Raw genomic sequence first — 286,663 nt, forward strand, 5'->3', positions numbered from 1 at the left:
TACTTCAAATAAAATGCTAATCTTACCTCCTACATCCTTTGGGGGAAAAAAGAAAAAAAAAGAAAAACAAACAAGCAACAACCAACCTACTTTATGAACTGCGCAAATCTATCTTCTCCTGTCATAGCCCTAACCTGACCTTGAAAACCATTCTCTGCGGCATCTTGCCTCCAGGCTTCTTATTCCTGCCTCACCATTTCTTCTTTCCATCTGTTGGGCAACAACGGCTTGGAAAAAAATTAACTAGGTCAAAAGCTAGCAGTTCCCACTTTGAATGTCACACATGCCTCCTTTGCTGAGCATGGAAAATTAAGAGTATATCGTTAGAAAGGGAATTACGGATCCCATCATCTAAGCACATGCAATGAATGTTCAAAGTTAATGTACCTATAAAGGCAGCGGGAAAACCAGTAGAAACAAACAAGCAAAAAAAATCAAAACCCTCCCGAGCAGTTAATTACATTTATTTAATTCCACATTGCAATGTGTAAGACAGAGAAAAGTTAAAGATCTCTTTCTGTAAAGTAATTGTATTTCTGATTTTTAAGCTAGAGATTGTGTATTTGTTATGTTTGGCTTGTAAAGTGCCATAGCTGTACAAAAAAACTTCATAGAAGAAGTAAAATCTTCTGAAGAAATAACTAGGTCATGATCCTTAGGAATTTAAATGAGATTTAGGGGAGTGTATTCCTAACAGATAACTGACAGAAAGCAATGTACATGTGTAAATATGAAATGCAAATACTAGAAAGTTTCATGGAATACATACATTTTCAGGTTGCTTTTTTGAAGAAAAATGCATACATGAGATGGGAAATTACTATGGACACATAAAATGTGATGCCACTTGAGCAGAGAGCTGAAATTAAATATGTGACCTATATCATGAAACAAAACAGCATCTGCTTAGCTGGTTACTGGAGAGGAGAAAAGATACTGTATTTGGCGGAAACCACAGGGGGAATATAAGGAGGCTGAACTGAATTATCTGAAATGAAGTCAGCTAGGACACCAGTGTAACATCCTGGAAAAAAACTGCCAGGGCATCTCCCTGGTAAGCATCAGTGATCAAGATAGATAACACATCTAAACAGCACTGCCCCCTTCAGCACAGCCCACTTAAAAAAACAAACAGAAAAAAGAAACAGGAAAGGGTGAAATGCATTTTATAGTTTTGTCCTATTTCATTTAAAAATAAAAGCTTGTGTATAAATCCTTAGAGGGTTGCCAACGCAACGCAGAAAGTGGGACAAAAAGGTGTGGCGTATTTGTACAAAGTCCCGAATAATGTGGAAAGCATTTGAAATAACCAAGGATGCAGCTGAAGACAGGTGTGTCCTTTCCTACCATAGTTTCCCTTATTAAGTGTCTCTCTTGGTCCTGGCCAGGTTCGAACGATAGAAATGTTTCAGGGATGCTAAATGTGAAGGCTTCTCCTTCCAGGGCCAGGAAGCCAGGAGGAGGGTGGTATTTGCAGGGCAGAGCCCCTTGCACAGATCACGAAACATTTCATCAACTAGCTGAGAGAAAAAACTAATCCAGAGATTTTTATCCAGACCCTGCAAGGAGCGAACCTGATAGGCACAGTAAACACTGGTGAAAAGGAGACGGTCAAATTCGGTTAGAGGCAAAGGGGTATCAGTCAGTGAATAATATCTCAGATGCTGCTCAATCTCTGTCGGTGTTTTGGGAACTTCATCCTCTAAAATCTGGATGAACCGCCGTGCCGGGCGCAGAGAGGCCAGTTCTTCGTCCCACAGCCGGATTGTCCTGTTGGCCTGGACATCCAGCCCTCCCCAGAGCATCTGGAAGAGGAGAGCAGCGTGAGCACGGGAAGCCCAGCACAAACCCTCCGCCAGTTATAACCGAGCTGTAGAGCCATCTGCAAAGCTGCCAAATCTCAGGCCGGGTCGAGAGGCGGCCGCTCCCTGACTTGCTGCCCACGGCCCGCCTAGTCCCACTCCATGTCCTTCTCCGCCAGCCCCACACCCCTTTTCTGACTGGCCCCACGCCTCGGTTTCCCCATGGGACCCGTCCAGCTCTCGCCTCCCGCCCTGCCTCTCCCGCTGCAGTCCCACCCACAGCAGCTCCCCGGCGCGGCCGCCTTGGGTGGGGGGAGTCCCTTGTCCCACCCCAGAGCTGTGAGGTGCTGCAAAGGGGGTCAGCGCCCCCTTCAGCTGCACCCCATGTTGGGGGGAGAAGCACAAATGCAATTAGGGCATCGCCGAGGCATTTTCCAGGTGCTCCCAAAAACCGACAGGGATGAGAACAAGCAGAACGTGTGAGTTTTTACGTGCAGGCAGGTGGGAGCGCGGGCGCTAACAGTGCCTCGGCCCATGGGTCCCCAATGCCCAGGAGACCTCTAACATGACGTTGGCATCCTCTGGGCCGCGACGGGGTGCGTTGGCGCTGGCATCGTCCCTGCTGTGAGGATGTTCATCTGGAAGATATCAGGCAGAGTTTGGTAGCGCCAGACCACGGCCCTTCCTGTTTATTTTTGTCATTTGGTTGTCAGTGATGTCTTCAATATTTCTGACCTGCCACTCACAGTTTGCCAAACATAACAGATGCTGACCACGGGATTTTGATGAGCAAAACAAGTTTTTTAAGAGGAGCAGAAGTGGTTAAGGGAGGCAAGTGTAAGTTTTGGATATGATGGCCCTTAATCCTGCCAACAGAGCTAAAGCATATGGCAGCAAAGGCACTTGCTTTGCCAGGCAGCACAAAAGGCCCTCACGCCAAGTATGGGTGGGTTTTGAACTGATGGTTTTGGCTCCTTGGCAGTTTTTGCTGGAGAAAGTAATGCTGCCCAACGGAAGGAGGGTGCTGGGAGGCTCCTTGACCTGCTGGTGGAAACATAACCTGATGGTTATGCTGGTTTTATACTTCTTCCCTGAGCATCTGCTGCTGGTGGGGGCAGAGTGTGAGGGTAAAAGAAACCCAGTCAGATCCATTATGGCTCTTCTCATGTCCAGCTAATTCTTTGCTGGGCCACCCAACATCATTTAAACTGGGAAAAAATGGATACGAGGCCAGAGGAATGGGAGTTTATTAATATGAGAGTCACATTAATCCTAAGAATTCTTCAATTTTCATTTACTAATACTTCTAGTGCTTTAAATTTCTGCATTTATTTTGCCTTTATCATTTCTTTCTTCATGAAAAAAGGAGACACAAGTAGCCTCAGTCCAGGACTGTGAGAAGGAGGCTGCATCCCCTCCCTTCTCTGCGTTGATCAGCGTAGTCGTGTAGCCAAGACCCTCTTCTACTTCTTACAGACTCATCCTTCAGGTCAAGAAACATGAAATGGAAAAAGCTCTTATAAAATAGTAAGCTCTCTGACACATTATTTTATTATTATTTTTATATGGATGAAGGCTTTTTTATATAAAAAAGAGGGAGAATTTATGTTGAGTACTCCAGAGTTAAGGTCAGCAGGTGCTTATAAAAAGTAGAAAAATGATTTAATACTGTAGGTGTGTGATGACTACTACCAACCCCCCCTTCTAACTTCCCATTCTTGATTAAAGCTTTTCAGGGAGATGTACAAGCTGCCTGAAGAAGTGCACTGCCACCCCCCAGGCTGCGGAGGTTCGTTCTCTGCACAGCTGCAGGCTCCCAGATCCAAGCCAGCTGTGGCTTTGGAATGTGAGCAGGGATGTAGCTGCTCTTTCCTACACCTCCATGGATGTGCCAGCAAGGCTTTTAGCTCAGGTAAAGTTACTACATCATCTGAAAATTTCTTTGCTGGGCTTCTGTCTGCTAACTGATCCGCTAGGTTCACAGATCCCTCTACTGAGAGAGGTCCGATTGGCTGCAAAGTCAGTGACTGTTGAATAGCCGCCAAACTGCTGTTATTAGTAACTGTCTTATAAATATATGCAGTGTTAGATTTTTGAGTAGAGTAGAACAAAAATTAAACAAAGCATAACAAATAATGTAGTGAAATAATAACATAAATATCCTCTGGGGATGGGAAGATGGTCCCTTCCTTACTATATCATTCAACAGGGGTTTTTTTTTTCCAAAAAGCATCTAGAAAATCCACAAACATTATTGCAGGAGCAAACTTTTTCAGCAGAGACCCAAGAAAACCCTCCCCCTGCCACCAAAAATAGCAGCAGGTCTTCAACCTGCAGGTAGAAGTGCCTCCCCCACTGAACAAGCCCCGCTGGGACTCCAGCTACCGCGCTCTCTCCGCGTCAGCACAGCCAGCTGAAGCGGTTGACCGTATCTGAAGAAGCAGGCAAAGTGTCACGCCACTGGCGGTGTACGAACGTTTGCCAAGCCAAGAAGCTGCATCGCTGACAGGTGCAATTCTTACCTGTCAGCCTCTGGGATCCAGCAAACACACACAGGATCAGCCAGGCGTTGAACTGCACCTGGGCCATAGCAGCCCTGCCCGGCAGCGGCTGCCACCCTCTCCGCGGACAGTGCCGTGTGTGCAGTGAGAGCGGTTTAGCTGTGGCGTCTTCCCTTGCTGCTTCTGGTCCCAGCAGCCTCTGTTGGAATGGATCCATCTTTCTGTGTTTCTGGTTGCAGTCCTGGAAAGGGCTTGCAGTTCAACTTGCTGACCCCGAAAGATACTTTCCATCGTATTCTGGAAACTTGGAAGACTTTGTTGTGAAGTTTTTGGCAAAATTGTTTAAGCTTCTTTTCCAAAGACTGATTTCCCACTGCAATTTATTATAGGGAGCTATTAGTTGCAAGAAATTTCACTACGCATGATTGCCTCTGAACAAGGCGGGGACCTCCTGGTCCCTTCAGCCTCCACACAGCGCCTCTGCCACATCTCCACGACACTTCTGCTCAGCTCCTTGGCTTCATTTTCAGTTTTCCTTTTTTCTGAGTTTGAAAATCTGCAAACAATCCTGAAATGTCATAAACAGATAAGGCTGGCAGTCTGTGCAGATTCATGGAAGGGCAGTAGCAGCCAAAATATACAAGCAGGCGGAAGAAACGTCACTTGTTCCATTCTGTATCAAACCTCTCAGAGGGAGAACTCAATATACTGACCTAGCAAAACAGCAAGGATCAGAGCCTGCCAGGCTTTAGCACCTCATCGTCCTCTCCTGTGACAAGACTTCTGGGTTATGATGAGCATGGTCTGCCTTAGATGTTGTGAATTACATAGACGAAACTTCATCTGATTCCTTTCACAGCAGATATCTGTCCTCCACACATCTTTGCATTTCTATTAGTGCCCAATCCCCAGTCAAGCTGTTCTGTATTTCTACTATGTATGGCACAATATTGTCCTGGGTTCTCCAAAAGGTTCTTGGATGCCAGGATTATGCAAATAAGTAATAATATGTATAAATAAGTAATAATACCATCTCCCTCAGGTTAAAGGTGTTCTTTGGGGACAGAAATCTGCCTAGAAAAGAGAGGAGGTGGAGCTGAAACACATACCTTTCTCAGCAAGTTACAGGGTGTCAGTTTGTAGTGACTACCGTCACCAGATAGTTTACTAGGGTAGGGATGATGTTCCAGTTAGTAAGTTGTCAGTGTGCAAAGTAGCAAGTCTTCTGAAAATTCCAGGATCTGTAGTTGTACCTGGCAATATGTGGACTCACACCAGCTGTGAAGAAAAGCAGCACAAAATGGAAGAGTCCCACAGATTTATCAAGGGATGGGGGGCCCTCAATATCCAGAGCCATTCTTACCCTCAGTTTGAATCAAAATAAGACCTGCGTTTCTGTCATAGCCTTGGCTACCTTCAAGTCAGGCTATGCTTCTTTCAGTTTTCATTATTTTCTGCTGCTTACGCTTTAGCTGCATCCCTTTCTTCTGGGATGAGATATCTGTTATTAAACTGTGAATAATATGCTACTTAAGAGGCAGACTCTGATGACCCATCTGTGCAGTGAGATTGATGTGCCTTCTGTTTTGTGCCAGAGTCCCTTACAATCCACAGTGTACACATGACTTTGTCTAGAAGTCACTATGCAAAAAAGGCCCTGCATCTCTTTGGCCATGAAAAAGCTTCCCTTTATCATGCAGCCTGTTACACATGGAGGAGTCCAGGATTTTGGCCAACATCTGCGAAGGCCATATATGATTTTGTCAACAGGAAAATTTCCTAGGAACAGCTTGCATCTGAAGTGCCTAGAGGTGGATGCATGTGTTGGTGGGAGAGAGAAGAGAGGAGGCTCAGAGGCTGTGCTTAGGTGAGTGATACAGTGGCAGGCGGAGGACAAGCATCAGTGGTAGATGCTGCCTTGAGCTGGAGGGATTTTGTAGAATTGCCTCACTATTCCGCACAGAAAGGCAATTGTAGAGTGATAAACATATGCCTTAGTTGTTTGTAAAGCAGCAGTAGTTATATGGTGCACAGAAACAAGCCTGAGTTTCTGACAGCTGCACATAGTCCCTGCATGTGCGACTGCAATGTTAGGCGGTGCGCCTGCTCCTCCAGAGGAATTTTGTCCTTGCCAGGTATTCACAGCTCAGTGTGCACAACGCTGCCCCTCCGCGCTCCCCCTGGTCATACCATCTGTTGTAGGAGCAGTTTCAAAACATCACATCAAGCCACGTTTCTGCAGGGGCACCTTGACTGGTTTCATGCTTTCCACCATGACCTCCTGAAGCAAGAAGATGGGAAAGGGGAGGGATGTGAGGGATCAAAAACTGCAGGAGCTGGTTGGATGCTGATGCAAAATTTGTTCCAGGTGGCCGAAGCTTTGCCTGTCACAGGGGAGCTGGGGCAATGGAGTGAGAAACTATTAAGGGAAGAGAGTAGTGAGGTGGCAGCCACCCTAACCTCAGTTTGCCACAGTCACAAGTGGCAGCATCTGCTGGGAAGAATTCCTCTGGTTCTTACATTACAGACTCCTGCAGGCCCTAAATCCTTGTGTCTGTTTCTTGGCTTATTTAGCACCTCCATCTGCCATTATGTTGTTTGTACAGACCTTTTCTTTTGTTACATTGTTTGATCTTTGATTTTTCAATTGTAAACATATACATAGCAGTGTTTGTACAGCTGAAGCTACCCATCCTCTCAACACAGTAGATTTCTGCTGCTTCCTTGTCCCATTGCAGATTACATCTGTATGCTGGGACAGGCATCTTGCCACAGGGACCCACACAGGCTGTGCTTAGAGACAGGCACACATGATCCAGGGCAGTAGCAGAAGGCACAAGGTGTGGTTAATACAGCAGCGGAAGAGCCTCTTTGGGAGGGAGGTTTCTTTGAGATGGGACTGTAGGGTGATAGGCAGCATCTTCATGAAAGGGAAATTCTGCTTATAGAGTTGGAGAAACCTCTTGCTTTGAACATCTTGCCCAGAACATGGGGAGACCACAGTCCCCAGCCTGGGCCTGTCTGGCAGGTGCTTGGGGGAGGAAGATGAGGCTAAGGAAAGAGGGGAAAGAAGAAGGACATACATGGCTCCCAGGGAAGGTGAGGTTTGAGTCACGGGAGCTGAAGAAGGAAGAAAACCTTGAGGGAAGTAGGAGTGAAGCACTGTCTGTAACCAGACAGGGCCTCCACCGTTATACTGGTATTTTCCAGGTATGGTGCTGCTGGTCCTTATGCAAATGCTTTCCTTGTCTTTTTTCTTTCAGCTTGTGAGCTGCATCCCCTGCTTGAAGGAGTAATGGCTGTGTAAGAGTGGCAGGGAGGGCCCCATCCCACTGCACCTACTGCACAAAAGGATCCCCCTCAGGCCTCACACAACTTGGAGAAGATGTAATGGGATGCAGTGTGATGGGTGATACGGGGCATGCTGTCATCCAGCCTGTCCCTCAGTAGTCCCATAATCTCTGTTCTGCAGGCGTGCAAGGCCCAGCTGAAATCTCCATCTGGATTTTGACTGGAGAGCAATCATAAGGGCCTATACAGATGGTGTGGCTGTGATGCAGATGGATGCCCTGACGCCATCAACAGCCACATCCTCAGGGAGGAGAGTCTGCTCGCCCGGCTGTAGGGAGAAATGCCAGAGTTCTGGAAAACACCAGCAAAACCTACTCAGCTGGGGAAGCTCAACATGGTGACTGTGAGTCATCACCTAAAGTCTGTTTGTCCCTGCAGTACCAGAAAATTTCTCTTCTGAATAGCGTGTCTGTAAGTCAGCTCCATCTGACTTGCATCTCATCCAACGTCCTCCTACAGCTGGGAAATCCAACCTAGGCAAACAAGCCTCATGGAGGCTGGTAGTGTGGACCAGGCAGGGACAGAGGATTTGGAAGACAGCTGTGTGCTTGACCAAGCTGACCACAGCCTTGCCTGGCATGAAGCAAGTGCCCACCAGCCACAAGGAACCCAGAGCGAGCAGGCTCCATAGGCAAGGATGGCCCCTGGGGCTCAGGAGCAGTGGAGGAGGTAGTGTGCCAACACTGGCAGTACCCTATGACGCTGTGTAACCTCTTGTGCCCTGGGGTAATGCGTCTGGGTGAGGAAATTGCACTCTTCATAAGCTTCCAGGCTTCTCTAATGAGAAGAGATTTGGGTCCATTAGCAACTATTCCACATACTAAAGACCTGCTGGAGCCAATGCCTGTCCCCACAGGGCTGGCTACTTTGACTCCAGTACACACATTCTTCAGCAAACCTTGCATTTTGTCTAACTTGACAGGGCATTGTGTCTACCATTTCTTGATGTTACGTCAATCAAATTCTCCCTCTGCACAAACATTATGTTTAAATGGCAGTTTTCCTTCTGTTCCTGCTACCATCAGTCTTCTGACTTACCGTACTGGGGAAATACATTTTTTTTATGATACATAGACCGTGAGTCTTGGCATGCTGCCTCAAGCAACCTGGGGTGGGAGAGGGCGAACATTGCAGGGAAATGTGCTTTATAAAGAATTTTCACAGTAGCAGAAGTGGTGCCAGGAACTTTCCTGTCTTGTGCAATAGGCATCAGCATGCAAAAAGAGCCACTGCAACAGAAAACAGAACCAGCTGTGGAATATGTTGTAGGAAGGACTAAAAGTACATTTCCTATTTAATCAGTTCAATTGATGGCAGATCCAAAGCGGAGCTAAGAATTGTATGAAACCCCAAACTTCTGCTGATTTGTGTTCCCTTCTCTTTCCTCTTTCCCATGAAAAGCTGTAACTTTTAAGGTGAGTGGCACATGCTATTAATTTTAACTAGAGAACACTGTTCTGAGTCACATCCCAAACACTGCCAGCCATAGCAGCCTGAAACAAATTAAAAAAAAAAAAAAAATTTAAGAAGCCCATGCTTACAAGGCTGGGGTGGAAACAAACATGAAACCCGATTCTTACCATACAGTTCAGCTCTTTGTCCTTGCAAACAGATCAAATTCTAGTCACAGTGAGTACTTGTCCCTTTTTTTTCTTAATTGAATTTATTATTGTCCTATCCCTTCGTCCATCCCGTACTCTAATCTCCTCCAAGCCCCTTTTTTAGTTACTGCTTTTACAATTCAAAAGCTTACGTAGTGATTCAGGAAATCTCTACAAACAGCTTGTGATTTTTTTTATGAAATCTCTTATACAACAGTTTTCAGATCTTAATGAGGTCAGTCAGCTTTCCGATGCAGAACTGCGTTACGCATTTTCTGGACTAAGGACAAGGGACATCATTAATTGATGACTGCTGTAATGTAATCCCATTCAAACAGGTGGTGGGTGGACTGAAACTACAGGTTTTTTCCAGCTTTTTTGGAAAGAGCTGAGGTTTTCCACAAGAGCAAAGATAGTGGTAATGCTGTTATACAGCTCAAAATAATTGCAATAGTGACAAAAAGGCATAGCCTCTTGTCTATGGGACAAGGGAAGGGAGATACTTTTGACTGCAGGAAAAAGCACAATCTGAAGAAGCTGGATAAAAGACTGCCTGATTATGAAGAAAAAGCCAGCATGAGGGAGTGGCACGTGAGAGGTTACCTGCAACTCCTTCTGCCAGGAGAACAGACACTGACTCAATTCCCAAAGAAACATTGCAGAGATTTCCACAATTGTTTTGGTCTGGATCCAAGTACATCTTCTGTTGTCCTAATAACAAGCGTATTAGGACCATTTACAAAAGCTTTGCCTGTTCACTATATTATTACGGTCTTCCCAACGCCCATCTTGGAGCTGAGATACTGCTGCCCCATTGCTTAAGCTACACAGCTGCTTCAGTACAGTCTCCTAGTAGGTGCTCAGGTTGTGATTTATGCCTGCAGGGACAGCTAGCAGAAGCAGTGTATATAAAGCATCTTAGCCACAGGGAATGCCTGGACTCCAATCAATTTGCAAACCAAAAAGACAAATCCAGTGTCTTACAACTCAAAGCAGCAGATAAATATTTACCAGTTGGATTATCAGGATTGTAAATTAGCATCCCTCACCCTATGCTTTTCATCTAGTTTGAAAACAACATTATTCATTTGACCACAACAGGCAAGAACCTTGTATCAATTTTTATTATTATAAATACTATGTTAGAACAGAAAGGATGGTGCCGTGCATCTGCTCCATTCTGCTGCTATTTCGCATCTTCTTTCTTGGCTCCTGCTTCTATTTTCAGGGGTTCTGGAGCTGCACGATAGGCAGGAAATGCCTCCCAAGGACTATTCAGATCAAACTTGCGAAATTCCTGAGATAGCTCCACAGGCTCTGCCACTACCCGTTTCACTTCATCATCATACCGCACCTAGAACAGAGCAAAGAACACAGGCCAGTGATTTTCATACAGTCCCCGTAGCATCTCTGCTATTAGCTGTACACAGTAATGACCCAGACCACCCTCTGGTACAGGCAATCCTCCTTCTTATCCCATGGATAGTCCACAGGCCTCTGCCATGGCTTCAGTTCTCCTCATTATTAAACAAGAGCCCTCCAGATGCCACCAAGACCTCTGGATTCTCCAGGAAAACCCTCCTCTTTGCTACCACATACCTGTGTTCTGACTAACCACCCTGAATTAGGAGTGCCCAGCCTACAGTCCATATGAAGTCCACATGGAATAACACATTTAGTTTGTCATATGACAAAGAAATTTCTCCTGAGTCACTGAAATAAGGTGGCCCGTCCACCTGGCATAGCTGGGGGCTACTCTCATGAATCTTTGTAATACCACAGTTTGGTTTCAGTTGTGCTTCTTAGCATAACACTCAGAACACAGGACAAAAAGACAACCAGGGTGAAATGCAGGTGAGTACCAGACACTTCTGACTGTCTTGATTTATCCTCCCTGTGCCAGTCCAGATCTCCAAAGCACAGCTCAGGAGATGCTGCCTGGTCCTCACTCAGGATTTGCTGTTATTTCTATTTTTCTTAAAACCCTCTGTTGCTGGCAGAACCTCACTGTTTTCTCCTCAGACTCAACTCAGTCTTAGAACTGCACCAAATATGACTGCTTCTGCAAGGCGGTCATCTGAAACTAGACAGATACCAAACACACTCATTTCACTTGTGGTTTGACATACAGAGGTAAATATTTGATAAATGGCAAGAGTCAGTTCAACTAGAGTTTTATAATCTGAGCCTACAAAAACTCAACGAAGTGGAGTTCCAGCCACATTAAGATCAGTTCAGTCCTTTATTCCTCTGGGAATCTCCAGTTTTGCAGTGGAAAGTTTAATCTTCCAGAAGACATGCTAAAAGCAGAAGCACTTTCTCTGCCTGACAAATTTCTTAGGTATACAGCATATGAAATTTGCTCAATGCCTCTGGCCTTAGGGTGCCTTATTACAGATGATACTTGGTGATGACTTCAAATTTCCATGCAGGAGATCTATACAACTCCTCTGGAATACAGGCAAACGAAACATCCTTAGTGCCTTTCGGACAAAGGATTGTAAAGCAGTCACATCTCTGTACCGAAACTCAGATCATAGAATCATAGAACAGTTTGGTTTGGAAGGGACCATTAAAGGTCATCTAGTCCAACCCCCCTGCCATGGGCAGGGATATCTTCAACTAGATCAGGTTGCTCAGAGCCCCGTCCAACCTGACCTGGAATATTTCCAGGGATGGGGCATCCACCACCTCTCTGGGCAACCTGTGCCAGTGTTCCACCACCCTCAGCGTAAAAAATTTCTTCCTTATATCTAGTCTAAATCTACCCTCTTCTAGTTTGAAACCATTACCCCTTGTCCTATCACAACAGGCCCTACTAAAAAGTCTGTCCCCATCTTTCTTATAAGCCCCCTTTAAGTATTGAAAGGCTGCAATAAGGTCTCCCCAGAGCCTTCTCTTCTCCAGGCTGAACAAACCCAACTCTCTCAGCCTTTCCTCACAGGAGAGGTGTTCCATCCCTCTGATCATTTTCGTGGCCCTCTTCTGGACCCGCTCCAACAGGTCCATGTCTCTCTTATACTGAGGACTCCAGAGCTGGACGCAGTACTCCAGGTGGGGTCTCACCAGAGCAGAGTAGAGGGGCAGAATCGCCTCCCTCGACCTGCTGGCCACGCTGCTTTTGATGCAGCCCAGGATGCAATTGGCCTTCTGGGCTGCGAGCGCACATTGCTGGCTCATGTCCAGCTTTTCACCCACCAGTACCCCCAAGTCCTTCTCGGCAGGGCTGCTCTCAATCCCTTCATCCCCCAGCCTGTATTGATACTGGGGGTTGCCCCGACCCTGGTGCAGGACCTTGCATGTGGCCTTGTTGAACCTCATGAGGTTCACACAGGCCCACTTCTTGAGCTTGTCCAGGTCCCTCTGGATGGCATCCCGTTCCTCAGGCATGTCAACCGCAGCACTCAGCTTGGTGTCATCTGCAAACTTGCTGAGGGTGCACTCAATCCCACTATGTCATTGATGAAGATATTAAACAGTACTGGTCCCAATATGGACCCCTGAGGGACACCACTTGTCACCGATCTCCATCTGGACATCAAGCCATTAAGAGGTAAGACTATTGGAGAGATTTGATAACTTTAGACATAAGCATATCTCCTACCTCCACATAACCAGAGAGTGGAAAGTCCTTCCGGAAAGGATGGCCCTCAAACCCATAGTCTGTGAGGATTCGCCTTAGATCAGGGTGGTTGGCAAAGAAAACACCGTACATGTCCCAGACCTAAATGAAAGGGAGCCAAGTAATTTGGATTAGAAAAAAAAAACCCACCCCTTCATGTATTATGTCCACAAAATTTCAGTTACATGCCTGGCTTTGTGCAGTGCCAGCGAAACTGACACAGGAACTCACTCAAAAGCAAATCAAACACCCTTTTATCTCCTATTCTGAAAAGGCAGCCAGGGAAACACTTCTCTCTTTCTTCCTCAGGGCCCTGGGAATCAGTTTAATCAGGAAAACACAGCCCCTCTCCACAAAGATTCTGCTCCCAAGTGCAGTGGCACTCACCTCTCTTTCATACCAGTTGGCTGCCTTGTGCACAGACACTGCTGAGTCAACAGGTGTCAGCTCATCAGTATATGTCTTCACACGGATCCGACTGTTGAACCGCAGAGACAGGAGATTGTACACAATCTGAAGCAGAATAAAAGAAGCCATTGGTCTTGTACAGCATTTATGGATCTCTTAGCAGCACAGTACTGGCAAGCAAACGCACACAAAGACTATTTCAAATATTCTGTATCGGCAGAATCACATTCAGCACTTCAGAGCTGGGCACTAAAAGACACTATTACAACTGACGTTCCAACAGCTTACCACTTTGATCCTTAGAAGTGTAACAAAAAGGATGTGAGATTTAGAAAACATGACCAATGAAGAAGAGCTGAAGTAAAGAGGGATACTAAATCTTAAAAGAGAACACTGAAAGGATGGAGACACTTGACAATAGCCTTTCCATAGTCTGTCACAAAGAAAATGGCTATCAGTTACTCTCAGCATCCAGTGGGAGAAAGCTAAGAAGAAATACACTTAATTTTCAGCAAAGAAGTTGGATACCAGGGAAAATTTCTAGCTCTTCTGGTGATGAAATACTAATAAAAAGGCTGCTTATGAGGATTACTAGAACCTCCGGGGGGGCGGTGAGGAATACTTACTACAAGCAGACTGAAAAAAAACCCCAAACCTTTGTAAGAAATTGTGTAGCCTTGTTTGATACTGCTTCTGTGAAGATAGCTGGAAAAGGTGAATTCATTAAGGTCTATATTTCTATTATTTCTAGGAATCTACTACCCTGATTTTTAAAAGAAAAATCCTGAATTAAAAAATCTTCAACATCTTCAGAGACTGGAGGCCTTTGAGTTAAACTCTCTCTACAACTCTCAGGATTTTTGCCTAATCGCGAGTTACGTTACTAAAAGTCAAAGCTGTGCAAAAAGCTATTAGCAAAGCAAGAAGAAACTATATCCTCACGGTATTCAGCCCCCTGAGCTGGAAGACAGGGACGGCGAGCAGGATGAACCCCCCATAATCCAAGAGGAAGCAGTCAACGACCTGCTACGCCACCTGGACGCTCACAAACCTATGGGGCCGGATGGGATCCACCCGAGAGTGCTGAGGGAGCTGGCGGAGGAGCTCGCCAAGCCACTCTCCATCATTTATCAGCAGTTCTGGTTAATGGGGGAGGACCTGGACGACTAGAGGCTTGCCAATGTGACGCCCATCTACAAGAAGGGCCAGAAGGAGAATCCGGGGAACTACAGGCCTGTCAGCCTGACCTCGGTGCCGGGGAAGATTATGGAGCGGTTCATCTTGAGGGCGCTCACAAGGCATGTGCGGGACAACCAGGGGATCAGGCCCAGCCAGCACGGGTTCATGAGAGGCAGGTCCTGCTTGACCAACCTGATCTCCTTCTATGACCAGGTGACCCGCCTAGTGGATGAGGGAAAGGCTGTGGATGTGGTCTACCTGGGCTTCAGTGAGGCCTTTGACACTGTCTCCCACAGCATTCTCCTAGAGAAGCTGGCGGCTCACGGCTTAGACAGGTGTACTCTGCGCTGGGTCAAAAACTGGCTGGACGGCCGGGCCCAGAGAGTTGTGGTGAATGGAGTGAAATCCAGTTGGCGGCCGGTCACGAGCGGTGTTCCCCAGGGCTCAGTTTTGGGGCCGGTCTTGTTCAATACCTTTACCAATGATCTGGATGAGGGGATCGAGTGCTCCCTCAGTCAGTTTGCAGATGACACCAAGTTGGGCGGGAGTGTTGATCTGCTCGAGGGTAGGAAGGCCCTGCAGAGGGACCTGGACAGGCTGGATCGATGGGCCGAGGCCAATTGTATGAGGTTCAACAAGGCCAAGTGCCGGGTCCTGCACTTCGGCCACAACAACCCCATGCAGCGCTACAGGCTTGGGGAAGAGTGGCTGGAAAGCTGCCCAGCAGAGAAGGACCTGGGGGTGCTGGTTGACAGCCGGCTGAACATGAGCCGGCAGTGTGCCCAGGCAGCCAAGAAGGCCAATGGCATCCTGGCCTGTATCAGAACTAGTGTGGCCAGCAGGAGGAGGGAAGTGATCGTGCCCCTGTACTCGGCACTGGTGAGGCCGCACCTTGAATACTGTGTTCAGTTTTGGGCCCCTCACTACAAGAAGGACATCGAGGTGCTGGAGCGTGTCCAGAGAAGGGCAAGGAAGCTGGTGAAGGGTCTGGAGAACAAGTCTTATGAGGAGCGGCTGAGGGAACTGGGGTTGTTTAGTCTGGAGAAGGGGGAGGCTCAGGGGAGACCTTATCGCGCTCTACAACTACCTGAAAGGAGGTTGTAGCGAGGTGGGTGTCGGTCTCTTCTCCCAAGTAACTAGCAATAGGACGAGAGGAAGTGGCCTCAAGTTGCGCCAGGTGAGGTTTAGATTGGACAGGAGGAAAAATTGCTTTACTGAAAGAGTGGTTAAACATTGGAACAGGCTGCCCAGGGAAGTGGTGGAGTCCCCATCCCTGGATGCATTTAAAAGACGTGTAGATGAGGTGCTTAGGGACATGGTTTAGTGGGCATGGTGGTGTTGGGTTGACGGTTGGACTCGATGATCTTAGAGGTCTTTTCCATCCTTAATGATTCTATGATTCTGTAATTCTTGTCTGACAGTCTGCCCAGATTAGACAATGGAAGACAGACATCTCTTCGTCCGTAAGGCTGCCTAAACCGTAGTCAGCCTCCTACAGCACGTGAGCCCTAGGGATTTTCTGCCGCTGTCTTTTACAGATCTTCCTAGGTTGAACTACAATAATGTCTTTGCAACAACACTGTGAACAAAGCTTTCTAATAGTAGGTGAGAAGACAATATGCTGTCTGTGGTTTCCTCAAAGATGTCTCTTTTCTTTTTCTATTTGCAGCTGCAATTTTTCTGCAGCTGAAAAGCTATACAGCGAGACTTTCAAAAGCATCTGTGGGAACCAAATCTCCAATATCCACTGAAAGTCAGTGGAAATTCAGTGCCCCAAATCTTCTGAGAGCTTTCTGAAAATCTGCCTCATCTCCTATTTGGTCCCGACTTTCAGAGAATGTTTTTAAAACAACTAAATAGTTCTTGTTTTGTTTTATTTTTTAAAAAGAGGAAAATTGTTAAGAAGATTGATGGGATTTAAAGAAAAACATGATCAGTTGTGTCAACAGCAGCTGACAGGCCTAAGTGGAAGAAGGAAGAGGACCAATTCACATCAGGCCAGAAAGAAGTCTCTAGACAATTTGGTGAAAAGAAAAGGAAAAAGGAAAAAGGAAAAAGGAAAAAGGAAAAAGGAAAAAGGAAAAAGGAAAAAGGAAAAAGGAAAAAGGAAAAAGGAAAAAGGAAAAAGGGGAGAGAGACTTTCAGCAGAGCACGAAAGCCAGACTAGGAACCCATGCAGTATCAGTTCTGCTACTGCTTCCACAATCAACAGATTAAACAAAACCCAGCATTTCAGAGTGGATTTTCTTTTCACTGTCAGAAAGCAAAAAATGTGGTCAGAGCTGCAACCGCACCCACAGCCATCAGCACTTGTGAAACCCCCTGAGTCCTGCGCCTATGAGCAGTTCTTACCTCAAAGCGGTACTGCCGAGATGGGACATCAACAGCAGTCAAGTCAGCCAAGGATTTGAACTGGGCATTAGTGTGATCTCGAAGGAAGGTCAGAACTGGAATGATCCCATCTGGATGGATCAAAAGTTCCAGCTCATTGAAACAGGTCACCTGATGAAAACAGTGGAAAGGGCATGAGTACAAACACCAACAGGACTGAACATTACACTGAATCCAGCAGGACACCTAAACAAAGAGCGTATATTGAATAGCAGACACATAATGACATCAGGTAAAGGGGCTTAATAATAGCAGTAACTTTCGTGTATTTCTGACAATCCTACCCCAGAACAACTTCTGAAAACATCCAACAAACAAGTAGTGTGTTCACTGGGTCCCGTCCCCCCCACAAGAACAACTTCTTGAACAGCACCTACCTGTACTTGCTGGATATACTTGGGCAGAATCTCAGCCACGTACTCCCCAAAAGCACACAGCTGCTTCTGTTCTACTTCATTTTTTGGTCTGACAGTAGCTAAAGAGAAAAATTAAGTTCCCAAGATTATGGCAGGGAATACAGAAAGCTACAGAAAGAGTAGTAACTCCCATCCCTGACTTAAAAATCCCTTTAACCAGTCTAGCTGCTGCTCAGTAGCTCTGACAGAAGCCAGGCAGCTTCAGGTTCAGGTAACCTGCGAAGTTTGTTTATGGGAAATCCGAAGCTAAACATAACATATACGTGTAGTAGAATATATAGGATGCTGTAACAGAGACTAGACTATAGCAACATACATGCGTTGTTGTACACAGAACAACATGGAACTAGAGACTTTGATAAGGAAGGAAGTTTGCGTCACTGCTAGGCAGAGATGTTTTTGTGCACTGTAAATACAGCAGGAGGTACAGTCCAACAAGATGACGGAGAAGCAAATAACAAGACGAAAAAGAGAGAGGCAGAGATGACAGAACAATCTGAACTCAGATACTGCTCATGACATTCAGCCTGGGTCTAGAAAGGATCTTTTTTTCTAGACAAAATAATCCTGGTTTTGTTTGATGTGCCAGCATCCAAGCACACCCCTCATAATCAAAACATCCTAGGACCTCACGTTGCCTTTTTTTTTTTTTTTTTTGTTACGATCACAAATACTCCTCAAGATTCAGGGCAATGAGGGGTTATGAAGCTGTTGCCCAGGCACAACTTTGCACAGAACAAGCAGGCAGGCCCACGAGAAAGGATGCAGACGGGAATACAGGGTGAGCACGGTTACCGACAGCCACTTTTCTGCGCAAAATTCAGGTTTATGCGTGACAGGCGTCAACCATTTTCTGATGCACGCACTAAAAAGGTTATATCGCACAGAAACTTCGTAAGGGCAGACAAACGCCCTAATGCCGAGCCGGGAGCTGACAGGGGCACAAGCGCACGCCTCGGTCTCTTCCACCGCACCCCCACCACCACCAAACCAACGGCCCCAGCCGCAAGACCACGCCGGGGCCGCCGCCGCGCTCCCGTCGCTGGTCCCGTTCACTTACGGCGAGTCTCCGCGGCGGAGCTCCCCGCCAGCCGGGCCTGCGCCGCCGCCGCCGCCGGGCCTGCGCCAGCTGCGGAGAGAAACGCACACGTCTCACCGACCGCGGCCGCCCCCCGCCAACCGCCCGGCCCGACCTGCGGCCATGGGCTGGCTCAGCCCCGCCGCCTCCCCGGGACAGGCGGCGGCCGGCACCGCCGCGCCCCCTCGCCCCGGGCGCCCTCACCTCGCAGCGCGGCCCGCGCCAGCCCCCGCGCCGCCGCCAACATCCCCGCCGGGACACGGACGGGCAAGGGCATGGACCGGAAGCGGAAGACGCCGCCGTCGCCGCGCTTCCCCCGGGGGGCGGAAGCGCGCCCGGGGCTTCCCAGGGACGCTTCCGGGTCGGTGGCCGGAAGCGGCGAGTGCCTGGCGGCGCCTGGTGCAGGGTGAGGGGCGCGGAGGAGCCGCTGGGGCACCCTGGGGCGGCGGCGGCGGGAGGCTCCGGGGCGGCGGCATGAAGGGAGGCGCCGCAGGTGGGTGCCGTGCTGCGGCGCTGCGGGGGTTGAGGCCGGGGGAGCCCCGGTGCCCTGGGGCGGGCTGGGAGCCCGGCGGGGCGGCGGGAGGCCGCGGGGGCGAGCCTGGATCTGGACCGGGACCGGGACCGGGTGAGGAGCAGCCCTGCCGTCAGGCCGGCCGCGGAGGCAGCGAGCTCTGTGGAGACGCGTCCGCCGTCGGGTGCGGGCGTGAGGGGCGGGGGGCGCCTGGCAGACCCCCGGGCTGGAGCAGCGCCGTGGGGGCGAGGTAACTTTCTGGCGGTTTTCACAGCGTTCGCGTGGCCCTAATGGGGGTCTTTACTTGTCCGAGAGTTAGCTTTCCTTTCCTTCCCCCCCCGCCCCCGAAGCGTGAAGTCGCTGTCAGTTGTGTGTACGGGTTCCCCGATCCCAGGCGCTGTCATGGCATCCGCGACCCTGTCAGGAGCAAGGAAGGAAGTATTGGTTGCGCCATCGTCACCTATAGCCTGGCATACGGCAGGCCTTTGCTTTGGTAGTGCAAAATATGCATGGAGTGTAAGACACTTTACTGGTCCTGCACCTCTCTTTCTTTATAGTGGACATGCCATGGATGCAAAGGGGAACTTTGTGTTTACAAAGAAGGATGTGAGATTTACGGTAGTCTTTAGCTGCTGTTGGCATTTCTTTCGTGACTTGGCACCAGTCCTCTGGGAATTGTGCGGGGTGGTGGGGGCAGCCGGTTCTGCTGTGCCAAGAGGGCAGAGTAGTTCGTCCATCCATATCCTGGTGCTCTGCATGGTCACTTCGGCGCTCGGGGCTGCAGCTTCTGAGCACCTTGACTGTAAGGATCAAGAGCTTTAACTGAAGTGGGAGCCCATTTGCAGGATAGGCTTGTACTTGCTAAAGCTGGAAAAATAGTACCGATGTGTGCTGTGCCAATTGCAGTTCCTCAGCCTCTTACAGATTAATGTATAGGTACTTTTAAGACAGACCAGAACTACTGTAACGTAACAATAAGGGTATAATTAGGACAGGCCACCATCAGGGATGGGACGGACTTGTCCAGCTAATTAGGGATGTAGACGCTACTTCCCGTGAACAGAACTTGAGCAAAGAACTTAGGAGTCCTCCTGTGTCAAGCAGAGCTATTGTAAGAAAATGCATGTTTGACAAAGTAAAGCATGGAAGAGTAATTGTGAATCTCTTGGGGAAAAAAATCCTGTCTTTGGGAAACACTGTACTGGAAATCATGTTTAGTATTAATTGAAGAAATTTGTGACATCGGTCACCACGGCTGATAGTTGAGGTGTAAAAATAAGTTTAAAGTGAATGCAAGCAGGCATCTATTTGCTCCTAATGCTGTCAAGAGCCACGTTAAAGAATAACTCTTTTCTATAGAAGTCCTTCTCTGGTTCAGAAGCTTTTTCGACCCACAAACTGCTTGGACCTCTGCAAACAATCTCTGGTACCTACTAAGAGGTGTTATCTTTTAAATTGAGTTCTCCTTGCCACTTGGGAAACAGCGGCTAACAACATCTAGCAGGTTATTTGCATGCTGAAGATACCTGGCACATTAACAAACTGAGTAAGACCATCAATTATCTCATTTGGTTAGCTTGGAGGATGGGTGGTTATGTCTGGCAGACTTCTCGCACATCTCTTTTGGTAAAAAAAAGTTCACCTTACTTGATACCACTGCACAGATTCATCATGTTGGTTTTGGATGGTAATTAACTCCTCCTGATGATATGAACTGCTGTCTGTGCTCTTTGTTAGTATGATACTGTAATCCTTTTTCCATCTAGCCCAGCTATGGTGCTGCCACATTCTTTTGACTTTGCGAGTTTCCTAGTGCAGTTGCTGGACTTTTCACTTGAATAACCATTGCTGCATTTCTTCATGTCAGTGAAATGAGTGGTGAAAAGATATGCACATCTCCCAGTTCTGCTGGGATGTGATGCTCACTGTACTGGAAGTTTGGTATATATTATAATTTTAATTATGCCAACGTCTCATTTGTTGTTTGAGATTCTGAAGCTCAAGCAGAAGTTTCTGGCTGCGCTATTTATATTCAGTCTAAAATATGCTGGCCTCTTACCAATACGTTTGATTTTTCCCTGTACCCTGAAGTACTGCATAATCTTGTTAGTGGAGAGAGAAAGCCATATAATTATTGTGATTTTACAGATTGCTGGAGGTCTGATCTGTGCAGCACTATGGACTCGTCAGAAGAGACTGGAGGCTCCTCTGCGGAAGAGAACTACTTTGTGAACTACACCTTCACTGACCGCTCCCACTCAGGCCGTGTGGCCCAGGGTATTATGAAATTGTGCTTGGAGGATGAGCTCTTTGCTGACGTTACAATATCAGTGGAAGGCAAAGAATTCCAGCTGCACCGTTTGGTCCTCTCAGCTCAGAGTTGCTTTTTTCGTTCTATGTTCACTTCCAACCTAAAGGAGGCCCACAACCGGGTGATTGAGCTGCAGGACGTTAGCGAGAGTGTCTTTCAGCTCCTTGTGGACTATATTTACCATGGGACCGTAAAGCTGAGGGCAGAGGAGTTGCAGGAAACCTATGAAGTGGCAGACATGTACCAGCTGACTGCCCTTTTTGAAGAGTGCTCCCGTTTTCTGGCCCGTACGGTGCAGGTTAGGAACTGTCTGCAGGTTATGTGGTTGGCAGATCAACACAGTGACATGGAGCTCTACACAGCTGCCAAACACTGTGCAAAGTCACATTTGTCTCAACTGCAAGACACAGAGGAGTTCCTACACTTGCCTCTCCGCCTACTGACAGACATCCTTACAGGTAAGGAGTTCTGAGGACTAGCCAGATGTGGATGTAGACTTGGAGAGAGTCTATCAGGGACTGAACAAAATAGATGGAAAGATCCGAGCTTTCATAATCACTGTCTATTCAGAGGCTTAGCTAAGCTAAGCAAAGCAAAACATCCTGGATGACTTAATCAGAAAATAAACTATGAGCTGTTACTGGACATGAAGCGTCTAAGCTATAGAAAAGGGACACAGAGGATGCTGGTAATTCCCAGCAGTTCCTGAGTCAACAGGTCAGAAGCATTACAGGTTTTTTAAGCATAACTTAATAAATTTCAACAATTTGTTGTAATTTTTTTTGCATTAAAAGTAAAACAAAGAAGCCTTACCAGAAATGAACATCTTATGAAAGTCTTATTTTTTTTTCTTTAGTTCTTAATCATTTAACATAGTAATGCAACAACTCAACATTTGTAAGAAGGCTTGAGCACAAGCCTTATTTTTAGACTATGTTCGTGTTATTAACAATTGTATATAATTGTTAGAACTATTTAGGCTAGCCATTCAGCTGACTGAAATAGAGGCATTGTGACATCTTAGGTAATACAGTAATTACCCTTCTGGTAAAGGTAATGGCCTTCCACAGTAATGGATGCAATGACTCAGGGTTGTGAAGGTGTGTCAACACATCAACAGCTTAGTCCAACTGCCACCAATCCTTAAAGATTCTCTACTGCCCTAGTAAGTACAGCCAGTACTTGAAAACCTCTCCCTGATGCTGCAGTCACAACTCCCATTTTTGTGCATTTATGTATCGTTGCTAGAGGAAGCAAGAATGTAGAAGCAGCTCATACATTCAGATGTACTGGACTTCGGATCAGAGGGATTGCCCCTTTCTTGCTTTAATTAAATAATTTTGTAAATGAGTAAATAACTATACTATGTGTGTCATGTGTTTTATATGCTGTTACAACAATAAAACTACCATGACTGGCTTCTTTGGAATACTGGAAAATCTGTCTGTAAGACTTAAAATAGCCTTTAAAGTTGATGCTATGCATATGAGAGTCTTTACAGATATTGCATTGTGTTATCTCTGTTGCAGCTGAAGAAATTCACAGTCAAAAACCTATTGAGAGTATGTACTGATAGCTCAAAAAAGCTATCATAAAATTAGAGTAATTTTGATAACTATCTAGCTGAAGTTTTTAAACTAAGTTGTGACTTCATCAAATAAAAAATTCCTAAAATCATTAAATAAAGCTATAGAGGTCAATCACCCTTAACTCGCTCAGTAAAACTTTTTTCCCATGCTTCATCTATTTCCATATATAGAATCACATTACTCAATAGTTATGCTGAAGTTTAGCTCATAAAATGGATTATAATCTGAAATATACTCCTACTGCTGGCAGGGAAAATCTTTTTCTTTTGCAATTCCTGCATCTTTGTTTAGTTAATGGAGAATTAAATAGAGGAAGCTATTAGCGGCAAGGATTAAAATTAATGCCATGAAACAATAATTTATTAAGCTTACCTTTTGTTGCACTCTAGGACCCATTTCAAAATCAAAGTTTTTCCATTTAACCACTACATGTGATGGATAGCTTATGGAAATCCTTTTTACTAATAAACAGAGTTGAAATACTTGCTTTTGTTCCACACTTTTCCTCCTCCCTTCCACTATAGAGAAAAATGTTGGAATTTGTCTGATGCCTTCAGCATCATTGAATTCAGGGTTTGTCATGAGAGCAGACTACAAAATCAGAGAGCCTTCACAGGGAAGCCTCTCAATGAATACAGGCATAATTGCTGGCTTTCAAACTGGAAGTGAATACCTAAAATCTTCTAGGTAATGTACTGATGATGATGATGTAATAGTTTGTGGCATAACCAAAACTTCCAATTATGTCTGGAAAGAAATCGAAATCTGATGCAGTCTGTTCAGTGTTTCCTACTGTCACACTGCTAAGGAAAGCTATAGTAGCTCATTGGGGATTTCCAAACGTTAAGGGGATAGCAGCAACACCAGATGTTCAGTCTTGAGGGTCAGCTGTCTGACAGTGCTCAGAGAAGGAAAATTTCTGCAGATGACTTTTGCTAGATAGGTTTCTAGGACCAGCCAGAAAGAAAGGCAGCTGCTGAGATTCTCACGTAAGAGAATCTTTTTGCCTAAATGCTTAAATAACAAAATATTTTTCATTGTCACAAAGCATGTAAGTTCTCTTTCCTGCCCTCTTTCTCTCGGACATAGGTTCCTTTGCTGAAACTCATCCAAAGTGCTTACAATCTGGCAGCTCTTGTCTTCTGATATTCATCCAAACTAATTTCAGGTAGATGCCTGGCTGGCAGTGCTGATCATACCTGCCAAAATCTATAAACCTCTGTATCTTTTTTTCCTCTCTAGAAAGTAGGATTTGTGGTGGGAGTTGGGGGAGGGAGTCACAGGAAAAGGATGTTCCTGAGTATACACACCTTTGTCTAGATATCTTAAATGCCTTTCTGTCCCCAAACCGCAGATGGCGTTCCATGTTCTCAGAATCCAACGGTTGCCATAGAAACCTGGATCAACTTCAACAAGGAGGAGCGAGCGGGCTTTTCAGAGACGCTGCGATCGAGTCTGAAGGTATAAAAAGACCTTCTGTTCCGGGGTTGGTGTAGCACTTGCTGGTTTTGCACTTCCCAAGGCAGGGTATTCTGCTCACAGGTGTGACTTGAAAGTTGCAAAACACAAATGCCATTGAAATTCATGGTGTTTGCATGAGGAATACTTTCATTGTCATAAATAGCAAGCTCACTGACAGCTTTTTTTTTAATTTCACCTAAAGCTGCTTTCACTAGTGATTTGAGCAATGCCACAAATAACTTTTTCATCAGATGCTCAGTTACCAAAGAGACCATTCAGAAATCTGAGTTTGGCATTCCCCTTATAAAAACTCTACTCCGTCAGTGATATAACCAGCCCTTACCTAAACTGCAAACACTTGGGTTCCAGTGAAATCTGTTGCTATTCTGCTATGTCAGATATGACTGGTAACTTGAAAACACTTTGAAGCTCTAAATCCTGAATGCTGTAGGGTGGCAGGACTTGGGAAGCAGGTCATACACCTCAGGCCCACAGGTGGGTCCTAAAATGCTGAATAATTCAGTCTTAGGTATCACTGATGTTTGTGTAAACAGGCCTAATTCTGCTGACACAGTCCTGCTTTTTCTCAGGTTATTGGAGAAAATGTTCACATCTACCTGATTGGAAAGGAGTCGTCACGTACACATTCACTCGCTGTCTCTCTGCATTGTGCTGATGATGACTCCATAAGCGTGAGTGGCCAGAACAGCCTGTGTCACCAGATCACTGCAGCCTGCAAGCACGGTAGTGACCTATATGTCGTTGGTGGCTCCATTCCACGACGCATGTGGAAATGCAACAATGCAACTATAGACTGGGAATGGTGTGCCCCTCTGCCCCGTGACCGGCTCCAACACACCCTTGTCTCCGTGCCAAGCAAGGATGCAATATATTCACTGGGGGGTAAAACTCTACAGGACACGCTCTCTAATGCTGTCATATATTACAGAGTACGAGACAATGTCTGGACAGAGACCAGCCAGTTGGAAGTGGCAGTCTCTGGAGCTGCAGGTGTAAACCTTAATGGTGTCATTTACCTGCTGGGCGGGGAGGAAAATGACTTGGACTTCTTCACCAAGCCCTCTCGGCTAATTCAGTGCTATGATACCAACACAGAGAAATGCCACGTGAAGCCATACGTACTGCCTTTTGCAGGGCGCATGCATGCTGCTGTACACAAGGATGTGGTGTTCATTGTAGCCGAGGGGGATTCACTGCTATGCTATAATCCCCTACTGGATAGCTTCACCCGGCTATGCCTGCCAGATGCCTGGAGCTCAGTACCATCCCTCTGGAAAATTGCCAGCTGCAATGGCAGCATCTACGTCTTTCGTGACCGCTATAAAAAGGGTGATGCAAATACTTTTAAACTTAACCCAGCCACCTCTGTTGTAACAGTCACAAGTGGCATCAAAGTGCTGCTCACTAACCTGCAGTTTGTCCTGGCCTAAGCGGGAAAAACAGGCCCAGTGATAGAAAGAGCAGCAACGGTGTTCTGCTGTGCAGCTCAGAGGCACCCACCACCCTCAGCACCAGTTCCAATTACTACGAGCTCACAAGATCCAGTAAAGACCCCATCCTCTATACCTGTGCAAAGGAAGTACAGGCTTTCTGGCTGTGGGCTTATTCTTTTACATAGCACTATTAAAGTTGAACTGCTGCATCTTAGATTTCAGATGGACTAAATGCTATTACTTTGATCCCTTGATGATAAGCTGCTTGCGTTTGAGGCCCAAACTGCAACAAATGGCTTTTTTAGCCTGGAACCAATCCGCCAGTAACAAATCCTCTAGCATATGGACAATGTCCTCCTTGGCCCAGACTGCTAGTTTTAACTGCTTGGGAGACTGTGTGTTGCTGCCATGTCAGTCACAGAGTTAGATGTGCACTGTGTCTTCCAGGGATGTCCCCATTTAAACATTCCTGTGTCCCTATTGCAGAAGGAGGGACTGGCAGAAATATTTACAGCAGACAGATTCTAGACCTGACCCCAAGACCTTTAGGAGGTTGCATTATTCAGTGCTTCTCCTAGACGAGTGGTAACAAACTGGGAACTTGCTTACTGCTCTGTCATCGCCTAGTGTGAAGAGGGAGATCATTTTCATGAGCATTGGCTTTCTTTTCTGTACAGGGAATCCCCACCTGTAATCATAACATAGTGTTGGTGAAAGACGGAATTAAGACCACTTCCTCCTACCCCTCTCTGTTGGCACTGTAATCCTTTGGGTAAGAATCTGAATAAAGTCTCTGCTGAGACAAAGTTTTCTTTTCCTTTGCTGCAAATATTATAGAACTTCTTGTGGATCACAGTTCGGCTCAGCACTGATACTGTGTGTGGGAGAGAAGAACTATGGGGCTCCAAGAGAACTAAGAGATTAGCCATAAGGAAAGAAAGCTTTAATGAAACAGCCCAACCTCCCCTTTGCTGTAATTTATGTAAAAACTACTTTATTGACGGTCAAGAAGTACAATGCTTAAGCCTTCATTAGATCATTAAAACACAAGGTTTTTTTTAAAGCAGCTGAGATGGAGATTTTGATAGTTCTTACTGACGCTCTGCAGTTGTCCCAGCAATGATGTTCCTGTGAAATGTCTCCAGGACCTGGACTTGCTTGTGCCGAACAAGGATGTGGGGACGGATCTTGGCAATAGCCTCTATTGCTTCTTGAGGGCTCCAGTGATGCAGCTGAAAAGGCAGAAACCCTGAAAGTGAAAATCCATTCCATCCCTGCAATGGATGTTAATGTTATGGAGCCTTCCTGGAGGCTACAGGCAACATTAGTTGTTAGAAAACTTCTTGCTGCTTTGCCCCTTCTGTTTACTTCATGTTCCTCCCAGAGGGGCCTGAATGTCAATGCAAGTTCATGAAATGAGTCCCTCAGTTAGAGGGATGGTTGCTGCCTGGGACCTCCATTTTCTGTCTCACTCATGCTTCCATCATGTTGTGAATAGTTTCCTGTCCTAGTCCCACCAGACCACAGCAAGAGCGCAGCTTGCTTTTTCTATTTTTTTAAAACTTTACTAGTACTCCGATCGCGCTTCAGCACTTAGAAAATTTCCCCTTCAGCACTAAGGGAAAATTTTCCAGGGAGCACTTAATAACACCAACAGAAGAATCCAGAGATGGGATTTTGTTCTTAGTGCTGGCTTACCCAGTTGGGTCTGTAGAGGAACTCAGAAAACCAAAGTCACTTCTCTTGATCCTGAATTGTATTTATTGAAAAGCTTAGAAAGGCTCGCCATTTCAGTTAACCAAGGAGAAAATCTGAACAACAAAAATGGATGCTTATCTGCTCAGTGAACCTACCCTCACGAGTGACTTGTTATTCCCATCTCAATCTGTTCCTCCATAGAAAGAATTAAGAATGGCAGAAGCATTCAAAACCTGTTGATAACTTACTATGTTAATGGCCCAGAAAACTGAGCAGCTTCCTGAAGTCTGACTGATCTGCCAGAACCAGCAACAGATGCTATCAGACCATGTGTTTCAAAGCTTTGTTGCAACAACAGTTTCTTTCCCATAAGATCAGAACATCTTTGCCAGTGCCTGTGCTAATAACTGAGCTGCCAGAGGCAGACTGTACAGATGAATGAAAAGACTACTCACAATGGCAGCTATATTGCAGCTTCACCACTGTCTCATTGCCAGGAAGCATTATCTTGACAGTATCATAAGCGCAGATGAACAAGGTGTGCAAAGATAAACTAGATTATCAAAGAAAGCTTAGACCGCAGTTCAGCAAACATTAAGTTTTGCTTGTTCATTCACCTTGCATTTGCCACGTTCTACAAAACAGCAACATAAGTTTGGGGCCTAGCTATCTACCTCTTTTCAAATGGGTGTCCAGTCCAAACTCTGTAAATCATGGAATATTAATGCACCTGTACACGCTCAGGTTTCTCGAGCAAAAACAAATTGTAAAGGTTGGCTGTACTCGCCCAGACTGTATGAAAATAAACCCCATTTAGTACAGAAGCCTTCTTACTTGAACTAAATATGCTGCCACCATGGTGGCACTGCGGGAGCGTCCTGCCTTGCAGTGCACATAAACACTGTTACCGCACGCTCGATGTTTCAGTATGAATTCAACACCCTTGTGGAGGTTTTCCAAGGTGGGGACTCCAGTTAGATCCACGGTGCTGAGACGCAGTTGCTCCACTCCCATTGCCTTCCATTCCTGAAATTGAGATAGCAGATTCGATCAGTTAACTTTTTTGGTTTGGGTTTTTTTTTTCCAGAAAGAAAACCCAGAACCTGTTGAGACAGTTGGGAAATTCAGTTGTAAACAGACTTTGAATGTCAATCCTTTAGATCAGGTGTATGAAAACTTTAGTGCTGGCTATCAGAAAGGAGAAGTTAAAGGGAACTGGAAAGATGTGGTTCAGCTAAAGGAAAGGAGGTGAGCTGGGATCTCGTCCCAAAAAAAGGCATTCTTATATGTGCATAGCGATGCGCGTGGAATTAATGCTTCTCTTCCCTCCCCTCCTCTCCACCGCTGTAGCTGTAACATTTTACTTGCATCCTCACGTTTTACTGGTTTACGTAGTTTTAGAAGTCGGCTTAGGTACGAGGAAGTCACATCTTTGCCGTCAGAGGACTTGGCGGTCGCTGCCAGGACCACGGCAGGAGGCGGCTAAAGCCTCACCTGCGCCGGGACGAGCGACAAGAGACCCTTCCTGGGGGGACACCGGCAAGCTCCCCGGGCCGCCGGGCTCACCTGGGCGGAGCAGCAGAGGAAGCGGGTCTCGTACTCCTCGTTGAGGGTGACCACGGCGCGCACGTTCTCCTCCACCACCAGCTGCGGGCACAGGCACCGTCAGGCACTGCCGGCCCTCCCGGCCCGGCCCGCCCCGCCGCGCCGCGCCCGCCTTACCTTGCGACTGCGTCCCCGCAGCGGCAGCGCCCCCAGCAGCACGGCGCCGTCGATGCGGTGGAACCAGGGCCGGCGGGACCCGGGCAGCCGCGCCCGCGCCGCCGTGTACAGCAGCGTCGGGTAGAAGAGCAGCCGCGCTGCCCCGGCGCCCAGCGCCGCTGCCGCCCCCATCGCGGGCAGCGCCGCTCCGGGCTGGGCCGGGCCGGGCTGGAGCGCCGCGGACGAGCTCACTGAGCGTGAGGAGACGGGGGAGCCTGAGGCGGGCTCGTGGCTGGAGCGGGGGACGCCGGGCGGGCCCGCCGTCGCCGCGGCGGCTGGAGCGGGGCGGTGTCAGGCGGGGCGCGGAGGGGCCGGCCGGCCGGGGAGGGCGGGCGCGCGGCCCCGGCCCCTCCACCTCGGGCCCGCCGTGGTCTCTCCCGGAAGCGCCGCCATCTTGCGGAGCCGGCCTGAGGCGGCGCAGGGAGCCGAGCGGGGCGCGGGTGGATCCCCGGGGGCAGGTGAGGGCGGCGGCCGCCAGGAGGAGCTCGGGCCGGGCCGGGCCGGGCAGGGACAGCGCGGAGCGGAGCGGAGCTGAGCTGAGCCAAGCCGAGTCCGTGGAGAGCGCGATCCGCCTCGCGCAGGTAACGGCTCTCCTTCTCCCCCCCGTTCCCCTGGGCTCCCGCCGTGAGGCCACTCGTGCCGGGCCGCGGCGGCAGCCTCTGCGGCGGGCGCCTCGCTCCCGCCCGCCTCTCTCTCCCAAGGCGCGGAGGGGCTGGGGCCCGCAGGGGAGCCGCCGCGCTGCCGCCCTGTGCGCGCCACCCCGGGGGCGGTGGCCGCCCCGCCGGGATCCCCCTCCGGGGCCCGGAACCGGAGGCCGCCGGTTGTCGTGTCTGATCTGAGCGCTGACAGCGCCTCGGGCGCCGCCGGGCCTCGCGGCGGCGGCGGGGGGCGCTGCAGTTGCGAGCGCAGCCCGAGGTGGCGTCGCCATTGGGGTGGGGGGGGCTGCGTCGGGCCCGGGGCGGCCCTTGGGGCGAGGGAGCGGCTCCACCGGGCTACGGCCGCCGTAAGCCTGCCGGGCTGGGCGGCCGAAGCGCCGCGGAGCGGCTCGGGGGCTTATCCCAGGAACCTGGGGTGCGGTTACATGTCGCCGGGGGCACGGTAGGGGTCTGTTTTTTGGACTAGTGAAACGTATGCTGGTATGCGAGGGGGTAGAGGCAAGTCGGGTAAACGAGAAGCAGGGTGTGAGAATTTGCAGTCTCAAGTGTGAGAAGGCGTGACGGACGCTACTGGAACAAAGTAGGAAGAGAAATACAAAAACCAGGAGAGGCTGAACATAAAATGAATGATAAATACATGAAGAAGCAATAAAGGTTGATAACAGCATGAGGTTTTTGTAGGACTATTTATGAGTAGGAAGTTGAGAGCCAGCATTATAATAAAGTATGGAACCATCATTCCTTTAAATTCCTGAGAAATCATGGCACAGATGTTTTCACCTTTAGGGCACAGGCATTCTCTTCTGCCAGAAGTTGTCAGGGAGCATTTTTCAGATGTTGCAGCTTTCTTGTATTGTACTGCTTGACTGTGGTCATTGGGTGTGTTTTACGGGGAGCTCACTTGATTTAGAAAAATATTTGGTGGGGATTTACATGTTGAAATATGCTTTCCTTTTGGTCTACAAGAGCTTGGACTTTCTGAGTATCTTGGATTTATTTTTTATTTTACTTTTTGTGTGTGTCTGTTTGTCCTTCCAGTCTTACTCTTTGAACTAGTGATCACAATAATTGCTAAATTATCTCCTGGTGCCTTTAGCTGTTTTCTCTGTTGCTTTTCTGTAGATTAGTTCATCAGATTTTACTGCACTGACTTGGCATTGCATATCCATAATAAACCCATCACTCTTTTTTTTTCTTCCCTCAGCTATGTTCTTGGGAGCTCTGCATACTGTACTTCCTAGAGTTGTGTCTGGACCCAAGTCTTTGAGGCAGCTTTGTTGGAAATACTACTACTGTGGTAGATTTTTAAAAATACTACTTGCATCTTTATGCTGTGATAGGAAATGTTAGGGTGGGTGCAGCTTGCATCCTGCAACTTAATATGTTCAGTTGCTTTCCTGCTGACGAAGAGTCCCCTGGGCAGGAGCAGAATTCTTATATCTGCTCAGGGACGTGGGTGCAGATGTATGTACCAATAAAATCCCTAAATAGGGATTTTAAAATACAATGACGTAAAGGATTTTTTTGTTTGTTTTTTTAAAGATGCTTACTGTTTTCTTCCAGCCTGTGCTCACTTTCAAAATTATTGCTGAAATTTATTCTGGGAAAGTATATGCTGTTTCGTGGGGTGGGTTCACCCTTTCTCAATGATCATTCTTGGTTGGCTGTGTTTTTCCTTTCCCTGTCAAAGTTTCTGATGTTACATTAGAGAAAAAGCAGTCCCAGATACTACCTCCTTAGCTACGTGCTTGCCCTTATGTATCTGCTTCTTTTTTGTGTGTGAAACAAAATAATAGAAGCAGGCTTAGGAAATTGTGTTTACATGCAAAAGAAAGCAGGAGCACAGCATCTGTAGAAAAGTAGACAATTGAAAAGTGACTGTCATAAAGTCATGAACACTAAAACATGAAGATTTATGTGATAGGTAGTTTTGTTTTGAAAGTATATGGCTTACAATAATGAGAAGAACTTACCGATCTTTCACAATGGGAGATATGGTAAAAATACTCCATTACTGTATCCCCCTTTTTGCTAGTACTTCAAAACTAGATGCACTTGTAAGATTATCATTACATGGTGGGGGGGAGGTGTCTAACTTTTATTTCTTCCGCTACGAGTAGGGATTCTGAAAACACTACCTGGCATTACTCCTCTAAAGGGAAAAGCAAGGAAGGTGATTATATCATAGATATGCAATAATCGTATATCTCATCAATAATAAATCCATAATTTGCAAGGTCCCTTGCAGGTAACCTTTACATCAATTGAAGAATCATTAGATGAAACACAAACTATGGTGCTCCGACATGAGAAATATTTATAATATTGTGTAACTTTTCTTTTGAAAGTACTGCAAACGATATTATGCTGAATTAGTTGAATTTCATAAAAGATAGATGTTTATGTGGTTCTTAAATATCTAGACTCGCATTGAGTTAAGTAAAATACTACCTATAATCCAGTCTGTAACTGAACTTAGTAAGAAACTTTGTTATGAGCAGGTTGTTCCTTAACTATTTCTTGCATCTTTTTCTGAAATGTGGTTATTGATTATCAGTTACTATGTTTCTTAATTTCATCTGTTTGCCTTCTGGATCTTCTGCCACAAGTCTCTTCAGAAGGCCTGCTCTAATTTTTTCTTTAGTGCTTTTTTTAGGCTAGGTGGGAAGTGATACAAATTCTCCTTGTTTTTGAGATTTCCTGATTATTAGTCTCTAACTCTGGTATCTAAGAAGAACCCACTGTTCTGGCTGTTGAAATAAAGACTGTTGTTCAGCGATATGTCCATGAGGCAGTCCAGTTTTCCAAGTCATAATGTGAATTTTGCTACTGAAACAGCAGCAATAGTCCAACAGACTCAGATTTATATTTCTGCATTCTTATTTATCAGTCTTGCCATGAATGTCTTTAATGTTTTATTTCAGTCTAGCCATGTTCAGTATTGCTTCTTGTCCTTTAACTTACCATTCCCCAAGACTATGTGCAGAGCTAATCACTGCCTTAGTAACTGCCTTCAGGCAAGAAGGTATCATTTTTATCCATTGATCAGTTATTTGGCAGGTGAAAAAAACAGTATAAATCAAAGCAGAATAAAATATTTCCAGGTTTATTAGAATGGGAGTTGTAAATTGAGAAAAGTTATCTAGGCCCTCTAATGGGTATTTCTCTTGAACTATCACAACACAGTATCTTGAATTGTGATCCTGTTACAAGATTTCTTGAGGGGAGAGAGATTATCTTCACTGGAAAAAAGTAACCAGTAGTTTTATTGCCCTTCCTCCTGTCATTAGAGATGCTTGTGTTATACAAAAAAATGCAAGATACCACCTTTTCTGCTGTTGCTGTCTACACCTATTTTAGATTGTCCTGCCAAGACACCGTGTTTGGGGCATAACAGTGAAAAGAGAGAGCTTTAGCATTCACATTTTCAAGAGGAGATTTCCCACGCATCAACTGAACATCGTCTTGTTTGCACCTAATGCGAGATTCAAGCATGTAAAGCTAAAATATACGTTAGGTCAAAGCAGGAAATTTGGATAGAGATAGGGAGAAAATGTAAACGGCTTTAAAGCTCCCATGCAAATTAGTCCGCAAACGCTTTGCTGTAGGGATGAATAGCTCACAAGTCTGAACTGTGATAGACAGGCCAGGCTTATTTGTTTGACAGCAATATAGTAGGGCACAGTCATCATCCCAGGTAAAGGAAGTCTTCTTTCTGACATTTTGAGTAGCATAAAAATTCCAGCCATCTTAGCCCTGTGCATTTTAAAAGAAAAGGCATTGTTGCTAACTGAATTCAGGATGAACAGTGAGCAGCTAGATAGCTGAACAGAAGTCTTCAGTAGTTTTCAACTCTTAGTGAAGAATTTCAGTTTAGGTGATACAGTTTGTGGCACAGGTGTATGTGTGTGAAAGCTTTATGCCAGAAGTGGAATCGTCGTCCATAAACTGTCTTCTCTGTCCCACGTAGGCATATTGCCCTTCTGTCTTCAGTATTCTCAGTATATCATGGTCTGTGTTTTTTGTTTTGTTTTTAGAAAAGATATGCTGGTTTACTGGCTGCTCTGTTAGAGGCAGAGTACTAGTGGCAAACTGACAAACTGCAAGTTTTGGTAATAAGTCTGTACTGACTTAGAACTGATTTAATGGCTTGGCTTGCAGTGGTCAAGTTCTAGGTAGACTAAGATAATATAAAGTGGGCTTAAAATCATATCTCCCGGATTTTCACATTGAACTTGGAATAACTGGTTTAGATATTGCTGAAATTCACGCAAATGAGCAGGCACTTTGGGTTCCTTGTCCTTTTCAGCAGCACACCTCAAGGAGATCTTGAATGCGTATGTGGATAAGAGGATAAGTGTTTATTGAGCATCCAGTGTCATGCTGGTATGATATCTGGAGTGCTTTCCTTTGCAGACAAATGTTTTGGGTTTTTTATGGTTGCATATTTGTATTCTCTCAGAACTTAGTTCTGTCCCGGTTCTCATAAGAACTCAGGTGAAGTTCTGTGATGTCTTACATTGTTTTTACTTGAAATTAATTTGTGTTTTTCAGGAGCTTGGCTTTTTTTTTCACCTCCATCAAAATTGTTCTTTCTGATAGCTTTCACTTCTGTCTGCAGGCTGTTTCGTACTGCACTTTTCACAAAAATAATGTCGTTCTTATCCACTAGATTTCAGTATTTCACATGTCAAAGTAAAACTACTGTTCTTCAAACATCTTATCGTTTAAAATTCAGGTTTTCACTGAATCCATGAATATTCTCTGCTATTTTTGTCTCCAGCTATGCAGTTCAAAAGAGATTCCAACATATGCATGCTATCCACAAATCCTTCAGAATCTGTTGGAAAGGGAACATTCATGTCTGTTTTTTTCAAAGCCGAGGAGATGGTTATTTATAGTCTGTAATTCAAAAGGAAGTATTTAGCAGGCAACGTCCAAGTCCACATACAAAAATGGTAGCATCTTATTTATTTTACTATATGTAGAGATTTGCAGGATGGACACCAGGCATCTTAATATCTCTGCAAAATTTAACAAAATAGAGCTTTGATAAGTGATTCTTCAGAAGGCAGTGAAATATTTGCCTTTCCAGGAAGAGAGAATGTATTTTGAATGTCATGTCTAGCTATTGCATTTCCTGTAGGCACAGCACAGTGTAAAAGTAATTCTTCTCTCATTTATAGTGTTAGATTCCTAAGCAGAGCACCATCTCAAAATCTTTTTGCCAACTCACCTATGCCTCCTTGTTATTTCTCTTCCAAAAATTCCTGTTTTCCGTTTAAACTTCTAAATTAAAGAACATACATCTTGATGACAGGTCAACTTAGCAAAGAATTGTATTTCTTCTGGGTTTTTTGTCTGTCTTGTCATTGTGTTATGACTGTACAGTGTCTAGCACAATTTATGAGTGAAACAGGAAAGATTCCTTGCACAGTTGTAAGTAATATTAGAATTTACCATTGAAAATTATCAAAATGCAAAATCTTTGGGGGGGAAAAAAGGGTTGTATATTTACTTCTCTAAAGCACGGTTTTGACAGCTCAGAAATCTGTGATCATATGCTTGGTGACTTAGGAAAAGATAAGTGAGAATATTCTGATATTTATGGAGTAAAGCCACCCATATTACATTTTGGATTGTACATTCGGTGCCAGAATTTGATCGCTATCAAAGACTGGCTGTAGGTGGTACTGTCTATATTTCACAGTGTGGAAGCTGCTATGACACTGATTCTCTGCTGCAGAATTTGCTTTAGAATTTCTTTGGGGTTGAAATATTTTTCACTTAATTCAAGACTAAGTTTAATAGGCATTTCATGCCTGTTTTCAGGGGAGCAGGACTAGGACACGTATTCTTGATCCTTTTTGTGAGGAAGATAATTCAGGATATGCTTAGGCACATACCTAATTCTGAATAAACCAGTGTCTTCCTGAATTTGCAGGGAGCCTAAACCATTACCTCAGTCATGAGAAATTTGAAAAATATCAAGATTGTTGGTTTAAATACTAGCGCTTTTATATCTACTTGCAAGTCACATTAACAGAACTATATGACTAGTGCACTTCTCCTAGTTCTGAATTGGTTACTACATACCTGGTATAGCTGAAAGTTGCAACTTCCACCTATATGTGTGAGAGAACTTTTCTGATAACTTCTGTAAGGTAGTTATGTATCATCACATAAATGTAGGATACACTAAGTATAAGAAATAGGCAGCAGCATAGGGTAATAAATCTATCTTATGAAAAATTATACCTTTGTATATAAATGAAACTGCTTTTGAGTTTGCAGACTGTCATACCTGTGTACTAAAACTTCAGGACTATGCCAGTTTTGTTTTTTTTTTTTTCCTTTGGATACCTAGGGATTTGGGTTTTCAGTTACACTAATTTTACTCTCTTTCTGTGCCAGAACTTGAAAGGGCGGGGAAGGGGGGAGGAGGGGATGCTGCATAGAGGTGCATTTCTTCTGTTTTTAAAAAGAATGCATAGAAAAAAGTTCAGTTTGTGTTTAAACACTGGCATTAAAGGACTGCTGGGAAAGCAGACGTGATAGGGTAGGTCACCATAGTAGTTTGTATCAACCAGTGGGAAAGGTCATGCTTACTGGTTTAGGGAAATACTTAAAAAGGGAGAAGGGTTTAAAAACACTGCTGTAATTAAATTTGGAGGGGGGCGGGGGGAAAGGTCAAACCAAGAGCTTAGTGTGTGGATGTGTGTGGCCAAAGCAGCAAGGAAGACCTGGCCAGTTCAGTAGTTCTTAAAATGCTGGTGAATGTGGGGATTGCCTGGAAGGGAGATTCTTGTCTTGTGTCTGAGTTGCTGCCCAGATTCTGCTGGATGAAGTGTGTTGGACATTTCTGCATTATTAAGGTGGGCTCAAGCAAAATGAACTTGGAACTCATTTCAAAACAGTAACTCCTCCTTTAAGTCTGTACACTCTAATTTTTTTCTTCCCCTGCACAGTGTGACAGTGAATGAGGGTGTGTGTGCAAAGGAACTTGTCTTAGCAATGGTCTCTTTCAGAGACCATGTATGGGTAAAGCAGTTCGGCTGGTTCAGCTCCCTGCTCCTCCCTCTCGGAGAGCTGAGCAGAATCTCTTCTGCTGAAACGGTTGTTCCACTTTCTGCTTTCTATATTTGTACAGCAGCAGCACGCTAGCTAACTAGATGGTGTGGCCGGCCTTGTGTGCATTCAGCATTTGCTAAGCAGAATTGAGAGCCAGGGCTTACAGTCTCTGTTGTTATGTCTGTCTGTCTGTCTCTGGGGAGGACTGGCATTCCAAGTGAAAGGTGATCTGTTTGTGGATGTTTTCTTTCTTTGTAAAATGCAGTTCATCCAAGTTGGGAGTCTAGGGACCGGGAGTGGAGGAAGGAAAGCAGTTGTCTTGCAGGGAGAGTATGTAGTGGGTGGCAGTGGCATCAGAAAGATACAGTTTTAACCTCCAAAAGAACTGCTGTCTTCTGGGATGAGGATTTTAATGTCCCTGCCTGCTTTGGGGAGTGATTAGCCAGGGCCTTTATCTTGCTATAAAAGGTCTGTGCTATAAAAGGTCTGTTGTCAGTCTGCCATGAATATTAATGAAAACTAGATCCTGTCCTGGAAGAACTGAGTGCAGTCTTTGCTTGTTATGGGCAAGGGGGATTAATGAGGAGCTAGACCCTGGCCAGCCTAGTTTGGAATAAGGAGTTGGTGCTGAGGGATGGGGTTGTAGGAAATACCTTGTTAGGAAGAGCTGGAAACTTGTAACTAGGATTTCCCTGGCTATGCATTTGCATAAACTTTGTATTAAGGCCCTGCACACATTGGGATGACTATTCACAATTGCTTTTCTTAAGTAGTAGATGAGGTGAACAAATAGTGCAGGAAGTCTGTTAGCTGCTGACACTGTACTAATATGATGTTCTTTCAGTAGCAGAAAGGTGCTCAAAGTAGTGGCAGCAACTGGATCCACCATTAACATTGGCAATAAATTGTTTGAGAGGGAGAAAGAGGGAAATAGATTATAGGGTACTTTTTCTGTCTTATAGGGGATGCTGTCCACTTACAAATTCTGCCACCTTTTGAGTATCTATGCAAATAGGCATCAGGTCCTTTGTTTCTGGAATTTGAGCGAGGAAGACATTGTTTCACAAGTGAAACAGAAGGCAGCATCTTGCTAAAATCATTCTTGAGGACCACGTTCCATAAACTCAGTCTGAATTATTATTCTTTCCTACCACTGCAGTGTCTTCAGTGTATTTCCTCTTGAGAAAGCTATGTGTCTGAAGACACTGCAGTGGTAGGAAGAAGCAAATTTTGGAGGCAAATTGGGGGATCTCAGCTGCCCAGTAATGTCTGAATCGCACTGTGTCTGCAGACAGGGAACTGTGATTGATGTGTGACAGAGGGTCATCTCATTCTTGAACTGCTTGAACTCAAGCAACTCTGTTGTGTGGCTGTTTTCTGATCATTCTTTGTGTAACGGGGACACACTGTGGTAGTTGTTCCATCTTCATCTGGAAAACTTATGGAATTCATTGTGAGTATGCAGCTTCTGGGATGTTAAGCTTGTTGTCTTAAGTGCCCTGATATGTTTCCCAATTCTCGCATCCTCCTAAAGCCCTCTGCCTTTCTTTCTTCCCACTTTTCCACTTCCTGTTGCCCCAGCTGACATCCTTTCATTTATACTAGCCAGACCAAAGTGGCAAAATCATAATCTAAACTGTTTCTGAGTTTACAATACCAATTAAAAGCAAATCTTGGTACTGTTTGATGCCAGTGATAGGGGTTGTACAATTCCTCTATTTTAAAGTGTTTTCTGGTAGCATATTTAATTTCTGCTTGTAGTCTTGTAGGAGGAATGTGATTAGGCAGTTTCAAAGGCCTCTTGGAAGTACACTATTGCATGTTTAAAAAATATTGTTTGTCCATTCTGTGAAAGATGTCATGATAAATGAGTAGAACACTGAAGAAATACATGTTCACCAAGTACATTGAGTGGATGAAAGATAAAGCCGGGCTGTAGAATGGCATTAGGGGATTTAAATCTTCCATTTTGTAAGAATCTTCTTAAAGACAATATGTAAGAAAGTGACACTGTTCAGAGCTAAGCTAAGCTGTCAGTTGTGTTTCTTGGAAGGCAGATGCTTTGAGCTACGTATGTAGTAAATTTGTCTTGTGCCTATTACCCACTAGTGCAAAAAGGGTAATTTTTGACTTAGTGCTCTGCCTATTTCCAGGATTTCAAGTGATTCACGTAGCAAAATATAATGCTTTAGACGTATAAGGTCAGGAAATCATATTTGCCATATATACTTTGAGTTTAAGGGAGAATACCCAGTAATCCATTCTGGATTGACTGCGTTATTATCCTGTTTGCAGAAAAGGTTTCATCAAGGTTGGAGACAAGTCAGAAATTAACTTTTGTCTGACATCCTTTGAAGGTCCTGAAATTCCACAGAAAGGGGTAATTTTTTATTTTCTTCTTATCCTGTTGCTTTTATTTTTATGAAAAGAATTACTTTTTTTATTACTAATGTCATAAACATGCAGTTGAATAATAAAGTTACACTGAGGGTGGACATGTAGGAAGATTACAGGAATGTGGAATTAAGTCCAGTGTTCACCTGAAGTTAGTTAAACTTATAACTGCTGTTGAAAAGCAATTACAGGTATTAAATTCCAGGAAGAATTAAGTGAGAAGTGAAAGTTGAAAAGGATTTACTTGTGATTTTAAAAAGCTTAATCATACAGTTTAATCAAGGATAGGGAGTGACATGTCTTTAAATAATTGGAGGCAGTCCACTGAAAGAATTGGGACAGTAAAGGTGATTATATGGAAGAATATGCACACGCTTCTTGCACTTGCAGTGTTTTCTTAACAGAAGTAGTGGCAGTCGTATTTATCACTTGGGGCCTTTAAAAAGGATTAATCAGTAGAGAATTAATTATGTGAAATTTGGCACCTAAATCTGATGATGTAGTTCCATGAGTAATTTGAATGAGCATATGCCAGTATTGCTCTGAAAGAGGCTTGTTCCATCTTTCATGCGTTTCCCCTTTCCTTCATGCTGCCAAGAGCATCTGTGTGGTTGTGCAGTGAATTGAATCAGGGAACATGTCTGGGTTCAAACCATTGTTTTCTTGTTCTTGTTGGTAGGCTAGATCGCACCTGGATCATTTCCTTTCTCAGGCTTGTTATACAGAGGTGGGGATGGATAGCTGGTGAGGAAAGAGTTGTGCTCTATTCTTTTTGGCAAGAGCATCGGCTTAAACTGGATCTACAGTAGGAATATCTTGATCTATTCTTCTGTATTTCCGCCCCGTTTCTATCTAATCTTCATGGAGAGCTTATATCCAGTCTTCCCTAGTAATATAACCCCAAAAAATGAAGTAAGAATTGTTTGCATGTGTTACCTGCTGTGACACACATCATTTGGTTCTAGACAGGGAGGTACTAAATATTGTCATAACATTTTTTTATGAATGCAGTATTTGATATGTGCTGTGTTTGATGCTGCTGTACAGAGAAGCCTGCTGTTCATTTGGGAAGAAATTGGTGAACTTTCCTGATGTGAGGACAGAGAGAAGATAATGTGCCACGTAGACTGTTACATGTGAGGCTTTGATTCAGGAAGTATAAGGTACCTCCAGAATCTAAATATGAGGTATAGAAACCCTGAGAATCCAGCAAGATATATAAGAGGATTTTACGTCTATTTTGAGTCCTCATGCAGCCAAGACTGTATTTATAGCACTTGTTTTTGTCATAAAGTTTCTGGAGTCTCCTCCTGCTAGCAGTGGAAACCAGCTGATGTCATACTGTGCCTTCCAGGAAAAGTGGATGGAAAGAATTGATGGAGAAGTGTGTAAGTGAAGAAAGTCTGAAAATACGTGCATAAAACTACAAGCAAGTACTGAGTCTCTCTAGTTCTTGGCAAAGTGCATTGACGCTCTTGATCGTTCCCACCCCTTCTCCCCCCACCCAGCTAAAGTCTAAGATCGGGTGACGGATTCAGCCTTGTACAGCAGGGACGGTTTCTGGGGCCTTGGGAAGAGAGAGGAGCAAGCGGAGCTGTGCTGGCACAAGAGTCAGTGAGCATTAATCACCACAGGCGAGCAGCCTGGAGGGGGTGTTTCAGGGTCACAAAATGGGCCATGAGGGTAGTTTGTGGAATAAAAGGCTGCTGATGTCAGTAGGAAAGACATTTTATTAGTCGTCTTTAGATGTTTGTAACTAAGAATGAAAGTTAGGCTTCTTCAGACAGAGAAAAGTTCATCTTGAGTGTGGCATTGCATTTGTGAATGGTATTCAGACAAAAATAATGCTTCAGGGTGCTGCGTGTGTTTATGCATTGATGTGTTTTCAGTAGGTATTAGGTTGTAAATTAATGCAGACTTTTTTTCTGGTTTTCGTATATTATTTACAGTGGTTTGTATGCTTCAGATACTATATAAAGATATTGAAGAGGGGGGTAAATATTGCAAAAAAGAAACCAAAGTATGTATAATGATGCTGCAAACGATGACAAATGAGAAATTTCAGAAAGCTTGAGTAGAAGCTTACGAAGAACTGCTTTGCAGTGAAATGGTTAGATTTTATTTCATTTGGGTTTTTGAACAAAAGTCAGGACATTCCTAAGTTAATGTTCCCACAGCAACGCCAGTGTTTGCCTATGATGAAGAAAAAGAAATAGTACGAAATATTTTTTTTTTTTAAAGCTTCAACTCTACACACCCAATATTCAATCTCTTGAAGTGTTAATGATAATTATTCACTGTTGAAAGTTATTTGAATTAATATTCATTCCTTAAAATAGAGCATTGACTCTAGTTCTTTGCAGATGTAAATGAGTGTAATTTGAGACTTGTGTCCATTTACTTCTGCAATGGATTTGACCGTGTGCCTATTACAAAAAAAAAAAAAAAAATCAATATATTTTTACTCTTTGGTTTGCAGGCGTGGCAATGGCAGATTCTGCATGGTAGAGTTCATGGCAAGTATTTGTCTAATATAAGCCGAGCAAGAGACACATACAAGCTTAAGGTAAACCAGTCCTTCTTAGTTGTGCTTCTTTGAAATAAAATAGAAATGGTTATACTTAAACATTTTGCAAGTGCAGAATTTCAAGTCTACTCAGAATTTTGTATCCAGTTTGATTCTGATCTTTCAGAATTGGGACACCTCAAAATTATTTTCCCTCTGAAGCTGGCAGTAGATGTTGGAAATGGTCATACGTACTGTGTCCTCTTTTAGTATTTTACGTGTAATAGTACAGAATAGTGATTGCATTTGAGGATCTTTTTGGGGAGACCTGCAATACGTCTTTCTTTTCTGTTTGGATTTGAACCTATTCTGTTCTGTGCAATCAAAAGAAAGAAGTTTGTAAGTACCTTGATACCATTATAAAAGACTTTTATTTTAGCACAGAGCTATGCAAACTGTGTCTGTCTAAACACTGCACAGGGATGATTTTTCCCATTGAGATTTTTTGTCTTGCCTTTAATGATAGGTAAGTGAAAGTGTTAGTATTTGAATCTTGTGGCTGAGATAGATGAGGTTGTTAAAGTTCAGCTAGTGTTGTTGCTTCTAGAAGTAGGCTTAGTGGTTAAACTGAGAATACTGTTTCTGTTTGCTACACCTCAATCTTTTACCCAAAAGAAGACATAAAACTCTGGCTACATTTGCTAGGTCTTCATGTGGCATGTACAGTATCTGTAAAGCAAAACATGAATGTGTGTTTTCTGAATATTTTGGATCCTCATTCAAAAAGTACATAAAATGTTGTGTTGGTGTGTACCTTCTGTATTTGCAACTCCTGAGATATTTTGAGAGTCCCTTAATGCCATAATCTGGAAGGATATAGCAAGCTTAAAACTTTTGTTGGTGAGATTCTTTGGTTTTTATTAACAGACAAATATTTTGTGGAAACTTTTTTTATGAAGTTGTTTACTAAGTTTTCAGCTGAGATGCAGCTGTAACAATGTGATGATTCTCTCTGACTCCTATTGAATACATTCTGTCACTAGTTCTCAAAATACTTTTCACAAAGAAAACAAGTAAGATTGTAATACTGTACAAACGGAAACTCTTCGGACCATAAAGTGGCTTGTCCAATGCTATTCAGTTCCATAGTTAGTAATAGAACTCATGTCTTCTAAGCCCCCCAGTCCCATGTTTTCAACAGTAGACCATAGGATTCTTTTGCATTCTCAAAGTATGTCTCTTGATGCTCTTTCATTATGGGTTGTAAGACTGATGATCGATCTTGGGAATGTTTAAGCTGTAATTGCTGACTGGGCATGGAACAGACATTGCAGATATGGTCTATATCCCAAATCTGAAGTATTTTATGATGTTCTGGTTACAGTAACTTGAAACATGGCATTTAAAATGTTTTCCTCTCTCTTTTTTGGTCTTAATCTGCAGTGGTCCCAAAATGTGCACCTCTTCTATTCTTCGTTCTGTTCTTCCTATTATATCTTAAGTTGAACAAACTTACATTCTGATAGTCGAACATACTGTCGTGAGTAATTCAGCTGGTCTACTTACTAACTGTACAGATTGTCTGCTAACCTGTATGCGCATTAGTACTTGTGCCGGTAACACTGACGAAAACAGTATTTGACAGGTTTGTCTGCAAAAATAAAGTGAGCAGGCACAATGACTAGGAGCTGTTGCCTTGCATTGAGCAAGTAGCTTCTGGTGTTGAGAGGTTTGGGTGGTGTAAAGATTGCAGTAGAAGACGGGCATTTCTTAGATAAGAAAGTATGGCTGCTTCCTTGGTAAGGTTTTGGCACTATAGGAGTTTCTTATCGCGCTCTCTGTTGTCTTGCTGTGTCATAAATAATGTTTACTAGAAACTAACATGCTTTCTGTGGGTTGTGGCCTAAGCTGTACAGTAATTGAAATGTCATCTGATTTGTATAGGCCTCTCTATTAATAATCTGACTTACCTAGTGCACTTGCTCGTTCACTCTCTGATGCATTGTTATCTCCCCTCCTGCACTTCCTCCAGAGAAATAGTTATTTTCATATTTCCAAGTTTTTATTACTGGCCATATTGGTACTTAAAAGTATGTGAATATGCAGTGAGTCCAAACTGAATGTTGATTTATGTGAGAGACTGTTGACACCAGGATGAATCTGAGGTTGAGCTATGTGGTCTGTTTTATCTGTTAGCCTCTTTAATTGTCAATGGTAATCTTGACATCCCACAAACATTAATTCCTGGAAAGTGTAATGAGAAATCAGAGCTAACTGGTCTAGACAAGTGCTGACTGTGACAGTAATTTCATTGATCAGAATCCATTAAATGATCTGGTTCTCTTACAGATGGTCCTGAGTGCTGGTGAGACTGAAGTTTTGCCACTAAGTATCAAAGCAGTATCACTAGATTTATTGGGCTTATATCCATTGTCTAGTACTTAGTGGCTAGAGCCACCTGTTTTCATTACCAGCTGCAGTTCTGTTTATATTGTATTGCATATCAGAAGTTACAACTGTTTGTTCATCAGTGAGAGTGTATTTTGTCACTCTTAGATCTGGCAGGGCTAAGTGTTAAATCTAAGTGTTAAACCTTCATTTTTCTACATGGAATTGTCAGGTGGTGTCATAGTTCCTCCTAGCTAGCTTTGTACAGAAGTTGGAAGTGACATCTATACTCAGATGCAGCACTTCAGTTGGGGGGCAACTTCAGGAAAAATGTTCTTTGCAAAAGCTGTGATGAGATGTCCTGATTTACACCTGTTAATTGTTTTGTGTCCCCACTGAGAACCTACACTCATGCAACTATGAAAACAGTTCACTATCAGCGTCTAATGCTGGGCTGGGGTCAATCTGTAGTTTGCACAAGAGCTTACTGCCATGTTAGTTAATTACAGAAACTGCTATGCTACACACATTGCTAGCAGCGTGCCAGCTGTGTATACCTTGATCTGAGGTATCCAAGTCCTGATTCTTCTGAGAAGAAATACAGTTGTCAGATTCTTTGGCCTTTGGGCTAGGTTTGTCTGATGTATAAACTTGGATAAAGTATTCGGTGTATTTATGTTCTGCATACAATTAAATGAACCATACTAAAACAATTTTGTTTTGAGAAACATTTATGATTTAAGAGCATTCTCCCAGGCTTTCTACAGGTGGTTGTCAGATTTGCTGCTTGCTTTTTAAAGTTTTTATTGTCTTGGATTTTGCCTTTGATTGAGTGAGGTGTATGTTTTTTCCCAAAGGTATCAGAGAGTTACGGGTTCCTCTGACTATGTTAGCTGTACTTTTGCTTCCTTTTAAGTTTTTAAATTAATTCTCTAAAGTGTTACATAGTTACATGTGTGAAGGGAAGATTTTCTTTTTAACATTAAAAAGTTGTTTACCAGTATATTCTTAAGCATTTACAAGATCAATGAGCTGTGTATTTCAGTTTTTTCTGAAAGCTGATTATCACAGAAATGTAACTTAGCATTTATGACAACTTCCATAGGGCTTATATCTGGCAAAGATCGGGTTTAAAAGGAAGAAAACAAAAATTTTTTTGTTACATGAGGTTTTCAATCCAGGTCTGTTAGCAGGAATCTGAGACCATTTTTTGGCCATAAACAAATATTCTGTAATTAAACTTGAGAAAAGCAAAGGAGTGTGGGTGAGGTGGAAGGAGATGTCCTCAGGTAACATATTTGCCTGAGTCACTAGTAGGAGCTTCATAATCCAGAATGTTATTGTGAAACAGAATGAAAATAAGTATGTAAAGTGTTCCCTGACCAATAGTCAGTTTTCACTAATATTCTAGAAAAGATAAATTCATAACTTTGAAAATACACATTTTGGATAACTGAGTTATGTTTCTCAGGATTCATGGATTGAATTTTATTGTTCTTAACTAGTATTATAAGAAAATTATTTTTTGTTGTTGTGTTTAGAATTCTATGTTCCTTTAGAGGGTATAATTTTTATTAGATCAGTTGAACCAATTAGGAAGAAATTAGAACAATTGAAAATTAGTACAAAATAGGGATAAAAAATTCTCAAGAGATCTCCCTCTGGAAAAGAGAGCATGAGTACATGTGATAAATATCCAAGTATGTTACAGTACAAGTTAGAAGAGAATATGGATCATTTATTCACACTTCTCAAAGAATATAGAACAAAGGTTATGAAGGGGCCTGCAAAGCAGTGAAAATGTGGGAACTCAAATACCCTTATATAACCCTTCTCCTTGCAGATGGATGTAGTTTTTCGTTTGGTACTATAAGTAAACAGATTTGGATTTTCTGTAAAATACTGCTAGACAACCATGAGTGTAGTTCTGCAAAATAACCTAGGAGGAAGCAGAGAAGAAATCCTTTTAAAAAAAAAAATCAAAAGTTTGTATTTAAATATATGCTAGCTTGTGTTGTGGGTCAGTTACTGAATCTGCAAAAAGAGAACCCTGAATCACAGAGTAGCATCCCCTACTTATGAGGTGCTAGTACAGAAAGTCTGTATGGTTCCCTGGTTGATGATTTGCTTAAGATGTAGAAATAACATTTTTTTTCTTGTGGTGTTAGTTCTTTGTGTTCCCTAATTCAGAGCTTTTTCATACATTTCCATCTACGCTATCTTACATTAGAGTTCCCATCTGCAGGTTCATTGTCATCTGTTAGTGGTGCTGCTGTCAAAATAATGTAATATAAGAGTTTAGGATTGTGGGTACTGCTGTTGGTAACTCTGCTTCAGGTAAGCCAGACAGGTAGGATAAGTCTACTAAATGTTATTAGGAAGCTCCAAGACTTCTCTTTTCAGCCATGTTGTGTTTGCAGTCCTTTCTTTTGCACCCTTTCATTTATTCTTTGTATTTTTGAAAGGTGCAACTTCATTTTTTGAGTCTAATGAGGGTTCTTACCCCACCTTATGATGACTTCTGTTACTAGAAATATGCTTTACTTTCACAGTCCTCGGCGTTTTACAAAATGGAGTTCATGCTGTAATGATTGTTACTACCTGATTTTAACTCTGGAGTACTCAATGTCTGTTTTTTCCTTACCTTTTAGAGTGAAGACTGGAACAACTAGAGGGAGGTGCGTAGCTGCAGGTATGAACCAACTACAGTTTGTATCCCTCATTTACATATTGGAGCTTCCTTTCAATGGTTTAGAGAGAAGTTGTTTTTACTTTTAGTGATGAAAGCAGTCGTTTTCCACTGCAGTGAACAGTGTTCCCTGAACCTTAAACTCTTCACAGTTTCCTGCCTTTTTACTGCTAAAGGGGGTTGGGAGCGTTAACAACTTAGGACTGCGAGTACCAAGTCAATAGGCTTCTTAGCTCCATCTGTAATTTAATAATTTTAGAAATATAACTAACTACAAAGTTAGAAATGTGTGTCTTCATAGTAATTTCTTGACCAGAACAAATCTCAAGTACTCTGTAGTACATGAAACCCTAAAGGTGAGTATTAGTGGAACAACTCCCTATGGGCTGAGACAAATTTGATTATGTGCAGCAGAATGGGAACATAGTCTAGTGTGAAAATGCTTGGAGCCAAATGTGAGGATCTTCTGGTGCAGTTTTCTCAATGCCTGAAGTCCAGTAAGGGTATAGTTTCATGAGACAGCTGAGACAATTCCCCCTTCCTCTCTTACTCAGTTTCCAAGTAGTCCTGTGTCCTTTGGTTATGCTTGGTTCTCATGATAGTTTGACTGCATGGTAGACAAAGTCAGCTTGACAACCCAATAAAAAGCTCTTTTGTGATCAAGTTCTTATTTCTCTGGTTTAGCAAGTTGGAATGATTTACTGTGTGGTCAGAGGAGTACCAAAAGAATAGATCAGACCGTCTGTAACTGTGCACCTTAAGAGTTTCAGTTCATTTCTGAGGACAGTTGACCTGTAACTGCTGTGTTAAGTAACAGTATCATGCTCAAAGTTGGTGATTGTTGCTCTTCTGATGAATCACCTCTGCTATGGCAGAAATATTTAAGGTGTGCTTTGGTCTGTAGACAACCAGGGAGAGTTGAGTTTTGATATTGTCTTGAGGAAACACTTGTTTTCTACTATGGTCAGGTGTTTGCTACAGTTTTCATATCAGAAAGAAAATCAAATTTGTCTTTAAAGTGCAGGATATCCTGTCTCTCCATATGTCACTCATCAGGGTAGAAAGAGCTAAAGTTGGATTAAGAAAGCCAGGAACACCTTCATTTTCAAGTGATTTTTAGAGAATTGGTGGTTGACCTCTGTTTTTGAAAGTACTGGTTTCAGGGCATTGGTCTCCAGGCATTGTGGCTGTTGCAAAACACTTAACTTCTTTCCTAAATGACTGATTTAGTCATTTAGTCCTAAAGGACTTTGCCCTTCCTTCTCCTTTGCTGCTCCATTAGGACCATACAGAAGGTAGGAAAGAGAGAATACTGGTCATTACATCTGTGTTTTGTCTGAAAAGTTTGTATCTTTTGAGACAGACTAATCTGTGATTGGACCTAGTTTTTCATGGGATTCTGCCAATTACAAAACACAGGTCCAGAATCAATAGATTTAGATTACTTAAATAACAAAATAATCAGATTATTTAAAGAGCGAAATAATAATCAAGTTTATGGTTGCTGAAAATAAGTCATGAAACGGAACGCTTCCATTTGGTGCAAGTTCCATGGTTTCTCATCTTAAGAGCAACATAAAGTTGAATTCATCTGCCTTAATGTGAGCGTAGAAAGGTGTCCAAATGAAAGAGGATTGAGTCTTTTCTTGAACATCTGATAATGGTATATAAAATTGTTTGTATGCATCCCAGTATGAAATGCATCTTATGACGATTAACTCCATTAAATTAACACCACAGAGATATATAAAAATAAAACTGATGGCATTCCGCTTCTGGTCTGGTATAGAGAATAAAACTGAGGAGGAGTCATCTTTGCTTTGAAATAGCGCTTGGTTTGTTCCCCACTTTTCTGGTAGCTGCTATCTTTAGCCAGTCAAGTTTTTGAATAGAGCGCTTACTCTGAGACTCAGGATTGCTTCTTGTATTTGGAAATTTGTATGCCGCATTTTGCCAAAGCATGTTAAACAGTTATTCTTCTGTCGAATATTATCGTCTTAAAAGTACCTCATGAGCATTGACAGTTTCAAGACTGAGGAACTCCTACCTCTGTATTGACTCTTGTCATATCCACATTCAGCATGCTGATACTCTGCTGGAGGACAAAAATGCCTTTATACTGTTTAAATGCCCTGTGAATACAGAACGCTGTGGTGTTTGTATTTTTCTTACTGCCCTGCCCCTCCTTTAGGGTGATCCTGTTGTTTTCTTGAAGGTAAGCTCTAATGAAAACTCCACTGGGACATAACTGTAGGCATGTTGTGTGATGAAGAATAGCAACTTATCTGTTTTTACCTGAAACGTGTCTGTGTTCAAATAAAATTTCTGCAGATCCGAGCCCCTTCCAAAATAGAAGCCTTTAGCATGGAGATAAAAATGGACATTAAAAGATTGTAGATTTGTCTACTTAGAAGGAACTTCAGTTCTTCTGCCATAAGATAAGTTAATTCTTCCTCAATATTTCTAAAGCCATTTATAGTTTAGGAAAGGAGAAGTAAATTTGTTTGGTTGTATATTTATTTGTTTGGAGGGACTGTTGGGATCAGGGTGGTATTCTTCATTCTTTCTGGGCTTAGCTCTTCCTGAAGTTGAAACCTACTGTAGTATCTAATCTAATGGTTATTTAGACCTTATTTAAAGAGGAAGTTTTTAGATAGGCATGGCTGTATTTTCTTAGCTGATTAGGAAGACTGAGGCACATATATCACACTGTTTGTCTTTTGACTCTAGAGGCTTGGAAAGTTTAGATATTTTTCAGAAACATACTCTGACATTTTGATTATGGTCCTGCACGTGTAGCTTAAAAGCTAGTGAAGTTTTGCGGATGGCTGCTTGTCCAAAATATGCAACAGGAATCTCAACTTTGATTAGGAGACAAGATAACAAAATAACAACTTCCTAAATTGATTGCACTCCTTCTGTGCCAGGAGTGATACTGGAGCTTCCCTTGTAGCATCTGTTAGGCTTTTCTATCCCACGGCGTATGTGGTAGCTTGAATTGTTTGCTTTTCCAGGGATATCACATCCCATTCCAATCTCCCCCACTCTGCTCGTGGACAATACTGGAGTTATACTGCTACCTTTGCAGCCTTGTGCCAAGAGCCAGGGGAAATCACACCTTATCATGTTCTAAGTTGATGCACTACGTAGAAATTATTATTGCAGTGATTACTATTTTAACTGCATAGCGTGCTCTCCTGGAGCTGTCTGGGCTGTGTTTGAACTCTCTTCAGGTAACATGCAACAAAAAACTTTAATTTGGATAAAATGAAATGCGAGAGAAATAGTGAGTGAATTTTTACTGTAGTATAATATTAACTGATTCTTTTTGTATCTGGTACTATTAGTAGAAACAATTTGAGATTAAAGAACTCCTCAGAACGGCTTGCATGGCTGTTCTGATGGCTGCAAAGGACAATGAAACTTGAGACTTGTTGCTTTAAGTCCAAAAGGTCTCTTGAAACTTAACAGGGGAAGAAAAAAAAGCCTCTATCATACTTCTGAAAGATTTTTAAACAGGTCCGACTGCTATTGTAAGACATTTCAGAAAGGAGAAGTTTTAAAATCATTTAATAATATGAAGTTTGATCCTTTGAGTTAAGATTACACATTACATTTCTTAAGTAAATAAAGTAACTCTGACCAGTTCTTACTTTAAGGCTTTACTTTACACATGCACAAGGTATGTTGCTTGCAATAAACCTTAGTTAAAGGCATTTTTGTTTCACTGTAGTTCTTGTGTAGGGTAATACAACAATCTTCATAAGTGGTATTGTCCTGGAATTGTATAGCTGGTTCTGTAGTCTCCCCTGGGTCCAATATGCAACCACACAGCAATTCTCTGTGTAAATGTAGTTGCTTTGCCCATTGTAGTGCTTTGTGGCATGTTTGGCTTGAAGACAAGCAGGCTGTTCAGAGCTTCCCAGGACCCAGTGGATTTCCAGCTCCCTAGCAGAAGAATAATGTCTGGCTCTGTTTTAGTAACAGAAAACTAACCTAGAATGTGTAGTTGATTCTTTAAAAATATCTCTAGCAAGTATTGCAGAGATGACAAAATGTTTGTTTCCAGTGCATCTTTTTGACTAAGTACAGAGCTGCAGATTCCTATAATATAGGAAAAGGCAGCAAAATACAGGCCTATATGAAACCAGATTTCTAGGTCTTGTGTTTGTATTTAGATCTCCTTCAACTTTTTTACTTTGTAAAGTATTCTGTTCTGTAGAATTGCTTGTAGGGTTGTTTCTTACACAAAAAGCTGAAATACCTGAAGGTAAACTTCTGGCCAATCTTAAAAAAAAAAAAAAAAAAGATCATTTTTATAAGCTCAGAGGCAACATTTGGGGAGAAAGAGTGGAAAGGTGGTGTAAGTGAATGTGTACCTCTGTTTTCAGGGCATGATAGCTTGCAAGCATTAGTATTCTTATTCTCTTCTACTGAAGATTTAAGCGTTGAAGTGCAAGTGTCATTTACCATCCATACCTTCTGTGTGTCTCATGGTCTGAATTCAGTCAATAAACAAAAAGAAAGGGGGGAGGGGACCCTCAAACCTTGCTGCTGCCTTAAGTGTTCCATCCTGTCTGCTTTTAGTAGTTCTCTGTCCTTTCACAGGATAGAAATGCATGTCCTCACTTCTTATACTCTCATTTCCTGCCTTGTCTCCTGTTCTGTGTCATACTGCTGCCTTTATTTCCTCTTACCATTGTTGTGACCAAGCCACTTTTCCTACTTTCTCAAGATTTTTTTTTTTCTATCTACAGTGCCAAAGTGTCTACAGGTCTTTCAGATCTCTCTTAGGTACTTAAGATTTCCATAGTTTGTCTCTCACAAAATATAAGCGTTGTTGTGTTCTAGCACTGCAATGATAAAAACTCAAAATACTTCTCAAACTGGAGAATGTACCTGAAATACACATTTTACATCTATTAACAAAAAAAAACCCCTTACAGATAAGGATAAAAGGATTAAATCTTCTACAGGTTGTTGTTGTTGTTGTTTTCAACGTTTATATGTCTTCCTAGAATGAGAGGAAGAAACCTATATGCTTCTGCTTTAAAGGCATTTGCCCTGGGATTCATACATGAATGCTACTTCCTCATATCAATTATTAATTGTAAAATGTCTTGCAAAGAGGGACAAACGTGATGATTACTCCTTGTCTATGATTTGCCAAAATTAATTATTCTAGGGAGCCTGCATTAAGGCTTGTTGTTATCTGTTCTACAAGTACAGATGCTCTAATAGGTTGTCATGCATTAATTGCTCTAAATTCATGATTTCGTCTTTTGGCAATTTGTTCATCTGCTTACTCGCTTAGTGTCTAGTATCTTTCATACAGTGTCTTCTCAGCCAGGCCTTTGCTGTCTTCTTTGCATCACAGTAAGTTTTACTGTGTTGTGGTTTTTTGGTTTGGGTTTTTTAATTCACTACTACTACCAAGAAATAGCTGATAATACTGATTTTTGTCTTCCTCTCCGTTCCTTTAGTCTGAAAAAAATGAGGAAATATGCAAGATAAAGAAACAAAATTTATCTGGGAAAGACAGAAATTTAATATACATTTCAGATCACTATTCTGAAGGTCACAATTGGGAACATCACAAAATTGAAGTCTAAAGCTAGCAAAAGAAAATGTCTTGCACTATAAGGGGAAGACAACAATTCAGGTACCTCTCGTTATATTTCTATGAAGATTAATGAAGTGTTTAATGTATCATTGGGGAACAGGTATAAGAAGGAGATAATTAAACACCAAAGAGAAGATGGAGTTTCTAGGAAAATATTCTAATTTGAAGATTTTGCTTACATTAACATCTTTTTATTTATTTTGCTGTGCTGATGTAGTAGACTATTGTCCTAATGCTGCACAGGTACTCTCCTTGAAAACAGCATGGGCAGGTACTGGCTGCCTTTGGAAAAATCCCAGTAAATACTAACCGAAATTGTCTGTCCCTCTGTAAATGGCACTATTGCAAAGAGTGATATTTGAAGTTCTTTGGAGTTTCTGGCTTTGTGTAGAGAAGAATTAAATAGATACAGATTCTGGAAATAATAGTTGTGATATATCTCAAAATAATGCAGAAATATTTGCGTAATCTTAAACCGGAGAGTAATGAGAAATGTTTTGGTCGGAGGTGGGTGTTTGAGGTTATTGTCAGGAGGCAGTTTCATGGCTGTCTATTCCATTTTTTTTCTCTTTTTGGTAATGCCTCTGCAAGCCTTTGTAGTATCATCACTGAAGTAGCAGACATATCTGCAGCGGGTCAAACACTGGGTTAGCAGCCTCATGCTGCTGTGTTAGCTGACCAGCTATGCACTAAGAAAGTAAAACTCAGGGTAGTGTTGTGCAGCTGTTCTGCCCTAGAGAAGCAGATCATTGTCTGCAGAGCTGTGGGTCGCTCGCATTGCAGAATTCCAGTACCCACAGCCCCGTCAGTATATTCACAGAACACTCGTGTCCCCTCTCAGGCAAGCAGATGAAGAGGCAATGTGTCAGAGGGAGATGAGAGGAAAATTGAAGAAGTTTGGAGGCCACTGTCTTAAAGTCTGTGAACTTCATTCATCTGCCGTAAGAGGGTCTTAAGACTGGTAATTCAGCTGCTTCTGAGTTCTTGTTAGACGTCCTGTTACTAGCAGTTACTGGCAGAGCAGGACCTAGTTGCAGGTTTTTTGGCTTCTCGGATTTGAACAGATGTTGTAACCTGTTTCCTGATACATAAGCTCTCATATTTTAGAGCTACCGTCTGCCATTTGGTGTAAGTTGTCCTCAGGAGTGAGTCAGATATTGAGTATACCACACATTGAATTTGTTCATCAATTATATGATGGCATATTGAAAGCAATTGCAAGGCATTTTAAAAAGAGGGGAAAGTATATACTGGTTACTATCTGTGCTGTAACATTTCCTGAAGTCCAGTGGTATATTTTTGGGGGTTTTTTGTTGTGCAGTTTGGGGGTGGGGGGTCAGTTTGGTGTTACTAAAGCAATTGCATATAGTGCTGATAATAGCTGAGCATTTTTAATTAGCATTTACCTAGTATGTGTATAGTTCAGTCCTTGAGTAGTTTTAACAGGACAACTCTTTTTTTTCCATAGTGCTTTTTGTTTTGTCCCAACACAAATGCATAGGCATACTCCTGCTCTTTGGCATGTTTCAGACCTATCTTTGCCATTCACAAAGGCTAATAATCTATAGTGTTTGTTTTCACCACAAAACTGATGCAGTGATCTCTCAGCCTCTCTGTTTTCAGCTCAGGAGAACCTAACCTGTTGTGGTTTGTCTGGCAGCCTCTGATGGGTCTCTTCCAAGTACTTGTCCAGTCTGTTCTTGCACTCGTGTAAGTTTATTGCATCTGCGCTATCCTGCCAACAAGGAGTTCCAAAAATCTACTACCCTTTGCATAAAATACCATCTCCTTTCCTCCTCAGGGGAGGAATGCTGGTGTATCAGTCATTAAGATCTGCTTTCTTAGCTGTCATTTGAAAAGTTAGTTTGGAGATCCTAGCTGCTTAGGAAGATAGTAGCCACACATGACCTATTACAGTTGATATATGCATTCACTTCATTGCTTGTTGTTTGAAATAAAAGCAAGAGGGACATCTAGACTGGTCAGACAAATAAATGTGTGACTGTCAAAGCAGAACTGTTTGGCATCACGTTGGAATGTGGATAATACTGTAGATACAAGTCTTCCTTACTTGTTTTTGCTGTTACATTAAGGTCAAAGATGTTTCTATCAGAGAATTAGTTGATTCCTGGACTTTACTGTTTGTACTTCCAGCAAAATGATGGCTTAAAGTCACTGGCCTGTCTAAAGACCTGATGTTCTAGACTACTTTGCTGGTGCCCTTTGAAGTGCCTTTGCACTAATGCATGCAGCATGGGGAACAAACAGGAGGAACTGGATGTCTGCGTGCAGTCTGTGCTCCAATCTAGAAGTATTTTGATTAATAGAAATAATAGATATCTGCCACAGAGAGATCAGTTGGATTTTTATTGGTCTGTTTTTAAAGGAAACAATGCACAAGCCTTATACTGTCATTCCTTCCTGAAAACTTTTGAATCCACTGTTCGTATTCAAATAAATTTGTCAGAGCAGTAAATGTCTCAAGGCATTAAGTTCCTAATCGTTTAGCATTCAGTGAGGGGGAGGTCAAAACAGAACATTCCACTCCTGCCCTTTGCCCATCGGTGTGCAACTAGCTCTGAACTAGTCTGGCTTTTGGCTATGGTCTGCACAGCTAAACAGGTAGCAGTCACTGAAGGATCTTGAGACTCATTGGATTTATTATAAGGAGGTAAGACACATAGAATCGTAGAATCGTTTAGGTTGGAAAAGACCTTAAAGATCATCAAGTCCAACTGTTAACCTAGCACTGCCAAGTACATCCGTAGGAACAGCTTTTTTTTAGTTCTGCTTTTGGTATGTATTGGCATACTTGTGTTAAGGGTTACCTCTCTAGTGTATAGGTTTACTGTATAGCAAATAGTATTCTCAGTTCTCTGAGCATCACTGCATCCTGGTTTGCCTGTGTGACATCTGGAAGTTGAGGAGCTAAGGGAAGTTGCTTGGATTTTTTCATCAGGTTGGTACAGAGCAGGGAACAGAGCTGCCTTTTCTACCACAGCTTGCAATCCCTTGATGCCTCTCTGCAAGAGCATGTTCAAGCGATAGGTCTTTTCTGACCAGCTTAGTTCAGAACCCCTTCATACAACAGACTTACACAGGTATAGGACTTTATATACTGTTTTGTCACATCATAATTGTGATCTCAGTTGCCACAGACAAGCAGTAACTTTTGTGGTTTTGATCCAAACAGTGTCTTCCGTATCTATTTTCACATGAAGATTTTGCACTGGATGTGTTGATTTAGAAAGGTAAAAAGTTGTGACTAAGGAACTAGAGAACTACCGCACTGCACAGAGCCTAATTTGTGGTTTCCTTCTGATAAGGCCTAGTACTATGTGCATTAGACAAATGGGTCTAAAATCTTAATTATTGATTAGTCTGTGTTTAAACATGAAATTACTTAGTTGTTCCTTCCTAATGTTAGCTAGAAGATGGTAGTTCTTATGTGCAGTATTTTGATGCATATAGCCCATGGGGTTATGTGTTTAAATCCCAACTGTTGTGGGTTTTTGTGTGTATATACATATGTGCAGTAAATAGAAGTGGAAAAATATATTCCTGCAAGCGTCCAGTTGTGCTCAAACCCTGTCCAGCTTCGACAGGATTACAAAAGTCACCGCCACAAAATATTTATTTTATCTGTGAATTTAGTAAGAAGTGTTCCGTCTTACCAGTTTCAAATTTGCCTTTGCCAGTCTCCTGCTTTATTCATATGAACATAGGAAACTACAACTGCTTTGTGAATTGTGTGGCAGTAGATTCTGTTTCAAGTGAATGTTGCATAGCAGTAAGAAGGCAGGAAGAACAGAAGTAGAGCTTTCAAAAGAAGCATATATACTTGAGGAAGCCCATAGACAATTTAAAAGAAAATGTACCTGTATGTGTTTCTTGTCTATCTTTTTATAAGCTCCACTGTTTAGAATTCATTAGAATAACAAATTTGTTCACTTCAGTGCAAAGTTTTATCTCCTTTTCCAGAAAAATAACCTAATTCCCTCATCTTAGAAAATAGGGTTTGTATAATTTATTTTGAATCATTTTTCTTTACTATCAAATAAAAGGGTAAGTTTAGCTGCCTTTTTATTTTTCCCTTTCTAAGAGTGCTTAGGCGGAGAAAACATCATCCTGTAAGCCAGAGGGATAGGTGACTTGCTGCTTCATCTGCTGGCAGAGAGCTGGGAGTCCTGGGGATTCTTCAGTCAGACAAAAGTTCAGAATTCATTCCTTTTGAGCTTTCACAGAATGAATTAGAGTAGAAGCTACAGGTAAACAGGACTTCATTCACAAGCCAGAGAAGTAGGTTAAGAACGTATTGATTTACCTCTCTCTCCCCCCCCCCCCCCCCCCCCCCCCCCGAAATATTTTGAGGAAGGGGAGAAAAAAAACTTATAAGCTATTTTTAGGATAAAATTTACTTACCTAATTTGTGAAAATTCATCTAGGTCTGGAGAGTATGGAGGAATCAAATGCTTACAGATAAATGCATGAGAGAGAGCACTGTGAAACTTTGCCATTTCTGAGATAAAAGCAGTTGTCATCCCCTCCAATCCTTTTTCTCCACCTGGGAACTTCTACAAAAATTTCATATAAATAAAAATATTTTTCAGTTAATTTAATCTGAATTGTAGGCAGCCCAGAAATTCATGTATTTTGATGGCAAATTCAACATTCTGAATGTGTCAAATTTGTGTACTCATGGTGCATAACTGTCATAGAGATTGGCAGAGGAAGAAACTTCAGTTTTGGCAACTAGGTAAGGGGCTTTTTGTACCCAGTGAGGCATGGGGAGACAGTTTGGATTTCAGCATAGGCAGAAAATGTTCTGATCACATGCTTACATGATCAACAATGAAACAACAGAATATTGACAAGTAGTTACTGTATTTTGATGCATGTAACCTAGGGGTTATCTCTTTAAAAACAAAACTGCAATTCAGCAACACTGTAGGGATCTGGATATGCACAGATAATACAAGGGGAAGTTTATTCTAGGATCTGTCTCCTTCAAAGCTTCATAGCGTCTGATTTCCCCATAGCCTGCATCCTTTCCCATAGTTCGCTCTCACCATCCCAGTAGTCCCTCAGCTTCAGATTTGTATATGTTGTCTGAGGTTCAGACTGTATAAAATAAAAGATGGTATTATCTTTAGCTTTCAGAGTTAATTGCTCAGTGAAATGAACAAGGCTTTCTTAGGAAAGAAAATATGAGACAGTTTTTTGTTTTGTGGGTTGTTTTGGGGGGTTTTTTAGGTTTTGTGTCCCAGGATGTGATGTAATCCTGTAAACTTAAAACTAAAAGCAAAACTTTTAGCATTTTACTCTGCAATCTCTGAGGAGCATATATAGTGATATATTCTGCAGCATAATCTAGGGCTTCAGAAGTGTAAAAAAAGTGAGATTTAATCTGTAGTATGTAGAAGTTTTTAATGTTCGTATTGTCAGATTAGCACCATATTTAAATGTGTAGCTACAGTCCATAGAGCTTGGAATTTCAGACATTGTTTCTATTATCCTTTGAATAGAAACAGTCAAATAATGGATCTGGAAGCCAGCAGGAATTTGACATCTGAGCAAAAAATAAGTGTGTTTAGCTCTCTTATTTTTCTTTCTTTCTTTGCGAGCAATGGCTAGGATGACTTTTGTGGGGTTTATAATTCCAAAGAAACACTGCTTCCTCATTTAATTCTTCTTATTTCTGCGGAGTAGTGAAATACCATCTTTTTCCACTCTTTCTGATATTTTCACAAGTGAAGTCCATAAGTCTTTTAATTTCACTAGCTTCATGCCTTCAACTAAATAACGTTAAAACAAACCTGTTTGTACACTAGTGTTTTGTGGCTGAAATTGCCATCATTACTGCAGAAGTATGGTACCCTGAGGTCTGAGTCTTGGCTAACATACCTTCAGATATTTGCTCACCATTCTAATATTGATTCTTCCTTTCCCCCAAATTGTACGTAACAGCATGTGAAATATTTTTGGCACTGTTCCTTAAATGAAGTGAGCACATCACAGGAGAGATTAGAGTAAGTATAACAAGAATTAAAAATTAATATGTAGCAGGATAGTTGCACAATAGTTTTAATTATCAAAGCCAGTAGACTGAATTTGACATGGAGTAAAACAGTGTGACAATGCCTGTAACTTGTTGCCGTTTTGTCTTAATGGAACAAGCAGATATGACTTCCATTTTGGGGAGCAGAGAGATGAGGGAAAGGGTGGGCATAGGATCAAATCATAATGACCTAGTGATTTTTTTTCAGTAAATTAATCAATCTCAGTAACCTTTTTAAAACTCGTTTTCTAGAGTATCTGTTGCCAGCATCATCTTTCATCAAACCTACAGTGAGCATGGCTGCTGGGGTATTTTACTAGCTACTTAAAAAAGCTAAAGATGACTGGAAGACCAGAAGGAATCAATTCTGGTCTTCATAGGTAAGACCAGAATTGGCAGTGTTGGTCTATAGATTTATGGGAACAGTGGCAAGAACCCCACCTTATCTTCTGCTGTTCTAGTCATATAAATCTGAAGTCTTTCTCTCTGTGGGCTCATTTTAGAGAAAGCCATAAAGTGGGCTCCAGGCTCAATTTAACATTTGAATATGATGTGTTTTACACAACATGGCATCTTTCAAGTGGGAAGCCTGCAAGATGTGTCTGAAGGTAGATATGAACAATTTACTGAAAGCTAATAAATTGACCTGTGCTCCCTAGTGCCTATTTGCATGCTCTTAACAGTGGTGCTTAGCAGGTAGCTTACGCCTTTTTCATTAAAGAATAAGCTTTCTTGCATTTACCGCATAGTAAGAGCATGCATGAAGTAGTTACTGTTGAATATCCTATGTGTGCTAAATTCATGTCCTCTCTTATTTTGCAATAACATGCATATCTCTTTGTATTACGAGGCCTAACGCCTTTTAATTAACCTCACTGTAGGCGGAAGATTGGAAACGTTCTTTTTTTTTCAGAGGTTGGAAATATTTATTTATGAAAAAATAATTGACATGCTGTCAATTATTGTGCAAGCATAAAGCAAGCTGTATATACTGGCCAGTCTAAATAACTGCAAGTACATGTTGCAGTCATTGACAGACAAGAAAGAAGTGATCGCAGCTGCCCCAGCATGCATTCCTTGATGCTCTAAGAGTTTATTTTGTGGTTATATTGACAGTATACATAAGGCTTATCTGGATTCACATTGGACTTGAATTCATCATCCCTCCTGGAGTGCTCGGACACATCCAGCTGCCTCTGCAGCACTCACTCTCTGCAATCAAATATTTCTGCATCTCCCGATGTATCCAGTACTATCCAGATTATCTCCCCATTAGTTTGGGTATTGGAGATTTAACAAGAGGTCTGTATTGTGTGTATAAATACACCTCACAGTTCCTTGATCAACATGTTATTCCTGTTTTAATGATGAAGCAGCTGAGGTGTTCTGATCAGTGTTTTCAAAGATTATAAAACAGTTTTCAACAAATCACTGTGTTTTTCCCTTTCCTTATCTATAGGCTCTGTATATCTCTGGATTTATAGATGCATAACGGGAAAGTATTGTTTCCAGAACGATGTATGTTTTGCTCCTGTAAAAGGAGTAGGTTTTGGTGTTCTGTGGTTGTTAAGGAATTTTTGAGTAATCAAATCTTCTTAGCTTTGATTTTTTTTGGCAAGTTCAGAGAAACATTTTAGTTGGCATTTTTCTCCCTGGAAGTTAGGAGAATGTCAAAAATAGTGCACAAGGTGAAAAGAGTGAGATCAGCCATTGAAAACGTTTATGGTGAAGGAACCTCACTTCACACCTTAATACTGGTGATATGGGAAGTGTCTGTCTGAACCTCAAGGCCTTGGACTGCCATTTTGGGAGGCAAGGAGTTAGTTGGGGATGGAAAGACTGGAGTTTGTATTCTTTCTGCTCTGTTACCCATTGCTATCTTCATGGATCTGACACTCTGTTTATCTGACAGTGCACTCAGTACTGCTTCGCCAGGGAAAATTGCACAAAACAAGCCCAGTGCATCAGCATTTTCATTGTGTATTAAGCTGAGCCTCCCTTCACATGGTCACATCCCCTTTTTAATCTGGGATTCCATGTCCCTTTCCCAGTCCAGCCTGTTTCTGTGGTGTCTATTGCTGGTCTCCCTGAGCTTCTGTTTCTGTGGTTTGAGTGTTTTTTGTGTGGCTGAGTGTTAAGACCTGCAGGACTTTTGGAAGTGGCGTTGTTTGGGGGTTAGGCAATACACTGATTTAGTTTTAGTAGTTTGTCACAGACTGAGGTGATGGCTGCGTTCAAGTTGGATTTCCTCCCAGAGATGATGGTGGACCATTGCTCCTTGAATGCTAGCCCTGTGTAAGTATTTTGTCTTCATGTCTAAGTTTATAACTAAAGTGATAGTTGGAATTGCTGTCTCTGAAGCCTCTGCTGTCTGAGGAACTCCCCTTGAGGGGGGGTGGAAAGAGAGGAGAGCCTGCAGTTTGTTTTCTTGAAGAAATCCTAGTGGGCATTGACAATTGATGTTGGATTCTGGATAGGGGGAAAAATGATCTGATAATTTTGGGGATGAGGGCTAAGGAGGAATAAAGCTATCTGGCAGTACTGTTTATAGTATGCTACAGGTGCTGATATTATAAAATCAGTTATTTAAATAAATTGTTGGGAGAACAGTTTCTATTCTTCCCTATTAATGACTCTAGACTAAACCTTTTAATTAGGAGTGAAAGATTCCTTGAATACTGTTGAGGTCATGTTAAGAGTTGCCCAGTTAACAGGAACCATGCTGTGGTCTTAAAGCTACCCATGGCATAGAAGGCAGGGCTGAAAATTGTTATTGGAAGAGGGTTAATGATTTCCAGTCGTTCTCAATTGGAATGAAAAGACATTGAATGAAAAGAGGTAGTTTACCTCTTTGTAAAAGGTATTGTTTGCATTGGATATTTGGAGAGGTGCTGGCCCTTTCTGAGTGGAAAGGTAGAGAGGAGTGAAAGGATTTTTGATGATTCCCTTCCCTTCTAGTAAGAAGCTTTGTTGTTTCTGAGGTCTGTTCATACAGTTAGAAAATTATGAGCTTTCCCAGCATCAGTTTTCCCTTAGGCTCTGAACAGCAGCGTATCAAGGGGAAAAATTAACTGAATATTACCTGGTTTGGAAATTTTTTTTTTTAAATTCTATTCAGGCGGGAATATGATTGCAGATGGACAGTGAGAGGAACGCTGTTTACTGTAATGTGCAGTTAATAAGCCATTCAAAAACTATCTTTAAAGGAAAAAAGCAGAGGTGAAGAGAGCTGACTACTCTGGAAGAAGGCCACCTGTATTCTTCAACAAAGAGTTTGGGGGCGGGGGGAATCATTGTATAGTTACTATTCCACTCCCCATGTCCTTTCTAGATTATGCAGGGGTTGGTCAGCAATTTTAACCTACTAATCACTATAGCTACAATAGGATGTCGTTACAGGCAGTCTTCCACAGAGATAGGTCCTGTGGTATACCAGGCTGTGACTATCGATAACAAGACCTCATGTTGCACTTGGCAAACAATGAGGAGCCAATACAGAAAGCAGTGTATGACTGTCAACTAGCTGGGTGGAGTATAACACAGTTTTATTAATAGGCTGTAAACTGTTCGTATGGCTAGATACAATGCCTTGAAGCCTGTTGAAGATTCCCATACTCAAAAATTCTGTGTTGTTGTAGTCTAAGAAGTGACTTTTCTGTGTTAACACCCTACCATTACTCAACTTGATTCAGTCTGTGACTAACTAGGTTGTCCAATCCCAACCTGTTCATGTACAACCTAAGCCTGGTTTTTTGCCAAATATTGTTGAAAGCTCCCTCGTTTCACAAAGAGCTATTGCCTTGTAAACCTTTAATGAAACTTCTCATCTGTTCAGTTGTACCTGTTTCTCTGTTTTAAGATGCATCTTCACCCTGGGAAACAGTTCCAGATAGTCACATTTGATAACAATGAAAAAAACGTTATCCTTTCATTTTCACTGGTTACTGGTAACTTCAGTAGTCTGTGGGTAGACTGAGTTTAGGTTCCTTCCTGTTCTGGTTTCTTTTTCTGTAAAACTTTACACGGTTGAACTATTGATATTTTGCAGTTATCTCAACAGATTTATGTCCTGAATCCCAGATGCTGACTACGCTATAGGAACAAATGTTAAGAGAAGTTTTCAACAGCTGTGTAGAGTGTTTGATTTCTAAGTACACAGCTTGCCAATGAATGTGAATGATGTTTCTGAATATTCTCTGGTATGCAGGACTGGGAATGCGCAAGAGTCTTTATATTTTAATCATATAAATTTATATATGTGTAGAATTTTTTTTTTTTAATCTCACTGTAAGCATGCTTCTTCTAGCTGCAGTAGCATCTAGAATCTATGGAAAGATATAAACCAGAATTTCCTTCTTGTTTTTCATAGCTCAAAGAAAATGAATGGCACACTGGATCACCCAGACCAACCTGATCTAGATGCTATCAAGATGTTTGTGGGTCAGGTCCCACGGAGCTGGTGTGAGAAGGATCTAAGAGAACTTTTTGAACAGTATGGTGCTGTCTATGAAATCAATGTCTTGAGGGACAGGAGCCAAAACCCTCCTCAAAGCAAAGGTGAGAACTTCTGTACTTCTCACATGAGACTTGGGGTCTCAGCTGCTTTACATAGTTAGAATCTTAGCTGTTTGCTTATTCAGACATCCCTATGTGTTGGAGCTCTGTATGACCAGGTGTGCATGCAAGCCCAGGCTTTATAGTCTTTAAGTGTATGTGTCTTAATTATACTTGGACTGTGATCCAGTCATTAGCTGAGCTGAGGAAAATCATAATTTTTTTTTTAGAGCTCAGAAGTAATGGGGATTCTTGAAGAGTATGGATTATAATTGCAAAGCAGAACATCAAATTAATATTGTGTTGCTCCAGAGCATTATTGTGATGCTATGGTATGACCAAAATGTTGCTGGAAGTGTCACAGTTTCAGATAAAATATAAAATTGAGGTCTTAAGTATTTGATGTACACCAATGACTGTGTACATCAAATCCTAACTAAATGCTGTACCTGGATTTGCAGTTCAGTTATATGCATTATCTTATTTCCTGTGAAACTAGGTAAGTTTTTGGTACTAGCAAATAATTGTTGAGCTTGATAATGGAAGAGGCCGACAATTATTTGGCAGATGTATCTAAATGTTTGTTTTAATGGTGTATTGGTGATGTTGGGTCAGTTCTGAATATATCCTATTGTATTACACTTAGAAATCTTTTTTAAACAGTCACATTCAGTAGTACCTACCTATTTCAATGTCTAACCTCTTCTACTTGTCATACGTTTTGCATTGGAAGAATAGAAGTGGGACTTGCAATTTCTGTACAGCATGTCAAGATTCATAGTGTTCTTTCTTGGCTAGCATTTTGTTTCAATTGCAGGGTGCTGTTTTGTTACATTTTATACCCGTAAAGCTGCACTAGAAGCACAGAATGCTCTTCACAACATGAAGATCCTCCCAGGGGTAAGAGAAGACCCATGCTTTCTTTGCAACTCTATCTTGTTTTTCTGAGCTCTGGCACCACTGATGTACAAACATATGTTATCTTGCCCTCAAATCATGTTTTAAAAGAACTATTCAAGAGAGCAATGTCATCAGATTTGTATGACAACAGATCTTAAGGGAATTTTGGAGCATTTGGGAGAATAATATGGTAGTGAAGTGGGTGGGCATGGCTCCTATAATACTCTCTGTGGAGGAATGATGGCATATCATTAGGAAAGCTTTTCTTTCTTCTAGAAATCTATGTATTGTTACATATCCACTTCTGTAGAGGCAATGTAGGCTACCATTTCTTTCTTCCACAATTCTTATGGGATGTATTTCATATAGTATAAAGTGAATGCATATAGGATTAAATAATCTTTTTACATTTCAGATGCACCATCCTATCCAGATGAAACCAGCTGACAGTGAAAAGAGTAATGGTAAGCTGTACTAAAGTCTGAGTTTGGTGGCATCATTTGTGCTGGTAGGGAAGCTTGAGGATTTTCCTTTTGTTGAACAGCTTCTGGTGAAGTCATCTTGAATTGGAGACCTGATTTTTTTTAAAGGAAAAAAAAAAAGTGTGTTTTCAGTAAGAGGTGTCTCTAAAATTCCGTGACTCGGTATCTCCCGCTGCTGCTTGTGGTAGAACCATGTTGTCAGTTAGGGAAACATCCAGTGAGTTCTTCTTTGTACTAAGGTGGTTTAAATCTTTGTTGGGGACAGGGACAGTGGGGTTGAGTGCACCCTCAGCAAGTTTGCAGATGACACCAAGCTGAGTGCTGTGGTTGATACTCTAGAGGGAAGGGATGCCATCCAGAGGGACTTGGACAGGCTAAAGAGGTGGGCCCGTGTGAACCTCGTGAAGTTCAATAAGGCCAAGTGCAAGGTCTGGCACCGGGGTCAGGGCAACCCCAAACATGGATGCAGGCTGGGCGGAGAATGGATTGAGAGCAGCCCTGTGGAGAAGGACTTGGGTGTATTGGTGGATGAAAAACTGAATATAAGCCGGCAATGTGCGCTTACAGCCCAGAAAGCCAGTCATGTCCTGGGCTGCATCAAAAGAAGGACTAACAGGTTGAGGGAGGTGATTCTCCCACCCTACTCAGCTCTCGTGAGACCCTACCTGGAGTACTGTGTTCAGCTCTGGGGCCCCCAGCATAAGAAAGACATGGACCTGTTCGAGCAGGTCCAGAGGAGGGCCATGAAGATGGTGCTCCAGGGGGCTGGAGCAGCTCCCCTATGAGGACAGGCTGAGAGAGTTGGAGTTGTTTAGCCTAGAGAAGAGAAGGCCCTGGGGAGACCTTATAGCAGCCTTCCAGTACTTAAAGGGGGCCTACAGGAAAGATGGGGAGGGATTCTTTGTCAGGGAATGTAGCGATAAGATGAGGGGTAACGGTTTTAAATCGAAAGGGTGTAGATTAGATATTAGGAAGAAATTCTTTACTGTGAGGGTGGTGAGACACTGGAACAGGCTGCCCAGAGTGGTTCTGGATGCCCCCTCCTTGGAAGTGTTCAAGGCCGGATTGGATGGGTCTTTGAGCAACCTGATGTAGTGGAAGGTGCCCCTGCCCACGGCAGGGGAGTTGGAACTAGATCATCTTTAAGGTCCTTTCCAACCCAAACCATTCAATGATTCTATGAAATCTAGAAATGCTTTTTCAAGTGCTTGACCAATTTGAAGCAAGGCCTGTTGCAGCTAGGGTGGGAGTCAAAACTACTTCTTGTAGTATACAAGGGAGATTGAGAATTCACAACAGTTTAGTAGAGAAAAAACTGTGAATATTTCTGCACATCGGCCATTTCAGATGGATTAAGACCTTTAGCATCTACCATTGGGTAAATGATCATTTACCCATGTATTTCCATTATGAGTTTATCTATGTACATACATATATGCTCAAATGTGTATGTGTCTATATATATTGCTGCAAGATAAGCAAAGAAAGTGTTTAGCATCTTGTAGTTTCAGCCTTTCTAGGCTTGGCTGAATTTTATTTTCTTCATTTGCCGTTGCTACTATAAGATTAGTGTTGTACCATGAAGATGATAATCCTGGTTCCAGAAAACTTACCTCTTAAGATAATTGGAAACAGAAGATTGGATATACGGGTAACATATAGTAGGAGTAATTCCATCTGCAAATTCCTCCATGTGTATACAAGATATGTTTCTGTGTAAATATATCCAGAAAGGAGTAATTCTTTTGAAGTATTGTTGGGAGGAGAACAGAATAGGTTCTCTAAACTAAAATTGATAGTGCATTATACACACGAATATCCTGGGAAAATAATGGAAAGAGGAAAGAAGTATTTAATGGAATTTTAGGGTGACAGTTCTGAGGGTATTATATAATTATGTATAATATATAATATATTTTTATATATATATAATTTTAACTTACCATTAATAAAAGGGATTCTAGATCTCTTGAACTAAAACGGACTGCAAAAAGGATTTGAAAGCAGCTTTCTGCTCTAAGAGCTTGAAAGTGAACTGGGTACAACATTAAGATTTAATAGTCAGTTAAAGTCATGTCAGCTGGAATAGTTTGGAATTTTCCTCTTCAACACCATAGAAGACTCAGCAAGTAAGTTGATTTCCCCTCACCATGGCAGTAAATAGAAGACTTTCTCTCTTGAAGCTTCAAATTGTATGACAGCCTTCATCATATAATATTTTATATTGTGCTGAATGTTGTATTTGCAAACTGTTTTATATTTCCAAATGGTATTCTGCATAATTTGCTTCATACTTTAAAAGCAAGTATTTCAGCGTTGATTAGCATCCTTAAATAAGTAAAACGAGAGGTATAAAGTTCTGCTCTGGATTCAAATTCACCTCACTCCCTTAAATGACCTTAAACTGACATTAGTAACCACTAACTGGAAAGTTAAGAGAAATGTCTTTCTGGACCATTTATTTTAAAATAGTCTGCACACTGAAAGGTATTCTCCAACTCTAATGTATCTAGTAGCATCAGTGTTTAGAGGCAAGATACAGTAGCACACAGTCCGTCGTTCTGATTTGAGGTATTATTTTCATGCTTTTGGTACAGATTAGAACGGATTAGTCTGAAACAGAACTAAAACTGTTCTGTTTTAGCAACTGCTGTTGCTTCCACTGATGAGACAGGAGCATGAGGAAATAGGCAGATCTAAATTTAAGTGATTGGCATGATAAAGAGGCTAGAAGGAAGCTTTCTGCAGCTCACTTGCTTGTTTAGATACAGTTAGGTATGTTGATAGTCTAAAGATAGAAGAGACTCAAGAGAGGGGATGAAAATAGTCCAATAAAATACATACAAGTCTTCTCTCACTCGCCAGGAACTGAATGTAGGAGATACAGGGAAGTGCTGAATCTGATACATTTTTTTCCTTTTCTTACATTCTTGCAGTTCACAGGCTTGCAAGGGAGAAACCGTCAGCAAAATGTAAACATAAAACATCATAAAACAGGCATTCTTTCAGGTTCATTGAGGTATCTCATATGCATCCTCTTAAATTGAAGAGATTCCATTATTGGGAATCTGGTTTTGACAAGCGCCTACCCTAAATACAAGGGAAATAACTGCAGTTGATGGAGAACACTTGACAAAATAAGATCTAGTAAGCGCGTATTTGCTGGTAATACTCTTATCCTTTGATTTCTTAGCAGTAGAAGATAGGAAGTTGTTTATTGGAATGATATCCAAGAAGTGCAATGAAAATGATATCAGAGTGATGTTCTCCCCCTTTGGGCAGATTGAAGAATGCAGGATATTACGGGGCCCAGATGGCCTGAGCCGAGGTAAGCAGGAAGCTTTTTCAGCAGTTCAAGGTTCTCCACTGGATGCTGCCTTTTGCAACTCAAGGTGGCATTTCAGCTCTTTCTGTGATTCCCACCCCCAAGCCCCCCGTAGGCATTTTCATTTCTTTATTCATCCCAGTAATTGTGGATGTAGTGAATGACTTGGTTCCTTTTTGTTCTTTCCCCAGGTTGTGCATTTGTGACTTTTACAACAAGAGCTATGGCACAAACAGCAATCAAAGCAATGCACCAAGCACAAACCATGGAGGTAAAACAAGTTAGTGGGTGTCAGGAGAAGATGTAATTTGTCAGGCAGTCACTATGGAGTTTGGAGGACTAGAGAGCAGAGAGAAGGATGAGTGCAGTGTGTGTTTCTTTGCAAATACTACTCCTGGACTTTTGTGTTTGTTCTGTTCCTATTTTTAGAGCTCAAGATAGAAACTTCTTCATTTGCAGAGAAAATACCAAAATACAAAATAGAATTAAAAGCAAATGAGATTTTGAACCTTTAATGAAATGTGCTGTTTGAATATATACATATGTATGTATGCATGTGGGGGGAGGGGAATGCTTCCAATGACTGGGTCTTAATGCAGTATTTTTGTGACTGCTGGGAATAGCAAGTATGTAATTGTTTGAATTGCTGTTCGCAGGGTTGCTCTTCTCCCATTGTGGTAAAATTTGCAGACACGCAGAAGGACAAAGAGCAGAAACGAATTGCTCAGCAACTCCAGCAACAAATGCAACAGATCAGTGCTGCCTCAGTATGGGGAAACCTGGCTGGTCTCAACACACTTGGACCCCAATACTTAGCAGTGAGTTTCTGATTTGGGTTCTTTTCATCTCTTCAGGGATTACAGTGTCTGACTGTCTTGTAGGGTTTAATGTATTCATTTTTAGAAGGCTCCTGATAGGTAGGAGCAGGGTTCTTAATCCCCATTTTGTGGATGAGGAGGCTGAAGTTATGTGCTAACAGCTATTCAGGATACATGTGAGTGAGGATTTCAACCCCAGTCACTGTAGCCCTAACTACTGAAGCTTTTTTTTTCCCCTGTCTTCTTTTGTGCTGGGAAGATTTTCTCCATGTGTTACGGCCTCAATGTTTACCCATATAAATGCCTTTTTCATGTCTATCTGGTGACATAGTTCTTGTATTCCTCTTCCATTTTTCCTTTTTCATCCTTTACTTCTCTCATCCTCTTCCAGTGAAAACCTAGAACAGTGCTTGGTGCTGTCCAAATAGAAAAGGTGATCAGGTTGGAAGTGCCAAGCAGCTGACAGTGCACAGAAAGGAAAAAAAAAAAAGCAGCCCCAGAAAATAGAGAGAAACTACTCTCTTTAGCAAAAATGACACAACAGAAGGTAGTCTGCTGTTTGTCAGTGATTTTTGTTGTTTTTGCTGGGTCCCTAAAGGGTGAACTTTTCATAAACTCTGAGCTCTGGCTTATGTGGGTTGCCAGAGTAGCTATGAGAACTGTATTCATGCAATATAAGGTCTGGGGAACAGAAAAGGAAAATTTCATCTCATTCTTGGTGTGGTGTACTGTTGAAATGGGGGCATTCTTTCTTTTACTACTGCTTTAGGTTTGGTAGATTGGGATTTTTTATAACAACACCTAGTTAATGGAGAAAGGAATAGGAAAGCCCTCTAAATAGCTTCTGAGCTAAGGCTTGAAACTTCTCTCATGGCTGCTGTGCTTAAGGAAAGTGGAGGGGGTACCCTCTCACAGTGGCTCTTTGGTTTTGGTATGGCATTTGCCATTTGTCCTATGCTGGCAGTGTCAGCTGTAAAGTCTGGCTTGAGTTAGTATATCCTTAGGGATGGCAATCCTGCTTGAGGTGCTTTGAATAGGAGTTCTCTCTCACTACTGATTCTACTGGTTTTGTCTTGGTGTATTAGCTATAAACTTCCCTCAACATTGATTATGTTGAGTGGGGAAAGCATTGTGCTGTTGCTTTGGCTGGAATGTGATGCATGGGCAACGTGGATTTTCACTATGGTGGTGCTCTGGCTGTATTGTGTAAGGGGAATTCTCTTTACGCTTTGCTATGATGTGGTGCATGGGCAGTGGGAGTTCCCTTTGTGACGGCGCTCTGGCTGTGGTGTGATGCAGTTTCTCCCAGAAGCGGAGCCAGCCCTCACTCTCACTCTTGTTTTGTTTTTTGGTGTAATGTCTAGCTTTATTTGCAGCTCCTTCAGCAGACAGCAGCTGCATCATCTGGGAACCTGAACACATTGAGCAGCCTCCACCCAATGGGAGGTGAGTTTTTTTTTCTACCAGATGACAAGTTCAGTGGCAAAGAAAAGAGAAGGAGGGTAGAGAAAGTAGCCAAAAGGCTGTAGACACATTAACCTCATTTGAAATAAGTAGTCCTGAGTTTACCCACTCCTTTGGAATGACAGGAATCCTCTGCTACAAGTGTGGATGTTCCTTCTTAATCTTAGTTAACCATTGTCCCCAAGGTAAGTTGTGGTATGCTGGTAATCTCCCCTACCTCTGGCATTTAAAATTATCTTCCTGCATGGGTACAAAAAGATCATAGAATCATAGAATAGTTTGGTTTGGAAGGGACCTCTAAAGGTCATCTAGTCCAACCCCCCTGCCGTGGGCAGGGACATCTTCAACTAGATCAGGTTGCTCAGAGCCCTGTCCAACCTGACCTTGAATGTGTCCAGGGATGGGGCATCCACCACTTCTCTGGGCAACCTGTGCCAGTGTTTCACCACCCTCAGCATAAAAAATTTCTTCTTTATATCCGGTCTATATCTACCCCCCTTTAGTTTAAAGCCATTCCCCCTTGTCCTGTCACAGCAGGCCCTGCTAAAGAGTTTGCCGCCATCTTTCTTACAAGCCCCCTTTAAGTACTGATAGGCTGCAGTAAGGTCTCCCCGAAGCCTTCTATTCTCTAGGCTGAACAACCGCAACTCTCTCAGCCTTTCTTCATAGGAGGTGGCTACGTATACTTATTTTCATCCAAACAGGTGCATATTTGAAGAATTGTGTTTTGAAGGAAGCACTAATGCATGTGTTTCAGTGATAACAGATTCTTAGGTTTCCCGTTTAAAATTCATTGCTCTTAAATACATCAAAGTTGAAAATGCAATGTTGGAATTGCATTGTACTAGGAATGTGAACTAGTCCTTCATTCAGGTTCTTTAATTCCTTCATTTGAATTACGATTGATTACACCATTGCTGTTAAGGAATTATCAGCTTAATAGGTATGAGCCAAATTCCTTGCTGTGGACTGCTAGTCAGAATATTTAATAAGCATAGCAGTACTGGGACTGCAAATTGATTGTCCCTTCTGTCTTCACAGGGTGGGGAATAATAAAACACATGTTAGTAACTCCATTCACCACATTCTCTAAATTCTTCTGCTGGCAGAAAAACTATAGTTTTGTTTAATACTGAACGCTTTAAGCTTTTAAAATTGCCTCCTGGAGTTGTATGTTAGCTCACAATATTACATGCCCTGTCTGTGCAGAGGTTGATCTAAAAGTGTTAAGAAAGTAATATGTCTTTGTACATCTGACAAACACACCCTTGTGTTGGTACACCCATCAGTAACAATTACAAGCTTTTGCAACGTGTTATGTTTTCAGTTCTAAGAACTTTGATTTATACTTGAGGTTGAGTCTAACCTTAGCTTCTTATGTTTACTTTTTTCATGTTAGACCTCTTCAGAGCTCTTTAGATCTAAGACTCTTGCCAAAAGCAATTTTTTAAAAATCAGTTTCACTAATATCCTGTGTGGTGGTGATCTATAATGGACTTTGTTATGCGCACAATACTGTTTTTTCCCCCTCTTGTGTCTGTTTAAAAGCAAGTGGTAATAAAGGAGAAAAACAGTACAGCAATTCGTGTTAATTGTTACTACAGTAAGGATTGGGGCATGGGGAAGAGGCTAACTAGCTGAGGTTGCCTGTGAAGTTTCCAGGGTAATTCTGTCTTCACTATTTAAAAAAACACCTCAAAAATTGAGAACTCAGACATATAAATAGCATGTTGCATGGTGTTTTGAAAGAATTATTCCAAGTCTGTGATTGTTCACAGGAAGAGTTTTAGTTTCAAAGTCCTGTTAATATCTCAGCTGATCTCCTTTCTTGAAATTCATAGAAAGAAAAATTAAGTAGGTAATTAGATCCCGAACTATATCAGACTTTGTAGACAAAATTTAATCTTGATCCTATTTGAAAGCAGATGGGAAAACAATGTGATGATAAGAGGACAGGCGCAGTGCGCATATGCCAAACTGCTTCAGAAAGGAAGCAAGCTGCTCTGTTCTTCACTAGCTCTAACACTTGCACTTTTAACCCTCTGTAGTACAATAAAAACAAAAAATGCAACTTTTTGGTTTTAACTTCATGCTTTTATGTTACAATGGCACCTTGAGAATCTAAATAAAGGCAGAATCCTCTTGTTTCAGGCACTAGATGTGGTTAGGGAAACAGACCCTGTCACATAGAGAAAACAATTGAAAAAGATAAAAAAACCAAATGAACTATGCTAAAGGTGGTAGAAGTTTTTTAGAAAATGAGTAGTTTATACTGCATTGCCACTTGCATTCTTATGTTGTCTGTTTACATACTTAATTAAAATCTCAGTTTTGTAATTTGAGATGTGTGCTTTGTCACCGAGTACTTACTAAGCATCCAAAAGATGAGGTGCCACATCTGCCTAGGACGTTTTGATGTTGTTATATGAATGGTGATTAATTTAATTTTGGTTTTAATTTTGTAGGGAAGAATTACTAGGGGTTGTTTGAATTCAGATGAAAAGAGGAGGAATTGTTAGAATAAGCAAAGGTAGAGACAAAAAGGGGAAATAAGGGAAAAGGGAAGAGAGGCAGAATTGGAAGAATGGAGCTAGCCTACCAAAGGATGGCTAAAATACAGAATTCAGAAGATGATCGATATCAATGATAATCCCATGGCAGGAAAAGAGGGCAAACCACAGTGTCAGTACTGACCAGATGGTTTCATTAAAAAATTATGACTCAAAATTAAGGTGAGTCAGATGAGTAAATTGACTAGTAAAAGTTCATCAACACAGGGATACCTTCCTCCCCCTGCAGTATTCCTGGCTGCTTACCCACAACATGCCTGATGTTTCCTATTTTCCTTACCACTTTTGCTTGAGGAGCTGACTAGTCTACGTGTACATTGGCTGATCTTGTGGTCAGGAGTTGCCACTTAACATTGTCTCACAATTGGCTGTTGCTTCTGGGCTGCCAAGGGGACCAAACAAAACGTGCTCATACTCAGCTGATGGTGGGTTAAAGGTGTGACTTTGTGGCCTCTGTGGTGTGTAGGCCTTGAAAGAATTCTGCAGTTATTGCTGTTCCCATACAAAGAGAGTGGAGGGATACGAGACAAGAGGAGGTTATTGGTCTGGTGTCTAGACAAGTTCTCTGGCTGGCAGATGAGCTGTCAGACCTTGGTTTAACTCCCAGTTAAAGCTTCTCTGCTTTTGTGACTGGAGAGAACACTGCTTGAAAATTTCTGTACTCTGGAGTCTACATCTGGGATCGTGACTACCTGGTCTTTTATGGAAACTCATCTATCCAGGCAAAGAAAAACTTCTTTTTTAGTTATAACAAGGAATCGCAATGTAGAAAAGATCAGTAAGTAGTATTAAGCCTGTTGTTTTTAAGCTCCTTCCCATTACTTCCTTGTGATGTGCTGAGGTTGCTGGGTCTGTTAAGCTTGGATGATGGTGACTATTACAGGAGAAACTATGCATTCTTCAATGTGTTGCAGGACTGAATGCAATGCAATTACAGAACCTGGCTGCATTAGCAGCTGCAGCCAGTGCAGCTCAGAATACACCGAGTGGTACCGCTGCGCTTACTTCCTCCAGCAGTCCCCTGAGTGTGCTCACCAGCTCAGGTAAGAGACTGCCTATGCTGTAGTGTGTTATGACATGGGTTGCCTTAGGAGTTGTTTCAGGATAGATGTCACCTGTTTTGTCTATCCCTTTTTGTCAGTTTCATGTTGATTCTTTAATAGATAAGCAGTTTTACTAGTAGATTCACTGGCCTTTGTTTAGGGTAGATATCTTTGCTACCAGCAAAGGCTTTTTTACCTGCTGTGTTCTTTCCTCCAAATGGTCAGATTAATTTAGAGTAAAAAGAATTTTTGAGGTCATCATGAAGCAGAAAGGTAGGTGACCTCTTTCCAGTCATGTTATTACAAACTCATCACATATTCAGTTTATCTGTGATTTTAGGCAGGTACTGTGGCAGATGTACCCTGTTCCTCTGGACATGGAGATAGAAGATGCCTTAAGCATGAAGTAATGCATTCTGTGCACTAGAACAGTACAGTTTGTATTCCTCTGGCAGTAACGAAGACAAGGATACTATAACTACCTCATAGAAGTAGAATAAACAGACCCCTAGCACATGTATTGGAAAGCATTGTCTAGAACTAAGTGTGTAAGTTGCACATAAAAATCAGTATCTTGCTCTTCTGGGTTTTTTTTGTGGTTTGGGGTTTTTTTTGTTTGGTTTTTTGTTTGGTTTTTTTTTTATTTTATTTTAGGTAATGTACATTATCCAGAGAGGCTAGAATGTCCAAGTAGTGTTCTTTTGCTGCCTTATTGTTAAATGTGATCATTAAATGCAACAAACAAGAAAACATGTGCTTACATCAGACATGCTCAGTTTTTACCACAAATGAGGATCAGTATCCTACTCGGTTATTTTTATCCTATTTTCAGTTTTTTCTAAATCCTGACATGGGAAGGGAGACCCTGTATTTTCAGGGTATCAGTTTCCCAGCATCTGCAGTGTGATATGTGGGTTTGGTTTTGGTTTTTGTTTTTTTCATAAAAAGCCAAATTGCTTATCCAGTTTTGAAATCCAGCCTACAGAGTTGACATCCTCATCTGTGATTGTGAGAGACCAAAGGGGGTTGTGGGGTGTTCTAAATTTCCACAGGTAGCTTTTTGTATTGCATAGGACCAAGGAGCTGGACTAAGAGATTATAAAGATATTACAAGGAAAAGCTGTTTAGAAAACCTTATGTCACATGATCAGCAGTTAAACCGTGGGTGCTTTGCACAGTTTTCTACTTAGAGAAGTCCCCAAGAAAGAATTCAGTTCAAAGAGTGTTCTGTTGCTGGACAGGGTTTTTTTTACAGAAACACTTTGTGGTCTGCAATCAAAGATTAAAATTTCAACATTTATCTTGACTCCGAGCTGTAGTATCCTATTCTATAATTAAAAAAAACAACAAAGAGTTGAAGCTATAGAAGAGCTGCATTTATAACCCACTAATGCTTCTTCATTGTAGAGAAAGCATGAAGGTGAATATATCTGAGAATATCTCCCATATTTCCTTATGCAGTAGCAGAGCTGGAATTGTCAGGTTACAATTTGCTGTGACTGGAGTTTAGGACTAAGATTTCCTTGTTGGCTCTCTTGTCTACTGACTGGCGCAGGTTTGTTCTCTGATTTCTTGGGGTGGGGAAAGGGACTGGCAGGTTGTGAAGTTCAACTGCCAGATGTGCTAGAAAAGGCAGAGACAGCCTCTTTTCAGAAGTGTACAGTGAAAAGACAAGGGCAGTGGACACAAGTTGCAACAGAGAAAATTCTGACTGGATATAAAAGAAAAATAAAATTAATGGTGAGAGTGATTAAGCTCAGGAACCAGGTGTCAGAGGGGCTGTGGAATCTTCATAATTTCAGAGATTTAGAATGCAATGGGAAAGGACCCTGAACAAGCTGACCTAACTCAGAGGTTACACCAGCTCTGAGCAGACTATTAGACTAGATGATCCACAAAGGTCCCTTTCAACTGAAGTTATGCTACTATTGTGTGATTCTTTGGGATTGGTTTCCCCTCCGTGAATTTTTGGCTGTTCCACAGCACTCTGCAGGTTCCTTTTCCCTTGATGAGAGACATATCTCAGGACTCTTCCACTTTTGATCATGCTGGTGGAGGGCCTAGGGGGTGGGGAGTAGTCCATTTTTAAGCACCTTCTGTGCTGAATCCAAACAACTTTCTGATCACCAGTCATATCAATAAATGATTGTGTGTCAACAATCAAGTAATCATGATGAGTCATTTGAATTAATATCCTATAGACATAACAGTTCACTCTTCACAGGCTTGTAACGTGAAGCAGTCACTATTGTATTGCTCTTTAAACTTAATTTCAAGTATAATTTTAAAGAGTAGAGATTAGCTTTGTTCAAAAGAAATAAAAAGTTTTGGAGGATATGTGTGGTCAGTGACATCAAACTCTGAAATAGTTTCAGTGCTTTTCGTTAGAGGTATGAATATGTTTCACCTTTTAAAACTGTACTTAAGTCGGGGGGGAGGGGAAGCCTCAATGTGTACAGACAGCATTCAATCTCATGATGCTTCCTGTAATTATACAGCTTTTTAACTCTTAACTCTGAACTGGCTATTATCTCTTATAAAAGCGAACTTGAAATTCTGTTTTGATTAATATTTATATGTGCATTCACACTGTATGTATTCACATAGAAGGCTGTTGGACTCCACACATTCAGAGCATCCCTCCTGAACCATACCTAGACCTCGAAAAAACTCAGGGTATAGCTCTTCAGTACCATGTGTTAGCAAATGCCTTCCTTGTCTGTGGTACATATGGCAACATCTACTGTGATAACCTCTTAAACCTAACTGGAGATGAGATGACTACCAGCTTGACTTCTATCCATCTGTCATCCAAATGTTCACCTGATGCTTGTTTAGACATCTCTCCCAGATTGTCCTCAAATTGCATAATTGGTGGAAAAATCCAGACAATCATTATGCGTAGTTACCTTTTTGATTTTCTTTCATCTGAGCTGATACCTTTTGTGTTTGGGGAACTTGGAAGTCCACACAGTGCAGAGTCTGTGGACTATGCATAGGTTACATGTCAGAATGGTTGAACTCAGAGGTGTTAAGTATTGTTGTTGTGCTGTCTTCCTACTCATTTCAGGTGATTTTTGTTTAGATCTTTCCAAGCAGTATTGTGTATTCTGATGTAGAACAGGATGGAGAAAAACCTTCAAACTTGCAATAAAGCAGCTACTCTTTGGAACTGAACAGACTGCTGCTGCATCCACCTATAGGTAGTCCATGTTACAGAGACTGTGGCCTTAGATAAACTCACTTAAACTGCTAGCTTGTGAAAGGGACATTCAAGAAAATACTACAGAAGTATTTCAGGATTGGAGTGTCTTGTCTGCCATCTTTTTGACTCAGACATCAGTAAGAATTGTCTGCTTCAGAGCAAAATAGAATGGTTGCAAAAGCTGATGTATGTTTCCATTTCTCCTCCTTTCAAAGGCAACCATCAAAGGTCCAGCAAAGACTTAGATGATTTTGCTGACCTTAGTGTGTCTCCAGAAAAATTGTTTTCAGAGACATCATAGTCTTTCTGCTTTTACTGGAACTAATTCCGGTACAGTTCAGTCAGATTCATTGCCTGAATTTTAGTGCTCTTTAGCTCATTGCTTGGATGCTAGATGACTGAATTAGAACAGTCTTACTGTTCCCTCAGTTTACCTACCTCCACAAGTTGGTAGTTGATGTCCAAGTTTCGTTATCTTTCCTAGCTATTCTTTACTACCTATTCAAATTGTCTGAAAACCTTTTCAAGTATTTTCAGCTAGTTCTGTTGGAGTTAGCCTTTTTGACTAGAGGTAACTCAGTAGATAGATTTAAGAAAATATAACCTCAGTACCAAGCAAAAAAAACCCCAACAACCCAGCAAAAACTGCACAGAAACAATGTTAAGAATTAGGGATGGAGTAAAGAACATGTATAAAGCTATATTGGTTTTCCATCCCCATTACTGTGTGCTGTTTTCTGATCTAAAATAATACACAAAAAACAGAAGAACAGAAAGGATGACTAGAACTGTGGAACTCCTTCCCTATTAGCAGCAACGAGGGAGCCTGAAAAATAGAAGACTGATATGAGAGGAGGATATGATTGAAGCCTACAAATATATTAGTGGTGTGATGAAGACGAATAGGGAAAGACCAGTCATTAGATATTTCAAGACAAGAATTACAGGATATCAGGTGAAGTTGTCAGCTGACAGTTCAAAAATAAAAAGAGCTATTTCTCTGCATAGTGCACCATTACCTTGCAGAACTCATGCCTTAGAACATAGTAGAGTCAAGCAATTCGGTGTTCAAAATGCACTGAAATTAATGAGTGAAAATTGTAACTTTAATACAGAGACATTGCCCTTGGCTGAAAAAATGCTAGATTCGCAAATTGCTGCATTGGTATATAGACTATACCTAGGAAGTATTCCTTTGTAATTGCCCTGAATTTCTGCTCTACTGTTATTTATCTGCCTCTAATCATCATCAGAAATGGGGTGCTGACTCAGTACAGCAATTCCTATATACATATGATAAAGAAAATAAACCAAAGTGTTAAACTTTCTTGGTGTTTTCAGTACTAAAGCATTTCTTGTTTTGCTTAAAGAGATTTCTGATAAAGTCAGCTAAACTAAAATAACTGTGTTCAGCTTTTTATAGTGGTTTAAATGAATTTATTCAAAATCACAACCTTTTTCAAGTAGGAAAGGCATCTGTTCTCTCTTTTACTTTGCTCTCTAGCCTTGGCTTAATTCCTTTTTTTTCCCATACCACTACTATTTTATTGCTGGGTTTGGGTTTTTTTTAAATGGTGTTCTCATGTCAAATGTAGTGTCTTCCTGAATTCTGCAGATTAGCAATGAAGTGTTGCAGAAACAAGTGATATTCTAAAATCGAGGCAGCTGTATCATTTCTGAATGCTGGCTTTTATTCAGCCAGCTGTGCTATTTTTTTTCTACCAACTTGAGGGTTATACTGTAACTTGTTTCTGTATTTTTCCAACATTTAATATGCTGCTTATAGTAAGATGGGAATTTTCTCCTTTTCTTCTTCAGAGTAAGCATCTTAAAATATAGTTTGAGATATTGTCTTCCGATTTCTGACTTAAGAGAGTTTGTCTAGACCTTTTCCTAGAGGAGGTTTGTCATTTCCTCTGTCAGTATAAAAACTAAAGTGATACGAAGTGCAGTGCTCTGGGTTCTCATGCAGCTTTTGTTAGGTACAACTACTTTTGTTAGGTACAGCTTTTGCTGGGGCTTTTTAGGCAAGTTTGCTGTATTCCATTTAAATAGTTACCATATTCCATTCCAGCAGAGACTTTGTGCCACATATATGAAGTGGTGAATATGTAACGTGTGTGAATCTGCTTGAAAGATGCTAACAATTCTTTTCAAAGTTTTAATGGACGTACGCACCATAACTGAGAATCACAAAAACACGAAGGAAACTGAAAATGCCTGAATTTCAGTTCTTCTGTTACCCACTTGGTCAGAAAGATAATTTCCTCTTGAAAGCAGACTACAAGATACCTCTACAGCACGAGTCTTCAGTATCTTTTAATCTGTAGAAGCCATAAATATTTTCCAGTGCATCTTGTGCAGTAAATTTAAACTTCTGGGTTAATAGCAATATGCATAGCTTTTCTTATTTACCTTCTTCAAATTTCTAAGTAGCGCACAAACCTGTTATGATTATATAGCAGTGGTTTTCCTAAAAATACTATTATTTTCTTATTTTGTCATGTCCATAATCTTTGTAGATGACCTAAATTTGAACTTCTGTTTCTTTTGATATACCAGCTTGGCAAACTTTTTTCTCGTCATTTTGATGTCTATTTCTGTAGAACTAACTCTACCTGTTGTAGAATTTGGCAGGCCATGTAAGCTGTTAGTCTGCTAGGTACGGTATCTGTAGACTTCCCTTACTGAGTAAACATGGTTGAAGATGGTAGTGGCAGAGTCAACAGAGGATATACTGTGTGTTTTGGATGTGCATTCCAAGATTTTTCTTGGCCCTAGCCCCAGCTGCTGCAGCGGGATTTTTAATGGAAAATTATTTCATGTATCAGAGTAATCTGGGCATCTGCTGTTCCTGTTCTGGCAGTATGGGAAAACCGTATGTTCAATTTGACTGGAGCTGTCTTTAATGTCCCTAGTATCTGTTTTTTGGGTCTTTTTCACCTTGTGTGATGTTTCAAGGGTAGATATTAATATGTAGCAATTCTTACTCACTTTAGTCATCAGGAAACAGGCATTGCTGCTGGTCATCTTATGCTGAGGTACAAATTTTAGCTAACGTTTGTATATTGTCTGAGTCCTAGGTGTCTTCCGCTTAATGAAATTATTATTGCTACAAAGAGTAGACGTTATGATGAAGTAGAAATTTTTCTAAAATGTAGGAAGGGATTAGAAGATAGAAGCGGTATGATCAATCGAGTTGTGTGGGTTTGTTGTTTTTTTTTTTTTACATAAAGTGTACTGTGTTGCCTTGATCTGTTCCTTACCAGCCTTTTCTACAGAAATAACTTAATGAAGAAGTTGAATTATCAGGACCAAAAAATACTGCTTGAAGTTTAATTATCTTATTTTAATAGCAGGTTCCTCACCTAGCTCCAGTAGCAGCTCCTCTGTTAATCCAATGGCTTCTCTTGGAGCATTGCAGACGCTGGCAGGGGCTACAGCAGGCCTCAACGTTAGCTCTTTAGCAGGTAAGCTATGTGTTGTGGTGGGTTGGAGGAATAGCTGATTATCATTCTTCAGGCTGTGCTAGTTCTGTGGGGGTGTTTTTCTGCTCCCTGCCTTTTTGTAATAGTGCAGAGTATTTGAAAGGTAATTGATCTGCCTCAGTGGAAATACTCAGTCATCTTTATTTCCTCTTTCTTATACAGGAATGGCAGCCTTAAATGGAGGACTTGGTAGTGGTGGTCTCTCAAATGGGACAGGTAGCACAATGGAAGCCCTCACGCAGGCTTATTCTGGAATCCAGCAATATGCTGCTGCTGCATTGCCTACACTCTATAACCAGAGTCTTTTAACACAGCAGAGTATTGGTGCAGCGGGAAGTCAAAAAGAAGGTAGGCAGAAAGTTGTAGAAACAACTTGAGAGGGGTTTTCAAAAGGGCAAGCTTAGCCCTTGCAGCTACCTTACCTGCAGAGCTTTTATTTGGCGGCATTTTTAAGAATCCTAAAGTTACTGAAGATAAAGAAAGAAAATCTGTGAGGCCTCTCTGTTAAGGGCTGTCCAAAGTAGTTTTTATACAGGAGATTTCTCCCAGGATTTGTCTAGTCTTAAATGCTTAGTAATAGTACTCCTCCATTTTCTCGGAGGACAGGAGAGTATGAGTCTGCAGCCTGATACATCCCACTGTCAAAGAATCAGTTGTGGTTTTGTTAATTTTGTTTTCTTGGTCCTTCACCTTTTCCCACAGATATTTAATGCCGATCTCTTCACTCTTCAGATTCAGAGTCAATTTAACATGCAGTGTAAAGTAATGACGAATGTAAGACTAAGTTTTCAGCAGAATGTAGGATGATGCTTAGAAAAGATTACAAGTAATGCGATTGCTTGTATTTTGTTTTGAGATTAGTCTCTTTGGGCTGCAAGTTTTGCATAGCCATTTTTGGTTTAGTCAGCATCTGGGGCTCAAACTTATTGTTCAGATTTCGTTACAGCAAGGATCTGTGAACCGGTTTTGGCACAATGTGGAAATTACAAGCAAAAATGGTGAGAGAGCTAGAATTATTTGAATGATCAATCACAGCAAAGGATCATGCTGATTTATTCTGGAATCAAGTACTCCACAGAAGTGCAAACAGCAGTTTCATTGTTTATTTAGAAAATTTGGCTTGAATGGCTCTTTCACCTTTTTTGTGAAGTGGGCCTATGTTATCCATGCTCTTTCTGAATTTGTATTCCTACTTGCTGTTTTAAGGTCCAGAGGGAGCCAATCTGTTTATCTATCATCTCCCCCAGGAGTTTGGGGATCAGGATCTGCTGCAGATGTTCATGCCATTTGGAAATGTCGTCTCTGCCAAGGTTTTCATTGACAAGCAGACCAATCTAAGCAAGTGTTTTGGTACGTTGGGTCTAATCATTACCTGTAGAACGGTGGCTTCTTTCTAGTAATCTCTTTTCCAGTATATTGTCTAGTCTAGCTTTTAAGTCAAGTAGTGACTCTTTCTCTATATCCCTAAAAAATAAATAAATAAATATGAACTCTTCCAGCAATGAACTGTATTTTCCTGATTTTTTTTGTGACTTTTTGCTTTTCCTGATTTTGTACTGTTATGACTCATTATACTGTTATGGCCCTAGATAATTCACTATGATTTGTGTTTGCAGACTGTAATTATGGTATAGTTCCTTCTCTTCCCCCTTTCTGTCTTTTCACTAATTGTTTACGTTGCTGTATATACTACTTACTATGTTATCATTATGAATGATTTCTATTAATATTTTTATATATTTTTATTATGGCTACCATATAGTACAGGAACATTTGACTCAGATGTTCTGTAAATGCTCCGAAGGCAATTTTTAAAGCTTCCTCCTAATTCTTGAAAACTTTTTAATAGAAAAAACATTTCAGCTGTTGTTTACCTAACTTTGGTTGTATCTCTTATCCTAATTTTGCTCTGCTTATTGTGTATTTCGATGGGAGGCACATTAATGTGGGAAGTGTATCCTAAAACTGTAAATCAACCTGTCGTGCTACTGTTACTATCCAAATAGATTATTTTCAGTTAACTGCTAAAGTCTGTGATGCCGGAAGAGCAAAGAACATATTCTTCCTTAGCTTGCGTAGTAGCAGGCTGCACATGTGGACTGAAAGATTCATGGTTTTATTTTCCTCACTTTGAAACCCCGGTGCATGTAATTGTAGCATTTTTGTAGTGCTGTAAGCTCTCGTGACTATTTTGATAGATGGAGATTTCTTGTGATGGAATAGGAGAGGTGAGCCTTTCTCTATGGTTTTGATAGTTTTGTGTCTACATAATATCCTGTATTTTTTAGTATTTAAGCCAAAAGATGTGGACAATCTGATGCTTTGTGAGAACACAAAAATATGCTGAGCATCAGGCTGTAACACCTGCACGTGGAATGATCTCCCAAGGTAGTGATACCAGCCATTGACTGGAGTTACTTAAAATGGGTTCCTTCAAAACCCTGGAGAAGTTTAGTTTGAAGATGCTCTTTCCCTGGAATGATATACAACTTTTCATCCAAGAGAGACCTAAACATAATAGTGGTACAAGTGCCACACTGCCTTGACAGCTACTTCACTCCAAACAAAGCTACTCCCATAATGCCAAGAGGGTGATTTCAGTCTTGTGTCTTTAATGAGCTTTCATATATAGATTAACATTTTCCAGGTTTGGTTTGCTCCCAGGTATGAGTTCTTATAAAACCAACAGCAGTACTTATTTTTGTTGGAAGACTAGAAAATGTTATTTTAATTTCCTGAGCTTTGTATATCTTTTGGCCAAAGTTCCATACGTCAGAAAGCAACTTTGTCTGAGAGCCCTTAGTAAGAGGTTTTTATGAAGAGTCTAAAACAGTTGTGAGCTTCTGAAAATGGCATTTCATGCAGGCCTCTCCTACCTTGTGAGTACCTGCATTTCCAATTGTGAGTAGCTGTTCTGGACAGCTTTGGCATGGTGTAATTATGTATTTTCCTTCCTTCAGGTTTTGTAAGTTACGACAATCCTGTCTCTGCACAGGCTGCCATTCAGTCAATGAACGGCTTTCAGATTGGCATGAAGCGTCTGAAAGTACAGCTCAAGCGCTCTAAGAATGACAGCAAGCCATACTGAGCGCCCCTCCCCTCCGGGACTGGAGTGAGAAGGATCTTCTGGTAAGTTGGAGAGGAGCGCACTTAGTGATTCGAAGCCCTAAGGCTGTGTTTTTACAGTCCTGGAAGCTGATCCATGCCTTCTGTTTGGCACATCTTCCCCTGAAGATTCGGCTGCAGCCTCTGCTGAGAATCCCGCTTCGGATGGAGGACAAGTTTGTGCTTTTGTTTCCAGTGTTTTACTTTGGAGTTTAGGTGCCATATCGCTGAGGTTTTTTTTTTTCCCTTATTTGAAGTTTGCTGTGTTTGTAACCAGTGTGTGTTGAGAAGGACCAATGCCAGCTCCTTGGGGGTGGGGAGGGAAGGTTAAAGGGAGCAGCAGAAACTGACACCGCACTGCCTTGGGGTAGAGAGGAGAAAGGGAAGCAGAACTGACACCACACCGCCATGGGGTAGAGGAGAAGGGAAAGCAGAAATAACACAGAACAGCTGATGAAAACAAAGATGGGGAAGGAGAACTGAGTCCATCCAAGTTTGGGTGAGCAAAGAACCAACTCCATGTAGCCTTCGTCATGCCCCATCCCCTCTTTGAAATTTCCTTAACTGTGTGCCATGGTGGGGATTTAGTAAATCATCTCTAAAGCAGGAGACAGGCTAGAAGGGTGAACATGTTAACAAGCCAAAGGAAAACTGCAGTGATTTTTTTTTTGCTGTATATAAAGTAGTGTTTATATAGCACTGTGAATGTACACAGCACTTTATAAAATTATTAGATAATGTCCCTGCCCAGAAAATTTCACTGTCCATTTACAGTTGAATATTAATGAGATGCAGTGGATTTCTCCATATTTAAGAAAACTTATCCTATGTACTTTATCTAGGTTTTGTAGAAAGGTGTAGAGGGAGACAGCTTAGTCTGGATGAATACATCTGGGACTGGAAACAAGAAACTTTTGATCCCTGGTAACCTGCAGAATTTTTTTGACAATTTTTCTTCTTAACAGTTCATCACATTCCCCATTTCTGTGGAATAATGTCCTTTTTGCAGAGTAGTACTTTGAATTCATTCTGATAAGCATAATGTAAGTGCTGTTTGTTTCTCTATTAAAATGACTGTTAAATTGAGATACAAAGCCCAGAGTTACCCTAACATAGCTCTTGAGGCTCCTGTTTTATACATGTTCTCATAGGATTTGATTTCTCAGTCTTAACTCTGTTGCAAATATAACTTCCTGGTTTTTGTTTTTGTTTTTTTTTAAAAAAAAAACCACAAAATCATTTGTGCAGTGATTTGGTCTAGTAATCAGGTATTTCTTTATACTGCAGTTTTCCTTTAAGGTGGTGTGTACCAGTGCAAAACAGGCTGACACAGGAGCTGTGAAACCAGAGCAGAGCATTGAGCCATTCAGTCTTATTCTGCCTTTTGGTACTAGCTGTTATCTTCTATATTGAAGGAAAATTGAACACACGCTTTTTCTGCACACTTGTGAAATTGCTAATGCGTTGCTAAGGGCCTTTGTTATACACTGGGTTTAGGGGTCTCAAAGGACTTTTGACACTCTGGCCTGAGTTGTTTTAAGAAATCAGAGTCCCATTTTATAACCACCAAAATCCACCTCTGTCACAAGAGGAAGTTTACAATTTCTGTGCGTCTTTAACAGAAGTTCCATTTACCTCATATTTTCTCCTTTTCCTTGTTTTCTTTGTATTCCTGGTTCGTGATGCTGTTTCCCAGGGCACCAGCCAACACTGCAATCTGGGAGCCAGCTGCTAAATAATGAGTGTATGGGTCAGACATAGGGTTGGGACTTTCTGTTCTGCTCCAGCAGGAGGAGCACTAAACCCATCAAACCTGAGATCATGTTCAGAATCTGCACCCGTGTGCGGTGGCCTGTTGGGAATGTCGGGCGTTCCCAGGGACTGGGTCCCCTGGGATCTCAAACCTCAGAAGTACAAGGCCTGACCCATAGCATCCAAGAAGAGCCCTTTCCATTCTTAAATTGAAAATCAAACAGTTAGTTGATGCCAGTCTGTCTATATTGATGGCAGACAGGAAAATCTATCAGTATTATTCAAATCATTTTGTGGTGGCAAAGGTTCAAAGGCCAGATTGCCAAATTTCCCAGTTATGCTGGCATGTGGTACCCTTCTGTGTTAATTATTTGAATCTCTCTAGAAACGTAAGCATACACTTAAGTGAACCATGTACACTTGAATTCTGCACGATGGGAAAGATGTGTCCTGGTTTTCTGAGAAAAGAGTGTTGGAGTGTGAAGGCCTCCAGGGTGATAATGGGATTTTTTTTTATAAATAATATACTTTTCAAAAAAAGAAAAAAAAAAAAAGAAAAAAAAAAAACATAGTTGGGAGCAACTGCTCCAAGTGCAACCTGCTGTAACCAAGAATATTGTTTCTATTTTTATAGAAGTTTTATACGGCTCCAGGGTGGAGATATTTATTACCTAAATTATTTCACTGGAAAAAAAGGCCAGGGTTTTGTAGAATCCTGAATGTGATTGTTTTACACACATAATGATGTGCATGATTGAAACTACTGATTTTCAGTGGCCTGTTTGCAGCCCAACAACTGCTAAATAGGGAAGACGAACGCTGTGAACCAGTGGAGGAGAGCACTGTGCTCTGGGGTCTCTACAGTCACTCTTACCTTCTTTGCACCCTACCCCACTGTACTATCTGAGACCTTTGTCCTGTTTTTCTTTTAACCTGATGCTCTGGCCTCTTTACTAGTCATTCCAGTTGCCCAAAATTAGATATTTTAGCTTCTGCATCCTATAGTGTGTCCTCAATACTGTAACTTACGGATCAAGCTTGGCATTGTTGCAAATAGGTGCAACTCCCATTGACTTTAGGAAATTCACCAGTTTACACTGTGGCTTAGTTTGATCAGTGACTCCTCCCAGACATAATCACCTTAAGACACCTAACTTGGGCTAGCTCTTGTGCCTTACTGGCATGACTATAAGTATTGCCAAAAAGAAAAAGAAAAAAAAATCTATGCAGGTTAAATTTTAAAAGATGTGATCCTCAGATGGTTTGAATCAATGCAGTTCTGCTCTCTTCAGCAGAGCTGCATCAATTTTCACCAGCTGAAGATGTTGCCCTTTTTGTGTATTTGTTTCAGATTTCCCTTTCTTGGTGTATCAATGTATATGTTGCCAAAGTTAATAAATGTATCAAGTTTGTGACTTGGGCAGATTTTTTTCTGATAACAGAACTCATCAGATAAAGTCAACGTTTCTATGTCTGGTGGCTGCTGCTGACTCTGGAGATTTAGGCTCTTCTTGCCTTCCAGTCTTAAGCCAGTTTTCTTCCTCACTCATTGGCAGGAAAGTCTGGGATTGTGGGGACTTGCGGCTTTTCAATTTTATTTTATTTTTAATTCCTATCATGCTCTCATTCAAGTGCAAATCAAATCAGTGTCAAATGCTTTATTTCCTGGATAGTAGGATAAGAGTTGGGTGAGTTCAAATAAACTGCAGAAGGATTGGCTTAAGTAACCGCATGGACAAAATATTCTGTATGCTCATAAACCAAAGAATCTGAATTTTCTACAACAAAAGCTGGTAGGACATCTGCTGAAATGGAATTCCATATTGCATGTGCCACCAGGAAGTACTTACGTATTTTTAGAAACAAGATGGAAATGGTATACTTCATAGATTTATTTTTTTCTCAGAAGACATTTGATTTTACTAGATATGCTGTAGTAAAATGAAAGTATTATGAACAATTGAAGTCTTAGTCTGATGCTACTTAGTATCAAGTACTATAGTAAACGAAATCATAGATTCTTCAGTCCCCTAGATAATGAACAGTCCAAAATAGGATATCTCTTTGTAGTTTAGCTTTTTCTTCCAGTAATACAAAGCTTGCATTATTAGAAAATGCATTTGATGTATAGTGATTAAATTTTAATCCCAAGCAGAATGAGGACTGGAATTTTTCAAAAGTATCTGAGACAATGATGATGAATATCTCTTTATAGTTTAATGGTGAGGCAGTTTACTAGCTGTGGGCACTACTATCTGGAAAATAGGTGCCTCAAAATTTCTCACTGGCAAATACATCTATAAGGAAAAAGCTTTTCATCTGAATACTGAAGGTCACGTAGCATGATAGATTCTGCTTGCATGATAGAATTAACTGAAGTGTTTCTTCTTGTTAATGGTTGTGAGTTAGGGAAGAACACCCAAGCAGAGTGAAATTGTTCCTATTTCATTTGGAAATACCTAAAAGCAACTTCGATAAAGCAAACTGCAAATGAAGGGTGCTACTATGAACACGGAAAATGCTTTGAGAGCTTCTTGTTGCAAACATTTGAACATAAGGATGTTATACATCCCTGAGCATACCTACCACAAAGTGTAAAACACAGAAGGCAGAATTATCACAGTTGTGAGAATAAACCAGGAACAAACTGGAATAACTTTCCCCAAGTCATTAAGTTCTTATCCAGCATCTCATGGCTCTGCTCTTATAGGCCAGTCCTTCCTCAGGGCTTTAATGAAACTTAGTCTTTCCCCTCAAAATTGCCGAGTGAAATATTTGAAAAATCTCTGTCAAAAAAAACCCAAAGAAATCACAAAGAATTTCTATGGTGCATGCTTAGATGTCACTTGATTTCATGCCTCTTATTGTTTGTCATGCCTCAGTTCATGATGAATTTGCCTTTCTGGTTTAGGACTGAAACCTTACCACTATCTGCAAACTATCTAGAGTATTTCTAGAACTATAGAAATAACTGCAAGAGTTGCATTGTACTCTCTTTGCAGAAGTTGGTTTAAACTCCATACTAAGTCCTTTCCCTTAATTGGAAAGTATGAAGAGCAAATTAATCTCAGCAATTCTAGCAAGTGGAGTGTTGCAGGTTTAGCGGACAGTGTGCTTCTCATTGCCTTGGAACTAGAATGCAACCCTTGCTATTCTCAAACATGCTATAAATGCTGTAAGATAATGTGCAAGTCTCACCTTGCTCTAGTCTCTAACCAGCAGCTTTGAGATATGCTGAAGAATAAGGCCACAAACAGGAGATAAAGGGGAGTCGAGAGGGGGGGCGGGGAGGGAGGAAGAAAAAAGAAAAAACTTGTTTCCTCTCTCCCCTACCTCCCACATTCTTCCCCAAATGTTCCTTGTCTCTTGCAGCTCACAAGCTGAGAGGAGGAAACAAAGTTATTTATATGACTTAATATAAGAATTATTTTATTTATAAACTCTTCAAGAAAGCTTCGGGAAACACATTTTTTTTCTACTCATCAAACTGGCAACAGTGACTGTAGAGCTTCTCAGAGCCCAGAATCCCCTCCTCATGAAGCCAGGGAGCTGGGGGCTGTTTATAGAAAAGATTGGGAAAGGAAAACCCCTGTGCAGGTCTAATGGTATGAAAAGTGCTCAGCTAGGACAAGTCTTAACTTGCGGTCAAGTCTTAAGGAATTCTTCTCTAATGTGTGGAGTTTTTGGTTCCACTTACTTGTCTTGTATATCTTCCCTAACCGCCCACTCCCCCGGTTCCAAATCACCCACCCCCAGTTTCATGGGCTCCTAGGGAATGAGAAGGGACTGTAGCTGAAGGAAAGAACATGGATTTCCTGGGCTACCACTGCCTAAGAACTTCCCATGTCAGGATGCAAGAAGAGTCTCAGCCGTCAAACCACCTGTAAATCCCTTGTGTCCTCTGTCTTGTCTCTCATGGTCTCAGTCTCTGTGGGCAAATGTTAGCCCTGGAGCCATATTTTTTGGAGTCGGTCTCCTGGGGAGGGACCTTGCTCTGTTCTTCTCCTAAACAGAGCTAGTGGAGACGCTGGGCACAGGGCAAGGTGAATGCATGCTAATCAATGTGTCACGAGGCTGTGGAGCGCTCCACAGACTGGGTGTTGAGAGGGAAATCCAGGCCTCTGCTTCCATTTGGTTTCTGGCAGTTTGATGTTTACTTGGTGTCCTTCATGTACTTTGACTTTTACTTGTCCATCGTTGGCATGTGCTGCCCTTCCCTGTCAACTCCCTTCCCCAGGAGATCTCATTGTACAGTGCCCATTCTTGTTCTCTCTCTCCGTGTTTGGATGTACTGCTCTGTGTAACTCAGTGGGTCTCCCTCTTTCTGGTTTGTTTTTTTTCTAGATTCCTGCCGTTTGTTCATCGTTGTGCCTAAAGCATGTCGATGTGGCGTTCAAGTACATCGTCCAAATCCTTGTCTCTTCAGCTTCTCTGATGCTTGAACTCTCACCTTTGACCTTGTGTTGACCTTTGATGCTGATGTGTATTTTTATTACGTTTGTTTCTTTCTTTTTTTTTTGTTTGGTTTTTTTTTGTGCTGCCAAATTGGTTTTGCTAGAAAGACTGCTGAAGGGGAATATTTAAACTTGCATTTGAATATAAAAGAATTTCTATTTTTCTAGACCTTCGTAAGATAACCACTTGATTTTGTGAATCTGATTCTTTGTAATTGTCTTCAGAGCAGCCTTGCTAGCATACCTTGTGGAGTATTTGTATTTCTGTGAACATACAGCCAATCACTTTCTAGGCTTAGTTTTTTCTGTGTGCTTAGTTTTAAAAACACAGTTTCGAAGAAAAAGTCAATTATATGGTGTGACTCAATCTTTCAGGAGACTTCCTAGTCACATTTTGCTGATCTGGTTCTGTGCTTGAGGAGACAGCATGTGTTTTTATGAGTTCAAACTTGTGACTTGAGTGGCATCAGCAGAAAACACTTGAACTACATTTTCTTCTGATTGTAGCTACATTTTTGCCCTGGCATTTATTGATTTATTTTTTATTATTATTATTATTTTTATTTTTTCCCCTGCTTTCCTGTGTGATTATCAGTCTGCAGTGAAAATTTGATCAAAGTTGATGTTGTATTTTGTTAAGCCCCAGCATGCTTGGTTTTTTTGTAACTACGATCTCCTCAGCAAAATGTGATGTTTTTGTTTTAATCTTTCAAACTAAGGTAGTGCCCAGAAATGTTTTGCATGTTTCCTGCTGTTTTCTTCACACCCTCGTATATATCACCTTCACCTCTCTGTTTTCTATAGTTTGTGCAAAAACTGAGCAATTTAATGGGCTTCAAAGGTATCCTTTAAATTGGTGTTTTTGGTATGACAAATATCTGATCAGAAGCCACCTGAGGGCATCTACCTGTGCACTTAGACTGTCTGCCTGACAGAGCACCTGGACCTTGTTCCATCTCTAGTGCTGTCTGAGGCTCCCAGGGGGCTCGGTTGCACTGTTCCTGTAGTGGAAGTTTTGGTGGAAGGGGATAGCTGGGGAGCAGGAAGGTGGGGGAACTTCACAGTATTTCTGTTACCAAAGTTATCTGAAGCTAGGGCTCCTTTGAAACACTCTTTATGAGCATTTTGTATAATTCAGGGCACATTTTTGTGAAGTCCAGCCCCAGTTTAATACCATCAGTCAGACCTTGGTGGCAGGATCCTGGAAGGATCTAGGTTAGCTCTTGAAATAAAGTGTTTGAAATATCCCAGAGAAAGCATTTGTAAACCTGGTCCTACAACTGCTGGCTCTTTTCCCAAGCGACAAGCACAATACAACAGCCTCTGAAGCTGTTACCTGAACAGGGTACCATCCCCAGCTCTCTTCTCAAGGGCCTTAGCTGGGGAATCTCTACGGAGATTTTTTAGTTTTTGTTTAGTTTTTAATTGGGTAATGAGCTACGCAGTTTTTCTGGCTTGCAGGATGAACTAGAACAGGTTACTGCTTTCTGGGTAGCAGGCTTCCCCCTACCCTACATACCATCTGCACAGGTAGAAACTGGGATGTAGCTTCTAGATGAAGGCACCTGAAGAGTGTGTGCTGTGATGAAGTTTCAGTCAGAAGGATAAGCAAGCTAGTGTAGGTATCTTAACAGTAGAAAATAATGTGAAATGAAATCCCAGGAGAAGGGGTTTTGCTGAGAAACCAAATCGTGTTTGATTGGGATAATGCAAAAATGCAAAAGCATTTTTTTCTATTCTACTCCTGAGTTGGCTGAGGATACTATATTCTCAGTAGATATTGGCTAGACTTGTGTAGACAGTCCTTAATCTGCTTATAAGACAGAACATGTTTGGATATGGTACATATACCTGGGAGTGAAGCGTGAGGCTGGATGAAAAAAGGATAAAGACTTGTTTATTTGGGAGGTAGGGTTGTGGGCTGGCTGCTGTTAGTCCCACAGTCTGAATGCACAGGGCTGTGTGTCAGTGGGGGGCACTGATACCCTGCAGTGTATTGAGTAACTGCCAATACGTTTCTGTACATGCGCGTTTGGTTCCATAAGGAACTTTGGGGAAACCTGTGGAAAAATATCTGAAGAAAACCAAAATGCCAAACATTGGATGTTTCTTTCCTTTCTTCTTTCCTTTTCTTCCTTTGGTTGTTTTAATTGTTCTGTGGTGGTTTTAATGGATTTGAGACAGTGGAGCAGCAGCTGCCTTTCTGATTTTTGGCTGCTTTTTGTGAATAATTTAAAAAGAAAATTTACATTTTGGAGACAAACCTGTGGGCTTTTTTATTGGTACAAACATTGTATTTAACACTAGGGGTTTTGTACAGTTTTTTGCCTTTTCTACTAGAAAACAATGTAAAGTGATTCACAATGTGACGAGAAAACAAATTGCCACTATGACCAAATGTAGAGTCTGTTCTGCAGTAACGGGATTTAATCAACTCGAAGTCGTGGTTCAGTCATAGAAATGCTTTTCTTTACCTTGTTTGAGCTGTTCCTTTTTTTTTTTTCTTGTTTTGATTTGCAAAACAAAATGTCTTTTTGTGTGAAATTGTGTTGTACTCTGTAGAGAATTACGGATTTTACTTTAATGGTTTAAAAAGCAGAGGAGCACGTGTTGCTTTTCTGATATGATCACAGAGTTTGTGTAGTGGATTTAAAAATGAAAAGATTTGTTACAAGTTTGGAACGAGCGAGTATGTGTTAAAGGAATTTTCTTCCTTTTGTGTGTGTGTGTTGTTTTTTTTTTTTTTTCTTTTTGTCCCAAAGGGCAACTTAAAGCTGTTTTAATTGCACAGACACACCGACAACAAGTCATTTTGTATATGCCAAGTGTGGTACCTTCCTTTGTTTATTTGCTATTAAACTGTTTGAGAAGAGTCCTTGTGTGTTGTATTTGTGTCTTAAACTTGAGGATCTTTTTGGGTCCAAGTGTGGGAAGATGAGGAGAGAGATGAGAGAACTATCTTCCAGTTTCTTAGCTGTGAGCCACAAAAATTTTCATGGCCCAATGCCACTTGTTCTGGATGTACAGAATACATAGCCCTGGATTTTTACCTGTATGTAGATGAGCTACTTTGAGTACAAATGGAAAAGACTTTTTCGTTGTTTAGCCTCTATTTCGTATCATTCGGCAGTCAAGTCCCCTTAGACATTAGATACAGAAAAGCTGAGAATCTTGGATAATGCAAATATGTGATACACTGGGGAGTGAGGTGTAGGCATATCCAGCCTCACAGAATTGGTGCTGCGCAGCCACTTGTCTGTCCGTGCACTGTGCTTCATGGTGTTCCAAGGGCTAAATAACTTCAGCATAACACCAGACTTGAGCTATATGGGAACAGCACGCGTGTGTGGTGGTGCGTGAGATTAGATAGGCACCAGCTCATGCTGCTCCAACAAGCCCCATACCTGCCACTGCCTCCTTACCCCTTCCAGGAACACGGCCAAGTTTGCTGAACCTATCCTGGTTCTGCAACATGAAGGTATCTGCAGTCCCCAGTGCTCCTGGTCCTGGAAATACTACACGGGGAAACCCCAAATGGGTTGGGATTACTTAGTAGCTCAGGTTTTGTGATAAGCGAAAGTTACCTGCTTTGCTTTTAGAACTAAGATATGTTAATCATTTGAAATAAAATGAGTTGTTTAAAAAAAAAAATATTTGGTGTAGGCAAAGTATAATTCATTTAGAAACTTGCCACGAGTTTGACATTAATATTGCCTCTCTCAGAAGGAAAGTACCACAATGGCCATGACTTTGCCACATTTCTGAAAGCTCCTAAAATTCAGTAATGTTACTCCTTCCTTCTGCTGTCTTGCATCTCAGAGACTGCAAGCATTTTCAGGGCAGCTATGTTTCTCCTCCGTGTCCTTTTCCTCTGTTATCTGGCATACTCTGTTTCACCCCATTACTTCCTACATGACTGTAAATCTGAGAGCACTTGCAAGCATCAGGATTCAGTGCAGCATTCCTTTCCCTGCAGTGCACCAATTGCGAAGCGAGGCGCTGAGCCACCTGTTGCAGAGTATGCTGGGATCCCTGCAGTTAATTTGCAGCTGTTGAGAAGGGAGGCTGGAGAGATTTTAGTTCAGATATGTCTGAGGTGAAGGATGGAAAGAAACAATTGAATCAGAAAAAGGGTTTGTTTAGGCGGGATGGAAGGTTCCTGCTTGTGCAAAAAGTTGGCTAGCCTCATCTTACGCAATCAAAGCTCTGTCAGCTGCATCTTACAGAATTGATACGAGATCCTTCTGGGTAGGTGGCTTTTTTATTTTTTGAAGGTTTTTTCTTTAATTTAAAAGGCCACCACCAGTCAGTAGACAATTTAATACACTGGCTCTTATTTGTAGTTTATCTCTGAAAATAATCAGCACTTCACATGAGTTGTTATATTTGTCAACATCAATAGGAGATACACAAACCTGTAGATTAAGTCCTGATGTTGAATGTTTTAGGAGAAATTTTTTTCTTCTCGCATCCACCTCCACCTTTCACTACTTATTTTGACTCCAGTCTCCAATCTTCCTGACTTTACCAGCCATGTTCTGCTGTCTTCATATGGCCAGGAGTCACCAGGGATGCATTATGAAGAGCAGTGGGGAGGAAGACAAGCAGCTCAGTGGGGTCACTCTGAAGAAGTGACTGTGATTAGCTACACTGCGTGTATAGCTCCACTGCGTGACAGGTGAGATTCCCTGATTTGGTGTTTCCATGCACCTTGCAGGCTTACTTATTGCAGTTCCTGAGAAGAAACTGTGGATCACTTACTGTAGAAGCCATACCTGAATCTTGTACAAACTAGAGCTATCTTGAGCCACAGGCTGATGATCACTCTGCCACTACTTTCTCAAAGCAGCACAGGTAGTCAGTGTCTTGGTAATTCTACCCATTTACCCCTCCTTATTTAGGCAGCTGCATTGGGCTTAAAGTGGTATGTTCTGTATCAGAGTGCGTTTCTGTTTTTTAAAAATGACCAATTTGAGCTTGATGGTTCTACCCCCCTAAAGGGGGGTAGATTTAGACTAGATATAAGGAAGAAATTTTTTACACTGAGGGTGGTGAAACACTGGAACAGGTTGCCCAGAGAGGTGGTGGATGCCCCATCCCTGGAAGTATTCCAGGTCAGGTTGGACGGGGCTCTGAGCAACCTGATCTAGTTGAAGATGTCCCTGCCCATGGCAGGGGGCTTGGACTAGATGACCTTTAAAGGTCTCTTCCAACCCAAACTATTCTATGATTATTTTACTAGGGTAAGTTTTTATCTCAGTAGGTGAGTTGTGAGTTGATTCTTAAGAGACTAAGCACTATTTCATAGGAGAACTCAAAAGCAAGGAAGTACAGCGTGTTTAACAAAATTCAGGACAGATCATTTCCCCCCTGTTAGATGGGTTTTGTCAGACTGCAAGGCATCCTCTTCTCACTTTGCCTATTCTTTGTGGGATATGAGAGTGAATATTGAGGGGAGCAGTGCTTTGGTGAAGTGGTTCAAAAGCATCAGGATGAGTCTGAGTTACAGTCAGGTTACTTGTAGAAGGTTAATTTTGCAAAGTAGTCTGCTCCAGCAAGGAATGATGTGATTTTTGTTCTCCCCCTTGAGTCCTGGCTTGATTTTTTTATGTAGCAGACTCCAGTGGTTGCTGTCCATGTCCTCTTAACTTCTCCAAGTCCAGAAATCTGATGGCCTCACCATTGCCAGGGCTTTCCATGGGGGTCGGTCTTCTGCATCTTGTGTCCATCCCACCACCCACCTCCCACAGAGACGTATAAGAATTACTGCAGGGAGGAGAGACTTTTTTAAATTCCGAATTAGACTTTTATGGAAGCCCTAAAATCTATAAAGTACCTAGATAATAATTTTAACAGTGCTGCTGAAGTGATTTTTGCACACTAACCAGCTGTGCCTCAGCACTACTTTTCTTCAGCCTTCTGAAGATTTTTCCACAGTTTCTACTTCTAAAGTTTGAGAGTACACAGAGTCTATGCTGAAACAGCATCTAGCACATTACTGCTCTGAAAAACAGTGCTAAATTAAATAGTACAAATATCATAAGAGTATATAAGCTCCCAAAAGAGAATCAGTCTGATTGTAGCAAGACTTTTCTACCATTTAAAATGCTTTGCTTTTTAAAATACTTTTCTGAGGAAATTTTGGATAAAGGTATGGATGGAATCTCCTGGAGTCATGATCTCCAGATCATGACTGCAAGGATGTAAAACATCTGGGTAGACTGTGGTTCCTTATTCTTTTGTGTCCTGCTTTCCTTAGGGGTATTACCTCAGGAAGGCTTCCTTGGGTTTGTGTTTCCTTAGGCAGCCATGACACAGGCCAGGATGGTCCAACTGGTGGCCTGTGATATGATTCTGTTGGTATTTACTTTTGCTTGGGGAAGAGCTGCCACCGCATCACACAGAAGCAGGGAGGCAGCTGGAGACATGCCTGCTTCTGCATGTGGGTCTGTTGTTAAAACTCTGAATTGCCATTTCTTCTCTTTGGCCTGTAAAAGGATCCCAAAACAGGTGTCTGGGACTTTGTATCTGAATTAGACTTCCTTGAGGCATTCCCGCTCTGCCCCCCCATCAAGTTTGGTATCTCTTCTTACGAAGGACAGAGTAAATCTACAGATAACCAAGACTGGGCCCATTAAAATGCAGCACATCAATGGGGGCATGAAACTTTACTCCTAGAGGAACCAGTCTAACTTTTACTCTTTCAAAGATGTGTAGGAGTATTAAAGCTATCTTCTAATTGGGCTAACAATCCTCTTATGCAATCAGAAGGTGCAGAAATCTGGTTTTTTCGGTTATTATTGTCATTCATCATAAAAGATCAGCGAGTTCTGGATGCAGAACTTCAGCAGTGCCTTTGACAACTTCTGTTGAAAACTCTTGGAGGACTGTCACAGGTATCTGATGGCAGTGAGCAACAGTCAGTCATGAACAAAGTTTTTCAGGATGGCTAGCTTCTTGTTGTCCCTGAAATTAAGAAGTCAGTGCCATATTTGCAGCAAATCTGTGACAGAGCTGACCTTTGTCTACAGAAACAGTCCATACTGCCAGCTGAGGTCCTCAAAAGGGAGGCTGAATTTTGTGCCTGGCAAAGTATCAGGCACACTGTTGCAAGTATAATACTGCACGTGTACATCCTGGAGCCTTCTAGTTCATACCTTACTTTTTAAGGCATGTATTGTTCCTAAAGCTACTATTCTAGCTGAGGCTGCTACCTCCCAGGCTAGCCCACCACCACCAGTGCTTCTAAAAGGGGATGGCTAGAGAGAGAGGAGAGAGACAACCGAGACATCCCTGTGACTGCAGCTGATTGTCTCCCTGGGGTATTTATAAGCTGCATACTGGCGGGCAGGGGTGGGCAGTTGGCTCGCCGTGACCTTGGGAGCTGGGGAGCCTGACTAGCATTCCTGGGAGCCACGTGGGCCGGACTGGCAGGCACAGCTGTAGCCAATGGGGAGACCACCAGCACTGGCTGCTCAGATTGAGTTTCACTCCTGTCGCTTGAGATTTTTCTCTTTCTCTCCCTGTTGTGCTTTTGCTCTTTGTTTATGGGATTGGACAGGCGAATGCACTGATGGAGTCCTAGCGAGCAAGACGTTTGCCTAGTGGATTTGGGATTCTACCCTCAGTGCTGAGCAACCACTTCTTGCCATTGCCTACCACAACTCCAGCCCCCTGACATGGCTGGGCTTTTAAGGCTCCAAGCCTTCTGAGCACACAACCTGCCCTCCTCTATTAGGGCATTTTATGTTGTGTTCTCTTCTATGCACTTCCTTTTTGCTGTCCTTAGAGGTTAGTGTATGAGGCTTTTTAATGCATGGGAGATGGGTCAGGACCAGACAAAGCAACAGATAGAGAAAGGACTCCATCTTTACCAGTCTAATCAGACCGAAAAGGCCCTGCGAGTCTGGATGAGGGTTTTGGAGAAGTCTGCGGATCCTGCTGGCAGGTTTCGGGTTTTGGGTTGCCTCATCACTGCTCATGCAGAGATGGGCAGATACAAAGATATGCTGAAGGTAAGGCGATCTGGAGATGAATGCATGCCATTGTGTCGCACCCACTACGGAGAGTGGCTGGAGATTAGAATGTGAAATTGGGGGGTTTATTTTGTATATAGCAGAACATACCAGCTGTTGAGTGCATATTGTGGGCTGCCGTAATCGCTGTGTTGACCAAGAGCTCCAGCCCACAAGATATGCAGAATACTACTTTTCATTGGGTCTGGTCCTTCAGGATTCCCAGGTTATTGAGGTTCTCCAGTTAATCATGGGGACCTTTCTTGATTTATTCCCCACATACAGGCACACCATGTTACAGGCTTCAGAAAAAGGTATGAAAACAGGGTCTTTGCTCCACTTAAAGCTGTTTACAGTGTGTATGTCAGTGTAAAACGAGATCTCCAAGTGGATTCTGTAGAATAAGCAGCAGTCTTGTGGAGACATGTCTGTTATCTTGTTGTTCAACTGCTGTTTGATACCTAATATAGATCTTACATTGTTTTTTATTGCAATTATTTGTTTGTGAGGGAGCTGATTAAGAGGGGAAAGAGGATGCTTTTTTGGCAGGGGGGGCGGGGGGTGTTGAGAGACGTTCCAGGAGGGGTCTGACAGTTGAGGTCAGAGAGGGGCTCCCAGTTGTCAGGACAGCCTAGAAGAAAGAAGGATATGGGGCTTGATGGAAGAGTGGTAAAAAGAAGCTGAAGATACATCTCAAGAGCATGAGGATAAACGTGTTTGATTAAATGAACAAAAAGAAGCTGATGTGTGGATCTGAGAAGTAACAGGATGCATATAGGGAGCAGCAGGTAGTGTTTGGGAGGGTGACTCAGGAATCTGGAAGACAAGGCAAGAGGATGTTGTAATAGTCTTAAGAAACTATCCCAGCCTGAAATAGGGTCTTGCTAAAGGGCCTTGGTATTCTTGTCCTGATGTTTTTGGTTGCCTCTTACTAGACTGGTAATCATTCAGCCTTTAGCACAAAACATGAAGGGGGTGCCCAGATCTCATTGAAAAGTTTTTGGTAGCTCTGTTCAGAATGGGGGGGGCACATCTTACTAGTAAACCCATGCACGTGTCAAAGCCCTATCTTAAAAACAAATACTTAGGATGAAGAAGAAAAGAGGGCTATTAATACACTGGGAAAACATTTCAAGAAAACCAATTCCGATAAGTGATGTGGAATTAGGTGGTGGCAGAAACAACAGACTGATTAGGGAAGAGAGAAGCAAAAAAGGTAAGATGTGGCTACCTGAAGGAAATACTGAAGGCTTCACGGAAAATGAGAAACAGACAAAGGAGTGGGCTCAGTATACCTGAACCTTTATTTGTTACCTGAGAAGAGAACAGAAAGTGGGATCAGAGTAGGTGAATTTTAGTTCTTCCCAGTATTAGGAAGGAAAAATGGCTTCAGTCAAGCTGAAGATTTTACACTGCAAGTGATCAAAGATAGAGGAAGGAGAACTAGCAATAAACCATTGAGAGAGGAAATAACAGGAGAAAAGGGGTCAGAATTAAAGGCATTAAATTAACTGTGATTTAAGAAGGGTTATGATGCTCAACCTCTTTTGGAGAGAAAAATTACTTCACGCCAAGGAAAGAGGCTGTGAGAATCGGGAAATAATGAAGAACTTGTACAAAGGTAAGGGAATGTGGGGAAGCATGAGCTAATGCACATTACTGGGTCCACATAGCTTTCCTAAAGTGCTAAGGAAACTGAGAACACATATACACAAACATACGCAATTTATGGTTGGTTGTTTTTTTAATTTTATTTTGTGAAGAATGTAAAATGTTCTAGTAGCTTAAATTATTATGTGTTGCCACTATACAAAAAGGAAGTAATTGGTGCCCTTGGGAATTGTTATCCATAAACCTAACTGATAATCTCTAATGAAAACACATACTGAGAAAATTGCTAAATATTTACCTTTGCTACTGGTATTAATTCAAGCCAGCAGCGTGCTTAGTTCATCACAAAACACAAAAGTCACTGCTCATAAGAGCTTGCAGTCTAAAAGAAAAAGACTTCAGATCATTTAAGAGAACTCTATGCAATGAATCCTTAAGGTTATAGAACAAAAACTGTCAAGACTGCGATTTCTTAGTAAAAAATTGATGAAAGAAGTAGCTTGCTTACTTTCTTTTATTAATAGAGTACTCCAATATCTTAAGAATTCCAGAGAACGTGGAATAAATTAAACTGAGTGAAAGAAAACTGAGCTGCATTGTGTCAGATGTTTCCTGCTTCACCTGCTTCTCTTTAGGGCCATTTAACGGCTTTTTTCCACTAACCACCAGCCTAATTCATCTTCCTTGCCCCAGAGACTGTGGAGAGGGGGCGAGGTTTCTTCAGGCTGCTCATAGGCCTTTTAAACCACCAGATAACTGCTCAATGTGTACGATGCTTCTGAGTCTCTGCTGCTGGACTTCCCTGCCCTGCTCAGAGATGAGCCACTTCTCCAGTACAGGGTGCTACTCTCTGGGTATTTGAGCTGTATTTAAATAAACTACACAGTTTTATAAACACTCTCTTTTCTACTTAAAGTTTGCAGTGGTACAGATTGACACAGCACGGGAGCTGGAAGACCCGGATTACCTTACAGAGAGCTACCTAAACCTGGCTCGCAGCAATGAGAAACTCTGTGAATTCCAGAAAACAATCTCTTACTGTAAGACGTGCCTGAACATGCAGGGTACCACTGTGAGCCTGCAGCTGAATGGCCAGGTGAGCCTCAGCATGGGCAATGCCTTCTTGGGCCTCAGCATTTTCCAGAAGGCTTTGGAGTGCTTTGAGAAAGCTTTACGCTACGCACACAACAACGATGACAAGATGCTGGAGTGTCGAGTCTGCTGCAGCCTCGGGAACTTCTATGCCCAGATAAAGGTGTGGTAACCTAAGGGACGGAAGGGTGATTGTCTCATGGATTCAGGAAAGAATTGGAAATGGTGTGAATTTCAGCTTGTTTCTTTGCTATAGAAAGTGAAGTACTGAGAGAGCGTTGTAAGCTAAAATCTCTTCTTTGTAAAATCATCATTGAGTACTCTCCTTCACAGTAAGGATGGGAGGATTATTAATGTTTATATAGCACAGCAGAAGCAGCTGTGAATATTCCTGTGTGTTGAAAAGATCAAACTTAGCTTCAAAGAAGATGACATCAGAGGAGGTACTGCCTGCACACAGGGCTGGCAGCCAGAACTCGGGGATTCTCTATTTCTACCACTATCTCAGGCAAATAGCTATTTATATGAGCAAAACCAGGCAGGAACTGAGGATGGGGGCGATTTGCCAGTTCTAACTTCTATTACAAACAGCAACAAATAGGTTTTCCTCACAAAGTCTTGATTTTTGTCACTAATGGAAGATTCGTGAACTGAAGTGTTGAAAACTATCAGTAAACTTCCCTCATAATACCAATAATAAAGAAAGAACATTGTGCTGGATACTTTTAAGGTATAAAATAAGAAGGGAGAAAGGAAATTTTAAAAGTTGTGGTTTCCTTTGTGCATCTTGGAGAATTAAAAAATATGAGGACTTTTTCATTTCTGCAGTCTCATGTAACTTACTTGAGAACTGGTTTAGATATTTAGATAATAGTTTTACGTACTTATTGTGAAATAAGATTTCTTTCTAAAACGCTTTTAATGCAGCAAGATGCTTAAAAATGAAAATATGTTACAATATTACTTATTGTGGATTTGGTGAGGCCATTCTTTGTTCCTGTTTCCTGCAATGATGGATAACTAGCCTCTTAGAGATCCTGACTCATCATATGGAGAACGAGGGCTCCATGTAGATGTTGAAAGCAGAGATGATGTAAGAGCAGAGAAAGTTTTCAGCCTTTGGTTACAGAGGAGGGTAAATGGTTCCTGCAGAGTAAAGCTCATGGCATACTATATAAAATTAATTTGCTGTGCCATTGCCCCAGTGTCCTGAACCCAGAGAGTAATACGAATTCAGTATATAGCAATTCCACTTTCCACAGTTCGGTATCTAGTGAAATACGGCATGTGGAAGAAGAGCAGCGGGAGTTGAAAGGTGTACAGAAATCTGCTAGCTGTTGCAGCGTTAGTAAATAAAAAATGGTTGCTTTTTTAAAATTTATTTTCTTTTTTGCTTTATTTTTGCTGTAACTGCTGTCTGTCTGCTTGTCTGCCTTACAGGACTATGAGAAAGCCTTGTTCTTCCCATGTAAAGCAGCTGAGCTGGTGAATGATTATGGAAAGGGCTGGAGCTTGAAGTACCGTGCAATGAGCCAGTACCACATGGCAGTGGCCTATCGGAAGCTGGGGCACTTGGCAGATGCTATGGACTGCTGTGAGGTATAGGGTGCAGGCAGATGCAGAGCTGTCAGAGGTCTCTGCAGGGGGATCTTGCCTACAGGACTGGGAGGAAGAGAGGTACCATGGCATTCACACTTGACTCTAGATGTTCCTGCTGCCTCCCAAACTTAGAGCTGTGGTTTTGGTAGCCCAGGGGGCCTCAAAAGTTTGGGTCTATGAACGGCCCTTGGTTGGGAACATGTGAACGAGACTTTACTTGCCTTAAAAAGATTGTGCCATTTCTTCGGAGCTGACCTTTCAGTGGCTCGAGTGCACGGTCCCAGCCCTGCTGTTTTGAACCAGCAACAAGCTCTTTTACTGACCAAAGACAATTTCTTTCAGGAGTCCATGAAGATTGCCCTGCAGCATGGTGACCGGCCTCTGCAAGCGCTGTGTCTGCTGTGCTTTGCAGATATCCATCGCAGTCGCAAAGATGTGCAGGTACAGCTCTTTCCTGCTCGGAAGGACAGAGGGGATAGCAAGAGGGTGTGAAAAGCAGGCCATAGCAAAACATGTGTTTTCTTCCCTGCTTCTGCAGACAGCCTTTCCTCGGTATGATTCCTCCATGAGCATCATGACAGAGATTGGAAACCGCCTGGGCCTGATCCAGGTGCTGTTAGGAATGACTAAGTGCTGGATGATCCAGAAGGAGCTGGACAAGGTCAGTTACAAACTTGTTTCTACAGGAGTTTGTTAGACAAGATTAGAGCATACAGTCATCTTCTGAACCGTACGCCCATCAAAGTGCAGTGGAGTCCTGTACCCCCGGTTCTACCAACAGGGTCTGTTGCTTGCACAGTTACGTTTCTCCAAACGGTCCCTCTCGGCCAGGAATTTGTTACTAACAGTATGAACATCCATTCTGAGTCAGACTGCTAACTTACAGAATTGTCTCATTAGTCAGTCCTGATGACTTTAAACACTACACTGAGAAACCAGCACTGAGGGAAGGAAGCCTACTCCTGCCATTGTAGGCAATCAGCTTATGCTTATGCTCTGAAATAGATTCCACTGCCTACTTTTTAGCTATATGACTAAGCTCATTGTTGTGATAGTGATGATAAACATCACAGCCCTACAGCTCCACCATGTGCTTTGCAGACAAACGTGGCATCAAATCCCTAGAGAAACTTTGAAGGTATATAAACTGTGATGTGAAACAGAGAAACGAGAGCAGAAAATAATTTGGGAATAGACAACCGGTCAACGTAGTACAAGGGTGCAACATTACTTATTTTGAAAATGCTTAGGCAGTGTATGTGTGTTAAAATCCAGATTGCACTAAATTCAGCAGATTGCGCTGCAGGAACATTACTGGGCTGCAGAATGAGATGCTCAAAGGCTAGCCTTGAACTAGTGCTGAACAACCTGGAATGCCTGCACAGTGCCATGTCAGGATGCTGATTTGAGTGTAGATATGATGAAGATTCACTCTTATCACTCATATGAGACACAAAGAATTTTAGCTTAAACAAAGCATCCCAGATATTAGGAAATCAAGTATGTGACTGTCAGAAAAGACAAGTTCAAGGTGCTGTCAGCATCTGAGTTGCCTACAGCAGGGAATCAGTTGGGTGAGATACACCTTGCAATCTCAGTAAGTAAACACTGTTTGCAATGGAAGAAGAAACTGTGGACTTAAAAACTTTGCTCAGTGTAATCTCTTCCCGGCCTCATATCTCATATTCAAAAGAATGGGACAAGACACAGCAGGTAGGTGTCTACATAAGAGAATATTCAGGGCACTCATCAAACCCCTACATCCACTGATCCCATCTCCGGCCATTGCCACCCTCTGATATCACAAGCAGCGCTCACCTGTGAGAGCCTGGTGAGGGCTTTGCACAGAGTCCTAATCTCACCAAAACCCACAAAAGAAGAGAATGAATAGATGAATCTTGTGTTCTGTTCCAGGCATTAGAGGGAAGTCTGCTCTGGTGGGTCAGGGACCTTATGCCCGTTGCCCCAAATGTGACCTCCTCAAGTGTCACAGCCCTGAATACTCACCCAAGCCTGTTCCTCAACTTGCCAGTCACAGTTTCCATTTCTCATGCTACTCATCCCAATATCAGTTACCTAATAAAGCAGTTTCCTAACTTTCCACGTGCAGATTCCCTATTCTTGTCCTAGCTTCCTCCATCTTCCCGGTCTCATCGGCCAGTGAGTCTATTTCCTTTCACTTGCATGTAGTCAATACCATTGCAGATCCTCCCAGGCTGCTGTCACAGCCTGCTTGCCCAAACTCTTGTGCAGTCTCATATTCCTGTCCAAGACAAACTGTCACCTGGACTTCTCAGCATATCTTCCCCCACCCCACATGCTTCACTTTGATTCTTTAGTCCCGGTCATTAATTTCAGGGTTTTCCAGTACGTAGTCACTCCTCCTAGGCGCAGCTCTCAGTTATGTTCTACCTGCTAGCCTTCAGTTCCTGCTTCCCTCTTCTACAAGTTCCTTATCCTAGGCTGTTGCTGCCACCACAGGTCTAATGCCATCTCCTCTGTATTTAAAGTGCACTTTCATCTCATCTGGTCCTCTTCTCCTAGAATAGCAGTAATGCCAAATTATAGGGCAGAAGTTTTATAATATTCCTCCTGAAAACTACTGCATCACAAGGGAGACCTCTTCTTCCCCTTGGACAAATCTGAAGCACATCTCAATAGTTCTGGAAAAGAGAGTGATGATCAAAACAGTGAGGAACACTGTGGCATCTAGGGGAAAGTAGGGAGTCATTTGGTATAACAACCGCTATGCTAAATACTTTCCTTCAGGTTGAAAAAGATGGATAGCAGTACACTCCTACATCACACCATGTGTAAGTAGGACAAACTGGATATGTGAACGGCAGGGAAAAAATGGAAGAGCGTGGTGTGTTGGTGGTGCTGAACCCTTTCCTTCCCTCTTGTACAAATGAAATTGGAGTTGCCCAGCAATTATTGAGCCTATAGGGTAGGATGGTGAAAAGGCTCGCTTTGCTTGTGCTTCATCCCAACCCCAATGAGCATGTGTGACTGAGTTTAAATAAGTCTGTATTCTCTCTGCTTGGAAACACCAGCCTCTGCCAGCATCATACCCCTACTTTGCACTGTGTGGCTGGAACAGAAATGTAGCTCTTGGATTATTTATGGTCTTTCAGAAACCAAGCTTTTCTTATGGATGAACTTTTGGGAGGGGAGGGAAATCTGCCAGCTATCTTGCATGTCCAGAGTTGCAGTGATGCTTGTTTATCCAAATTCTACTCTGTACCTCTTTACCTCTTTCTTTTAATAATCCCCATAGGGCATTCGTACAAGTCTGGTTTTGATATATCAGACTGAGAACTGATGATGCATGCTCTCCATTCACAGGCTCTGGAAAGCATTGAAAAGGCACAGGAGCTGGCAGAGGGACTAGGGAACAAGGTAGGATCCTACAGCTTCTCTTCAGCACTGTCTGTAGTCTTCTGTCAGGCAACTTAAGAAGCCAAGCGTTGAAGTATCCAGACTTGTTATTGCTTATTAACATGTCCATATTAACTAGTCAATGCTTGGGACTTTCAGTGTGCAAGTCTTGAAAAGTGAGGGAGGAGTCACAGTGGGATAAACAAAGGGGAATGGGAAGCAGTAAAAATGGGGTATGAAACAGAGAGGATTAGGGGTCTCTTCTTGAAAAATATTATTGCCCTGAGCAGCAGCTGAACTGTATGCTGGCTGGAGGCAAAGGGAAGTTGAAATACAGTGTATGTCATGGATAGCTCAGGAAAGCCATCTTGATGAAAGAGCTGCAGAGTGCCTCAAACCTGGTGTCCTGGTTACAGAGAAGTAGGATTAATGGCAGGAAGTGCTGAAAGACCAAATGTCCTTATGACTGATCCTATCCCTTGGGCAGCTTTCTGTGTTGGTGTTTCTCTAGCTGGCTGATGGGGCTGTAGTGGTTTCCACTCCTTCTGTTACTGGTCTGTCTTCACCTTGTTCACTTTATCTTATGTTTCTGCCCTTCACGTGCAGCTTGGCCTACTGAAGCTCCACTGCCTGTGTGAAAGGATCTATCGCACAAAGGGGCAGCAGCGAGAATTGCGTGACCATGTAGTGAAGTTTCATGAATGCGTGGAGGAGATGGAGCTGTACTGTGGCATGTGTGGAGAGTCCATTGGGGAGAAGAACAACCAGCTGCAGGCGCTGCCTTGCTCTCACTTCTTCCACTTAAAGTAATGAGCTGGAAGTACTAAAGATCCTTGTCATGACATTAGTCATAGGAAAGAGCTGTTCATGCCCAGAGTAGGACAGTCCTGTGCATGCTGTTCCCCAGGTCTTTGTCCTGCTTACCTGTGTCCTGAATCTCACGGCCTTGAAGGGTGAGATTTAGCCATAATATCCATCCCACTCCCACTTGTCCTCTAAATTATTGTTCACCGATATCCTCACCTTGTAGGTGCTTAGCCCAGTTTGCAGATTCTTATTTAATTCCTCTTGGGGAATCAGTTCTTCACTCCCAGGGGCAGTTTGGATTTTTTCCCCTGAATCCCCCCCACTTTCTCTCGTCTAGAGGTACACTGAGGTGAAGAAGGTGTTCAGTCTGTTAACGTGTTACTGCTATGAAAGAAGTTAGCTGTACCATCATTTTATTTTTAGAAGAAACACGAGTGTAAAAAAACCCACTTAGTTCTGAAAATTAAGAATTTAATAACACAGCCTCACAATGACACCAAAATTAGGATCAAGCTACTGGGCAGCAAGAGGTGCCTGATGAGCTCTGTGGATTTGTCTCCAGCAGTACAGGAACTTATTTTGCAGAGGAACATGCTCTCCACGTGCACTCTCCACGGAATGGGTGGAAAAGTGATCAAATCTTTGCCCACAACGGGAGGGAGCTTTTTCCTATGTTATGTGGTTAATACATAGAATAGCAGCGGGAGCGGCCCTGGGGGAGCCTCCGGCTGCAGGACGCGGAGCCTCCCCCCCGAAACGACCTCCTCCCTTTGCAGGTGCCTCCAGACCAACGGGACCCGGGGCTGCCCCAACTGCCGCCGCTTGTCGGTGAAGCCCGGCTACGTCTGACCCGCCCGTAGGGCTCGGCCTGCGCCGCCGGGACTGCTGGGGCCGCGGGGCCCCCCGCGCCTCCCGGGGCCCTTCAGGCTGTGCCTGGCGGCCCCCGGCGGCCGAGGGGCTGGGGTGGGCGGCGGGGGCGCCCTCGGTCTCCCCTCCGCGTGGCCGGCTCGGGCTTGGCCCGGCCCCGCTCCCTCCCCCCTCGCTCCTCTGTACGGGGATTGACTGTAATAAACGGTATCGCTGCGAGCGCACCCCGCCTGCCTCCGCCACCGGCCGGCGGCCCCTCACGAGTAGGGCGGTGGGGGGCGACCAGCGCTCGGTCCCGCCTCCGCCGGGCTCCGCCCCTGCCCCGCACCAAGATGGCGGCGGGGCCATCACTCAGCAGATTTGGCCGGTGGCACGTGACCTGCGCGGCGGTTTCCCCTTCACCAGCGCCGCCGGCAGATTCGGCAGACCCGTCGGGCCGCTCTCCGGGCGGCGGGGGCGGAGGGCCGCGGCGGGGCGCCGAGGAAGAAGAGGGCGCGCGGGGCCTCCGAGCCGCCCGTCCCGCTGCCTCTCGCCCTGCTCCCGGGGCGAGGAGCGCGGAATCTGCCGCCCGGAAACCCGCGCCGCGCTGCGCGCTCGCTCGCTGGCTGGGTGAAAGATGGCGTCGGTGTGGGACGAGTCCGAGGTGAGGGGCCGGGGCCGCGGGCCGCCGCCGGGCGCGGGGTTGCGGTGTCGGGGCGCGGGTCGGGCCGAGGGTGACGCTGCCGTTGTGCTCCCGCAGGATGGCGTCGGCGAGGAGGTGCTGAAGATGTCCACGGAGGAGATCGTGCAGCGCACGCGCCTCCTCGACAGCGAGATCAAGGTAGCGGCCGAGGGCCGCCAGCCGCGACGGGCCGGGGAGCGGAGCGGGGCCGGGCCGGGCCGGGCCGGGCCGTCTGCCTGCGGCGAGGCCGCCCTCGGGAGCCCTGCGCTTGCTGGTGCTCGGGGGGGTGGGCCTAGGACAGTCATGGGGGGGCAATGAAAAATAAGATGCAGCTAACTAGATCGAGGTTTAGTAGGCTGAGGAACGGTAAGCCGCGAACGTAGGGCAGAAACAGTAAGTAAAAGAGCTAGGACCCAGGGAAGCTGAGGGAATGGTTGTTCTGCAGAGCCTTAGCAGCTTGGATGCTTTAGCTAAAGGTACACAAGTCCTCCCAGCTCTCGTAGGCACAGGGGAAGGGGGGAGCCTGTTCCATGGCCTGGGTGAGGTGGGATCATCGGGTAATTCAGGTTGGAAGGGACTTCAGAAGATCTCTGGTCCAACCTCCTGCTCAAAACAGGGTCAGCCGTAACCCAGGCTGCTCAGGGCTTTATCCAGTTGGATCTTGAAAGCCTCTAAGGATAGAGATTGCACCACTTCTCTGGGCGTTCTGTGCCACTGCTTGACTGTCCTCATGAGGATGAAGATTTGCTTTACGTACAGCTTGAACCTCTCTTGTTTCAGTCTTTGTCTGTTGCCTCATCCACCCACCGTGCACTGCTGTGAAGTGTCTGGTTCTATCTACTTGATACCTTCCCCAGTAGTTCTCTTGTGCAGCTGAACAAGCCCACTTGCCTCAGCTACTTCTCACAGGGCCTGTGCTCCAGCACAGGTGCGCTCCTGTGCTCCATCTTGGCGGCCCTATGCTGAACTCAGTCCAGTTTATCAACATCTTTGTTGTATGGGGAGGCCCAAAACTGGACGGAGTGCTCTAGATAGTATCTAACAAGTGTTGAGTAAAGGGAGCTGATCACTTTTCTCCATCTACTGGCTACGTTCCTGTTAGTACAGCTCAAGACACTGTTTGCCACCCTTGCTGTCAGGGCACATTGCTGGCTCGCGTTCAGTTTATTGTCCACGGAGACCCCCAGCTCCCTTTCCGCAGAGCTGCTCCCCAGCCAGCCAGTCGCCAGCCTGTATCATTGCAAGGTGCTCTTCCTTCCCAGGTGCGGGGCTTTGCATTTGTCCTTGAATTTTGTAAGGTTTCTGTGTGCCTGTTCCTCCAGTCTCCCAAGGTCCCTCTGAGTGGCAGCCCTGGCCTTGAGCACAGAGACTGTGCCCCCCAGTTTGGTGTCATCTGCAAACATGACGAGAGTGCACTCCATCCCCTTGTCTAGGTCATTCACAAAGGTGGTAAGTAGGACAGACCTGGGTAGACGTGTCCCAAGATAGACCCATAAAAGACCACTTATAACTTTAGTATTAGTTTATCTCTACTGCCTGATGTTAGCAATATTGAGATAAATTATTTCATAGATTCTGCAGAGCAACTTCATCCTACTGCTTCAGGCTCCACAAGTAGTTCTGACTTATTATCATACTTTCTTACTCTTTAAAGACAGCAAAGATAAACGTGTGTCTTATTTTTAAATTGCAGAATACAGTAAGGAGTAAAAGCAGCCTTCTCTACTTTATAGTAAGAGCATCATAACTGAGGTGGCAGAAATGTTTATTGGCACCCTCCCTTCATGCAGTTTTTCTTGAATGTTTCCCAGACTGTGTTTATTAAATTTCTAATTTTTTTGCACTTTTATGTAACAGGTTCTGTATTGGCTTCTGCAATAGTTCTGTCCTGTGAATAATTTTGTGTTACAGCGCAGTATTGCACTTAGGCATCAAGAGTTTTAAAAAGATAGTTTTTTAGAGAAGAGTGGATTTCCCCATTAAACAGAATCACGTAAGCCAATTCATGTGTAACCAGTTCTCCTGAGACCATTTAGTGCTACACTCGCTTCAGTGGGGATCGCAGACTGTGCGTTTTCAAACTGTGCGACTAACCAGGAAAGGGAGGAAAACGTATGTGGGCATCAGCCAGACAGCACTGAGAAACACCTGTATGGGGTGCCTTAGTCTTGGGTACAAACGTACTTACTGTTGGATGGTGAGCACAGAACTTCTTTTCTTATAGGTGTTTTCCCTTACAGTTAGTAGAATCATAGAATAGTTTGGGTTGGAAGGGACCTTTAAAGGTCATCTAGTCCAACCCCCCTGCTGTGGGCAGGGACATCTTCAACTAGATCAGGTTGCTCAGAGCCCCGTCCAACCTGACCTGGAATATTTCCAGGGATGGGGCATCCACCACCTCTCTGGGCAACCTGTGCCAGTGCTTCACCACCGTCAGCGTAAAAAATTTCTTCCTTATATCTAGTCTAAATCTACCCCCCCTTTAGTTTAAGGCCATTCCCCCTTGTCCTATTGCAACAGGCCCTGCTAAAAAGTCAGTCCCCATCTTTCTTATAAGCCCCCTTTAAGTATTGAAAGGCCGCAATAAGGTCTCCCTGGAGCCTTCTCTTCTCCAGGCTGAACAAACCCAACTCTCTCAGCCTTTCCTCACAGGAGAGGTGTTCCATCCCTCTGATCATTTTCGTGGCCCTCTTCTGGACCCGCTCCAACAGGTCCATGTCTCTCTTATACTGAGGACTCCAGAGCTGGACGCAGTACTCCAGGTGGGGTCTCACCAGAGCAGAGTAGAGGGGCAGAATCACCTCCCTCGACCTGCTGGCCACGCTGCTTTTGATGCAGCCCAGGATGCGATTGGCCTTCTGGGCTGCGAGTGCACATTGCTGGCTCATGTCCAGCTTTTCACCCACCAGTACCCCCAAGTCCTTCTCGGCAGGGCTGCTCTCAGTCCCTTCATCCCCCAGGCTGTATTGGTACTGGGGGTTGCCCTGACCCAAGTGCAGGACCTTGCACTTGGCCTTGTTGAACCTCATGAGGTTCACACAGGCCCACTTCTTGAGCTTGTCCAGGTCCCTCTGGATGGCATCCCATCCCTCTGGCATGTGGACCGCAGCACTCAGCTTGGTGTCATCTGCAAACTTGCTGAGGGTGCACTCGATCCCACTGTCTATGTCATTGATGAAGATATTAAACAGTACCAGTCCCAATACGGACCCCTGAGGGATACCACTCATCACCAGTCTGCATCTGGACATTGAGCTGTTGACCTTAGTAGCAGTAAAAGCCTCAGAAAAGTTAAAATTATATGAAGATGTGTGAATTTGAGCTTCCTGTTAGGCTACTCATATATGTTTGGTTTGTTTCTTTTTTTCCTACAGAAGGGGTTTATATCTTATAGAAGCCTAGGCCAAGGTTAATTCAAACCATAAATTACTGGTCATAAATTGAAAAAATGAGATTCCACAGGGGTATGAAGATGACCTTGTCACTGTGAGGGCAGTCAGACAGTGGAACAGGTTGTTCCAGAGAAATTATATAGTCTCCGTCCTTGGAATTTTTCAAGATTTAGTTGGGCAAAGCCCTGAGCAACCTAGTGAGAGCCCACGGCTGACTCTGCTTTGAGCAGGAAGGTGAACTAGAGACCCCCCCTTGAGGTCCGTCTCAACCCGAGTTGTCCTATGAGCCCACGTTCCATTGTTTTCCAAAGGACCTGGCTATCTTTGTGGGGAACAAGTACCGGATATTACTCCAGTGTTGAATGTTTTAAGGAGAACAAAAAGTATTTTTCCCCTCCAGAGGCAGCCGATATGTTTGTTTCTCATATGTAGGTCTCTGTATGTGTGGTCTTGTCGAACATAACAACTTTATAAAAATGGCACCTCTGTTTCTTTTTGTTCCACCAGCAGTGGTGGTACAACTCTTTGCAAAGGTGCTGCTAGTCCCACTGCTCTCAGTAGACACAAGCTTCAATTCTGCCATTCCCCATTCATACTTTCAGTTTACTTTGATTCTCTACAGTGGTACTTCCAGTTTAGGGTTTTTCTGGCTAAGTTTGTTCTTCGCTATTGCATGTCATCGTTCAGTGTTCCAGCACACAATTCTTCTTTAAACCCATCAAAACATAACTTTAAAATGCGTGTGTGTACATGGATGTATATAGATATGCACGTGTGTGTATATCTAGTTACCTGTGTATCCATATATATTACAAAGGAAAACCACACAGTTGCCTTATCTAGGTCATATCCTTCTCTAGGTTATACTGCAACCCTGTAAGCAGATGCATTGATCAGGCTAAGGTTATCCAGTAACACTGGGAAGAAATTACTTAGGGATATTGATTAGTTGGAGACCAGAATGGACTGCATAAGCTTGATTCCTAACCAATTTTGGCTCATTTGCTGGCTTTTCCTCTTTTGATATTACGTTTCCCTTTATACCCACTGTTTCGTCACGTTTTTGTAACTGTTTTACTTCTAGAATAATGTATGAATTTTATCTTGCCTTAGTCTTCTGATATTCTTATCTCTTTCTTCTGCGTCCTGATTCCAGATCATGAAGAGTGAAGTACTGAGAGTGACCCATGAGCTTCAGGCCATGAAAGACAAGATCAAAGAGAACAGTGAGAAGATCAAAGTGAACAAAACCCTGCCATACCTTGTCTCTAACGTTATTGAGGTGAGAGCGGTGCGCTCTTCTGCAGCAATGTGAGAAGTGTGTGCAATATATATCAGGAGGGAGCAGGGCAGGGGAGGTCATCAGTAATTTGAGACACGGCATATTCTCAAACTACTGATGCTCCTGGAGCCAGGACTTTCAGGTTTTTCTGTTGGTTTTGTTTGTGACCTGGAAGTGCACATCACTTGTCCACTTCTTGTCTGGGTCATTCCTTAGGTGTTGGCTACTGTTCATCTGTACGTAAGGTAGCCATCAGAGGGTGGCACAGCCTCACTTAGTGTGGACTTGGGCATGTGAAATTTGGTACGTGCTTTCTGAAACTTGTGAGACAGTGAATGAAAAGCAGTGGCTCTGTTACTACATTACCTTCTTTTTGTAATTCAGTAATTTTGCTGATCTGCTAAAAAATGCTGACAGTTTTCTATTTTTAAAAAGGGGGGTTGGTTTGTACTAGTGTTTTAGAACTTAAGGCTTAATGTGAGCTGCTGTAATGGGAGGAGAAGTCGGTGCCATTAGCTACTACTTTGTTCTGGACTTCATAGCATCCTTCTATGCGCTATTGCGTGCTGCTTCATGAGAGGAAGAAATTAATTTTTATAGGAGGGCTTTAATGCTTTCAGGATTCTACTGCTGATGGATGATGGGAAGATTTATTTCTCCTACTGCATGTAATTTAGAAGTGTTAATCCTGGCGTCATCCTGCTAGCCTGGTTACTTTATCATGAAATCTCTCGCTCTGGTTTTCAGCTGCTGGATGTTGACCCCAATGACCAGGAGGAGGATGGAGCAAACATTGACCTGGATTCCCAGAGAAAGGGCAAGTGTGCTGTGATCAAGACCTCTACACGCCAGGTAAGACCCATGTGCCCAGCTAGGTGTGAGGAGTGCTGAAAAGGACCTTGTCCTAGTACGGCTGGTTTTGCTTACTCTGATTCCTTTCCTACAGACGTATTTCCTGCCTGTTATTGGGTTGGTTGATGCTGAGAAGTTGAAGCCTGGAGACCTAGTGGTGAGTGATGCTGTTGTGATTCTTAGATATAACGTTGGCCAGAAAATTACATATGTCTTGCCTTTTAGAAAGGAGACAAATCTGTGCAGATTTCTCCAAGACCATTTCTGTACTAAAATTCTAATAAAAAGGTATTATGGGTTCAGTCATATCTGTAGTACAGAAAAGTAGTTGGAGGGGGTCTTTATACATAGTTAGGTGCTGAACATTTAGATATCACCTAGTAAGCTTTCTAAAACCAGTCTTTTGTATCATAAGTAAATTGGGCCCCTTCCTTTTAAAATGTGCTAGGTTAGCTGTGGCGTTGTCCACTGTGCCAAGCTGTGGTGATTTGATGAGTGCCAGCGTCAAAGCTGGTCCTGCGTCCTTGAGGTCTAGTGAATCACCTTTGATTGCGTTCTTACTAATAGCTATCTGAAGGGCCTGTTAAAAGCAAAGGACTTGTGTTTACAGGGAGTGAACAAAGACTCTTACTTGATCCTGGAGACTCTACCTACGGAATACGATTCACGGGTGAAAGCCATGGAGGTGGATGAGAGACCCACAGAGCAGTACAGTGACATCGGGGGGCTGGATAAACAAATCCAAGAGGTGATACCTTATGTTTAGTTTCTGGTCTGACTGAGGACAACAGTCTTTGAGCTTCAGCTCAGAACTTCAGCTCAAAGCAGGCAGCCTGGATCTGTGGAGTAGAATGGGTTTATGTGTTAATATTTTTCTTTTGCTGTAGCTCGTGGAGGCCATTGTCCTGCCAATGAATCATAAGGAGAAATTTGAAAACTTGGGTATACAGCCGCCCAAAGGAGTCCTTATGTATGGGCCTCCAGGAACAGGGAAGACGCTTTTAGCTCGAGCATGTGCTGCCCAGACCAAGGTAAAAGGAACCTTTCAAAGTGTGTGCTGCTGTAGAATAGTACCTGAAAAAGAATAAGAACATCTCCAAGGGGAAGAGCGGTCATACATACAAACTGATGTTACAAAGGCTGGGATTTTCTTGTCTGCTTGCTTGTTTTAATTAAGGGCTTCTTGTAGTACTCAGAACTGACCCTATTGAGAAATGAGGCATAGGATTCTCTTTCACTTCCCAGGCTACGTTCCTGAAGCTTGCGGGTCCACAACTTGTGCAGATGTTCATTGGTGATGGAGCTAAGCTGGTACGCGATGCTTTCGCTCTAGCCAAGGAAAAAGCTCCTTCCATCATCTTTATTGACGAACTGGATGCCATTGGCACTAAAAGGTGAGGTGCAGGCCATGTTGCAAAGCTCTTGGGAGCTGCCTAGCAGCCCCCTTTGCCTGTGTATGTGAGGGAAGCTTAGCTTAAAGCATGGCCTATTCAGAAACAGTGTAAAGCCAATCACAGAAAGCAGTTGCCACAAACCTTGGGCTCATGAGCAAAGTTCATGAGACTCAGGATCTAGCTGATGTTCTCCTGCTGTATAAAACTGTTTTCTGATAACTGCATCAGGCGCATGGAGATGTTTACCCTCATTTACTACTTGGGCCTGGACAACATTAGCCCCATTCAGCTCTAAGGACATAATAAGACTTAGCTGCTGCTGACAGTTATTCTAGTCACAGTCCTCATCACGGTAGGACTTCCTGTAGTTTCAAGGAGGAATTTGGAAGACCTTGGCCAAGGAGTCTCATAAAAAGACCATTCTGTCTTTTTATGTGATTAAAAACATAGGGGCAGGGTGGTCAGGTTCACACTGATAGTTTTACCCTTGTTTCCTCCTCAGGTTTGATAGTGAGAAGGCTGGTGATCGGGAGGTGCAGAGGACCATGCTGGAGCTGCTTAATCAACTTGATGGTTTCCAGCCCAACACACAAGTCAAGGTTGGGATCTAGCAGAGAGTGCTACTGAGGTCCAGGGTACTCTAGCAGGGGATAGAAAACAATGTCCAGGGAAGAAGCTTGGTGGATCCTTGGGGAGGAGAGGCCTGTCCTCCAGGTGCCTCAGACTGATGACCCTACTTCTACTTAGGTGATTGCTGCAACCAACCGGGTTGATATCTTGGACCCAGCTTTGCTCCGCTCTGGACGATTAGATCGCAAGATTGAGTTCCCGATGCCTAATGAGGAGGCCAGAGCCAGAATTATGCAGATCCATTCACGCAAAATGAATGTCAGGTATGGACGAGGTATGGCCGCCTGGGGCTGTGTTTGTCAGTCATGACGGTACCTCAGGGCTGTGGAGTGGTAGGCACTCTCTTGTGTTGAGAGCTCACTGTTGGGTTTTAAGGAAGCTCCATACCTTGGTTTTTCTATTTGGTACATGTTCTCAGACTTTTTTTTTCCCCCTCCCGCTCATATCAGCCCTGATGTGAACTATGAGGAACTGGCTCGCTGCACAGATGATTTCAATGGAGCCCAGTGCAAGGCTGTATGTGTCGAAGCGGTAAGTACTGCTCTACAGCAGCCAGCACTGACAGGAGGGAGATGTGAAAGCTAGCATGGAGTAATTACTTTGAATTGATGTGGTGCTCACATGCCCTCTCTAAATACTGTCTTGTTGGGCAGGGGATGATTGCCCTCCGCCGTGGAGCTACAGAGCTCACCCATGAGGACTACATGGAAGGAATCCTGGAGGTTCAAGCAAAGAAAAAAGCCAATCTGCAGTACTATGCCTGATCTCTGCCCAGTTAAGGTTGTGGCCTTGGCAGAGGACAGGACGAGACTGGACTGTACCACTTACTTTCTGTCTGGAAAAAATAAAGCATTTTTTTCCCTCTAAAAACAAATCCGTGATGTGTTGGGGCTGTCGCCCTTGCTCAGTGGTTCTACATCTGCAAAAGGGAAGGTGAGAACCTCCTCTCCACGGTGCCCATCGTGCTGCCTTTGGAGCCTCCTGCTGCTAGAACTGGATTAAATCCTGCTCTGCTACTTCTGGATGAGGACCAACAGGTTATACTGCAGTAAGTGTACTTTGAAACCGATGATCTGCAGCTCACACAGCATCCCCTGTTTTTACGTGTGCAGCCAGTGAACAGACTGTACAGCTTTGTTAGAGGCTTTGAAACTTTTGAACTAACACTCATTTTGCAAGGGAGAAGTGAACACGATTCACACATGAATGATGTTTTAACTTTGTTGTTTAAACTTAACTCTGGAAGCTTTAACACCATCGCTGATGTGTATGTGAGCTCTGGTGAATCAGTCTGGTAATTAGTCAGAAAGAATTCAAGGTTTCATCCACTGAGCAAGTCTTTCAGTACTTTTAATGCCAGTTGAGAATTACAACTTCCATTTAAAAATTACACTTTTCATAAATACACTGACTTTAGCATTAAGTATCTTACATGCCACTGTATTGTATTTTAAATACAATGTAAACATCTCCAAATGCTGGCCATCTCATCTTTACCTGTGCAGTTTTTGGACGCTTGGGAGAGGGGCGGGGATGTGAGGGAAGAAAGAATAGATGAATGAAAGAAAAATGCACCCCGAAGTACTTTGGCTGATGTTCCTGAGTTAGCCCTAGTACTTGCACTGGTTCCAAGGTCCTTACTGCTCATTTTGGAGAGGGAGCTTGTTCCAGCGGAGCATGTGTGTTCTTGACACGCTATGCTCAGGGGGCATTTGACATTAGAAAGGGGTGAGTGGTGAAGTGAGCAGAAGCCACGCGTTCCTGAGGAAAATACATTGCGGTTCCTTTGGACGTTAATATTCGAGGGGGCTGTACATCTGCTATTTTAGCAGTACTGCTATTTGAGCTTGGGGAGAATTACTCATCTCCTTTCACAGAACAGGAGTTGCGCCCACAAGTTAGTTCGGGGGTGAAAGTTGATCCCGGCAGCTCAAACTATGACATACTTTCAGAAATATACCCTGGCCTCTAGTGGAGTAGTTTAAGCTGCACATTGCATACATCTCCCCATTAAAACAAGGGTATGTTCACCAAATGAGTAACCTTACCTGTGTAAGAAGCTGAGGAAAACTTTCCCCTCCTTTCCTAAAGCCAGTAAGAGTATTTTTAGAGTCTTGCTGCTCAGTTACAGCCAACTCCTTTTGGAAACAGCTTTAGTAGTGAGTAAATAGCTGATACTACAGCATGGAATAGCACAGATTTCTGATCTAAATGAATTAATACTAAGAATGGGCTAATTCTTTGGCCTAAACCTCGGCTTAGATCAAGGTTCTTTTGGGAAATGATGGCCTGAGCCAACACTAGACACGCCTGTTGCAAAAGTGTTCAAGCCAACTTCATGTAGCTCCTTGCCCTAATTTGGGTCTGAATTACACAGACCTGCAGCAATAGAGTTGGTGCGTAAACATCCCTTACAACTGGACAATAACAGGACCATGGAGGTACAGTTCAAAAAACAGCACAAAAAAAGACACAGCCTTGGACTTAATCCCTTGTAAACAGAAGAAAAATCAAAAGAACTGTTCCCCTTAAACCATCAATGAGCAAATCAGCAATAATTCAAACCTGGAGTTACTTGCAATGTCCTTATCCACGACTGGAGGCCGTAGCAGCATCCCATGGGCTGGTATTTCCACAGCTATGGCACTGCTCTCCACACACTGACGTGCCACCTCTTCCTGGTGTTAACCCACAGCTCTGCCCAGGCTGCGCTTTCCAGAGTCTCTCCTCACTCCCTCCGAGGTCACACAGCCCCATTTTCTTGTCTGGGTTTTTGTACGGATGCCCGAGAAGTGTTGAGTGACGGGGCCAATGTGCAGAGGAACCCAGCCAGCAGGGTAAGGCCCAGGCCTCCCCAGGCACAGAACATGGACCAGCCATAGCCATGACTGATGTCCTCTGGCAGCCCATAGACGTAGCGAGGATAGCGAGATAACTCAAAATTGATCCCAGCTACGCATGTGCAGAGTGAGATGATACAGCATGTACCTGCAGGAGAAAAGCAAGAGGGTTCTACAATGCCCTCAGACAGGTTAATTATGCTCTGGGATTTTCAAAGTTATGAATTTTCAAAATCAAGAATTACCCTTTTTTTTTTTGTAGTCCTACCAGTCACTCTTCTTACAAGGCAGGGGGGAAAAAAAAAGGCAAAATATGTAGGACTACAGGATACCTCACTTCACAAATAACCAATATTGCCTTAGCTCTCTCTGTTGCTATTTTGAACTCAGTCACGTGTCATGCTTCACTTCTCCTGAGACTTCATTTATTTCCAATGACTAATGTCACTGGGTTCCGGACAGTACTTGGGCAGTATCTCCTATGCAAGGTAAATAAATGAAGCCCAGGGCTGCAAAGTGCAGCACTGCTTGGTTTCTGCTATGAACATCCAGACTCCTGCCAGCTGTAGCCTAGGCCCATAGAAAGTGCCCAGGTTCTTGTCATCTGCGACACACTCACTAAGCACCTATATAGAGGAGCAAAAATGCCAAAGAACCTTATAACGCAAGGCACTCTAGTATGTCTGATACACACTAGTACACTGGACTCAAGGTCAAGGTGATCATTTTATTCTCGCCAGCTCTGGATCTGTGTCTAAATACTGACGACAGCTCTTAGTGCTGACAGCATGCCCATCATGATGGTAAGCGCAGAAGCACTCGAAGGGGATCTAGTCTATGTGTTCTACTTATAATACTTTACTGTCTCACTGCGTGCAATAAAGAAATGAAAATGTTCCCAAAGGAAACTGCAGTTAAGCAGCACGTAAGATGATCAAGGACAGCACAAGCCTAACTTCCAGCCTTCCTAGCATCACGCCATGTCAGCAGGGTGGTTTTCTGTGCAGCTGCCCAAAAAAATCACTCCTTGAGAAGGCTCACTTATGGCAAGGGAATATTTTTCTGTCCCCGTCCTCCCTAAAAAAATGGCACCAAACCAGTGTCACACCTACTTTAATTGATACAGATGCTGTTATGTCACCAAGTTCCTTGCTTGCAGCCATTATAGATTCTGACACTGGACTTCTAGGGTAGCAGCTCTGGCTTTTGAGTCTCATTTTTTTCATACTTGAAAGTCGCCTATTTACTGCTTGCAATTTAAGAGTCCCCATCCTTGCAGCATCTCAGGAGCTCACCCTTTTGGTGCATTTGTTGCTACTATGCCCCTTTCAAATAAAGACAAAACACTGCCTGTTTTTTGAGCTGAACAATCAAAGTTCTGAAAAACGTTTGGCCATGCAGAACGTCTGCTCCCAGCCAGGAGGAACAGATGTAACACCCTGGGCAAGCACTGAGCTCATGTCCTTACCACTGGGCCAATGTTCTCCAGGCTTGGCTGGGTTTGGACTTCATTGTTTTACCCAAAGATGTGAGCATCTTTGAGCAGCAGAAAGGTGCTTTACATCACTGATTTTTTTTTTTTCTTTGTTAAAAGTCCCTAGGGAAAACTGAGCTGAGCTGTCTGACAGGAACCACAGGCTCCACACAGAGCAGGCAAGAGGACCGTGCTCATTGTGCACATGGTCCCTGTGGCTATACACCAGCTCTCCAGAGCAGAAGGCTCCTGCGTACCTACAGCGGGGTCTACTCAGAGACGTGCACGTACCCATGCAAGCACAGGTCCTGCCCAGTGCTGGAAGTGGTAACTCTACGCTGTGCTGATGGTTTGCCGCACTAAAGAACTGCTTCGTGTGTTTGCTGTGGGTTGACTTTACTTTTAAGAGCACCTCCCCAGCCAGCAATACTGACTGTGGTGACTTCAGGAGTAGAAGTGAAAGGCTCTCACCTCCCATTAGGAAGAGCAGCCCAGCCACGTACTGCATGAGCTCCTGCTGTTTGCAGCAGCCCAGCACACCAATGATCCACCCAAACAGGATGATGGAGACTGCCATGCCAATGAAGCCAGCTGTCATCCTCCGCAGATCTGAGGAAAGAGAAAGGAGAAAAGCAAGAAAGACGACGTGAACATGGCGGCACCCAGTCAGGACAGCCAGGAGAGATCCAGACAGATTTAGATTTACTGATTCTAAAGTTTATACTTCACCCATGGACTTCTCCTCCTGTAGCTTATTTGGGTAGATTGCCCATTACACTGAAACCAAGGGAATCCAGCTAACAACTCCCTTCTGCTAGGCGCTGTGCAACTAGAGAGCATTTCTGTTCTTATCAAGAGGAATACTGGCCAAATATTCCCCAACATGGGACAGAAGGGGTGCATTATGAATTCAGCAACGATTTGTAAATGTTAGTACTGCAAGGGCTTTTATTTGTTTGTTTGTTTTGTGGTGTGTTTCTTTGGGATGGAGTTTGTTGGGTGAATGTCTGCTGAAAATAAATAGAAATAAAAGAAGTGAGAGGGGACACTGAAGAGAAGTAAAGGACTAAGTGCATGGAAGGCAGATAGTAGTGTGAACTGAAAAGAGGAATAGTGGGAGGACAGAAGCAGACAGCAGATCAATACAGTATGACGGGAACAACTCCAGTAACAAGCGCTAAAAAAAAGCTTGGGCACCGGTGATATGAACAGCACTTTGTCATCCATAATACAAGTGCTGTTCTTGTCTCTTCCTAGTTCAGTCTCTAGCTGGATTTCCTCAGCACTGAGGCTCACATGACAGGGGCTAGGCAGAACTATGTGAGGCAATAGAACAATAAGACAAACATAGAGAGAAGCAGGAGCAGAAAAAAACCAAATCAGTCTCAGTGACAGGCTACAGGTCAGTCATCTGTGTGGGAAGGACTTGGGCATGAGGCAGCCTGTGGGCCAGGAGGTGGTAACAGGAGGTTGCAAAGACAAACTGAGATGTTCCCTAAAAGAGCTGGTTGCCAGGGAGCTGCACCAGGTCACTGGTGTGCACACAGGAAAATGCAACAAGCTCTATACACTGTGATGCAGCACCTTTGCTGTAAGCCAGCTAGGAGTTGTCTGTCCCCAGATCCAGAATATGATTACACTTTGCAACACACTACACACATGCCTGAATTCCTGAATTCACTGCTTTAGCCCCTCCAAATCTCATGTCCCCTTCCAATTATACTGTCAGCTGCTTGCCCTTCCTCACTAACAAATATGTATTTATGCTTAGAGCCTAGTGACAGCTAGCTGATTCAGAGCCCTCACTAGGCATTGCATTAAGGCATTAAGTAATCCAACAGTCGTATACACTGCTTTGGGTTACTTACGGAGCGCATGCCACTCATCCTGCCGGATGGTGTTCGTGATGTTAATGGGTAAGTTGCGAGGCAGAGAGCTGGAGGTGTAGTGGTACTTCACAGCAGTGCAGCGCTGAATAACTCCTGTAAAAGAGACATCAGTGTGAAACAGCATGAAACCCCTGTGCCTTGCATTTGCTGCCGAGTTGGCTGGCCCAGCAGAGCTCACACAGGGGAAGCCTTAGTTCAGTAACAGAGCAAGTGTACCCAAAAAAGAGCTGTTTACTTCAAAGGCTTTGGGGATTAGGAGGGGAGGGAGCCTTGCTACAAAGAAACACCGGCAAAGAGGGAGCAAGGTGCTGACCCAGGCAGGATCCAGGAAGGAACAGCTGAAGGTAAACAGTAATAACAGTCATCAAAAACAGCTCCAGAAGCTTCCTAGAGGAACTGGTATGATCTCTTTGGGATGGCTGAGGAGACAAGAATGTGGCTGAGTATCAACAGGACTGCTTTGTCCCTAAGAAGACAGAGTTGAATCACTTTTTGAAAATTTTGAATGAATGCTGAGAAGTGAACTGCATGGGAGAAAAGTTTGCATTCACTCCAGTAGTCATTGGCTCTTTGCTTTACTTTCAGTGAACAATAGTACCCAAGTAGGCTTGTTTCCATTTTAGCTTAAAGAAAAATGTACCCCAGATGCAAATGTGAACCTACATGCACACTCTTGTTGAAAGGGATTTTTAGTTTAGAAAACAACCAAAAACAGAGATTGGTGACGAGTGGCACCCTGCAGGGGTCCGTATTGGGACTGGTACTGTTTAATATCTTCATCAATGACATAGACAGTGGGATCGAGTGCACCCTCAGCAAGTTTGCAGATGACACCAGGCTGAGTGGTGCGGTCCACACACCAGAGGGATGGGATGCCATCCAGAGGGACCTGGACAAGCTCAAGAAGTGGGCCTGTGTGAACCTCATGAGGTTCAACAAGGCCAAGTGCAAGGTCCTGCACTTGGGTCAGGGCAACCCCCAGTACCAATACAGCCTGGGGGATGAAGGGACTGAGAGCAGCCCTGCCGAGAAGGACTTGGGAGTACTGGTGGGTGAAAAGCTGGACATGAGCCAGCAATGTGCACTCGCAGCCCAGAAGGCCAATCGCATCCTGGGCTGCATCAAAAGCAGCGTGGCCAGCAGGTCGAGGGAGGTGATTCTGCCCCTCTACTCTGCTCTGGTGAGACCCCACCTGGAGTACTGCGTCCAGCTCTGGAGTCCTCAGTATAAGAGAGACATGGACCTGTTGGAGCGGGTCCAGAAGAGGGCCACGAAAATGATCAGAGGGATGGAACACCTCTCCTGTGAGGAAAGGCTGAGAGAGTTGGGTTTGTTCAGCCTGGAGAAGAGAAGGCTCCAGGGAGACCTTATTGCGGCCTTTCAATACTTAAAGGGGGCTTATAAGAAAGATGGGGACTGACTTTTTAGCAGGGCCTGTTGCAATAGGACAAGGGGGAATGGCCTTAAACTAAAGGGGGGGTAGATTTAGACTAGATATAAGGAAGAAATTTTTTACGCTGACGGTGGTGAAGCACTGGCACAGGTTGCCCAGAGAGGTGGTGGATGCCCCATCCCTGGAAATATTCCAGGTCAGGTTGGACGGGGCTCTGAGCAACCTGACCTAGTTGAAGATGTCCCTGCCCACAGCAGGGGGGTTGGACTAGATGACCTTTAGAGGACCCTTCCAACCCAAACAATTCTATGATTCTATGATTCTATACTAGGGGGTGGAGGGAGAGGAAGGTGCCTTGCCCTCCCTGTTATAAATAAAGCCAGGGTGGGGGGGAGAATAAACATGGATAGTGGGACGGAAGAGAATAGCCAGAAAGATAAAAGAGCTAAACAGTACGAAAAGTTCCCTTTAAACAATGGCTGTGGGGTCATTACCACTATTTGAATGCTGGGGCAGAAGAACCATTCAGAAACAATCAGCTGGCCAGTGAGCTAATTAAGAACAATCACTAGCAGGGAGCTTGCAGACTCAGTGATTGGCTTTGCGAGACACTAGAAAACCCAGGAGAAGAAAGAGCTTTGTGCTGCTCCCACAGCAATGGGAAGCGTGATTTTGTTCTCTAACAACATTCACTGGGACTGTACTGACCTGGTTCCTGCAAGGACCTGCAAAGAGGAAGCCCCCACTTCACAAGATTAGGAGTTGCACATAAGAGGCCCAGCCAATTCCAGCAATCAGGCCAGGGAGGGTAAGGTGATCTGAATTTCCCCACATTAACAAAACAGTGACATTTATTACTGAAGTGGAACAAGCAGACATGTAAAGAACATGCCCCAAAAGGGGAAAACTCAAAGCTAGAGTTCCAAAAGCTTCTGAGCAGCAAAGCATTTTAAGTGGGCCCCCATCCTCGGCTGTGCTTGCCACCATCCCCTTCCCCTGCTGCGGTTCCCTGCTGCTTCCCCTCACACCACAGCATGCTGGCAGCAATACACCGATACACCGATACACAGAGTTGCTGCCCTTCACCTCCAGCCATTCGCCCTCCCCCTGCAGAGCAGTGCACCCTTTTTGCGGTTATTTCAGAACAAGTCTGTAGTGCTGTCTGAGCAAATGGATCAGCAAGACAACCCAGTAACAGAGGATGCCAGTTCATTTGCAAAAGCTCTGTAAACATCTGAATTAAGAACTTAGGCCATATACAGCACATCACAGTATCTAATTAAATTTCACCTATAACTGTTGACTGAATTCAGTTTCAATATTGACATAATTTACACGTGTTGTTGAGAAATATGTCTGTGGTACAAACTAATGACATCAGATTTTAGATTACAATGCACTGGATTCATTAAAAGTAAGATCTATGCACTTACATATTCTGATTACAAAAGCACTATATATGAAGCAGTATTTTATATAAGAGCAAGGATTACTACTTTTAAAGCTCACTGAAGAAAAATCAAAGACTAGAGATGTACATCCCTTATGATCAAAGCTATGGACTCCTCAGCTAAAACGTCACGGAGAAAATCTTTGCTCTGTATCTTTTGCTCTTTGTAAACAAGAGTTTACGTGTAGACTAAAAGTAAAACCTCTCCACTTTTTTATACAAATCTGGTTATTTAGAAGTTTTCAAATATCAATTCATTCTGCCTCTGGTTTAAAAACTTTACTCCTAATCCTTTCTTCCCCAGAATTTAAAGTGCTAATTTTATGTAGGTAGCACATAAAATTATATTAAAAGAGCAAGTCTGCAAAACTAAGAGCTCAGTGTTAGTGAATTTCAGGGTTTATGCTCAGCTCTGACCTTTAATCCATGGGCTTGGTGGCAGCCTTTGATAACACCATCACAAGCCGTTTTTCCAATAAAATTTCCATTTCTCTGAGAGCACAGGCTGGACCTGCTCTGGTGTGAACCACCATAGGCAAAACAAGGGAGGCCTCTCTCTGCAGGTCTGCTAGAAAAGCTGAAACAGGTAGGCAAGAGAGTCAGGGGATCAGGGAAGAAGTGAGGGTGATCTCTCAGCTGAATATCTACCCACTTTCTCCCAGAAAATTATAACATGCACCCAGGCAATCCTCAGTAGCCAGATTTTGCATCTGCAGTCACTAGTTCATGCTTCCCACTTTCTGAGTGAATCTCTAAGTCTTATTTGCAGAGATGCTATGCACTCAAAGATAGCCAGGTACTCCATGAGGCTGCATTTAGAGTGATATGACACCTTCTTCTCTAAGTACTCAAGAAAATAGAAAAAAAAATCAAAATCAGGTTTGCAGTCTCAAAGTTATCGTGAAGTCTAAGGTATCTCAAAGGTACTCCAACAAGTCCTTTGTCCTAAGCCCTTACATACCTTAAATCCCAGTCTATAAAACAGAGACAGCATCCTGCTCTCCATTTCAGAAACCTGTTAGCAAAGTGATTTCGCTTTTGTTTATAACACACTCAGACGAGCACCATAAGAAAGCCTGCCTTCAGGCAAGGGCTTGAATAGAATGGAGTCATGTGGTGAACAAGAAGTAAGTGAGTGTTGTCTTTTTTGGCACATGGGTAAGTTGAGAATACAGAACAGAAGGGGGCAGGTGCTCATGTCATTAGCTCACCATAAAGCACATGTACAAGAAAACAGTTACACCGACAGCCTGATCCTAGCATTTCTTAGGGGCATTAAAAGAACACTATGAAAGTTGCACTGCATGTACAATTTTCTTGATTAAAAAATAAAGATAAGAAGCAATGAACTACGTCCGGCAGTGTCACGTTGACACTTTCATGGCTGAGTTACATGCCTGTGCCCTCCCACGGCCAACATTGTTTCTCACACCTTGTCCTCAACGTGGGTTTTTTTTCCCTTCAGGATTGCAACTGCAGACAGGTTCCCCTCCTGTACCCTCTCACAACCCTTGGGATGTTACATGTCAGTGTGCCTGGACAAATCTCTTCTGACTGAACACAAAGGCTGGGAAAGTTCAGAGGACGCTGGCTAGAAAGAATTTCTGGACCTCCAGATACCCAGGCAGAGCACAGGCCTCTTGTCCCTGGGCTGCCAGACACCTGGAAACCCAGATCCAGGCCTGCTGTAACACATTCAGTTTGCAATCCGGGGCTCAGCACACCCCAATTTTTTCCTCAGTTTAGTTTTCGTCTCTTTCTGATTTTGAAACATGCAGGTTTTCTTCTTTACACTGCCTATGTGCCAGCATTATGAGGAGGAAATGGAGGGGTTCTCATTTTCAGTGCTGCTACCTCCTAGCCCAGTCCTATCTTACAGCAGTTTGGCTCTCACACAGCTGGGAGGAGCCCTCTCCTTCTCACCATGAGCAAGGCCAGGGAGCAGCCACGGGCAGTTAACACAGCTACCACGTGAGGTCTGGCCCTCCACTCCCTCGTGCCCCAGGACCAAGTGGCCGCTGAAGCTCCCTGGCCTATTCCTACCATTTCTGCCCAGGATTGTGGAGACCATCACAGCTATGGGATCGCTCTGTCCACATTGTCACCCAAAGGCCACTAGATCTGGTAAATCAACCTTCCTTTAAAACATCATGATAACTCTTATAGATTGTATTTACTGAGAGACCATACTTACCAATGGCCATGACCAAACAGATTGAGTTTATTAAATATGCCACTATAATAGATGCTCTACGGACCTCACAGTCATTCCTGTAACTCTTCCAATTTATCATCAGTTGGAAAGGACGGGAAGTACAGACACCAGGACTGAGCCGTTTTCCCTCAAGGGCCTCATTACTGCCACAAACTGTTGTGTTCCTCTGCTTAAGCATCCAGTAGTTCTCACTTTCTCAGCTACATCATGGTAGTAAGAAGTCATTTCTGCCAAGTATATGTGAGACCTACAAGTGCCATCACAGAGTCTTTTCCGAGCAAGCTTGAAAAGCAATAAAATCCCCAGTTTATGAACAGTGATGAACCTTTTCTTTTTAATTCCTTCAATGTACTGGTGTTAAAATGCATGTTGTTCAAATGAACCCACCAAGCTATCCAAAGCAGCCTATCAGAATGGATCTTTCCTAATTAATCATTTTCTACTGTCACCACTTTATCAGCAACACTTTTTTCATATTAATAGAGAATACCACTAAACAACATCTAATAAATCCCTGCAGGACCTCACTAATTAGAATTCTCCATGCAAAATATTTTTTGTTGCAGCATCAGTTATCCAGTGTGTAATCCACATAGCACAGGCTCTATAAGATGATGTATAGTGCTCAAGTTCCTACACTTAGAGTCCCTCCCTACACACACAGATCTCAGTTTCCCCACCAAGTGCTTCAGTTCTTTAGCTGCTATGTTTTACTGATTGCTAATCTCCATTTTCCCCATTTGGTTTGTACATTATTTCTTCTTTTGCCTTCTTAATTGTATTTTTAAAATGAAACTATCTATCTTTTCACAGTTCCAAAATAGTCATTTTGCATTTTAAGAAAAATGCTACACATCATTCCCCTCTTAAATTTAAACATTTCCCACCTCTCAGTTTTGCTCTACATTTTTTTACTCCTGCTGCTTCCTTTTAAATATATAAAGCAAATATATTTTACATATTTTTAAAATACAAATATTATATATAAATGTATGCATGTATATGCATCATCAGCTGAAATGCTCAAGTATGAAAGTTTCCACAGAACTTGCTTTGTATTAGTAGTAGTAGATAAATACTGGATTAGAAATCCATGGAATTATCTAAATGGATACAGGCACTTATGGACTTAGTAATTTATTCAGAACTCCAGAGAGACCCAGAAAGGAAAGAAACCTTATTCCAGAGGTACTAGAAAATGAAGAGTATAAACCCTCATCAAAATTACCACTGGACTTTCACAAAAAAAAACCTATTTACTCTTCTGTCGCTAAAAACCTGTACAAATCTCTAGTTTCAGGACTATTAGGAACATAAGAAGGCATCACATATCACCAAAGAGCTAGCTGAAAACTTACTGCACATCGAGGAGAAAGTAGGACTTTCAGAGGTGCACAGTAGTGATCTTCCACTAGGAAAAAAACCCGTTTTTTTTTCGTTTTGGAGGCCCCAGATCTAGTAGTGTGCTTGAGAGAACAGCTCAGCAACAGCCACACCTGACCATTGGCCAGAAAAGGCTGCTTAATCACAGTTGGCAGAGAAAAGATAGACACAGCGGGAACAAGGAAAGACTGCTAGTAAAGCAGGTCAGGGGAAGGGATAAGAAGAGAGTCATACCTATTTAAAGATTTGACTCTACAAGAACGATTATTAATAATTTCCCTCTATAAGATAACATGTAAATCTTTACAGTAGCAACTGCAGACCTAATAGGCAAGGAATAGGAGGGAAGCAAGGCTTGCAGGGAAAGGGAAGGCCTTTTATTAGAACAGCTAAAGAAAAAAAAGAAAGTAGAAGGAAAACCTTTTCGATTCAGAGCCCCTCCAGTTTTATACATCAGACCCTGAGGAAGATCATTCACCACCCTGTAACGCCCCCGTGCATGCAGAATGCAGAGTCTGGCCTCTCTGTCTGACCGTTGTAGTGTTGGGAAAATACCTCAGAAACAGAAGTATTGAGGACCAAACTAGTATTCTTCCCATCCCTTCCCCCAACCTTTGCTAATCTCAATGGGAGCTGAAAGCATTTGGCTTCATGTGAAGCAAAAAAAAAAAGATAAATATTTGACATGACAGACACAATTAATAGAAAGAAATTAATGAGCTGCCTTTTAGTGAAATGAGATCAACATGGAAATAAAAATGAAAATGCTTAAAATGGATCCTAGGAGATTAAATAGAGAAAGAAGCTAATCACACGGCACTAGAGTTTCTAAAAGAGTCACTGCTGTGCATTGGGAAGAACGGACAAAGACAAGCTGCGCTTCACGGTGCCAGTCTATCCATCTTCTGCTGTGCAGGACTGGCGTCACAGTTGGAAACCACGCTGAAGAACTGCTCCCACTTTCTTAAGATAGCATTTCCATTTTATGCCTCAATGGAAGCACTTCTCCCAACTCCTACTCTCCCTGTGCTAATATGTACCTGCTGGAACAGTAAGTCCTGTTATTTATCATTAAACATACATGGCATTTCTTATCCTAAACTTGTTTTATATGTCATTTATTTTGACTTAGTGGGTCAGCCCACTACATTATTTGTACCATCGAGTCCAGGAATTTTATCCATACTTTGTGAACTGCTTGGCTTTGTACCGTGCACCATAATAGCAGAAGATCCACAGCTTTCTCTCTTGTCACCCCTGGAGACCTGGGTGACATCTGCCATCATGAAGGCCTGGCAATCCACTGCACCAACAAGAACTCCCCCATGCTAGCACAGGAACAACAGGTCCCTTTCCCCTTCCTGCAAACATCACAGAGCTATAAACAATACTGTACATTTCTCAGCGCTCAATAACAAGAAGGTGTCAGGGTTAGGAGAATGCCCACCAAGACCTTGCCCGAGCGTCAAGCCCTGCACTGGGCCACAGAAGGGGCTCTTTGAGGACACGGTCCCACCCAGCACTGCAGCATTTTAAGCAGACAGGGAGGCGTACAAGACCCCGGGATCGAGTCAGGGCCACGCTCGCCGCTTCCCGCACGCCAGGGACACCCGGAGCCACGGAGGCCGTGTGGGGCCACATCCGCGCCCTCCCGCCGCCCTGTTCACGCCGCAGCAGCAGCAGCAGCCGCGGCCCCGCCCGCAGACCCGGGGCCCCGGCCGGGCCGGGCCGCCAGCCGCGCTCAGCACCACGGACAGCGGCGGGCCCCCACCGCCTCCCCGCCGGGCCGGGGCCGGGGCCGTGGCCGGCCCCACCCCACCGTCGCCGCACCTTTCCGGATGAGCTCCTCGCTGTCCGGCTCGTAGCCCGCGCGGTGGCAGCGCCTCCAGAGCCCCGAGACGGTGGAGTTGAAGCGGCGGCCGCAGTGCGAGTCCAGAGCGGCGGCGGCGGCGGCCGGGGCGGGGGCCGGGGGCCGCCCGGGCAGCAGGGCCCGCGGGGGCCGGGCGCGGAGCGGCAGGTGCGAGCTGGGCGCAGACATGGAGCCGGGCGGGTCGCTGCGCTTGTGGCCGAAGCCGCGGCAGCGCTCACGGTGCCGCCGCGCATCCGTCTCGTACCAGGAGTCGGTGCCGATGGCCACGGCCAGGAGGGCGAGGGCGGCGGCGGCTAGGAGCAGCCCGGAGCCGCTCAGCGCCTGAGCCGCGGCCGCCATCTTACCGCGCCGGGGGCGGCAGGGGCGGGCGCTTCCCCTGCAGCCCGGCTGGGGGCCTCCGCCCGCCGCCGCGCCGCCCCCGGAAGGGAAACGGGGCCAGCGCCCCCCGCTCCCCGACACCGGGCCGCGGCAGGCACCGCCCGGGCCCCTATTCGGGCTCGGTCCGGCCCCCAGGGCACTCCAAGCCCGGCCTCAAAGGGGTCCCGGGGCCCCTCGTCGCCTCCCGCCTCTTCGAGGATCGGCGCCCCGCCGCCCCCCGCCACAGCGCCCGGCGAGGGGGCCCAGCCCCGGCTTCTGCTCCTGCTCTGCAACCCGAGGCCCTTCGTGGCCCGCGCGGGGGGCAACGACCGCGCTAACGGCCAACAACGGCTCGGCCGCGCGCGGGGGAGCAGCCTTGGGGGCAGTCCGTCTCTCGGCCCGCGGCGGCGCGGAGTGCCCGCGGGCCGGCCGTCGGGCAGGCGGGCGCGGCGGCTAGCAGGGGATAACCGGGGGGAAGGGGTGAGCGGGGCCCCCAACGGCCTCCTCTTGCCTCACTCGCCCCTCCAACTGCCCGCCGGGGCTGGCCTGGCCGGAGGGCAGAAATCAGTCCTGCAACACTGAGATGCCACGGGATCCAGCGGTTTCTAAAACGCAGGTGAAATACAAACACTGCTAGCGGCAGCGCTTGTTGGCATTTGGATTATGATTTCTCCTCAACCTATCGTTATCAGTTAATGGAAAATAAGGCCTGAAGAGCTGAAAAATGTCAATCTATTTTATGCAATGAGAAGCAGGCTAAATCCAAGCCATTAGTTAAATGCAACATTTCCAAGGGCACAAAATCCCTTTTTGATCCTGCTTGTTCTATGGGACTTGTTCCTCCAGCTGCAGCACTATCAGTCCCCAAAGCCAGGTGTTAGGGCGTCGTCTTTTCAATTCTGGCCTCCAGCTAAAGTGATCTAGTGATATGGTAAGTCTAAATTAAAATTTAATGTCCAGTTTTAAAATCCGTAGTTTTTTTGTTAAAAGTACTTTAAATTGCCTCCCAGGAGCAACTGTTCAACTGTAGGAGATTCAGATCCTTTCTCCCCCCCTTGTCACTTCTTGCACTCTCAGCCACCGTGAGCACAACTTAAATGCCCTCCCCAGCACTTCTCCCAGGGATCCTGCCCAGAAGAGTACTATTTCTCTCCCCAGAGCACTATGCCTGGTGGAAACACGCAGCAACCACAGATAAAGCTTATTTTAACCACATTTCCACAAGATCCTCTTCAGCAGTTCACACTGGACAGATAGGATTACCATCCATGCAGCTGCACATCAGTGCCTTCAAGGCAGACAAACTGAAAGGGCTGCTGTCAAAAGAATTTTCTTACACATACCAGCTAAATTAAGTCTTCCACATCAAGAATGAAAAATACTTTTCAAATACAGTCAACTGCTCTAGATAACACGGAAAAATCCTTCAATTATAACAGCTCTTTCCTGGAAAGATCTGAATACTCACGTTTCCTAAATCTGCAATCCTATTATGTCACCCTACTCTCTACATCAGTTCCTCAGACTATAGTTGTGGAAGACATGGGCTGTGGCAAGACAATCACCTTAGAAAGCTCTCACGTACGAGACTCCTTCCGATTGTTCTCCCCTCTGTGCTACTGCAGTTGTGTCAGAGCCACTCTTTGTGGAGCCTGTGAACCACGCAGCTGATTAATCCATGCTATTTTTGATTACTTTTGAGAAGGAAAAAGGGATAGGGGAGGGAGGCCCACAGCACAGCCCCATAGGCAGGGGTACCAACACAACCAAAGAGTGCAGCATGGCGAAGCCAGGGACAGGGATTCTGATATGCACGTTGCTGGCAAAGCCCCCAGACCATGAAACATACCCTTGATCACCTACCTGCCTTCACCTTCTTCCAGCTCTGGGTTTATGGTTTTCCTTCTTCTTAAGACTTCCAGTAAGAACTGAGAGCCATGTACTACCATTTGGCATTCATAGGCTGAAAATCTTTCAAATGAAGAGTTGCATAAGACACGCTCTGAACTCATGTTTTTGAAGGGTAAAGAAAATCCCCTTAGTCCTTTCTGGGCAATTCCTACATACAATGTTTGATGAGTGCGCCTTTGTCCCACATGGCAGGTAACCAGAGTAGCATTAGTTGATATCAGATAGGCCTTGTGGTTTTTAGATTTAAAAAACCCCACTGATCACAACAAAATACGGTTGCAAAACTCTCCGGATAGTCAGTTACCATGCAAGCTCTCCCCTCAAAGAGGAGCAACTCACTTGGCGATGCTTTTCAGGGAACCCAGACCAGCAGCCAAGAATTATGATCAGACCACACTGCTCCTGGCCCACAATGCCACAGCAGCAGGAACAGGAAACTGGATTAGAACCTTTTCTTCCAATTGTGAAAGTCTGAGGAGTAGAAAGGAGGGCAAGACAGAGCCCAGACTTCTCTAGACTGACTCAGGGATAGTGCTCTGTAATTCAAATGAAATTTGAATTGAATTCATAATTCAATGAAAAGTAGTAGCTTCAACAAAAAAAAAAAAAAACACAAACCCACACAGAAAACCATTTATTTCATCTCTATTGTCTCCATGCAGAGCAGACCAATACAGATGAAGGGGGAAAATGCATAAGAGCAGCTGAAAAAATAGAGCTAGAAAATACATTTCTCTCTGCATTTCCAAAAGTGACAAATGTGGTGGAGCGATGCTCCATTTCCTCCCAAGGCTCTCCATCCTCAGCCCCAGGGCTGATGTAGTGGAAAACTAACAAGCTCCTCCTTCCCACAAGCCCCATGCTACCTCCTACCAGGGTGTCTTCCCAAGAACCGCAGACTGTCCAGGCCTGTGGTAGCAGCCAAGAAAAACAACTCAGAAATTCTTTCTTCAGTGTCACCCACTTCGCATTCCTGAACGCTGAGCACAAAATCCTGACTGTGGTTTTCAGTCTTGGCAAGGCTCAGTGCTGATGCAACAACGCCAACTCATGGGCACTCACCTGGCAATGCCTCAACTTAAATGCCAGCCTCATTTTGAGAAAGACATCTTGGGAAACAGCAAGGCACATCTTTCTGTGCAAACCTGCTTCCTCCAGAGCCCTACTACAGGGTCCGCTTAGCTTCAGTCCCTGGGGGAGGGTAGAGGGGGGAGAGGAAAAACACACTCCAAAGCTAGAACTAGCGGGTTAGCATACTCCCCCAGTCCCTGCAGGCTAATCAGATTAATCCTCCTTCCAGGAAAGCAGGAAGCAGATGCTACCTTCAGACTTTGTGACAATTGAACGATAGAGGGAGTAGTTGGCAAAGGAAGGCAACTTTGTAAAGAGGAATAGAAAAATTGCACTAAGCCTCCCTCCTTGTTGCAGTGAAACTAGTTACTAATGTAAGCCTGGGGTAAGGAAAGCTGAAAAAGTTTTAGCCAGCAGTTCCTGGGCAGAAAGAACTGCAAGCATGAGCTCTCCAGCGCTCTCTGAAAAGTAGGACAGGAGCTGTCATAAAAAAAGAAATGTGTCAACAGTTCAGGAATCTCTTAGGGAAGTAAATGCCTCTGCTGTGGGCAGCATACCTGCCTCGTTGCTCTGACCCAAATCGCCCTCTCAAGGGATGAGCCCTCTTGATAAGGCCCTGTGCAGACTGGAGAGCTGTACTGATTTACAAAAGCTGTTTAAAGACAGAGCTGAGTTGGTGCAATTCGCATTGTTGCAACTGTTTTGTGTCCAATGACTCTGCTAGTTCAATTAGACCTGTTTTTAAACAGATTTAAGCAAAGCGAGGATAAGCTCTGCAGAAGGGATGATCTAGTAATTGTGCACATCTCTGTGGCAACAAAACAACCCTGTGGAACGATGGCCTGGTCAGCCCCATGAGCTGGGATGTGGGCAAAGCACTAGAAATGTCATTTGGTTTTAGTGGTCTCAAATTTGCCAAAAATTTTATCCCAAGCGTCACACAACAGAAAACTCCTCTTAAAGCATACTTCTTGTCACGCTTTCATATCCCTTTCTCTCCTTACTTAGCACACGGCTTTTCCAGACCCATTTTTAAAAATCTTTTCACAGCAGTTTCACCCTTCCCATTTCACCCTCCCTCCAGTATTCTTTGCTGCTGTGCCCCTTCCTTTAAGGGCTGTCAGTATTATTTCTTATCCATTCATCCCCAGACTAACTCCATTGTGAGGTAAGAAGCCCAGAAATAGGCTACCATCTATATTTTTGGTTATAGCATGCTCTTAAATAGTCTACACTGAACAGAGGAAAAGCTAACCAGGGGTTATCTGCTGCTGACCGGGCTGTAGTGTTCAACTATTGCCCAAACTGCCCAGCCCTCTGCCGTGACAGTCTAGGGCTGCTGTAGCATGCCAGGCAGGGCTAACATGGTACACCTCAAGAGAGCTCTGAAACGTGGTGTGGGGCAGACGGTGGGTGAGTCGGGTCTCGAGATCAGGCTCAGAGCCATGCTCAGGTAATGGTTATGAGGAGAGGGAGCTCAGCTGCAACAACTATATGGCTTTCCTTCCAGATGTAGGTGAACTGGTAGTATGGCAATAGAAGAAACATTTACTGACCTTTTTTCAGATAAACAGTTAGGCTGTGCTGGCAATTGGAGTGGTTAGGGCTGAGGCAAGTAATCTCCAAGCTGAGCCATTTAATTGTAGTGATCTATCCTAAAGTGCCTCAAGCTTTTGGCTCAATTTCAACATAAACAAATACAAAACAGAGCAAAGAGGTGGACTGTTGAGGCTAATACTACCTTTAAGAACAAGTGATGTCAATGAAAAGCTGGAGATCAAGTTGGAAAGGGTCCTTTCCCCTCTGTTTCATAGCACCGTAACTTCTCACGGGTTGGGACTTCTGGCTAAAGCTGTTAGTTTATTGTCGCTTTGCCATCCCTGTTCTGCCTCCAGCCCTTAGAGTGGTAGGAAAAGTCCCTCCTCTTCATCAGCTACAGGAATAGCCTCTTGTTTTCACACAAGAGCTTGGGAGGTGCAGTTCCATCAGAATGAGCTGAATGAAACATTGTCCATTTGCTGTGCAGCAGTTGTTCAGTTCATTTCTGCTTACTGTATCTTTTGCTCCATAAAAAAAGAAACACCAAAACAAACAAACAAAAAACCCGGAAGCCCTGATGTGTGGATTTTAGCAGAACAGGGATAGGAGAGCCAGGGAACGAAGTCCTGCACGCCCAGACCTCTTTCTCACCTGCTTCTCATACTAGCAGCCAGATCTGCACGCACACACATAGGAAGTAACATTAGCGTTCCTTATTGCTTTGTAACAGCTCAGAGTCACTGTGGTGGTTCTGGGAGGCATCATGAGGTCTGCGCAGAGGTCACTCCATTGTGAGCGAGAGTAGCACCATGACTGTAATGCCTGTACACAGGAGCAGAATTTGCTGCAGGGAGTTCCTGGGAAAGAAACAGCAAAATTAGGAGGAGTCATAGACCAATCCCAATAGGCAGCAGTGTAGAGGCTCACAAATGGTTTGTTCTTTGCCCTTCCAAATCTTCCACAAGGAGAACGCAACAGCTGTATGAAGCCATTAACACAGCTGAGAAGACTCTTTCCCAGCACCCCAAGCAAAGAAGCTGCCTATAAACTGACAGGTATTTGTTCCACTCAGCTGCAAGGCCCAACTTCAGGTTTCAAAACCAATTTAAGCTGATTCAGTCATGCAGATACCCAGGTATATATTCCTGTCCTTTCTCTCACAAGAGAACCAGCACTTGTGCAGCATGTTCACAGACACTTTAGCGACCTCATCCAGCTAACAACTGCAGTTACAAAAATAAAAAATAAAGCTGATGAATTTTGCCATTCTTTTAGCACTATCTCAGCTTTATGCTGGATTGAAGTGACTATGTACCTACCACCTCTGCATACTCTGCCAAGAGCTCTGCCAGCACAAGAAGTTACCAACCCAAAAGCAAGCTCCCAACTGGTCATTAACATTTCTCCACCAGAGGTTTCTGCCTCTTCAGATATAACTGTGGAGCTGTTTTTTGAGCACTTAACTGTTTCAGTCAAAATGAACTAGGTGAGCCAAGGCTTCTTACTTAAACCACTGAAGTTACCTGTCCCATTACAACTGAAATAGGAGGGAACATTCAGGTGCAGCTCTGCCAGCAGATCTGACAGGGCCTTTACTGTGGTACAGCTGGATTTGGACCTGCTACAGCCTTAATCAGGCTGCAGGAAACTAGAATAATACAAATGAGGGGAGGCCAAATATACCAGAATGTATATACCAGTGTACAAGAGAGATGACTGAGGTGGGATACAATAACACACTATGCAATGCTGAATGATAGAGAGAAGAAAACTATTATTTTCTACTCACACAGCAACAGCGGCATCTAACCAAAATTAATAAGCAAGAGGCTAAAAAACAAATAATAAGAAGCATCATTTAACACAGTGCAGTCAAGCTATGCAAACTTGCTGCCAAAGGGAGATCGCAGAAGCCCAAAGTAATGGATAGGGTCAAAAAGGGATGAGAGAAGCATGTGAAGGATAGGTTCACGTGTGGTTATCAGACACACCCCTCCATGGGGCCCTGGTTCAGACAGTCCCTAAACCAGTACATGCCAGAAGCTGACAAGACAGACTGAGGAACAGGTCACCTTACTTTCTGAGCAACCTGCTCTAGCCGGTCATGCTACATACTGCGTTAGCACAATCTTTGGGACTGACCCAGTTGAAGGTTCTCATGTTTTATAGGGTCTTTGTAGTCCCATAAACGCAATAGCTAGCACAGCAGTCTATCCAGATTCCAGCCTTATCCATGGGATTTGGAAAACTGGCATTCATGTGCTCCCAGAACAGGCATGGGGAAGGGTTATATCCCTGCTCCCTGCCAGCAGGAATTGCTGCAGCAGAACAGAAGGGAGCACTTACCAAGGATTCTTTTCCTCCAGGAGATCAGGCACAACATTTACCAAGGCAATATACAGAAATCCTCCAGAAGTGAAAGGGAGGATCCAGGCTACCGTTTCCCCTGCACAAATACAGAAAGCTTTTGTTATTATTCAGACAAAGCCATGGCAGAGAACAGAGAAGGGAAAGAAGATACACACATGGGGATGATAGGCCCCCCTCTCCTACTCCTACAGAGGTCCCAGGGAGCCTTACCTGCTCCTTTTGGTGACTGAGCACATATTGCAAAGCAGGCTCCTAGAATCCCCCCCAGAGCTGTGGAAAGCTGCATCTTGGCTGCACTCCAGCGGTCAAAGCCAGCCCGAAGTAGGATTGCAAAGTCTCCAACCTAAGAAAACCAAGAGCTGACAGTTAATGAATATGAACATTTTCAGTCACAAAGGCCATCTGTAACAAGACCAGTGCTTCAAGACTGTTTCTAGTTTTCCATGCTGCCAGTCTCCCAGAGGGAGCAGCTTTCAAAGGGACAAGAAAATGTTAACCAGACCCAGCCCTCCTATTAGTAATAGCACCCTTGTAATCCCTCATGATGGCAGGATACAAAACCGTCTCACCTCATGTGGGATTTCGTGCAGAAGAATTGCCATTGTGGTTAGGAATCCAACCTGTAGCAGAGGAGAAAAGGTGATTAGGAAACAGTCCCCCAGCTCTGAAAGATGAAACTTTCAGCAGCATGTCAAGGCCCCTTTCTCCAAGTTAAGACTTGTTACTCAGAGGTTAGAACTATCCAACAAAAGGGTAGATGAGCTAACCCTTCCCCTAATGCCAGTACAAATGACTAACATGTCCCAAATTTGAAGAAGCTCTGCATCAGAGGCTCAGGATAGGGTTGCCTTTCACTGTAGTCTCCATTTTCTCAGAAACTTCCAGAAAATAGGAGGGAACTCCTCACATCTTTGGTTTTTTTGCATGTTGCATCACAGTTAAGAACAGGCCTCTCCAGTTCAGTACACAGCTGGTGGCAGAAACCTTACCTTTCTGCTAACCAGGAAGCTGGCTGCTACTGCCAGGCCGTGTGTAAAGTTATCGATGGTGTTGGCCAGCAGATTGAGGTATCCACTAATCTGAAAAGAGAAGGAAGAGCCCCTGATAAAGGAAAAGATACAACAAGAGAAAAGAAAGCACATGGCTTAGACACAGTCACAATCAGATGGGATAGGTCAGGACATGGCACTTCTGGTGAAGATCTTAAACTATGTCAGTGCTCAAGTACAAATTAAATGTTGTGTTCAGTTTTAGAGTAAACTAAGTTTTAGGGTAGGCAAGTATTGTCTGAGATTATGATAATCATCTTATGCAAATTTCTAGAGCAAAGAGCTCTAGAAACAGAAAAAGAGAAAGGAAAAAGAAGAAAGCCAAAATGCAAGAATATATCTGATTCTAAAGCGAACCAATTTTAGGTAACACTGACTAATTTACACAGGTGACTGGCTTCAAATATGACCTGACCTTGTTTTCTAGTCATGTACTTTAATATCCAACTGTTAAATATCTCCTCTTCAAAAGCTGGCAAGAACAATGCAACAGAACAAAACACTGCTGAAATTGCTTTTTATAACTAAACAAATCTTCAAGCATTGTACTAAAAAAGCTTGTGCCTGTGGGTTTGCTTTCCCTTAACAAAGAATAAAAAGAGAAGATAGTGATGACAGTCACCAAAAAAACACCTACTAGAAGGCTGGACAGCATGCATATGCATTCGCATATAAACACATTTCTTAAAATTACAAGCATAAAGCAGCTTCCTTCCTCACAAGTCCATCTCCATGTTAGACTTCCCTATGCTAACTATGGTAATCTCCAGACAAATTCTGAGTATTTGACCTAAAGTGATTTAGGAGGGTACCACCCCAGCTCTCTTGCTCACAGGTGTTTGGGTTTTTTCCATTAGATTTAACAAAAACTACTGTGTGTGGGTCATGAGATACTGCAGTTCACTATATGGCACTGCAGTTTAAAATATTATCAAACCAGGTGTTAGCCAATACATCAGGCTGTCTCTGGACTGCAAGAACTAAGCTGGCATACATTAACTCCAGATATAGGGCAGCATCCAGCGAGTGGAGAGACTGTCTAGAAACTGTGAGGCATTAACCTCTTACTTCACCATAGCATCAGGTGCCAAAGTTCAGCTGGAAAAACACAAGTGCTGATGGGTTTCATGAGCCCGTTTGATCTTCTGCTCTTCCCTGTTTCTATCAAACTCTGCTTGGGGCAACTTTTCTTCCTGCCATCTGTATGCCACAGCTCAGGTGGGGCTTTCTGTCAAGTCTCTCTCTCCAAAGCACCACCCTTCTGCAGGCACTTCTACTGCACAATCTCAGGACATCTTTATAGGCTCTAAACTTTTAAAAATGCATTGATGATTAAATATGAAAATAAAGAATTAAGCAAAGCCTAACTACAGATCACGTGTAAGTAATAATCTAAGTAACATCTCCATAATGGATACAGAAGTTCCCTGCATGTTTTTGTAAGAAGGGGAACACAAAGGGGTGCGCGCAGGCAGACCCATGAACACAGCAGTCTTACTTCTCATTCCTCATTTTCAGTCAAATATGACTGTAAAATTTCTCCTTTTCATGTTGGGATTTTATGTGATTGCATTTTCCCCACAGGCTAATAATAATTATTCACATAAGTTTTACACAAAAATGCTTTCCCATACCACTGTATAGGGAAAAAATAGACTTCATGATTAAAACATTATGACTTTCTCTTGTCATGGCTTGGGCAAAAGCTGTCACTGAAAGAAGCAAAGCCTTGGAGTGCTCAGAAATAAATTGGGTTGATTTGACAGTTATGAGCCTCTGACATTTACATTCTGCGAATTCCTAATAGGATGTTCTCGTTGCTCATAAAGAGCACAGCCAGATGAAGTGTTTATGTTCATGCTTCAGAATTAATGTCACTGTGCAATAAAACATACTTCTACAAATCAGCAAGGAACCCATGTGCCACAGGGAAAAAGAAAGAATAAGCAAGGCAAAAGTACTCTACAATGTTTTTACTTGTTGAGGGAATAAAGGCTGCAATGCAGGACAGAACTGATCTATGTTTGGGTGCAAAGGAAGCCTCCCACCTGCAGTTTTCAAGCTAGGACAAATTATTACAGCAGCAGCTAATGAGCAGAAGTTCTAATACATATGGACAAAGGACGACTGATTACACCTTACTAATCATCAAGCCCTGAAGGGAGACTTTGTTTGTTTAAACAGTATCTTTCCCTTTTTGTTTTCTGAAAAAAAAAGGGGGTTACTGAGTGAATAGTAGAACCAAAGAAGTCTGGCTTGCTATGGCTTTCTCGGTTTTCTTTGCAAGCACCTACTTTGCTCACTTCCAGCAACACTCTTTCCCTGCATGTCCCTTCCCCACTCTGCACTGCATGACAGCCACTTGCCCACCAGGTAGGGGCAGGGAGACTTACCTGCTGATCTGCCAACCAGGAGGACCTGCCAAGCAGCATGCAGCATCTAAGTTCTGCCAGAGTTTTTCAATAGGGCATTAGTTTGCATTCCTCCTCTACTGCCACGCTGATTTTTATGGAACTTGCAGAAATTTGATTACCCTCAAGACTTCTATCCTCTCTTGAACTCAAGTAAAATTAATTACGGGTTCAAAAGTTATTGAAAATGAAGGGCAGAACAGATGGACAGACAGATGGAATGACTGCTTATGTTGTTGCTTAAGGAAATAGGCTAACGCCGGAATATCTTGGTAGTTTTGGTAATTTCCCCCCTACCAGAAAGACTATTAAAATATTCAGATTATATGCTCAAAATATAGAAAGTTAAAACTACACACGTTAACTCATTAGTTTCTATTTCATGCATATTGACAACAGCCTATAAGACTGAACAGATGTGTTAGGTCTAGACAACCACGAAGAACCCTTTTAGCTTTAAAATCTTTCTACATAACACAACTGAAAGAATCTCATTCAATTTCTGCATGAAGCCCATTGTTTCTTAAGCTATAGCGTACCTTGTAGAAAGCAGCTTAAATCACAGCTTAAAGCCCCCAAGTGACAAAGAATCTACTATGTCTCTAAGGTAAGTTGGTCCACTGGCAAGTTACCCTCAGTTACAGAGTTGTCTTTGATTTCTAGTCTGCTACTGTTTGGTACAGCTTTAACTATTCAAATTTAGTCATACCTCTTACATGGGTATTTGTATACTTTAAGTCACCCCTGATCTGTCACATCTACAGAGCTAAAGACTAAAGAAAACCACTTCTTATCACGTACTGCAAACCTAAACTAATTATTTCAGCTCTTTCCTGATCCCTTTACAAATTATCAGTAGTATTTTGGATATTGTGAATCACACTACTGGAAAAGTCAGATAGCTGTTTCATTACTGCTGTATCGAAAGAGGAACACTTGCCTCTTCTCTTACATACTATTTCCTACTCACCCATCCTCCTGGCTGTAGCATCATAACGGAAGAATGTGTTCAAACAATTTCCTACCGTGATTCTCATACCTTTTCCGAAGGCATTGACTTCCTAGAAACTGTCCCGATCTTGTAAATATGATCTGCATTCTTTCTTAATCTATTCCTTAATATTTGCATGTATCAAAACATGTTAAAAATTCAGATCTTTTGACGAAGTTACTCAGTTTAGCTGATATCACTGAACTCATGCAGTCACAATGTGCCAGTTAAGTAATATAGTAGTATCTGCAAATGTGAAGATATACTGTTTTTATAAATAATCACTTAGAAAAACCATAAGCCACCAGTGAACAGATTTGAGGGGGGCTGCATTAATCCAGTCCCTGTTGATAATATAGAATAACTGATTTTTAATACAGCTAATATTAGCAAAGTTGATTTCATGCAGTACTAGTTTTATTAGAATGTGGGAGAAAGTTACGGTTTATTTACATTTGCCAGTGTCATTACCTTTATCAATCAATCTTATGACTGAATAAAAGGCAGGGAAAGAATGCTGGCTGACAAGAATTTATCTTCAATAAGATCATATCAATTAGCATTAATTACGTTATTAATTTTTACATTAGGACCAGGCCCTGAGCAATTGTGTCCCCCATCAGTGTTTCATCTCTACTTTAAATCAGTGGTAGACTAACTATCCTCTAAGTTTCTTATATAAAGAATATATCATCCTGTAAGTTCCTTATATAAACCTTTCTAAAATAATGGCACAATGTTTCATAACCGAGTAATATTGGTTTCTTCACCACTATCACCTCTAGAAAAACCAACGCGGCACCTTGCAGATTGTGCAGTGTTCTGTACAGATTACATGAATGTGACAGATATCAAAAATACCCAGTGACCTCAGCATATCTTTCACATTGTTTAGTAAGAACTATAAAGTTACAGCAAAACAGATTTAAAATAGAATGACTGAAGAGCCTCTGACTGACCACGTATCCAGGTTTGGGCTAGTCCCTGCAACCACACTTTCTGTTCATAGTTACTCTCCTACAATACTGCTCATTCTTATGGGCTTTCAAACTCAAATTATAAGTCCTCCTTCACCAAAGCGGACATTTACTCTCTGGCTTGTAATGTTCACCTAAACAGGGGTTTCCGCAATGCAAAGATAGTAACAGAAAACTGAAAGCAAAGCCAATCTAAAGGTTAGCCACTGCCCAATGGTACAGTACTCCTTTTCCCTCCTCCACCTCCAACCTGTGTGGGAGAAAAGGAAGGAAGGGGGGAAAAGGAAGGAAGGGGGGAAAAGGAAGGAAGGGGGGAAAAGGGAATTCTTTGCCTGTTTACCTCCCTGAATAGGCTCACTGTGGGGTCAGATGAGGTCCAGTGCAAAGAAAGTGATGGGAAATACAGGTCTGGAGGCAAAAGTGGACAAGAAGCCCTTTTTGGCAGCAGATAAACTGCTAATCTAAGAAACTGAACTTCTAAGTTTTACAGTGGATAGCTTCAACTGTCAAAACGCTTCCAAAAGGTGCCTTAAAAGGAAACACACAGCTGGTACAATGCAGGCACTAGAGAACAGAGAAATCATGGCACAAGAATTTAAGCAAATAAAGATATAATGACTATAAGATATAGAGTAACAAAATGTGAAAGTACTGTACTTTGGTCTCAGGATTCAGCCAAAATGCACATCATCAGACTTATGCCTTCACAATAGTGACTTCGCCTCTTTTGCATAAGCTGCAGTGCATATTTTCTCCAAGTCCACTATTTCCTCCCTTCTGTGACGTGGACAGACACTTTGACAGAGCAAAATTAAGAACAACTCACTCAAACACTGAGTTCCTCACTCAGGCACAGTTCTTTCCACAGACAGCTCATCATCCCGACTGAATTTTAACATATGTACCCCAAAAACATAAGATGTGAAGGTCAGTTTGTGGGTCTCTTACCTTGATTCTGTTGTCTGTTGGACAAAACTGGAGAGAGGAACCATTACACTGAGTTGAATCTGTTCCTGCTCTTTGGGATTGGCCTGACGCCTTCAGCAGAGGGTAGCCACTTCCATTGGGAATCTTTCCAGCTGGTGCTTTGGAATCACAGCCCTAAATGAGGGGAAAACAACTTGTCACTGCCTTTTTGTCAGCGATAAATGAGTATGAACCAGGGTCAGAAATCCAATCTTTGCCCTTAATCCTTTTGTCCTTACAATGCAAATCAGCAGCTTTGGTACCCCAGTTTAATAACGACAACTGCCAGAAACGAGATAGTTTTCAGAGAGCATCGTGACATCTGCACTGTGAGACAAGAACAAAGACTTCCCCAACCACCAAGAGAAGGAAAGTAGAAAGAGAGGAGGAATTGGAGTCACACCCCCTTGGCATGAGCCAAGTTCCACTGGAAAGATGAGGAACTGAGCCTGCCACTCCTGCTGGCAGCTACTGCCCAGAGAAATACAACTGCACCTGGACAGGGGATGGGGGAAAAAGAGTCTTGCTCTCCCTAGTGCATCAGAATAACTAAGTCTAAAGAATTGTTCTATAGCTGGCATTATCAGCTTCCAAACTACAAAATGTTCATCTCGGACTTCAGTCTCTCTGTAAATGTGAAGATTAAGTTCCTTTCAGACTTAGAAGTCTCATGTTGAGTCAAAGTAACACCTAATTGCTCTTATGCAGTTCCTGATCTGCAGTTCCACCTCTCAAAAGTCATGGCACAGCAAGGACTGAACAGTCTATAGGAGTTGCACAGATGTCTGAGGACTAGCTGCTCTCCTCTATCTTGGACTTACCTTCTGGCACCTCTGTCTACATTGCCCCTTTGCAGCTAGGTGACTCTCCTCTGAACCATTACTTAGTATTACCTGGCCAACCATAAACCCCTTCTCCCACACAAAGTTACCTGAACAAACGCCTGGTCCAGGCCATACCCAAGAAGAGTGGGCAGTGAGGAACACCTTTCAGAGAAGGCTCGTCTTTGTCCTGACTGAGGACCCAGAAGGAGAGTGAGTCACTATGGCTCAGTGGAGCATGCATCAGCAAGCTGTCATCCCTCAAAGCTTAATTGAGCAAGAGTCTCATCTGCAGAGCGCTCCAGCTCCCAGTCCCCATAAAAGGGGAGCTCTCTTTTACACATACCACATCAAGGACAAAACCAGCCCAGAGGTGAGAAATCTCAGCTAAAACCACAAAACCAAAGCCTGGAGATGAAACACCTCCTAGAGCCCAGTGTCAAAGAAGTGACAAAAAGCTCCCAAAGGGCACTGACAAGCTACTCACAGCTTCAGGATCATTTGCTGAGCCTGTCAGATAGGGCAGATGAGGTGTTTAGTATAGTGCTCCAAACATAACAGCACTCCCTCCCCTCTGGCTGCTAACTTACCACACCGGGGCACTCCTTCTCTTCTTTCTCTAGGAAGATCTTCTCTAGCACCAGAAAGGTCAGGAAACCAATGATCACCCAGAGACCCAGAAGCTTCTGCTGCTGAAAGCTCTGCCCTTCTCCTGAGGGACAAGAGAGAAATCTTCACATCACTGTCAAGTACACAGTGTTTCCCACATGTGAACCCACCCTGCCCCAGACAGTTTAACCAGCAGTTCCAAGACAAAAAACAAGAAACAATGGAAACATCTCCTGCAAGGAATAAGGAGCAAACATATCTCACAGCAAATTAGTTTAATTTGCTCATTCTTGATCTAACAGATATCCTCATCTCAGGACACTCAGAGTGAGAGCCCCCACCCCTTTTGCTTCAATAGCACAATCCATAATATTTCCTGACAAACTGGGAATTTCCCTGAGCTCCAGGGGCAAGTGAAGATTACATCAACAAAAATCCTGCAGCTGTATCTACTGAGCAGCAAGCCCTGACATGAAATCTGCCATTAGAGGAACTACACGCTCACCTTCCCCTTTCTGCCACACCTGAGCAAGTTATTAAGCCCAAAGCTATAAACTTTCTTTTCAATTACAGCCAAGCTTGTGAGCCTGGCTGCAGAAGTGGAGATTGCATTGCAGTGGAAGAACAGAACGACTCTGTAATGGGGCTTACATGGGTCAAGGAAACCTTTGTGCTTCAGGACAGTCTGGCAGAAGCAAACAAGCTAGAGCAGGAAGATAGTGTCATTTGGGAACCAGTGTACAAAGGGGAAAAAAAGGACAGCAGGTTTTGCTGGTAGTGCCAGAGCCATGAGGAAGAAGAAGACCAAAGGCCCAACAGATTTGAAATCCCAGGACATAGGTGCAAGGAAATCTGGGAAACGCAGGGCATCCTTTTCCCTCTCTCAAATTTTCAGTGGGGGAAATGATTTCTTGGTTTCTCAACAGGTGGGATGCAGCAACACTCGCCTTCTATGCTATCAGTCTGCTGAAGCAGAAAGACATGACCACTACAGGTTTCAACAACCCTGGCTATCTGAGGGGTGAAAGAGATATCGACACCGATACCACAAGCTCTACCCCAACCCAAACAGTGTTTAGTTGGCCAGCGAGCACAGGTTTCTGTCACCTGCATTTCCTTTATCTCCCCCTGCCCCCCCACCCCATCTTAGTCATGGCTCTATGGACAATTTTCCATGACTTCTCCTTGAGCAGAGATTGAGAGGGCAACACGTTTGGCCTCCCATAGATCGAAGTACCCAGCGGAGGGGCCCCAGTTAGTCCCAAGAAAGAGGCTCTAGGAGTAACGCTGTTATAGGGACAGATTTATAAACAAGATGCATCTGATGGGGCAGAATCCCCACCTGAGATGGTGCACATGTTCATGTACCAGATCACACACACATTCCTAACTTCCCGTCAGGTTAAAGAAGCATTCCCTTTCCTTACAGAAAGGACAAAGAAAAATCAGAGATTTACAGGAGTCCAAGGCAAGATAGGAAAAGTTAACAGACAAGAAATACATTGCAGGTTACTAAACACAAAGAAACTGTGGCCAACTCAGGAAGCCTCCAATCTCAAAATCTCTGGAGGACTGCAGAGTACAAAGATGAAGTATTTCATGTGTTTTTATTGTTCTTATATCCTTCCCTGGACATTTGCTTTTATACATTGTTTGAAAGAGAATACCAGCTTAGACCAGTTTTTGGGCTGACCCAGCCTGGCTGGTCTTGTGTTTTCAAGATGGAACGGACTCAAAAAATGTAGCAGTAGGCACAGCACAGACTGATTCTAGGCATTTAAGGCTTTCGTACCTGTTGTTGCGCTGCATGTGTAGGCCCAGGCTTCAGGAAGCAGGTGCAGAAACACATTCCCCAGTAGTCCACCAATTGCGAAACTCAACAACTGCTTCAAACGGTGTGATCCAGCTAAAAAAAAAAAAACAAACAACCAACAAACAAACAAAAAAAACTGATCACAACTCAGCCAGGAGCCAAAACATCTCCAGCTGAGATTTAGCACAAAGAGACCTAAATTGGAAGCATCTGCAAAGCAAGCTTTCAAAGGAGAGAGCACAAAACAAATAGCTGGAGTGCAAGAAAAAGCCTTTGCACCACTTGGCTGGGACAGCAGTGTGTGGGAGGGTCCTGGACCAAGCAGGGTGCAAAACAAACAATACTCTTTGTACAAGCTCTGTCCGGGGCTTGCATTTGTCTGAGGACTCCCTATCAAATTGGCAGGTATGGACTAAAGCACCAGAAATGGACTGTCTATTGTAAAGGACAGTATTTCTGTGACAAGGTCGTGTTCATTACTGTGCCCTTCAGTCACAACCCAGGACTTTTGGCTTCAGAAAGGCTAATGCAGGTAGCAGGCTTACCTTCTGACCGCAGAGCAGCTCCTGTCTCAAATGGGATCACCAGCAAGGGGAAGACCCCACTCAGCCCCACCATGAACGAACCGATGAGGGAACAGATCCAGGCATCCAGCCGCTCGCTGCTGAAAAGGTTTCCCCAGGATTCTGCCTCCTTCTCGCACAGAGGACCGGAACTAGCAGCAACATGACTCCTCGCGAGCTGCTGTGCTTCACAGGCCACGATCAGAAACAAGGACAGCGTCCCATCAAGCAGAAGCTTTTGTTTTGTCATTGCTAAGTGGTCTCAGCCAGGCTGGCCGATCTCTGAAAAGAGCAGGGGACAGCAGTTCTGAGAGCGTGCCCGAGACTCCCTCCCACCATCCTGGAGGAAAGGCCTCGGTCACACCATCCCCTCCCTCAGCATCTTAGCACCGGTATGTATCCCCATAAGGAACATCTGAAACTCTTTCTGATTTCAAAACAGCACTAAAGGACAGAGAGGCTGTTTATCGTCAGGTGTATGAAACTGCACAAGACATCTTGTGAAAGAGTCTGGCTTTCAGCATCTCCCCTCAGGTGGACTGGACAAGGACTCCAAGTACCCTTGTCCTTGCCCTCCAGTGTCCCAAGGCTTCAGAGAAAGGTACTGATCGGAGATGCTACCCAGATAAGTCTTCTCTTTGCCATGGAACAGCATCCACGTAACAAATTAGGATGCAAGACAGGCAACATAACAGAGGTCCGTAAAATCATGAGTGGTATAGAGACGGTGAACGGGTAGATTATTCATCGTCTCTTCAGACGTAAGTGCTAACAGCCATCACATGAAGCCAGTGAGGGTCAGCTTCAAAACAAAACAAACAAATGTGACTCTTCACCAGCAGGTAACTTGTGTGGTAGTACTTCTCCAAAAACGATGAAAATTTTTACATGGATTCAGCAAAGACAGGACAAGTACTAGAAGGACAAATCTATTGATTGTTCATGGTTAGACAGCTCACATGAGACTCAGGAAATCCCCTTATCTGAAAGGAGCTGGAGGCTGAAAGAGTAGTTGGAAAATATCATATATACTTGCCCTATTTTTATTCTTTCCTAGAAGGATATTGGGTTAGATGGTCTCTTAGTCAAAATCAGCACAACTGTTACTAAGAACTCTTCAGTCACAAGAAAACTGGAGAGAAGCGGCTATGTTAGCAGAGGAAAATAAAGATAATTACATTCTCATTGGCAAACAAGAAAGGAAAGCAATGGTACAAAGGCTGAAGTACAAATGCTCCTTCAGTCTCCAGAAGAAGTGAAATGTGACGAGCAAAATTAATTTGGAAACAGAAGAAAAGAGTGAGTTAGAAAAGAACAGCTTAACAAATGTTCACAAGACAGCTGTAGATTGAGAGGGAATAACAGCATTCACCCGAAAGCATGTAAGAAACCCGTCAAAGTAATCTCTGAAGCGCTAGTGACCATCTTTGAAAATTTACAGGAATATGGGAAGGCCACAGAAGGCTGGAGAAGCATCATGCCTCACCTACCTTTATAAAAAGAAAAAAAAAAGGTGGGAGAAGACTTAAGAAGTTACAGACCAGTAACTTCAATCCTCTGAAAGATTCTTGATCAAGTTAAATGATCAGTTTGTAGTTACCTATAAGATAAGAAAGTGATAAAGATAGCAAAGCATTAAGTAACAGCCAGACAGAAAAGGGCCTGAAACTATCAAGACAAAATCCAGGGTGCTGGAACCAATCTAAGGGCTCACTGCAGCTGAAAAGGGCAGTGTTGCCCCTTGTCCTCCCCCATCCCCTCCCCATGCTCACGCCTGACCCCATGGGTGAGCGGGGTGAGAACAAACTACCAGCAAAAACTATTTTTTTAAAGGCTTAGCCCTTTTCCAATTTCAGTCCCCGAAATAAATCACTGCAGGAGGAAGGCCCAGCAGCAGTGAGCAACCAAAAAGAAAAAGGACAGGGTCCCATGGCTCCCATGAAGGAAGACACTGAGCTCCAAGCACAGTGATCATGGACATCAGGAGCAGGGAGGATGCAAGAAGGAACCAATGAAGACACTGGCTTGGCTAGCTGTGGAAAAACCACTAAAACTTTTTGTAGCAAGATAACATCTGATCAAGGGTAAACTCTACTGACCCATACAAAACCCATTTTTTTTTTTTTTTGACAAGAAAAAAAAAATAATCCCTCAACATAGCAAGTTCAAACCAGCTCAGGATTTTGTGGCATCTTATTGCAGTGTTTTGATCCAGCTGCAGGAACCCTAGACCTACCTACAGCATACTATCAAACCAATCTCAGTAAAGATCAGTACAAAACGGTATACTAAGGAAAAAAATAAAAATCAAATGGACATGACAAAACAGTAACTCCGATGTGCCAGAAAAATGCATACATGCATTACATTTGTTCAGAAATCAATTCCAAGCCAGCACCATAAGCCTGCTACAAAGTAGGCAAATGACATCCTGGGACATGTTAGTAGCTACATTGTAGGTGTAACACAGAAGCAGTGATTCCGTTCCACTCCACACAAGTGAGACTTTAGCCAGCAGACCACACCCAGCCTCACATTTTCCTCTTTATAAAACAGATGCAAAAATCAGAGACATTCCAGTGGAAAGAAACAAAAATTAGACTGTAGAAAGCATGACCTGGAAAAAACGACTGAAGGACCTGGGTGTGTTTAGTCTTAAAAAGATAACACTGAAGGGAACAGAACAGTCTGCATACATTAAAAGTCACAAGAAAGGGGGAAAGTGCTCAGCTCTTCTTCCACATTGTAGCATCAGCTCAAAAGGTAAACAAGATTCAGCCTGGATATGAAGAAACAAATTTACATAGTGCCAAAGTGGTGATATACTGCAACAGGTTATCTACGATAGAGAATCTCCAGCACTTTTTTTTTTTCTTTTGAGAAAAAGAATAAACACCTGATGCAGATGCTATTTCATTGCAAAGACTAGATGCCTTCTTGAAGTCCCTCCAGCCCCACACCTGTGATTCAAGTAAGCCGGTGAGATCCTTGTTCTACCAGCAGGACTCTACCAAAGGGGGCAGGTTTTCAGCTGTAAATCACTATTGGCACAACCACTTCAAAACCATAGGGAAGGAGGGGGTGGCAGCAAGGGGCATTTGCATCTCTCACAGCACTCCACACACCAATTCCACCCAGGCACTGAAGTGAACAGGTGCTGGGCTGATGCTCAGAGCACTAGTGACAAATGCAGGGAGAGCCTGATGGGCCAGAGGTGCCACCCTCTGCCCCGTGCCACCACACAAACGTACCTGGGATACTGCCAGGCCCTCTGGCTCCCCTCACTGGGATTCAGGCTGCCCCCATAGCTATGCAAACAGACACACACAGCTATGCTAAAACTATGCCACAGAATCCCCCAAATTTCTCATTGGGGAAAAAAAAAAAAAAAAAACCAACACAAAAAGATAGGAAGCCCTTAAACTGTTAGCTGTCCCCTAACTGAACAGAGTTTCTTCTGTCCTGAGTACCCATACAGGCTGAAGCCATCAGCCACAGAGGCATCTGCACAGGGAGGTGACGGGACTCCAGGCAGATTACACCAGCCACAGCCTTCTCTCTGCTTACTAGCTGCTGCATAACAACCTGCAGTTAGAGAGTTTCCCGCTTTAAAAAAGACAGGCACCCCTTCCAACCCCAGAGCGGGCCTCGCAGATGTCCTCTTCCTTTATGACAAGGTTAAACCTAGAAAATGACTGAGAACAGCTTACTGTGAGGAGCAGAGCAAAAAATCAGGATTTATACCACCACCACATGCCTATGAAGAGGCAACAAACACACACAGCAAAACAACTGCTCTCTGCAGCTCGGCAATGACGGGAAGTGGCACAAACTGGCCTCTTCTGCAACACTGTCATCACAAAGTTAACAGCTTTTGAGAAAGCCTGGAAAAGAAATCACTGCAACTGATGCAACAGGTCCATTTCTTCCATCTTGTTCTCCACGCTCACAGCCCACATCTGCCCCAAGGGACACCTGAAAGGGTCTTTGAGACTAAGTGACCAAAACCTTGGAGAGAGGCAGTAGCACACAGGAGAAAAGGCATTTCCAGGGCTCTGACAACAGGCTGCATACCTGGCTTCGTGTCCTTCTTCCAGCAGCGAAAGGGACCAGGTTCCTCCAAAAAGGGATGGTGGTGGACAATAAATGGGCATAAAGGGGTAGAAAACTGATTCCCCTAACTCACGTTTGTGTCAGTCAACTTTCTGCGGCCCATGGGTCTTTCTTCTCTTGTTACTCACACAAGGGAAAAACAGTACATTTCTTTACACCTGTGCTGCCTGACCGTCATTACCTTGCAGCTCAAGAACATCCCCATATCTCATGCAATAAATTCCTGATGCTTATAAAACATCTACGAGGAACTTGGTGCATCATCCAGGACACACCGGAACTGGTCTTTGTGCCCAGGTAATTATTTAGAGCATATTCCCAGCATTTGCTTCTTCCTAACAGATCGTAACCACTTGCTCTAAAAAATGCACTTTTTATCTCTATAGCCCCTTTGCTTCTCTATCTCATTAGTACACACTGCTCATGACACGTTAAGTTTACTTAATGTTTGTAAAGTCTCTAAATTCAAACTGGCTGCTCCTAAAAGAAATATTTAAGAGGAAGAAAAGGAACAGTCAAGATGTAGTCTTAGGGAAAAAAAAGCTCGAGAGAGAAAATAATACCCTGCCACTACAGTTGCAGAGGGTGGAAGAAGTCTTTACCTACCCCTAATTTTAGACAACAGCATCTGTTTTAGGAACCCAGCTAGAGAAGGTCTTGAGAAATTTCTAGAGAAAGCACCTGCAGGTTCTCAGAGAAGTCTGTGGTCACTATGAGACAGAGGCATAACCAGGATTATAGAGATGTTTTTTTCTCAAGAAGAGTATATGACCTATTTAAGAACACGCATGGGAGGAAAATAGCCAGCGCATCATTTACTCATCAGTTTTGACAACGACACTGTTTGGGATCACAACTCCCAGCCGTGCCTGATCAGAACCTGGTCACCATTACCACTGGCAGCACTCTCCAGAGCACCACGTGTCTCGCACAGGTCTCTGAGCTGAGCATTCAGGAGTCAGGTCTGCTCAGGTCCTTCTGCAACAGCCTCAGGACTGGAAAAATCGTGAGGTCTTCCCACCTCAGGAAGAAGAAACAAATGAGAATTTGCCATTTACACACCCCTGAGTGGGGGCAGGGGGGAGGCTGCACACCAAGCCGGGAGAAGAGCTCCTGCCCCTCTCCCAGGAGGCTCCCGGGGCCTCCCCCACCTCACAGCACTCACTGAGCACCTCTGTAGCAGGCAGTGCCTGAGAAAACACAGATAAAACTTAAAATGCCAAGGCAAAAACCTATTGGAAAAGAGAAAATAAAATATTGACACGACGATTCCTGCAGCCTCTTCCCCTCCTAGACACTCTGCCTTTTCAGACCACACAGCTTCATCTCTGTCTCAGCACAATTGCTCATTGCCACACAATGACATTTTAGATGTTGTTGAGGGAAAAAAATGAAAAAGAAAAGGCTTTTTTACAAGTGTTTTCCCTGGAAGCCGGTTGCCTGGTCTTACAGTTGCAAAAGAGTACTGCATGGAATGGAAAAAAAGTCATTTTCCAGGGAGGAAGCATAATTTTCAGCCAAAAAATTCTCCATGAGCCGCCTCCCTCCATTAGCCCTGTGGAGAGCTTTGAATTCCTCCTGGAAGCCCTGACCTCAGCAGAGGCACAAAAGGTCTCCAGTGTCGTCGTCCCGTCCCCCCCCCCCGCCGCCCCCCCGCCTCGAGCACTTCCTTCTTTCTCAATCACTGCCCATCTTTAGGGAATGCGCTGCTCTGGTGGGACCCTTCCCCTTCTCCCCATCCCTCTCATAAAAAAACACTTTCCACAGAGACTCGCATTTCTGCAAGTCACACACATCACAGCACGTGCAGCTAAAAGCTGCAGATGAACAGGATTAAGAACAATGGGGTATCGCAGATCAGAACAGATTACGGACCCCGGGCAAACCTAAGAGCTGGCAAGGAAGGCAGTTAAAACACTGATTGAACGCTACCGTAGTTTGGGAGACAGCGACTCCTTCCCCATCCTACCCAGGACGAAAGAGGAAAGTTTGCGGATCAGGCAATGGCGTTCACCCCCTCAGGGCTAGGTGGGATTTCTCTCCTCCCAGCCCACTGACCGTGGCAGCCCGAGGCAGAGGCCGGGCAGACCCCCCGCTCCCGCCCCCCCGAGCAGTCACTCGGTGCCGCAGCCCTCGCCCAGCCTGGGCCAGGCTCAGGCACAGCTCTTATCTGCAGGCGATTAACACGGCGGCCCCGCTCTTGTCATTGTTTCTAACATCACCGCGGACGGCGTCTGACGGGACAGACAGCGCGGGTTTTCCGTTAGAGGAATGCTGACCAGTGCAAAGTGAGACATATTTGCCGGGGGGGGGCGGGGGGACGGACGGACTAATTAACCCTGTTCGCGCACCTTACCGGACCAATACATTAGTTGCTCCCCAGGGTCCATGTGCCACCGTGGCCGCGCAGACCCCGGCCAGCCCGCGAAGCCGACTCCCGCGGGGGAGAGCCGGGACACCCCCCCGCGCCGCGCGTCCCGCGGGGGAGGCAGGGAGCGGGCACCCCCCGGCGCCGAGACCTTCCCGCGGCATCGTCTGCTGGAGGAGCGACTTCCAAAACTTTCTCCGCTGCGTCCCGCAGGGGCTGAGCTCCCAGCCCCGGGCACGCCCGCAGCGGCAGCCATACGGCGCCGCTGCCGCGGCAAGCTGCAGCAAAGGCGGGCTGGACCGGGGGGACGCCGGTCCCGGGAGCCCGGGGGGAGCGAGGGCCCCGGGAGCGGGCGGCGCGAAGCCCGCGGTCTCGCCTGGCCGGGGCACGGCTCCCGGCAGCAGCGGCCCGGCCAGGCGCTGCCCCCCACGTCTCTCCCAAACTTGCCCCGCGCTCGGCCGGTCCGGTCTGGGCCCCGCCGGTGCCGGACTCGGCTCCGCTGCGGGCACCGCTGCCCGCCGCCGCCCCCGCTCACCCCGTCCCGCCGCCGCCCGGCGCTGAGCTGCGCGGCCGCACCCGGCCCCCGCCGTTCCCCCTCGCCACCGCAACAGCGGAGCGGGGCTAGCCCGGCGACCCCCCGCCCCCGGCTGCGCCGCTCCCGGGCCGCGAGCCGTCGTTACCTTGCGCCGCCGCCGTGCCCCGGGCCGCCGCTGCCATCCAGCCGCGGCTCGGCGCGGGCCTGCCCCGCCCGGCGGCCCCTCAGCTCCGCCTCCCCCGGCCGGCCACGTCGGTCCCGGCCTCCTCGGCACCAGCGTCGCCGCCCCGGCGGGGACCCGGCGCCGCGCGCGCTTCCGGCCGCCGCCGCGGGGGGGCGGGCGCCGGGCGCGCTTCCTGCCGCCCCCCCGCCGCGCGCGGCCCCCGGCGGCCCCGCGGCACGGGGCGGCCCCGAGCCGGGCCGGCGGGGCGGAAGCGGGGCTCGCCGGGCCGGCCCGGGCCCCGCGCGCTTCCCCGCCCGACAGCCCCGGCCGAGGGCGAGCGGCCGAGCTCCGCCGCCGGGGCCCTCGGTGCCTCGGCGAGCCCCCGCCTACGAGAGGGCGAGCACGTCCTACCCCCGCGGAAACAAAGTCCTTGCAAACAGCCCCTTACAGTTCGCGACTCGTACAGATAGCGTACGAGATACCTTACATATCCCCAGTACGAGCTTCTGGGCAGCGGGACAGAAACGCGCATGCTGTGAAGACCTGCCTTTCTAGAATATGCTTACTGAGATCGTCTTACGTGGTTTTTTGTTTGGTTTTTTTTTTTAAATCTGTCTAATTGGATTATGAATTCTTTGGGCTACAGATGTGTAAAGACGAGCACAGTGGAAACCTGTTTTTGAGCAGAATTTCTGGAACTTGTTAGAGCAGAAGAAAGTATGGCAGCCTCCTCTAGGACTTAGCCTCCAAACGTTTTTAAAAGATACAATGACTGTTAAACATATTTGCCTCCTCCTTACAGGTTCGTTACAACCTTCATGATGACACTTATGTAACCCCAGAGCTGCATAAGCACTCGTGTCCTGACTGTTAGTGGCGAAGAATATCCACGGTTCTTACAGAGATTTGCAGAAACTGCATGTGCTCAAGAAACTAGGTCAGAGGAGAACAAAGATTTACTTTTATACAAGCTGAGCTAGTTTGGAGCCATATGGTTTCCAATACAGACACTTTCCAAAACGTACTGATGTACCTTTCGGTTCCATCTCTTACCGTTTTCCATGAGACACAGAACTTGTTTCTCACTCCAATTTTCGGAATGAATCCCATTCCCCAAGGAGGCACTGCTGATGCTGACGCTTCTTTCTACAGTTTCGCCCTAGCCTCATTACATCATACCAATGTCATGCCCTGGAGCAGGAGTTAGGAATTAAGTCAGCCACAGTCGCCTGCACTGGTTTAGCTGCTCTTTCTGCATTCATGTAACGGGAACACAATCCTACGTGCTACTGCACTGCAAATGCCGTTTAAGAAAAGTTATATCTTTCTCACTTGCAAGAAGAATGCTTATATAGGAAGCTGAATTCTGAAAGTGAATTTTTAAAGAAAAAGTATTTTGCATTTTGTTCTCAAGTTGTAAGATTTATGGTTCTTGCATTCCACAGCCGCCTTCCTACTGCCTTGAATAACTATCATCAGCCTTCCTGAGCCTTGCTCCAGTGGCACGGTTCCCTGTGCTGATGGATCGATCATACCTGTGATTATCACAGTTACAACAGGTAAACCAAGCCACGCTGAGAATTTCGGACTATTGCAATCAATGGTGGTAGCATGGTCTCAGAGAATTGAGTGGGAGTTTGCTTTTGACTTCAGCGATGTAGGATTTCACTCCAAGACTTTCAGTTTTTGTGACATCCCACCGTAAGCCAACACAGGAAGAATTCTGGACGAAATGTGCACTCAGTAGCTTGTGTCATCAGGTGGCAGCTGCTAATACACTGTGCATCAAATGGAGCTTTTTCACAGCTGGTGGCTGTATGGTGAATTTTCAGTGATAGTCTAGAGATCAGTATGGCAAAATCAGAGTCCAGCAGGCTGGGTCCAAAAGCTGGTATTTTGTCACAATAGCAACTAGATGACTGGAGCAGGGATCTGGGACCTTATCCTGCCTCCCCCAAGCCACGGAGCCGCTTCAACCTGATTTCTTTGAAAATGACATTTAGGTTTCTGTGTTCTTTACTGTATTATTTCCTCAGCTGAGGAGATAAAAAAACAGATCACTTTTAAAGGCAGACTAACAAAACCAGTCACCATATATCCAGTTCTCTTTGACTTGTGACTGATGTTCTTGCCTCTCTAACATCTTTACTTGGGTGTCTCCAACGCTTATCCTTGTTTACAAGCTTTGTGGTCTCTTGTGTTTTTCTTGCCAGAGTAGGGCAATGATGGAGCAGCTTTCCAGAAAAAAGGTGTAAACCCGTTATAGCTCACTGGCACCCATGAAGACAGAGGCGTGGGGTACGCCTCATGCACAGCCCCCGAGGGCTGGTGCGTTGTGCATCCACAAAAGCCAAGAGATGTCAGTGGAGCTTGGCACATCTTTTGGGCAAATAATTTGTTTACTGAAAAATTCAGTCACTCAAAAGTATTAGTCAATTAATGACAAATACTGCAGACAGATTGATTTTAAAAGCACTACTTTTGATTTTTTTATTGTTGTTATTATTATTTTTAAAGTCCTACTTTGATTGATAAAGCAGTACATTATTGGCTGGGTCACCAATATGAAAAACCCGTTTAGAGCATTCAGGCTGAAAAAAAAAGATGGAATAAATGTAAAAGGAAAAATGGAAAATCAGTTATTCTCACATGCCTAATTGGTTCCTGAGGTTTCTGGAGTTTGTAGCTCACAGTTGCTCGGGAGCAGCTCGTTGCCGTGCTGGGAAAAGCGGCGATCCTGTTAAAGCTGTATTTCTGCAGAGACACCGCGCGGAGGTGCTACCTGCCTGCAAAACGAGATCGTTGGGCCCGGACCAACTTCCCCTTTCCCTGCCGGGGTTTGAGCTAAAGCGTCCTTCGGAGGGGGGGGAATAGGGAATTTCACCAGCGTCAGGGCAGGGAAGAAGATACAACCTGGTAGATGAGATCTGATCCTTCACACAGCTACTGGGCGCAAGCAATTAGCCCAAGGGTAATACTACATGAGTGGCCTTTGTAAAATACCCAGACGCCGCGGGGAGTTACACGGCACCTTACGGTGAGAGCTTGGTAAGGACTTGTTTTGCCATCGCAGTTTACAGCTCAGCGTGGTACCTGGGCTTTGTGTGCAGTCAGGGTCGGGCAACGAGGCTGGTACGGCTGTACCACTGGTCGCCTCTCCCCATGAAGATGAAGTGGTGTGCTGGCAGGACAGGAACACCCCAAGCCCAGGGATGGTGCTAAACCTCCTCCCGGTCACTCCAGCGCTGTGGGAGACTTTCCTTTAGCCAGGCACAGCCTCAGTGGGATGTAGGCCCTGAGTGAAGGAGGGGACCCTCCGGAGTAGTCTGGCTTCCTAGCCACCACGGGAGGGTGTTCTTTCCTAGGAAGACATTTTGGCAGCTGAATTTCCACTGTAAAACCTGCGAATAAAGGGATCAGAGTGGCTTAGTAAATTCATGCTTCCTCACGCCTAATAGTGCTCTCAGCACTCTGTCCCCAGGACGTTCTTAAATGTATTTTTTCTTGTTGTACAGTCAGAAGCTCGCTTTTGAAAAAGGGTGGGACATGAATGGTGCCCTGAAAGTGCACTAACTGCGAAGAGAAGGTACCAGAGCCTCAGCAAAATCTCTGGAGAGGGCACATAAAAACATCTCTGGAGGGCCCACATGTGTAAGACCAGATGTTAAGCACTGACAGATGGGGCACGGGCAAGCAGAGAAACAGGGACAGACCATGAATGTGGATAGGGCAGGAAGATTTTAAAAAGTTCTTCCCAATAAAGATGGTCAGGCACTGGAAGAGATGTCCAAGGTTGCTGTGGTATCTCTTGGAGATTTTCAGAAGTTCATCTGGCCTTGACCTTGAGCAACCTGATCTAATTGTGAAGCTTTGAGCAGGAGACTGGACTAAGTGACCTCCAGAGGTCCCTTCCAACCTAATGTTTTCTATGATCCTATGATTCAGAAAAAAACAGTATCAAGGGATAACAAGTGAATCAGAGGGAGACCCCTCTAAGTGTGTGAAAGGAGCTTCGAGGCCCCAGCAGTAGGCATTTTTGCCTGCTGTTTGTTGGGAGCCAAATGCAGTAACACTACTGCCTGGAAGTCCTGCTCTGACTCATCCCAGGACACATTTCTGCAAGGCACAGCAGAAAAGGAGAAGTGACTGCTGAGCCCTAATGGGGGGGGAGGGGAGCTGGCCCCATGGAAGCTCAGAACAGGGAATTTTAGTCTTACTCATCATATTATTTTTATATTTGGTTTTTCAGATGTAAACCTCAGTGTTTCTGTCAGCATATTAACTCTGTGTGCACCACAAGTTTGTCCGCTAGCCCCAGTGACTCCTGTATGCCTGCCTCCATGCACAGATGCACAACTTCCAGCTGGGAGCTCAGTCTGACCCGCTGCACTTTACTAGTGTTTGTGAGGAATAAATGGACTGCCTGGTGGGTGCTATTTAATCTGGGCAGATTTCAGTGTCATGCTGGAGAAAGAAAAAAGGCAGGCCTGGTCTGGGAAAGATACAGCGAGAGAACAAGTTAGGGCAGATGAGTGAAATGTGGCAGATAAGCCATAGAGGATTTACAGAGGTTAGAACTGAGATTCATCCTGAAAAGGTGCTCTACCTAGTCTTAACAAATGTAAGCAAGAAAAGGAAGGGAAATCTATACGACTGTGAACAATGAATAGTGCTGGAAGCTCTAGCAGAATCTAGACCTCTAGCAGAAGACCAGCATGGGTTTATTCTTTGCTGAGGTTTCAGACTTAAATAATGAGGCCGCAATATTACCCTGCCAAGCTGGCTATCAGTATGTGTTTTGTTTGATACACAGTCTTTATCTTATATCTAAACGTGGTTAATGCTGGGTTCTGACCATGAAAGAGGGTTTGCTTATGTTCTTTAGTGCTCAATAACGAAAACCCTGATTTCTAAAGCCTGACACATCTTCTTCATGTCTCCAGGGTACAGCCCAAACAATGGTTCCTGCCCTTCAGTTGACAGAGGACAGGCTGCACTTCAATATGGATGTTTCAATATCAGTGTTGCAGGCATACAAATACTTTATGACCAACTTTCACACTTTCATTCTCTGCACAGAGTGAGATCTACATCACTCCCTAGTGAGGTCCATATTCTGAACGCTAGTGCCAAGATTCACACTCTCAGCTACTGCAAGCAGTGAGACCTGTGCTGTCACTCACCCTGAGTGCTGCAAGCTCCAGACTGTACAGTGCTACATACCCTGTAAGTGGAGTAGCCATCACTTGGCAGAGTTGTAATATTAGTGTTTATGCTCTAAGGCATGGTGTGCAGAAAGGGTTAAATATCAGGCCCCTGTAATGAAGGCGTTCATGGAGTGCAAAAGGATCTCCAAAGCAGCAATACTGTGATTCAGAACAATGCCCACCTCAAGCCAGCAGAGACAGAATTAAATTCTCCAGTTTCTTAAATGCGGGAGGATCCATTATTAGTATTCACCACTCAAAAAAAACCCACAAAAACAAACAAACAAAAAACCCCAAAACCCTCCAGGTATTACAGCCTAGTCCAGTTTTCTTCTAATGAGGAGGCCAACGGTGTAGAGGTCAGTGGTTTACAGTCTCCTTTCAGACTCTTGATGAATCTATGCAGTCTCCATTTGGGTAAAATACAAAACTACTCAGTAGGTTGGTACAAACAGTTCTGTAAGAAGACCAAGGAGAACATCTCCTGCTATGTTTCAATCTGACATGCTGCATTATGGAATACATTCTCAAAGACGGAAGAAAACTATGAGATCAGGGTTTTTCCATTTCTGTTTGTCTAAGGTGACAGAAGTTGTATAAAGCTGGCACTAAAAAAAGTGCCATTGATAGCAAAGTTCATCTGAGGTACTTCAAAGTAGGTGGGGGAAGCCCTATTTTTTTTTCCTTTTCTAGTTGGCAGAGAAGCCCAGGACTGGAGCAGTAGTGGGAGTACCACAGGCAACACTGAAACTCAGTGGCAGATATTATTATGGAGGAGGATTCAGAACAAGAATAGCAAAGAGAATTGCCACTGAAGCTCAACTGACATTCACTGTTACCAGTAATCTGAGAAACTTGAAGTTTTGGTTAAACAGAACAATTCACATGCAACATCCAAGATGAGCAATCCAGTACACAGCAATGGTTTCCTGGTGCTATGATCAATGATGAAAAGGTGCAGGCGGAAGTAAATTTAGCAGAGACATCAAGAGGAATGATTAGAAGAAGTAAACAAGCAGCCTGGGGCAAGAGAGGTTGTGTAGAGACCAACTCAAAGTAAGTCTTAGGAGGAGAAAATTGGGATGCAGGCATAGCATCTCAAAGATGAGGTCTAGAAAACTGATCTTAGTGTAGTTGGATATAGACGGTATCAGATACAATAGTGATAGAGAAAAGATAGCTGAGAAAAGTTGTTCTACTGTCAAATCCTTTTTTCCCCCACACTTCACGCTAAGTGTTTTGTACTTATCTTTTGTTTTGTGTTCTCAGAAGCCAAACCTCTAGCATACTGAGAGTCCTGTGGAATCTCAGTTTCTCTTTCTTCCAGAAGTTTTTTATCAGGCAGCTTGAAAAATTTGAAAACATGAAATTGACAAAATTGAAAAATCCGAACACAAAAAAAGAGAACCCCAAATTAATATTGCAAGGATCTAAAAATGTTTTAACCAACCATAACGTTTTCAGATTCATCCTGTATTTCTGAGCTTCACAAATTTTGCACTATCAGAAATGGGGTATGCTCTGAACAGTGCACAGCACGTTTTTTCCAGCACAGGCATTTACTTACACTGAGCAAATGTATCTGCTGGTTGGCAGAGCCAGTGGCCCCACAAAGATCACAGATCCTGAATTTGAAAGCTTATCTACCACCCTCGTTTCTTGCTGTTGCCACAGACCTCTTCTCAGCAGTCTGGGGCTTTGCTCCCCTAATGCTGGGCTTGTCCTACACAGCTGCCCACCCCTGATAACACAGCTGAGGAGCCCAGAGGAAGTTGTACAAGATGCTTTTGTCAACACTCCTTCCCACACAGACCATCTCCCGTCTCCTTTGTTACTGTAAATTGACATCAGAGCTGCTGAATCATGATACGGGAGTCACAAAAGTGTTATTTATGCTGTAGAAACAAGGCCCCCTCCCTCTCATTGTTTCCTGCCTGTGTCAAAATGGAGTCACTGATTTTTGTCCTAGCTCCTCCCGCACTGGCACTTCGGGTGAAGCAGGCTGAGTTCTCCTCATTCGGGCTAGGATAAAATACATGTACAGACACAACCAAGATTTGATTCTGGCCTGCTAAAAGACAGCCTTGCTGAGCAGACACTGTCTGGACAGTTCACCATGAAAAGCCATTTGGAACCAGTTTCTAAGAGATTTGCCTACAAGGTCAGAGCCCCAAGGGAATTTTTCAAATGATACACTGCACATTTGAAAAGTTGGCCTCCCACACAGAGGACTTATTTGCACTGCAAAAATATTTTGTCAGGGTGCTTAGTTACAACAGGCTTTATTCCTAAGCCTGTAGATGGAGCTGAACCACAGTTTGCCTTTTCAGCACTGTTACTGGATTCCTAACAAACCAAAGTGTGGAGGAGAGAAAATGGTGTGGTACCTGGAAAGGGATGCATGGAATAGAACGATTTGGAAAGCATTAGACAACACAGAAAGACACAAGGACACAGAAAAGAGAAGAAAGAGGCAGGGGGAGCCATGGTTATAGTCAGGGAGACGCTGATGCCCGGAGACAAGAAGTTACAGAGAAATGAAATATTAAAAATATACAGGGAATGAGGGTAAGTTATGTCAAAGAGGAAGTCTGAGAGGCCTGGCAAAACACAAGGAAAGGAAGAGATTATTATCAAGCCATCCAAAAAACTTCATAATGATCAAAATTTTCTATGTATAAAGTCATAAGCATTTAAAATTTTTATGTGCAGATAAATGCTTTTCGAAGCCATATTTTCATAGCCCAATGAGATTTAACTTTCCTACTTTAAACTAATACATAGACTGCATATGGATTTGCTAAAGTACGCAGGGGAAACTTCCAGACTTTGACTGTCTACACAAATTTCTCAGGAAAAGATACCTATAGATGTCTTGCAGAAATTCAATTTAAAACTGTGACATCAGTTAGAAAAAATCTAGGAAAATTCACAAATGAAAAGAACTAATTTCATTCACAAATGAAAAGAAAGTTGTAATCTCTTTCACTGGAATACTCTTTCTCTGCTGTTCTCTTCCAAATTCTTATTTTACAACCAGCTAACAAACAGACAAAGCTGTACTCAAAAAGAAAATATGGAAAAGCAATAAAGATTTCAGTTCTTCATTTACTGACAGTCTTCCCCACTAACTATGACTCACCCTAAGATTATCAAAATACATAATAAATTCAAAATAACAAACTACTCTGGAATTATGAAATACCGTAGCCGACACGAATCATTGATTTTCAACACATTACAAAATTGTTATTGTTGCTATTATTATAATTTTAGCAGTAGGTGAGAACAACATTTGGATGAAATGATGCATATGCAAGAAAAATCTTGTAACCTAACTTGAAATCAAATGCAACAAGTGAATGACAGAACCTATAGAAGAAATTACTGGAGAGAAAAGAAGATAAATTTAAAAAAATACAGCTAGGGACTTACACTAACTGTGTGGCTTAGGTCATGTGAAAAATTTCTTTTTTAACAACAAATGAAATCATCTCCCTTGCTAAGTTCAGCTATCATTGTTTGGCTCATAGCACACTAAAACACAGGACAAAATTAAAAATACTTACATAGTCATTACTAAGTGGTTAGTTAAAAACAGACCTTAAAACTCTGCATAAACTTCCTTATCATGTGCTCTATGTATCTCATAGTTTCAAACATATCCATCCCAATTCTATTGAGAAAACATCCTGTTATACCACTATTATATGAAGGTTTATAGAACCGTGCTATAATGTCATAGGCTGTTGAACTATCCTCCCTTTGAAATCGTTAGCATATGCTTAGTAAAGACGACACCACTTTTGGCACCATATTTCTATTAAATGTAGGGCAGATTCAAGACCGAAAGGTGATTTATGCCCCATAACTGATCAAGGGTGAGTGACAGCAGTGACAGCGGGAGGAAATCCTTCCCTGGTTTTTTTTTCCCAGACCTGTGTGGATTTTAAGCTCTGTAGCAAACTTTCAGATGACTTTTCTTTGTGGTAGTAGCATTTAGTGCTTATATTGCTTTTTTTTTTTTAATCAACAGATCTCAAAACATTTTATTCTTCTTTAGACACAGTATTTTACTTCAAACAAGGCACTGAACATGTACCCTCTCATGACTGACAGGGCAAATAAAGACATAGAGAGTGCAAGTGGCAGCTAATGGGTCAGGGAGCCAGAAAATTAACTCCATATCCTAGATTACAAGCCAGACCCCAAACAGTGGATCATACTCTCCTATGTTAGCATTTGCAATTCCATTTTATTTTATGAAATCTATCTTTCCACAAAACTAATTCAGAGGTTACAGGTAATTAAAGTGACATTTTTGCAAGTATTTCAGGATTGAAAGAGAACACCAAATGTAGTAAGATGAGATCTCAAGAGAGAGGTGGTCAGGAAAAGAGCACCACAATGTGGCTTTAATACAAAGACAGGTAAAGGCGAAGGAAAATTTTTGGAGTTTGGAGGGCGATATTATTGGAAGCAGCAGATTAGTCACCTTTCATGTTGGGGAGGAGTTATTTATAGCTCTTTGTTTTCCACATGGTTTGCTGTGGGACTTTGACAGAAAACACATGGTTTTCTATGTTTGGCAAGATGGGGAAGATGATAGACTGGGCTTAAGAGCCAGACGAGACTTCAGAGCTCTTATTTTGCCGATGCAATTAGTAGTTTTCCAGCTGTGGCTCTTCAAAAAACTTTCATTGAGTATGTTTAGTAGTTTGTAATAGGATAAAATAAAAGGTTTTCATTTTGAATAGAATATTCTTGGACACTGAATGGCCATGAAATTTATCCAGTTACACATGGAACATTTACTTTGGATTTTTTCCTCAGAATTAATTTGAAATTGGTCAGATTGTCAGCAGGAAATCAGGATGACCCAAGTACAGACTTGTCACCAAATCTCTAAAATTTGAACTTGTGTTTATCAACCATTTAATACTCTCCATTCCTAAGGGACTGAGAGGATAAGCAGATGGTCTGCAAAGCAAAACTATAATATTTGAGGCTTGATGGGAGACGTGCATTTTGGCCAAGTGGCTTGTACAGTCTTGCCTGCTATTTATTTCCTCTAACATTTAAGACACACATCCATCACTCAACAAATTGGCTGTAAAATAACTGTTCCTAGTCATCATATGCCTATCCTAGGATGGGCTTTGTCATGTAATTGAACCTGCTGTAGAACAACAAAGGAACAGTCATTATTTGGATAATACAGAGCGAAATGGTAGTTTGACAGGTCTTTCAAATACAGAGGATAGGCCTATTTCTGTTGCAGGATGGACACAAGTTCAAATTAGAAAAGGTGAGGCAGAGACTGATATCTGAAAAGGCTTTTTCCCTGAGATGTTATTTAAGAAGCACAAAATCTTAAAGTCACCCGCATCTGTCATGAAGGAGCTGCTTTTTCAGTCTGCTAAAAGGGGGCTGGCCCTACTAACAGGCGAGGAGATGGTCTCAATGCACTAATGGTTCTTTCCATCCAAATTTCCTGTGTGTGTCACAGCTGCTGGTCTGTGCAGCTGTCTCTGGGTTTTGGTTTTTTTTGCCTACCCCATCTCATGTTTATAAATGGCTTATCATTTTATGTTGCAGATCAGGGAGATGAAGATTAAGAAATACTATTCTGATTTCTGCAACATATTGACCACGAAACCTTCAACAACCAAGTATCTGTCCTGTTTGTTAGTAATGAAATAGTAAATAAAAACACATTCTTACTCAGACAGACTTTTACCCTTGGGCTTTAGATTTTCCTTTGTTTTCTTTTTGTTCTCCAGGCACATATGCTCAGGGATTTATCCCCTGCCAAAGCCTTTAGGAGGCCTCACTCCTTGTGAACTCTAGTAAGCACCACTCTTCCCCCCCCGTAGAGATGATTTACAGGAAATGCATAAAAGAGTACCATCAGTTTCCCTACTTATTCACAGGATTCAACAAATTTCAAATCAGATGTGGGGTGATGTGACTTTTTAGTGATGGAACCTTATGGGAGCTGCCACCAACCTCCGGGTACAATGAATATATTCCCCTGGGGCATGGGGTGGGGGGGGCACTGGTTTTAGTCATGGGTGCCTTCCGGCAGACTGAAGCAGGTGCTATCACCCTCTGATTCCTTCAGCTTTCTCTCATTTCATTCAGCAGTTGTTAGTCAAATTCACTTCTCATCATCTAGAGGTGAAGATAACAGCTTGAGGCAAAAAGAAATGACTGATGAAAAGCACGTCCCGACCACTCCAAAGCTCACACACTGTGGCAGGTAGTAGATTGGCACTGGTTTGTAAGAGCATTGCTCCATAATTGTTAGTCCTCATGCTGCCCACCCATCTTGTGTTCATGTCATCCTCCTTTTACCTTTCCATTCTTTGGGCAGATAGACCTCTGTTGCTGAGTGTTGCTTCAGTGTAAAATAACACATGGTGCTTGTGGTGTGGGAAGGAAGCTGGCTGTGAGAGATAAAGGTTGAGGTTAAGAGCAGACCGACTGTTATGCTCCTGGGGCTTTGCTGCTCTTTGTATAACCTTGGTATGGCTGAGTGATACAAATCAGCACTACCTTTTCTGATAAAATCCATCTACCAGAGGCAAGCAGCAGCTGTACCTCCACATCTTTTTGTAGTTTATTTTAGTCCTGGCGTTCCAAAGGGTCTGGATGAGTCAAAGGTTAGTTTTCCATTATATTACTGAAAGAGAGTGACCAAGTTTGGTTGGGGCTCAGAGACTTAGGAAAGAAACTGAAGAAAAAAATGTATCAGAGGAGCTGCAAGAAACAAAAGCCTTTGGGGAAATTCCAAGATTGCCAAAGAAAAGAACAGTCACTGAGAATATTTGTGCAAAACCACCATCTTCTCCTTCCTTCCCACAAGGACTAGTGCAACTCACTTTGAAAGAGAAAGCAAGAATCAAGAGAGCAAGAAGCATTTCACCCAGCTGTCCCACTCTGCAAAGCCCACTGCTTTACTTCACCCAAACCAGCAGGCAGGCAGAAATGCAAAATCATGCCATTTGTGACCTACAGAAACAAAGCTCAATGTTTGCATGGGTGGGGGAGAGATACAGTCAAGCTTATCACCAACTGGAAAAAATGCAGAGTAGAAATGTTCTGGTTGTTTTTTTCTCCCCCCCCCCCCCCCCCCAAACCTTAATTATTTTTCTTCCCAGGAAATGCAAATCCTAAATGAAGCCCAGCTTCATCGCACATAATCATAGAGACCAAGACTGATGGTTTTGAAGGCCAGAGACTGAAACTAATGGTTCTGGAAGATGCTGCACCAAAATCAATCTTTAACTCTTTAGTGGAAAACAATAATTAAAAATCAGACAGGAAGTATTGAAAACCCAGAGAAGGTCTGAGCTGATCTCCTCAAAGTGGGCCTTAACCCATCTTGAGGAAAATCTTCTACCTGATCTTCTGAAGTTTTATGCAGTAAGGAAAGTTCTTACATTCCTGAGGGCTATAGAACAAGCAAGTGTGGATTTACCAGGCAAGTCTATGGCAGCTGCAGTCTCTCCCTTTGCAATGTCCAGAGCAGAGCAAACGTTGTCCTTGGACAACCTTGTCCAACCATTCTGTCATCTGATTCAGACTCAAGCTGTCTGCTCAAAGGGAAAAAGTACTGTGAGCATCTGCATAATTGAAACCTGGGACAAGCATAATGTTAAATAAGGCTAAAACTGCTAAAAAAATTCACAAAGAAGGGAAACAAAAATCTGCTCTTTCGCTGAGGTCAGGTCTATCCTGAACATAGCTCTAGCTCTGTCACATAATCCTGACATAAGGAAGTTACTCCCTCTAAGAAAATTTGGTGGAACCAGAATGGAATTGGCATGTAGAAACCCTCTGTCATTCAAAATACACAATTTGCATATTTTAGATACTGATTTTATTAAAGCAAAGCTAAAGCATTTGCTTTAAGCACTAAATAAAGCTAATGATGCTTTTCCCCCGAAGCTCTGATTCTATCACAAAAAGCTGAAAGTATTTTTCTGCACTGGTTTAGCTTCAAAAGTATTACTGATCCTATAAAATACTTTATAGATCATATGCAGCTCTGAAGAGGATTAGATTATTTATTGGTAAATGTAGTCTAAATGTTCTAACAACTGCAGTTGAAATCAAGAGAGCTCAGGACCTATGAAAACCAAGTCTTGAGTGTGTAAGAGGAGAACAAACTTTTTCCCTTTCACACTGTAGAAACTGTAAACAGAGTCAGAGTTTGAATTAAACAAAATTATGCTTCAATTAATGTAATAAAAAATATGTTTTGACCTAAGGTTGAATTGAGAAATTGATGGACTAAAATATATGTTAGTCTGAAAGTGATGAAACTGCGTTTTGAGCTTTCAGCCTCCCTTTCATTTTTCTCTTTCGCCATTGCTCCAATTCTTTTTTGGTCTGTCAGTTTTGTCGATTAATACAGACAACCAAACAACAAAATAACCAAACAACAAAATAACCAAATAAACCTGAACTATATTTCACAAAATGTGTTCTAAAGAGTCCTAGCTTAGCAAAATTAGGTTATGAGGGGTTAAAAGAAGCTGCTGACTGCTGAAAATACAGCACAGGTACAGAACAACCAGAGTGATTACCTTTCCAGTGAATTTGAGAGAACAAATGAAGGGACAGAGTGAAGTTTGCAGAATAATTTTCAAATTAAAAAAAAAATCAAAACAGATGGTTTTGAAGTAAGAAATGTGTGTTATAGAATGGCTACTGGAGAAACGATGCTTCCTCTTGCTCTCAGTGAAGGCCTATAAAGCTATGCATTTATGGTCCTTACCTGAGGCCTTCTATAAACTTGGTAACAACAGCTGAAAGGAAAACTAGAGGAGCCAGCTCAGAGACTGCCCAGGCAGAGTCATAGGCAGGAGGGATACCAACAGCCTGGCATTTTGAAAAAGTTCTGTCTGAAAAAATAGTAAGAAATAATTGATTGAAATGTAATCATATGTAACTAACTTAACCTCTTGTAGGACAGATTTTGTTCTTCAAAACACTGATCATGTCCACATTTTAAAGACTGCTTTCCATTTTACATTTTCCAATCTGCGTCCACATGACACAGTTTAATACAAGTTATACCTTTGTTCACAGAGGGTGTTTTTTCTAACTTTAAGGACAATTTTGTACCTACTTGACTTGCAAAGGGCTATGTCAAATCCAATCAATCAATGTTTTCTCCAGCCAGAGGCACAGAAAAAGTCTTTCTGACTACAAGAATCTCTCAGCTTCCTAAGCACTTGAAAGTTACTAGTCCTGAACACTTTCTGAGTTCTTTTGCATAAAATGCACCCCTTTCCTTCTATTTCTTGCCTCACACAGTAGATTATTTTCATACTGCATATTAGACCACTAATAAGGTACAAATTTCAGAGCGCATGATCTAGTCTAATAAGCACACAAAGTTTAAGAGGACTGAAAACCCCTGGTTTCCCTGATCATCTTCATTGGCTCTGTATTTTGGTGCAATGAAAATTAATGATAATGCGTGATTTTTCCTCTCAGAACTTAAATTTTTATCTGCAGAAGTTAATAATACTCACTTTGGATAGGTCATAAGGAAAAAATCAGTCTCAATAAATGTTAAGCTAGAAACAGGTTGAGACAAACCATCAGACCTCTGGAAAACATCTGGAAGCAAATTGTGAGTTGTAGTCAAAGCTGAATAAAGTAAATGAGGAAGAACTGGTGGAATAGTTTGTTTCTGAATGTTTGGTTTCCAGGACGGATTTTCACAGTAACAGGCATGATAAGGATCTCTTCGTTGCTCAGGACAGGCTATTTTTCACATTTACATGGCCAGGAGATGGAGTCCCAGAAGTCCAATCTTAAGTGCATGCACAATATTCCCAAAGGGACAGAATTCAATGCAGACCTCAAATTTAAGTGAGCTAGCGGTTTTTTGTGTGTGGATGCAGAGTGGTAAGACATATCTTGGAGTTTAAGGATATGCTGATTTGTCCACAAAAAAAAAAAAAAAAAAAATTCATTAAGCCCTCCATGGAAAATCTGTGACAAGTGTGTGAACTGGGACATTTTACTAGAAACAAACAGGATCAGCCATATATTTTGCCTAGTCTGCCACCAAGAGAAAAGGATAGCTGTATCGTAGTTTTCAGGAGAAAAGACATGAACAGCACAGCAGTATTCTGTCCAGTAAACTTCATGATTTTATTGATATTTTTAGAACTTTGAAAATAGCCCACAGACAGAATAACCAGCAGGAAGAGAGAGATGTTAGATCAAAATGAAGAGAATATGGATGTGTTAATATCGGAACTAGTCATGTTGCTAATCTCTGTGCACACTTGAAATGAAAATGTATTTCACGGCAGGAAAAAAAACACAGTTATGAGCTTTAGAAAAATTCCGAAGTGTGTGCTGTTAAGAGAGTTAACGTAATGAGGGGAGTTACAAGACAAACTGAAGTTGCCTGCTGAATGACTGTGCAAAACAGAAACAATCTGTATAGAATGAGTTACTTCAAAAGGAAGTATTATGAAGTTTTCATCTCAGATTAAGTATTTTCAAAAGTAAGCTGTGCTGAAAGTGTTACAAACTCCATTCTAAAGCAATTCAGAGAACAGACATCTGGATAGAAGACTCCCCATAGTAACAGCAGCAGGTAAAATATTCAATTTATTTTTGGTAGAACTGCATTTCCATTCACCAAAGAGTAAGAGCAATTGAACTGTGACAGAGAAAGAAGACACTTAGGAGCTAGTGCTGAGAGACAAAGAGATAAAGCATTTATCCAATCTGCTGAATAAGATATTTGTCTGTAATCCACATCCAGGCAAGATCGCTTAAAGATTCTGCATACAACTTTGCTGCTTTAGTAAACCAAGCCAACTTCCTAGGGATATGTGTCTAATGTTCTGATGACATTGTCTTCGAATCTACATTTACCCTCTGTGTAGGACTTTCAGCAGTCTTGCAGTATAGCTCTTAATGTTCTCCATCTTCCAGTAATGCTGAAGAACAGATTTCAGGAATCTGACTGCTTTTCTCAGTTTGGTTGGAGTTGTGGGAATAATTGACTTTTACTGGCTGAATCAAAAAAAGGAAAAGGAAAAAAAAAAAGGAAAGATAAGGAATTCATTTTCACTCTAAATAATTTTTACAATTTTCTTACAAAAATGGAAATCCCCCAAGATTTAATTATGAGTTGAATGAAACATTGTTTCAAACCAAAATTACATACTTTTTCATTTCAAATTTTGTTCAATTTTGAAACAAGAAAAAAAAAATCCAGCTTTCAAAAGCTTCAACTGTTGACAAAACAATTCAGAGAATTTAACAAGAATTTACAAATAGTTTGGTCTCCAGGACCAGGTTCTCATCTGCATTTATTGGACAAATGAAACACCTAGCAGAAAAAGAATGCCTAGATCCAGTCTCAATAGCTAACATCATCTTCCATTCCTGATCCTCTCCTGCCTTCTTATTATTGCACTTCTTTTGCAGCAGCAGCTTCTCTAATTCACAAATCCTGCTTTTTTAATTTAAAAGCCCCTACCTAAATTTTACTTGCCCATCATCCAGCATATAAACTTGCACTTTTCCCCCTCTGATTTTGCAGAACAAATTTTCAAGATTATTTTAGTACCCAAACACAACAAAAAACCTTCTCAAATTTCAAATCTTTTTGCATGTTGTATCTCTCTTGTCTCTTTTGCTTGTTATGGAACATCCTGTTCTTCTCTTTCAGCCATTCCTAGTTCTATTCTGTGCCCCACAGCACCCCCAAGGAATGATGTTTCCTACTTAAAGCAGTTCATCATGCTCCTCCTTTTATGTGCAGAAGGCACATCTATTCTCTGAAATGTTATGGTACAGTCCTTTCTCTGCAACCATGAGAGTGAGAAATATTTTTTCTTGTTTAATATGAAAAACATCCAAATCACAAGATATACATATAAATCTCCACCCTAAAAACACCCGTTTCTTCCATGTTGCCAAGGAAATGAGTACATAGTTAATCATGATGAACAAAACAGAGTCCTCTCCACCTTCTCTATTTCTATCTTTCAGTCTGTCAGCCCTCCAGACAAGAAGCTTCTTACTGCATTTCTGTGCAAATTTGGGGCATGAAACAAAATAATTAAGAAAAAGTCTTCACATTCTGGGTAAGAGCATCCTACTATAGGGGATTTAACCTGCAATGACTGAGAAACACAGGACATGTTGGTGACTGAGTTAGGCTATAGGCCTCAGAAACTAAAGCCAGGAATTGCACAGGCACCCAAAGGTCAGCAGATTTCTCATCTCTTTCTCTGTGTACCCTGCAGTGTTCTGTTAACATTTTGCAATAGGTTCAGCAGCTAAGTTTTTGGGGTGGGTGTAAGAGCGCACCACTTCCTGTGGTGGCCGTTGTGCTTCCTGTTTTCTCAAGGCTGATGGAGACGCGCTGGCGGGGCTGCTGATTTTGAAACAGGGGCAGCTGCATGATTGTCTTGTGAGAGCTCAGAATGAATCACCATCCCATCCTTATAGAAAAATCCTGAATCTTTCCAGAGTTGGAACTCCGGTGGCGTTGGGCTACCTGCTCGTGCATTGAGAAGAGGGTGGGGAATGCCCAGAATGCCAAACAGTTCAAAATCAAGAGCCAGACCACAACAGATCATAAGATTAGTTCAAAAATCATACAACTTTTGGAAAAGATTTTTTCTGTTCACTTAATTTCCATTCTTTGAGATACATCCCATTGTCTGCAATAAGATCAAGAAATATTTTCTTTTTTAATATGAAAAACACGAAGTATCACGAGACTTTTAATAAAACCACAAGTCAGTAACAGTAGATGGACAGGAAGGTTACTGAAACACAGAACTACCTTTACATAGACTTTTGACCAATAAACATTCAAACCATTGGAGGGTTCAAGGATACACTAAATTCAGTTTGTTGGTAAAAGAAGGGAACTTTTCAGTAAAACACAGGAAAGGAAGGGAAAAAGTTGACCAAAAAAATTCCTGTGATGTAGTATAAAAGATGCAGAATAAATCTATCCTGTTATAACTTTATCTGGTTATTATTAAAACTTTTGTATCAATATAAGACATTCTCCATACCTATTTACAAGTAACTATAATATAACCAGGATTACAGAAGATGGTTCCCTGAGCAGGACACTCTCAAAACTGAAATGAATATTTGAAGCACCTGCTTGCAAGAACATCCCCCCCCCAAAAAAAAAAGCAGTTAAATTCATACTGTACTTTGAGCTCCAGACTCACATCAGCCCCTAGATTGTCTAGAAATTTGAGGCTAACACCTGTTAGCTAACATATGCTAATAAATATGCTTGAGAAATCTTGCATAGACAAGGCAGTGTGCATTTTACCATGCACTAAGCTCACTGAATTAAGTATTAGGCTTTCCTCTATGCTTTAAGTTATCCATCACAGCACTGGACCTTTTTGGCAAACTAACATGCTTTTTTTTTAACCTGTTTCAGTTCAGATCCAAGCTCTCCAGCCTGCTCCAGATAGTTTCACGATTAAAGCCTTAATTCATTGTTGTTGTCTCCAGTGCCATGCCCAAAAGCAGCCCAGGTCTACATTTTGGAAACAAGATCTACACAAAATGAAAAGGAGAAAGTGAGAAAATAAGAGCCTAGAAAATCTCTCTTAAGGCTGAAAGGAGCAGTGGTAAAAGGAAGGACTGGTGGGACCCTCCTGGGGAGATATGTGTGGTCACTCCTGACATTTGGAGTCAGCCCAGAGAGGAACAGAGACTGCTATTTAAACCAAATAGCTCTGTTACTCCTTGATCTTATTGTAAGTCTCATGCCTCAGAGTGATCGTATGTTCAACCCAACTGACTGTCAAATGTTTGCATTGTGCTGGATGCATTTAACACACATACTAGAGAATGCTTTTATATTCCATTACCTGTATGCTAACACCTCTGCTTTTAACCATCTATTTGAACCACATGCTACATTGCCTAAAATACTCCCAAATATTTGCACATCATTTTCCACTTCCTGGACCTTCACACCCTCCTACTCTTGCCTGGTCCCCATAATCTTAGACTGTGTTTTACATAAATATTCAATATGGATGAATGTCCCTTTGCTTTCTGAATTCTTGTCATGGGCCTGCCCTGAGTTTTCACAGAGAAGTGAATTCGAAAGAGCTTGAGTTCCTCTCCCCACGCTGCATTTGTTTCACTTTCTCCTCTTCTCACTCACTGATTTAATCTGAAGCCATCTGAGCTCAAGTGTAGGGTTCCTGAGTTCCCAGTTCATAGGATGAAGACATTGGTGCTGCTGGAGGATGCAAGAAATGAGGACACGCTGTTAGATATCTTCCTGATCTGGCTCAGTGGCTCTACCTTCAAGCATCCATTTCTTTACTCACATTCTTTTCTGAAAATCTCATCAAGCCTGCTTAGCGGTATCCACACAGGGTTTTGCATATAAAACACCAGAATAAGAAAGGGCACATCCCAGTTTCCCTACCATACCACTTGAGCAAAACTCTTCTGAGAATCAGTCTGTGGTGCATTATAAGATAACTTATTTATTTTTCCTTCCTGGTTTTAAAAGCAGAATGACTGCAGTCCCCAATCACATACATCTTTGACGGTATGGCATGCAGCTCAGTTTGCAGCAATATGGAGCTAGCATGGTTCTTGCGGAGCAATTCCTTATAACCTCAACTGAGGTGTTCACAAACTGGAGAAGCGGCGTAGAGAGGTGCAGACACATCTTGGAACTTGAGAGGAAATGCAATGCTAAAAGACATGGAGGGTGGTAAAATGGATGTGGATGGTGGTAAAAAAAGACAAAATCTATGGACTTATCAGTGTCCACCTTTTTGGATGACATGATGAATGATACTAACTTTCCCAGTATGTCCAACAGTGTTTTCTGGAACTGAACTAACACAGAGGATCAAATCACATCACTTTGCAGTTACTGATGTACAACAGCAGCTCCAAAACTTCTGCATGAGGAAGCAGGCCTTCACAGACCTGTGTGATAAACCTGCCCAGTCCTTTGGAACCACATACCATGAGTGACAGAGACCATACTGACCAGAAAGGCAGGCTGCTATCTGGAAACTGGCTACCCAAGACTGCTACGAGTCCGTGGCTAACCATCAAGTCAACTGTCAGACTACTAGGTGAGGGTGGAGGGTTGCAGTGTTGTTATGAAAGTTGTTTATCCACTGATTATCAGCAGCAAGAACATACATGAAATAACAGCAGGCTTTTACAGAAAAAGCCTCTAAATTGCATTATGGTAACAGATGATGCACTGTGTCCATGGTTTGTGCTCCAGCAGAAGCCCATGAATAAGTTAACTAAAAACAATCCTACTCCTCTCTTCTTCAAGGCTTGATAAACACAGACTGATCGACACCAGTGTGGACAGCACTAGCAAAGTGTGGGATGTGGGAGTTCTAGGGAAATCATGCATATGCAATGTTGGGCAATCTGGAACTTTTTTCTTTCCCATTGAGATAATCATCAGCAGAGTCCACTCCAGACACTGCTAGTCTGCAGTCTTGTCCTTTCACATAACATTGGTTTTCACTTCAGATGGTCAGGTGGTCTGGGCATGAATGCAAGCTTGAGCCTGTAGCTATCAGTTAGATAAATCTTAAGTCTGTTAAAGAGGAAAAGTTGCGGTGACAGAATTTCCCAGAATTTAACAAATTCGTATCACTGCATAAAAGAACGTATCTGTGAGAAGTTGCAGGGCTGGGCTGAATGGCAATTCAAAAAGAGGTAGTTAGGAATTCAGGGCCCAATTCTGATTTTCCAGGTAACCTCTTTTCTCTGCTCAGGACCAAGACTGTGTGTGTATATCAAACCTACAAGTTTTTTAATTTGGATAAAATGGTACGGAATATGGAAGAAGAACAAGAGCTTCTGTTCTTATGTAGGAGGCCCATAGAAAGATACTACTACTTTTAAAAATAAAAGTCCTTTTCTTCATCTTGTTTTCACTCTTGCTCTTCAGGTTACTTTCCTAATCAAACTGGGAGAACAAGTAATACTCTCTCAACACTGTAATAAGAAACTAGTAAAAAAAAAAAATAAAAACCTTCCTAGCCTGGGTGAAACCTCTTTGACTCCCTTCTATATAGAAGCTTCTATATATGAGCATAAGCATATGCTCGAGACAGATACAACCAAAGCCACTGCAAAATATGAAAGGAGTAGCAAAGCTCAGCAACGAACTGTTCCAAGGTATGTTTTCTGATTGTTTTATGAACAGCCTTATATGTAATTTGAAGAAACTGGACCCAGGGGAAAAACGACTAAAGAAATACTTTGTGGAAATTCCTTGCATTTCCAGTCCAGTCAAATACAACAAACATGCTCCCCTGAAATATATACACAAAATCTAGAGATGTCATCTATGGATTTATCAATATGCAGAGAAGGAGAGGCTCTGTTGTCAGAAAGAAAGAAAATTCCTCACCTGTGCAAGGCTGGTGAACGTAGATCATATTTGTGGTGCACATGTATGTGTGAGAGGCCTTAAATTTTTTGTCCAATAATTGGTACTGAACAGGATGTGTGCCCTTTATCCTTATACAGCTGGGAGAAAAATAAAGAAAAGTAGTACCTTGTCCTAATAGCCATATGTTCCACAACAAATCCAATGTCTCATTTGTAAAAGGTATATAACAAATTTGAATGAAGAAAGTGGCTTGGGGATCCCTGCGCACAAAAATAGAAGAACTGGAAACTGCAGAAGTACATAATCACTTTAAAACCGCTTGAGATGTTTTGTTCATATTTATTCCAGGTGGATTCACTAATGACAAATTAGCAATTTCTGACTGCTAGGAAGATGACCCCTAGAGTCCTCACTACAGATTCTAGAAGAGGTCTCCCCCAAATCTAACATCTAATCTGTCAGTCAGGTCACAGGGTAATGTAATGCAAATGCAATATGTCTAAGACAGGCTAAGAAAACAGCTTTAGCCTCAGTGGAATGTGCTAAAATGCTAAAATAAGAGGAAGGTCCTGCTGGCTGACAGGATTTGTGAGAAAATTGTTCTAGGATTGAGACAAATTCTCTGGGGGACATGTTTTTCGGTGTGCTATAAACTGCCACAAAGCATGTCTATCCTGAATAATATATTATTGTGCAGAGATCTTCAAACTGATGCCTGGGGGAGGTATGTGGCATACAGTGGCATAGCCAGACCCAAGGCTGAGCTGAAGTTTCTTCTTAGTGCCTTACTATGTAGGTATACCAGTTTGTCTGGAGGATCTTGAAGGTGCTGCTGCAGCCTGGGGTGTGGATAATCCTGCTGCGGCCCTCTAAACTATTTGGCATTATTCTGAGAATAGAAGGCCCTCAATGTCTAAGGCGTGTGTTTAGCATCATAACACATAGGAATAAAGCTTAGGGAAAAATCTCCAAGAGATTGTAAACTCACTGACATTTAAATTAGCAGCTATTTTAGTTACTCTCGTATGAGGCTTTATTGTCACAAGATCACCCTGTAAGGAGGATCTGCCAAGAGAGCTTATTTTCGGACAACTCGCCTTTTCTGAAGTGATAGCAACAATAAATAGTTTTTGATGAAAAGGTGGTAAATAAACAGACTATCACAGATTTGACAAAATTTGACTCATCAGGTCTTTGGGTTTCCAAAATGGAGGTGGTTCTCTATAGGAAAATAAAGATGAATCAGACTTAAGAAGAACATAATGCCTTTTAAACTTACGAGGACTACAGGCTAACATGTCTGGTTTCAAAAGTTAAGTCTTGATTGTTTCAAGAATGTAAAGAATAAAGATTTTGAAAATTAATCTAGGATGGATTAAGACTTTACTTGAAAAAAACCACTGAAAATGGTTTACATTTAATTTTGTTGAAACAGCATGATAATGACTTCCTGATTTGGGTTATGTTTTATATTTCAGTCAAGCGTCTTTTATCAGTGATGTTCCCAACACCAAGCCAGATGTAGTCCTTTGGGGTCAGGGTGAAAAATTTGTCCTTGTTTCTTTGAAAGCATAGCTAGACCATTTGGTGATGACTGACCACGAAGGTGTTGATGTTCATTATTCTTGTCTCAGGAATCATGGTTTTTTGAGTAACTACAATAGCTGCATCCAGTTTTGATCTTTCTAAGAACTGATTGGATCAGGAGAATAAACAGAAAAATATTTAGGAAAATTTCTTTCCATGATAGCAGAAAGGCAGCTGGGAGTGATCCCAAGCTTGTGCACATTGCAAAAGAACTAAGTGTATTTGTTGGATGGAACGGGATCTACACAGTGTCTCTCTCCAAGCCTACACATAGTGGTCATAAAGAAAAGCCTGGTCTCTTCTGACCTTATGCAAAATGGGAACGGAAAGAAATGCAGAATGTTCTCTGAGGAGATTCTGAGGAAGAATACATATCCATTAGGCCATTCTTTCATCGTCAGGAGGTTAACTTGTGAAAGGCAGTAATTTTAGCATTGTCTCTCCCTAAGGTTTGATGTTAATGTTTCAGCAAGAAAAAAAAAAAAGAGCACTGCAGATCCCACTACCAACTCACATGGTTGCTAAACATAAAGGGCTCTGGCACCAGAGCTGAAAACACCTTGGTATATACTGATATGTCAGGCACTACAAGCAAATGTGCCAATAGGTTTGGTGCCAAAAAGTCAATGAGAAAGGGAAAGAAATCATTATTATAAAGTTTGGGTGCTTAAACAACCCTTTGCAACTACACTCTGCATTCTAGCTGCCGGGAAGTCATGGGATTCACGTGTTCTGCTACTGCGTTTTGCCTCCAACTTACAGGGGAGAGTTGGCTAGTGTTGTGACCCATACTGCAACAATATAGGTTGGTTGCAGATTAAACATATCCTCAGTGTATCCTCAAGGATCATGCCCAGTTCTTCTAGGGCATGCCAATGGCAGCCCTCTTCCTAGGACTAGCACAGCTACTGAAACAGATTATTACACCTTTGTATGGTTTTCATTTTGATTCCTTGTGTTCAGATTCAGAGCAATGAACATGCAGAGAGACTCTGCCAGGTCCTTCTTTCAGAGAGCTAACTATACAGTGTAACACAAAATGCAATTAACCTGCAGAGCCCCTAAGGTCTTTCCGTCTGCAATGTTTTCTTCTTCCTGAAGTCTTCTGACTAGCTCTACAAAAAGTTAATCCCATCTCAACTAAAATACACAGAATCAAAGCTGTGATCCCAGAATGACACAAAATAAAGGAGACTCTAACCCAACTAATTTTAATCATCAGCCTTTCTCACATTATTCCTCTGCTTTCTGGGTTTAGCTTTCCAGTTACACTCTCCCTTTGATGCAGCATATCTTCCATCACCTGGTGCAGCACTTGTAATAAGACCAAAGATATAACCTCACAGGAGGCTTGCCTTCTGGCTAGAGAACCTCCGATCAGCTAGATTTCCTTCCCAAAGTGAAAGGAGTCAGTCTGTGCCCCAGTCCCCAACTGAGCTTGTCAAGAGCACCTTCCCATCGTTGTAACACCCAGTACAAGACAATGCAGTCAATAGTGCCTTAGATGATTTCCTGCTACTGGTGGCTTGAGGATGAGAAGCAGTCTTTCACTTTTCATAGGACAAGAAGAATTGTGGAAGGAAAAGTGAAATTCACAGCCTGAAGTGGATGGGAACATCAGGAAACAATCTCAGGAGAACAGCTCAGCATATCATGCAAAGGAGGAGTAAAATGGCAAAAGCTGTTCTAGTAAACTTCTATTTACTGGCATGCTATTGAGCAATAGTTTTTGTAACATGGTGTATATTCATACGTACATACATACACAGATTCTCACATGTATGCACAAAACCATAAAGAAGTCCCTTAGAACTGAGACGTGATTTGCAGGTGGTGTTCAGAAAGGGATAAATATTGTGGGGCTCTCAGTTTGTGAGGTTATCGCTGTTCTTCACAGCACGCTCAACAGCAACTTAGAGCCAAATCTATTTAAAAACAGTAAAGGCAGAGAAGTGAAGTTGCCTTTGGTTGTGCTTTTTTTCTCTTTCCCGTTGTAGCTTCCTCTTTCTCTTCACCAGCTCAGCACTGCTGGCAACTTTTTATAAACCACGATTCCTACTGCTGTCAGCTTGTTTGGAAACTACATGGTGAGCTCAGTCCAGCAGCTACTGCTGTGGGTTTGTGTTTAATTGCAGACCGGATTTGCTTTAAATTCTGTACCCAACACCATAATTTTCATTCCAAAACACTCAAAGAGCTCTGCATATTCAAAAATACTCAGTACAAAGCAGAATTTTGCACTAAATGTATGCAGTTACGTAGCATAAACTAAAAGTGAAAATGCATTCCCATAAATAAGTAGTAAAGAAGTTCTGCACAATGCATATGGGATTGGTGGCCTCTGGAAGGTTAAACCATGGCAGGGCAGTCAGTAATGCTCGGTTATTCTAGGTTGACAGTAATCTGCACTGGGCATGCAAAGTGATATCATGACCAGAACAATAGCTGTGAAGCAAAAAGCAATATTGAGAAGATCTTCATTTGTAGAGGAATCTTCTACAATACCTCAGACATCTTTAACACCAGAGACAGGGTGGGGATGGGTGAGTAGAGTGCTGTCCAGAAAGATTATGCTTACATGAATGATTAGCAATAAAACACTGAAAAAGCTTCATCTAGCCGTAGCATCAAGGAGAGATTACTAGGAAAGTAGGCAGAAGCAGCAACGGGGGGGAGCAGGAGCAGGACTGGGAAACACTGTGGGTTGGGATAGTGAGATAAACAGCACTCCTGAAGTCTTTGTCCTCTGCCTGCTGCTCCAAAGGCCAACTTTGCCATTGGTTTGGTGGAGAAACTAACTTGGGACAGACACGTTATATTTCTTCTCACCACAGTAGAAATCTTACAGCCTGTTAGGGACTGGGGGATGATGGCAAGATCTTGGCTGGAGGCAAACGGTACTCAGAAGAAAAGCTATACAAATAAAATAAAATTGGAGGTTCCTCTAGGTCACAGAGTTCAAAAACTTTTTTACTTGCAGATCTCTAAAATGCTTCCATGTAGGTGCAAACATACATGCAATTTACATGGTCAGTTTAAGCCCACTGATAACAGGGTTACTTTTTGTTATTTTTCTCAGATCCCTCAGAAATAGTCCATGGACTTGCAGAGGCCTACAAATGGTGAGTTGAAAAGTCACTAAATCATGACTGGAAAATATAGGTCTAAACATAATACTTGTACTAGTTAAACTAAATTTAATTTCTATATTACTGAATTAAATGAAAACAACAACATTGGTAATAACATGCTGCAACTGTAAACTATGTTAAATTTAGTCACTGTTTAAAATACACAATCCAGTACTTGAATTAAATTTTAAATAAACAGTTAAGGCTTTGTATGTAGGTGAGGTCTGTGACTGAAGTGGTAAAAAATTTGAGTAAGCCCAGGGTCATAGGAGTGGGAATAAGGTGACTGCAGAAGAGTTGAAGCTCCATTTATCAGCAGAGTGCATTTTATCAGCAGCTTTACCTATATTTGCCCATGCTGCATGTAACTGCATGTAGTATTCCTAATAGAACTGTAACTATCTCAGCCTGTTGTGTTATCAGTCACAATGGGTCACAATGGTTACTAACAGGACCCCCCTCAACAGACAAAGCCATTGGGAAAGTCTGTCCCCATCTCAGCTGGCAGGAATCCTGCAATCTGGGGACAGAGTCAGCTGAGTTATAAATACTCAGCGGTGGCTCTGTTTTGGTGTCTACTCCTCTGTCTCCTACCATCTCCTACTCAGAAAAGAACCATTTCCCTTTTCTTAATGACCACTGAAATCATTTAGGGAATTTCCAGCACACGGTGTACAGATTCTGATTCACTTTAACCCCAGAAAATGTTTAACTCCTTCTGGGAATTATTGTGAATCGATCCAGTCCTACAAACTAAGATACCCCAAGTTCCTCTTTCCCTTTTTCCCTTTCAGCCATATACAAGCACTTAGCATCCAAAGCATTCCGCTCCTCTGCACCCCTCTGTCACTGCAGTGAAATCTTCTCAGTCATGAGACCTTAGGCTCTCCACACCATTAATTGGGTCAGATTTGTGGAGGTCTCTTCTCCTAAAATGGGAAGATCATTTCATTTTTCTCATTTTCTGAGATACATACATACCTCTTAGCTTATTCTTCTATAACATTCTTTAAAATGTTTCACTGCTACCGCTAATATAACATGGTCAAAACAAAACCTCTCTGTTTTCCTTCCCTTCTACCTCCTTCTTTTAGCAAAGCTATTCTTCTTACTCTCGCTGTCACTTGGGTGTTGTCTCTGACACTATGCCAATCTACACAAGCAGGCTTTATCAAGGATGTGCAGCTTCCTCTTGCAGGACACCTGTAAGATCAAATTTTTTCACTTTACTTCCATTGCCTAAACTCTCACCCACCAATGGCCTGAACTATGGCAGACTCCTTCTCTCTGGCCTTCCTGGCTTCAGACTTTTTTTTTTCCCTTTCTCTCCTTTCTCTAGTGTAAGGGGGGATGAAAATACCGTTGAAATGCTCTCTTTTGTATTTCTCCACTATATTCCTCTCAATTATCACATCAAAAACAAATTTTGAAGTCCTTTTAAGACCCTTCACACAACTGGTCCTCCCTAGTCTTTGTTTAATATATAATATAATACAATAGTGTAATTGTTTAATGATTGATGTAATACTTCTGGCACAACAAGAAGAAGACTTAAATACAGTTCAGTACAGTCAAATACTGGAGTGTAGGTACAGAAAATTGCTTGTATTAAAAAAAAGATTGCAAAATTAGAAGACCAATAACCACAGTCATGAGAACAACAGGAGGGAGGAAATAAAGTATCAACCCATATATTGTTAGCAGAACAACCTTACAAAAAATATAGTACCAAAATACCAAAAAGTCCTTGTGAAAGTGGTGGTAGAGAACAGGAAGCGCAGTTGTAAACCCACTGGCTACCTAAAGACATGTTTATTTGTGAATAGTGTTTTTCTCTTTAGAATTCTGAGATATTACTAAGAGATATAATCCTAATAAGATGCAAGTCTGCAAGGTGTTATTTACATTAGAAGAGCAAGACTTCTTCCTAGATACAGCTGCATTCTCAAGAAGAAACTGCTGCCTAAATATCCAAATCAAACTTCATACAGCAGAGGTATTTCTGACACAGCTTGGCGGAGGTCACTACGGACCCAGGGAAAGAATCCTCTCTAATGGTGGGTGTAGATCAGCAATTCAGTTCAGATAATAAGTGCACTTCTAAAATTAATCTCCTGATCCTCCCCACTTACTGTACTTTAATTTGCACCACATAGCAGTATTAGAGTGCATAAACTGGATTCTTTTCCGATGAAACTGAAGATGTGGCTCAGGGCTCCAGCTGGAAATGGGAATTCAGGCCATGGCATCAGACTAGAGCCAGTCTGAAGTGACACCCCCCAGAGGAAATACAGGGTGGTTGTTGAGCCTTCAGCAACAACAATTTTTTTCTCTACAGATATGCTCTTATTGAGCCATATCTCAGATGTACCTCATCCTTATAGTTTAATTTTGACTATTAAAGTATCTGCTTTTGCAGGGTGGAATGTCAATTGGACTGTAGGTTCAAGGCACAACTCTATGAAGGGATGTTAGACAATACTGCTTGCATCTTACTGGTGCTACTGACTGTACGTAGTATGTAGACTTCAAAATTAGATGGTATTAGAGCAGTCTTCCATGTTAATTGCTTGAAATGATACAAAGGCTTTGAGAGATTGGATGACTGGAAATGAGCAGGAATGTGTAACCTGAAAATCTGTTGCCTGCGGAATGCAGAAGATCATTAAAAACTGACATCAAATCTAATAGCTATTTGAACATGTCTTAAAGCCAAAACAAGTTTTTCCAAATACAGTAAATACTAAAATGTAGCTGAGATGTAAACAGATCTTGAAGCCATATAAATTGTCAAAGGGAGATTTTCCTCTTTGCTGAATTCTGCTTTATGGACAGTTTAAAAGTTACTAATAAAATGAGAAATGAAGTGCTTTTCATTTCTGTAAGTGATTGCATATCATAATGGTTCTTAAAAAATCCATGAGGCTTTCTGGATTACTACTGACTTAAATTACTCCTTTTCCTCCCAGTGAAAATGGTTATCTTCATTCTGATATGGATTTAGTCTAGTCTATGCTCGAAAATCTTTGCCAATATAGTGAAGTTAGTTAAGACTGTGATATTTTAATGACATTTTAATGACATTTTCCACTGGCAAAAGTCCTTGTACAGATGCCGTTACATAAAACTCAGGAACTCATGAAAGCTGGACTGTCAAAAGCACTCTTTTGCCACTCGTAACTGCATCAACTCTAGGAGGGGATGCTCACATAGTGAGGAAAAGTCTTTGTTCAAATGTAGCTGTGGTAATAAACCTGTGGGTATCACAAGGGAACATCAGTGAGTGATAACCTATCACAGTGGAAAGGGGAGCACGTATTTCAGTGGAGTTTACATTCAGACTGTTAAGGATCCTAAGGTGAAGCTCCATGTGAGAAAAAGTGGTAACAAATTCTTCCCAGCCAGTAACTTGCAGCAGCCATTTTCTGGCTCCTACTCTCTCATTATGGAAAAATGCAACAAAGATATTTCAACTCATATCTTCAACTCAGTAGCAGTATATGTAACGAAGAGTTAAATGCAGAGGATTGTGCTCTAGAGCTCCAGACCCCACAAGTTCCACAGTCAGAGAGACCCATAGGGTCTCTTAAGAGAAGAGGGCAGAACCCCCATGTCATCTGAATGGATATTGAATGTTAAAGGATGGTATACAAGACCCACAAAGCATATTACCTCTAGATAAAACAAGTTCAATGGAAAACATAGCTCTGGGAAGAATATGGAACACAGAAGGGAATCCCTTGCTTAGAGGTCTTGTCTTACTGTTACAAGAAAACTCAGTAGCAGAATCTATGTAAACACCTGTTTCTGATTAAAAGACTTCAGGATGAATGATGTTGTATGTGGTTTTAGTAGGGAGAAAAATTACCTTCCAAGCACCAAACAAGGTTTGAGGTAACGGGACGTCTCTGTGATGTGGCTGCAAGTTGAAACCCTTTTGCTTTGGTAGGTTGTGGTTAGAAGTAGCTTGAAGAATAAATGGGTAGAGGTAGGGGAAGAACTATTTCAAAAAACCGCACGCAGTGAGGTGATGTTTAGAGGGAAAATCTCTCAGATTAATATGAATGCTAAATGTTTTCAGAAATATTCTTTCAGAAACTTAATCTTTCAACTCAGCAGGTTTTTCTCTAGTTCTCTAAATTCCCATCACGGAGAAGGATCCCTACCCTACTTCAAAAGCCTTTTTGAAGGTCAGATTACACTCTGTGAGTAGCAATTCACATCATATGCCTCTGGAAATCAGTTCTATACTATACAATTCTTTAGTAACTTCACCTGTTTTCTGCATGTAAGTCATCTAATAAGGTACTGCAAGGATCTGGGCCAAAAGTGCCATTTCTAGTAGGCCTTCCTTTATGAGTGAGAAGATTTTGTGATTACAAACATAGGATAAAACACCAGTTATATGCAACAGTGAGAAAGTAATCTATGTTGAATTTTAGCAAGATTGTTACTAGTGATGTTCCTACACAAATATGATAGTGTAAAGAAGCATTTTATTTCGCTTTTAGCATTTCCATTTATGGAGATACTCTCCTTCCTAGGAAGCTTATTCAACTTCTGGACTTTCTGCTGGTCCTCAAGCTTTATGGCATATTATTTAGTCCTAATTAATCATACAGAGAATCAATTTCAGTATTTATATTGATAACCTTGGTGCGCTTATGATTACTCATATGTTAAACATGGTTGATAATGTTGGTAATCTAGCATTCGCTGAGTGTGGTAAGGCTGGTGCAAAATATCTATCTTTATTAGGTAATTTACTGTGCTAAGAGACAGCACAGAAATATCCTCCAGCCTATGAAATATAGTTGCATTCCACTTTAATAGAAGCCTCTCTGTGTAAAACACTACATTTTTAAACATTCCGGTAGCTGCTTAAGCTATCTTTCAGTGCACAATGAATCAGATAGCATATCTTCTTTGTTCTGAATAACCTTTTTAATAGACACACAATTTCCACAATTACTTTTATCACCTATTATCCAATTACCCACTTTAAGATTTGTGTATGCTGTTGTTCACTCCCTTCTCCTCTGTTTGCACTGAATTTTATCATCGGGACTGTACTTTGCTTCTCTCCTTTTCCCTTAGGTAGTTCTGAATCACTTTCAGGCTGGTGTCCAAGGAGAGACTTGAGAACCATCTCAGAGACAGAAGTGGACTGTTTAGCAGCTTGCTTATTTCTAAGTTAAAGTCAAGATTTCATTGTACAAATAAAATAAGAACGAAATGCTTATGTATCAACTGATGCTAGTGAAATTCAGTTTGGGGCTTCAAGAGTTAATCTCCCATCATGTTCTTGGTCTTATCCCATTGCTAATATGGTTTGCTTGTTGAGTTCCTTAGGGTGGGGAATGAGAGGAACTTGTGAGTGGCCTCTGGTTTTACCAGTGTACAAGGGAGGAAGTCTGTAGTGGCTGAAATTCCCCCTCACACATAGACCCAGGTGAGTGGTGAACAGGCTACTTTCAAAAGCAGAACCTGTGGCACATGGGCATAGATTGAAGGGGAACAGCCCAGACAAAGAAACTTCACTTTTCCAAGACATTAGTAACTAACTGCAAAGCAAGAAAGCATTTTGCAGAATGAGAGCGTTCTCCCCTTGTAGCAAGGCTCCACCCTCTACATCCTGCCCGGTGGCCCACTCACCCCTGCCCCTGCCAGAACCTCAGTACGAAGGGCATTTGTTCAGTGAAGCCAAATGCAGTGGGATAAAGAAAGGGGAGAACACCATGTGAGGAGAGCTAAAGCAAAATCTCTACATGACATTTCGGCACCTGACTGTTTAGATACAAGTCTACAAATCTTGCTCTCCGCTCACTGTTAAAGGCAGTCGGGGTCATTGTGTGGGACATGTAATACTTTCTCCTTTTCCCCACTCGCTTTCTCCTTGCAGAAGGTAGAAAAGAAAAGAAATCACAAGAAACACGTAAGAGGACCAAGTATCTTTCACGGAATCATTTTGCTCTATTGCAAAGTTTATGAAGGGGCTTAACTTCAGTGTTTTGTAGAAACCTAAGACAGTATATTTGAAACTGCATACTCTTTTTTACCTTTCTGCTAAGTATCGCCACCTAATTCCAAAACAGGACTATTATTAAAGCAAGTCTATGCCACTGCACATAAGTTCTGTGTCCTCACAGAAGTTGTCAGGACTGTGTCTCTATGATACATTATTAAACGAGGGAGCAGCACCATTGTTAAGGTTCATCTACAGTGGGAAGCACATAGTCCTCCACAGAGCACTGCACCCATATGCTTGTTTGTTGGTAGCAGGCCCAGGCTCTGGGTTGCTGTTATACAGTAAGCACCTGCCCATGGCAGATCTGGCTCAGGGCAGACTTCCTGTTACAGCGCCGCAGCTCCCTGAAATGAGATTTATGCAAACTGGCTAAAAGCTGTGATGTCACAGCACACTGATAGACCCAAGGGCTATCTCCCTTCTACAGACATTTGATAAAATCAGGAACTTCACATACAACTCGGGAAGAAGTTCACCTCAGAACCTATTAGGGCAAACTATGAAAACTTGTTAGGGTCCGTCTGCTGTCCTGAGATCCATCACTGCAAAGGGACTTCACGGAGTCCGAGGATCTCACTTTTTTCTTTTTTTTTTTTCTTTTTTTTTTCTTTTTTTGTTTTTTTTCTGTTTCATGTGATTTTTTCAAGTCAGTTTTTCTGGATGTTTGAAAACTGAATTAAGAAAAATTCACTCAGAAGTTGGCTGAATGTTGCAAGCTTGCAAAATGGAAGGATTTCCCCTCATTCCCCCTGTGAGTATATGGGGTTTATTCCTAGTATGGATCATTGGACTCAGTAGCAAAAGGCAAAGTAAAGCAGGTTTTATTATTTGAGAATATCTCTGTTTTGGTCTGTATTTGTAATGCCAGGAAGTTGGGCTTAGGTCAATATATAAAGCTAGTGACAACATTGCAATGAATGGGAAATTAATGTTTCCTCCCTAAACTTGTATCTGATTTTGATCTCCATTTGTTTTCACAGATTAAATGTATGGTATTTTTGTACAGTATGTGTATAGCAAGTCAGTAAATTTTTTTCTTCAGCGCCGGCTTTGTGATATAAGGCCGAGTCTTTCTTCAGGTTGTAATTCTTAATAATCTTGAGTCTCTGACATAGTTTATGTATTTAGCTATCTACCAATCTGTGAGAGAAGAGTTGCTGAATGTTGATTTTACGTATTGCATTTTTTTGGACTCTGTGCTCTTTGCAATGATGGCATTTTAGTTTCTAACTTCAGCTTCTTTTGAACTGAATTCTCTTGAATTCACTTGCTATGAAAAAGCAATTGGTGAATGAGGGGAAAAAACCCACAGCACTTAATTGGGTCTTTCAGTGTTTTCTCTAAGATACAAATTTTTCTGTATGCTTATGAGGCTGTTTCTATACTTTATTTAACTCTGAAGCATTGTTACACTGCTGTAATTTATCATATGATGAGTTCGGAAATTATTATTTGTGAAGAACGCAATGTCACTAACCTGTTGTTCAGAAACTAACCTTAATGGGAAATCTCTAAGCAGAATGGATAAAAGAGGCCCTAACCAGATTTTATTAAGTTTGTAGAAGCTGAAGAGATGTCAGATAAGGTGTTTTACTTGGCTTTTTATGTGGTAGATGACTTACGGTAATTGCTGTATGTGTTCAGAAAACAGAAAGAGACAATAGAGATCCAAGAGTCCTTTTAACAAAACTTGTATCAAGTTTTCTTTTTGTCTTGTCCCATCTAATGAAGGCTAAAGACATGTTTCCTTATCTTCCGCCCAGAAAGATGGTCCGTTGAATTCCCTTCATGTTTGGTATCCATGTTGACTGAAAAAATATGTCTTCTTTTCGGGAGACCCTTTATTCTAGCAGTTCATCATCGGTGTCCCTGAAATCCCCTATCTACCCAAAGGATGAGAAGACCCTAAAAATCTTTTTTCTTTTTCTTTTTCTTAAATACACCGAGTTGCCCAGTGGATCTACTGTAAATGCGTCAGGATAGAAATCTGAAAAGAAACTGAGAAAATGTAAAAAGTACACAGAGATTTCTCAATCTGTTACTTGTTGGGCTTAAAAAAAACTTAAAAAGAAACCCAAACCTTGTCCTCAACTACCCCAGAAACCAGCACCTCCATTTAAAAAAAAAATAAATTGTTAATTTTCTGTCCACTCATTCACTCATAGCCAAGTTTTCTGGACTCTTTTTTTCAGTATTGAATTCCAGTGCATACATCAAATAAATGGAGTGAAAATCTAACACAGTCTGGCCCATATTCTAATTTGTGTTGCAGTTAATATTCTGGCTGAACTCTGTTCAGATGAATGATACAACAGGCAGTGAAAATACAATTATGTCTTACAGGAGCACTTGACAGGGCAATTTTGTTTCTATTTTTGTGATTAAAATGTCCAAAATTTAATAATTTTGTGTTTTGTACTTTCAAAATTGTTTTAAGTGCACTTTGAGCACTGCCAGTTAGAGCCCCACATGGCATCGTTATAAATGTCTGTGCCTCCTGGGACTTTTTCAGAGGGCAGACATAAGCCTGTTTCTAGACAGGGGTTTCTGTGAAGCAATACTTCCCTCCTCTGCCCCTCCCCTTTCAGTTGAGGGTGGGTCAGTAACTGCCTTCCTTTTGACTATGCTAGGAAACTCTTAGCCTTCGTTTGGAAAATGCTGCTCAAATGGTTTAGGAGTACTGCATCTTTCTCTGAAGATTAGGAATTTTGTATGGAAAAGTTCTGCAAACTGGGCCCATGTCTTCCAGTGCATGATAGTTGTGCTACGGGGTGAAAAATTATTAAGTCAAACACCTTTGCCTAAAGAGGGCCCCAGTTATATGTGAATCCCTAAGTAGCCACCTGTAGAAATCACAGCTTTGAATGGAAGTATATTTGTATGAGAGCGAAAATGCCCCACAGAAGCGCTCTGTTCCACATAACTGCATTGCCAGCATGGTCCAGTGAGGCTGGCCCAATGAGTGATCGTGCCAATATTTTTACTCATCTTTTCTAAAATAGTTACACTGTAACTTTTTTCCAAGGAAATACAGTTAATCTTGGCCTTAAAACTTGTCTCAGCAGCACACAATTGGAAACTGTGTGGAGTATTTCTGAATCACATGCCAGTGAATAATTATGTCAGGATAACAAAAAAAGATCAGCATTTAGTGAATTTACAATCACCTGGAATCATCTGACAAAGTCTTGGTGAATAACAAGAATTTTCAGATTGCTATTCAGTTGAGTCCCCGGTAACTCTCTTAACCAATGCCAACCAGGCTTTCTTCAAGTAGTTTTGTGGCTTTTCCCTTGATTTTCAGGGCAAAGAAGGAAGATGGAGGCAATTGTCCATTTGTCAAAGTCTGACACAGATAAAGTATTGTTTGTTGACCTCTTGCTTGAGGTCGGTTTTAGATAGCGTACTGCACCTCATGGCATGTAGGAAAGGAGATATCAACTTCAGACCGCAGCTATGAGTTGCTAACAAAGCTTTCTGTCACTCTTTTACATGAAAACAATTGATAGAACAAATGGCCATTGACATCAGTTAAATATTAAATTGTAACATAAGCCATTCTTTGCTTTTTGTCAGGGGAAACAAAACAGTTCAGTGTCATGGAAGTGCTATTAGTAAGTAAGATGATGAAACGGGTGTGTGGGTGGGGAGGTTCCAGAGAAGGACGGGGCAAGTGGGTAAAGATTGGTACAAGAGGCAACAGCAGCACATGGTGAAACCTCTTCTCTCTAACTAGAGAAAAACCTTTTAATAAAACTTAAAGAAAAAACAGAGAGAGATTAAAAACCTGTTCTTGGAAATAGTTTCTCTAATGAATAGATGAAAATAACCCACCTTCCCGTAAGATAAAGATAATCAGAGAGAATCCATGCTGTACTGTCTCCTTTGACCACCATCTATTTAAGTTTATTATACATAAACTTTTAAATATTTAATATACATCTTCCCATATTAGTTACTGTGCCCTTGAAGATCGGACACCAAGATGGAAAGTGGTGCCAATTCAAGTCTTTTGTGGGGATGGATTGGTCCAGGTTGCATGAGTTAACAAGGATTTACACATACATATTTTATCAAATGGATCACTGAGCAGAAAACAAATTCAAGGAAGAAATTTCCCACAATCCATAATAAAGAGATTTTAAGTCCCAGACTTTCAGAACAGAGTATGTAAAAAACCAATGATCTATGTAAAAGCAGACTGTTTTTTAAATGTTGAGTATCTGCAACTTGCTCTGCAGTCAGCCAGATCTGTAAATATTAAGGGAATCACTTTTTTAAGAGTCTATTTAACACACCTTCCTTTAGCTCTGGTCATTGAATACACATCTGAACTTGTAAAACTAGCTTTTCAATGGTAGAAATACTTCATTCTCAGCTCTCAGACTGTGAGACACTATTGCCTGTTACAGTATATTGGACTGAAATGGGGGAGTTTGGAAAATCTTAAGGAAGAAGATACAACAAAGGAAGAACACAACTAGGAAAAGTCAAACGTTCTTTCCCATGCCTAAACTATGCATTGTTTATCTACTTTTGGACTGATGCTTGGCCTTCCTGCCAAGGTATACTTCTGTAAAGATAAGTGATAGAGCTTTTGTTGTAGCAGTGGAAATTTTATACATAGCAAATTAACCCTAGATCGACAGGACACTGATTTCTTTGGAAACTTCTTTACTTTTGGCTAAATATTTATCAGAGCTACAAACTTTGATGCATTTAGATATGGAAAATTTTTATAATTTCAGTCAGTTTCTAGTATTTTAGTTGAAAGGAAACAAAGATTTTTCTTTCAAACGATATACATTTATGACTTTTTTAACCTCAATTTCTCCCAACTAGTATGATGTGCATTTTCCATTTGGATGTTGAGGTCTCTCCTTTCACAGAATATGAATGCTTTCCTTTGAGTTATGATAAATTAACAATTCTGAATATGAATGCAAAAACTTCATACATTCTTCAGGTTTACATGATTTAACAGGAAGCATATGTTTTTGGAGAGGAAATGGGTGAATGGAGTGAATTGCAAAAATAATCAAAAGTAGAAATTCCATTCAGAACTTTATCCTGAAGAAAACAAGACACAGTCTCATTACTTTTTCTCGTCAGAGATCAGAGTACATCACAGGTCTAAGGAATGGGGATGAGTGAATGCGTATAACCAGTCACAGTTAGAGAGAACACAAAGAAAATATGTAGAGGGAAACCAGAAGCATCAGAGAGAATCCATGCTGTACTGTGTCCTTTGACCACCCCTCTGAAATCTGGAAAATACGTTATACTTCCCATTAAATCTCTGTAGATGAAGGGCAATTCTATTGGAATCATCTTGAATCTCCCTTGAAAGGGAGAATGAACCTATGTCCTCTGGAGACCAGAAACAAGAGGAGTCCCTTCGCTGGTATCCCTGCTGCGATTTGCTCCTTTTATTTAGTCTTTCCCTTAGATTGTCTTTATTGTGGGTTATCATCTTCTCAAGATTTCCCCAAAACAATTATCCACCACCACAGATTATATTGGGAGCTGACAACCAGGCAATGGATTTGCTCCTGAGACTTTGAATATTCCATGGATCTGATGCCCAGTTAGTGTGTATTCTGGGAGTCATGACTTTTAGGCAATCTTACCAGTGCATTTCAATATGATACGCTAATACAGCATGCAGCTGCTACTGAGGATCTACCTTCTAAAAGTATTTTCTATTTTTCTGTGTTCTAACATCTTAATCCTCTGGGAATAAGTCTCTCTTTCTTCATCTTCAATGTCAATTTCTTCAATGTCATCATAGAAATCACATCCCTAGAAAAGGACAATCTTTAAATCACCAAATTCCAACAGAATGAACTGAAGGAGATAACTAGAAGAATTAAAGAGTAGAGTTAATGAGCACTGGTAACTCTGATGTAGTTTTCACCAGAAAAAAAAATCTTTTCCTTTTGCCAGCTGCTCATCTACCACCTCCATCTGGATTTTAATGGCAGCTCCTGCCTTAGGTTTCATGTTCTCGAGTAGTCTAGAGGAGGAAGAAAAAGAGAAGCTCGCCTGCATTTCTGGCATGCTGTCACCATACAAAATGCTGGTGTTCCAAAAATGAGACAGATTTGTGGAGGGAGATAAGGATTTGGGACATACAGATAGGCATATGAACATATAGACTTATGAACATAAAAAATATGCCCATCATGTAAGTTATCATGTTGTTTTAAATATTTGTCCTTTTCTTTAAAGTTAGTTATGCTGAAGTCATTAACAGAAGAAAAATGTCTCTATTAGTACCTACTAGAAATAATTTCCTTTCAGAACAAAAAGCAAGAAGGTGTTTGAGTTCTACATTGCTGTTGGCACCGTAAGAATTTGTTCAGATTGGAAGAAAATATTGTAATGAACTTAATTGGACAAAAGTTTAGCAAAGCCCTGTGAAGGACATTGCCCTGCTCTAGCTCTTCATTCTGGAAAAAGACAAAACCAGACATTAAAGGAAGCGACAGAATTGTGCACAACTAATAATAAACAGACCACTTTTATTGAAACAACATAAGATGTTAAACCGTATTAACATCGGAGTACTAGGCATGGGGAGGAAGACAAATGGGAAAGTTACCCTATGTCACCTGTTTTAAGAAGATAGAGAGGACTTGAATTCTACAGCTAAGCATCCAATAGGCCACAACTCAGTATCTGCCCCACATTTGGACATGTTAAGTCTTCTCTGTGCATATCTAACAGCCCTGTGCAGCTGATTTGAACCAGCAAACTTTTACAGTTTGGACAATACAATCCATACAATCCATACAATCCATACATCTTCGACAAAAACTCAGAAAGAAAATTATTTTATGCCCTCTGTCAATGTCATTACCCTCCTACAAACTGCCACTATTTAGTGAGACCTCCTAGAAACACTCAGAGTAACATGCTTAGGCAAGACAAGTTTCTGCTTTCTCTTTTGTGTACAGGAGGAATAATAATATAAATATCTGTCACTACCAAATAAAAGGTTTCCCTGCTGTGCTGGTGTGATGGCATCTTGGCTTGGGCCTGATGCCCAAGACAGCTCTCTAAGTAGTACCCGCAGAAGGTTGGAGGGCAGGATATGAAGAACTTGTGTAATACCACAGGACAAGTTCTGCTACATGGACTGGGTCTAAGGAGATGGATTACTTTTTTTTTTTTTTTTTTTTTTTTGCAAACCAGTGTTTGATGTCAAGCATTTTATTCCTGCTGATTCAATAAGAACTTGAAGCCTCCCCCCTTCTTTCCCTAGGCAATATAAAATGTGTTGGCATCTCCCCTTCACTAACTATATGAATAATTTTGAAGGGATTTGTGTAAGCTTACAGTTCTAAAAATTCCTCTTCTCTTTACAGCCCTCTGAAGATATGGTACCCTATGAGTCAGACCTCTACCGACAGCCCCATGACTATTACCAATATCTCAACAGTGATGGAGAGAGTCATGGTGGTAAGTTAAAAAATACCTCCTTGGAGCATAAAGTCTCATGGGATACCACAGGAAAGAGATTTAGGACATTCGGGAAAAGAACAAACATTGCTGTGATCTATAATGTATAGGCACATACTTTCAAATCAGAAACCAACAATATTTTATTCTGCTTAATGGCACTGTTCCATCCTAGCAACTGCAACACGGTTTCTCTGAAAGAGAATTTTAGAAAGCACTGAATGATGCAAGGAGCTTCCAGGACATTCAGTGTATTGCCAGGAAGGTGGGATCTCATGATCTCTATCCTTCATTATCTTCACTGTGTTCTTACTTTCCTCTGCAGATCTAAAGCACTCTGCTTGTTTCAGAACTCTTTGAAGACACGGATTTGCAATACTGTATTTCTCTTCTGGTGTTCCCATCTCCAATTCCTGTTTGACTTAGGTCCTAGATACTCTGTTTGCACCTTCATTTTAATTATGTTTCTTTGGTATTTGGCCTTTTTCAACTCCATATATTTCTCTCTTTCTTTTGATCTCTTTTGCATGCTGCCACACCTAGCTTTAACTTTCACTTTTCCTCCAGTACACCCAAGTACTTCCTCTCTCTAAATCTATGTAAGACTTCCTTGTAGATGTTTGTATGTAAACCTAGCTCAATATAAAAATACTGTATGATTATTTATTGCTTCAATTTATGTATGTGATTTCAAAGCTTTGGTGTCTTTATATTTTCGTGTTGTCCGGGCACTGGACTCTAAATCAACGCAGAGGGGAGAGTCTTGCTTTGTGAATTTTGTCTCCTGTGCAATACAATGGTCCAGCAACACCACCCTGGAAATATCAGAGTCAATATTGACTCAGGAAGGAAAAGCACCGTTCTACTGTATCACTTGTGGCAGTCCCTTCAGATCCTGGAGTTTCCCTAAAAGACTCCCACTGATATAGCAACTAGACCCATCACTGCTTAATTTAAGACATCTAACAACTTCACAGCATAGCACTGTTTTATCGTGGCAACAGAAGCTACCTTAAGGGACAGCAAGTTACAGAATAGGATTGTTCTGAGCATTTAACTGAAAAAGATTCCTACCTAAGTTTGTTCTCTACATTGCATTCAGGAAACACCTATGATATTCTTAACACCTGGAGACAAAGAATTAATTCAGTTTTTATAAGTTATCTCATGGCATCTGTCAAGTCACATTAATCAAACCCAGCAAATTCCACATGGAAATTCAGGGTTTTTACATTATAACCTGTACCTGTTTACACACCCATAAAATGAGGATAATATTTATTATCTCAAAAGGCAATTGTGACAATTAAACAATAAATATAAAAGATGCCATGTCGAAAAAAGCACTGGGAAATAACTTTTCTGTCATTAAATCTAGGCTACCTCAAGCAACAACATCCCTTTTTCTTTCATAATCTTATCATCCCATCTGGCTTACTGCCCATTTTTCTGTTGGAAGGCTGTTCCTAAGCTACACTGCTCAGATCATTAACACGTTTTTACACATCATAATGAACACAACAAAAACTCGAAAGTCACCTGTGTGGATTATGGCCTAAGTGCCTACCTAAACACCCACTTTGGACAGAAATTTGTTTCTTCCTAAACTTGTGTTGCACTTGTCCTAAAGACCCCAAAAAACATTGTTTAATGTTTTAAGTCCTACAGTAAGTGGTTATGGAAGAGGCTACTTAATCCCAGCCTCCACATTTCAATCAATTTTTTATTTATGAAAGCACCTGTAATGTAGTTGGTTGTGTTTAAATATCTAATATGCCCTATGCTTTCCTGAATTGCTCACAGTCCAACAGAGCAATGAACAACCAAAGAATACAAAGAGGAGTGAAAAACACAAATTAACACATTTTGCTTCTTTCCTATAAACGTTGACAAACCTAACTTTGGCTTTCATTTTGTTAACGTGACAGAAGTAGCAGGTCTTGAGAAGAGCTGTGCAGAAGAGCAGGGAAGGGATGTCACAACCTACTTTTAGAAACATGTACTAAGTGTTCAGAACAATGTGGATAAAAGCACAATGATTGAAAAATGGTGGGGAAAAAGAATAAATAAGGTGCTGCAGTGATAACAGTGAAGTGAAAGAGCTGAGATAGGAGAAAAGAAGAAATAAGTAGGACAGAATTGTGAGAGAGGAGTTTGGCTTGGGGTGCAGTGAGATCACTGGAAATACATAAAAAATAATTTTGCAGGTCTTCTCAATACCACTATGGACCTCAAAGAAAAGCTACCAGATAAAGTAAATAGATACTACAAGACAGAATAATACTTCTGACTTTGCTGATAAGGAACTGCTAAAGAAATAGAAGGTCTTGCTCGAGTGTCAGACTACCTCTCTCTCACTGCTAGCAAATTAATTTTGTGAAAGGGAGATGGCAATATCTTAATCTGTAGATCTGTGCTACATGCATTACTGTCACTTTTCTAGAACATGATGCTGAAGGCAATCCTTACTCCTTGTTTATGTGAGTAGGCAGTCAAGTACACACAATAGTGTGTCACTAATTTAATATGTAAGAGATCATTGCCAATAAGTGAACGCTAAATTTAATAAGCAAGTAAACACACCATAAAAATATCCATATGTTCATCACATCATGCATTGTTTGCATTTATTTTGTATACTGTAGTTTAACTGTTTTGTGAATATTGTAATAAACACAGAGACACAGTCATGCAGGACAGAAGCTACTTCAAGTGATCGTGTATTAGTCCATCACCCTACCCTGAGCTTTTATGCTAGTAAGTCTGTAAATGTAATACAGCGTATTTTGTAACACTGCTGCAATCTTAGTAATTACAAAATTCCACTGCAGCTTTGTCTCCAAGCTATTACTAAACATTATTGGTTTAGTAAAAATCACTTTTTGTATGAAGCTGAATGCTGACCCTTGTTCACTTTGTTGCTAGCCTCATGGAACTTACTAGATTTCGTGATTTGGGATTTTATTTTCATCCCACCTCCTGGAGTAATATGATCATTTAAGAATCTCAGCGTTGATTTTGTTAGGATTTTAGCCCACATAGAAGTGGAGGAAAGTCCAAACATGTGAACCTTAGTCTTAAATGCTATATGGAAAATAGAAAGAACTCCAAACTTCATTAAAAAATCCCCTCGCTTCAAAGCCATTCTCATGATTAGCTGGGGCCTGACTCATAGGTTTTCCAACATTTGGCATTATTAAAATCATGACGTTTGTAAAGTGAGAGCTAATGAGATCCTCCTGTCATTATAGATTAGACTGCTGCACTGCCTAGGAGCACAGCATTTCACTCAACAGAGAGCGATTCTGTAGGGAATCAAGACATTCATTTTCCAGTGTCCTTCAATATTTTTCTCATGTCCTCTATGGGTTTTTTCTTGGCTTGTTTTTTCAGATGAGCGAAACACAGTGGGAACATCTAAGCTGTGCAATGTGGCACTCTGTAAGAAACCCTCTCCTAGTTCAAAATGAGATGGAAAATCTGTACAGCACAGAGCAGAACCACTCAGGGACACTAGCTCAGACCTCACAAGTACAGCCATGTCAACACAGTCGTCTCCTTAGACCGGGCAGAGTGCTGTGCTGACAGAGCTGTCACGTTTCCGGTTCAAGAGCTGGCTCATGAATTTCTGCATGGTTTTGCATTGCGTGATGCAGATTTAGCCTGTTACTCCACTTTATAATAAATACCTTCCTTAAGGCTATTTCATATTCTAACTGCTGGTTCTAACATTATTCATCTATTAAAACAGGAGCAAAGCAATTTACATTGGTCAGAAGATGACTGAGAAAGTTCAGTTATGTTTTCTCACTTGTAGCGCGAGAAGCTACCTCCATGGTGAACATTAACACAATGCCTTCAGGTCCACTATTGCTTCCCAACAGGCTAACATCCTCTCTGTCATGGGAGGGAGTTCAGAATTCATGACTGTCCTTCCTCTAACCTTTCGCTACATACAAGACCAAAACAAACACAATCTCCATGTCTCTATAAGAGAGAATTTTTTTCACATCCTCTTTCACTTCACATGAAATTTCTCATAATGACTCCATTGTGTAGCTATAGCTTGGCTTTTCATGATATTTTCCTTTACCCAAAGAATAGACACTTTCCATTTCTAGAATTTTTCTCTCCTTTCTTTTTTCTTCCTTCCACCTTTACGTTTTTGAGAAAAGAACAGAATTGCTATGCGTTACTGACATAACACTAACAAAGAACATAGAAGTAAATAGCTGCTGATAACTCTAATAACTGTGGACACAGATATTTAGAATTTTTTTATATTTTCATGTGCAATAATGTGCCAGGACGTTTAACTGCAGAGGGGCTTGTGGAGACAGAATTCGGAATGTCTCTTTTAACGTAACTGAAACAATATTGTTTTTCCTAAGCATCACTGTGAAATTATAGGTAATTTAGAAAGAAATAAGGACTTTACCTCCTGTCACAACTTGAATATTTGGACATAAGTTTGTGTTGAAGTAATTTCTGACATAGATTTAATTTGTAATATATTAGTATTATGTGGTCACTGTAAGTCCCTAGATGCTGTGCTATTATAGTATTTTTACAGTAGCACCTAATTCCATAAAAAAGAAATTCAGTAATGAATAGGCTAAATATTGCATAGTGATTAACATGAATATGCATAAATAGTGTTCCACATGTTAATTTATTTGCCAAGAAACTGTTTAAAAGAACAGTTCTGGAGGCAGCAGGAACTTTGTCATAGGCTCCAAAAAACTAAGAGGTATCTTGAAGTATAAAAACATGACTGCTGACAAAAAAATATTTAAGAAGAATCAAAAGTAGATCACTCAGAGCATGCACAAATACTCATGGCTATGCATGTTGGAAATGTACTGTGTTCTCTCTTGACCGCCATAGTTACTACTAGTAAGACATTTGCCTGGGTTTTGTCATCCTCACAGTTATGCATCGATCTTATTTGCTGTAGTAGATTATCAAAGACAAGGGGTCTTTGAGAATATCTATTGCCATCTGACAGAGGACTTTCTGCACAAGGAGCAGAGCCAGATCATTCTAAGGAACAAGAGTATAGATTACTCCTGCAGTGTATTCTCAACAGTTTATTATATAGGGCTGCCCATGGTATACGGGGCCTCAATAGTTGGCTCTACTTAGAGAAATCTGCAGTAATTTAACCCAGAAAAAGCATGAGTTAGTGTGGCTCAGTCTTCCAACTAAACAAAAAAGTTTCAGACTGAAAGCGCCCAAAGCCTCCTACCAGGACACAGCCTTAGATGACCTGTGGATTCAAACTCACCCACTGCCATTTCCTGGGTTGGAGCAGATGTGAATGTGAAAGTACCTGGGTACTTTGCACCCATAAACTCCATTTTTTTCCCAGAGAAAACAAAATTTTTCTCTAGCACTACAGCACGAAGAAGTGCTACTGTGCATTGTAATTATAACTTTGGGCTATAAAGTCCATACATGGCTCACAGAAAGCGCTATAGAACAAAGCAAAGAAATTACAAAGTAATGCAGCAGCTCCCTGGGTGATTTTATAAGCACCTTTCCATCCCTTTCACATGCAGTGACATGGTTTATCCATGAATCAGAAAAGCAGGAAGGACAAAAAAGTAAGCACTGGTGTGGTAAATGGTCTGATAGAGCCTCCAAATAAATTTCTACAGGCCTGAGCCATAAAGGCAGCTAAAAGAGCTTACAACTTCTCAGGTACAACGATGTTTGGTATAAACATATCACTGAGTTCCCTCCAAAGGAAGCCACTATCCCGGATTTCAAATCCTCAATGAGATTAGACCTAATCGTTTGAAACATAAGTGGGGAAGGATGAGGAGATAGAACTGAGAGAAAGAATGAAACTGGTATTTAAGAAAAAATATTCACAGCACATTAGTATCCAGATAATGTCATACACAATAACATCATATTGCAGAACGAGACAATTGCTCCTCTATAAATTCAGTACAACTACACTTGGAACAACATGTTCAGTTCTGTCCATTGCATTATCGGAAGGATGTCAACAGCTGGGAGGGAGCTTGGAGAAGTGCACAAGTATGATTAGGGGGGTGAATATACTGACTTATATTGAAAGACTGAGAGCTAAATACATGCAGCTGGGTTAAGTGATAATTAGCAGTAGATTGTAAGGATACATGATAGCAACCTGAAAACATGTGAAGAGTAGGACAGAAATGATTTATAATAATACAAGGGAAGAAAACTCACAGTAGTAAGATATAAATTAGAACTGTTATACTGAATATCATAAAGAAATTTCGGCCATGCATAAAATGATGCATGAAAAGGTAAACTATGGAAGATTAGTTCCTAGCTTAGTCAGAGCAGAGGATGTGATGTTGACTTTGATTTTAAAAAACAGAGTGTGCACAAATATGTGCATAATTATGCATGCAGCTACTGTATGTAAGAGAGAAATAGAATTTGCAATGCTTCACATTTCCTCTAACAGATTTTAAATTTTGAGCAGCAAATATGAAATTCTAAAAATTTTGGAGGCTTATATTGAACTAAAAAACCAGAAATCTAAAACTGAGAATGATACGGAATTTAATTTCAAAAGTAAATAAATCAGGAAACAGGACAGTGCTTATCTGAGTACTTTTTATGTTTTTGAAAAAAAAATCTAAATTATCACAGAAATTTCAAACATACTAAGGAGATAAAAAAGGTAGAGAGAGAGTCTGCATCAGAATTTAGCCTCACTGTAAACAATATACACCAGACTGCCACAACAGTTCATCCTTTTATTCTCTAGTATTGGTACTGAAAAATGTGTGACATATCAACACATGACTACAGGAAATACCTAGCAAAGTGCCGTGCCTTTTCTGCAGCATTCCTGAAATTTTGCTGGCAGAGTAAAATAAAGACTGAAGATAATTGCAGAATAATCTGTAAATTTTCTCCATCTCCTCATTTCTGTGCCATGAGGAAGAGTGTAATGAGTGTATATATATATATATATATATATATATGACAGTATGTAAATCAGTAGAATTTGTTGCCTCAAGAATGAAAATGTAAGATTGTTATGGTCTCTTCTTGAGAAAGGTGCCAGCATTAATGTCTTTTGCATCTTATGCTAAATTATTGAAATCCATCTCTCCATCTAAGAGTATTCTCCTCATTAAAGTGGCCTAAGTGTTACTTTCCAGCCACAGGCATTTATGAGATTAGGAAAAGAAACTTTACAGGGATCTATATAGATTGTCACCAGAGACAGAAAGGTCAACAGGGGTGGCGTGGAGAGGGCGGAAAGGACAGTGACAGGAGTAGGAACCAATGAAAGACAGGTAAACGCCATGGTTCTTAATCTTGTAATGACAGACAATCCATTTTTATTTTCTTTAGATCATTACTGGGAATATCATCCACACCACATGCACAGTGAGTTTGAGACCTTTGGAGACAATCACTTCACAGAACTGCAGAGTGTACAGCCTCCCCAGCTGCAGCAGCTGTACAGGCACATGGAGATTGAACAAATGCATGTCTTGGATTCCGCAATCCCAACCACACACATCGGACTCAACCATCAGGTATGGTTACCAACCCTTACTCAGAATTTAGGACGATAGTTAAGGGTAAGGAAAATAATGCATCAGGGAATGCATGTGAAAGAGATTGCTGAAATGAATTATACAAGTTCTTACTGCACAAGCACTTGATATAAAACTCAGGACAAATGTGGTTTAAGCATTCTTTTTATCTGGATAATGAGGAGTTGTGTTCCTCAAACTGTGCCTAAAAAGATAATTGTATTTTGTGGAGGTCTTTGAAATTTCAAAATTTTGTTTTATTTGGAATGAAAATCAACTGTTTTGAAATTCTGCAGAGGAACAGGAACTGAGAAGCTATGCATTCTCATAGCAAGGGTATCCATGACTACTGGGAAGTATTCTGAGCCTCAAAGTAGTGGGAAAGTTTTAAATATTTCCAAGCAACCCTGACAATTTTACATGACCTGTACAAGAAATGCTAACAAAGACAAGTCAGTGGTAATTTTACCACAGCGAAACAGGCTGAGGACAACCTACTTGTGTTTTTACGTGAAAGTAAATAAGTCACGAGCCAAAACACACTGCCTTGTCTCTGCTCAAATTTTACATGAAGCCAGTCATGTCCCTGTAAAAAAAGATACTCCATTGTGCAGTAAAGATGCCAAAGTCACCAAAGTGCCAGTGAATTCTCACTAAAGCTGAAATTATAAGGGGTTCCATCGTACTGCAAAGATACTAAACAAAGTGGGTGTGGAGATCACTTTTAACTCTTGATCCTACAAGAATATGCCCAAAGTCATTACTGGGAGCAATAAGAAAGCTGGGTGATCTTGTGCTAAGGAGTTTCCCAAGGCAGGCAAGCTACGTACAATGTGCTGAATACAAGACAGAGTAGGACTGAGGTCAGAGAGAAAAGTGTTTGCTGATTACAGTGCTGCATATAATGGTGCCATTGCTGAAGTTTTGTGAGAGAAACTGCATGCATGGAGTTGCCATTTTGTGCTTCTTTGTTCAAAGCAACTGAAATTGTATACAAATACTGTATTAATCAAAAACAAAGAAGGCAAAAAATTGAGTGAATAAGTTAACACTGTCAACAGGAAACTGACTGACTGCAAGCCATCAAACTTCTCACCTACTACTCAGAAAAAAAATCAGGAATAGAATATAAGATGTAGATACAAACAAAGAATTAGGAACAGAAAGTTACAAATATAAAAAATGCTTCATGGAACAGCAGTCTGTGGGAAGCTTCAAGTCGTTTCAGTTGCTCACTGCAACTGCTAATACATAATGACCGACCGTTACCTCCAGCTAAAGGCAAAGAATAAAAATTAGCCCCTTTATGGATGTCTTTGGAAGCACCACCAAAAAACAAGAGAGGGTGCTTCTGCTTATCCCACTTCATTCTACTCAGTTATCATCTTTCATTGCAGGATGAAAGGCAGAGAATTAATTTTGTCGGAACTTTTGATAAAGAGCACTGTGCTCTCTGCCCCGCCCCATACCAAGCTGCAGAAGATATTAGTAGGTAGAATTCACCACTACCCTCCTCTTCCTTACCAGCTGGGGATCTTTGGCTTTTTACTTTAAGCTACAGTAGCTCATGCAAGTGGTACTCAGCATGCTCTGAGGTTTCAACTCTGGTGTGTCTCAGCCGCAGTCCTAGGCAACACATACCATTATTCAAGGCATTTTCAAAGAAAGAGAAGCAGGAAGCAAGCTTTAATCCTTCACTGAATTTGCCAGTTACTAACTGCACCCATGCTTGTTGTGCAATATCAGAGTTACAGTTTGCAAATAAAGGAAGAACATGCAAAGATATTTCTCTAATTTTCTGTTGATATCACATTATTTTGTGAAATCAAATTTGAGGCTCAAGCTGTTCTTGGACAAGATGTCTTTAAAAAGTTTTGTTAGCCTGCCAACAGGCGGTCTCCCAAATAATAAATTAAGAAAAGAATAGTCATTCTGAAGGGAGAATGAAAGAAAAGGTTGGAAAACTGTGAAGAGCTTTAGAAAGAGGAAAATCACAAATGGATGCCACAGACCCTGAGATAACATCAGAATATGGAAAGTAGCCAGCAGTTTCTTAAGCTTTCTCTCCCCAGAACTGTATTAGTAACCTGGCTCTTTCAAACACACTAGCAGGTCCTCTGTGACTCTGTGTAACATAACTGTGTGACACTGTATGTACTGACCTACGCTGAGTTTCAGGCGCAAAGTAAGTGTAAGCAAAAATACAGCAGATGGAGAAAGTGGGGACAGTGTGGGGGAAGCTTACTCAACTCCCCAGGTTGGCCTCTGCAACTCCCTTTGCTTGTGAGACACCGTTCCCCCTCCCTCCTCCACAGCACTCTCCCACCGTCCCCCTCCAGCCCCAGAGGAGCGGTTTCCTTACTCCCACACCACCCCCCCAACGCACTCCAGGTTTCCACAACCTTCTCCTCTGCAGGGGCACCAATCTCTGTTCCCCTCCCCTGTAAGACATTGTCCCACCTTCTCATGCCCCTTCCCCCCATGGCACTGTCTCTCTCTTCCTTCCTACCCCTGAGGCCGCAGCTTTCTTAACTGTAAAAAGCTAAAGGTGACTCTGTGGTGAGGGCTGAAGTTTCGCTCTTGGGGATCTGACAGGAAGCTTACACACACTCTTACCCAATCCTGGCCTTCCTGCCAGATCGGCTCCAGCCAATCTGCCAACTCACTAACCGCCAGCTGCTGCACCCCAAAACCAGCCCTTTGCACACTCCTTATTGGGACATTTTAAGCTGGTGCAGAACTCATCTGAACAGCACCACTCGGCAAAGCCCGACATGGGGTGGGTGGTGTGACTCATGAAGTGAACACCAACTCCCCGCTTCAGTGCCTGAAGTCCCCTGGGAAGGGAATCAGGCTCAAGACATCCTTTCTTGGTGGAGGGAAGGAAGAGCAATTCAAAAGGAGCTCACCTTCCAGCACTATCGATCTGGCCCATTTCATGAAAACCACATTCTACATGCTGCTCATATAGATGCTGGGGGATGTTGGTTGTTTTTTTAATGTAGGAATTGGGTTCTTACTCCCTGCCCCTCAGACTGATCTGTTTCTCTTTCTTAAATAAGAAGCTGCAATAATTCATGGCAACTGGTCATGATCCCTAACAAACCAGACTGCAACTGAGAATTTACAGAGCTGAGGTATATTCCACACTGCTCCTGGCAAGACCTCTATATAAGGGCAAGAGGATTTAGCACAAAAACTGGCTTGCTAGCTTTGCACATGAGAAATCCCCATTAATGGGGAATTTTCAGATAGCCACTTAGGAAAAGAGAATGTGAGCCAATATGATGTATCCTTTATCTTAGTGCTAAGGCTATTCCCCCCTCACAGGGGAAATTCAGGACAGGAATCTGACAGACCCGTGTAACCCTGCCTCCAGAGTTGCATGCAGTCCCGTAGGGATTCAGTGCTGTCAGAAGGTACTATGCCTGAGAAAGGAAGAGAACAACAGAGCCAAAGCCGGTCAAAGCAGCCATGCTAGGGCAGAACCCTTCAGCTCTTTCAAATTTAAAAGAGTAGTTCCAGAAGGTCTGTGTCAGAAAAAATGTGTTCTCAAAAGCAGTTTTACACTGGGGATAGGCAACAGGGATCAGAAACTCATTAGGAAGTATGGGGAGGTACGGGGGAAGAGAGGCAATATCACTTGCATAGGATATAACATGTGGGAAAGTTCTGATTTTCACAACCTTATTCCTCCTTCCCTCTTGTAAAGATGCATCTTTGTACACGTGTAAGTGTTGACTGTTTGCTGGAAGTGTTTCTTAACTGCATAGTATTTATTATAAATGTCAACAACTAAGTCACTCAGTATTATCCTAAACAATCTCATATACCTCTGACTTTCTCCCCCCTTTTCTCTGTAACTCTCTCCATGACATTTCCTTTTTTTGTCTTGATGCTCCACTCTCTATCACTACCTCCTCCCTCTACTACTCTTTTCTCCCAAAGGTGTCCTATTTGCCCCGGATGTGCCTACAGTACTCCTCTCCACCACAGCCCAGTTCTGATGAGGAGGACATAGAGAGGCAGAGCCCCCCATTGGAGGTATCAGATGGGGAGACTGATGGTGTGGACCCTGGGCCTGGAATTATGCACGGAGAAACAGGTCAGTGAAGACAGAGGGACTTCATCAAGCTATGCGCTGAGCAGCTGTTACATTACCATGATGATAACGAATAAAACTGTAGAACTGCTGTGCTAGTATTTTATCCCGCTGCCAAAGCTTCACTTTCCCTGACTCCTTGCACTCTCCTGTCCTCCAAATCTTTTATGACCATAACTGTGTCTATATCTCAAATCTCTTTTCTTCACGTACTCCCACTTCCTCAGGCTTCCTGAATGGAAATGGCTTTTGCCATTTCTACTCCAATTTCCGTTAACAGATGGGAAAACCAAGGCAAGAAGGTCAAGGAACTGATTTTTAAAAATATTTAGCTCTGTTTGCTCAATGCCTGAAAGTCAGGTTATGTGTAACCTGCCCAAATTATCTTCAGATTAGTTTCAAATTAGCAATGTTTCTCAGTTAGCTTCAAATTAGCAAATTAATTTCAAAAAGGGTTTGGCTTTTGGAATTCCTTATTCTTGTTTTTTCTTCTTGGTACATCAATCCACATTATGTCCTCACAGTGTAATGCTGTCTATTGTTATAGATGTTGCAAACTGAAGAAGTTACGTGACTGACAAGCTAGCTGAAATAGTTATATGAATTATATACAATTATATACGTTCTGCTGTTTCACCAGGAACTACACTCCAATACTAATGCTCCACTGCCTTTCTTCTCTGACTCTCACACAGGCAGCAAGAAAAAGATACGTCTGTATCAGTTCCTTCTGGACCTTCTTCGCAGTGGAGACATGAAGGACAGCATCTGGTGGGTGGACAAGGAAAAAGGTACTTTCCAGTTCTCCTCCAAACACAAAGAAGCATTGGCGCATCGCTGGGGCATCCAGAAAGGCAATCGCAAGAAAATGACCTACCAGAAGATGGCACGGGCTTTGAGAAACTACGGCAAGACAGGGGAGGTCAAGAAAGTCAAGAAGAAGCTGACCTACCAGTTTAGTGGAGAGGTGATGGGAAGGGGGGTCACTGATAGGAAGCACTATCCTCACTGAGGCCATGGGACCCTAAGCAAGAAAAATATTAAGACCTCCTGGCTGGATACCAGCAGAGGAGATGGACGCATCTTTCTCTTTGCTTCCTGTGCCCCCTTCTCTGCCTTTAAACGGCCTTTACCGTCAGATGTTTCTGGTACGAATTCCCTTCTTCAGCATCTGAGAATCCTAAACGTGACAGAATTCTTTGCTTCCATCCTACAAGTTGGACAGAGTTGGGAAATTTAAACAATGTACAAATATATTATTGTCAGGAAAGATTTTTTTGATTGTATTATAACTAAAGAATACAGCTGATGAAGTTCTGCCTTCAAAGGTGGTGCTGTGTCATTCACAGTGACACTGCATTAGCTTACAGCTTTCAAACTAGCATTAATACAGGCTCTGCCGCAGCTCTCAAAGCTAGAGAGAAGTTTGCAGATCTTGGAATGATACTCATTCTTTTAAATAGTAATAACATGTACATATTTAATAAAATTTGATATAATGAAGTTCTGGTGTTTGCATAATAAATGATTACTTCACAAACGAATCTCATGTGCATTCAGTTATGCAGATACAGCTCATGTGTGGTACCGGAACAAAAAGCACACTGGGTTATAGGGCCTTATCCCTCCGTCACTACGCAATTTACTTAGAAACATCATCAGTGCTGTCAAACTAAGTAACAAAGATAATAGGTGAGATACATTACTGTGAAAGAGACTACAGCACTGAAGTCAATTTTAAAATACATATATATCTGTCATTATTTTTCCTGTGCATATGAAGCGCTGCCAGTTGAATAATTTCTATTCGCTTCTACCGAGAATGGTGTTTATAGCTCTATCCGGTTTAGAACATAACAATTAACCATGTTCTTCTGTGGTTTCACTCATTTTCCTGCTCCTGTTCTTTCCTCTTGCTTGCTTACCTCCACAGTGATATCTTGATTTTAGCTTATGAACCTTTCTGAGCAATAAGTTGCATTTAATAATGTCTTTGCAGAATTCTAGTACAAAAGGTTTTCAAGTTTTTAACTGTGGATTTTAGTCCCTACTGTAAAACAATTAATAGTAACTAATAACAACTGCATTGTATAGATTACACTCAAAATGCAAAATAAAAGATAATTCAACACCTGAGATACCATGGTAAAGTTACCCAGTACATCTAAACACAGAAAAGAAAACCAAAGTCAACCAACACTAAGAAAATTAGCATTTTAACTTTTAACATTATTTAACATATCCCAACTGTGTTCAAGCACTCAGAAATCAGGAAATATCATCATGATTCTTCCAAAATAGATGAGATGAAATGAGATAGGTCTAGAATGAAGAGAAGGGTTTTGTTTAACAATATTAAAATGTAGTAGAACACGCCAAATATGACAGTCTGGAAGTTGTAACTAAGTAACGTAACTAACTTGAAGCTTTTCAGAGCTTGCTCCTCACTGAAACCAGAAATAGTTGAAAGTGATGGGCTTCTTACAGACCCGAGTTCTCAAAATTATATCTAAAAGTAGTCAGTTTTATCTACGTTAACAATTTCACCGTGGAAGTGAAAAGTCTGGTGACATCATTGGGCTACAGTGTCTCCTTGGAGCCAAACAGAAAGAAGCTCCTGCTTAAAAAAAAATCACAATGTAGTACTTCCCAATTCTTCTTCCCAGTTCAAGAACATAATAAATACATCAATCAATGCCAAAATCAACTGAGAGTTAAAAGCGGATGAGGGCTTCAGAACTTTCTCTATCCAAGACAACAATAATAAATAGAAATTATCTTTCAGTCTTATAAAAAATCTTGCAACCCAACTTTTAGTTACTGTTCTTTGAGGACCATGTATATTCTCCTAGTCAAATATTTTTTATTCAATTAGGGTTAGGATATCTCAAAGCTATAAAACAATTTAAGAAGAGATTTTGTTTCTAAAATTGTACTGTAAGAATTTACTTCCTACAGGACACAATGTAATACGCCCTAAATTAGATTTGTATAAACTCCATCTGCATCCATATTGCAGTTGTAGGATGGAAGCTGAAGACACTGAAGGTAGCTCTCAAAAGACTAGAACTACACTCAATGCTGACATAATTCAGGTTTCTTCAGTGCTGAGCTAGAAACTCAGGACTTTTCTGCTTGGTACTGATGATGACTCTCCACCACTGACTTGCTACTAGAAAAAGACATCTGCCCTCATCAGACTTGCAGACTTGATATTCAAGAAAACTAGAGGATTAATTCCTCTCTTCACAAAAATATCTTTATCACAAACACAGTTTGAAAAGCAGAACTGATCATTCTCTGACACTATAATTTGAAGGAGAAGGACCATTTCCTCTTGCAGGAAAACTATGATGACTGAAAAGAGCTAACTGGTGAGCTAATTGTAGAGATGTTTAGGATGTCACAAAAGCCATTTCAAGCTTGTCAAAAAGCCTTCTTAGATCTCAGAGACCTAGTTTTCCATTTTCCTAGCAAGTCTTGCATAGAAAACAATTAGATGCTGGAGAAATAACACAAAACTAAAATAAACATTCAAACAGAAACAACAAGAACCTTTAAATGAGTGATTTGAGCACTGTGCATTACTATAAATTACTATTTCAGAGCACCTACTTGTACTTGAATTGAAGAATTTGCATTTTACACTGGTTTTGGCCACAAGTAACATGGAAATGGAAGTGGAAGAATCTGAGGAAAAATATTTCTGCGGACAGTATTATTAATAATTAAAACATTTTAAAAAATACTATTTAATATACTTTAACAAGCAGGTTTAAAATTTTCTTTATCTCCAAAGTTGAAGTCTTTTTCTCTTCCTCTTGTTAATGCTTTGAAATACTGTTTCTAAAAATATTCACCCCCCATCTGTTTCTGGTTAGGTTTTTCATCTGTGGCATAAAGAGTCTGGATAATCATGTGTTGCAGCTGTGAAGGAGATCAAATGATGATGCTTCTCTGCCACAGTACCGTTTGTATCCCATCCAATCAAACTGGTCTGGATAGTAGGCTGTCTAATCAAGCTGAATTATTGCCATTCAGTTGCATATGCAAGCAGAAGCTCTTAGGCTTTTTTAGAGAAAAATACCAAAATTAATGTGACAAAATCAGGAAAATTACAGAGAAGCAAGCGTTCCATTTTCTCTGAAAGTGGCCAAGTACCAGACAGGCAGACACGCTGGAAAAAGGTATGTCGGGTCATTATCTGGAGAGATGACCCATGATTAGCACAAGTTTATTGGAACATTTTGCAGCCGACTGCTGTTACAGATCATCAATCCTTTTTCAATGCAAGCATTCATACTACAGCTGGATTTCAACTTACATATGACCTTTACAGCCTGCTTTAAAAAAAACCAACCACTTCTATTAGCTGCTGACTAGTTCCTAATCAATTCTTGTGGAAAGATATTATTCAGAAAACTATTGCTGAGCTAAATCCCAAATACTGAATTTCCTACAATATTTTAGACTCCCTCCAGCCATGCATCAGAGGTGTAGAAGGTAGAAAAATTGCACTGGCTGTCCTGAGGGATAATTGCTTATAATCATTTACAGAGATAGCATATATTTTTTAATTCTACCCAGTCAAAGAGAGTTTTAGACATTTCTAGATCTGAGCTGCTACTCACCTACATCAGACAGAACCGCAGTTAAAGGTGCTATCGTTTGTTTTTGCCTGACAGTCTACATGTATTGAATCCCCCAAACCTCCTGAAAAATACATATATATATCTCCTAATATATTTACTGGTTTTTTGTCTCCTCCTTCATTAAATTTTATCTCCATAGCCTCATTTTGAGATCCATACACTGCCAGAGTCTTATGCTCTGTATTTGTCTTCATTTTCGATTACAACAGGGCTTACGCTCTGTACTTTGCCAGGTTTTTTTGCCTCAGTAAACCTTCTGCCTCAGTTTACTTTTTCTATTTGTATCCCTTAATGTCTTTTTCTTTCCTCCATTTCTTTCTAGTTCTTTTTTCCTCCCTCATTCAAATCTCTGCACAACAAAAGTCACTTCATAATCATCAAGCTTATAGCGTCAACTTCATAACAAGCACATATATCACATGACAGTCCAATTCAGTTTAGTTACTCTATTGCTCTAATTTTGCTTATACTCTAACTGTACATTATAAATTCATAGCAGAGACTTTATCACTGATGACAATACAATAAGTATTTTTTCTTTCTCAAAGCCCAGAACAGTATCTTCTCTATGGGAATCCCACTCTTGTGTATTTAAAATATATGGATTACTGGTAGAAAAGACTATGATATGACACAGACTACAGCACTCTTTGGGTACCAAGTCCAAGAATTTGCATTTATTTCTAATTTATTTTGTGTGTTAACTTGCTATCTCACCACCTTTCCTTGTTCTAAGCGATACTCAAACCAGATTTACATAATTTCACATACCCATGTACCTAAAACACTAAAATCATAAAGCTTGTAATAAACAAAGCTACTGTAATGAACCCACTAATCTCATACTACAGTCAAGTAGACAAAGAGCTTTGCTCTTTGAAGCAACTGTAACATAGCTAAAACTTCACCAAGTTTCACCTTTCCTCTCTAACAAATTTGCATGTTGCAATTCAGTTGGTTCAGTTGAGCCTGTGGTATTAGGGAGGTCTGTATATAACCCAAGTCATCAGAGTCCTAGTCCAAGAGCTGGGGAATGTGAACTTCTTCCAAAGAACATGAAAACAGCAGTAGGCCGCAGATATTCTTTCTCATTTTCTCACTCATAACTCATCTGTGTCTGCTTTAGCCCCATTTATTTCTCTCACAACACCTCACATCACCACATAGGATCACAGAGTAACAGGTCGGAAGGGACCTTTGGAGGTCATCTCATCCAACCCCCTACTCAAAGCAGGCCAATTAGATCAGGTTTCTCAGGGCAACTTTCTTTTCATTCTCTGTTTCTTTCCATTCTCTCCACTCATACAGCCACATCCCCCTTCTTCATGCCTTCAGTTCCCCACAGTGTTACTTTTTACTATTGGGGAGTCAAAGCAGTACGTGAGAATGAGCAGAGCAGTCTATGGACAGGAGGAGAATGAGGATGTGGTAGAGCAGATAAGGTTTAGCAGGAGGTGGTGGAGGAGAAGGAAGGGTGGGAGGAGGTGTTGGGGAGACCAAGGTTATGCAAAGGATTGGGGAAGCGGCTTTGTGGTAGGAAGGAATGCAGTTTCTGTGCTTTAAGGGCTCCCTCTGAGCTTTTGTTTTAACTCCCCAGCAGCAGAGCAGCAGTGCTCTTGGTATGAGAAGCCCTTTGACCACTGACGCCTTTGTGCAGAATGCTCCGATGCTTCTGCCTTATGCAAAGTGAAGAATGTTTGGGTGCCAAGATGGGCATTTGCGTATACAAATCAGTTTGGGTTTCTTTTAGATTTAACTAACTAATTTTCTGAGTTTGAGTGTTTTCTTTTAGAAACATAATTCTAGAATTCTTCTTTAGACATTCCCTCTTCCACTTTTTCCCACCCACCAGCACTCTGTACTCTGTTCCTTTCTCAGCCAGTCCCAGCTATCCAATCCCAGCTCTTCAATCAGCTTTTCTCCATCTCTAGACTCAGCCACCAGACCCCTCCATATTTAGTAGATCCCAGTTGCTTTATTCTCAATGTCAGGTTTCAACTTTTGATGGGCTAGTCTTAATTTCTTCATCTCAGACCAACTTTTCTCACATGTGCCTCCAGTCAGCTTCTCTTTATGCGAATGGTTCTCAGTTCCAATATATTTGTTCAGCCATTTATAGTTTTCCCATCCCACATCCCCTTACAGTTTCAGCCTTATCACCTACTGACTCCCAGTTCTCTTCCCTCCCTCCCATTTGTACCCCAGCTCCCCATTCAATATTCTTGTCCTTTGAGGATCTATTTCAAACACCTCCCACAACCTCTAGCCTCAATTTTCTTCTCCCCACCCATATCCTTCAATCACATATTTTTATTTCTTTGTCCTGCTCTACTTGGTGTGTTCCCTTCTCTCTCTAAAGGTCCAATTCTTTGCCCCCCACAGCTCTCCCCTCCATTTTGTATGCACGTGAAGGAGATGCTATTTGAAGCCCAGGACATACATGCTGTTTGTTCTTAGTTCAAGTGTGAGGATTCAGCTCAAGCCCCACAGTAGCCCAGAGACAAACACAGAGAAGATTCTGCTGACCCCTATACTGCACCCAACTGACACAGTCAAAACTTCTTAAGAGGATAAAATCTAGAAAGTTCTCACTGAACATATGTAGACTGCATTTTTTCTGTAGTCTAGAATATGGAGCGACTCAGGTTCGTTATCATGAAGCTAGTTGAAAGTACATCCCTGAAATGAAAGCAAGTTAACTGTCAAATGTCCAGAAAGATCCCAAATATGGGGTGTAAACTGTAGGGATACAAAATGGTTGTGCAGAGGGAAGCTCAGATAAGCAGGATCAGCATTACCCAGCTCTCATAAGCCCTTGTAAACTCAAGTTCTGTCAGTGAGGCCAAGTGCCTTTGCACCGTACACCCCAGAGCTCTGTGTTCCGAAAGCACAAAGGAAACAGTCTGCCTGGTTTCGTGGGTGCAGCACTTCAGTGAATGACTCCTGCTGGACCCATTCTCTGCACTGAGCCAGCTCAGCTATCCCACCATTCACACCAGTAAATCTGCAGCCCCTGGAACCGAGAGTTAATGATACTACCTTGTCCTCAGAAACTGCTGAATCACAGAGGAGGTGATATTTTCGCAAAACAAAACTAAGAAGCAGCGAGACAAATAAACAGAGACAGAGGCAAGAAATCATATGGCATGACAGAAACTAAAAGCAAAAAAAGCTCACAGTAGAAAAGTAATATATAGATTTTCCACCTGGAGAGCTACATTTGGGCAAAGTCATCACCATCTAAAAACATAGCCTTTTAATAGGAAGTTGGAGAGTCTTATTAGGAGTTGCTGCTAACTTTGTCTATAAAAAATATAATCCTCAGGTTTCTGTGCATAAGCATGTTGCAACTATCCAAAATCAGGAAGACACATCACATGGCCTGCCACTGCAGGCCACCTATTACTGTCATTTTTGAACTTTGAACTACATGATGAAAGCCACTGTCTGAGGTGCAGAACAATATGTTCAGACTTGCAAGATAATTCCTCTGACGAGGAAGGACACTCTTTTCCCTCTCATTAACTTTTTTAGCAAAGCCCCAGAGATATTTATTACGTGTTGCTTCACTATGCTTGTACTTCAGTTTCATTTGAATATAGGATGAAACTTCACACACTTTCTAAAAAATTGTCTAGTGTTGCGGTGTACTGGTAAGTAGCTATCACAGTCCACTACACATCTATTTTGGGCCAGTGTAGCCATCGCTATCATATATTTCATTTGCATAGCAGTTTTGTTATTAAAAGTGGCTACATAAATAAATAAATATAATGTAGAAAATGCTAGAAAAAGGTTTACCATTACAACAATGCTGCCACCTGGTAACCAGAAGTGTAATAGCAGAGAAAACATTCATTTTGCTCTGCCTTGAACATACAGACACTATTTTAAATAACATTTAAAATCACAAAAGCTGCAAAGTTATAATTCAAATAGGATAATTTCCCTGCATCAGATTAAATCATTCCCGTGGCCCTGTTTCATTGTAGGGAAGAAGTAACTTATACTCTCTCCAGATTAAACTCGATTCTGAATCCTGGAAAGTATCTATGGAGAATAACCAGCTGAGGGACTGACTCACCACAGTACTTAAATTAAATATGCCTGATTTTGAACACACAAGTAGTGAGAATTAAGTGCACGTTTAAAGTTATTCATGTCCTCCAGTAGCTTGCTGAATTAAAACTATACCACTAAATGTGTACAGAAAGAATCAAATCTACGGTGAGAAAGATATGGAATAAGTAAAATGAAATCCTGAGAAAAGAGATCCAAAGAAAATAAGATGTCAGGTGTTGTCACAGGTGGAAAATCCATTCATTAAAAGGAAAATGCTACAACCACGTTAAACAAGGAATACATATTTAAACAGAGAAAAAAAACCACATATAAAGTTTGGGAAACACAAAATATATTGGGAAAAGGTTCCCAGGCACTTATGAGAGTCCATAACGCTTCAAGTCTAAAATAGTTTCTAAGTATCTGTGATAAATAAGGAGGAGAGAGTGCAAACCAGAATAAATTTATTTACATGATCCCAGCAAGCATCATTGGGATGAACTCCTGCACGCTGTACTCCCTACATTAATAAAAAAATGCAGAGTATATTGTCTAGCTTTCCTTTCTAATACACAGTGCGAATGCTTCTTCATCTTATGTATTTTTAGTGACCTATTATCCTAGCATATTAGATTTTTCAGATTAGCATAAACTTCTTTCAAATTCCCTAGGAAATAACGGCTCATAGACAGTTACTGGGATACTACCCTCAAACAACACACCTTTAGAATTCAATCTAATCTAATGAATGACTGTATCTCCTTTGAACGGCAACACCGTTTAGATCATCCCATAAATTTCCAGAGAAACATATGAACACAATTATTCTTCAAGCCATGCGATGGCAGGATGAACTCCTCATTTGCCCTGGAGGAAGCAGGACCCTTCCGTCGCTGTCAAAGTGATGGAATTGACCTCTAACAGACACGTCGTCATCAGACACATGCCTGACAATTTTACAGACAAATACCTGACAATAAGAAAGCAGCAAATAAAGGAAAATGTTTCCATATGTAACGTCAGGTTTAAAAGTGTTTTAATGTTGATTTACACAGCTGTATTTTTTGCCCTAAAAAATTGGAGGTGCTGTGACAAAAGTATAGAAAACAACCAACATTCAGACACTGAATGGCAATTTCTGTTCTCCCAGAACAAGAGGATATTCAAATTAAAAGTTGGAAAATTCAGAATCAATAATAGAATTCCTATTTTTACAATGTGTGTTTCAACAGTGGAATCACCACTACTGGAAAGTATTGAGTCCAAGGAGTTAATGTCACTTTAGAGAGAAATAAGTATTTAGGTGAATCAACAATATTGAGAGTTCCAAGAACTTAGAAGAAATATTTAAGATGTACTTAAGCCAATATCTGTTAGCATTCAGAATGAGTTCTGTGTTAGATATGAAATATCCCATATCTAATTATTCCAAGGTTCTCAGTTCTTGCTTTGAAGCACCTCCTACTGGACACTCACAGAGAACAAATACAGGCTTGGAATATATGATAAATACTACAATGCCTGCATTTTAAAGAGTTTGTATATAACTATATATTTCCTTTAAACCCATACAAATGGGTTTATTTCCACTTACACTATTTTAGTTAATGGTAATAAAGGCCTATGGTGCTAACTGTAAAAAAAACTTCAGAACTGAACAATCTTTTGAATCCAAATCTAATATAACATGTCAGCATACTACGTCTTTTATCAAATCAAGAACCTCAGGACATAGCATACAGGCTTTCGGTAAAAATAATTATTTGCTAATAGGTGAGGGAGAAAGGATGAAGTAGCAGAACTAACTTCTCTAGGCAAAATGATTCCTGAAGAAGATTAGCATATTCTGATGGCAATTACAAGAGGTTCATATTTTAAATACTGCAGAAGTGACTTCTAGTCAGCTAATTTTCTTTGTAAACATTATTTCGAGGACACATACTAGAGAGGCAACTAAGTTGAGAAGAAGCGTGGCTCTGATCACAGTGCACCTCTGGATAATCTGCATAGGTTTTTTTCTTTCTCCGTATCAGTCCGTGGTAGTTCTGCCTCCTGTGGCCTCTGTTGTCTAAGGTTGCAGGGAGACAAATCTCTTCCCAGAAGGGATCTGGATGCTGTTCCAACAGCGTGTTGGGGATCAGCTCTGGAGAGAAGAGGGAGTTAATGGCAGCTCTCTAATAGGGAGAAATATTTAAGAAAGGAATAATGATCATCACTAGTCGAGTGACAGATTTTTCATACTGTGGGACCCAAGCCCTTTGAAAGAGTTCAAGCCAAAGCAAACAGCTGAGATTTCCTGACTCCCAGTGAAATGCCTCAGGCACAGGATGGTAGGTCAAAAACATATCATGCTAACTTGTGCTCCACTAGAAACAGAAGCAATGGAAAATGTACATAGGTCACATCCTGCCCATCTTCCTCACTCATATGTAAAAAATTCCTTCAGGGGAAGGGGAGGAAGTATTTGGCCCAAAATCAGGAGAGGTAGCAGCAGTCATTCTTGCATGTTCACATTTGTCCTATCAGTCTACCCAGAGAGTCAGATGTGAAAGACAGACAAAAAGTACAGTGATTGATGGGCTGCGTGCACACTCGTCTATTCTGAGCTCCCTGCCAAAAGCAGAAATCCTTTAGATTGAGGTTTTTACAGGCTAATAAAACTCAAAAAACTGAAACCCACATTTTTTTTAAATTCTTTTTTCAATATTAGTGGTAGCTAAAATGTGCTAAATGCTTGGCTTACAGAGTTTCTCTGATAAAGCTCAAAACTCAAAATGAGACAGACAAAAGTGACAGGAAATGGATATACCACCAAGTCAATAAAAGGGATGATTGTCCACCGTTGCTATTTTGACATATTCTAAATCTATGACTAAATAAGAAGCAATGACTGGAGCATGAAATGGCAATACCAGAGTAATTTTCTAATGAGGTTTCCCCCAGATCTTTTCTATATAATTAAGCAAAATTAAAATTTCTAGAGGTATCCAAGGTATTAGAACCTTGGAACTGTTTTTTAAATGGTACTTAAAAGAAAAAAAAAAAAGACTTTCTAGTTTTCAAGAAATGTATGCTTCAGATCAAGTGGGTGGATGGGGAGGGAGGACTGAAACTATTTAAGTAGTGTCATGCTTTCTAGTTGTGACTGCAAACGTCAGTAACGTATAAGTGTCTCTGAAAAAGAAAGTTCTTTCCTGAAGGTTCACATTTAGTCCTACAAACACAGTCTTCAGTAGAAGAGAAAAAAACAGAAACAAGAAAAAAGCTCTCTGAGTGGCTGTTCAGTTCTGACCCAATTATAACAATAACAAAGACTGAAATTGGTAGCAAGAATGCGAGCAGATACATACTTAGAGTAAGTACAGAACCAGCATACAGGAGATGTAACTATCAGATCTAGTTTGCTGAATGTGCTATAAACATGGCAGTGTAGGAATTCTTAATGCAATACATACGTGAAGCTGGAAAATGTACGGTACACATGTGCAACATCAGACTGTGCTCTGGTTTGTACCAACAGATCAGCAGTAGCCAGTCTTGGGTGGTTTGAGCTCTCTGGCTCCTGGAACTTGGCTATATTTATCCCAGCTGATGTAGCCTGTCAAGTGTGTCCTGCTGTTGATAAGGTGCCGTAGTTGACAACAGTGGGGGATCAAAGGGGAGGAGCAGGATGGGGGCTTCCACCGAGTGTTTCTTTAGGGGGTCTCAAAAGCCCTGCAGTCTCATTCCTGTTTAGTTCGGACCCTACTTTCTAGATACAACTGCGAGCTTCATCAGAAACAAAGTGAAGATGCCAGAGCCTGTAAAGAAAACAGGTAAGGATCATAACTGACAGACAAAACCTAAGAACAGCTTGACAGAGAAAAATGTGAGTAGCTTTTGTATGCTAGAGAAATGAGATGTCTCAGTGGAAACAAAAAATAGAGAGGAAAAAGAGACGGTATTTTATGAGGTTATAAATATAAGAGATGTTGAGTGATCTTGCAGAGAAATCAGTAACTAGTTTGGCAACTCAGCCACAGAATTTTCTCAAGAGACTTTGGATGAGGAAAGAATAGAGGTGAAACGTGTTTCATTCTCAGATTCTTTTCATTTCTCATTTCCTTTCCCAGTCACCTTTAGGACTCTGAAAAAAGCTTGTAGTCTCTCTCTTGGGCAATTAGGCAGTATAAAGCTCTCCTGGCTTTGTTTTGTTTTTTTCTTTGATCCTTTTGAGGAAGTGTAAGTGGCAAACTTTGATGGTATTTGTTGTTAGTGAAATCTCTGTGAAAATGAAAGCAAATGGCACCTGGTTCAGAGCTTACTCTTTCTCGTTCTTCCAACCAGTGACAGTGGAGCACTAGGAAAAAAAAAGACATTGTACTGCAAAGAACATATGCGTATTTCTTTTCATTCACCCTCCTCCATCCTTTCCTCTTGAGCCAGAAGATAACTAGCCATTTTCAGAAAGCCAAGGTCACAGAGCCCAGTGCAAGTCCTGCCCCACTAGAAAAACATCAGGAAAATATTTCAGATTTAGGAAAGTTCTAATTTAAAATTGAGAAATAAGGAATCACTCAGAGGCTGCCCACATAGGAAAGAAGGGGAGGCCTAGGATGGGGTGTAAGGTGCAATGAATCTATTTGTCTGAGAAGGAGGAAGAGAGCCTGGGAAGCAGAGATAGGGAGAGTTTAGCTTCAGGACACCTGTGTGTGGGTAGACGAAGGTGCCTCAGGAGCACTTTGTGTCCGCAATGAAGTTTGGAAAAAAAGTTGCCAAAAGCTGAAGTTATGATTGTTTGAAAAGTGTGCACAGATCCAATACACAGGGCCCGAGAAAATAGTACTAAATCTGGGATTCTTCACTTTTAGAGCTCTCACTTCACTGACACCGGTGTATACCCAGAATCACTACTACCTGAATGTACAGTACAAGGTGCATGCTTTTTTAATAACGTGCAGTTTCCAGAATTAGTCAACAATAGCTGTTGATACTTATTAATATAGGCTTTTGTGCTTTGCAAAGGACTGAACAGCCATCAGTCTCCTGTTAGGTTGGTCAATGGGAAAATCTCTTGTGGTCACAACAAAAGAAGATGAACTTGTTAAGAAGAACTTTCATTTTGGCCAAAATATTTGGAGTCAGCCACTGCCAGAGGCAGAGCACAAATCCAGCCCGTATCTCCCATTAAGAACTGCAAAGCACTAAAGCATGATTAACTCCAACAAGATTCTTTTTGTTCCCTCTATATGATAACTTTAAAGCAGCAGTGGTGTCACCAATCCTTCAATTTTATCACAACTATAACATCATTTGGTGTTCTTAAAGCTGCAAATTTCTGAAATCAGATGGAAGTAGAATCATATATAAAAAAGAAGTATATACCAGACCTTGTAATTGTAGAGAAAACCTTGAAAATATAAGCTGTAAAGGTTCAGCAATCACCCCAAAAATAAGACATTCATAATAATATTCTATTATTAAAGTCACATGATTTTTGAGATTTATTGAAATGTCTAATGCTTGTGATTGACAATGCTGGCAAAAAGAAATATGACAGAGTAGGCAAAATTTGACAGTGTGATCACCTAGGTATTGTGACTTTTGATTTCTAATGGTTTAACTGCCTCTAAATTAACATTTTCAGTCTCTGTGGATGAGAGGCAACTGCTCTGTTTGTGAAGATGCCCACCTTTGCTAGCTAATGGTGAAGAGAAATTCTATTCCAGCTTATTTCTCCATGAAATCTAACAGGTGCCTAACATCACTAGTCCTACACAATTCTTATGAACAAACCAGGCCAAACACTGTAATTATCGCAGCAGGGGGAGGAAAAGCTCTTACTACCCACTCTGACTGAGACAGAACCAGTCACATGCCCCATAACTTCTAGAGGGGATCTTCTCATTCTCCCAAGAGACATTAATCCCTTTGGTTTTCTATTTCATATTGTTTATATAGTTCAAGCCATTTCAAGATGGGATAATGTTGAGCATAATCTCAGGAGAGCTGAATAATCATCTAGCAATTCACACTTGGACAAATCACGATTCCTGTCTTTCACATACCATATAGTTACAATATTGAAGAACCCTAAGAGATCTTTAGTCTATATTACTGAAATTTGGGCATCTGGTGCATAGGTAAAGGAAAATGCTTCATGCCAGAGAATGATCAGAGATATTCTGCCTATATCTGCTGTTTTAAAAAAACCTTTTAACATGTTAAAAAAACAAACAAACAAACAAACAAAAAAGAAACCACAAAACCTAAAAGAGCGAAGTAGATTTTCCAACAGACATTCTTTTACTTTAAACTGACCAACTAAAATACTTCAGGATAAGTACTGCCCTATTTCTTTACACAATACCAAAAGAACTGTTATAGCTTTCCAGAAAATCTGTACACTCCCCAAAAGCAACAGGATTTAGACGACCTGTAGCAATTTAGTGTCAGAGCAAACAATCAACCATTGAAAAGCATCACTTTTTGCAGTGTTCTGTTGCAGAAACTTTATGTTCTTCTCCCTTTGATTTAAACATTTCATAGTTAATCTCTGTTCAAAGGCTCACTTTTTGGAAGGTTTTGATCGCTTTTTTTGTTGTGAAAATTCAGAAAGATTAAAAAAACCCAACCATTTCCCTAACAATATTTTGTGACATTAAGAGGAAACAGCTGACCTGTTAAACACCAAATTTAGTAGATAAATGGGACATAATGGGAAATGTGTGCATTACTATATCTGGAAAAGGAGAAGCCTGGTATTACTGACCTTCTCTGAAAATCAGTCAATTTTTATTGACTGTATTTTATACATGGAGTAGTCTAGATTTTGCAGTTCAGATTAGGAAATTTTATCAAGGGTTTATAAATAACCTGGCTTGTAAATACACAGAGGCTTTTGGCATTAAAATAATAATCAATGTTGCATAATGAACAGTGGACTGTAGAATTTTAGTTTGAATATAAGCTCATCGTTTTACCTTTGCAAACACCTAGCACAGTAAAGTACTGCTCCACGATAATGAAATTCTGTGCACTACAGTAATAAAAAAAAAATAATAATATAATAACAATTCATATAGATATAATTTCCTCTTTTATAAGTTAAAATACAAAGCAAGCTGAACATTATTATCCCCATTTTACAGAAAGTATGATGGAGGCATAGAGAGAGAGGTGAGACTGCTTAGTGAAACTATTCCTCGCCTGTTGCTCATGTTACAGGAATTTACAATCTCAGCTGCTGAAGTAGGCAAGGAATGATAAGATTGAGTAGTTCAATAGCTTTTGGATCATGGAATGATTAAGCTTGTAATTGCAAGAAGCCACTTAGGTCCTGACCGAGGAATGCGCAGCATCTTTATATAGTTCCTCAGCAAGGAATTTACAAGGTCCGTTACTGAAGTCTGCTTATCCACAGTTTGGCTTTTAACTCAATGGAAGAGCAAATGGTACAAAAGGAAAGCTAGATGCCAAGTGTAAGTACTAAAGCAAAGATAAATTTTCAACATGAAACCTTAACAAATTAAGGAATTCCAAAAGCTAGTATTACTTTTGTAATATTAATTCAATACATTGGCCAGATACATATTTTAATACCAAATACACAGAATGTGCAGTAAGATAACTCAGCTTTATGGAAGAAAACCTGTGATTCTGTTTTTTCTAATTACACTCATCACAGATTTCTGCTGGAGTTTGTAGCACGTACATTCAAACAGATACATTAGATTCTCCTAAAACATTTATACCTTTAGCAGTTTATATTTCAGAAAGGCAGAAATATAATTTGAAAGCCTTCTTTAACACACATTCTTCTTTAGTGCTTATCTCCCTCTCCTCCATGTACGTATCACAAATAATGAATGATGAAGAGCTGAAGTCAGAGCCGCCACTCTGAAAAGCAGGATGAAATAATAATAAAAAAAACCCCAAGAGGATGGCTCTCCTTTATCACTCTATCTAGCTAAAATCACTCTTGTGGAATCCACACTTCTTCCTCACTTTCATCACATACTTCACACATACTTTGAAATTCAGTGATTTTAGGAAAAGGTTTTCACCCAATGCTTGTGATTCTTAACAAGCCAAATTATTTAGAGAAAATGGCTAGGAATTGAAATTATTCCAGTTATTTAAATATTATTTTAATATATGTCTCATCTCCATTTTTTCTGACAATAATCAAATAGGAATGTTTCTTCTACCTCCTAACTTATTAGGGATACAACGGTACTTAGTAGCTACTTACTAACAACTTGATGCTGTACAAAGACAACAGAAAAACAGTCTCTGCCTCAAAATACTTACAAAATAAAAGCCCAGTAAATAGATAGACAGTTCAACAAGAGAGCAAAGGAAACATTGATTAGTACAATAGATAGCGACCTGGGTAGTAGCTTAGCCATTTTCTAGGCTTTTACATAGAAGAGTATGAAAAAGTTTTGAAGCAGAATAGTAAACTAGGTTTAGTGGGTGTTAGAAGGAGATTGCTTCAAAGCAGGTCAGAAAGTAAGGGAGAAAGCATGAAGGTGCTAGTATGAAGATTTAATAAATGGCAGCAGTAGGAAGGCAGAACACTAGTTTTCTTATTTTATTTGGGTGAAAAGTGAAGAAAATTGCTTTTGGAACTTAAATTATGTCATTCTGGTTTAATTTGGCCAAAAGCAAATGTATTTCATATTTCTTCAGCCTCCTGATTGAAAGACTTATTAATAAATTATTATCAAAATGCAATCTGATCATGGCCCTCCAAATAGAGCTTTTTATTACTAATTAAGGAAGCTGTAACTCATGTAATATACATAACTGTATGGCTGATGTGTACATCTTCAGGTGTTACAAGACTTTTAAAGGATGGGTGCTGCATGCCAGTTTCGGTAGCAGCAGCATTAGCCACCGAAAAGTTTTCTGCAAGACTATTGCAGACCACACACAGCCTGCTTCCTCTTCTGCCTGGGGTAGGAATTTGCTGGTTTACATTATTCAGAAATTATATGAAGTTCTTTGCATTATGGAAGCTAGAAGTGATTAGGAAGATCTGGGACATGAGATGTGAAGTGCTGAAAAATGGGTTAGTACGAAGTGGCTCTAGCCTCATTTTCTTTCATTAGCTCCACATCCCTCTTCTCTCCCCATGTTAACTCCCCGCAGCAATTCCAATTCCATCCCCCCAAAACACACACACACACACACAGAGCACCTATCGCTCTCCTTCCCTTCAATAATTCCTGTCATCATCAGCACTGGTAAACTCATGTGCGTCTCTGCCCTCTCTCAAGAATTGCTGTAGTATGTTAGTACTAATGTCATCTTTCTCTCCCTTTGTGCAGGGTGGGTTAGAATTTACTGGGAAGCAGAGAGTTAACTAAGTGGGCGGCAGAGGACATGGGCTACTTGGTCATCAGGTGCCCCAGCCCAATGGCTCCTAAGTGCATGTTCGACTGCAGTCTGGATAAACACGTGATAGTGCCTGAGATCTGTCAGTGCCTGACAGGCACAAGAGCTGTAGGACATTCCACAACATCACATGAGAGGTGTCACAGTTGTTGGGTTTTCCACAGCCTGATGGTGGTGGTCGTATCCAAGAGTGTTTTGAGCATGGGATGGATATATGGAACTCAGAGGGGTGTATCTGGGTAGAAGCCAAATGTTGAAGTGAGGGAGTGCCAAATGGGGAATGTGTTTCTGATAAAAGCGGGCAAAAGTGAGGCTCTCAGGACAGACAAGAAGTTTTGAATGGTGGTGTTTAGGAACATTCCTAATGAGGAAATAGCTGGATTAGATTGGTATAACTGCATGAGAAAAAAAAAAATCTGCTGGTGAACTTGGATTTATGTGTTACTTAAAGTAGCAGGCACAACAAAGGAGACAGGGAACAGCTGATCTCTCGCTTCTCTTTCTTCTGTTAAGCAGCTCATTTTTCCCCCAGAAGGAAAAATGACAGCATTCTCTTCACATGCTTGTTCAGCAACCTCTGTTCTGCAACAAAGTAATTTCCTGTAAAATCTCCAGCCCTGCATCGCTACTTTTCCTTTGCAAATACGAACACTGAAAGATGAAAGGGAATACAGATGAATACAGAGAGACACTATTTTGGACACTGTCACCCACTGACTCTGAATCTCAAGTGCAGGAAAATGACTCTTAGAGTCTCCTTTACCTGTGAAAAAGTGGGTTCTCAAAAACTGTTCCTGCAGGCCTTTATTCTCATGGGAGATTTTGGGCTTTTCCAATTTTATGCTTTAGTGGAAGTATTCACAATCATTTTAAGTTGGAACCAAAATGAGTCTTTTGGCAGGAAAGGGAGAGAGAGGAAAAAAAAAGGACAAGGAGACTTACTTGTAAACTTCTACATATGTATTTAGATTTCCCGAAAGTCAGAAATATTATGTGGTGGTGAAGATTTCTCACTGTGCATGTAGCTCTGGCCAACAATCTGTTTCTGTTGAGTCATCTAAAATAAATGTAAGAAACCTAATCATTTTGCAGGGTGTGCAGCAGATCAGAGAGTTACTTCCAAGTATGCATGTCTTGAAACCCTGCCACTTGTAGGCTGGAACCTTTACAGGCCACATTGCTGTTAAGTAATTAATATATTTATAGATTCTTTTGTGCTTAAATAGAATAGTGATTATGATAGCACTCAGAGACAAAAAAGATGCCTCTTAGCTGCTTTATCTCTAGCGTCACAGGGAGAGGAGCCAGATAGTAGGTATTTCAGGAGTGGGTTCCAGAACTGACCTGGCTCCCCACTGTGCGGTAGCCTGGCCACCTTTACATGTCTTTTGAATTCTGTATATCAAACCTGCTGTCTACAATAACTCATCTGCAATTATTCACGATACACTGCATCAAAGTATACCCTGCTGTGTTATCTACTGAAGTGCAATGCTGTATCAAAAGATGTGCAACTGATAACAGGCTTTTGAGTATTACGCTATAGCATAGAGCCCTATATTCTACACGGTCCTATATTCCGTTTAAGAACAATTACACCACTTACAGGCCTGCGGTTAGAAAAAACACAAATAAAAGCATGCGGGGACATTCCACTCCCAGAGGAAATTTCACACACTTATATCTTAACATGGAAGAAAAGCATGCAGAAGAATATAACTGGAGCTCAGTCAAGGCTACTATAGGCTCAGTGCAAACCAAAATGTTTTTTTCATCAAATATATAAAATGTGGGGATAAAAAAGAAAAAAGAAAGAGAAAAAATGTAATTTAGGTTTTTATATAACAAAGAGAGGCAAAATACAATACATACTAAATTCTAAAAGTATTTGTAATTGATACTTTAATTGATGTTTAAGCAGCTTTGAATGCTTTGCAAAACAATGCAAGAAACATGAACTGTATTATGACTAAAGTCCAAAGGCCATCAGATGAAATCTTTGCAGATGTAACTCTACTGAGGTCAATTAATTTATGCAGTCTGAGTTCATGCTACAGGAATAGAGATTTTGTGCAATGAACAGATGGTATTATTACTAATATACCATTTATACTAACTAAAGCACCTGTTTGAACATGAGTATAAACTATTTTTTTTAAATATTTCTATGCCACGTTCCCTTCATTTTTGTAAAGCAGAATCAAAAGTTTAAAGCTAATTATAACTGTTGTTGTGGTGTTTGGAAGAGTTCTTGTTGCTGCCCAAGTAGAAGAGCCATAGACAATTTGCCACAGAGGTGACAGATATAAGTAAATGTGATGGAATTACTAATATTTTATAAAAGCGTGGTTATGCAGGGGTAAGTCAATAAAAAGATGACATAATGATGCACAAAAACCATTCAATGTATGAATCAGAATGTTAATTACTGGTATTTTTATACATGAACATAGCTCATGGCAATTAGCAAAAAGATAACAGATTTCGTTAAGACCAAAACATGAGCATAAAATGAAAAAATTTATTCAAAATAAAGTGAAGAAATCTAAATAAATAAATCAGGGTAAAGAAATTAGTAAAATAAGTTACCTTATAAAATTGAATCTTGAGAAAGATTAGGATACTCATGGACCAAAATCACGATACATTGCTTGCTTTTGAAATTCCTATCTATTGTGCTACTTTGGTTACATATGAACCAAAACAGATCATTTGGTTTATGCTTGTTCACCCCATATATTAATAATTTAATTAATTCTCATTATAAGCATTATAAGTGCTTCTGGACACATAGAGGAAATATTTTGATCCACCTTGTAATTAATTAGAAAACTAGTTGCTGTAGAGTGCTATGTGGGCAAGTACTTTAATTTTTAATGCTGAACTAAACATTTGAATGCAAACAACAATTGATATTATTTTAGCTGGGATAAAATTACAAGGGCCATCATAGGAACGTGCATCCCTTTCCACTAAAGCCCTGATCAGTCAAAACAGAAGGACTAAACATGAACCACTAATTCATTGTGGTATATTAGCACACAAACTGCAATTTTGTTGCAGGAACAGATCCTGAACCTGTTTAACAACTGTATTATGCAACTGTTAGGACAGAATTAATATTTCTAAATGAAACTGCATAGCAAATTAACGTAGAGAGCTTGATATGTAAGAATACATATCATACCATCTTGTCATAGCTCAAAACATTCACTTATGAAAAATCAGAGCTCATTATGGGGGAAAGAAAGGAAGATGGACAGTGAGATGAGTTTGCTATCCATTCCATTTTATTTCATGACAATATGGAGAAGATATGACATCTCAGTCAGAGACAAAATTTGATAAATGCAGACAATTCCACGACTTCTCTGTGGAAAGTGTTGTAATTTATATCTTGCATGGGCAAATGGGAGAGAAAGGAGACAGCTGTTGCAGCCACAACAGCTGACTACACCAGATATGCCGCAACTGCAAAACAGATTTTAGTGAGCCCTCTCTCTTTTTTTAGTTTCTGCATTTACCAAGAAGCCGAAGACGACAGAGGTGACAGCCGGAAGCACAGCTGTGTTTGAAGCAGAGACAGAAAAAGCCAGCATCAAGGTGAAGTGGCAGAGAGCTGGCACAGAAATTACTGAAAGTGAGAAATATGTCATCAAGGCAGAAGGAAACAAGCATTCACTGACAATCAATAATGTAGGAAAAGAAGATGATGTGACATATGCTGTAATAGCTGGAAGTTCCAAGGTCAAATTTGAACTCAAGGTCAAGGAACCAGGTACAGCGTTTCCTAAGCAATGCTAATTTCATCAGTATTTCCAGGCCCACATGCAAACTTCATGAATGAGGTCCATGGAAATCAGCCTAACTTAACACTAAAATTTCTCTACCAGCAATATATCTGTTTTGCCCAGTTATTTGAAGCTACTCATTAATATTAAGCTGAGGAATACATTTTCTGTGGCTAAGACACACATTTCCGGTTGTCAGAAGTCCACACAGTGGAGATCACAGAGGAAATCTCAATGTACATGTTTAGAATTCTCTGTCAAGCTTTTCAACTTAACTAGTGAAAAGCAAAGCAAAGCTAGACTAACCTAACCTGACCTAAACTAAGATGCCTGCATCTTAGGCCTGTTTTTTTTTTTTTTTAATTATTTTATTTAAATACAAAATTGTAACAATTGACAAAAAATTTACAAGTTATGCTGTAATATTTTTAGGAGCTCATACGTTCCTAAAAACTGTCTCAAAATCACCTGCTAATAAAAACACATATTTCAAGAGGGACTTGAATACGAAGAGTAACCTTTGTATTATTTGTATATCACCTATCGTTACTACCTCTGTATGCATTAAAGGATCAGTTAGATGGGAAATTTAAAAACTTCCCCAGGCTTTTCCTGGGAAAATCTATAAAGAACCAAATTCTCTGAAATTTTTGCATGAAAAATGTCTGAAGATGCTGAGGATAGATGAAATCACTCGTTTTTTGAAACATTTTGACCTTCCCAATCCCTTTTTTCCCCTCCCAAATGGTCCCCATTTACCACTTCTGGTATTTTAATTTTCCCTTTTTATTTTGGTGAAAAGCCTTAAACTCAGATTGTCTATATCACCTCCTCTCCTTTGCCATTGCTGTTTATTCTAGCAACATGATGGTAGTGAGATCTTCTGCTCAGTTGAAAAGATACTGGTGAATATTTAACAGGAGACAAGACATACTGTTCTAGATGAAAAGACAGTGCATGACAGGTTATGAGGAAGGGGAAATCCTAGTATGGATTAGGACAATTTAACAGCTGTCAGAGCATATAAAAGTATGATCCTGCTGACTATCTCATCCTGAAAGTAATTATACTAGTTATATCTTCCTCATTGTCTTTCAGGTTAGTTGCAGGTAGAGCCTGCTACAGGCAGACAGCCTACAAATAACAGAGTTACTGAATTTGGAAGTGTAATCATTACCTAAAAGCAATACACCTCTGACAAGCACACATTGGTGATGGAGGAATCAGGATGCCAAAGGAGAGAGAATTTTCCTGTATACATTATATATTGATGCCTCAAAATAAGCCTTTTCTAAACAGCTACACATCCAAGTTACGGGAGCATCTATGCTACATTAGTTAGAATAAAGTTTAGTTCTTTCCAGTAAAAATTGAGTTGCAATTTATTTGGACAAGATCCAATGGGATACCTTCCAACAATAAAAGTGGTAGAATTTGATACTTAAGTATTAAAATAATACCAATTTAAAAGGACACTGTTTTCTTTCAAGACACAAATACAGTTTAGGGTAAAAGGCATAAATTTTCTGAGAGCGGAGTTGACTCATGTTCATATGTTCACAGATACTGTCTTGTTTTTCAGACCTTACTAAGATTAGATTGTTAAAGAGTAACTGGATTACCCATTATTATCTTCACAAACAATAACAATTTCAGCTCTTCATTATCAAAAAAATTGAACCCTAACCTGCCCAGACACAGCCACCTCCCTTTGTGACAGAGGAGCCACTCACATTAGTCATCACGTGACACAACAAGGACAGAAATCTCTGGTGGAAAAGACATTGCAGATAGCTGGGAAACTGCACGTGGGACTTGTGTGAGAGGTAGACGAGGCCCTTTGGAAGTGGCTCCGCTACCTATGGAAAAAAAATAAAATCCTTCTGCAACTGATCTGTTTCAAGAAATTCTACCTCCCTCCATCTGCCCCAGTTGCTCACTCCTACTCCCTTTTCATACATTTCTATCTTCTCCATTGTGCCACATGCATTTGCCTGAATTCGTCTGTGAGGTCATGGTTTATTGAGAGGCCATAAACTTCCATGAGCCAGGGGAAGAAATGATGACGGATTTTTAAAATACTTTCTCCATATTGATTACTAGCAGTGTCTAGAGCTCTTCCCAAGCTGCACACAGCAATAGCATTTGGAACATTACATTCCAACAGCAGAGTTAAACAAAATCTCATGAATAAGCAAATTGTTTACAAAAATAATAATTGCGTCATTTTTCATTACCGTTTCTATTTAGACCACTGAAGTTAACATCAAATAATAGTGTTATTCATCAGCTGACAAGTTTCCACACATCAAGACTATAGAATTTAAAAACCCAGGCATCAGTTCTTTCCAAGCTCAGCAAAAGAGCAAGCCTCATCATCCAGCGTCAGTAGGCCCCTTCTCCTTCCAGCACATCCTCTAAGTTCTAGAAAACCACAGCTAATTTCTCTGCATTTCCTAACATATATTAAAAGCTGTTCTCTTGCAAAATTTCTTCAGAAAGGAAGTAGAAACATGACTTTCTTTAATCTTGGCTTACATTCATTTCCAGAAAAGAGTGAGACAGTCATTCCTGCTGAAGCTGCTCCAGCCCCAGCTGCCTCAGAGTCGCCTGCTCCACCAGTAGAAAGCAGCCAAAACACAGAAGGTAACAGAGAACTAACACTGTTATCAAGTCTGGTTCATTAACAGAAGGGAAGAACAGAAACAGGGAATCCTTAAAGTCAGTGAGGTAGAGACAGTAGCCGAAAGCAGACCACCACCAGTGATGAATGACAGAAAATAAAGAATGAAGAATCTCAGAGACAGAAGAAACATATTGCGATATTTTGAAATTACTTAACAAATTCACTATATAGGCTGTAACAGAAGCTAATGCAGAAAGTTCTAACTAGTAATTCTGATGTTTATTTCAGTTGCATCTTCTGGGACTCAACCAGAAGAGCCTCTGGACCCTATTGGGCTCTTTGTGACACGACCCCAGGATGGAGAAGTTACTGTTGGTGAGTACAAAATGTGAGTCAAGTGATGTTTGTGAACTGTACCTGTTGCTTGACTATTTAGCTCTCCATGTACAGGACGACAGCAGTGATATAACAGATAAATTAAACATTATTCATAATCTTATTTGAACCTACTTCCTTACAAGGTGGAAATATCACGTTCACTGCCAAAGTGGCAGGTGAGAGCCTGCTGAAGAAGCCATCAGTGAAGTGGTTCAAAGGAAAGTGGATGGACCTGGGAAGCAAAGTGGGGAAACATCTCCAGCTACATGACAATTATGATCGAAATAAAAAGGTACAACTGCCAGAGTAAGGTTCTCAGTCTCCTAGATACTAATCTTTAATCTGGGGAAAATAGAAGCTAATATAGGAACATTTTGATATTAAGGTACCCAAAGCTACACACAATGCTATTCTTATGCATAGAAGTCTATGTTTTGACCATGCAGACAAGAGACCAGCACTACATACAGACTCTTGCATACCTTATCTATGATGAAATGAGAAAATGTCTGGAGGACGAGGGGAGCAGTTTTGCACTATCTACTGCAGCATTCCCTCCATCTTCCTCTCAAGTAATAGATACTCATTATATTTAAGAGAAAACAATAAATCAGACAGATATTTAAGTATGGTCTATCTTGGTTTTAATAGATCAAGCATTCAGCTATTAGTGTTGGAATTTATTGTTCTCCTGCATTGTCTAGACTACTTTAAATAGCTGAGTAAGATAATTTTTACCACAAATGCGTTCAAAGATACACAAACAGGAATACAAGAGAGTCTGTACCATGACTTCTCATCCTGTGTGGTATACGAAACACTACTACCCTCTCCTGGATGGAACAGAACGGACTTGCTCACATTAGCCACTCCTTTTGCTGAATTTTTACATGTACTGCATACGTTCTGGGTAGAGGCTGTATTTGTTTAATGAAAGCTCTATTCCTGTTTCCAATGTACATGCAATTAGTGTACACGACGACTGCACACACCAGTGCACCAGCACAGAGTGCTAATATAACATTGTATCCTCTGAAAGACCTGTACTAATACTCTTTAGCTGTTCCTACAGAATTGGGGGGGTATATGTAATTTTTATAACAGTAATGAGTTACGTGCTCAGGAGGTTCTTAATTCTAAAAGAACACAGCGGCATATTTCATCCCTTGTCTATTTCTCTCCATGCCTTAATGCATTCTCTCTCTCTATTTCACCATTTCATTGTCTAACTTAGGAATTGTATCATTGGTGTCTGTTCTAGGTGTACACCTTTGAAATGGAAATCATAGAAGCAAACATGACTTTTGCAGGAGGGTACAGATGTGAGGTGTCTACCAAGGACAAGTTTGATAGTTCTAATTTCAGCCTGACAGTCAATGGTAAGATGAATTCCTGCCACCTTGTTTCTTCCTTTTATTGTTTTGTGTTTTTTTTTTTTTTTTCCTTCCTGTATGCCCGCCAACAATTCTTTCTGGTACACAGTGGCTACTAGACAAGCATAGATCTGAAGCGTAGACCTGAAGAGCTACAGGAACACTTACAGAGGCCCACAGATGAGGATTGGGATGGGTTGGCAGAAATATATTAGAAGTAACACTTGGATGTCACTCAAGTCAGAACTGTGATGCTCTTAAAGAAAGCACACAGAAAGATGCAAATCAGCCCAACTTTTCTCTGGCTTTATTCTGATTTCAGCTCCGTTCTCTCATGATATTGAAATCCACTAGAATAAAAGAGAGGTCCATTCTTACTTTGGCAAAAGCTCAGTAATAAAAATGGATACTTGAAAAGAAAAAAATGGGGGGAAATGGAAAGGTTTAGACACGTGACACTACCATCAATTCCTTTCTTCCTGATAAATTCAAGTCATGCAGAAGCACCTTGTGATATAAAATTGCTTTAAGATTAGATGACCCATTTTACATGGTGCCACACTCACAACTGCTATACTGAAAAGCTTATCAGCAATTGAAAAGGAAGTACATTTTAACATCGATTTCCCCCTAGTGTGGAAGAGTTTAAGTAAAACAGTATAAGCAGGGACCACCTGAAAGAGTCGAACATTTGGACCATTTCCCGTTTTAGTGGTTCTGCTGAAGGGACTGCAACATTAATTTGCGTCCAGCAACCAATGAGCAAAGACAAAAGCTTATTGAAGTTACTCAATCAGCAGTGTTCATTTTTGAAGTTTCACTAGTTGGCTGTAGGACTCACAAGACTTAGGAGCTGTGACCGAGAACAGTTTTTCTCCCAGTAGTAGCAGTACACCTATTCATACCAACAGAAGCTTAGAGCAGAGTAATAAAGCTCTCTCTGTGCAACATCCTTGATGTAGTTTCTGTACATCTCTACATATTTCCAGGAATTTACCTTCGCTTTCAGAGGATGGATTACAATTTATTAGCAGTAATAATATCCAGTTGATATCCAGTGGTTTTCTCATTAGGGTTTAAATACCCTGTGAAGCCAGTATTGAAAGTAAAATCTACCAGGCGGAGAATTGACAAACAAGAGATAAGACGGTTGGTTCATCATGCTGCAGGTTATTATGAAGCATGAGACAGAATTAAGTTATATACGGAACACCGGATGGTGAGATCTAATTGGTGAAGGCTACATGTTTAAATATGATGCTTCAATCTTTCAATATGTAATTGATCACAATTTACAATATAAGAACTTTAGAAAAAAGAAGTCTGGAAAGGAAAAGCTTTAGAAATAGCACTGTATTTTTGCATTATTTTGACTTGCTCTCCCATTTTTGTTCATCACTTTTGTCACATCAGAAGCACCAATAACTGGAGACTTGGATATTCGCACTGCCTTCCGACGCACGTGAGTTTGTACAGTAGAAACTTATGTAGATCAGATTATACTTCCATGCAGAATTCATTACTTTCCTAGACAAAACTAACTAAAAGCAAAGCTGTTGCACAAACAAGCACAAAGATAGGGATGTCTACTAAGAAAATATTTCTATTAAGAAAATATTTCTACTATTAAAATACTATACAACTCCTAGAAATCATCTAAGAGAGTTTAGACTTTGTACTAGCATAACAATCATGCTTGTCTTCAGTTATGCAATTGATAATGTGTATAATTCTACCAAGAACTTCAGCACTTTTTTCCCAGACCTGTAAAGAGCACTTGAGTGGTAGACCAGTACAGAAGGAAAAGATTCTGTGTAGTGCCTAGTCTTGATTTGGTCTGGCTTGAGGAACTACGTGTAGCTTAATACAAACATTTGCTAAGCAAAGAAGTGGAGTTTGATGTGAGCTCTGTAAGCAGCATATCACTGATAACATTAATACAAGCATTTTGATGGTATTTGTTTTCATGTTCTATAATTATATTAATTGAGTGAAGACAATGATTCTGTGCCTGTGTAAAAACTCAGATATATGTAGGTCTTAGATATTAAAGACTGCAAGGTATTGCACTGGTGTTGAAAAGCCTATCCTCCCCACATCTATAATACTGTCTGAATTGATATATGACTTAATGGAATAATGTTCCCTTCTATTAGTAAAATTTGCAAAATTGGTTGTGGTTTTTTTTTTTTTATTTAGACATTAACAGCATGTTTTTTCACTGTTCTTCTCCCTTTGTGTAATTCAGTTTCTGTTTTAGTTTTTATATACTTTTGCAAAGTTACTAGACAAAGAATATTCCAACAGACATCTATTTCTCTAACATAGGACACAAATCATCTGTGGCAACTCCTTGACTTTTTCCCTATAAATGCTATTTTTATATGATTTTTTTTTTTTTTAACATTCTATCACAAAGAACTAGAAAAGGCTTGCAGAATTTATCTACAGTCAAATCCATCTATAGGTAGCTGACCAGCTTCGCTGTGATGCCTATTAAATAGAGGACACTCAGTGCATAGCTGCATTGTGTTATTTCACTGCAGTGAAATTAGGCTTCAAGAGTTTCTCTTCTTGCTAGCACAATTAAAAGAATTTAGAATCAGTTCAGAGTGAGTGCAGTGTGCGCAGCTTCAGGCTGTTCAGATTTTCAGTTTCTTCTGTAAGAATGGAGCCAAATTTTGAACTGAACTGTTTAAATCTGAAGCTTTGTCTTTGATACCCTCACTCAGGAGCCTGGCAGGAGGGGGGAGACGGATGACTTCAGCCTTTCTCAGGTAGCCACTGTCTGTGTAAGCAGACAAATTCAAGTCTAACAATGAACTGTCTCTCTGCTTAGGAAAAGAAAAAAAAAGAAAAAAAACCCCACAGAACTAGCTGCAGCTTAAATTCCAAATAAATCATCATTTATAGTGTGTAGTATTTACGTGAGATGAATACATAGAAGTAAGAGGTAATGTAAGATGAGTATAAATAATGAAAAGAGTAGTTTGATAGTTCAGTGAGAGGCAGATTCATCTACAGAAAAAGCGTGTGTTTGGCAAGTGGCATCTTCTCACCATTGTTAGAAGATAAAAAGCAACTTAAAATTATATGCATCTCTGCCCCCTCTGTTTTACACGTTTTCCTCTCTACTGAGCACATCCTGACTAAAATTGCCACTGCTCACAGAAATGTACCAACACGCACGTATGTGAAAATCTGTTGTTTCCTGGCACGCTCTTTATCCTAGCATCATTAAATTTCCCACCCTATCCCTTTTGGTCCCAATGTCTTCTACCATAATGAAAATAGGAACTCTGAGATTAGACTTAACTCTATGCATGTTAAGGCAATTATTAGGGTCTTGTTCTTCAGAAAAGCTAAACATTGATTGCTGGGCTTTACTGAAAATCCAATTTAACTACCACCTGGGAAGCAATAAGTTGACTAATTATCCTCCCAGCTGTAGATTCTGATTTCCTGAATATTTGATCACAAGAAGCCCTTTTCATATTTGGGATTATACTAGCGATTTTTATGTACATTTTATGCCTGCTAACATTGAAAATCTTCTGAAAGTAGGGAACAAATTGGCCAAAAATACACTTTTCTGTTTGAGCATTATACCCAGAAAATTATCCTTTCCAGTACTGTACTGTCTTGAAAGTAATCACAGAAGTAAAAACAGCACTTTCCTAATAAAAAGATCTCTTCTCACAACATACTCAAAATTACACTGATTCAAAATTGTTACTTATTCTCACCAACCTTGCATTATCAAGCAGCACAAGAAGTTGGGCACTCGTTTCTCTTCCATTTTATTAACAGTACTGTTAAAATGCCCATCATTTATCTGTTGAGGCTGTTTTCTTACTTTTTAAAATATTTGTTCCTGCAATATTGAGTTTTCCTGACATTCTGGTTTACACTTCCACAGACAGACTGATCTGTCTTCAGACAGTCTTCAGACTGTCTCTGAAGCAACTAGCACTGTGTATTGACAGACAGCATTATGGGCTACCACTACCAGCAGTACAACTGAAAAGAATAATTTCTGTGTATAAAACAATAATTAAATATAAGGTGTTGCTGCTGGAAGAATCTGAATGCTGTAAGATGGCATCACCAGATTCTTATATTCAAGACAACAGAGATGTCAAGGAGCAGCTGAGCACTGATGATGGGAGACTGACCAAGATGAAGAAAATCCATTTTGACTTTATAAACCCTATCTGAATGCAAAAAAGACCTTTTTTTTTTGCTAAATTGCATAATCAATAGTCATGAAATCTAGTGTAACTTCCAATACCTTTATATCAAATCCCTGAAGTGATTTTTTTAGGAATTAAACCCAAAGAAGTGATTTTAGTGACTTTACGCTAAGTTTTCAGAGTAGATCTGTACTTCAAAATTTCAGAAGCACAGCTAAGGCATATTTGTTTCAGAACACCAAAAATAACTGTGCATTCCATCTGAGTTCACCATATGTAACAGACAGAATTACACATCAAAAAACTCCTGCTTGTTGCTTCTTGTTCTCACGAATCAATTCACCACAACACTGCTTGCCCGGATGCTTGTTGAACAACTGCATATTGAACCTCATCTCAGAATCAAAGTCAGATCACAAAATTCCTCCTTTAACTCTCCCAAGCACCAATGATGTGACACTTTTTTCAGTATAATGAATTCTGGAATCACAAAGAGCCTTAAGAAACAATTACAGCTGGGACAATGCTAGAAAAAAAATGTGATTTTAAATTGTAAGGAGTCCCACAAAAATGGTTATTAAATACTGCCCCACACTGTAAACAGTATCCACATTCCTGAAACTACAGCTTACCAAAAGCACTAATGATTCTAAAGGAAAGCTTCTGCAACATCTTTATGCTAATGAATACATTCCAGATCAATATGACCACCAAATTAATACCCTGTACAACTTTATCCATAATCAGTACAGAAAAAAATACAAGTTCATTAAATATATTTCTTAAACCTATATGAAGACCAATATGGACAAAGAGCCTAATTAAGTCACCTTCCAAGTCAGTGCACATTCTAAGTCATTCTAAACACATCTACTACTCCCCTACAAAAATATATCATCTACATAATGATATAGTCTCACAAGCTATTCCCATTTCCTTCTGAAACTAATTATGGTTTTCTGTTACTATACAGTACCGAGGGACGTGAAGAAGGTGGAGAGTTTAATTTTACTGCCCTGCTGAAAAAGAGGTGAGTAAAAATCCATAGACTTAGAGAAATAAAGTAACCGGCTTCAGCTGAACAACTCTGAAAACACTAAAAGTAGAATAAGTGAAAGTTTCATAAATTCAGAATCCTTGTAGTTTTCCTAAAGCAGCTCTAACTGGAAAAAGGATGACAGGTAATTATGGCAACTTCTCCAAATACTCAGCATTTGCTGCATTTCTGCTAGGTTTATACTGGAGGGGAAAAAAAAAAAAAAAGGATTGAACTTTCCCACAATAGAAAAGGCTGGGACTAGGGTAATTACGTGCCTCCACCAGCACTTTTCATTAAAAAAAACCCCAAAACACAACAACAATTTACAATACCTCTCTATAATGCTGCCTTATTAAGAATTTTCTGTCCTAAGTTTTCACAAGACTTCACATTGGAGAGCTGGGAGGACCAGCCTTTTTATTAGATTTCTAAATTTTACTATTACACTATACAATTATATATTATATAGTATATAGCTGTTTATCATATATATAAAAAGATATTCTATGTTGTACAAATATTATATAAATATTTTTTACTCTTCCAATTCTAATTCTTATTTCTTGCTTTTACTTTCACTTTTTTTGGTGGAATTTCCTCTCTCATTCTCATCCTTTCTTGCTACATCTGTTTTCATAACCTGTCTACATATATTTTTCTCTTTTTACCACCATCTTAATCTGGATGTTTTGGATTCCACTGCTGCCAACAGAGAGTAAGATCTCCGTTTCATTTGATTATAAATGCATGGGTCAGACTGAATATCAGAACCATTTGGTTTGAAACAATGCATGCATTTTTATCTCTCTTACGTGTAGAGTGTGACAAAAATTAGATAGTATGAAAGAAAATTATCAGCCGCCAATTTCTGAGACAGAAATGCTTTTAAACAATTAGTAGAAGTTAAGGGTGGACCATTCAATATAAATCAATGGATTTCTCTGAATGTTCTTTGGTTTTCACCATCGCTTTCTTTTATAAGCAATTTTAAATTGTCCTTGAATTTCCAGATTTTCTCAGTAACCTTCTGCTTTAAATTCCTATTGTCATAGAAATGAGAATCAGAAAAATCATTTGCATAATATGCCTGCTGGTGCCTACCAAATATGCGCTGAAGTTTTGTTCCCTCCATCCTTAAACATGTTAAGTGAACGTATTACTGAAGTCACTTATTCCATAAATGTACAGGCTTCTCTGTTACAAAACATTTCTTTTTATTCCAAGTAAAGTTTCCATTGCTCATTATCATCCCATTACTCCCAGCATGCTTCTTTCTGTTCACTGCCCCTGGCTGCTCACTCTGTCTTTCCAGCTCCTGAAGTTACTATAAACACTTGTCACTAGACTCATGTTTTGCAAATCTAAACTTACGCAGTTTAAGTTTTCACAATCAACTACTTGGGTGAATGTTGTGGTGAATCTGTGTTCAGTCTCTGCTCAGGTATTGGTATCACTATTTATAAAAAGTGTTTTATCTTCACAAAGAGTACAGGATCAGGTAGACATCTGAAACAGCTTGGTTACGGAAGGCAATAAAGCCACAATAGCCTCATGTTTCACTCAGGTTAACTCACCCAAATTTCAGTGGGGCAAACAAGGCCACGTAGGTATACAAAGCCCTGTATTACGCAATATGCAATGTATCCAGCTAGAAGTGAATTCCGGCTTTGCAGTAACACTACAAGCAGGACTCTCAAGGGGGCCAGCTAGACGAGACAGAAAGTACGCCTATCGAACTTTTTACAGCTGACATTGATATCGAAGTTTCTTGTTTCATCATGAACCCCAGAGAAGTCTGAAACAAAAAGTGCGTTGGAATTTTTTTGTAATTCTAAAGTAGGGAAATATGCTTTCTGAATAATGGCAGTAATCAAAACTGTACAGGTTTGAGAGCTGAAATAGAGTAGTTGTACACACATTCTAATTTCTATTGAAAATGTAAGGCAAAACAGAATTACTGATCTCTTTTTAGAATTTTCAAATAAATGGAGGCCAACATGAAACTATTTGCATAATTTCATACAGTGACTCCAGCTGGAATGAAGTGCTAAGTACTATGAGCCCCTCTCCTAGTGCCTTTCCCTTCTGCTTTCACAATTAGTTTCGAGCAGTGATAGAACTCTAAAAAGTAGCAAAAATCTCCAGTATTTCCAGAAATGTTCAATTTGTGGATATAACTCTTCATTGGTTGTTAGACTAGAAATATAATTCATTAAAAGAAGCTTATAAATTTCAATGCATTTTATCAGTGTTTTTGACCTTTCTTGACTTACAAATCTCTGTTTAGTGAATTTAAGCATACTGATAAATTCACTGCTCCTAGTTGTTTTTCACAGCCACTTTAGAAGTAATTTGTGGATCCTTCAGGCTTTGCGCACCACAGGTTGAAGACCACTCCTATATTAATGAGAACTGATAGGCATAAAAACTCATCACAGAATGAAAGTATTCTTCATTAAAATAGAATAGAAAAAGGGACCTCATGCTGAGGAACTCTCAAGAGCTATGCAGATTCAAACAGAATTGAAGATTATTCTTTTACCGCTTCTGCTTTGTCCCACCTAATTTACAAATGCCCCTCAATCCAGAGGTAATGAACGTTCCCACTATAATAAAGAGAGCTTCATGATATCTCCTATCGCTGTAATTTAATTAACTGGTGTTGACATACAGATGTCATGGGCCAAGGAGAGGTCATTGGGAAGAGGAAGGGAACAGCTGTCACAGAACTGTTAAATGGGATAGTGAGCGGAGACCTTGAAGGAGGTGACAGCTGACAGGGTCCAATCAGTTGACAGTAATGGGATAGGAAGGAACCATCTCTGGGATGTACAAAACTATTTTTAACCCCTCCACATATGTTTAAAACATATCAGCTGCGTATTCCATTTACAGCAGGTTCACTGAGCTGCATCTTAATGCCCCCAAGTACATAGTTAACTTATGAGGTGATCACTCTGAATAAGGATCCCCAACATCAGGGAGAGTAACGTGAGGGTGGGAGAAACTTCAGGAGTCCAAGCGCTCTATTACTTTTTGCACGCTGCTTAGTTCCTGTCGGTAGTGGAAGAGTTCAGCCTAACTGTGGAAACTGTGTCTTTACGGGATCAAAGAGAATGTTTTAACAAATACAAAACGGTGAAAAGGACTACTGGGATGGGGAAACCTTTGCTCAGAGGCAGAAAAAGACATTTTTTTTCTTTTCTTTTTCAGAACTGAATTAAACACTATACAAATTACAACCTTTAGCTTTTAGTACCATTTTACATGCGACTTACAAGCCTTTCCCTGTAACTAGAAAATATTGGTATTTCCAAGGAAAAGACTATACTCTTGCTTATGATCAAATTTCTTGTATTTCAGCTTGCATACACCAAAACAGTATTGCCAGATATAACAATGGGATGACACTGAGTAATGGAAAAGCTAAAGCAAAAATTAAGGAAGTCTTCTCAATAGTGAGACATACTAGACTGTGGAATTGCTTCCAAATTGGAAGATTTTTCTCATGATGTATTTAAAAATAACTCACACAAAATATTTTTGAAAACTCCATGAATAATCCTACCTGCAAATTTTCAGGTAAAGGGGTGTATACAGATGAGCGTATAAGTAGGCAGATAGACAGAGAGACCACCAATATTTATACAATGCCTGAGGGAAAATAATATCATTTAAATCTGTTAAGTCTTTCTTATTTCCTATGATTTTATATTTCCTTTTGAGATACAGTTTGTTCCATAGAACATTAATTGTACTAGTACAAAGAAGTCAGCACATATTACAAATATCATATATTCTTAGTTTTACGTACTTATGTATCTATTCCAATTTACATGTATTTAGAAATATTTTAAAGTTGCTCATTGATATGATCAGGGCAACTAGCCCAAGAACTGCTTATGTTAAAAAAAAATCCTGGTTTATTTGGCAAATCAGTTCAATTGTCCTGCCTTCTGCTAGGCAAAACTACAAACCATTTGTAGCTGCCCCAAACTAAATGACAGATATATGGAGAAGAGGAATCCTGACTAAATTTGTGGGTGATGTTGATGCACTGTTATGACAAAGCAAATACCCAGTAGGCTGCACTTATCGCAAGGAGTCCAAACTTCAGATACACCTATCAATTCAATGCATGGTAGCGAGGACTTAGTGCTTAGTGAGTGTTAAAACACTCCAAAGATATAATACATTGCATGCCATATTTCAGCTCAAACTCACTGGCCTGAAATCCTCTTCTCTTGCTTCTTTTCTGTTCAAGAGCTACAAGGGTGCTGGAAATCCCAAGCCAGGACTGCAGTACTTTAATAAACATAGCGCTCTCATTACAGTCAAGCCTTTTTTGGGCAATTAAAGGAGTACCAGAAATGTTTGGTTATACCTGCTGTCTAGACCGACTAAAATCATGCTTTTTAAGTAGTAATATTTCTCACAGACTAATGGGACTGTTCTTTTCCTGAAAAAAATGGAAATACACCCAATAATCCTCCACTTTTCTCTGCATTACCTGTTGCATAACTTGTCTTCTTGTTGGGGTTTACCACTGAACATGGCTTCATTATAAGGGTGTGTTCTGCTGCACTGGAATCTGCTTGGTCCTGGTGATATCAGAAACAACAGCCACAGGAAGTTCCTTTTCCTAAAGAAATTTTTAAGAAAATGTTACTTCTTTCATCCTTTTTCTCTTTACCAAAATGCAACCTATGGCAGGCAACAACTCCATGATGACAGGGCGAAGTAGAGCTATTTGTTTCCCTGTAAGGCGATCAGCCATCATCAGGAATAAGCAGAAGTGCTTACATAATATTTACATAATATAAATCGCAGAGTGGAACTGTACAAAGCGTGGGAGTGAGTTTGGTTTCAATAGGGAACAGCATTTTTCTTAAGCCTATTTCAGAGCTTTTGCACGAGCTCCTTCATCTCCCTGCTACTGAAGCACAGGCATGTTCTGCTAACGGTGAAGATGACATTCGTGGCTCTTTTGTATTAACACATGATGCCCTCTTTCTTGCCCATCGGGATGCTGCATGTTTTTCCAAACGATTCTCTGCGTCATTCTGGAGTACAGCAGCTTCTTGCGCTCGGTAAATCGGTAAGGTAACGCCAATTTCTTTTTCTATTTATGATCTTTTAAATAAAAAAAATACGATGACAGAAAAAGAATGCCTTTCCCAAAGCCAGATAACCAAATATTCACTTGGTTTTGCTAAACCAAACATTAATTCTTCCATAATCACTAGTTCTTTGGTTAAACTATAAAATAAGTAGTCCATTGTAAATATTGTCTTGTTTGCCACTACTCACCAGTCTATGTGTCTTTATGTTTTATAGATTACTATAGCCAACAATTGTCTTTACAACAGGCGATAAATATTTTAATAATCTGTGATTCATTTTAGCGAAGAGAAAAAATGTTCTGAGTAGAAAAGGACTTGTTTCTTGTTAACATAAAACAACTGCCTTGTTTCTGAGGCATTCTCAGGATATCAGTTCAGTTCCTTACTCTGCCACATGTTTTGTGTATGACCATGACAGGAAAATAAGTCTCCTTGTGTTTACCCATCGTTAAAGGGAAGTTAATATTTATTTGCTTTGGCTATTAGAAAGTAAACCCTTCAGGACAGCGATTGGATTTTAATCACTGTATATATAAATATAAGTAAAACTAGTCACCAGTTTTATTTCATTATTTTAGGTAATAATATAGTAAAAGTTAGACTGCTAAATTTTTTATTAAGAAATGGATTCATCAAGCCAATATGTAGCTTGCCAAGCCTATGGCTGTTTTTAAATCCTCTCAATAGTAGCATTCAGATACTCTAACCCCTTTCTGCAGCGGTGAAGCAAAATCTGAATCACAATCTGATGTTGATGTCTGGGAAATCCTGAGGAAAGCTCCTCCTTCTGAATACGAGAAAATTGCTTTTCAGTATGGTATCACAGATTTGCGTGGGATGCTGAAACGCCTCAAACGCATAAAGAAGGAAGAGAAAAAAAGTACAGGTTGGCGAGCTGCATTTATTCCAAACATATGTGTTCATACCTTCTTCTTTGGGAGTTCTTCAAATATTAACATCAGCTGGACAGCAGCTAGATACAAGAGCACAAGAAATAGAGGAGTTTCCTATTCCAATTGTTACACAGTCTTTACACGTGAAATGCTGATTACCAAAGATTAAAGCTATGCCCAAAGCTCTGAGCTACCTTGCTCTGAAACTCTGGATATTCTGGCCCTGCTCATTTTACTAGTTTCTTCTGCTCTGCCCCTTATCTTTCCCTGAAAGTAAAACAACACCACCCCCCACTCCCCCACCCTCAAAACTGGTCAGTATGTCAGGCATCAGTGATACATTTAAAGAATTTAATTTCCATTGGGATGATACATTTGGAATTCTTGAGCCTTTTCTAGTCTTGTGAAGTATTAATTATCTAATTTTAACTAATTTGTTTTAAAAGTCTGAAACAGAGAAGGCAAACTGCCATTCATTAGTACTGAGATCAGTATCGTTTTCCTACATGGGCAGACGTAGCTGTAACTCTATTTAGGATGTATTGAAGTACATACTCACATCTGATTTAGAATATTCTACTTTGTTTATTTTAGTTTATATCACCTGCTTTTCATCCTACGTTAAGGAAAAACAGAAAACGGAATAGGATGAAGAACAGACAGAAATGTAAAAATGCAAACAGGGATGCAGAAAGTGGGGAAGGTTTAAGATGATGGTAAACAACAGGAAAGGGAATAAAGATTTACTTTCCTAACAGGGAATGTAAAAAAAAAAATGTTAAGTATAAAAATGATTAAGATACTCTTTTTTTTTAAATCATTCTTCATCGTAGCATTCCTCAAGAAACTAGATCCAGCTTACCAAGTGGACAAAGGGCAAAAGATTAAATTAATGGTCGAAGTTGCCAATCCAGATGCTGATGTGAAATGGCTGAAGAATGGACAGGAGATCCAAGTGAGCGGCAGGTAAACTAGAAATATGGGAAATCCAAAAAGGAACGAGCTACAGCTTGAACAAAGTGGAAAAACTAGCTTTTCTTAGAAAGAAAGGAATAAAACAGGGAGAAATAGGAGCTGAGAAAGAATCTATATAGTGCTTTGGCTCAGGGTTAGTTTGCTGTTCTCATGACTTTTCCTTTTTCTTCCCTCTGCTCTATATATCTACATGTGGAACTGGATGCTTACATCTACCTACTTAGCAAGTAAGTCCTCAGATTATATTCTGATCTTTATGTGTATATCCAGGGTTCAGAATTACTTTCTCGTGATATGGGATATATTTCAGTGTAGCTTGTTTGCAAAACCAATTTCCATTGATTTTGTGCTGAAGCCATGACAAAGCATTTTTAATGCTAGTCAGGTTTGTTGTAAGGCTAGATGTTAGAAAAGCATCCAACACCATTCACAGGAGTTTATGTCTCACACTTGTATGAAGATTTCTCCATAATTTCCTGTGCTAGGTTTTCAAACACTACTGCTGTCCACTGCACCAGAACAGGGATATAGGCTTGAGTCTTAACAAACCTTACCACTGATGTCAGAAGAAAAGTAGGAACCTTTTTCTCTGCCAGGCAGGGGAAGACAGTGACTGGGTACAAAAGAGTTACTTTCTGATAATTACATTTAGATTCTCTTTTCAGATATATTTTTGAGGCTGTTGGGAATAAGAGAATACTGACCATAAACCACTGCTCTCTGGCCGATGATGCAGCATATGAGTGTGTGGTAGGGGAGGAGAAGAGCTTCACAGAATTATTTGTAAAAGGTGAGCAATGGTAGCAAAAGGAAAGAGATCTCCCCTAACATTTAGCATTGAATTACTGTCACCTTCTCTACTCTCAGATTAGTTAATCTTGGAGGAAAAGAAATTCTCAAACATATGAACAAATTCTGACATCTATTGAAGTAGATTTTTCTTACAGTTAAACGAAGGAAAATTTTCCCTATAGCTGCAACTAAGAAAGCACAGGAAAACAGCACAGTAATAACCACCATTAATTCTCATTCGGAAAGTGATTTACATCTTCCCAACAATAGGGCTAGAAACTTACTTTAAAAATTTGATTCCGCTCAAGATAAACATGTGCCTCAAGATCTTCAAGCAGATCAAATAGTACAGAAAACTAACGCCTCCGGTTTAGAATTTCAGAATATATATGAAAACTGATTAATCCTGTGTTTGCATTCTGTCTCATGAAGCAAAACCCAAAAGGTCATTTGATAAAATTGATAATGTGATCCAGCATAGTAAATTTTAAGTTCCAACACAGAGAGCATCACCATGTATTTGGCCAGGGGTTCTTCCTGTGGAGTGCAGAGTGGTGAAATCTACCTCTGGTCTTCAGTCTTTCAGAATACTGTTTTAATAAAAGTTTCTTCATTTCCAGAACCTCCAATCCTGATCACTCACCCACTGGAGGACCAGATGGTGATGGTTGGAGAGAGAGTGGAGTTTGAGTGTGAAGTGTCTGAGGAAGGAGCTACTGTGAAATGGTAAGGTAATAGAAAAGGAAAAAAAACAGCAAACAACATGAAACCATATCCCTCCATGGGACATTCTAGGACCAGTGTCTGTGGACAAGAGTTGTGGAATAAAAAGGAAGAAGGCATCCTACATAATTGTTTTCAGGAAAAGATTGATCGTCCTCCTATACGTCAAACATTGAGGAGGAACTGAGAGGCCAGAATATGGCAGAAAACAAACTAAGTATAGATATTTTATAGTGTCTCTAGAATTTCTTGTTCAGTGTTTACAGGATGCTACTGACTGTACTGAGCTGTTAGCTTTAAAGTTTTCTAAACATTTGACAGTAATGTCTAACTATTGGCCAGACTAATCAGATCTGTATTGTGATGAGCTTGCTGTACTTTATGGAATCTTCTAGTCTTCTCAACTGCAGTGAGAAGGGTTTTTTTGAAGTATTTTTTCTTAGGTAAAATGTTAGTGTCTCTTGAGACAGAGAGGGAAGGTCATTGACTTATTTTAACATATCTGTTGTGGTGATCCTGCAAAGCCGGTCATTATGCATATGCAGCAAGCAGGATTAAGACGACAAACATTTAGACCATAGAGTCCATTTTGTTGGGCATTCCAGCTGAGTGGAAGCTGGAAGGTTCACACTGCTTGGGCAGGCACAGCAGGCAGTGCTCACATACCAGGTCTTACACACACTGTTCTCACTTCATTTCTCTACCAGATGAAATTCTCTTGTGCTTGTTAACAGCTTCAGGCACATGGTTATCAACTGTTCCCACAATGCTCATTACATTCCTGGAAAGTGCCAACCACTCATCTGCTCTCCCAAAGGAAGGAACTGAGAATTTAAATAGAGCCCAAGAGCTAGTACAGCGTATGCATTACTCTATTAAAGCCACATGCACAGGCACACACATGCTATTGTTCGGGAACTGCTTACAGATGCCTGGTCACAAGAGATGGGGACAACCAGATCTGTCCCTCTCAGAGCACAGTGCAGCTGCCACACTTTGATCCTATGCCTTTGAACAACTCCCATACATCTTACAGAGCTGGTATCTGTGGGATGGGCATTTGGTGTGACAAGGGCAAACCAGCAGCTGTCTCAGCCTGAAATGCAGCAAGTGGTCAGAGAAACTCTTCAAATCATAGCAACAGAAAACTGAGCAGTTAGATATTTACACTGTATTTTACTGATTTTATCATGTGAGACTCAGTCAATGCTTTTTGGCAACAAAGGGAGCATTTTGGACAACAAGGAGAAGTGTCCAGGGAAAACATGAAACACAGTGTGGAGAAAGAGTTCCAGTTTTATGGCTCATTAGGGAAATGCTCAACAGTGTAAGCCAAGTAACAGGCACTAACTCAGGGCACCTGTTATAGCTCTTGCACCCTTTAAACCTGGGTTATGAAATCACAAGCACATGAACAAAAGCATATAAAATTCTGTAACTTGCACAAAACAGAAATAAGGCTTATAGCCTCTTAGGCATGGCCATCAGACTAGGGCTTGGAGAATTCATTATGTGGGTCTCTTCATAGTAATCAGGAAAGAATGTTCTCTTGACCACCCAGAAAGGTCTCACATTATTATTATGCAGTACTATGGAATAGTTATTTCTGAACTTCAGATGGTCTTGGAAATAATATAATTCTTGAAGAAAAAGATGTAATAAAATACATAGTTTTGACCTGATTTTTCCACCTCTGAATGCTGGATGTATCATCTTATCAGCTCCAAATGAAAACAAACTAAAGTAATGTAATAATAATAAACCCGTGTGTCCCCATTATCACACAGTACCTACATCAGTGATATCTCAGAAGACATTAACCAATTTATCCTTACATTCTAAGCAGGAAATAGGAACGCACTTCCAGACAGAGAAAAGAGGCATTGAGTGGCAAAGCTGAGAACAGATATTTGATCTTGCATGTGTTCAGGACTTGGATAGACTAAACCATGACTGACCTACCTATTATTAACTAGTTCTGCTTCAAATATGAGGCTGAACCAAATGAGCTATGGTGGTCTTTAAACCAACACTTCTATGGTTCTATAAAATCCTCCACTTACACTTTAATATCAAGTGATTCTTCTACTTCATTGCTCAGTTACCAAAGGAAGGCTTGCAATATTACCTTACGTGAGGTTTTTCACTTTTCACTGCTGCCATGTATTATTTTAAGCCAAATGATATCTGAGAGTTCTTTTTTGAGGTTTACAGTTTTATCCCTCCACTATTTGTCAGTACACCCCTCTGCAAACACTCTACTCATACACAGCATCAGCAATGTGCTAGTCACTGAAACAAACACAAGTTAAATATACTATTCCCTTCCCAGGGGTTTAAGACACTAGTCATTGCAAATAATTTATTTTCATTATTTAGACAAGATTTCAAGAGATCTCTTTCTTACCAATGGCTGAATAGAACATTCAGATATCTTTGAAGAGCCATATATCAAAATACATCACCAAAAAAGAAATTAAAAGTTCAGCTTTGGAACACCAGCCACAGTGCATGTGCCTGGTTTTGCCGCAGCAGCATGTTGAACTTCTGGACTACAGTCCATTCTCAGCAGTTCAGCAAAGGTTTACGCATTTCATTGTAGCACTTGTTCCAGAACTAATCTGCATGAATGAGAATACCAGCCTTAGGAGAGCATCTTGCATGTGGCCTCAGACTCTTGCCACTCAGCAAGCAGAGGAAACTTTATCCTGACATAACACTAAGCGCTGTGTCTCATGTGGTTGTTATAGGCATCCTCTGTTTCCGCCCTTACTAGTGTCGTAGTCCTGTGATCTGGAAGGAAGGCCGGTGTTTTTCTAAGCCAACTGTAAGTTCCAATAAGCTGTGCTCTAAAGAACAGTTAGGAGTGAGTAACCTGTAGGTATTTTGAAATGCAGTTGCAGCAGGTGCATCTAAGTCACAAACTGTAGGATTCCTGTCTCTGCTTGAAGTTTTGATCTTGTGATTTACTTCAGCAGACTCTGACAGAGGCAAAAGGTTTCCTTGCATACATCTATCTAGAGATTAGAGCTATAGTATTTTAATGAGACCCTAAGTAGCATTTCAATTTGCTATCCTGTAAGCTCATTTGTTAAGCTGAATAGTCATTAGTAACAAATAACACAAGGTAGAAAGAAAATTCTTACTCTATTAAAAGCATAACATCTTTTCTATTTCTTCTTCCACATGAGTAAGTATCAAAGAGAAAAACTTTTTCATTTACAAACCTCAGCAGTATTCAAGTAACATAATATAAATATACTCAAATAATAATGAAAAATATAAAATGCTACAAAAGGAGTAAGTTGAAGAAATTCCAAGTTATTTTCTTGTAGCCTGTTTATGTTATTTAGGATTAGGAACAGGAAATCTTTAAAAAGTCTTATGTATTTTTGTGTGACCTTGACTAAACAGCGTGAGTCCTCTCTGCTCATTTCCCTTCACGATGATTGGAAATTACAACAATTACATTTCCTCCCAGGCTGGATGGTGAGGCTTAATTTAGTAATGTCTTAAATATACTGTGGCATCCTTGAATGGAAAGGGCTACAAAATCCAAAATACATCTTCATTTAAATCCATCCTAAAATTTTCTTCTTTTACTGATGCCCACAAACCATGAATTTATAATAATTATAATTCACATCAGGAAAGTTAAGACTTTTAAGTCATTTCCCAGCAAGTCACATTTACCTTATGGCAGCTTTTATGATAGTGCATTCCCTGCTGATGAAGTATGTCTTCATCCCTATATTTTCTACAGCATTTAACATACTTTCATGTTTATTTATAGCATATAAATAGTAACAATCAAGTAATTCCTTGTGAGTGAACTCTCTTGAAGTCAAATACCTAGTGAAAATTAATGGTCAACCTAGAAGCATTCTGGGTTTGGTTCCATTAACATTTGTGCAATGGTCTCTTTTTTGCTAAATTGAAATGCTAAAAATACTGGATTTATCTTGCGTCTTCAAATCTCTAGTAACACTGAGCTGACTCTTACTCTCCTCTTCCAACCATAGAAAAATGACTCAACACTATTTGGCATTGCAGGGAAAAGGATGGAATTGAGCTGACACGGGAAGAAACATTCAAGTACCGATTCAAGAAAGATGGAAAAAAGCAGTATCTAATTATTAATGAGTCAACCAAGGAGGATAGTGGACACTACACCGTGAAGACCAATGGTGGGGTATCAGTTGCTGAACTGATTGTACAAGGTAGGCACAGGTAATATTACAGAACCAGAGAAGCTGAAAAATGAAAACAGGCTGAAGGTAACCTTCTCCAGGATAGTGCATAGGGGTAGCATAATGCTCATGCCAGGGAAAAAGAAGACTTAATAAGGGGCATAAGGTTTGATAATAAAGGCCTCAAGGAGAACTCGGACCTGTGTGCTGGATGTTAACAGATACCATCATAATAACAGGCGCTTAGCTATCAGTCCTGTTAAAGCCCTGCATGCTGAGGATTTCCCTTCATATTTCACTCTTCCACAAACAACTTCTCAGCCCTAGCCTTTTCTACTCAGTAAATGCACACTGTTTACTTACAGATCTATTCTGATTTGTTGATGTGTGTATCAATTACTCTCACAATATCAGAGAAAAAGCTGGAAGTTTATCAGAGCATTGCGGACCTGACAGTGAAGGCACGTGACCAGGCAGTCTTCAAGTGTGAAGTTTCCGATGAAAATGTGAAAGGAATCTGGCTGAAAAATGGAAAGGAGGTGGTCCCAGATGAAAGGATAAAGATCTCCCATATTGGCAGGTTAGTCTTGTTTCAGAAAGCAGGTACAGGCTTGGGAATTGCGTTACAATCCGCAGGAACTATGATCTCAGGGGATAGGAATATAAAACCAGATTTTGTCCTGGCTCCAACTAAAAGGAAAAAAGTTTAAAACCTTCTCATATGCAATCAACATAGTCACAGACTTGCTTTGGTATGTGTGCAGTCTTTCTGTGTTGGTACGTTTCAATTCAATTCAATTCAACAGAATTCATTCTCTGTTCTCATTAGGGTTTCATGTTTTCCTGGTATTCAAACAATCTAGAAAACATACTGTTGATAACTTTAAAATTGGCAGTAGTGTTTAGACAGGTTAAGATAACACTTATATATAAACCCCTTCAGAAAAATTAGTGTTTATATTAACACATACAGTTGCGCAATTCTGTGCTCAAGTTTCTTAGCACTCTAACTACTACTGGAAATGCAGACCAAGAAGATTCAGAAGATACGTAAGCATTTGTCCTGGTTTCGGCAGGGATAGAGTTAATTTCCTTTCTAGTAGCTGGTACAGTGTTTTGGATTTAGGATGAGAACAAAGTTGATAACACACCGGTGTTTTAGTTGTTGCTAGGTAATGCTTACACTAGCCAAGGACTTTTCAGCTTCCCATGCTCTACTGACTGAGGAGGCTGGAGGTGCACAAGAAGCTGGGAGGGGGCACAGCCAAACTGGCCAAAGGGACATTCCATACCATGTGACGTCATGCTCAGTACATAAACTGGGGAAAGCTGGCCGGGGGGGCCGCTGCTCGGGGACTGGCTGGGCATCGGTCAGCGGGTGGTGAGCAATTGTACTGTGCATCACTTGTTTTGTGTATTATTATTATTATTATCATATTATTATTATCGTTTTATTTCAATTATTAAACTGTTTTTATCTCAACCCACGAGTCTTTCTAACTTGTGCTCTTCCAATTCTCTCCCCCATCCCACCGGGTGGGGGGGAGTGAGCGAGCGGCTGCGTGGTGCTTAATTGCTGACTGAGATTAAACCACGACAGCATTACATGTTAGGTAAAGTCTTCCTTGGTACTCCCTTTCTGTATTCAGTTTTGAATTTACAATAATACAGGGATGGAGCACCAATTTTTAGCTTGTTTTTCCAGAGTTTATTGTAGTCACAATCTGATCAAATGAAACCAGTCAGCGGTGTTACAACTGCCCTAGTAACGTTAAAGGGCTGGACTAAAGCAGAGAAACTGCTTCCTCTATTCAGACTAGACTGTGCATCTACCTTGACAAGAAAAATCCATTCATAGACAACATGCTGACATGGATTTGCTTGAATACTGAAAGTAGAGCAGTCTACAGCCCTGGTGGTGGTTGACTTGATGTTAGGGCAAGGGGAGAAGAAATAGTAATGTCTGTTAATAACCTATAGCCTGCACCTTGTCTCTCGAGATAGCCCTGTTCCTCCTGGAGAGGTAAGGTAGGGGAATGGAATATATTTGTTCATGTTTCCAGAATCCATAAGCTAACTATTGAGGACGTAACACCAGCTGACGAGGCTGATTATTCCTTCATCCCTCAGGGATTTGCTTACAACCTTTCTGCCAAGCTTCAGTTTTTAGGTAAGTTATCTTAGAATATGTAATGGGAATTCCAGAGGGATAAAATGATGGCATTGATCATGGTTATACCAGGAAAGAGTATGCTGAATCTCTTTCCTGATACCTCAGTCAGACGTGGCTCTGATCACAGTGCACCTCTGGATAATCTGCATAGGTTTTTTTCTTTCTCCGTATCAGTCCGTGGTAGTTCTGCCTCCTGTGGCCTCTGTTGTCTAAGGTTGCAGGGAGACAAATCTCTTCCCAGAAGGGATCTGGATGCTGTTCCAACAGCATGGTGGGGATCAGCTCTGGAGAGAAGAGGGAGTTAATGGCAGCTCTCTAATAGGGAGAAATATTTAAGAAAGGAATAATGATCTTCACTAGTCGAGTGACAGATTTTTCATACGGTGGGACCCAAGCCCTTTGAAAGAGTTCAAGCCAAAGCAAACAGCTGAGATTTCCTGACTCCCAGTGAAATGCCTCAGGCACAGGATGGTAGGTCAAAAACATATCATGCTAACTTGTGCTCCACTAGAAACAGAGGCAATGGAAAATGCTTTTCCCTGATATTTTGTGTTATCATTATCACATTGTTTTACAGAGCCCATTTTCCAGTTTATTGCATTAATCTGTTGATGTATATGCCTTATGAGGTTTTAAAGATGAATAGTTTTAAAATTACTGTTTGGGTGCAGATGCTATGTAAATTCTGTTTTCTAATCTATTTCTCCTACCTCCTCCCCTCCCCCCCCCCCCCACTTTTTCCCCCAGAGGTCAAGATTGATTTTGTACCAAGAGAAGGTAAGAACAGCAGTCATTATTTATATGCAAGTAAACATGTTTTCAATAGAAAAGGAAGCAGTGTTTTGTCATTTTTAATTTAATGCATGAATATACACCTTTCTTTTTTTCCATACAGAACACTCAAACTATATTTAAAACTTATTTTCCCTGCCCTTCCTACAGAACCTCCCAAAATCCACCTTGACTGTCTGGGCCAATCCCCTGACACTATTGTCGTGGTCGCTGGGAACAAACTGAGATTGGATGTTCCCATATCAGGAGATCCAACACCCACTGTCATCTGGCAGAAAGTAAACAAGGTAACGTGTAACCTGACACAATGTCTGAGGCAAGAAAGTCACAACAGGAAGTTTATTTTCTTTCTCAAATCTTACTTTGATTTACAATTCTTAGTTACAAGTATTTTCATCTTCCTTTACTTTTTTTTTTTTAAAACCTCAAGAAAAAAAATTAAATAGCTGCAATGCAGCTGTTTGAGACTCAGCTGTTTTTCTGAGAGTCGTCCTGAACTGTTGTTTTTCTGAACTGTTGCCTGCTTTTCTATTCCAAAAGAAGGGATGGAGTGTATATGAGTAGACACATGTACATGCAGACAGTAGGATACCATACGGGTTTATTCTCTTCCTACCTCAGAGAAAAAGAAATGAATGATCGGTCATCCCCATCACCTTCACCCGACAGGATGGACGTGTTCTGGAGATGGCAGCTTCTTTTTAAAAAAGAAATCTTTCTCAAGAATTCTATAGTCTGTGAAGAAAAAGTCTTCTTAACAGACCACTGGGGTAAAACTGTATTTGGTATAATGAAAATAGAGGACACTTGCTATTTGCCTTATCAAAGCAATTACAAAACATCAAAGAAAGAATTTAGAAGCTAGACACAAAATGTTAAGTGAGCTTCCTTTCTGGCTATCTCAGAACATCCCCACCCCTCGCCATCTGTGGGCTCTTGAGCTATAACTAGCACAAAACACAGAAATACTTTGCATAATATTCTACAGCATCATTACATTTCCCATAGGTGTAGATATAGACAAAACAATATTGCCAGTTATATTAATTTCCCCAGTCTCATTTCTTCATGATTCCACCGCATTCTTTGTTCAGGTTAGCATATTTAATAACACTTAGGACTTTTTTCTCCAATGCAGAATTAGTATGGAAACAAAGAAAAAAAGCCATTTGTCTCTCTTTTGGGAACCAAGAGAAATTGACTCTCTCATACAGAAGTTTCTCTGATAAAATGACGATTGGGTATCAGACAACCCCTATACAGTGTTATTTCTAAGACGTGAGGTCTCAACATACGAGTAAAAGAAGCCAGTCTTGATTTGAAGGATGTATAGCATCTACTTACTAATTAAATCCTAAACAAACAGTAGCACAGCTTCAGAATACATTGTTTGATGTGTGTTGCAGACCTAACTATATTTCTTAGTGTTAAAACATTTACATCGACTTACTATCCCATTGTTACAGAAAGAAGTAATCCTTTTTTTTGCAGTTAGACAAGATGAGTAATCAGCAGCACAGTACACAGAGAGATTCACAACCAGTTGCAATTCTACTGCAGGAATGTCATGCATCTTTGTTTGTTAAGCTGTAAATCTGGTTTTGCTGACTTATCCTTCCCTTAATTCACTGCAGTCTGATACATCTATTTCCATTTCTGCTTTTTACTTTCTTATCAGTTGATTTCCTTCCCAGGTCTGCTTGCTGCCTCACTTTGCTCTTCGCTTTTCTCATACCTCTATATTCAAGCCCCCTAACAAACCTATGGACTCTTCTCTGTCTTGCAGAAACAGCTTTACTGCTCTGCTCAGAAAGACTTAGCTGACTTTCTGTGGTTTCTTTGCTTATCTAGAAAAGTGACCTTGTTCGAAGCAATGATGATTCCATGACTCCCTCAGAAAGCAGCAGTGATTTAAATACTGATAGTAAGGTAAGTTCCTTATTATTTATGCAGACACAAAAATATGCTTAGTGTTTTCCAGATAAAAAGGCCTATTCAGAAGGAAATAAAATTAAAGTCAGTAGATATTAAAACTGGTGAAGCAAATAGCTCATCAGGCCCAACATCCTGCTTCACAATGGTGATTACCAAACACTTTGAATGGGCACAAGAGATCTAGTGAGTAATTTTAGATATGCTGATTGAGGAAATCTCTTTCTAATCACCATCACATGATGGTTGGATTACACGGAATCAAAACAGTTATTTGAAAACTCTTTTTAATATATCTGTGAATGTTTATCCCTTTTTTCCCCCACTAATCTGTAAACTTCAGTAATAACTACAGGAAAAAAACTCGGACGAAAATCTTACAGGACACAGGGAAAGATGACAATGGGTCAAGAGAGTGGACTATGTATGTACAAAACAGTGAAAGAGGATTCATTTTCCAACAAGTTCCCTTTTTGTCATAAATAACTTCTTTGTTTTGATAGAGTCAAAAATATTTTACATTTATTATGCAACAATAAACCTTTCTCAGGGTTAGGATTCTGCTGTACTAGTCACTATTTAGGCACATATGCTTTGTAATGGTTCCTGTTCTAAGTCTAAAGATATGCAGGCACATAAAGAAAAAAAGGAGTGTGTTATAAATGAACAGCAAAGTTGTGGCCATTATGTTTAAACCTCAGCTCAGAGTAGAAAGTTACCTATATGACATTCTTGAGTGACAGAAACCACACTGATGCCATTAACAGTTACAAGAAACATGGTAAATTTTTTAGAGGGAAATTGTTCAAATCCATGTTATCTGATGCCAAATGCAAATACTGTTGATCAGGAATGTTTGCTCAACCATTTGAATTTGAATTTAAAACCTTCTTGAATTTACACAGTACCTAACTGTTACCCATGAAACTCTTTGAGTTGATACTAGCCGTTATCCCAAGTAGGAATTTGAGGAAGTACTTAGTAACTTCTTTGAAACATAACTGGGTATGCGTAACTAGCAATGAATCTTAACAACCTGCAGACTTTCAGAACCAATTTTCCCAAATGTTATTTACGTGAGCCACTTAGTCTATATTTTCTCTCTTCTACATACAAATAGAACTTGAAACACCTTATAGCTTTTCAATAATTTTGATAATATTCAGTGATTTGAAGATTTTCACCAGCTCACATACTGGCTCATCAGGCTGTCCCTGGCACAACTTACAATGACTTTATCTGTTACTTTCACTGCCCGCAGCTCCTGTTTGAATCTGAAGGCAGAGTTCGTGTGGAGATGCATGAAGACCACTGTGTCTTCATCATTGAAGGAGCAGAAAAGGAGGACGAGGGAGTATACAGAGTTATAGTTAAGAATCCAGTGGGAGAAGATAAGGCTGATATCACAGTCAAAGTTATTGGTAAGTGAAGGAAGGAAACAACCAGAGTATGAAAGCATCTTGAGTTCACTGAAACTCACCCTTCTCTAAAACTGAGGCAAATTCTGACTTTAGGTTTAGAAAAACAGAAAAGGATCATAAAGGCAGGAATACTATCAATCACAAAATTTGGCAGACGTATTTTTCACAGGTAGTTGCCTTCTGTGTGAAAAGCTACGAGAACAACTCCCGGTAAAAATCCATGTATTTCCTTTTTATATATTTCCAGTTTCAGGTGACCCTATCATTTTACAGATGATATTCCCTTCTGAAATATATGCTTCATGCTTGTCTGAGATAAGAAAAACTTCTTGTCATTTTGTTGGGGTTTATATTTTTAAGCAAAGATTACTTCATTCTATACGCAGTAAATGGTTAATGGAATAAAGATACATAATATATCTGATATAAGAGAAACAGATTGCCACTGTGAGTCACAGAAGAGCTGGGGGGAATATGATTTTGAGTCAGTAATTTTTATAAAATTTTCATAATACTTAACTCATTTATACCCTGCCACATATATGACAAAAGGTCAGGTTATAAACAAACTTAGAAATGATAAAAGAAAATTATTTTCACCTACAGTATTAAAATTTAGAATTCACTGCTTAGGTGAATACTAAGTCTCTTTTCATCTTTTATAAATCCGAAGTCAGTATATTTACTGTGACTATCTCCAAAATAACAAAATATGTGAGACATGCAGCCATTATAATCTATATAAAGTTTATTATAGAGAAAATAGGAAACCTTGGAGCAAGCCTCTTCTTACAGAACAGAATTACCTTGTAACCTTACATTTTTGCAAAAAATTGGTTATGTCTGGGAAGAAAAAGGGAGCTGAATAATCAAATGGTATTTAAAGGAAAATCAACCTAACTAGAAGCATCGAAGAGCAGGATTCACTCTAGACTAAGATAATACATTCTCGATTGTACCTACTGTTGCTGTCTGACAAAGCTGTATCAATGTGATACAGAAAAAATGTTGAAGAAAAATTTCATTGACTTGTATACAGAAATTGAAACAGTAACAACTATCATTCATTCTCTCACTTTCTTCAGATGTTCCTGACCCTCCAGAAGCTCCCAAGATCAGCAACATTGGAGAAGATTACTGTACTGTGCAGTGGCAACCTCCTAAATATGATGGTGGGCAACCAGTACTTGGTAAGAAGTGCTAAAATATAAAGTCCCCAGCAGCCTTGCCTATATTTTTGCTGCTCCTTTAAAATGGCACAGAAGGATTCTCTACGTTTATTCACTCTAGGAAGGCTGACTCTCAGAAACTAACTACTCTAATATAGCAAACCTTCAAACTAGTCTAGATTCTGGCCCTTCAATTTTAGGGAGAGAGTGCCCCCTACCCCTGCTATTTCAATCAGAGAAATATTTCAGCGAATACGTTACCAAAGCACAAGAAGTTGATACCAAAAACAGTTAAAGCTAAACATTCTCATTCAAGACTGAAATTTTAGGTCAGTATACAGGCCTTTGGACTTACCTAGGAATACCAAAACAGATCTGTGGCCACCTCAGTCATCAACTCCAGTCGTCTGCAATCTCAAGTGCTCATGCAATACATGTTTCTTTTAGAAAACTACTTCATAATTCTACTTCATGTACAACCACACACCACAGGTCACAAAACACTTTTCAATCATTTTAATGACCTTAAAATCTGTACTAAAAACTAGAGAACAAAGTTATCATGTGATATAGGAAACGAGCAGAAGCAATCAAGAATATCACCAATACCATTTTAAGTTCTCTGTAGAGCATGGTGTGTTTTAGATAAAACTCCCTGTGATCCTCAGAAGGAAAAGGAAATAATGCAGGGTCTTGGCGAATTTTAGAGAAAAATTCCTCTGGACTCCAAATCTAGCAATTTGTTTAATAAAGATCACTGGAGTTTGAGTTTCTTTTTAAAAAAATGCACTGAAAGCTATATGGACTCCAATGGGGATGCCAGGGCTAGAAATGTTCTAAAATTCTTTTAACCCCCTGCATAGTATCTGGAAGAGAGGAGTCTGTATTTGCTTTTGGATATTTGGGCTTCATTCACTTCCACAAGAAGAGAGTAACCTCATTTAATTCAACAGAAGTTATCTGTGCAGGAATAAACAAGATACTACTGGGCCAGTCCTTTGTGGTTTCATCTGTTCTGACAGGAAGCAAGCAAGAAGTTAACAATTTAAACTATTATGTCCCGTTACCACAGCCAACACCCACCCCCTCCCCCCTTGACTATGCAAAGCCCATGATTTGGTTTTGTAGAGTTTTCAGGACACATATTTTGGAAAGTTCTTTGTTTTGTTTTCACTGTCAAAGGAATGATTTTGTTAACGTTCCACTAACAACCCTTTGCACTACATGAGGAGGTTTCTTCAGTTAGCACAGGACTGTACTACCAATAGAGCTAGAATAAAACACCTGGGGAAAAAAAAAAGCCAAGATGCAGCACTACCCATTCAAACAAAGCTTTAAAACCAAGTTAAAAAGGCAGCGGAGAAAGACATATGCATTCTTAATCTGTCTTCATATTGTTACAGATGGCATTGTAGGCAGTCTGCTACAGTCTTTATTAGCTATATCCAACAGATAGAGAAAAGAAATTCACACCCCATCTTCACTGTTATGCAAACCTTTCATGGGGTCTCCTGTACTTTTTATATTACCACAGCAGTATCTTTATCTATCATACATTCTGTACATTTGGGGAAATAATCTGCTTTACCAAATGTCACCAATAGTACCAGTATTGTCTTTTTACCTCTTTTTTACTTTTTTTTTTTTTTTTAATTGCGATTCTGGTATGCCACAGTGAAGAAGTGTCTCAGTTCTGACAGGAAACTATGCATATCTAAAGTGGCAGAAAAACAGAAACTGAGTTGCTGAAACTTCTCTCGGTCTCACAGACCCTGGTGAAGAGAGAAAAAAGCGGGAACGTGTCAAAAGAACCATAGGTTCTTTGCTTACAGCATTTAACCCTGTTTAAAAGCTACTGAAAACAAGCATGCCAGGAGTAACCTTATACATTAGAAGTGATGATACAACCTGTCAGCTCAAAGGCACCTCCACCACTCGTTTCCCAAAACTTTCTGTAGACTCTCATGCTCTTGCAATTCAATGTAGACGGGAAAGGCTGCTGATGCATGATGTCTGTGACTATAACATGTCGGCAAACGTGCCTGTCGTTCTCCATCTCCCTTCAGATGCTGTAAGTGTGAATCATACTTCACAGCTATACCAAAGGGACATCTGCAAGTTTGATAGCCATGACCTCTGTGAGCAGCAGGGATCGAATCGCTGACCTACACAGCTCAATTCATACGTCTTTACAATGTGTTTGCTATAGACTTTTACTATTGCAGCTGACCACTGTTACAGACATATCCTCTGTAGAGTATGGGTAGAAACAGACATAAAATACATACAAATACATGGTACGTGTAAATCATTTTCAGTGTATTTTCTGATTACTCACTCCATAGTTAAAAGATGAATACCCTTCAAAACAAAATCTGTTTAAAAGAAGTCTACATGCATCACATCCAGGCATACTATCTGCAACACAGAGAAGCAGCAGAAATTTAATATAGCTAGATGGAAAGAAACAGTTAGTAACTCCTTTGTAGCAGGTCACTGGAAAACAATTTATACAAACATTTCCAATGTGATATACAAGCATCCTCCACATTAAGGATCAAGAATCACAGATTCCATTCCCAGTTTTGGGAAATGAGAAGTTTATCTTTTAAAGTGATAACCCTGCCTGACTTAGTCATTCTGAAAAACAGCATGGTAGTGTGGGAAAGGCTGTGGATGTTCAGGGGGAGAGGGAGACGTACTAAAGACCTGGATTCTGGGCGTACAGACTACATCTAAGCTATACTACAGATTTGTTCTGCAGTGCATCCAGCTCTCTTGGTTCTCTGTTAATCATACAGGTTCACTTTCCTTCCCAAGGGAATCAGAGCAAGAAAAATGGTGCGTGGCCAGGACTCACTCCACTATAGGGCTGAAGCAGAGCTGGGACCTGCACTGTCTGGGAAGCACTCCACAATTCCACCACTTAGCAATGGACACAGAGATCTAACATAAGTTCTTTGATAAATCATTTAAAAAAAACCAAAACACAAAGGGAATTGTCAAACTCTTCTTCCAACTAATTTTTTGCTTTGGGATTTATGCTGTTAGACAAGATTAGTGAATTGCAGCAGAATATAAGAAAGAAATTAATTTTTTAACTCTATGTCTCATCCTACACATTTCAAGGCAATTTTTCCTTCACTGAAAGGGCTTTCTGTTGAACTGCTGTCTCTCATGCATTTCTCTGCCATTAGGAGTGAATGACCGCATTCTCACCAGAAAGGATTTACCATTTAAACCAGCTCTGCTAGTATCTCTATTTTGCATACATCTAAATACCTTAATAGTAGTACATAGCATGCAAAATGTGCTTAAAGCCTAATACCAGACATAGACAATTCTAAATAACTTCTACTCTGAATAGTATAATTGTTTAGGTAAGAATGTCAGATAGAAGGAAAGTAGTACAAAAGGAAACTGCAGGAAAGTACCAAAGCTTCACACAATTCAGTTATATGCAATAATTCCAAATCACATTTGGCTCTTTTATGCCATTGGGGGGCGGGGGGAAAGGTGATTTTCTTTTTTCCTGCATGTGAGATAATAATTTGCAGTTCTTTTACATCATAAGAGCTATCCTTTCCAGGCTATATTTTAGAGAGAAAGAAGAAGAAGAGCTATCGATGGATGAGACTAAACTTTGACCTTTTAAAAGAGCTAACCTATGAAGCCAAGCGAATGATTGAAGGAGTAGTTTATGAGATGCGGATTTATGCTGTGAATTCTATTGGCATGTCCCGGCCAAGCCCTGCCTCGCAACCCTTCATGCCAATTGGTGAGTTTTACCACACTCTATATTATTTCTAGGGCAAAACCAAGATAGGACAATTTTCACCTCTTCTCTTCAACTGCCCTTATACCTAAAAAGAATGTGTTAGGAAAGAGGCTACCAATCATCTCTATATTCTATATCTAATCAACCTTTTCCTTTGTAATCTTCCTCTTCTCTATCTCTCATTCCCCTTCCTGAGAAGCACAGAGGTTCCAGTTTCATGAAATTGCTGATGAATTTTTAGTTGTTATAATTAGAAGTGTGAGAGTCAAGCTGGATCTGGAAAGGAGGAGAACTAACTGACAGAAATTATCCTGTCCCTCTCAGCTTCTCCCATTCCCTTATGGGTGCAAATATCACAGTATCCCACCCAGTACTCCCTTAATCCTAGCCCTCTCCACAGCTAAAAGGATAGCTGATTAAGAAAATAATCTCCTGCAGTCCCTGAGCAAGGAGCAAACTAAAGGAGTCCTCAGGAAGCCTGCCTGCTAAGAACTTTAGAAAGAAGACCCACAAAAATACAAATAGCTGGAGATTAAAATGACTAGAGTTGCTAAATCTACAAATATCAGCAAAGGGGGACAGCCTGCTGAAGGAGATAATGTAAAAGCAGATGATGCAGTGAAGGGGTCAGAAGGAAAGGATGAACTGCAAGAAGGGTCTCTTAATTCTGGATTTCAAACACAAAACGGCTGGTCTGCAACAAAAGAGGGCAAACGAAAACCATCAAGCGGAGCTACTGAAAAAAAAGGTCCAAAGTTTTCATGGGATAGGCAGAGTTTTACTTGATTAAGGATAAAGTTCACACTTACTGCTTCAGAGAAGAGGTTTGGGGTTTTAATCATGTACTGTGTGGTTGCGTATGCTCCCAACTGCCTTTGCCTCCTGTGTGCTGTTCACAGTCCTTGCTGCCATTTGAATGTGAAAAATTTTGACACAGCTACGGAAAGGAAACTGGGTGATATTTTTTTAAATTTTTTTTTTTTTTTTTTTACAATAACTTTGGGAACTAAGATCAATTCCAATCAGCTGCACAATTTATAAACCTGTATTTAACTTATTAGAAATATTTCATATATAAAGTATGTAAAGTCTGTTATGTATATCCAAAAGATATTCAATTTATAATACATATACACAGAGTATGCCAAACATATATTTCTTTAACATGATTGCTTTTATGCCATGTATACTAAATTTTATGTTCCAGCACTCTAAATGTTATTTTGAAAAAGTTATCTTTCTGCTTGCTTTTTCGAATCAATGATTTCACAGTAGCATTTTTGTGTATTTGGGATTCTCCGGTAAGGGCTTTTCTTGATTGTTTTTTAATTACTAGACAACAGTCATGCTTAAGAAGACTGAATTTAGCTAGTGGTCTTTCTGAACTATGGATTTAAAAAGAGCCATGACATTCCTGTTCTGAAACAATATGAAATAGCTATATCTAACTGAAATGAAAATTTTTCAGCCCCAAAATATTTTTCTCAGGCATGTCTCTCTTACAAATGCACAAATCAGAACTAGTGTTTCTCTAAAGATGTAGTCATAACTTCTGGTCATTTTCTTCACTGTTAGAGGAAAATAAGTGAAGTCAAATTTAGCCACTGATGAATTTGGTCCTCTGACTGTGTAAATTTTGTCTAATTACAATCAGGGTGTAAGTACAGCATACAAATTGTATGCATTTTTATTTCTAAACTTTCCTGCAGACTTCTGCTGACAATTTGACTCCCTTCTACAACTCCTCTTTTTTCATTGGCTTTTACTCATAAGGGAGCATATGTATATAGGAACTACTATCTTAACCTCTTGTTCCCCTCCCTATTATAGGAATCTTATTCTGCACTTCTATTAAATGAAGTATTAGGTGTTACATTTTTACAACTGAGCTTCAGCTGAATTTATTTTATTAAAACAGACAGTCGTATATAATTCAGCTGGTAGCCACTCCTTCTATAGCCTTTGAATTCTCACAGTTATATTGCTATTTCTCAGAATTTACTTCTACGTATTTCCTTATAGCTCCTCCAAGTGAACCAACCCACTTTACAGTGGAAGATGTTTCTGACAGCACTGTTGCCTTGAAGTGGAGACCCCCTGAGCGGATTGGAGCCGGGGGATTAGATGGTTACATTGTGGAATACTGCAAAGATGGATGTAAGTAAGCACGAGTACGTGGCAGCAGCAGCTGAACATTATTAAAATACTACAATTGCAATAGCTTCACTGCAATATCCCAATAAATTCACAGTATCCAGTATCATTAAATTTGAACTCTAATCTATGACTAACATCCGTGCCAACCATCACCAGGCTTACCACGACATGACTATAAAACCATGAAAGTCACATCAACCATAATGTCATCTTCACAATCATCATAAACTTTAATACAGAAAAGTACTACAAAAATACCAGTGCTGTTCTATAGTCACTACTATATTTTTGTAGCATTCACAAATTGCGTATTCCTTAAAACCAATATAACAACATGACTGTAACAACATCAGTAACTGTTACCTTATCTCATTTAATGCTTGTGGTCTGATAATAAAGAGTATAACTGCACCATGTCTACAACACTCAATTTACTGTGATGCTACAACATAACATTTATGACATAAAAATCAAACAACAAATTCATAATCACTTCAATCATGAAATTTTCTCTGACACTAAGCTCAATTGCCATATAACCTAAACTAGGGTTTTTACAGGGTATAATTTATCCAGAAATAATTTATAGTCTTTAATGAGATATCATCATGGAATTACCAGAATCCCTACATCATCGTCATAGAAGAATGATTTTATCAGTCGTACTCCTGTGTCATTAGAATAACTAAGTAAGCCCTAAGAATTCTGTTCTACAGTGTCAATTGAGAAGTAATAATAAATTCCTTGTTTTCAGCATATGTGGCTCTCACCAATCTGTTTGGACACCCACAGGAGATATACTTATTTCAAGAAAAAATTAAATTAAGGCTTCACTTTCTTGCTAAAAATACTTCCAAATTTCTCTCCCCCCGTCTCTTGCTAATGAAAATAAATGTAGAGAAGCCCCATAGCTCTAAGCTCTATAAAACAGAATGACAAAGGAACTACCCAAAGATGATTCCCTTACCCTTAGATATTTTGAATAAACAAAGTGTATATATTCCTTAACTCCATGTGTAAACACATCTTCTAGATCCAGAGTTCTTTTTTTCCAGCTTAGTTTATTCCCTTTTAAGTGTGGTATTGCATGTTAAATTCATTTTACCCTAACACAAATTTACTTTCAATTGTAGACAAGGCATCAGTTTGGAAAAATAATATATTATTACAATATGCAAATCCTATACTTGCAGCTACAGAATGGATTCCAGCTCTTCCTGGCCTAACTGAGCGCACATCTGCACTGATTAAAGACCTGGTCACAGGGGACAAACTTCATTTCCGTGTAAAGGCTATAAACTTGGCTGGTGAGAGTGGGGCAGCAATAATCAAAGAGCCCGTTACTGTTCAAGAGATCCTGCGTGAGTATCTAGGCTGAATAAATCTTATTCATCCATTTCCTCTGGTCAAAATTCTAGTCATGTACACATGTAGAAAAACTCTGGGACTGGCAAGCCTGTGCCTTCTTCTGAGAACAACACCCAAACAGCTCTTTCACTTTGACTAGGTGCCCAATATCTTCTGAGAACATTACTATACTGTCCAGGTCTTATATTTCTAAGGCATAGCACTTAAAACAAAATCCTACTTCTTACTTTCAAAATATAGACAATTCACCTCTTGTAATGGCACCGTTGGCATTTAAGAGACATAATTTTTAATATTTAGCTCTGCTGGAAAAGCTGTTGCATTACAGCAAAATGACCGCATTGGCTACGCCAAGAGATCTATTTAAATAAAAGCAGTTATCTGTACTTGATTGTCCTAGGTTATTAATTAACACCCTGTGTATCACCCAACAGCAGTAGATTATAATTCATTTGAGTGGAGTCCAAAAGATATCAAGAGCTGCTAATAGTGGATTCCTCAACCTTGACTCACATGAAGTGTCTGCCAGAGTCTCACTGACAGTAAAATGACTCAGTGTAAATGAAATGAAGTTGTAGTACATCTCAAAACCAAAGGGACATGAAGAAAGATATCCCAACTGTATGTTAAGAAATTCTTTCTGTAAATGACTAGGAAAAGAATAAGGAGCACATGGAGAACATAGAAAGCTTTCCAGTGAGGTAGAGGAAAGCAGGGACTAGATGAAAAAACATGCACTAAGGTCCTCTTTTTGTTAGTGAAAGGTAAGCTGCTACAATGACACTCTACTCCTTCCACCTCAAAGAAAGAACTGTAACTGAATGACTGTAGAAAGGTAAAGGAAATCCATTGACTGCTCTACTTTCTGAGTAAGTCCATAAATATCTCCAAATGGCAATTTACAAGGAGCTGCAGTATCAAGATAGCAATAGATTAATCATAGTTTATAATCACTCTTTTACTCCAATACACGCTTTGTCCCATCCCTTCCACTGAACTGATGAAGTTCTCCAAAGAAACAAAGTCCACATAGAAGGCTCACATCCAACGGAAGTCACCCAAATCTGTCATTTCAGATGCGACACAGTTTCACAAATCCTGCTGTCATTGAAACCTGCTCAGTTGTAAATATATAACTGAGATTTGCTACTAAATTTGTATCCAGTAGTCAAATACATTTGAAAGTACTTAGAGAATTAACTACTCCCTAACTGTATAAACAGTGTTTGCAAAACTTTCTTAGGCTTACAAGTATCCAAGCCTCTGCTCTTTGGTGTTTTGTCTTATTTGTGCTATAAGTAATATTTCAAATTATCAAAAGCTTTGTATTTAATGTACTAATGCTTAACTGCAGAGCGCCCCAAAATCTGGTTGCCACGCCATCTCAGACAAACTCTGGTGAAGAAAGTGGGTGAGACAATCAATATTGTGATCCCTTTTCAGGTATGTATTGGTTTCTATTTTGTCATGGTTATTTATCATTACTTACCTAAAGTAGTTTCCCTTATGCAAGTTCCCATTGTTTCACTGCTTAAGCAGTATTACATAAAGTATGGCTGATGATTTAAAAAACCCTCTCAAACATTAAAGAAAGGGAAAAAAAATAAAATCACTTTACTTTCAGTGACAATTTTTTTACAGTCATAATTTCTTCCATAATCCCTCCTTTTGTGGAGGAAGAAAAAGTAAGTAAGTGCAAGACCGTTCTTGCTTATTGACCATAGGATGCACCTTGAGAGAAGTACACAAAAGTGTAAGAATTCAACCACTACTCTTCTGAAACCAATGTATATGATGTTACTGGGCAACTTCTTTGCCAAAAGTGTGTATGTTCATTTCTGAAAGGCTGACTACAAAAATTAGAGTTTGTACATAAACAGAGTATCACAATTGGCCCTATATAGAATCTGTGTGTATATAAAGAATAGCTTGGGTATTACTGTACATGAGCTCAAGGTATAAAAAAACACAGCATGCCAAGGATTATCAAGAGTGCATGCATGTAACTACACACGCCGCTATGGCATGCACAAAATTGCTAAAATATACACACAGACTGACCTAACCAGTTACCCTGTCTTTGCATTTTCTACAGCTGTATAAGCAACTATAACGACTATTCATAAACCACCACAGCATTTTTTCAGATGCAAGGCTACAATATTGATATAGTACAAGAATTAGTGTGTGGAAGGAAAAGGTTTTCTGAGTGAAACATAGGAAAAGAAATTGTAAACTGCAGATTCTGGCTCTGACAGAGATATCCTCAGCAACAATAGATACAACATTTAATCCAGTCCTCATTTATAATTTGAAGAAACTAAAATGTCTCTGCTGTCCGGGGTTGACATTTATGAAAATGTAATCACTGTTATCAGTGAAGAGTTTTGAAATTCTCATGTAAAAGATGCTGGAGATATGCAAAACATTCTTTCAGCAAGGGAGACATATGCACACATTACCTATATTCTTTTGTTTGGGCAGTACCAGCCGGGGGGAGGGGGGGGGGGGCAGGAATCTATGTAAGAGCAAAACCTATGTAAAATAAAACATACACGTCTTTTGCCCTGTGGTTACTGGGTTACATGAAAAGTTGCTTTTTCACAAAGATCTATCTAATCAGTAAACAGTTGCAAACCAATACATGGAGTAACTGCCTTGAATTGCATGCTTGCACTACTTCGACATAATCACATGCTTGTTTTTTTCTTTCATGCTTCTTATCTCCAAAATTGCTAAAATGGCCCCTTCACTGAGGTCTAGCCACATGCAAAATTCAAGATTTTACATCTGATATTTCTGAGTTATGTAAGTCTTAAAAAAAAATACATTAAATAAACAGATATTTTTGCTGTTTTGATATCTGAGTTGAAGAAAATTTGCACAAAATTGACAAGCTGTCCCATAAGCAGAGGAACTGATAAAGTTTGGTATTTTATAGATTTGTGTCTTATGTCCCCTGTATCACCATCTTCCCAGCATACTAACCCACCTCTTTTGCTTAGAGCAGCCTCATTGCAATATTCCTAGAGATTTGCCAGTTCTTTGCCCTACTCCCCTAGGTAGTCCTAGCTGACAAGCCCTCTGTTCCCTGGGCCAGAGAAAGTACACGTAGCAACTAATCCAGAGCTTCACTTATCCTGCCTGATCATTCAGCTGTTGCCAAACAAAACGGATAAAGACCAAGTCTTCCCTGACTTTTTCTCAGTGGGGACACTAAATGAGGTTTCGGTATTTCACCCTGCCACCAGTTTTCACAAAACTGTACTAAGCTAATCTTAGAGATTTCTAGTGCACTGTCAAATTTAGCTGAAATGAACCAACTGATTAAAAAGTTATTTGAGTAGCTAACTGACAAACAAATCATCTATTGGTATAAACTCTTGTCTCCTAAAAGGTAAGGCTAACATCTATCCGTCAACAACAAGTTTTAGCCCGAGAACCAAAACCAGAGGATTTTAATTCAAGGGGTATTTTTGGAGTGAATTAAATTTGTAATAGTGCTGAATTGCAGCTATAGCTGCAATTCTTAATACTGCAAAAGCTATTTAGAATATGCAAAACTGAGGATCTTTCAAAAAAAGCAAAGCAAAAAGAACATTTCACTTTACATTTTGAAAAAGTTTAAATCGCTGGCCATTTCATTGAAGAAAAAGACTCTAAGTAGATATGATTGCAATCTTCAAATTACAAAAAAATATATAGGAGAAAATACATAAATACTGCAATTACTGTGAACCCTGAGCTAGGGAACACAAGCAGGCAGAATATTATCTAACTAAAGTGTAAGTGTCTTCTACTATTTACAGTTTCTGTGCAACCCTGCCAGTGACCTCTGTGGTCACTACTGTGTCATTTAACACTGAAATTCTATTAAATACCTTGTCAAGGTATCCTGGGCTAAATGCTATTTGCAAATCTATTCAATTCTTCAGATTAAAATGTACAGAAAAGAACAAGTACAACATTATTACTAACCCTTTTTCTGTTGAGTGCATTAAGCAGGTGGGACATTCTGCTGAAAGGAAGGGAATCAATACATTCTTGTTTCAAAACTAACTACACGGGCACATGATTGAAGCAATATTATGTGCTATTAGTGGATAAAATTCACAGTATTACTGAGCAGTCTTCTTGCCCATCATATATGTGTGAATATAAACATCTAAAAGCATTTAAATTCGTTCTTCCCTGGCAGTAAACTCCCTGAAGTTTCTCTGGTGTGCTGTTTACCCGCTCTGTCACTCACTGTTCTCTCTCAGATTACCTATTACACATTGCAGAAATCCAGTCCTCTGAGATATGTATTAGGAACATGCTTTCTATCTGTTTATGCTTTTCACAGTCTATAAATATAAGAGTATATGAAAACCAACACTTTGAAAACTTGCAATCTTTCACTGGCACTCATAGCACCTCAAAAAAGGAGGTGCCATGAGAGAACATATCTGATCAACCACACTAGAACACCAGCAGTAGCAAAGCTTGATTTATAGTCAAGATATTTCTTATGATAAAGATAATGCTATGGTTTCTCATGCCCAGGCCAGATCCTCGATTCACCTCATTACTCAGTCCATCAAGAACTATTAAATCTTGTAATCAGTCTGAAAACCTAGCCAAGTATTTGTCTTGACAAATTAGAAATTTAAATAAAATTTCCATATAAGTATGCCATTTTAACTAGATTGTTTTTATTTTGAAATCATTCCCCTAGCCAAAATTTTCAAGAAGAATCCTCATATCATTTTAAAATATACACATATGTGGAAAGTAAAATAGAGTCAATTCTTGTCAAGTTCACCAATAATCAGACATGGATATGGAAAAACAAAACAAAACAAAACAAAACAAATCCTTTTACTTGTTCAAGAATTTCTACTACACCTTCCAGCTGAAGAAGGGAACCCATGTCTTCCTCTAATGGGTTTTTGTAAGGGTTCTATGAAACGAGACCAGGGTGAAGGTACACTAGAACTGGACAAAATAATCTTGTATCTAATATTTCAGAGCTACAGGCCTGAGGTGACTATACTCCTTGGCAGAAAGCAGTAAGAAAATCAGTTACCAGACGGGGAAACTGGAAGATCCAAAAACATTGCTCATTCAAGCTTTATTATCAGCCCCAATGTAAAATCAATTACAATACATCTGGTGATTTACATGCCAGAGAAAAGAGCATCTATTAAAGAATAGTAATTTCTAGGTGTTTTAGAAGTCCTTTAAGTGTAATTTTGGACGGATCTTGGCCTGACTCTTACAAAAGAAGAAGTTTTTCTCTAATACCACAGAAAAATAAAATTATGCTGCACAGACTTTCTGAGCAAATACCAGACAAACCTGAAACAAAGGTGCAGCAAAGCACAAAGATTTATTTTTATTCTGCCTACCTTTAGGCACCTAAACCAAGAGTCTGAGTATCCTAATCTCCCCCTGTAGCCTAAGAAAAAAGATACAGTCTTACAGAGTATCTTCCAGACACCCAGTGAATTGAGGAGCCTTCTAGAGGTGCTTTCTCTGCTGTTTACTAGAGGCGGAGGGCAGTATATGTCCTAATTTCAGTGCCTTAGACTTCAGTTCCAGGGCAGCCTAAGCAGATCTGACTGCTGGCTTGGATGGTCTCACTTTCCCTCCCCACCCATTTGAGCTGCTCCTGGCATTCATCTAGCCCTGTGCTGCACTGTTTCACCATATTAATCTGGGAAAAACTTAAAAAAAACCACCGAGTTATTTTCTGCTAGATTGACTATAAGTACAGTTAATAAATATGATATGGCCCTTTTCTGTTTTCTTGGGATTATTGGTTTGGAGCTGTACTGTGGAAGTAGTACTCAAACAACTTTTGAAGAACTAAATATTATCTACCAGTTTTCCTAGAAATAGCTGAGTGACAATGAGGTAAACCACAGATACCTTACTGATTCCACAACGTCATCTTCCGTGGGTGTAGCAACACTGACTGCTTAGGTTGACAGTCACCAAAACAATTTTTGCAATGCAGAAAGAATTATACAGTAAGTTTCACAACCCAAGACTTCAAGATTATAACAATTTTTCGAAAGATCTTAAAAATGCCTGGGGATAGAGAATCAAATGTTTTAAGAAAGGGGGGAGAAGGGGGAAGAAAGCTAATAAACTCCTCAGATATTAAAGACTTCTGTTACTTAATAATAATCAGAGCGAGCCAGATCAACTGTTGGCTTCACAGATGCCTGGGAAAGAGTACCAGACCAGCACAAGTATATTTTTTCTGGATTTGTTCTCAGTATAATTTCAGTCTTTTCTCTAACGGTAACTAAATGGCATCCTCAGGGCATGGTGCAACTAAATCACACAGATGGGAGCAAATATTTGTCTGCAAGAAAACAGAAATTGGAAAGTATTTAGAGAGTTTACTATCTTAACTCTGCATATTAAATTAGGCTTTCTAGACTTATAGACCACTAAAAAACAGAAAAATGAAAAATGGAAATCTACTATAGCCTAAAAAAAAAAAAAAATCTTTTTTTTTCTCTTCAGGGTAAACCAAGACCCAAAATCATTTGGATGAAAGATGGTCAAACTCTAGACTCCAAAGATGTGGCAATTCGGAACAGCAACACGGACACAATCCTTTTCATCAGAAAGGCAGAGCTTCATCACTCAGGAGCATATGAATTCACTCTTCAGATAGAAAACATGACTGATAAAGTTGCAATAACAATGCAAATCATAGGTAAGAACCTAACAACATCAAAATTAAGCGTATCATACAAAACAAAATAGTAGCCATACTGAAGCAATCTGAAGATCCAACTACCTCAGAATCCTTTCTCTGACAATGGTCGATAGCAGATGACTAGGACAAAGCTCAGAGCAGGGCTAGCCTGTCACTCTATTTTCCTAGTATATTTTCCCAGCTTGAAATGATCTGTTTCCTAGAGACTTTCAGAGGGAGAGGGATTATCTGTGTCCCACATAGCTCTTGGGGGAATCTTTTTCTTGCATGATTTTATCCAGTCAGCTTTTTAATCCAGGTCTAGTTTCAGAATCCAAATATCCTTTTGTAAGGAATTTCAGTTTAAGTGCATGTACAACTACCTATTTGGTTTGTTTTGAGTCTCTCTCCTGATAATCTCATTTGATATCCACACAGTTTTGTATCAGAAAAACCATGAATAATCATTTATTCACCTTTTCCAAGCTACTCATGATTTTATAGCCTTCAGTCACACTCTCCTCAGTTAACTTTCTCAAGTTTTAGACTCTGTTTATTTTTAAAAAGACGCCATTCCATATCTTTAATCATCTTTATCACCCTTCTTTCTACCACTTTGAGAGTGATAGAAAAAATTTGAGAGTTCTGGTGTTCTTGGGAATAGCCATATTGTCCTCAACAAAAGAAATAGGAATCCTGGAATGGATATACTCTTCCTGGGTTTCTTCAGCAGATAAGGACAGTGAAGATAAAATCATTGCACTAATATAACTCTACTGTTCCGAGAATTACAAATGACAACAAGACACAGTCCTGTGAATTTGGAAAATTCACATTTAATGCCTTACTCTGTTAAGAGTGTCTAGTTAGCTTGAGGCTTAGTGGAGGCTTATTCTCCATTATACAATTTCTAGTCTCTTTTCTAGTGTCATTTTAAAGGAATGCACTGCCAAAGTTTCATTAACTTCCCTTGGGATTTTGTGAGATATATTCTGAGACCTTGCCTACTCAGATTTCACTAATGTTCAGCCAGAGCTCTTGTATTTCTCCTCATTACAGCTCTATGTAACATTCTTGATAATTGTTTTTACTTCTCTTTCCCCACACTTCCACACTGTCATGCCAAATTTCCTTCAATGTATCAATACATTTTTAGAATATGTATTTTGGCACAAAAAGAGTATTTAAACATAACTCTTAATGCTTTGGAATTAAAGATATAATGCTGACTGTATTCTGCTTAAAGTTTTATAAAATAATGTTGACAGAATGGGTATGCAGTGGTGCCAAGAGCAAACAAGAAAGGCATAACAAATTGGAGCAAATCTGTCTTAATACCACCAGCTGCTTCTGCTCAACAGGATGGCTGCAGTTCTGCAACAGCAAAAAAAGTAAATGGCAGCTAAAACAAAAGTAATCCCAAGGGACTCGGATAAAGGGGAGAAGTGCACCCTACACACCAAAATACCTTTCTAAAACTAGTCAGTGACTCTAGATTCTAGCACATTGCTCTTACAGCATAGTACCAGGTATCTTCCACCCATTGTTTGGTACTGTAGAAAGGCATAAAAACACATACATGTACCATTGTCAAAGAGTTATTCCATGTAGAAAATGAATGGCTGATAAAAAAGTAACTAATTTTATCACACAGATTAATACACGTCAGAGTTGGAGGACAGGTATTAAACTTTTTACTTGTTGGGCAGCTTGCTCAACTGAAAGTGAATAAATAAACTTCTTTTAATTCCTGGCCAAGAAGAGAAAGGGCTTGTAACACACGCACATACTTCTGCAACCAAGGCATCTACTCTGATTCTTGATTCTGTCACTCTTTCATCATAACTACCTCTTTTCAATTCTGTCAACAGCACTTTTTGCTCTCCAGACTTTATATTTTCTTGGCAGGAAAGAAACACGGGTGATTCAGGCACTCTTTCTATACTACTGGTAATGCTTTAGGTGCTGTAGAATGGCATGCTGAAAAGCCAACCCAGCTTTCAGAGATATAAGAAATCAATCTGTGATCTTTTGAGATGTCTGTTCATCAGCTAACTTCCCTTGGCAAATGTCTACCTGATGAAGGACTAATGCTTGTAGCCTCAGCCCTTATCTTTTTTGGAGTAAGGCAAGAATGCAGGTAACCAAAAGCTCTGCTGCTATGATCAGTCACCTGTCAGTTCCAAACAGGAGGAAACACTGCTGTTACTGCTATCACCTGCCCTTATTGCCAAAACAATTGCTGCGGTTTACTCTAGAGACCTACAAAATACGGACTTTTACTATGGGAATACAGTATATTTCAAATACTTATAGAAAGGTCTTAGATAATGAAAATCTCTCCAATCTCTGAAAAATAGTTCCCTCAACTTTTTTCTCCCTCTACATGCATCAATAAATGATGCCTTCCATTATGCCTTCTATTGACCAAAGCAAACCTCAGTTCTATATTTATTTTTTTTTTAACTGGAATTCTTTATTGTTCTCATTATTTATTATTTGAAAATAATAATTCACACTTTATCTCTTCTTTCCATTCTATAAAATTCAGTAATATGCAAAAATCCTGAGATAAGCTTGTGCTGAGGGTAGCAGAATATTTCCCCAGAATATAAATCCCCACTCTAACACAGTGTCCTACAGAGGAAAGTAATTTGCTACAGATGCATCACTAGGATTTTTTCCCATCCTCTGTTCAAATTATCAGCTAGAGATGTACTGGTTAGTACTGAGAAAGGAACAGTCTACAATTCTACAAAGGAATTTTGAATATATATTCTTGCAGATTGCATTATCCCATCGAACCACCAAGACCAAGAATATAAAAATCCATTTAGCAAATGTATCCATCTCTACCTTTTGTAAGATTGTCCTTTACAAAGCCTTACAAGTATTGAGGATTTCAGTACACTCTTCTTCTTTATTCCTTCTATACCACCATGGGTAGATGTAATAATTTATTAAAAATTAAAAAGGGATTATTTAATACATCATTGAGTTGTTATCACATTAATCTAATAGCAGGTTAAGGCTTAAAGTGTTTTTCTGTTCTTAGTAAAGTCATACTCTGAAATCATATCTATATCTATGTACATAAACACATACATAAGAATGTCTTAAATATATATATATATACACACACACATTCCTGAAGTCTAACTCTTCCAATAGATTACTGAATTAATGAATGACCTGCCATCCCATTGTTTTTAGTTTTGAAGGGAGGTTCCCAGATAATTGCTTTTAGGTAACCAGGAGCAATAAGGCACAGGCTTCAAAATCTATCTGTTCAGTGAGGCCTCTGCAAAAAGTGTTCTTTTTCCTTTCATTGCACTTAAGACTGTATTTTTCTTCCATTTATCAATCTCTTCCTATAGTATTTAAACCAACTACCATCACCAAGTTCTCCACAGTTTTTGACAAAGCAATGTATAAGCATCCTTTTAAAACAAAAAACAACTGTTGTGTAGATATATCTGTAGGTAAGCACACAGGAAAAATACTTGTAAAACTAGGCAGATACTGTGGAGGGTTACAACAGTAGGTAGACTTGAAAATAATTAACAAATTGCTAAATATCACAACATCTGTCTACTATTAGATTATAATACACATTCAGGGCTTGTAGAGCTTTGCCCACTGAGACTGTTACAGTTTTCATACCCACACAGGTATTCATATGTAGTATCCAAAATTCTTCTCTTCAAATCAGAATAGATTAATTGATTTCTGTATAATGAAGATACACATCTAGAAATATTTCTAGATTTTAAGTTGTGATTCAGGATAACAATAAATACATTTCCACACCTTCATAAGCAATGTTGTTCGTTTGACAACACATTACCATTCCCTACTTCAGAAACAGGGAAGAAGAAAGAAGGCTTTGCTTGAAGTTGGTAGGTGTTGAGAAACAGAAGATGGCAGCTTTTTCTCTGAAATGTTAGTGTAAGAGAGGAAGAAAGAGGACGATAAATGGAGAGCAATGCATTCCATATTCCTTATTAAAGTTCATGAAGTGTTCTAGTTGGCTCCAGTGTTTAGCAATTTGAAGGAGGACAAAAAGAGATCAGCTAATTATAAAGCAGTCTTTGATTCCAAAGTACGCCAGTGAAAAGAGAATTAGCACATTAAGCTTTGTCATAGAAAGTCACAGTTCCCCTAATAACAAAGGCTGGTTTATTACTGACTTGCATATCCTTCTTCAAGGAATTAAATTACAAGCAATCTATAATTACAAGCAATCTATAATTACATTCCTTTGTGCTTTGCTCATCTCAAACCTTCATCCATCAGGTTTTTACCGTTTTCTTCGTCTTTCCAGCTTAGCTACAAAAAGGGGAGACAGTTTCCATTCAGCTAGCTAGAATGATCCCGAACTATCCTTCACTTAATCACAAGACCATCTACCCAAGCCTAATGATCATCTCCCCAACAGGCCCTGTAACTGTGAGCAACAATCTAACATATCAAAAAGGGGAACTAGCATCTTCAAGTTAAAACAGACAGGAATATTACTTAATAAATCTAATTTAAATGTTACAGCATTTGACTAAAGAACATCGGTAAAATATGAATGATCCTTAAAAGAAGGAAAAAAGAAAATTATTATAATTTTATAATATATATTCTTCTATATATTTCCAGATATCTTAAAATGGACATAGACTTCTGTACCTCTTTGAGAGTTTGTTCTTTTTCTAGCTATTACAGAGAAATGTCACTAGTGGGCAAGCTAACAAGCACTGAGGCAACAGGAAAAAGAGTCAGGTATATTCCCAAATGGCCGGCCTTCCTTAGCTGAGAGGAACATATACCCAGTTGCCGTTGTTGTTTATATTACTCTGTGTACCTAAATGGCTGAGAAATTGCACTGAGGTAACAAAGCAAGCAATAAAACTGTAGTAAAAGAGTTAATCGCACCCATCCAAACAACACAAACTTCTTATTCCATTTTAAGGAAGAGTTTGTCTGGTTCCTATGTTACTAATTCTACTGTGTTGTCTATTTCTCAGTAGGTTTCAGGCCTCTCAGAAGAGTATTAAGAGGGTATTTGAAAATTTCCCAACTTTCCTGTTTACAGTTTCAACTTCACATAAATGAAGTGTATTGCTATGGAACAATTATAGGTTGCTATCAAGTTCTATTTTTTCCCTGCATGGGAGGAAATGACAAAGGTCTTAGATCTTGAACCAAAAGCTAAGGTTTTTTTTCATGTCTCCTCTGCAGACAAGCCTGGTCCTCCTCAGAATATAAAGCTTGTAGATGTTTGGGGATTTAATGCAGCCCTGGAGTGGACACCTCCACAGGATGATGGCAATGCACAGATCTTGGGCTACATGGTCCAGAAAGCTGACAAAAAGACAATGGTAAGAAATTGCACTGAGTCAGTGACTTTGTATGGAGTTTAAACTCCTACCTGCTCTGGGAACACAGAAACTTGAGGAAAACAGCTGAATTCATGACTCCCAGTTGTGTGTCCAAGGTGTACTATGGCATATTGGAGGCAGTTAAACATTGAAGAATAGAAGCTAAAAAGAACCAGAACGCTAAGTATAGAATGGTATAAAATGCCCGGTAGAAAATGTAAAAAGAGAGACCTAGCCTGTCCCATCTCTGGTGGTGACTGGACAGATAGTGCTACTCAGAAGGTGGAATTATATTTTTTATTTGGAATTATATTTTTCATAAATGCAGGGAAAAACTGAAGGGGAGGGAGGAAGAGTTAGACTTCAACTCAGATGCTGGGCAGAGTAGGGTATATACTGGGAGAGGTATGTATGCCAGTCAAACTGGAAAACATCTCTCTCATGGAAGTCCCCATCAAGTAGTCATGTTCTGAAGACACATCCTGTATCAGATTCCCCAGATATGAGTAGGGCTAAAATGTAAAGAGGTTTTTTTTCTCAAAATGTAGGTATTCATACATCTATCACACCAGCAGAAAATAAAAGTAAGAAAATAGATCAGCTGATCTTCACGGGAAGCAACATAATATTCATTTTGCAGGCTAGTGTTAAATACCTGTCTACCTGTCTTTTCCTTGTAGCAAGAAGGATCTCTCCATACCAAAACTAGCACCATATCTGACCTCTCATAGCATCTTTCTAAACAGTATAGTCTTGTTACAGGAATGGTATACTGTTTTTGATCACTATCGTCGCACAAACTGTGTAGTGTCAGACCTGATTATGGGAAATGAGTATTTTTTTCGAATCTTCAGTGAAAATTTGTGTGGATTGAGTGAAACTGCTGCAACCACCAAAAATCCTGCCTATATCCAAAAAACAGGTAACATATTCTTCAAAACAAAGATCACAAAAGCCACTAAGTACCAGAAGTAATACATTGGTAAATGGAAAATAGTGTTACTAGATGCACCACTAGAGATATTTTCATCACTTAGTAACTAGCACTTATAAAGTATTTTAGCATCGAGAGCCCTTATCTAGGCAGATCTCCTGTACTAACACAAACATCTGTTCAAAAATATTTAATCACACAGTCTTCCTAAACTATATTATTTTAAGAAAATAATACAACTGGAGGGTTATATTTACATTCTGGGGTTAAAAGTTTTAAGATGTCTGTGGTGAAGAATTCCCCTGCAGATATATGGCTTTCATATTTTTAACAGAAGCTGAAAACCCATGATTGCCAGGACCTTTTACTTTAACTAAAGCATTAAACATGAGATGTGTTTTAGAGTGAAGCGAATTTAAAGATTTGTTATATCATAAATGCCATAGCTTTGAAGCTTCTCTAAATCATAGAGGCAGATTAAATGACAAATAGATTGTATGCAAGTCAACAGAATTGAAAACACGGTTCTTACTCTTTTGTTTCTTTGAATTGCAGGCACCGCTTATAAGCCACCTAGTTACAAAGAACATGACTTCTCCGAACCTCCTAAATTCACTCACCCTTTAGTAAACCGTTCTGTGATTGCAGGATACAACACCACACTCAGCTGTGCTGTAAGAGGAATCCCCAAGGTACAGATTACACCAACTGTAATTGATATTGTCGCAACAAGCCAAGATGCTGCCTTAGAATTCATGCCAGTTCAGTGGGACTGGAGTGTAACATGACTACGTTAAGAAAAAGCAAAGGTCACCCAATTATCTCCCACCTCACTCATAATTGATGCTTAACCAGAATGCATGGTGCAAGCGTTTGTGTGGTTGTGCACAGAACCAGTGAGGCAATACAGTAAAGGTGACAGAGGAAAGGACAGTCATTGCTTATGGTAACACCATGCCATTGAAAATGTACCATGCGTACATAAAATCTACTCACTGAAGAAGGTAACAACAAAAAAAGTATCTTCTCGCAATGCTCTCTTCAGTCTTTCAAGAAAACAGCAGCTAACGTAATATACTGTTCCATTAACCTAAATGATACATAGGAACACCAGTTTTTCTGTTATGTCAATATGTGCACATAACTTTTTGAGAGTCTGAGTTATTTTGCAAAATTAACTAAAATAAGACCTGCTGTCATGTGTGAAGTTTTGGGGCTTTTTTTTCTTTAATCTCACAGGAATATTTTCTCAGTCTAAATATATTTGTTGAAGTCTCTTCAAAGAGTACAAAAAGATGTACTTTTTTGTTAAAGTCAGGAACAAACAGTAAAAACTCTATCAGCTAGGAGCTAAATTTAGGTTTCTCAAAAAAGGGAAATAGGCTTTTTGTCTGCAGTGAAGGAATTTACCATATTATGACATAATCTTGTCATAAATTTAAATTAGTACAATCACAAAAAATGCAGTACCCTTTTCCCTTCCCCTTCTGGCTGCTTATTTCCAGCTCCTCTCCCTTCCTCATGCCTGCACAAGAATCTGATAGCTACACAGCAAAACATGTAAGATAATTGCTCAAAGTTCAAATTAACTAAAAAAAAAAAAAAGTCTTAATGCAATCATTTGCTGTAGTTCACTGGATGAAGAAGGAGCTCCAGACAGAACTCAAGTACAAAAAGGAAGCATACCCACGCAAATAGCTGCAAAAGAACAAGAACATTATAGAAGAAATACTAGCAACTGTAGGCAAAATCCATCCTCCAGCAGCTGCCTCAGCTTGGATTCATCATGAAATGACAGTAATGATATTCCCTCTCAGTTAACTGACCTTTTTGTGCATCTGTATCCACTTCATTCAGTTTCCATGGTTTTAAGAAGATTCTAAGAAAAACTTTGTACTTTAAGCTGTTAAATACAGTAGTCACAGGCTTTTGAATGTGAGCATGCTAGCTCTTCCTTCCGCATTAGCCTGAAGGACACAAATAGTCCTCATCCTTCAGTACACCCAATACTCTTAAAGCAGCTTTTCCAGATACATTTCTGTACCTGCATTGCCCAAATTAACCTTAACAAAAAGTTTCTGTACCTACTGCAGAACTCTGCAACAGGTCCTTTCCACAAAGAGTAGCTTATATTGATAGAGCGTTCCGATTCTGAATAACTATAGATTATCAAGTATACCTCAGATATGATCTGAATGGCAAGAGAAAGTTACCACTTTGAGCAGAGCCAATATGCATGCCCTGGTAGCAGTCTTGAAACAAAAGACATATACCCAGAAAGATAAAGAGGCTATAGAAAAAGAAGCAAAAAATTTTGAGGCAGGAAAAAATACAGCTGATATCTTTAAAGAAAATTAAGCATGGCAACTGGGATGCACGGAACTGTGTATCACAGGTCAAAGACACAAGTGTTTCAGTAGATTTGAAGGCACTCTATAAAACAGTACAGTAGTTTTATTTTTTTTGTGGGTGAAGAAACAGATGATGTTAATTCTGAAAGTAAAACAGACGAATGCAGAGCTTGGTCTTCTACTCTTTAAAGCTTATTTCTTCACTATATGTACTAACGAGCCTGAAATAAACAAAAGCTGTTTGCTTTGTATCAGATTTTTCATTTTCAAAATTTCATTTATAAAAATTAAAGGCACATTTTCAGGTACCAGAAACAAAACACAATGGCTTGAATTGGTACAGAGCTAACCACTTTATTGTTCAGCTGAAGCCAACAGGAACTTTATTTTGCAATTCCTGAAGTTGCTAAAGTTATGATAAATGGTTTGGAAAATCCTTTCCCAGCCCAAACCTTGGCATCCCAAGTTTGCACCCAAGATCTGCGGACCTTTATGGCACTTCTGCTCTAATTATCTGTGCAGTTTAATTCCCTTTCTGTAAGATACTTGAAGCATTGAAATATATTTTAATAAGCACAATTAAATAACTCCTGAAGGAATGAATTTGTAGTCAGTTTGTAGGAGTTTTTAAAAAATTGCAATAAAATAGGGCACAGACCTACATTCTTTACATGCTATTTGAGAGTTAAAGAAAATACTGAACGTTTGAACTACTAGTTTCATGAGTTTGTATGGAATGAGGAGAGGTTCTTTGAAAAATTATTAACACTGCTGTGTAATATATAGCCCTCATAATGCATAAACCTTTGATGGCTAAATTAAAGCTGTAAGATCAGCCATGCCTCTTCCATTTTCTACCTTCTATTTTAAAATTCTTCTTTTGTGTTCTTCAGCCAAAGATACTCTGGTACAAAAACAAAATGGATATCTCTGGGGATGCCAAATACCGCATGTTCAGTAAACAGGGTGTGTTGACCCTGGAAATCCGGAAACCCACTCCATTTGACGGTGGCTGTTATACCTGTAGAGCTGTTAATGAGTGTGGTGAAGCTGAAATAGAGTGCAGACTGGACGTCAGAGGTAATCAGATGAATCTTATGGATAACACTAATACTACAATGAAGAAAAAGTAACAGATAGCTTAAAAAAAAAATTAGGAAAAAAAATCATAGTTCCCCTTTATCCAACCCTGACTTCTTTGGTGTTATATACAAAGTTTGTTAATTACACACACCAGCAAGATTGTGTTTTTAATTCTACCGTAACAGTTTAGAATGAAGTTACTTGCTAGGTAATACAGGTCTGAAAGTGGACAATTATTACACTTCTGACTTCATATTTTTAGAGAAGATATTTAGCACTGGAATGGAGGTCTATCCACAATGCAGTGTTTGTAGATAATTTTATTATCCTTTGTGCCATACTCTGTAATTGAAAGTTTTAAATTAAGTCATTAGCCGTTAGACATATGTAAAAGGTAGTGCATGCTACCTCACAAACATGTTTCAAACACTGATAATTTTTGTTGTTCGTCAAAAGGGCCAGGAAAAAATAAAGTCACACGTTTACAACACAGTAAGAAATATTGACTAAATAATTTTGGTAAAGCCACTACTAACATATCTATTTGTCAATATGAATCTATATAGCACCACCTTAAATGCTCATCAAAACCAGAAAAAGCTGTGAAAGTGGCCTGTGTAACAGCCATTGACAGAGATCTGTCTTCAGCATGGCAAGCCTGAAGGTATTTCTACACAGCACGGAGTTCGGTACTTTACTCAGCGCTAAGTCAGGGATGTGTACACAGTACACCTTGCAGTGCTGGGCACCGATATCCTCATTCGGCAGCAAGCAATATAGCTGCGTTAGCACTCTGATGAACTCGGGCTAAGAACTCTGAAACGTCTAGCTAATCTATGCAGACACATAGGCTACTTTCAGTTCAACGGCTAGCTCAAGTATTTCTGTTCAGTGCTATACTGTACAGTGCAGACATGGCTCAAAGCTTAATATTACCATCTTCTGAAGCTTGCTTTAGGAACATTAAATCTCCTTGGAATCATCAGATAAAAGCAACCACTATAAAGCTTCCATATTTCACCTTCAGCACCAAGTCTCAATTTAAAATTACCATCCTTTAATGTCTGATAATATCTTAATTTTTTTTTTCATTCTCCAGCACCTCAGTAAAACTCTGAATCTCAATTCATCTGCAAGTCAAGGTATGAATCAAAATAATTCAGCTGGATAAAGGAGCAATGGTTGTTTGGTTAGATATAAGATTAAACAGTCATTAGATATTCATGTTGGAGACTCTATGGAATTTTTATAATGTTGGCGGGGGGGTGGTGGTGGTGCTTGTTTTGATTTCTGTTTGTTTTTTCAATAATCATACTAAGATCACATTCCTGCAAGATAATTTATTTGGTTTATTTTAACATCAGGGTTTCATGGGTCTCAACCTTTAATACGCTGTGCCAGTGTAAAAATCTAAGAATAACAGAGTACTTTGTTGACTTTTTTTTCTTAACTCACTATAAGCACTCCCCCAGGAGACTATTATTTATTAATATAGAACTAACCAGTATCAATAATCCGTGTGCATTACTTTAACCAAGCAAGCAGAGTTAAAATTACAATTCATTTAGAAGTGTAATGTACATTTTAGACTTTAAAAAAATGAAATAGCTATAATAAACAATCAGGTAATGTATTTGACAATAAATCCTTCTCCCCATTCTGTCTCAGCATTGGAATGGAACTTGAAAAGAAGAAAATTGAAGAAATTAATGAAGGATAATTTCAGTTACATTTAGGAGTCCTGCTCATCTGTACTAGGAGGCAGCAGTGTCTTGTAGTGTCCTGCTTACTCAGCATATTTTCAGACAATATTTCCTCTCTTCATACATCTGTTTTAGTTACATTGCCCCTGTCTCCATGTGATGAAATTCAGGGAAATCAAGATAAAACTTTCCCCCCATTACATACATAAGATACATCTGAAAAAACCAAATATTACAGTTCCATGCAAACCCAATCCCTTCCTAATGTCTGAAACGAACATAAATTCCCCAATTCTACAGTTCTCTCCATTTTCTCTTCACAGAATTCTGACATTTTTCAGAAGAAACAAGTAGCTCAGAATAATGAAACACTAACAAGTTATTTGTAATATTTAATCACCTTTCATTATACTGATCTCTGCACAATAGAAAATAACTTTCATTCCTACTGCTTTTACTGTCAGCGCTTGAAATATCCACTTCTATGCTCTTGAGCAGATCTTTGCAGAACCATATACGAAACACACCATTTGGGAATCTCTGGCTAAAGCTACTGGTTCTGCTTCATATAGAAAATCATTTCTTTGACAATTACTCACTACTGGTTTTCTAGCTTTTAAAAAGACACCAGCATAGAATTCCAGTTATTAGATGTTTCTGCAACCAGTTATAGACATCATACTAATCTATAGAGATAAATCTGTACATCAGAGGAAACAGTGAAAGATGTAGCAAGGAAGATTATTTGCACGTAAATAAAAAATTTCAAAACAAAAAGCTTATGATGAATGCAATAAACTTACTGTCATCAAATATTACTGAAGGCTTTTGAAAGTCTATGAATGGTATGTATGTATTTTTGCAGATAATTTTGTCTAATCAAATGACACGATAGCATTTCTGGCTTCTCACCTGCTAGTTTGAATAGTATTTGGGGTGGGGTTTTTTTGGACCTGCAGTAGTTGTTAGTAGTTTCTGGCTGGAAAGTACTTTTTCATGATCACAGTACAAGAGAAGGTGGGAAGATGAAATTAATCCAGGAAGCATTGCCTGTTGGAAGAATCAACACAAAGGAACTGAAGTAATACTACTCCCCTGCCTCCAACATGCCAGTTGAGATGGGAAAGCGCGCCTGACACAGCATGTTAGTTGTACTAAACAAGCAAATACGTCTTCATAATAAAAACACTGATAATAACGAGATGTGTATTTTGATTATTTTATTATGGTTTCAGAACAAAGAAGGGTACTCCTCTAAAACCAAAGTCAACTTATCCAAGGTTAACATTTGTCTGTTGCACATTGTTATTATTCAACAAATAAATAAAAAAATATGGAAAATACGCAAACAAGTTTACATTGTTTTGTACTTTCATTTTCTGAGCAACACTATTATTTAAAAAATAAGACACATACCACACATAAAAGTCAGAGACGTTCTATATTATAAAGAACCCATGACCAGAACACAGTGGACCGAGAGGATCATCCCAGCATGTGTGGGACAACATCTACTGAAAAGCAGAGACTGAATTGCAAGGGCTTAGATTACAAAGGACAGTTTACCCTAAGGAGAGTTAGGTGCTATACCAAATACATTCTATTATCAGAAAGGTGTTCCACAGAGAGAGCAGACTTTCATGCTGTAACAAGGTACAATACTGAAAGAGTACAAAAATAAATCAAGAGTCACTAAGAAAATGGCATTTTCTGCTCAATTCTTAGCTATTCAACATGAGTACAATGTTTTTGGGAAGAGCAGTGCTTTCACAAGTGAACATTTATTTCAACCCTCAGCTGTGAAAAGCAGTGCATTTTCATGCAATGCATGAAAAAAACCAAAAAGTAAACTGATGCTTTCACTAGATGTTAGTCAATCATTTTTTCATGAAATTTCATTGTTCAAATGGTCTTCAAGTATGAAATTCTACCACATATATATATATAAAAATAAGTTACCAGTGCTCACAAATTTACTTTCTACTGTTTTGAAGTCCTCAAACCAATGACAATCAAAGAAATGCCTCCTCAAAAAAACTGGCCGAGATACTACTTCTGGAAGTACTTCATGTAGGGTAGCGCCAAATAGTTAGAATCTAATTCTATAGGGCCTTCTAAGATAATGCTGTGCTTCTACATGAAAAACACAAATTAGTTTTAACTTCCAAAACTTTCAATGACAGGGAGTGAACCAAATCCAAATCTGAATAGCTACAGAAAAGAAGCACACTCTAGTTAGGTTTCTAAAAATTATTCCTAAAAATGTGAATTCTGAAAATTCAAAATGCTAACCACTCCTCACACACTGAAGAGGAAAAGGGGGAAGGTGCAGCTGCAAGATCTGAACTTTCTGTGATTAGTTTTAGAAGGGTCTTTAGAAAATTGTAGATGTTTATTGATGTTTTGCAAGCATATAGTATTGTCATTTATCTGTTCCATGGCTGATATTGATCCTGAATGTATAGTTCACTAATTGCCCATTAATTCCATGTTGTTAATAACTAAATTACGTTCATCTCAATCTCATTAAAACTACATACACTGAGCAGTTTCTCCCAAACCTAGCTGGCTAAGAACAACAAAGTATCTCAGTTTTTCCCCATCACACCTGAAAGACTACTTGACAAAAGATGGTTTTAACTATCTTTTCCTGTGTGGGATCTCCTCTGATGCAAAAATCAAATGGACTTATCTGTAAATATCATGGCAAATATTCTTACCTTGTAGTTGTTAAGTACAGTTAGAAAGAAGTGTGCAAGGTAAGATCAATTGTAAAAAAAATTAACATAAGCCATAGTTAAAAAAATTCTTATCTACTAGCATTCTCTTTAGCATATTAAGTGCCTTTCACAGCTGACAGCAACTACTATCAAAAACAACAGTGCTATTCAAGTCCTTTGAGTTTTCCCCGAGACAAAAAAACTTTGTTATTATTGCTCAAGTAAAAGATCATTCCATGTGAAAAATGTATGTAACTTAGACAAACATAACCTCTTCAGGCCTATTATTTCTACCCAGTTGGATGTGACATTGACTTTAACTTTTGATGCTACCACAATTTCAATTTAAAGCCTATCAATCCAGCCTGCTTCCTGCCAGTTCAGTGTACATGCCTGTCCTTCAGAGAAATTACTACTAACTATATACCAGGAATGGAGATAATTAGATGCTTTGAATTAACACTCATAAGACTTAGGTGAAGCTCAGGGATAATAGAATCATAGAATCATTAAGGTTGGAAAAGACCTCTAAGATCATCGAGTCCAACCGTCAACCCAACACCACCATGCCCACTAAACCATGTCCCTGAGCGCCTCATCTACACGTCTTTTAAATACTTCCAGGGATGGTGACTCTACCACTTCCCTGGGCAGCTTGTTCCAATGTTTCACCACTCTTTCAGTAAAGAAATTTTTGCTCATGTCCAATCTAAACCTCCCCTGGCGCAACTTGAGGCCATTTCCTCTCGTCCTATCACTAGTTACTTGGGAAAAGAGACCAACACCCACCTCGCTACAACCTCCTTTCAGGCAGTTGTAGGGAGCGATAAGGTCTCCCCTGAGCCTCCTTTTCTGCAGGCTAAACAACCCCAGTTCCCTCAGCCGCTCCTCATAAGACTTGTTCTCCAGACCCTTCACCAG

The 286,663-nt window shown here is 41.1% G+C and overlaps 11 protein-coding genes across 29 annotated transcripts; 6 read left to right on the plus strand and 5 right to left on the minus strand.

The window, feature by feature from the left end:
* Nucleotides 1-448: 448 nt before the first annotated feature.
* FAM180B (family with sequence similarity 180 member B) lies at nt 449-4,463 on the minus strand. Of its 2 annotated transcripts, XM_076343409.1 has the most exons (3): nt 4,325-4,463; nt 2,361-2,440; nt 449-1,805 (listed from the first exon to the last, which is right to left on the minus strand). In XM_076343409.1, exons 1-3 carry the CDS (start codon nt 4,389-4,391, stop codon nt 1,362-1,364), a joined length of 591 nt encoding a protein of 196 aa, XP_076199524.1. In that variant the 5' UTR covers nt 4,392-4,463; the 3' UTR covers nt 449-1,361. The 2 variants fall into 2 exon arrangements, 1 of the variants encoding a protein (XP_076199524.1); XR_012995799.1 differs by lacking the exons at nt 449-1,805; nt 2,361-2,440 and adding an exon at nt 3,033-3,285 and having other exon boundaries at nt 4,325-4,392.
* A 5,898-nt stretch (nt 4,464-10,361) lies between these two features.
* On the minus strand, nt 10,362-18,619 carry NDUFS3 (NADH:ubiquinone oxidoreductase core subunit S3). The gene is made up of 7 exons (XM_076344468.1): nt 18,554-18,619; nt 18,332-18,400; nt 17,233-17,330; nt 16,817-16,966; nt 13,265-13,390; nt 12,860-12,979; nt 10,362-10,609 (listed from the first exon to the last, which is right to left on the minus strand). Exons 1-7 carry the CDS (start codon nt 18,594-18,596, stop codon nt 10,442-10,444), a joined length of 774 nt encoding a protein of 257 aa, XP_076200583.1. The 5' UTR covers nt 18,597-18,619; the 3' UTR covers nt 10,362-10,441.
* A 115-nt stretch (nt 18,620-18,734) lies between these two features.
* Nucleotides 18,735-26,481, plus strand: KBTBD4 (kelch repeat and BTB domain containing 4). 3 transcript variants are annotated; one of them, XM_076344450.1, is made up of 5 exons: nt 18,800-18,842; nt 20,220-20,406; nt 21,009-21,629; nt 24,115-24,221; nt 24,812-26,481. In XM_076344450.1, the coding sequence occupies exons 3-5, from the start codon at nt 21,038-21,040 to the stop codon at nt 25,670-25,672; spliced, it is 1,560 nt and encodes a 519-aa protein (XP_076200565.1). In that variant the 5' UTR covers nt 18,800-18,842; nt 20,220-20,406; nt 21,009-21,037; the 3' UTR covers nt 25,673-26,481. The 3 variants fall into 3 exon arrangements, with proteins under 3 accessions (XP_076200564.1, XP_076200562.1, XP_076200565.1); XM_076344449.1 differs by lacking the exons at nt 18,800-18,842; nt 20,220-20,406 and adding an exon at nt 18,735-18,755; XM_076344447.1 differs by lacking the exon at nt 20,220-20,406 and having other exon boundaries at nt 18,762-18,842.
* A 168-nt stretch (nt 26,482-26,649) lies between these two features.
* PTPMT1 (protein tyrosine phosphatase mitochondrial 1) lies at nt 26,650-29,279 on the minus strand. Of its 2 annotated transcripts, XM_076344469.1 has the most exons (4): nt 29,096-29,279; nt 28,940-29,020; nt 28,208-28,399; nt 26,650-26,907 (listed from the first exon to the last, which is right to left on the minus strand). In XM_076344469.1, exons 1-4 carry the CDS (start codon nt 29,264-29,266, stop codon nt 26,767-26,769), a joined length of 585 nt encoding a protein of 194 aa, XP_076200584.1. In that variant the 5' UTR covers nt 29,267-29,279; the 3' UTR covers nt 26,650-26,766. The 2 variants fall into 2 exon arrangements, with proteins under 2 accessions (XP_076200584.1, XP_076200585.1); XM_076344470.1 differs by lacking the exon at nt 28,940-29,020.
* Nucleotides 29,280-29,288: 9 nt separating this feature from the next.
* On the plus strand, nt 29,289-92,551 carry CELF1 (CUGBP Elav-like family member 1). 12 transcript variants are annotated; one of them, XM_076344460.1, is made up of 14 exons: nt 29,289-29,331; nt 46,801-46,841; nt 62,889-63,076; nt 63,891-63,973; nt 64,389-64,437; nt 67,649-67,783; nt 67,972-68,051; nt 68,437-68,598; nt 69,963-70,044; nt 73,547-73,675; nt 80,237-80,350; nt 80,531-80,716; nt 81,575-81,718; nt 83,329-92,551. In XM_076344460.1, the coding sequence occupies exons 3-14, from the start codon at nt 62,899-62,901 to the stop codon at nt 83,454-83,456; spliced, it is 1,470 nt and encodes a 489-aa protein (XP_076200575.1). In that variant the 5' UTR covers nt 29,289-29,331; nt 46,801-46,841; nt 62,889-62,898; the 3' UTR covers nt 83,457-92,551. The 12 variants fall into 12 exon arrangements, with proteins under 12 accessions (XP_076200575.1, XP_076200574.1, XP_076200576.1 ...); XM_076344459.1 differs by lacking the exon at nt 29,289-29,331 and adding an exon at nt 29,563-29,715; XM_076344452.1 differs by lacking the exons at nt 29,289-29,331; nt 46,801-46,841 and adding an exon at nt 60,744-60,814 and having other exon boundaries at nt 83,329-83,497; nt 89,570-92,551.
* Nucleotides 92,552-97,187: 4,636 nt separating this feature from the next.
* Nucleotides 97,188-107,266, plus strand: RAPSN (receptor associated protein of the synapse). Of its 3 annotated transcripts, none has more exons than XM_076344464.1 (8): nt 97,188-97,694; nt 100,222-100,560; nt 101,838-101,996; nt 102,339-102,437; nt 102,535-102,657; nt 105,342-105,395; nt 105,981-106,180; nt 106,958-107,266. In XM_076344464.1, exons 1-8 carry the CDS (start codon nt 97,479-97,481, stop codon nt 107,028-107,030), a joined length of 1,263 nt encoding a protein of 420 aa, XP_076200579.1. In that variant the 5' UTR covers nt 97,188-97,478; the 3' UTR covers nt 107,031-107,266. The 3 variants fall into 3 exon arrangements, with proteins under 3 accessions (XP_076200579.1, XP_076200580.1, XP_076200581.1); XM_076344465.1 differs by having other exon boundaries at nt 100,222-100,401; XM_076344466.1 differs by lacking the exons at nt 105,342-105,395; nt 105,981-106,180.
* Nucleotides 107,267-107,514: 248 nt separating this feature from the next.
* Nucleotides 107,515-116,133, plus strand: PSMC3 (proteasome 26S subunit, ATPase 3). The gene is made up of 12 exons (XM_076344463.1): nt 107,515-107,691; nt 107,788-107,868; nt 112,258-112,383; nt 113,131-113,235; nt 113,330-113,392; nt 113,846-113,983; nt 114,123-114,266; nt 114,481-114,629; nt 115,132-115,228; nt 115,377-115,522; nt 115,709-115,790; nt 115,913-116,133. Exons 1-12 carry the CDS (start codon nt 107,665-107,667, stop codon nt 116,021-116,023), a joined length of 1,269 nt encoding a protein of 422 aa, XP_076200578.1. The 5' UTR covers nt 107,515-107,664; the 3' UTR covers nt 116,024-116,133.
* Nucleotides 116,134-116,593: 460 nt separating this feature from the next.
* On the minus strand, nt 116,594-130,112 carry LOC143163320 (transmembrane protein 178B-like). The gene is made up of 4 exons (XM_076344467.1): nt 129,734-130,112; nt 121,442-121,555; nt 120,045-120,182; nt 116,594-118,247 (listed from the first exon to the last, which is right to left on the minus strand). The coding sequence occupies exons 1-4, from the start codon at nt 130,110-130,112 to the stop codon at nt 118,003-118,005; spliced, it is 876 nt and encodes a 291-aa protein (XP_076200582.1). The 3' UTR covers nt 116,594-118,002.
* Nucleotides 130,113-132,660: 2,548 nt separating this feature from the next.
* On the minus strand, nt 132,661-154,431 carry SLC39A13 (solute carrier family 39 member 13). 2 transcript variants are annotated; one of them, XM_076344471.1, is made up of 10 exons: nt 154,383-154,431; nt 147,204-147,503; nt 146,638-146,751; nt 144,827-144,948; nt 143,398-143,550; nt 138,011-138,100; nt 137,591-137,641; nt 137,232-137,364; nt 136,998-137,097; nt 132,661-135,508 (listed from the first exon to the last, which is right to left on the minus strand). In XM_076344471.1, the coding sequence occupies exons 2-10, from the start codon at nt 147,469-147,471 to the stop codon at nt 135,433-135,435; spliced, it is 1,107 nt and encodes a 368-aa protein (XP_076200586.1). In that variant the 5' UTR covers nt 147,472-147,503; nt 154,383-154,431; the 3' UTR covers nt 132,661-135,432. The 2 variants fall into 2 exon arrangements, with proteins under 2 accessions (XP_076200586.1, XP_076200587.1); XM_076344472.1 differs by lacking the exon at nt 154,383-154,431 and adding an exon at nt 148,712-148,755.
* Nucleotides 154,432-187,245: 32,814 nt separating this feature from the next.
* SPI1 (Spi-1 proto-oncogene) lies at nt 187,246-207,465 on the plus strand. Its single transcript, XM_076343410.1, has 5 exons — nt 187,246-187,533; nt 194,153-194,246; nt 201,615-201,802; nt 205,751-205,907; nt 206,600-207,465. Exons 1-5 carry the CDS (start codon nt 187,489-187,491, stop codon nt 206,914-206,916), a joined length of 801 nt encoding a protein of 266 aa, XP_076199525.1. The 5' UTR covers nt 187,246-187,488; the 3' UTR covers nt 206,917-207,465.
* Nucleotides 207,466-218,408: 10,943 nt separating this feature from the next.
* MYBPC3 (myosin binding protein C3) lies at nt 218,409-284,320 on the plus strand. Its single transcript, XM_076344473.1, has 35 exons — nt 218,409-218,433; nt 227,511-227,777; nt 230,341-230,436; nt 230,705-230,791; nt 230,938-231,086; nt 232,056-232,173; nt 233,581-233,629; nt 234,900-234,944; nt 237,334-237,390; nt 238,112-238,114; nt 242,474-242,497; nt 243,242-243,408; nt 244,249-244,381; nt 244,615-244,617; nt 245,056-245,180; nt 245,803-245,908; nt 249,959-250,125; nt 250,510-250,675; nt 252,159-252,265; nt 253,016-253,045; nt 253,211-253,347; nt 254,912-254,989; nt 256,254-256,413; nt 257,499-257,603; nt 261,172-261,360; nt 263,383-263,517; nt 264,711-264,878; nt 266,240-266,328; nt 271,405-271,600; nt 276,812-276,951; nt 277,714-277,873; nt 278,441-278,577; nt 281,130-281,316; nt 282,419-282,461; nt 282,988-284,320. The coding sequence occupies exons 1-34, from the start codon at nt 218,409-218,411 to the stop codon at nt 282,427-282,429; spliced, it is 3,816 nt and encodes a 1,271-aa protein (XP_076200588.1). The 3' UTR covers nt 282,430-282,461; nt 282,988-284,320.
* Nucleotides 284,321-286,663: the final 2,343 nt, after the last annotated feature.

Source organism: Aptenodytes patagonicus, chromosome 7 (genome assembly GCF_965638725.1).
Source record: "Aptenodytes patagonicus chromosome 7, bAptPat1.pri.cur, whole genome shotgun sequence".
NCBI lineage: Eukaryota > Metazoa > Chordata > Aves > Sphenisciformes > Spheniscidae > Aptenodytes > Aptenodytes patagonicus.

Bases quoted from the DNA above. Each gene is read 5' to 3' on its own strand.
- FAM180B (XM_076343409.1), bottom strand. From the start codon at position 4,391: ATGGCCCAGGTGCAGTTCAACGCCTGGCTGATCCTGTGTGTGTTTGCT. The intron at 2,441-4,324 runs GTAAGAATTGCA...GATATCTTCCAG, and splicing joins TGGATCCCAGAGGCTGACAG to ATGAACATCCTCACAGCAGG. The intron at 1,806-2,360 runs GTCTCCTGGGCA...CTCCTCTTCCAG, and splicing joins ATGCCAACGTCATGTTAGAG to ATGCTCTGGGGAGGGCTGGA.
- NDUFS3 (XM_076344468.1), bottom strand. From the start codon at position 18,596: ATGTTGGCGGCGGCGCGGGGGCTGGCGCGGGCCGCGCTGCGAG. The intron at 18,401-18,553 runs GTGAGGGCGCCC...TTCTCTCCGCAG, and splicing joins GGCGCGGGCCGCGCTGCGAG to CTGGCGCAGGCCCGGCGGCG. The intron at 16,967-17,232 runs GTAGGTGCTGTT...TGTTTTCATCAG, and splicing joins AGTATATCCAGCAAGTACAG to GTGACCTGTTTCAATGAGCT.
- KBTBD4 (XM_076344447.1), top strand. The intron at 21,630-24,114 runs GTAAGGAGTTCT...CCCAAACCGCAG, and splicing joins ACTGACAGACATCCTTACAG to ATGGCGTTCCATGTTCTCAG. The intron at 24,222-24,811 runs GTATAAAAAGAC...GCTTTTTCTCAG, and splicing joins CGCTGCGATCGAGTCTGAAG to GTTATTGGAGAAAATGTTCA.
- PTPMT1 (XM_076344469.1), bottom strand. From the start codon at position 29,266: ATGGGGGCGGCAGCGGCGCTGGGCGCCGGGGCAGCGCGGCTGCTCTTC. The intron at 28,400-28,939 runs GTGAGCCCGGCG...TCTCAATTTCAG, and splicing joins TCCTCTGCTGCTCCGCCCAG to GAATGGAAGGCAATGGGAGT. The intron at 26,908-28,207 runs GTAAGAAGGCTT...CTGCCTTTTCAG, and splicing joins TGGCAGCATATTTAGTTCAA to CTGCATCACTGGAGCCCTCA.
- CELF1 (XM_076344451.1), top strand. From the start codon at position 60,744: ATGGCTGCGTTCAAGTTGGATTTCCTCCCAGAGATGATGGTGGACCAT. The intron at 64,438-67,648 runs GTAAGCTGTACT...TTGATTTCTTAG, and splicing joins TGACAGTGAAAAGAGTAATG to CAGTAGAAGATAGGAAGTTG. The intron at 67,784-67,971 runs GTAAGCAGGAAG...TTCTTTCCCCAG, and splicing joins CCCAGATGGCCTGAGCCGAG to GTTGTGCATTTGTGACTTTT.
- RAPSN (XM_076344464.1), top strand. From the start codon at position 97,479: ATGAGGCTTTTTAATGCATGGGAGATGGGTCAGGACCAGACAAAGCAA. The intron at 97,695-100,221 runs GTAAGGCGATCT...TTCTACTTAAAG, and splicing joins GATACAAAGATATGCTGAAG to TTTGCAGTGGTACAGATTGA. The intron at 100,561-101,837 runs GTGTGGTAACCT...TCTGCCTTACAG, and splicing joins ACTTCTATGCCCAGATAAAG to GACTATGAGAAAGCCTTGTT.
- PSMC3 (XM_076344463.1), top strand. From the start codon at position 107,665: ATGGCGTCGGTGTGGGACGAGTCCGAG. The intron at 107,692-107,787 runs GTGAGGGGCCGG...GTGCTCCCGCAG, and splicing joins CGGTGTGGGACGAGTCCGAG to GATGGCGTCGGCGAGGAGGT. The intron at 115,229-115,376 runs GTTGGGATCTAG...ACTTCTACTTAG, and splicing joins AGCCCAACACACAAGTCAAG to GTGATTGCTGCAACCAACCG.
- LOC143163320 (XM_076344467.1), bottom strand. From the start codon at position 130,112: ATGGCGGCCGCGGCTCAGGCGCTGAGCGGCTCCGGGCTGCTCCTAGCC. The intron at 120,183-121,441 runs GTAAGTAACCCA...CTCTTTCCTCAG, and splicing joins GGATGAGTGGCATGCGCTCC to ATCTGCGGAGGATGACAGCT. The intron at 118,248-120,044 runs GTGAGAGCCTTT...TTTCTCCTGCAG, and splicing joins GCTGCTCTTCCTAATGGGAG to GTACATGCTGTATCATCTCA.
- SLC39A13 (XM_076344471.1), bottom strand. From the start codon at position 147,471: ATGACAAAACAAAAGCTTCTGCTTGATGGGACGCTGTCCTTGTTTCTG. The intron at 137,642-138,010 runs GTAAGGTTTCTG...CCTCTGCTACAG, and splicing joins GCTTCCTGGTTAGCAGAAAG to GTTGGATTCCTAACCACAAT. The intron at 135,509-136,997 runs GTAAGTGCTCCC...TTTCTTTCCCAG, and splicing joins CTGGAGGAAAAGAATCCTTG to GAACTCCCTGCAGCAAATTC.
- SPI1 (XM_076343410.1), top strand. From the start codon at position 187,489: ATGTTGCAAGCTTGCAAAATGGAAGGATTTCCCCTCATTCCCCCT. The intron at 201,803-205,750 runs GTATGGTTACCA...TTTCTCCCAAAG, and splicing joins ACATCGGACTCAACCATCAG to GTGTCCTATTTGCCCCGGAT. The intron at 205,908-206,599 runs GTCAGTGAAGAC...ACTCTCACACAG, and splicing joins AATTATGCACGGAGAAACAG to GCAGCAAGAAAAAGATACGT.
- MYBPC3 (XM_076344473.1), top strand. From the start codon at position 218,409: ATGCCAGAGCCTGTAAAGAAAACAG. The intron at 252,266-253,015 runs GTAAGTTATCTT...TTTTTCCCCCAG, and splicing joins TGCCAAGCTTCAGTTTTTAG to AGGTCAAGATTGATTTTGTA. The intron at 264,879-266,239 runs GTGAGTATCTAG...GCTTAACTGCAG, and splicing joins TACTGTTCAAGAGATCCTGC to AGCGCCCCAAAATCTGGTTG.